Source organism: Syngnathus leptorhynchus, chromosome 7 (assembly GCF_054491065.1).
Source record: "Syngnathus leptorhynchus isolate UIUO chromosome 7, UIUO_Slep, whole genome shotgun sequence".
Taxonomy (NCBI): domain Eukaryota; kingdom Metazoa; phylum Chordata; class Actinopteri; order Syngnathiformes; family Syngnathidae; genus Syngnathus; species Syngnathus leptorhynchus.
This window is the reverse complement of record NC_141201.1, coordinates 12,332-257,882: the sequence shown is the minus strand read 5'-3', so window position 1 is coordinate 257,882 and position 245,551 is coordinate 12,332. Positions and strand designations below refer to the sequence as shown.

The 245,551-nt window shown below is 54.7% G+C and overlaps 42 protein-coding genes, 2 long non-coding RNA genes and 1 other non-coding gene across 105 annotated transcripts in view; 29 read left to right on the top strand and 16 right to left on the bottom strand.

The window, feature by feature from the left end:
- dlc (deltaC) overlaps nt 1-5,407 on the bottom strand; it is an 11,101-nt gene extending 5,694 nt beyond the window's left edge. For 2 of the 3 annotated variants that reach the window (XM_085917025.1, XM_085917027.1), the window contains exons 1-6: nt 4,775-5,407; nt 3,963-4,226; nt 3,832-3,892; nt 2,846-3,103; nt 2,144-2,335; nt 1,896-2,065 (exon numbers count right to left, since the gene is read on the bottom strand). In XM_085917025.1, the coding sequence (XP_085773151.1) occupies nt 1,896-2,065; nt 2,144-2,335; nt 2,846-3,103; nt 3,832-3,892; nt 3,963-4,226; nt 4,775-4,846 (1,017 nt within the window). In that variant the 5' untranslated portion in view covers nt 4,847-5,407. Of the gene's footprint in view, nt 1-1,895; nt 2,066-2,143; nt 2,336-2,845; nt 3,104-3,198; nt 3,893-3,962; nt 4,227-4,774 lie in introns of those variants that run through there. The other variant, XM_085917026.1, reaches the window with a different exon arrangement.
- A 2,050-nt stretch (nt 5,408-7,457) lies between these two features.
- Nucleotides 7,458-14,422, bottom strand: timm50 (translocase of inner mitochondrial membrane 50 homolog (S. cerevisiae)). 2 transcript variants are annotated; one of them, XR_015066727.1, is made up of 12 exons: nt 13,705-14,422; nt 12,507-12,669; nt 12,224-12,255; nt 11,139-11,160; nt 10,209-10,267; nt 10,020-10,139; nt 9,683-9,787; nt 9,474-9,572; nt 8,969-9,125; nt 8,779-8,885; nt 7,979-8,674; nt 7,458-7,918 (listed from the first exon to the last, which is right to left on the bottom strand). XR_015066727.1 is itself a non-coding variant. In XM_085916754.1 (11 exons), exons 1-11 carry the CDS (start codon nt 13,882-13,884, stop codon nt 8,576-8,578), a joined length of 1,143 nt encoding a protein of 380 aa, XP_085772880.1. In that variant the 5' UTR covers nt 13,885-14,422; the 3' UTR covers nt 7,458-8,575. The 2 variants fall into 2 exon arrangements, 1 of the variants encoding a protein (XP_085772880.1); XM_085916754.1 differs by having other exon boundaries at nt 7,458-8,674.
- A 54-nt stretch (nt 14,423-14,476) lies between these two features.
- On the top strand, nt 14,477-19,940 carry clip3 (CAP-GLY domain containing linker protein 3). 2 transcript variants are annotated; one of them, XM_085916751.1, is made up of 14 exons: nt 14,477-14,758; nt 16,037-16,426; nt 16,525-16,664; nt 16,742-16,835; nt 16,919-17,080; nt 17,213-17,331; nt 17,419-17,655; nt 17,732-17,867; nt 17,949-18,092; nt 18,169-18,300; nt 18,375-18,498; nt 18,558-18,628; nt 18,700-18,772; nt 18,838-19,940. In XM_085916751.1, exons 2-14 carry the CDS (start codon nt 16,039-16,041, stop codon nt 18,890-18,892), a joined length of 1,875 nt encoding a protein of 624 aa, XP_085772877.1. In that variant the 5' UTR covers nt 14,477-14,758; nt 16,037-16,038; the 3' UTR covers nt 18,893-19,940. The 2 variants fall into 2 exon arrangements, with proteins under 2 accessions (XP_085772877.1, XP_085772878.1); XM_085916752.1 differs by lacking the exon at nt 14,477-14,758 and having other exon boundaries at nt 15,248-16,426.
- Nucleotides 19,941-22,368: 2,428 nt separating this feature from the next.
- Nucleotides 22,369-29,217, top strand: LOC147053911 (uncharacterized). Its single transcript, XM_085916657.1, has 4 exons — nt 22,369-22,447; nt 25,880-27,408; nt 27,645-28,199; nt 29,016-29,217. The coding sequence occupies exons 2-4, from the start codon at nt 26,130-26,132 to the stop codon at nt 29,039-29,041; spliced, it is 1,860 nt and encodes a 619-aa protein (XP_085772783.1). The 5' UTR covers nt 22,369-22,447; nt 25,880-26,129; the 3' UTR covers nt 29,042-29,217.
- An 839-nt stretch (nt 29,218-30,056) lies between these two features.
- Nucleotides 30,057-34,237, bottom strand: LOC147053910 (uncharacterized). 4 transcript variants are annotated; one of them, XR_015066753.1, is made up of 10 exons: nt 32,232-34,237; nt 32,068-32,140; nt 31,888-31,985; nt 31,665-31,775; nt 31,525-31,585; nt 31,364-31,428; nt 31,167-31,219; nt 30,982-31,012; nt 30,220-30,774; nt 30,057-30,154 (listed from the first exon to the last, which is right to left on the bottom strand). XR_015066753.1 is itself a non-coding variant. In XM_085917100.1 (9 exons), the coding sequence occupies exons 1-9, from the start codon at nt 32,484-32,486 to the stop codon at nt 30,733-30,735; spliced, it is 789 nt and encodes a 262-aa protein (XP_085773226.1). In that variant the 5' UTR covers nt 32,487-34,237; the 3' UTR covers nt 30,139-30,732. The 4 variants fall into 4 exon arrangements, 3 of the variants coding, with proteins under 3 accessions (XP_085773226.1, XP_085773227.1, XP_085773228.1); XM_085917100.1 differs by having other exon boundaries at nt 30,139-30,774; XM_085917101.1 differs by having other exon boundaries at nt 30,139-30,774; nt 31,364-31,425.
- Nucleotides 32,759-35,672, top strand: LOC147053909 (calpain small subunit 1-like). Of its 2 annotated transcripts, none has more exons than XM_085917103.1 (11): nt 32,759-32,919; nt 33,341-33,390; nt 33,475-33,511; nt 33,908-34,000; nt 34,394-34,451; nt 34,589-34,653; nt 34,725-34,793; nt 35,031-35,109; nt 35,180-35,296; nt 35,384-35,442; nt 35,511-35,672. In XM_085917103.1, the coding sequence occupies exons 2-11, from the start codon at nt 33,344-33,346 to the stop codon at nt 35,535-35,537; spliced, it is 651 nt and encodes a 216-aa protein (XP_085773229.1). In that variant the 5' UTR covers nt 32,759-32,919; nt 33,341-33,343; the 3' UTR covers nt 35,538-35,672. The 2 variants fall into 2 exon arrangements, with proteins under 2 accessions (XP_085773229.1, XP_085773230.1); XM_085917104.1 differs by lacking the exon at nt 32,759-32,919 and adding an exon at nt 32,995-33,070.
- A 747-nt stretch (nt 35,673-36,419) lies between these two features.
- On the top strand, nt 36,420-38,483 carry LOC147053908 (synaptosomal-associated protein 25). Of its 4 annotated transcripts, none has more exons than XM_085916200.1 (7): nt 36,420-36,591; nt 36,921-36,962; nt 37,100-37,148; nt 37,344-37,455; nt 37,822-37,965; nt 38,055-38,199; nt 38,343-38,483. In XM_085916200.1, exons 1-7 carry the CDS (start codon nt 36,520-36,522, stop codon nt 38,406-38,408), a joined length of 630 nt encoding a protein of 209 aa, XP_085772326.1. In that variant the 5' UTR covers nt 36,420-36,519; the 3' UTR covers nt 38,409-38,483. The 4 variants fall into 4 exon arrangements, with proteins under 4 accessions (XP_085772326.1, XP_085772325.1, XP_085772328.1 ...); XM_085916202.1 differs by having other exon boundaries at nt 36,525-36,591; nt 37,349-37,455; XM_085916199.1 differs by having other exon boundaries at nt 37,100-37,455.
- Nucleotides 38,484-39,306: 823 nt separating this feature from the next.
- Nucleotides 39,307-48,017, bottom strand: LOC147053907 (integrator complex subunit 4-like). 3 transcript variants are annotated; one of them, XM_085916908.1, is made up of 26 exons: nt 47,495-48,017; nt 46,710-46,934; nt 46,392-46,526; nt 46,080-46,304; nt 44,569-44,763; nt 44,327-44,444; nt 44,044-44,238; nt 43,867-43,955; nt 43,749-43,799; nt 43,547-43,635; nt 43,275-43,395; nt 43,063-43,134; nt 42,795-42,969; nt 42,530-42,735; nt 42,269-42,411; nt 42,048-42,163; nt 41,834-41,967; nt 41,607-41,761; nt 41,444-41,537; nt 41,187-41,267; nt 40,974-41,104; nt 40,638-40,697; nt 40,418-40,580; nt 40,171-40,314; nt 39,780-39,900; nt 39,307-39,687 (listed from the first exon to the last, which is right to left on the bottom strand). In XM_085916908.1, exons 1-26 carry the CDS (start codon nt 47,804-47,806, stop codon nt 39,503-39,505), a joined length of 3,735 nt encoding a protein of 1,244 aa, XP_085773034.1. In that variant the 5' UTR covers nt 47,807-48,017; the 3' UTR covers nt 39,307-39,502. The 3 variants fall into 3 exon arrangements, with proteins under 3 accessions (XP_085773034.1, XP_085773032.1, XP_085773033.1); XM_085916906.1 differs by lacking the exons at nt 46,080-46,304; nt 46,392-46,526; nt 46,710-46,934; nt 47,495-48,017 and adding an exon at nt 45,561-45,969; XM_085916907.1 differs by lacking the exons at nt 39,307-39,687; nt 39,780-39,900; nt 40,171-40,314; ... (18 more) ...; nt 44,569-44,763; nt 47,495-48,017 and adding an exon at nt 47,264-47,481 and having other exon boundaries at nt 45,848-46,304.
- A 232-nt stretch (nt 48,018-48,249) lies between these two features.
- rps3 (ribosomal protein S3) lies at nt 48,250-51,274 on the bottom strand. Its single transcript, XM_085916497.1, has 7 exons — nt 51,146-51,274; nt 50,238-50,368; nt 49,622-49,715; nt 49,451-49,545; nt 48,888-49,075; nt 48,615-48,823; nt 48,250-48,319 (listed from the first exon to the last, which is right to left on the bottom strand). Exons 1-6 carry the CDS (start codon nt 51,173-51,175, stop codon nt 48,621-48,623), a joined length of 741 nt encoding a protein of 246 aa, XP_085772623.1. The 5' UTR covers nt 51,176-51,274; the 3' UTR covers nt 48,250-48,319; nt 48,615-48,620.
- LOC147053906 (small nucleolar RNA SNORD15) lies at nt 49,878-50,027 on the bottom strand. The gene has a single exon (XR_015066821.1). It is a non-coding gene; the product is annotated as a small nucleolar RNA SNORD15 (small nucleolar RNA).
- Nucleotides 51,275-52,107: 833 nt separating the features above from the next.
- Nucleotides 52,108-54,093, bottom strand: rpl35a (ribosomal protein L35a). The gene is made up of 5 exons (XM_085916498.1): nt 53,997-54,093; nt 53,451-53,489; nt 52,949-53,101; nt 52,299-52,443; nt 52,108-52,202 (listed from the first exon to the last, which is right to left on the bottom strand). Exons 2-5 carry the CDS (start codon nt 53,459-53,461, stop codon nt 52,179-52,181), a joined length of 333 nt encoding a protein of 110 aa, XP_085772624.1. The 5' UTR covers nt 53,462-53,489; nt 53,997-54,093; the 3' UTR covers nt 52,108-52,178.
- A 405-nt stretch (nt 54,094-54,498) lies between these two features.
- Nucleotides 54,499-62,036, bottom strand: lrch3 (leucine-rich repeats and calponin homology (CH) domain containing 3). 3 transcript variants are annotated; one of them, XM_085916681.1, is made up of 20 exons: nt 61,611-62,028; nt 60,471-60,615; nt 60,277-60,403; nt 60,085-60,190; nt 59,649-59,785; nt 59,413-59,522; nt 59,223-59,316; nt 59,050-59,140; nt 58,802-58,944; nt 58,671-58,729; nt 58,546-58,591; nt 58,374-58,475; nt 58,135-58,164; nt 57,964-58,017; nt 57,820-57,853; nt 57,642-57,740; nt 57,458-57,546; nt 56,784-56,921; nt 56,618-56,695; nt 54,499-55,796 (listed from the first exon to the last, which is right to left on the bottom strand). In XM_085916681.1, exons 1-20 carry the CDS (start codon nt 61,888-61,890, stop codon nt 55,635-55,637), a joined length of 2,124 nt encoding a protein of 707 aa, XP_085772807.1. In that variant the 5' UTR covers nt 61,891-62,028; the 3' UTR covers nt 54,499-55,634. The 3 variants fall into 3 exon arrangements, with proteins under 3 accessions (XP_085772807.1, XP_085772804.1, XP_085772805.1); XM_085916678.1 differs by having other exon boundaries at nt 59,223-59,522; nt 61,611-62,036; XM_085916679.1 differs by having other exon boundaries at nt 57,820-57,850; nt 59,223-59,522; nt 61,611-62,031.
- Nucleotides 61,524-68,151, top strand: abcf3 (ATP-binding cassette, sub-family F (GCN20), member 3). The gene is made up of 21 exons (XM_085916682.1): nt 61,524-62,423; nt 63,198-63,345; nt 63,448-63,524; nt 63,614-63,669; nt 63,783-63,880; nt 63,964-64,086; nt 64,198-64,464; nt 64,577-64,657; nt 64,717-64,776; nt 64,843-64,899; nt 64,983-65,005; nt 65,366-65,421; nt 65,523-65,723; nt 65,846-65,922; nt 66,027-66,071; nt 66,155-66,287; nt 67,108-67,196; nt 67,323-67,414; nt 67,478-67,610; nt 67,682-67,769; nt 67,905-68,151. The coding sequence occupies exons 1-21, from the start codon at nt 62,348-62,350 to the stop codon at nt 68,061-68,063; spliced, it is 2,139 nt and encodes a 712-aa protein (XP_085772808.1). The 5' UTR covers nt 61,524-62,347; the 3' UTR covers nt 68,064-68,151.
- A 242-nt stretch (nt 68,152-68,393) lies between these two features.
- polr2d (RNA polymerase II subunit D) lies at nt 68,394-69,925 on the bottom strand. The gene is made up of 5 exons (XM_085916704.1): nt 69,765-69,925; nt 69,315-69,608; nt 68,868-69,048; nt 68,692-68,787; nt 68,394-68,611 (listed from the first exon to the last, which is right to left on the bottom strand). The coding sequence occupies exons 1-5, from the start codon at nt 69,829-69,831 to the stop codon at nt 68,533-68,535; spliced, it is 717 nt and encodes a 238-aa protein (XP_085772830.1). The 5' UTR covers nt 69,832-69,925; the 3' UTR covers nt 68,394-68,532.
- Nucleotides 69,786-75,742, top strand: atg16l1 (ATG16 autophagy related 16-like 1 (S. cerevisiae)). The gene is made up of 20 exons (XM_085916690.1): nt 69,786-70,113; nt 70,533-70,644; nt 71,036-71,129; nt 71,233-71,344; nt 71,610-71,683; nt 71,750-71,819; nt 72,080-72,261; nt 72,340-72,405; nt 72,476-72,562; nt 72,651-72,710; nt 72,793-72,895; nt 73,005-73,110; nt 73,535-73,605; nt 73,717-73,788; nt 74,301-74,421; nt 74,497-74,602; nt 74,677-74,826; nt 74,903-74,950; nt 75,022-75,123; nt 75,200-75,742. Exons 2-20 carry the CDS (start codon nt 70,539-70,541, stop codon nt 75,291-75,293), a joined length of 1,824 nt encoding a protein of 607 aa, XP_085772816.1. The 5' UTR covers nt 69,786-70,113; nt 70,533-70,538; the 3' UTR covers nt 75,294-75,742.
- On the bottom strand, nt 75,522-77,990 carry LOC147053899 (uncharacterized). 3 transcript variants are annotated; one of them, XM_085916706.1, is made up of 5 exons: nt 77,139-77,990; nt 76,901-77,011; nt 76,446-76,741; nt 76,302-76,373; nt 75,522-76,181 (listed from the first exon to the last, which is right to left on the bottom strand). In XM_085916706.1, exons 3-5 carry the CDS (start codon nt 76,727-76,729, stop codon nt 75,893-75,895), a joined length of 645 nt encoding a protein of 214 aa, XP_085772832.1. In that variant the 5' UTR covers nt 76,730-76,741; nt 76,901-77,011; nt 77,139-77,990; the 3' UTR covers nt 75,522-75,892. The 3 variants fall into 3 exon arrangements, with proteins under 3 accessions (XP_085772832.1, XP_085772831.1, XP_085772833.1); XM_085916705.1 differs by having other exon boundaries at nt 76,901-77,063; nt 77,135-77,989; XM_085916707.1 differs by lacking the exon at nt 76,901-77,011.
- On the top strand, nt 76,398-81,629 carry atg16l2 (ATG16 autophagy related 16-like 2 (S. cerevisiae)). 6 transcript variants are annotated; one of them, XM_085916688.1, is made up of 17 exons: nt 77,117-77,917; nt 78,190-78,299; nt 78,408-78,481; nt 78,611-78,862; nt 78,934-78,999; nt 79,137-79,214; nt 79,286-79,345; nt 79,530-79,638; nt 79,817-79,922; nt 80,018-80,088; nt 80,156-80,227; nt 80,313-80,427; nt 80,495-80,600; nt 80,855-81,007; nt 81,082-81,129; nt 81,199-81,300; nt 81,378-81,629. In XM_085916688.1, exons 1-17 carry the CDS (start codon nt 77,809-77,811, stop codon nt 81,469-81,471), a joined length of 1,725 nt encoding a protein of 574 aa, XP_085772814.1. In that variant the 5' UTR covers nt 77,117-77,808; the 3' UTR covers nt 81,472-81,629. The 6 variants fall into 6 exon arrangements, with proteins under 6 accessions (XP_085772810.1, XP_085772809.1, XP_085772812.1 ...); XM_085916687.1 differs by having other exon boundaries at nt 77,116-77,917; nt 78,190-78,481; XM_085916684.1 differs by adding an exon at nt 76,398-77,031 and having other exon boundaries at nt 77,150-77,917; nt 78,190-78,481; nt 79,530-80,088.
- Nucleotides 81,630-81,942: 313 nt separating this feature from the next.
- On the top strand, nt 81,943-86,949 carry LOC147053897 (beta-arrestin-1-like). Of its 5 annotated transcripts, none has more exons than XM_085916702.1 (17): nt 81,943-82,185; nt 82,346-82,476; nt 83,276-83,306; nt 83,371-83,431; nt 83,526-83,570; nt 83,642-83,838; nt 83,974-84,033; nt 84,170-84,237; nt 84,343-84,478; nt 84,538-84,622; nt 84,716-84,788; nt 84,945-85,082; nt 85,201-85,284; nt 85,384-85,407; nt 85,596-85,669; nt 85,751-85,799; nt 86,374-86,949. In XM_085916702.1, the coding sequence occupies exons 2-17, from the start codon at nt 82,457-82,459 to the stop codon at nt 86,471-86,473; spliced, it is 1,245 nt and encodes a 414-aa protein (XP_085772828.1). In that variant the 5' UTR covers nt 81,943-82,185; nt 82,346-82,456; the 3' UTR covers nt 86,474-86,949. The 5 variants fall into 5 exon arrangements, with proteins under 5 accessions (XP_085772828.1, XP_085772827.1, XP_085772826.1 ...); XM_085916701.1 differs by having other exon boundaries at nt 84,316-84,478; XM_085916700.1 differs by lacking the exons at nt 81,943-82,185; nt 82,346-82,476 and adding an exon at nt 82,811-82,925.
- Nucleotides 86,800-91,489, top strand: LOC147053896 (neuronal tyrosine-phosphorylated phosphoinositide-3-kinase adapter 2-like). Its single transcript, XM_085916697.1, has 7 exons — nt 86,800-86,893; nt 86,973-87,309; nt 87,703-87,907; nt 88,228-88,490; nt 88,631-89,332; nt 89,419-89,489; nt 89,615-91,489. The coding sequence occupies exons 3-7, from the start codon at nt 87,708-87,710 to the stop codon at nt 89,789-89,791; spliced, it is 1,413 nt and encodes a 470-aa protein (XP_085772823.1). The 5' UTR covers nt 86,800-86,893; nt 86,973-87,309; nt 87,703-87,707; the 3' UTR covers nt 89,792-91,489.
- A 98-nt stretch (nt 91,490-91,587) lies between these two features.
- Nucleotides 91,588-95,871, top strand: LOC147053895 (uncharacterized). Of its 6 annotated transcripts, none has more exons than XM_085916693.1 (8): nt 91,588-92,104; nt 92,536-92,676; nt 92,930-93,140; nt 93,281-93,375; nt 93,462-93,624; nt 93,685-93,858; nt 93,942-93,974; nt 94,042-94,670. In XM_085916693.1, exons 2-8 carry the CDS (start codon nt 92,539-92,541, stop codon nt 94,668-94,670), a joined length of 1,443 nt encoding a protein of 480 aa, XP_085772819.1. In that variant the 5' UTR covers nt 91,588-92,104; nt 92,536-92,538. The 6 variants fall into 6 exon arrangements, 5 of the variants coding, with proteins under 5 accessions (XP_085772819.1, XP_085772818.1, XP_085772821.1 ...); XM_085916692.1 differs by having other exon boundaries at nt 91,619-91,711; XR_015066720.1 differs by lacking the exon at nt 91,588-92,104 and adding an exon at nt 95,706-95,864 and having other exon boundaries at nt 92,114-92,676; nt 94,042-95,559.
- A 229-nt stretch (nt 95,872-96,100) lies between these two features.
- Nucleotides 96,101-97,476, top strand: aamdc (adipogenesis associated, Mth938 domain containing). The gene is made up of 4 exons (XM_085916709.1): nt 96,101-96,212; nt 96,329-96,495; nt 96,583-96,678; nt 97,034-97,476. The coding sequence occupies exons 2-4, from the start codon at nt 96,358-96,360 to the stop codon at nt 97,172-97,174; spliced, it is 375 nt and encodes a 124-aa protein (XP_085772835.1). The 5' UTR covers nt 96,101-96,212; nt 96,329-96,357; the 3' UTR covers nt 97,175-97,476.
- Nucleotides 97,477-98,032: 556 nt separating this feature from the next.
- Nucleotides 98,033-99,989, top strand: LOC147053893 (mRNA decay activator protein ZFP36L1-like). Its single transcript, XM_085916703.1, has 3 exons — nt 98,033-98,287; nt 98,527-99,278; nt 99,363-99,989. Exons 1-3 carry the CDS (start codon nt 98,033-98,035, stop codon nt 99,631-99,633), a joined length of 1,278 nt encoding a protein of 425 aa, XP_085772829.1. The 3' UTR covers nt 99,634-99,989.
- Nucleotides 99,990-100,648: 659 nt separating this feature from the next.
- Nucleotides 100,649-104,523, top strand: rnpepl1 (arginyl aminopeptidase like 1). Of its 2 annotated transcripts, none has more exons than XR_015066712.1 (11): nt 100,649-101,662; nt 101,784-101,924; nt 102,190-102,341; nt 102,401-102,517; nt 102,599-102,834; nt 102,902-103,015; nt 103,102-103,218; nt 103,296-103,389; nt 103,460-103,687; nt 103,909-104,051; nt 104,127-104,275. XR_015066712.1 is itself a non-coding variant. In XM_085916585.1 (11 exons), exons 1-11 carry the CDS (start codon nt 101,195-101,197, stop codon nt 104,349-104,351), a joined length of 2,031 nt encoding a protein of 676 aa, XP_085772711.1. In that variant the 5' UTR covers nt 100,652-101,194; the 3' UTR covers nt 104,352-104,523. The 2 variants fall into 2 exon arrangements, 1 of the variants encoding a protein (XP_085772711.1); XM_085916585.1 differs by having other exon boundaries at nt 100,652-101,662; nt 103,102-103,214; nt 104,127-104,523.
- Nucleotides 104,524-106,839, top strand: LOC147053891 (segment polarity protein dishevelled homolog DVL-3-like). The gene is made up of 9 exons (XM_085916589.1): nt 104,524-104,660; nt 104,775-104,824; nt 104,897-104,966; nt 105,130-105,266; nt 105,513-105,589; nt 105,671-105,738; nt 105,819-105,899; nt 105,973-106,376; nt 106,450-106,839. Exons 1-9 carry the CDS (start codon nt 104,588-104,590, stop codon nt 106,468-106,470), a joined length of 981 nt encoding a protein of 326 aa, XP_085772715.1. The 5' UTR covers nt 104,524-104,587; the 3' UTR covers nt 106,471-106,839.
- A 33-nt stretch (nt 106,840-106,872) lies between these two features.
- On the top strand, nt 106,873-111,980 carry mmp23bb (matrix metallopeptidase 23bb). Its single transcript, XM_085916378.1, has 9 exons — nt 106,873-106,960; nt 107,007-107,086; nt 109,806-109,909; nt 110,019-110,152; nt 110,325-110,492; nt 110,574-110,738; nt 110,824-110,934; nt 111,001-111,127; nt 111,294-111,980. The coding sequence occupies exons 1-9, from the start codon at nt 106,873-106,875 to the stop codon at nt 111,508-111,510; spliced, it is 1,194 nt and encodes a 397-aa protein (XP_085772504.1). The 3' UTR covers nt 111,511-111,980.
- A 224-nt stretch (nt 111,981-112,204) lies between these two features.
- On the top strand, nt 112,205-120,216 carry eif2a (eukaryotic translation initiation factor 2A). 3 transcript variants are annotated; one of them, XM_085916588.1, is made up of 17 exons: nt 112,205-112,703; nt 112,883-113,095; nt 115,996-116,065; nt 116,170-116,241; nt 116,695-116,813; nt 117,088-117,187; nt 117,262-117,344; nt 117,449-117,522; nt 117,690-117,834; nt 118,078-118,194; nt 118,328-118,484; nt 118,548-118,632; nt 118,777-119,103; nt 119,178-119,282; nt 119,650-119,763; nt 119,891-119,956; nt 120,074-120,216. In XM_085916588.1, exons 5-17 carry the CDS (start codon nt 116,759-116,761, stop codon nt 120,137-120,139), a joined length of 1,494 nt encoding a protein of 497 aa, XP_085772714.1. In that variant the 5' UTR covers nt 112,205-112,703; nt 112,883-113,095; nt 115,996-116,065; nt 116,170-116,241; nt 116,695-116,758; the 3' UTR covers nt 120,140-120,216. The 3 variants fall into 3 exon arrangements, with proteins under 3 accessions (XP_085772714.1, XP_085772713.1, XP_085772712.1); XM_085916587.1 differs by lacking the exons at nt 112,205-112,703; nt 112,883-113,095 and adding exons at nt 114,955-115,128; nt 115,216-115,418; XM_085916586.1 differs by lacking the exons at nt 112,205-112,703; nt 112,883-113,095 and adding an exon at nt 115,137-115,418.
- LOC147053889 (stress-associated endoplasmic reticulum protein 1) lies at nt 113,275-114,889 on the bottom strand. Its single transcript, XM_085916591.1, has 3 exons — nt 114,662-114,889; nt 114,043-114,115; nt 113,275-113,648 (listed from the first exon to the last, which is right to left on the bottom strand). Exons 1-3 carry the CDS (start codon nt 114,743-114,745, stop codon nt 113,608-113,610), a joined length of 198 nt encoding a protein of 65 aa, XP_085772717.1. The 5' UTR covers nt 114,746-114,889; the 3' UTR covers nt 113,275-113,607.
- Nucleotides 120,217-120,485: 269 nt separating the features above from the next.
- On the top strand, nt 120,486-156,347 carry col4a3 (collagen, type IV, alpha 3). Its single transcript, XM_085916584.1, has 61 exons — nt 120,486-120,914; nt 122,057-122,157; nt 124,029-124,094; nt 124,171-124,276; nt 126,147-126,259; nt 126,337-127,556; nt 127,636-127,736; nt 129,458-129,619; nt 137,972-141,054; nt 141,192-141,401; nt 143,487-143,543; nt 143,909-143,998; nt 144,092-144,136; nt 144,418-144,462; nt 144,582-144,644; nt 144,868-144,921; nt 145,045-145,071; nt 145,139-145,213; nt 145,572-145,634; nt 145,718-145,753; nt 145,846-145,893; nt 145,955-146,029; nt 146,136-146,180; nt 146,257-146,319; nt 146,473-146,517; nt 146,587-146,640; nt 146,786-146,827; nt 146,899-146,980; nt 147,066-147,101; nt 147,186-147,350; nt 147,491-147,583; nt 147,646-147,741; nt 147,966-148,036; nt 148,163-148,351; nt 148,884-149,049; nt 149,118-149,210; nt 149,358-149,462; nt 149,532-149,626; nt 149,697-149,847; nt 150,399-150,512; nt 150,573-150,740; nt 150,844-150,933; nt 151,007-151,141; nt 151,384-151,482; nt 151,617-151,706; nt 151,780-151,919; nt 152,159-152,285; nt 152,350-152,430; nt 152,522-152,623; nt 152,706-152,753; nt 152,857-153,042; nt 153,108-153,238; nt 153,316-153,388; nt 153,468-153,539; nt 154,175-154,300; nt 154,366-154,464; nt 154,684-154,896; nt 155,152-155,329; nt 155,517-155,631; nt 155,729-155,901; nt 155,969-156,347. Exons 10-61 carry the CDS (start codon nt 141,312-141,314, stop codon nt 156,048-156,050), a joined length of 5,001 nt encoding a protein of 1,666 aa, XP_085772710.1. The 5' UTR covers nt 120,486-120,914; nt 122,057-122,157; nt 124,029-124,094; nt 124,171-124,276; nt 126,147-126,259; nt 126,337-127,556; nt 127,636-127,736; nt 129,458-129,619; nt 137,972-141,054; nt 141,192-141,311; the 3' UTR covers nt 156,051-156,347.
- On the bottom strand, nt 124,567-140,854 carry col4a4 (collagen, type IV, alpha 4). Of its 6 annotated transcripts, XM_085916582.1 has the most exons (47): nt 140,755-140,854; nt 139,089-139,183; nt 138,588-138,627; nt 137,984-138,055; nt 136,391-136,525; nt 136,113-136,157; nt 135,903-136,019; nt 135,506-135,574; nt 135,363-135,398; nt 135,198-135,260; nt 135,086-135,121; nt 134,946-134,987; nt 134,802-134,882; nt 134,672-134,716; nt 134,532-134,594; nt 134,063-134,107; nt 133,877-133,930; nt 133,704-133,764; nt 133,519-133,623; nt 133,275-133,433; nt 133,114-133,203; nt 132,872-133,032; nt 132,645-132,717; nt 132,400-132,506; nt 132,070-132,253; nt 131,920-131,988; nt 131,738-131,845; nt 131,599-131,667; nt 131,143-131,292; nt 130,791-130,952; nt 130,500-130,667; nt 130,199-130,342; nt 129,724-129,831; nt 129,438-129,616; nt 128,948-129,011; nt 128,798-128,872; nt 128,627-128,734; nt 128,383-128,490; nt 128,059-128,130; nt 127,814-127,942; nt 127,614-127,721; nt 127,384-127,539; nt 127,033-127,281; nt 126,851-126,967; nt 126,273-126,461; nt 125,432-125,715; nt 124,567-124,950 (listed from the first exon to the last, which is right to left on the bottom strand). In XM_085916582.1, exons 2-47 carry the CDS (start codon nt 139,097-139,099, stop codon nt 124,720-124,722), a joined length of 4,941 nt encoding a protein of 1,646 aa, XP_085772708.1. In that variant the 5' UTR covers nt 139,100-139,183; nt 140,755-140,854; the 3' UTR covers nt 124,567-124,719. The 6 variants fall into 6 exon arrangements, with proteins under 6 accessions (XP_085772708.1, XP_085772707.1, XP_085772705.1 ...); XM_085916581.1 differs by lacking the exon at nt 140,755-140,854 and adding an exon at nt 140,618-140,704 and having other exon boundaries at nt 134,802-134,987; XM_085916579.1 differs by adding an exon at nt 140,618-140,652 and having other exon boundaries at nt 134,802-134,987; nt 137,984-139,183.
- Nucleotides 156,348-156,846: 499 nt separating the features above from the next.
- sst1.2 (somatostatin 1, tandem duplicate 2) lies at nt 156,847-158,648 on the top strand. The gene is made up of 3 exons (XM_085916590.1): nt 156,847-157,974; nt 158,096-158,268; nt 158,376-158,648. The coding sequence occupies exons 1-3, from the start codon at nt 157,761-157,763 to the stop codon at nt 158,568-158,570; spliced, it is 582 nt and encodes a 193-aa protein (XP_085772716.1). The 5' UTR covers nt 156,847-157,760; the 3' UTR covers nt 158,571-158,648.
- Nucleotides 158,649-159,720: 1,072 nt separating this feature from the next.
- LOC147053884 (somatostatin-1-like) lies at nt 159,721-160,603 on the top strand. The gene is made up of 3 exons (XM_085916893.1): nt 159,721-159,866; nt 159,917-160,044; nt 160,388-160,603. Exons 2-3 carry the CDS (start codon nt 159,922-159,924, stop codon nt 160,601-160,603), a joined length of 339 nt encoding a protein of 112 aa, XP_085773019.1. The 5' UTR covers nt 159,721-159,866; nt 159,917-159,921.
- An 884-nt stretch (nt 160,604-161,487) lies between these two features.
- Nucleotides 161,488-168,463, top strand: ece2b (endothelin converting enzyme 2b). 4 transcript variants are annotated; one of them, XR_015066629.1, is made up of 19 exons: nt 161,490-161,795; nt 162,757-162,840; nt 162,921-163,056; nt 163,231-163,446; nt 163,513-163,637; nt 163,817-163,963; nt 164,032-164,097; nt 164,165-164,353; nt 164,507-164,649; nt 164,716-164,830; nt 164,995-165,105; nt 165,548-165,646; nt 165,720-165,797; nt 165,979-166,082; nt 166,281-166,391; nt 166,470-166,537; nt 166,606-166,796; nt 167,100-167,283; nt 167,353-167,498. XR_015066629.1 is itself a non-coding variant. In XM_085915793.1 (19 exons), the coding sequence occupies exons 1-19, from the start codon at nt 161,763-161,765 to the stop codon at nt 167,527-167,529; spliced, it is 2,289 nt and encodes a 762-aa protein (XP_085771919.1). In that variant the 5' UTR covers nt 161,492-161,762; the 3' UTR covers nt 167,530-168,380. The 4 variants fall into 4 exon arrangements, 3 of the variants coding, with proteins under 3 accessions (XP_085771917.1, XP_085771919.1, XP_085771918.1); XM_085915793.1 differs by having other exon boundaries at nt 161,492-161,795; nt 167,188-167,283; nt 167,353-168,380; XM_085915791.1 differs by having other exon boundaries at nt 161,488-161,795; nt 166,281-166,537; nt 167,188-167,283; nt 167,353-168,463.
- Nucleotides 168,464-168,635: 172 nt separating this feature from the next.
- On the top strand, nt 168,636-172,795 carry eif4h (eukaryotic translation initiation factor 4h). 2 transcript variants are annotated; one of them, XM_085915806.1, is made up of 8 exons: nt 168,636-168,774; nt 169,780-169,964; nt 170,075-170,139; nt 170,233-170,332; nt 170,396-170,464; nt 170,856-171,011; nt 171,175-171,290; nt 172,317-172,795. In XM_085915806.1, exons 1-8 carry the CDS (start codon nt 168,713-168,715, stop codon nt 172,320-172,322), a joined length of 759 nt encoding a protein of 252 aa, XP_085771932.1. In that variant the 5' UTR covers nt 168,636-168,712; the 3' UTR covers nt 172,323-172,795. The 2 variants fall into 2 exon arrangements, with proteins under 2 accessions (XP_085771932.1, XP_085771931.1); XM_085915805.1 differs by lacking the exon at nt 172,317-172,795 and having other exon boundaries at nt 171,175-171,320.
- Nucleotides 172,796-173,213: 418 nt separating this feature from the next.
- rffl (ring finger and FYVE-like domain containing E3 ubiquitin protein ligase) lies at nt 173,214-176,997 on the top strand. Of its 2 annotated transcripts, none has more exons than XM_085915799.1 (6): nt 173,214-173,374; nt 174,270-174,454; nt 174,622-174,819; nt 174,979-175,206; nt 175,341-175,590; nt 175,839-176,997. In XM_085915799.1, exons 2-6 carry the CDS (start codon nt 174,272-174,274, stop codon nt 176,033-176,035), a joined length of 1,056 nt encoding a protein of 351 aa, XP_085771925.1. In that variant the 5' UTR covers nt 173,214-173,374; nt 174,270-174,271; the 3' UTR covers nt 176,036-176,997. The 2 variants fall into 2 exon arrangements, with proteins under 2 accessions (XP_085771925.1, XP_085771926.1); XM_085915800.1 differs by having other exon boundaries at nt 173,215-173,374; nt 175,371-175,590.
- Nucleotides 176,619-185,873, bottom strand: dgkd (diacylglycerol kinase delta). Of its 3 annotated transcripts, XM_085915785.1 has the most exons (30): nt 185,659-185,873; nt 184,355-184,465; nt 184,168-184,248; nt 183,982-184,086; nt 183,742-183,874; nt 183,434-183,540; nt 183,228-183,353; nt 183,060-183,162; nt 182,529-182,691; nt 182,351-182,459; nt 182,149-182,288; nt 181,994-182,075; nt 181,805-181,899; nt 181,629-181,728; nt 181,307-181,565; nt 181,077-181,217; nt 180,779-180,910; nt 180,600-180,699; nt 180,022-180,132; nt 179,859-179,955; nt 179,665-179,772; nt 179,463-179,576; nt 179,186-179,320; nt 178,961-179,124; nt 178,769-178,880; nt 177,978-178,070; nt 177,794-177,907; nt 177,558-177,666; nt 177,358-177,488; nt 176,620-177,285 (listed from the first exon to the last, which is right to left on the bottom strand). In XM_085915785.1, the coding sequence occupies exons 1-30, from the start codon at nt 185,794-185,796 to the stop codon at nt 177,196-177,198; spliced, it is 3,603 nt and encodes a 1,200-aa protein (XP_085771911.1). In that variant the 5' UTR covers nt 185,797-185,873; the 3' UTR covers nt 176,620-177,195. The 3 variants fall into 3 exon arrangements, with proteins under 3 accessions (XP_085771910.1, XP_085771911.1, XP_085771909.1); XM_085915784.1 differs by lacking the exons at nt 184,355-184,465; nt 185,659-185,873 and having other exon boundaries at nt 176,619-177,285; nt 180,600-180,687; nt 180,779-180,937; nt 184,168-184,264; XM_085915783.1 differs by lacking the exons at nt 184,355-184,465; nt 185,659-185,873 and having other exon boundaries at nt 180,779-180,937; nt 184,168-184,264.
- A 424-nt stretch (nt 185,874-186,297) lies between these two features.
- On the bottom strand, nt 186,298-188,555 carry lipt2 (lipoyl(octanoyl) transferase 2). 3 transcript variants are annotated; one of them, XM_085915803.1, is made up of 4 exons: nt 187,564-187,890; nt 187,150-187,472; nt 186,948-187,074; nt 186,298-186,885 (listed from the first exon to the last, which is right to left on the bottom strand). In XM_085915803.1, exons 2-4 carry the CDS (start codon nt 187,468-187,470, stop codon nt 186,665-186,667), a joined length of 669 nt encoding a protein of 222 aa, XP_085771929.1. In that variant the 5' UTR covers nt 187,471-187,472; nt 187,564-187,890; the 3' UTR covers nt 186,298-186,664. The 3 variants fall into 3 exon arrangements, with proteins under 3 accessions (XP_085771929.1, XP_085771928.1, XP_085771927.1); XM_085915802.1 differs by lacking the exon at nt 187,564-187,890 and adding an exon at nt 187,910-188,555 and having other exon boundaries at nt 186,299-186,885; XM_085915801.1 differs by lacking the exon at nt 187,564-187,890 and adding an exon at nt 187,906-188,552 and having other exon boundaries at nt 186,300-186,885.
- On the top strand, nt 188,012-196,297 carry ano7 (anoctamin 7). 5 transcript variants are annotated; one of them, XM_085915788.1, is made up of 25 exons: nt 188,012-188,774; nt 188,856-189,178; nt 189,477-189,564; nt 189,802-189,862; nt 190,119-190,249; nt 190,329-190,436; nt 190,507-190,643; nt 190,729-190,786; nt 191,125-191,235; nt 191,314-191,482; nt 191,605-191,695; nt 191,797-191,893; nt 191,961-192,104; nt 192,229-192,366; nt 192,435-192,533; nt 192,810-192,912; nt 193,369-193,480; nt 193,577-193,631; nt 193,719-193,816; nt 193,943-194,088; nt 194,281-194,486; nt 194,556-194,689; nt 195,191-195,281; nt 195,426-195,545; nt 195,610-196,297. In XM_085915788.1, the coding sequence occupies exons 3-25, from the start codon at nt 189,481-189,483 to the stop codon at nt 195,751-195,753; spliced, it is 2,637 nt and encodes an 878-aa protein (XP_085771914.1). In that variant the 5' UTR covers nt 188,012-188,774; nt 188,856-189,178; nt 189,477-189,480; the 3' UTR covers nt 195,754-196,297. The 5 variants fall into 5 exon arrangements, with proteins under 5 accessions (XP_085771914.1, XP_085771915.1, XP_085771913.1 ...); XM_085915789.1 differs by having other exon boundaries at nt 188,844-189,178; XM_085915787.1 differs by having other exon boundaries at nt 188,839-189,178.
- Nucleotides 196,298-196,445: 148 nt separating this feature from the next.
- rnf169 (ring finger protein 169) lies at nt 196,446-200,454 on the top strand. Of its 2 annotated transcripts, none has more exons than XM_085915798.1 (6): nt 196,446-196,932; nt 197,650-197,723; nt 197,843-197,926; nt 198,027-198,127; nt 198,195-198,339; nt 198,458-200,454. In XM_085915798.1, the coding sequence occupies exons 1-6, from the start codon at nt 196,674-196,676 to the stop codon at nt 199,391-199,393; spliced, it is 1,599 nt and encodes a 532-aa protein (XP_085771924.1). In that variant the 5' UTR covers nt 196,446-196,673; the 3' UTR covers nt 199,394-200,454. The 2 variants fall into 2 exon arrangements, with proteins under 2 accessions (XP_085771924.1, XP_085771923.1); XM_085915797.1 differs by having other exon boundaries at nt 197,840-197,926.
- On the bottom strand, nt 199,965-200,992 carry LOC147053876 (uncharacterized). 2 transcript variants are annotated; one of them, XR_015066631.1, is made up of 2 exons: nt 200,821-200,992; nt 199,965-200,731 (listed from the first exon to the last, which is right to left on the bottom strand). It is a non-coding gene; the product is annotated as an uncharacterized LOC147053876 (long non-coding RNA). The 2 variants fall into 2 exon arrangements; XR_015066630.1 differs by having other exon boundaries at nt 200,850-200,963.
- On the top strand, nt 200,961-204,014 carry spcs2 (signal peptidase complex subunit 2). Of its 2 annotated transcripts, XM_085915807.1 has the most exons (6): nt 200,982-201,099; nt 201,813-201,899; nt 202,665-202,748; nt 203,126-203,286; nt 203,559-203,693; nt 203,804-204,014. In XM_085915807.1, exons 2-6 carry the CDS (start codon nt 201,831-201,833, stop codon nt 203,988-203,990), a joined length of 636 nt encoding a protein of 211 aa, XP_085771933.1. In that variant the 5' UTR covers nt 200,982-201,099; nt 201,813-201,830; the 3' UTR covers nt 203,991-204,014. The 2 variants fall into 2 exon arrangements, with proteins under 2 accessions (XP_085771934.1, XP_085771933.1); XM_085915808.1 differs by lacking the exon at nt 201,813-201,899 and having other exon boundaries at nt 200,961-201,099.
- On the top strand, nt 204,005-209,958 carry abcg1 (ATP-binding cassette, sub-family G (WHITE), member 1). Its single transcript, XM_085915794.1, is given in 16 exon segments — nt 204,005-204,589; nt 204,971-205,220; nt 205,609-205,726; nt 206,165-206,243; nt 206,245-206,301; nt 206,365-206,415; nt 206,493-206,638; nt 207,133-207,256; nt 207,347-207,461; nt 207,750-207,883; nt 207,943-208,041; nt 208,114-208,282; nt 208,348-208,448; nt 208,839-208,997; nt 209,312-209,430; nt 209,723-209,958. Coding segments are annotated over 16 exon segments (2,013 nt in total). The 5' UTR covers nt 204,005-204,526; the 3' UTR covers nt 209,952-209,958.
- A 2,140-nt stretch (nt 209,959-212,098) lies between these two features.
- LOC147053873 (olfactory receptor 52L1-like) lies at nt 212,099-216,328 on the top strand. Its single transcript, XM_085915809.1, has 4 exons — nt 212,099-212,247; nt 212,561-212,787; nt 213,540-214,023; nt 214,645-216,328. Exons 2-4 carry the CDS (start codon nt 212,615-212,617, stop codon nt 214,966-214,968), a joined length of 981 nt encoding a protein of 326 aa, XP_085771935.1. The 5' UTR covers nt 212,099-212,247; nt 212,561-212,614; the 3' UTR covers nt 214,969-216,328.
- Nucleotides 215,037-220,449, bottom strand: LOC147053872 (leucine-rich repeat and fibronectin type III domain-containing protein 1-like protein). The gene is made up of 10 exons (XM_085915796.1): nt 220,189-220,449; nt 219,498-219,698; nt 219,194-219,360; nt 218,894-219,134; nt 218,430-218,642; nt 218,040-218,344; nt 217,740-217,923; nt 217,456-217,654; nt 217,036-217,274; nt 215,037-215,566 (listed from the first exon to the last, which is right to left on the bottom strand). The coding sequence occupies exons 1-9, from the start codon at nt 220,447-220,449 to the stop codon at nt 217,159-217,161; spliced, it is 1,887 nt and encodes a 628-aa protein (XP_085771922.1). The 3' UTR covers nt 215,037-215,566; nt 217,036-217,158.
- A 1,228-nt stretch (nt 220,450-221,677) lies between these two features.
- On the top strand, nt 221,678-233,758 carry LOC147053871 (uncharacterized). Of its 3 annotated transcripts, XR_015066743.1 has the most exons (5): nt 221,678-222,152; nt 229,818-229,918; nt 230,017-230,150; nt 230,228-232,871; nt 233,058-233,758. It is a non-coding gene; the product is annotated as an uncharacterized LOC147053871 (long non-coding RNA). The 3 variants fall into 3 exon arrangements; XR_015066741.1 differs by having other exon boundaries at nt 230,017-232,871; XR_015066742.1 differs by having other exon boundaries at nt 229,226-229,918; nt 230,017-232,871.
- A 512-nt stretch (nt 233,759-234,270) lies between these two features.
- Nucleotides 234,271-239,710, top strand: LOC147053870 (uncharacterized). 4 transcript variants are annotated; one of them, XR_015066771.1, is made up of 5 exons: nt 234,271-234,900; nt 235,434-235,478; nt 237,536-237,640; nt 237,740-237,866; nt 237,977-239,710. XR_015066771.1 is itself a non-coding variant. In XM_085917250.1 (5 exons), the coding sequence occupies exons 1-5, from the start codon at nt 234,805-234,807 to the stop codon at nt 238,233-238,235; spliced, it is 435 nt and encodes a 144-aa protein (XP_085773376.1). In that variant the 5' UTR covers nt 234,271-234,804; the 3' UTR covers nt 238,236-239,710. The 4 variants fall into 4 exon arrangements, 1 of the variants encoding a protein (XP_085773376.1); XM_085917250.1 differs by lacking the exon at nt 237,536-237,640 and having other exon boundaries at nt 237,759-237,866; nt 237,977-238,034; nt 238,108-239,710; XR_015066772.1 differs by lacking the exon at nt 237,536-237,640.
- The last annotated feature ends 5,841 nt before the right edge of the window (nt 239,711-245,551 follow it).

The following is a 245,551-nucleotide window of genomic DNA, read 5'->3' as shown; positions in this document are numbered from 1 at the left end:
CCAAAACATTGTCAAAACGCCCGACCGCAGATATATGTGTGCGTGCACATATACAAACACATACACACACATACACACTACACATACACATATATGTGTGTGTGTATGTATGTGTGTGTGTATATATATATATATATATATATATATAATATTTATTTATTTATTTATGGTTTTTGCTTTGGGGTCTTCCTAAATGCTAAAAATATTCATATAAAAAAATGTTTTAGTCTTTACTATGTTTGATGATGGCAAACATTAAAGTGTGCCAAACATGCAAAGAAACAAGACTTGCCCTGTGCCAGCAAGTGAGGGCCTAGTTTTGCGTCCCCCATTGACTGGTCTAAATATAGTCTGCCATTGACTGGTGACGGATCCATTGTTTGTGTCCCGGGACGTCAAGTGTGGCGACAGGGAGTTGCTGTTGTTGAAAGGGCGGGCCTCCATCCGGCCAGTGCAGTTTTAGGTCGCCATCTTCAACAGAAACGCAAGCGCGGCCATCTGGCCACGCCGGCAAATCTGCACCTGCGAGCGAGGTCATCCTCCAGCGTGAGCGCCCACGTCTTCTGGCCAGGTTGAAGGGGGATCAAAGTGAGGCTTACCGGCGGCCGGCTTCACCGAAGCGACGCAGCTGGCCAGGATGCTCCAGAAGCGGTCGCTGTCCAAGCCTTGCGCTTTCCTTGGGTCTGCTTTTGTGGCAGACGCTGCAGATCAGCGCTCGGTGGGCCGCTCGGGTGCCATCAGGGAGATCTGCCGGCGACCGTGAAGGAGAATAGCAGAAGAAGCCGCGCCAGTCGGCACCACTGGCGGAGGGTTGCCGACGGGACGCAGCCGGCTGGGTCCTTTTGAACACTTTGAGTTTCCTCCGTGTGGCGTTTCAGCTGGTCCGCATCACCTTGCCTGCGTCCTCTCCTCGGGGAGAGGTGGTGGCGGCGGCGGCGGCAAGAGATCTCGAGGCAGGGGAGCTCGCGGTGGCCAACGTCCAAGGAGAAGAGAACAAAGTCAGCATCGGCGGAGTATTGCTGACGGTGGGCACGGTGGCATCAGAGAAGGATTGCCGTGAGGCCAGATGGTCGGCCGGCGGGCTGGCTGGCCGGCGGGCTGGCCGCATGGCTGGCCGGCGGACTGGCCGGCGGGCTGGCCGGCGGGCTGGCCGCATGGCTGGCCGCAGGGCCGGTCGAGAGCCGGCCGGCCAACCGTCTGTCGTCATCCGAGACTTGGTGTTTCCTGACCTCATCAATCACCTTTCCTCAAGGAGATCTGGCAGCAGTCAATCATACTTGACGATTCTTTCGAGTGCGGCCACTGGTGGACAATGGGCTGGTCCCGTCCCGTAACAGCTGGCAGTACCCTGGAGTGGTTTGTCTGCATGTGGCCTGATATTGACTGGCGACCATTCTATTGTTTGTCGGTACGTAGCCCGACATAGACTGGCCAAAGAGCGGCAAATAAGCATCATCGTAAAAAAAACACAAGTAATACTAATTCTGACTTGTTCTGACAAATGTGCACACAAGTTAATCCGCCGTGCTCGCTAGCTAGCACTCTGCACGCATCTAAAAATGGGGGGGGGGGCCGCTTGTAAACAAGCAAGGCAAGTGGAAATGGCTTATATGGCAACATTTTGGGAAGACCAAGAGTAGACAAATATCAGGTGCAAGATGTGTTTTGCAAAACGTTCTATGTTTATGTTATGTCTTATGTTTGTTCTATGTCAATCAAATAAGATTGATTTTTAAAAAATATATATATATATATATTATTCTGAATGCAGTAGTGATCGGTCGACTACCCACTTACTACAGCTGAAAATGTGACGATGATGGAGAAATAAGAGGTATTGTATAAGACATTGACAAAAATATATATAGCAATAAAATAAAGCCGGTTGGGCTGACCTTGCAGCTGCCTCCGTTCCTGCAGGGGGTGCTGTCGCACAGGTCGTTCTTGATCTCGCAGTTGTTCCCGCTGAATCCCGGCCTGCAGGCGCAGGTGTAGCTGCCCTGCCCGGTGTTGGTGCACGAGGCGCCGTTATGGCACGGCTTGTGGTTGGTGCAGTAGTTGAGGTCTGAGGGCGGCAAAAAAGCCCCTCGCTCAGGCGGGCCCGACGGCTGGCCCCCCCCCGGGGCTCGGCGCCGGCACTCACCCTGGTCGCAGTAGAGTCCGCCCCAGCCCTCTTTGCAGTCGCACTGCCACGGCTGCCGGCAGGTCCCGTGCAGGCAGTCCGGGTGGAGCGCGCACTGGTCGCAGCGCTCGCCCTGCCAGCCCTGACGACACGCGCACTCGCCGGGGGACTCGCAGAAGCCGTGCTCGGCGCTGCAGCCGGAAGCGCAGATGGCTGGAGGCGGGCGAGGAAGGAGGGAGGGAGGGAGGGAGGGAGGGATGGATGGATGGATGGATGGATGGATGGATGGATGGATGGATGGATGGATGGATGGATCAGGGAGGGAGCAAAGATGGCAGCAAGTCAGCCAGGGCGCGTGAAAAAAATGATAAGGTCCAAACTATCGCTGGAACGTGTGCACACACAAGCACATGACCTCACGTGCACAAACGCACACCGGTACACTTACACAAACATGCATATGTATAACACTGTATATACTTGCATATGTATGAACACTGCAGAGCACCTTCGCATGAACACGCACATTAGCAGACACTACCACACGCACTTGTTAGTTCAACGTGAAGCCAAGCAGGTGCTCTGTGCCATCTCTTTTCATGACTGTGTCGGCATTGTTGGACAAAAAGAAAAGGAAGCGAAGGAGAGAACGCCCAAAGCTGGGAAAACAAGTCAAAGTGAGCGGCGGAGCGGCGGAGCGGCGGGGCGGCGGAGCGGACTCACGGCGAGCGCAGTATTGGCCCGCCCAGCCGTCCAGGCACTGGCGCTGGCCGTCGCGTCGGCAGGTGTAGTGTCCGAAAGTGTCGTTTCGGGGGCGGCAGAAGGCGGCGCAGGCGGCGCCGTGATAGTGCTGGTCGCACACAACGCGGTAGGCGTAATGCACGCGGCCGCGCTCGCCAAAGTGGACGTCCTGTAACCAATCCTCGCCTACACGCAGCTGTCGCCGTGTCGCCAGGTGACTGATCAGGTTGTTCTGCTTCTCTGAGGGAAAAGAAAAAGGGGGGCACACGCAGCCAAGGAGTCAACGACTGAGGCACGAGTCGACTGAGCTCCCTTCTTGAGCCTCCCTCGCTCACCCCCCGACCACCAAGGAGCCCAAGTAAGGTGCAGAGTACAAGCGTGGATTGGGGGGGAAGCAGCCATCCCCTGTTGGTTGGTTGGTTGGTTGGTTGTCTGCTGAAAATGCTCCTACGTCCAGTGAGGAGCCCTCGTGTTGTCCAATGCAAACCCTGTGGCATCTACAGGCAACCAACCGCAAGGCGCTATGGAGAGACTTCTAGAAAGGTGGCCCGCCGCCCCCACACTGAGGCACAAGCCAACCTGACGCCTGCTCGAGGCCCCACCATAAAGCGAGAGGCTTTGCGTGGGGAAAGGCCACTGAACGTACAGTACGTACAGCCTAGCCTAGCCTAGCCCACTAGTGGTGACCTACGTCTGGCCAAATTCAAAATGATGCAGCAGAAAACACTTTGAACAAGCTCGCCATCAAATTCTACGTTCCATTTGGTCCAGCTCCAGGTGCCAGCGAAAAAGGCTTCGATTGCACTGCAATGCTCAACGGTGCCACAAGAGGGTGCCACAGGGCTCTTTAGGTTCGAATGGGGGATGACTTCAAAGATTTAGCATGAGCTGCAACTGGTGAATGTGCGACTTGAGTGCGTGAAGGCGCCGCTCGGTGTAGAAACTGAGGTACTGCAGCAGAGTTGTACCTGCGGAGTCCAGTTGGGGAGACTCGGCAGTCCAGGCCTCCAAGATGAAAGAGAAAGTTCCCTGGAGGAAAGGAAAACGTGAAATCTCCATGAACAAATCAGTGGTGGGGTCGGCGGTGGGGCCTACTTACAGGCCACTTGAAGTGGAAGGGCACCCGAAGAGGATCGCTCCCGCCGATGGAGCCCGGCTCAGTGGCCAGGATCTCGGTGAGCGCGGTTCCGTACGTGCAGGGCGGCTTGGGGTCGATGACGTCCTGTGCGTGCTTGAGGCACACCCGGAAGAAGAGGTGGCACGCGCGCGACGGCGCTCGGCACAGCGGCGCGCTCGTGCTCGTGCCCGTGCCCGTGCGCGTCAGCGACTCGATCTTCAGTTCGAACACCCCGGACGACTCCGTCTGCAGGTTGACATGCACCATCCATGACGTCATTGGGACAAAAATGAGGGCACGGACGCGACGCAAAGAGACAACAAAATGGGGCTCTTGGCGGCTCAATCACGGCAATGCAAACACACACAAACTGCGGATTCGAGCTTCTTACAATCTAGTTGATTTAAAATATCGATCAAAAGACAAAGGGAGTCGACGTTAAAAAATAAAAGGCCGTCTGAAAATGATCATTCAGATGACTGCTGCGAGACAGCAATTACGTCAAGACGTTGAAGACATTCAGCTCTCGCTTTTTCTTTCGTGATGTTATCTAACTTAGCGGAAAACGCGCACACACGAAAATAAGTAGCAAGCCACATACATGTTCAACAAGTCTCAATTCACGAAACGACTCGAGAAGGAATTAAAAGTCAAAGGTCGCTCGCGCGCCCCTGTGCGTAAAAGCGCTCGAGGAGGTCGGAGGAGAGTCCAGTCAAGGAGTCAAGTCAAGACGACGAAGCGAAAGTAGACAAGTGGACTCAGTCGATTCGAGCAAAGTAAAGCAAAGTACTGACGGTGAGCGCTCGCATTAGGATGACGAGCAGAGCGGCCAGCAGGCAGCGCGCCATGGCGCCTCCGAGCTGCATCCAGAAGTTACCAAAGTCCAAAACGTGCGTCGCGCAGCCAGGCACGAAGACAGCCAGGCAGGCAGGCACGCAGGCAGGCAGGCAGGAAGGAAGACAGGCGGGCCGGCCGGCAGGCAGGCAGGCAGGAAGACAGGCAGCCAGGCAGCCGCGCTCCCAACGACAGTGAAAGAGACGAGCGCGAGCGCCAGGTAGGAAGGAAGGAAGGAAGGAAGGAAGGAAGGTGGAACACTGAAGACTGGAGCGCCGGCCCGGAGGGACTTTTTTTTTATAGCAGTTAGGAGGAGGAGGAGGAGGAGGAGGAGGAGAAAGGAAGACGGGTAGGTGGGGAAAGGGCCGAGGGGGCCGAGGGGGCCGTGCAGACGAGGGGAAGCGGGCTGGAGGGCGCGTCCACTGCAAGAAATGTCGCTTGCTCGCTCGCCCGAAGGCGAAAATTAATCCCTGTCAAACCGAAAGTGCTTTCAGGTGAATCGACGTCACTTCCGGCACAACACAACAACACGACTGCACTGTTAAGTTATTTGGAACAAGTTGGCACACAGAAACCTGCTGATGTCACTTCCATGTATGGGCATACCCACGTGACCTCTAGCTTTACACTTGCGAACACACTGGACAACTTCTCAATCCATTCGTGCACGTAACGCGTACGAGTCGACGTGAGTGTGTTCTTCAAGTCTGCTCTGATAACACACACAGGGACGACCGCTCCTCGCACGAGCAAACACATCAAATGAAACCTACAGTGACGTCGATGACGGTGTGCACATTTCAGGGGCGGCGGGCGAAAAGATTGACGCCACAGCCAAAGTGCGCTCGCACCTGACTGGCCGCTCCCGCCCCAATGATTTTTTTTTCGCCCTTACCAGGGCAGCGCGTGCCTCCAAGACTACCAGAGACGCACCATGCACGCTCCCGCGTCAGTGTGTGAGCGCGTGTGGGTTGTCGACACGTTCATGAATAGTAAACAAAAGTAATACACAACTATCCATTTGAAAGACAGACGCGCGTGCACGCCGCATCAGGAAGCGCGCCGGGCAAAACGAATGCATATTCGATCGCGCGCCATCTGCTCATTGATCACACGAGCCCATCCTACTCGCCACGCGCCCTCCCTTTTGTTCGCGCGTGAGCAAGTGGCTCGCGTGAAGGAAGGTGTCAACTCCATCCAGGCCAGGCCAGGCCAGGCCAGGCCAGGCCAGGCCAGGCCAGGCAAGCGGCGTGCATGCGTGTGAAGGCCTCGTGTCGCTTTGAGGAAGGGGGTGCGGGAACGGGGCAGCCCCGCCCTACCCCTCATTCCCACCTTTTCCTCCCGGCGGGGTGTCGTGGGAACGTCTGCGGAGGTGTGACCACGCGTGACGAGTCATAAATGTCAGGTGTGAAATCGACACCCGCAAACACACGGCAGTCTTTTTTTTTTTCATCTCGTCTGTCAATCAAGAGCAGGCGAAGAAAGACAAGCAAGTCAAGTCAACTAAGTGTTGAGCTTTTTGAAAGGTGCATGGCATCAGTGGCCATTGAAATGGAAACGTGCGCCAAACTTGACACCTAGTTCATTTCGCTTGATTCAAATTCAAACATCACATGCGCAAGTTGTAGGTCATCTTCCATCACAAACTTAACGCTTTGCTCAAATGCACAACGAAGTATTGTGAAATGTGACCAAATGTTGTCAACTTGGTTGATACCTTGCCGGCCGGCCGGTTCCAGAGGACGGACAGTCGTGAGGAGGACGACGGACAACGAGGCGAAGAGAGAGGAGAGCGGGATGCAGGTGTGTCGCGACGCCGCGCCGCGCCGCGCCGCGCCACGCCGCGCCACGTCACGCCACGCCACGCGAGGGAAGAAGCCCTGCTTGCTGCCGCCTAGGGAGCCCAACGCATGCGTGCGTGCGTGCGCGCGTGGGAGAAAGAAGGACGACGCGCGCCGTTGCAAACGGGCTCTGCATGCTTGACAATGCATTGAGTTGAGCCCCCGAAGATTTTGGGTTAGGAAAAGAGCAAAAGCATTTGAAAGACTCAAGCAAATTGCTAGGTGTGAAAGCGTGTAGGTGTCACATTTTTTTCTGTCGCTGCAGTTTGTCACCAGCATGACAAGTGTGTGCGTGTGCGAGGGAGGGAGGGAGGGTCAAATGGTCCTCAGTCATAAAGCATATGCCAGTGTTCCCAAGGATCACAATCAAGCGGTCAAGTGGCAGCGAGGCTTCTTTTCAAAACTTCTGAAAAGCTCCAAATAGCTTCAATTGCTCGTCGTGCCTGCAATGAGATCCGAGAATGACCTATGAAATGTCCGCACGCGTTCTCATGCATCAATTGAGATGCTCAGCTAGAATCTTGACGCCCCCCCCTCCCCTGCCCTGCCCCGCCCCGCCCCAAGCTGGAGAATAGGCAATGCAAACGTGTCGACTCCAGAAAGTTACGGTGACTTCATTGCCTGCCAGGATGACGATGAGCAAATGTGTCGTTGGCTAAATGCTAAAAACATCGCATTTTACACCCACGAGCTAATGTCTTTCTTTTTTTTCTGGGGCGCATGCGTGAGTGCAAAAACAAAATGCTAGTTGTTTTTTTTGTTGAGCACTTGGCCAACATTCTACCTATACATTCAAACAAAAACGGAGGCATTGTTTATCTGTATTTTTTTAATGTCTCCTTTGATCATAACGTGCACGTTTGCAAGTCAACGAGTTTGCCACTGAAAAAGGATGATTGGCAGCTGCACACTTGCGTCCATTCCCTTAGGACACGCTCAAGTCCAACGTGAGTGACGCTCCTTGTCCGACATGAGCATGAGCAGAAAGCCAAGTCGTGACATCATCGCTTACGAGCAGAACGCGGCCAGAGCAAAGCGTTTCGACATTCTTTTGCCTTTAACGGCATCCTTCGCACCAAACTTTACACGGCTGTAAAAGAAACCACATGCGCGAGAATGGCGGCTGACAAAACTTTACGGCCCAGAGAGCCAGCGGGATGCACGTACGCACGCACGCACGCACGCACGCCTTGGGTTCGGCAGGATTCCGGGTTGGGCTCCGCCATCCTACCAACCTGCCTGCCTGCCTGCCTGCCTGCCTGCCTGCCTGCCTGCCTGCCTGCCTGCCTGCCTGCCTGCCTGCCTGCCTGCCTGCCTGCCGGCAACCGTCAGCGCTGGCCGCTTCAAATCTGCAACGCCTTGTGCCACCGCAAATTAAGAACAAAAGGGACCCATGAAATGGAACAAAAGAAGATTCAGCAAATGTTGACATGAGCCTTCTGGCCAGACTTGACCAAATGAGAACATCAAAAGTTCCCACAGAAAATAAACGGCCTTGGAGTTTGTGACTCACTGTCTTTTTAAATGGATGTCATACACCATGTACAAATAAGTGGTGACACAATCTAAGCGGACACACAAAGATGACACGTCAAGTCGGTGTACAGAGAAAAGTTCATAAATAATAATAAAAAAAGAAACAAAAAATAGTGAGCTTCCGGCGAGCGAGCGGGCGGGCGCCTTCCTCTGCCACGGTGTCAGCCACCATCTTTGTGTGGATGGACAGTTTGTCTTTCTTGATGATTTGGCCGAGCTCGCTCGGGTAAGCTATGAAGGAGGGGCCAAGTTGGGAGCCCCGCCGATCCCATCAGACGCTGGGTTCCCTGGAAGGGGCGGGGCGGGGCCGGCCGGCCAGCCAGCAAAAGCTGCAGTGGCGCCGCAAAAAGCGTCTGATAGGAGGCCGCCAGTGTCCGCTCACGCTCACTGCTGCTTGGAACGCCAAAAGCGCGAAGCGATGGAGCCCAGAGACACGCCCGCTTTCTTCTGCTGCGACCATTCGCCGACGCGCTGCTCCTCCTCCTGCACACGCACACGCATTGCCGGTCAAAATGTTGGGAAGGAGAAGAGGGTTCGGCTGGCTTCTTCCTCTCCGCCGCCACTCAAACTCGCTAGCGTTTGCCTACCTGCGCCAGCTGCGCCTGTCTGCGCTTGAAAGCGTCGATGGGGTCGTCCTCGGCGGCGTAGTTCTCCAGCACCGAGCGCACGTCGTCCACGCCGCTCAGCGCGATGGCTGCCGGACGGAGAGCAAAAGCGGTCAGGTGGCCGGCTGGCTGGCGGGCCGGCCGGCTAACTCCCGCTAACGGGCGCTCTTACTCTTGAGGAAGTTGGCCAGGTCGTAGAGCGTGCGGTCGTCCGAGTTGCCGTCCCACTTCTTGAGCGCCACCCCGTTGAAGGGCTGCAGGCTGAAGGCTTGGCGCTTGCAGTCCACCACAATCACCTTGCTGCCGTCGCGGTTCAAGCACGACACGTCCTGAACATTGGCAGACGTGGGCATCGGCGCCTTTTCAACCCAGGCTGTGCAATCACGCGCGGGTGGAGAGGCTTGGACGGGCTCATCCGGTAGCCTCGGAAGGTCAAAAGAAAGCAAGCGGCTCCGCGCCACGTTCGCTGCCAACCCTTATTGGGAAGGACGATTTACGGCGGCTCTCGTTGACCTCGCGACAATCGCTGAGCGTGGCGCTTTGAGCGGAAGCGACCCAAGAAGAGCGCGGTTCATCAGCGCGGCAAACAATAGCAGGATACGGCGGCGGGCGCCCATCGCATTGAAAACGGCCCGGCGGGGGCGCCGCTCGCAAAATATAAAAGGTCGTGCACGCACCTTGACGTGATGTCCTTCCATGTAGCGCGTGGCGTCTCGAAAGAGGCGATACAGGACAAAGCCCTGTGGGTCGATGCCGTCGATCAAAGGGTACGCCGTCTGCGCGCGGGCAAACGACAAAGCCATGGTTGGAGCACATGGGCAAAATCAATGAAATGAGAGCCAGCCAGCCAGCCAGCCGGCCGGCCGGCCAGCCAATGTCTTCTCACCATGCCCGTCTCTGCGGTGAAGATGATGATCTCGTAGAGCGGCGCCAGCTGCTGGAACAGGTAGTCGATGCCCGGACGTTTTTTGAAGCGCCAGCCGGTGGCCAACTGGAAGCACACACCCCGTGAGCGCGCCGCTCCAAAGGTGGAAAGGGCGCGTGTGCACCCAAATGAGGCGCAATGACAAATAACCCATTGGACGCCCACCCACCAGAGTGAGGCAGGGTGCATTGGACTGGACCCCCCAACGGGCAAAAAAAATGGAAGGAAACCAAAACGCCGCCTAACCGGACGGACGCGAACGGAAGCGAGCTAAGGTGAGCGGAGCGCGCGGACGTACCGACCACTCCGGGTGTAGCAGCACGTCGGTGAGCTCTAGGACCAGCGTGTACGGAGGTTGGTAGTACGGCTCCTTCACCGGGTCCGGCAGCAATTTGGGGCTGGTGGGCTCGATGATCATCTGCAGACGGACGGACTGTCGCCATCAAAGTCTGAGGACCTCGGCCGCGGAGGTCGGCGGCCCACCCACCTGTCTGTAGTCCTGGAAGTACTTGACGGTTCTCTTGAGCTGCTGGAGCACCAGAGGCTCTGAAAGAGTTTGGGGAATATTTGGGATTGGACATCACTGCAAATAACCTGTCACACTTGCTCAAGAGGTGACCATTTGCGGCGCCCGCCGCACGGGATACGCCCTCAACCAAACGAGAGCCACGCGGATTGGAGTGGGTTTCTTAGTGCCTTGATATTTCTCAAAAAGGCTCCGTTTATGTAGGACTTGTGATTTAAAAAAACAAAGCCAAAAGTCACCGGTTATTGTGTAATCAAGTGAACAGGAAAAGAGGCAGCAGATGGAGAGAAAAACAAAGCAAAGACGGAAACAAGGGAGGGAGGGAGGGAGGGAGGGAGGGAGGGGCTGGCCAGAGGGAAAAAGATGAATGAAGGATGATAAACAGAAGGAATGCAAGTGGGAGGGGCTGAGGTGAGAGAGAGCAGGGCCACGGGCGCCAAAGCCCCACCCATGCGCACTGGCATGCGGGCTGAAGAAGGGGCTGGCTGGCTGGCTGGCTGGCTGGCTGGCTGGCTGGCTGGCTGGCTGGCTGGCTGGCTGGCTGCCTAGCTGGCTGCCTAGCTGGCTGCCTGCCTGCCTGCCTGGCTGGCTGCCTGCCTGCCTGGCTGGCTTCCCAGGCAGAGCTAAGGAAGCAAAGGGGGCGAGCACACCATCGGGGCGCTGCGCTCGGGCGCCATCTGCCGCCAACTTGGCCCTCCTTTGCAGTGCAAATGTGTGCGCGTGCATCATGTTTATGTTGCCCACATGACTAAGTGAAAACACACGGCAGGAATGTTCTGGAGGGAACAACAAGTTGAGCGCGCTGATGCAAACACATGCGCAGACACACACAAACAGTGGGTTTTTTTTCACTTTGTGTCAGCCCAACTGGCGGAAGATTTTCACACTCACCTGGGTCAAACTCGTCGGGAACCTGCGAGACAGGGAAAGGGCACGAGCGTTAGAAAAAAAATCTGGAGAGAACCCTTTTTCAAATTGTCTGCCATAGGCGCACGTGGGCCTTTTTGGCAAATTGCCGCAGAAGCATGTCCCCCTTGAGAATGCAAACCGGGGCAGGTTCTCAGCTTTGTTGTTGCTCTGTCAACAACGGCACGCAAAGTAGAAAAAAAATAAAACAGAGGCGCGAGCCAGGCCCTTTAGCCGTCGTCGGCACCTCCGCGACGCTCATCCCGGCCGGCCCCCGTCTTTGGCACGTCGGCTTAGGGAGAATGAGCTCTCCTCACTTCATTAGACGGAGCGAGCCTGACCCAAACACACCAGCGAGTCCAATTTGGGCTCACGCTGCGCGGGGGACGTCGACTGAGAAGGTGTCGACTTTGACTCGATGGTTAAAAGCGTGAAGAAGGTGGCGCAAAGCCGGCCGGGGTGAAACCGGCACGGCACGCTCCCACCAACCTGAGAAGGATTGCTGAAAAAGGGAGCGCTTCAAGTTTACGGCCGCAACCTTTGAAGCGGCAAATGGCACCGACACGCAGGTGAGATAAGTGTGTGCCGCCCAACGCTGGCTGGCTGGCTGGCTGGCTCAAGCACGCGTGACGCTCCGGCGACACGTGCTATAAGTGTGCCGAGGATGGGAAAACAATTGGCGGGAAAAAGCCACATGACGGCAATGAAATGGGATTTTCCGAGAAAGTCCAACAAGTAAATCGTCATATTTTTTGTCTTCGGGAATCTCGACGAGACGAGAAGATGAGAGAGAGAAGATGCGTTTTGACCAAGGCCCGCCTGGCCCCCGCGGCGGCAGCTTGAAAGCTGAGCAGGAAGCTTCCAGGGGGGGGGGGGGGGGGGTGCGACAAGTGTGCCCTTTGAAGAGCAGTGGCGCAATCAGGATAGTCGGGTTCTTTGATGCCTCCCGGTCCGACAGACGCGCCAATAAAAGTCCAGTCAGGCCAATAAAAGGTGTCGCCGTCACGTGTCGGCGTTGTTTTTACTTGCTCATTTTTTGGGACACTTCCCAAGTGGTGCGCAAAACCTACCAGTTTTCCTTGCTCGTCCACCGAATTGGACCCTGGAGAGGAAGAAAAGGGAAGGCGTAAATACATGAAGTGAATCCCATTCAAATTGGCTAGTGTCCTGGCGAGTGAGACCGAGTGAGGCTTGGGATTTTTGCAGCCGAGGCGACGCCCATTTTGTGAGCCACCCAAAAACAGATTCCCTCGCGACTTATCCACCCCGCTTTTCGCGCTTTCGACATCGGTGAGCGACAGCGCGGCTTTAGCGTCGGCGGCAGAAACAAGTCGAGGAGGCGCAGGTGCTCACCAAAAACGTAGACGACGGTGACGGCGCCGCCCAGGCCCATCAGCGCCGCCAACCTCAGCGCCATCTTCTTGGCATAGGCGGTGTTCTCCTTCTGCTTCTCTTCACCGGTCGCCCGCTCGCCGGCCGCGGCTTCGGCGCCCTCTGCGGGAGGAGGAGGCTGGCCCTGCGTGGCGACACCACAAATCCATTCATGTTGATCATTCACGCCGGAAAAGGAATCAACCCGACTTGAATCGCCACGTGCCTCCGATTGAAACTCGGCTTAAGATACAAAGTACAGCTACGACGATTAATCGACAATTGATCAATTATCAAAGGGGTCAATCGTTATTTGGATGAATCGATACTTTGTTCACTTTCAACTGTTTTATGGCGACTTTTTCAACTCTTTCGAATAAATGCCCCCAAAAAAGAGGGTTAGCGAGAGTGATTTTCTCTGAGTTAGTTGAACGTCAAGTGCGCCGAATGGGCAACAAGCCCAGACAAGCGATGCGGATCTCTTTGGAAGCAAAAGCTCCGTTCGATTGATTTGGTTTGCTTGATGGTGACGGTCCAACACAAAATGTCAAACGTGCGTGCGTGCGTGCGTGCGTGCGTGAAGAAGTTTGCCCTCTGCGGCTTGGTAAATGATTTTTTTGGACATCGTGTAAGTATTTCCTACAAAAAGCCATCTTCATTTGAACAGGTTTGCCCTCTGCGGCTTGGTAAATGATTTTTTGGACATCGACTAAGTATTTCCTACAAAAAGCCATCTTCATTTGAACCCCAACATTCCGGATCTACTGGGTCAAGGAGAGGCAAATCAACAAGGGTCTGCTTTCATTTGCTCCACGTTTTTGGAACCTTAGCGTAGCATACCTGAAGGAGTGGCGAAGAGAGGAAGGGGGCTGGCTGGCTGGCTGGCTGGCTGGCCTCTCCTCGCCTCGCATCTCCTCTGCTACTGACCTTCACGCCGCCGAACTCATGCGGGTGCTAAGACAACACACGCAAGGACCTCCGCGCATCACACGACGTTGCAATGTCTGTCGTCGCGCTGTCATTCATGGACAGCCATGAACCTTCCCTTTGCGTCAAGTGACAGCACTAGCCTACTAGCCTGCTAGCCCGCTAGCCCGCTAGCCCGCTCGCTCGAGGGTTCGTTCATTGAAACGCGTGAAATAAGCTAACGACGTTGGCATATCCAACGCGCCTCCCTCACCTGACTCTGCTGTCGGAGCCGCTCCTGGAGAATCGCCTGGGCCAGACCTGTCGTACCGCCATGCCCGGCCGGCTGCTTGTCCGTGGACAGTGTGCGAGCGACGTCCGCCGCGGCGCTCCGAAAACTGAAGAGGCCCCGGCTCGCTCGTACACACATGGGGAAGACACACGTAGCCGACATCTTGGATGGCAGTTAGCGCCGCGAACGTCCTGCCCTCCCCTTCCCTTCCCTTCCCTTCCCTTCCCTTGCCTTCGCTTCGCCTCCTTACTTCCGTCGCAAAAGAAAAGGTCAAATCCACACGATTGGCTGCGGTTGTGAGTGACGGGCGTCACCACCTCTCAGCGAGGGCAAAGCGCTCAATGGGGCTTTACTGCTTGCTTTACTGGCCAATCAGAAGCAAGAAGGAGTTTGCCCTTCTCTTACGACACAATTCGGCCATGTTGGTTGAGGGCGAATCCCCAAAGTGATTACAGTGTTGCTTAACTTCGCACACTTCATATTATTATTACTATAGTACAGCAATACATTGATATTATGATCAAATGTCAATTTCTATTACGGGACTATTTATTCCTTCCTGACGGTCTAATTGTGAATCCAAAATAAAACCAGAAATGATCCTCTCAGGCAGATGATTGGTTTCTTAAAGCGACACCAACAAACCCAACTGCTCGCTACTTATGTACAGCCAGCCAGCCAGCCAATTGTTCTTCTGGTTATGACGTTGTACGTGCACGTCACAAGTTTGTTTCTTTACATTCTGTCAGCTCATTTGAAGAAAGAGAAAAGCTACTGAAATGCTTACTTTTCAATATATATTTAAGAGCGAGTGTGCGAGAGAGCGAGAGAGCGAGAGAGAGAGAGAGAGAGAGAGAGAGAGAGAGAGAGAGAGAGAGAGAGAGAGAGAGAGAGAGAGAGAGAGAGAGGGACCGAGAGTTCCAGCATCATCGCCATTCACAACCATCCTCCTCCTCAGCATCATCATCATCATCATCGTTGTTTATCTGACCGCGGATCGTACGTCACGTTTTGGCAGCAAGTGGCTTGTCTTCAGGTAAGATAAAGGGATAAATCGATAAAAAGAAAAAAAAAATCAACTTGATTTTTTTTTATACATATCTCTTTTTTCCTTAAATTCACTGATTGGTGTGCGCCTTCGGCATGTTCGTTTGCGCGGTCACGACGATGGAGGGGAACGCAAAGGTGTTGATGAATGGCAAAAAATGTCGTTGCTTTCGCGTCTTGTAAAAACAACATTTGTTCTGATCATATCGTCCGTCGTCCGTGCGTGCGTGCGCAATTGTTTACCAGCTGCGCACGTTGGCCTTCAAAGCGTCTCGTTTACAAATGTTTTGTTCGCCATCGAAATCATAAACTGATGAAGATGACAAGTTTGCACTCGGATTTGTGCGAGCGATGCGCTTTTGTGTTATTTGCTGCGACGTTTTGTGTGGATGCAAAATGGAGGCTGGCTGGGGGGACGGGGTGTGTGTGTGTGTGTGTGTGGGGGGGGGGGGGGGGAAGCCACGGCCTCCTTGCTTGTGGACCACAGATAGCTACCGACATTACACACAGGACGCGCATATGAATGTCTAATAATAAAATAATAATAATCTGCACGTGATCCACCTGCTTTGGTATCCATTTAGGATGCTAAATGCAAGATGGGTTGCTTGAGGCTTGGGCTACACGTGACCTGACGAGTGTTTCGAGATACGTTCGTCCATTTACATTTTTAGACGTTTGCTATTTCTATTTATTTCTTGCTTTGACTTGCCTATGCAAACTTGCCAGGAACTGAACGCTAGCAGTGAAATCATTTCAACTCTTTTCACAATAAGCAGCAAATTGGTGAAAAATGGTTTTCTCAAAAATGCCTTTAAGATGTTTAAAGACACTCCCTGCTGAAGTTTAGTGTTAGATGTAGATTGCACCGTGGGCTGACTCCATTTGCTAAGTGCACTGCTGACTTCCAACGAGGAGCTGTAACAAAGCTTTCCAACACTGTCGTAGGCGGTCCATGATTCTTCAGCTTTTGCCGCCAATCTGCCAATTTTGGGGCCGATCGGATTAAAAAAATACTCAGTGACCGTGAACATTCCAATTGAAAATGAAAAACTGTCGTTTGAAATGTGTGCTTAGCTGCATCGGAAACCTTTGATCACTAGAGGGTGCTAAAACGCTGGCCGTCTCGAAGTCGCCAAGTGCCGCTTTGACTTGCTTTTAGTCAGACTTTTTGGAAGCCAAAGCAAGGCGCCGTAAATAATGGCAGTGGACAATGATGGCTGACGCATAAGATGATGAGCGGTGCTGACTTTTGTGTGGCTCGCAGCCATGACCAAAGAGGAGAACCTGGAGATGCAGGAGAAGGAGCGGCACGACCGTGACGAGCAGGAGGACGACAGGGTCCAAAGGGAGGAGGAGGAGCTGACAGAGGAGGAGGAAGAGGAGGAGGAGGAGGAGGAAGACGAGGAGAGAGCAGAAAATGAAGACGGGGAGAGAGCAGAAGATGAAGACGAGCGGGCCGAGCAGCGCCGGGACGACGAGGAGCGGGAGGAGGGAGGACAAGGACGGCGGCCGGCGGCGCTCCACGAGTCGCCGGCCGGAGAGCCCGACGAGAGCCAGCTCCAGTCTGTGTCCGCGCTCCAGAGTCCGGTCCGCGAGACCCGACGTCGGGCCGTGGTGCACCCCTCGGCGCAGGCGCCCCTCCCCAAAGACTACGGTAGGCCCAGCTCAGCACCTGCGTCGGTTCCGTTGCCTTAAGCTAAGGCCGAACGAAGCGTGGCGCTAACCTCCACTTTGCCTTTCTGGGCCGTCCAGCCTTCACCTTCTTTGACCCCAACGACCCGGCCTGCCTGGAGATCCTCACGGACCCCCGGACCAGCATCCCGGAGCTCTTTGCCATCGTGCGCCAGTGGGTTCCCCAGGTGCAGCACAAGATCGACGTCATCGGCAACGAGGTGAGAGTCCGCCGGCAAAGTGGCCCCACTCTGGGCTCTTTTACAAGCGTGCTCGTCCGTCGGTGTGCCTTTGTCAGATTTTGAAGCGGGGTTGCCACGTGAACGACCGCGACGGTTTGACCGACATGACGCTTCTCCACTACAGCTGCAAGGCGGGCGCGCACGGCGTAGGTGGGTGAAAGCAGGCCGCTCGGGCCAGGCCTTGAGCTCGGGCGCTTGCTACTTGGCCGTTTTGGTTGCGTGCGTGCGCGCAGGCGACCCGGCGGCGGCGCTGCGCCTGAGCGACCAGCTGATTTCTCTGGGCGCCGACGTGAGTTTGAGGAGTCGCTGGACCAACATGAACGCGCTGCACTACGCCGCCTACTTTGACGTTCCGGAACTGGTCCGAGTCCTGCTCAAGGCCGCCAATCCCAGAGGTAGAAGCGCTGCGACTCCTCTTGCGACTCCTCTTGCGACTCCTCGTGCGACCCGCGCGACTCCTCGTGCGACCCGTGCGACCCGTGCGACGCCTGCGGGTCAGCGGGCTAGCAAAGTCCTTTGTGCGCCAGTTCTCAACTCCACGTGCAGCGACTTCCACTACGGGACGGCTCTGCACATCGCCGCCTCCAACCTGTGCCTGGGTGCGGTCAAGTGTCTTCTGGAGCACGGTGCCAATCCGGCCGTCCGGGTCAGAACCTGATCTTCTGCTCTTGATGCAAAAGTCCAGACGAGGCCAAAGGCGGCAAGGAAAAAGGAGTTGTCTTGTTGTGCGCAGAATGAGGAGGGGCAGGTCCCCGCCGAAGTGGTGCCCGACCCCATGGACATGAGTCTGGACAAGGCCGAGGCGGCCGCGGTGGCCAAAGAGCTGAAGCGAGTGCTTCTGGACGCTGTCCCGCTGAGCTGCCACCTTCCCAGAGCCACGCTGCCAAACTACGACAACATTCCCGGAAACCTGATGCTGTCCTCGCTGGGCATGAAGCTGGGCCAGCGGGTGGTGCTGGATGACATGAAGGTCAGACGCCGCCAGCCAGAGGGTTAGCGTCGCGAGACCGGCCAGCGGGCGTCCTCATCACGGCTTGCGCTTTCAGGCGGGGACGCTCAGGTTCTGCGGTACCACAGAGTTCGCCAGCGGGCAGTGGGTCGGCGTGGAACTGGACGAGCCGGAGGGAAAGAACGACGGCAGCGTTGGCGGAGTTCGCTACTTCATCTGCCCGCCCAAGCTCGGTCAGAGCTTTCGCCCGCCGCCGGCGCCGCCGGTGACTGACTGTGGCTTGACTGGCCTTTTTTTTCCTCTCCCTTGTACAGGGATCTTTGCGCCGGCGTCAAAGATCTCCAAGCCTGCGGAAAAGAACATCTCCTCCGTCACCTCCACCCCTCGGACCCCCCGCCGGGACCTGGCTTCGCGCCTCGCTGGGAAGACCAAGAAAGACAAAGACAAGAAGGAGAAAGGCGAGAGCAATAAATCCGCTCTGGAGTCGAGCGGGACCGATAAACCCAGGTGTGCTTTTGCGCTGTGCCTCGGCAGCCCGCAAGAAGAAGGCGTCGGCCGTCGGTCCCCGAGCGGAAGGACTGGACGCCCAGGTGGGAGATCGGGTCCTGGTGGCCGGCCAGAAGAACGGCATCGTGCGCTTCTTCGGGAAAACCGACTTTGCGCCAGGTCAGAAGAGGGGACTTTGGGGGGGGGGGGGGATTTGCTCAATTTGCACAGTTCACTCCATTTTCACTCGGCAGGTCTGTGGTTCGGTGTGGAGCTGGACCAGCCCACGGGCAAACACGACGGCTCCGTATTCGGGGTGCGCTACTTCAGCTGCCTGCCCAAGTACGGCGTGTTTGCGCCGCCCTCCCGGGTCCAGAGGTGAGCTGGCAACACCCGCCTGCTGTCAAGTCAGGTGCGCTGACTTTGTTGTTCTTCAGGATGGGAGGACCTAAAGAAAACTCACAGAATGAGGAGATGTCCACGGTGAAGAAGGTCCACCAAGTCACCAGTGAGTATCCCGACTCGTGAACCGACTGGTCTGGCGTGAGCGCCGCTGACATTTTGGGCCTTTTGCCGCAGTGTCTCAGCCCAAGCGCAACTTCAGCGCCGTTCGCTCGCCTAAAGATCTGACCTCCGAGAGCTCCATATCCAGGTAAGCGCGTGGGAGCGCAAAGCCGAGGCACGGGTCGCTCCTTTCAACGTCCTCGTCCGCTTCAGGTTGCTCTTCTGCTGTTGGTTCCCGTGGATGCTGCGAGCCGAGATGCAATCCTAAAGGCGTGCGTGCGTGCGTGCGTGCGTGCGTCCTCCTACCTACGGCTGTGGTGGTCCGTCCGAGCAGCCCAAACTCCCGTCCCACGCTGTCAGCTCACGTGTCTTCTCCAGTCTTTCCTTACACTCTTCTTGAGTGCCTTGTCCATCGGATGTTGTGCGTTCCCGCTGAAGAAAGTCTCGCTGCCGCCGGCTCGCACTCGGCTGACGACTTTAGCTCGTCACGCCGTTTTTCTTTTGAGCTGCAAAAGCGGCCGCTCGCTGGCTTTTGTGCTTTGCGTTCATCTCTTGTAGCTTTTGTGGTCTTTCGCTCTGCTTCTGTTTGTTTTTCCAAGCCATCTCACCGAGCCGCGCCATACTTTGAACCGGGAAATTGTTTGCAATGTGACAAATCGAGCAAATTGTCGTTTTTATCTGTCGGACGGCGAGAACGAGAAGGTTGTCGGCAGCTCCGTTCTCTCCATCCGTCAGATTGTCGATGGCGGAAGCGTTTGTAGACTTGATCCAAATGGTGTTGATGAGCAAGCAGCAAAAGTGCAAAGGGAGCCCAAACCTTCTTTCAAGCAGTCTTTCTTTGGAACATTGTCAACTTGGAGCAATGCCAATCAGCATGTTTCTGAAGGCCCCTCCTCGTTTGCGGCTGTGGGGCGACGGCACACTCGGGTCGGCCGGCCACACACTTGGGCTTCCGTATTGTTGCACATTCACTTGCGCTCGGTCTCCAACTAAATCCACCTTGCGACCTTCGAGTGGACACGAGTTTGCCTCAAGAAAGCGGTCAGTTGGACAAAAGCGCTCCCGTGAATAATTGTCAGCGAGTATGGATGAGCCGAAAAGCCGCGGGTCTGGTCCGACTAAGCTCAAAACGACATCACCGTGACGTCACCAAGTGTACTTTTGGCCGTACTTCTGCATGCTGTGTACTGTTGCCTAGATGTTCTTTCTCATCTTGTCATTAGCATGGAAATGCATCCCATAATAGGAACAAGTGCTGTCTGTCATTTGGTCTATAGGATACAAAATAAAACATTGGATGTTGGGTTTCTTTTTTATTACCTGTCACTTCTTTTGGCTTGTTTTGGGCGGGCGGAGGCCCGGGGCGGAGGCCCGGGGCGGAGGCCCGGGGCGGAGGCCCGGGGCGGAGGCCCGGGGCGGAGGCCCGGGGCGGAGGCCCGGGGCGGAGGCCCGGGGCGGAGGCCCGGGGCGGGGCTGGCTGACGATGCTGTGCCGGCCGAGCGAGACCAGACGAGATGAACGTTGCCTCCCGGACGGACGGCTTTGCTTTGCTTTGCCTTGCCTTGCCTTGCCGAGCGGACGTTCACACCGGCTTCTGGGAAAAGGAACTCGTTCATTCAACTTTGAAGGAAGGCAGGCAGGCAAGCAGGCAGGCAGGCAGGCAGCCACGCAGGCAGGCAGGCAGGCCATCCAGTTCGGGTTAGGCCGCTGCGTTTGCTGCGTGATTGCGTGTTGAGCGCGGGAAGCGTGCCTTTCGTGCCGCGCTCACGTGTCTGCGGGCGGCCTCGTCATCCCTGATACCGTTAATACATTAAGTGGAGATTAACTCGGCCCACCCTTCCTTTCGCCTGTTCCGCTGCCTTCCTTGTCGCCATCCCGTCCGTCCGTCCGTCCGTCTCGCCGTCCTTCTTTCCCACTTTCTCGAAGCCAGTCCCCATCGATGAGGTATCGGAGGAGGAGTTAATCCCGGCTCAAGGCCTCCGCTAATAGCCCGACGGCCTCGGCCAATCACGGCGCGGCTCGACCGGCCGCAGGTGCCGCACGGCCCGAAATAGAAGGCACGGCAATTAACCGGCGATGAGAGGACCAAGGGGCGGAGCCTACCCCGGTTCATCCAGTGCACCAGTGCACCAGTGCAGAGCTGTCAATCACAGAAGCGCTCGTCTGTGGGTCACTTATGGAAGTTGTCGAGTCACGTCACGCTGAAGCAGGTGGCTCAAGTGGGACCCCCCCCCCCCCCCCCTGGCCGGCTTTGCGACTCGGACCTCCCGCTTCAAAGGGCCTTCCGGTGCATTTTAGCTGGTCGAAGCATAGAAAGGTGGGCCTTGCCTTGCCTTGCCTTGCCTTGCCTTGCCTTGCCTTGCCTTGCCTTGCCTGGCCTTGCCTGGCCTTGCCTGGCCTTGCCTGGCCTTGCCTGGCCTTGCCTGGCCTTGCCTGGCCTTGCCTGGCCTTGCCTGGCCTTGCCTGGCCTTGCCTACTTGCAAATGTGGCTGATTTGCATTGGCTGGCTAACAGCATTGCGATCAAATCTTTCAACTGGGTGCAAACATCTCTTCATTTGAGTTCCTGAAATTGCAAGCGGGCACGCGTGGGTCCATTTGAGCGGACGCCACGACCCGTTTGTCCATCGTCGACCGGTCAGTTTGCTGAGCGGTCGCCATCTGAGCGTGGCCCCGGGTCAATTGGCCTTGCTTTGCGTCTCCTTTTCCCGCAGCTTGTTTATGGCCCACAATGCTCCGCTTTGGCCTACTAACAGAGCAAACCCCCCCACTCCCCTTTAATTAGCTGCCATTATTGTGTGCGCGCCTCCACATCTGCCGTGCGTCGACATCACTCAACCTTTTCCAGTTGACTGGTTGCGTTCCGTCCGCTGCCCTTGGTCTCGGGCTCACGGTCATCCGTCACTACGACGTTAACAGTTAACTAGATTCAAAGTCCCGATTCCCAAATCTGAATGCAAAGGTCTTTGGCGCCGCGCTGCACGTAGGCCTGCCTTCCGACCTTGTTGCTACGGCAACCTGTCCGAATCCCAATTGGGACACTGGCACAAAACGACGTGGACAGTCAGCCTTGAAAATGGCACGTGAGGCACAGCCGGCGTCCCGCAACGAGCTTCACGACCGGCTGGTGAAAAGCGACGCCGGCTCCCGTTCGTCGGCTGCGATGTGGACAATGTGGGAGATTCTTCAGTTCCCGTTTGAAAGGGTGAGAACCTCCCTCCCTCCCTCCCTCCCTTCCCCCTGCCCTCCATTTTCTTAGTCAGCCTGATGCTTTGCTCCCATTGTTCAATTGTGCACACGCACAAACAATGGCGTCAATGGAGAAGCCATAGTGGGGAGGGGGGGGGGGGGGCGCTACAAAGGCGCGACGCTATTCTCCAGACAATTTTTTTCTTCTTGTTTATTTTTAGCGCGCATGTGGTAGATTACCAACCCTTCATTCCTCGTTGTCCGTATGGGCATAACGTTCAAATTGTTGAGGGGCGGGGCCTCCGGTGGTCTTTGTCGTTGCTAAGGGCAACCAGAGGAGTGAACCCGTGCGTGCGTGCGCGTGCACGGGTAGGACTTGCCCATGTCCTGCTGTGCGGGCCCCTCACGCCTATTCAGAGACACACGAGGGGAGGGGGGCGCAGACGTACAAGAGGGGAGGGGGGAGGGGAAGAGCGGGAGCGAGAGAGAGAGAGAGAAAGAGAGAGAGAGAGAGAGAGGACGACGTCTGGGCGGATTTGGCGCCGGTGGCGTCTTTGGCAGTCCAACACACAACAAGCTGCTTATTAGCGAGCGAGCGAGCGAGCTCTCAAACGGATTTATGCGCACGGAAGCAGGTGAGTTTGCCGCTTTTATTTTCATTCCGTCATCTTTCTCGCACCTTCCCATAACCCCCCCCCCCCCCCCTATTCGAGCAGGTGAGGCTACAGGTCCTCCCTCTCCTCCGGGGCGACAAAGCAGATACACGCACGTCTTCTGATGCGAAGCGCACATTTGGGGACGGGGGGGCGGGGGTTCAGCGGTGTCTTTGGTGCGGGTTGTATGATTATGATTTGATTTTTCTAATGGTCCTCATTTTCCAGCGCACGTGTGCGTCTGTCATACATGCGTGTGCTGTGTGCGGTGCGGCGTGCACGACGAGACACAAATCCCTCACGCGCACACGCATGCACTTGTTTACATGCCTCGACCATAAAATGCAACAAATAAAAGCCGGAATGACAGCGTGCGCGCGCACAGACAGACAGAAGGGAGCGCGGTGGGGGGATGGGGGGGACGTCTCAGCCATTTTCTCTGACCAAATGATGCAAATTTAGAAGGGAAATTGGAATGTGATTCTGGCCTAGAGTATGCACACATGCGTGCGCGCGTGCGTGCGAGACAAGGAGGCTGCTTGTTGGGAATTTGGCGCTTCACTTGTTTTGTTCAATGAGAAATTCACCCTCCCATCCCCCAAAGCCACTTCCCGCCCATTTAGCGGGGACTTGTCTGCCCGTCATCGATTATTTCTTTTTTTTTTTGGGGGGGCGGGGGGGGGGGGAGGGGGTCTGGGCGCGATTAATATTATTGTTTGCGTCATCAGATTTGGACTTTGATGGCGCCCAAATCGCTCGAGTAGCCGGAGCGATACTCAAGCGTGACGACGGCGTGTCGGATCCTGGCCAACGTAGGCAAATTTGTGGCTGACCAATTTGGGGGGAGCCAGCATAAGAAAGCAAGCAATCGTCTGTTTTGGAGCAGAGCGATCAAATCGCCTCCCGAATTTGTCGCACATCTCAAATGACGCCTGCCTTTGAGCGCGCGCGCGCGTATCGCTTGCGCGTATCGCTTGCGCGATGATTCAAACGTGCTCGACTGCATGGCGGAAATTGGCGAAAGCCACTTGATTGTGTGCAGGAAGCGCAACGCGCGCATGTTCCAATCAAGTCGTTTTTTTTTTCGGTGCACTTCGTGTCGTCCTCCCTCCACTCGGTGCATGGAATGGCGCAGCGCGGCGCGGCGAGCGTGCGCTCGCTCCAATGCTCGTATCTGGAGACCAGAAAGCGTCTTTGTCGCCTCGTGAGTCAGGGTGCCCGCCAAGGCGTTTTCTGTGTGTTGAAGAGAGTCCGAGGACGAAACATTTTTTTCAATTGGTGTTCCTTGGCCACCTTGCGTCGATGAGAATGTTTGGCTCAAATGAAGGCAGCGCCTCTTGCCGCGCAAAGGCATCCCCGGATCGGTCGCCCGCTCGCTCGCCCGCCCGCCATGTTAGAAGTTTGCTGCGGCCCCAAAATGGAGGAGAGGACACAGAGTGTGTGTGTGTGAGGGGTGAGGGAAGGGGGGCTTATTAGAAATGCAAATTCGTTTTTTTTTTCCCTCTTCAGTGGGACTGGAGCACCTGCTGTCTCCAGCATGCCCCTCCCCCTTTTGCCCCACTCCCCCCAAAACTGTCACATGAGGAGGAGGAAGCAAGGAAGGAGGAAAGAAAGGAGTTCAGAAAAGGAGGTTGTTGTAAACATGTCAGCCGCAAAAAAAAATCCATACAGCTTTTTGGAGCTAGCAAAGAGCCTCTGCTAGCTTTGTGCTAACATAGGGGGGGGGAGGAAACTTCAATGGCACGTGCACAGGCTAACTTTTAGCATTGATGCAGCCGGCGGCGGTGTTACTCCAAACACACAAACGGTGCTGCAGCGCTTGCAGACAGACAATACAGCCAGGAAAAAGTGTGACAAAACGCTTTCATCATCAAATTTCATTCTGTGTTCGGTGGAGGTAAGGCAGCAAAAGCTGGCTGGCATTCACGAGGGTCTGCCGACGTTCACCTAACAGGTGCCTCGCTGCCCAAAAAAAACAATCTCCTCAAGTACAAGAGCATTTTGCATCAACGGCCACACGACTTTGATCCCGGCAATCATTTGATTTGATGGACAAACGGCCAATCCATACGAGGGCACGTTAACGACAAACAAAGGAGCAAGTTGCGCGCTCCGACGAGGAAGAGATGCTCCTTTTTGTTTTTGGGGGCAGCCTTTTGCCCCTTTTCCCCCGGGCGGAAACCACAAAAGGGGGTCACGCGCACGGAGAAAGGCAGAGAAAGAACGCTCTGTGTCCGTCAAGGGAGCCCGGAGAGCACGAAGGGGCCTCTGTTCGGCCAAAGGCGCACCCGACTCGCTTTGCGATTCCTAATGAGTCATCGCCCGCCCGCCCGCCCGCCGTCACTCTGTAACCCGCACGTTGGCCAAGCTTCCCTTTTTGAGTTGCCGTTCTTAGGGTGGCAGGTGTCGGTATCCGTGCGCCGTGGTGTGTTGCCTTCGGGTGCGTGCGTGCGTGCGTGCATGTGTGCGCGTCTTGTTGTTGTTGTTGTTGGATTTGCAAGTTGAATGGTAAGTGCGAGTGCAGACCTACTCAGGTCATGGACATCTTGGAAGCTGCAAGGCGCTCCAGGAGAAAGGCCAGAGGTCATGGGGGTGGAAACCACAGGATGTTTGTCAGAGAGGGGCTGGAAGCTCATTTTTGGAGAAAGCTGGGGGGGGAGCCCGCAACATGTTGAAGGGTGACATTCGTTTGAAGTCAAAGTGGCTCGACTGCAGCGAGGCAAAAAAGCAGCAGCGGCGTTTCCAAAATCAAAAGGGATTCCGAGCGAGGATGCGCCACGTGGACCCAAAGTACAACCTTAACGGCCATCGCTCGGTTGCCGAGGAAGCAATGGCTGACCTTTTCTCTGTGCTAACGGTAGCGCGGCCAGCCGGGCGGGGCGAACGGCGGCGTGGCCAGAGAGGAAGTCAATCCCCTTTCCGTCGGCGGATTAGTTTAGCGCGTAATCGGCTGGACGGCGTCGGGACGACACGTTACGCCCCAGCTGCGCGTTCATGTCAACAATTAGCGATTAAAAAAAAACATGCGTTACCTTCATCTGCCGCTTGAACAAAGCTTAGCTGCGGCGGCTGCGGAAATCCCAAACAGATTGACAACATGCACACAAATGGCGCAATCTGTTTTTGTCAAGCCTCCCTCTGAGCCATATTATCCAATTTGGCAGCAGGCACGTTTATGAAAGTGACCAAAGTTTCAAACCAAACTGCGAGCCGTGACTGAGATTTCATGTTGGCCGCCAAACGGGATCCCTCCCTTCCTGGCCTAGCACACGTGTTGAAAATGGCTGAATGAAGAGCGAGCGAGCGAGCGAGCGAGCGAGACAGCCAGCATCCACTGGCTGTCAATGTGGCAGCGATGACTCATTGGTGCTCGGGGCCCGTGCTAACTCTTTGCCACATTGTCCTCCTCCACAGGGGTAGTAGAGGATGCTGAGTATCTTGCCTTCACGCCGCCACCCTTGCTTTCCATGAGCTGAGAGCGCCACCCAACGGGAGGAAGCAATCAATCGCCAGCGCCAGAAAGAGGAGGCTTGAAGGAAGGCAGAGAGGAAGGAAGGAAGGAAGGAAGGAAGGAAGGCAGGTAGGTAGGCAGGCAGGGTGGAAGGCAGGAAGCCAGGCAGGAACACACTTTTTGGGGGGCTGCACTTTATTTCCACCTTGGGAAATGGCAGCAACAGAAGCCAGCACGGCACCTGCGGTCCAAGAAGACGCAAAGACTCCGGAGAGTAAGCAGACAGAGGCGGAACAACCCAGCCACAAGTCAGAGAGTGTCCAGAGTCAAGCGGTAGACAAAGATGGCAGCAGGGTCAACAGCGGGGTCAACCTGACCAAAGAGACCGTCGACGACACTTCGGTAGAAGCGGCGGCGGCCAGCACCGACCAAGAAGAAGAAGCCGCAGCGAGCGGCGGCGAGGCGCCCGCCCCCCGCGGCTCCGAGAACCACGAGCACAAGACCTCCCTCCTGGACTCCTTCCTGAACAAGAGCGGCCTGGGTAAGGTGATGTCGGGACGAAAAAAGAAAGAGGCCGGCTCCAGTGCCAGCGCCGCCTCGGAGGAGGGCGACGCGGGAGCCGGCTCGGAGGAGGCCGACGCGGGAGCCGGCTCGGAGGACCCAGAGAAAGCCGCCGAGCTGCCGCCATCCGAGGGGGGAGCAGAAGGAGGCAGCCAGGGCGAGGAAACACTGGAAAATGACAAAACACTGGAAAACGAGAAGAAGTGCAAAGAGTCCAAGTCTTCTGTTCGAGATCTGATCAGGAAGCCGGTGGCCAAGATCTTCTCCCATCGGAGCACAGAAAAGAAGGAGGGCAACGACAGCGCAGAATCTCCCAAACAAGTCCAGGTGCGCTCAAAGTCCCTGGACCGCCTGGAGGATCCCCAAGCACTTCACGCAGAAGACTCGGCCGCCGCCGCCGCCGCCGAAGGGGCTGCGGAGGCGGATCACAAAGCCTCCACCAAGCACATGAAGCGTTGGCACTCCTTCAAGAAGCTCATGGCCCAGAAAGCACACAAGCGCAGCGCCGAAGACGGCGGCGAGCGAGAAGGAGGCGGAGACTCCTCCACATTGGACTCCAAGGAGTCAGGCCAGAAGAGGTGGAAGCTCAAGCGCTCCTGGACATTCCAGGGCCTCAAAAGGGATACGTCCATGGTGGGCATCAGCGGCAAGACCAAGAGCTCCGACAAGCCGGAGGAGGCGCCAGACGCCGAGCCCGCCGCCGAGCCCGCCGCCGAGCCCGCCGCCGAGCCCGCCGCCGACCAGGCCCGGGCCGACGGTGACCGGGAGAAGGCGGAGGCCAGCGAAGACGACAAGGTGAGCGGCGGAGCCAGCGTCACGCAGCACGCCAACGAGATTTGGACCTCCTTCAAGAGGCGAGTCATCCCCAAGTCCAGGCGCGCAAACACCGAATGCCAACCCGGCGGGGACGAGGACGCCGCCGCCGCCGCAGGTCAGACACCCAAACCTTTTTAAGACTTGTAGCTTTAGCTCTGCCCCCCTTTAAATCGTCAACAGCTCAGCTGAGAGACAGTTGTTTGTTCAAGTTTTGGGAGGGCTTTCTTGTGATTTCGGTCCATGTCCTTTCTCATGCTGAACTTGCAGAACATTGGCAGAATAGATGATAGACTAGATGAACAATTCAATTCGGGAACTTGATCTGATCCTTAATGTGATTTGGTGCTTCAGGCGAGGCGGACGGCGCGGCGGACGAGGGAAAAGATGCCAAGTCCGCCAAGGCCAAGCGCTCCCACTTTGGCCGGGCCGTCTCCCTCAAGAACTTCATCCTGCGCAAAGGCAAGTCCACCAGCGTGGACATGGGCGACGGCGCCAAGGAGGAGGAGGACGAGGAGGCCGCCACTGGCACTGGCACCGGCACTGGCACCGGCACGGCGGCCAGCGACGCCCCCACCGCCGACATCACCGCCAGCGCCACGGACAGCGCCGCTGCGGAGGAGGACGGCAAAGGAAACGCTCAAGCAGACGGCAAGGGAGAAAGCGACCCTCCCGCCGTTCAGAGACAGGAAGCCGAGCCCGAGGCGCCGCAGAAGACGCCCGGCCTCGCCCCCGTCACCAACGGCCAGAACGGCTGCGAGAACGGAACCGTCGAGGACGAGGCGCACAATCATCGAGAGGCTGACGAGAAGAACGCCAGCCCCGTCAAGAAGAGCAAGGAGCTGGCCGCGGCCAAGGAGGAGACCAACGCCAAGGTCATCAACACGGCGGCGCCACCTGTGAACAGCGGTGAGTTACTGCACCATAGCAAGCAGCTGAGGGGGGAGGAGGAGGAGGAGGAGGAGGACCGAGAAGACCAGGAGGTGAGCAAGAGGGAGCTGCGCCACGTGGCCGTGGCCATTGTCCGCAGCGTGATGTCGGCCGCCGCTGACCAATTAGAGCGCGGCGAGCTGTGCCGCGGCGAGCTGTGCCGCGGCGGCGCGCTCCACGCCGGCCCCACCTGCTAACGAGCTAGCGCCAGGTAGCTTAGCGCACAAAAATGATTTCAAAAACAGCTCCATTTTAACGGCCGAGCCCAGACCCAAAGTCGTCCAAATGAAACCTTGACGGTAGCCGTGCCACGAGTGGCCGCCATCTCTGTCCCCCAAAATAGGAATGCACAAAAATCCTCCGTGCAATTGATGAATAAGCTTCCAATGTTGACGGCGCTTGGGAGGTTAAAGGCTAGTAGACTTGGTTAGCTTAGCACAGAGGGCTAGCACGACGGGAAGACGCTAGCGACTCAATTAGCGTAGTCTTTGGCCATTGAACGCACGTTAGCTTTAACAGCGCAACAAAGAACATTTTGTTTGGGCGACTCTATCACGTTCAAACGTGACACTCGTCTTTCTGGCGCTTGGGTCGAAACGGGGGTCCCGTCCGCAGCCAAGTTGGAAAGCAAGAGCTGCCCGTGGCCATTGTTTTGTTTCAACTGACGGACAGAGGGAGGGAGGGAGTTAGGGAAGGGGCCGTTGTCGATTGGCTGACGACCACGGCGCCAACATGATGTTTGTTGTTCTACTAAAAATCATCTCTTGCTTTTGACTGTCTTCTGTTATCATTCAGCAGACAAAAAGGCGGGAAGCGCGTGAGGCCACGCAGAGGATTAGAACTTGCCGGGATTCGCTGAGCAAGGAGGTCTGAGCCCCCCCCCCCCTCTCCCCCCCAGCTCCATTTATCGCCACCCAAAGGCCCCCCCCCCTCCTCCTCCTTAAAGGAGCAATCACGTGTTAGCAGGTCGCCGTGGTGACAAAGAGCGATCGGCTGGGAGAGGTCACGTAGATGAGAAAGCGGTCAAAAGAAGAGAAACTCGGAAAGCAATAAGCCCCCACCCCCTGATTCCATTTTCTTTGCTTGTCTGTTCCATTTTATATTGTCTACAAGAGAAATGCAATGGTAGATGAAAAAAAAAAATGCATTCCAGAGGCCACCCCCCCCCAAGTTTTCTATTGACAAGCGTTACGCTTCGTAGTCCCTGACCCTTCCCATTCATTGTCCATCCAAGTCTCGTAGATTGGACTCCAGTACATAGACTCCCCCCCCCCTCCCCACCAACACTGCAATGTCTCCTGCTGTGTGTTTAGACTGTTTTGTCGTGAACACGATGATGTGAAAACAAAAAAGGGAAAAGAAACCCAAGCTGATTTTGTAAAAGCACATCCTGTCACCGTTTGTTCCTCTGCAGTCATTGACGCGCGCGCACCATGATGTCGGTCATGTTTGGTTGCTGGCAAAAAAAAAACAAAAAAAAAACAACAACAACAAAACCCAAATAGTCCAATAAAGAGAAAAGTCTTACAAGTCAAGCGTGGCGTGTGCCGAGTGCTGTTCTTTTGGGGGAGGGGGGGGGTGGCCGCGGTGCCATTGGGTGCTCATTAATCCACGTATGGATAAGCTCATCCGTTTACGTAACTGGTGCAGCGTTCAGGCCTTCGTTGACGCGTTTTGACCTTCATGTTTGCTTTCAGATCTGCTAAGGTCGACCAGCCTTGATTTATTCTCAAGTGTCGTGTGTCAGTATCGTGGTTTGAAGAAAAAAAAAAAAAAAAGAAAACTTCCAGGATGAGATGGGCGCGCCAAAGAGACCCCCCCCCCCCGCGAGGTCACGTACTCGACTCACCGCCACCCCCTGCGGACGTCACCCAGGGCCTCGGCGTGCGCTCGCATGCGTGCGTGGTCGGTCCTCGCTCTCCGGTGAGCAGCCACTGCGGAACGTCAACGGCAGAAATGAGGACAAACATGTCATCTTCACGCCGGCTCGGCATCTCACCTCGGCGTCGGGGCTGCCGCTCCTCCTCTGGCCCGCTGGGGCGACTTCTTGCGGCTCGGTCGGAAGATCTAGAAGCTGTGAACTCCGCTCGCCCGATGACACAAAGTCACGACGCAACGGCGCTTGACGCAAAGTATGTCGGGAATTTTTAATGGTGTACAAAAAAGCACCTCTCCTAAAAAGGTAACGTTGGCTTTTGGACGTTGTTTGAATCCCCGGCCGGCGCAATCCTTTGCACAAAAGTGCCAAGAAAAGAAATCCGCAGCGCTTGCCAAGTGAAACGGCTTCCAGCCGTCCAAAGGCCGTGCGGTGTGCTGTCGTGGCAACGGCCAACACGAGGTGGACACCGTGTACGTAATGTCACGCAAATGTGAGAGCCACAACGGAAAACCACCATCAAGCGACGGCTGCACGCCGAGCCCGGTCGAGCGAGCGAGCGAGCGCTTGTCCAACGGAGGCCAGAAAGCTCTCTCTCTCTCTCTCTCTCTCTCTCCCCCGCGGCATCCCTTTCCCTCACTCCATCTTGGACATCTCCAACTGGGTGCTCATACGTTCCTGCCGCACACAAGCACAAGTCGGAGGTGCCGACGTCAACCTTCCCGACCGACATTTTTCAGATTAGAGGAGGCACTTTCAAAATAGCGAGAGACGGACAGATGGTCAACGTCCGCCATCCTCCCACAATTCCAGACGGACTTTACGGGAGAGGCCCAATTTACGCAGAAAGGCCAAAGCAAAGATTTTTCCGTTTTTGGCGCTCACCTCGTCCGAATCGAGCAGAGGCGGCAGGGCGCTGTTAAGGAGGGAAGGAAGGAAGGAAGGAAGGAAGGAAGGAAGGAAGGAAGGAAGGAAGGAAGGAAGGAAGGAAGGAAGGAAGGAAGGAAGGAAGGCAAAACGTGAGCGTCGTGGTGCGCCTGCCTCTCAAAACGTGCCTCGCACACACTTACACGTCAGCCATGGATGAGGGGATGTTCTCCTCCACCCATTTCAGATCTTCATCCTGCATGTGCAAAAGACAGCCCGTGAGGCCCCACAAAACATTTGGAAAGCAAAGGTGGCGGCCATCTTACGCTGCCGTTGCGTAGCATTCCATTGAAGGCTGGCTGTTGGAGGCGCAATCAGAGCAAACATTGACTTGACTCACCAGCACTTTGTTGGCTCTGGCCGCACCGTCGCTGTCGCTCTTCACGCCTCTCATCTTCATGCCTTCTACGCGGGCAGGCAGGCAGGCAGGCAGGAACCGACATAGTCACTTTACATCTCGTGCTCTCTTTTGTTTGCAAGACCAAAGAAAAGCGCTCTGACCAAAAGCTTCGTTCACCATGAGCTCTTCTTCCTCCTCCTCGTCAAAGGCATCCAGACCAAACTAGAAGGTAAAAAAAAAAAAGACATCACTTAGCCCAAAGACTCGTACACGCTGGTGGTGCGCAGTTTGCGTGTCTCACTATGTTGGGGTCCACGCGTTGCTGGCAGGAGATGAGCGGGTACTGATGGAAGACACTTGTTCCTCCCGGATTCACCTCGGGGAACCTGAAGTAGCTTTCTGCTCGCGCCGCCTGGACCGACCGACCGACCGACCGACCGCCACACGTCAGTCAGTCAGTCACTCACTCACTCACTCCAGCGCCCACACGACACCAACATGCAAGGTGAACGCGCGCGTCTTACGTCCAAGCCGAACACTTCATCGTAGCAGTGAGAGCTCCTCAGGTACCACGACACGTTCAAGCGCACAGGGGAAGATGCGTCGCAGCTCCACTCCGCCACTGGCACGCAGCAAATGTCAAATCATATGGACCGACCGACCATGTTGCGACGTGGAGTGAGTGAGTGAGTGAGTACACGCACATTTCAGATGGATGACGCTGTTGTTGAAAAGAGTTTTAGAAAAGACGAAGAAGTTGTGCTCCCTCAAAGTGTCCTAAACATGGAAAGAAAGCGTCAAAGAAAGTAAAGCGAGCGTCAAAACGTGCTCAATGTCCATCCAAGCGAATGCTACGTCAAAGACTTACGCTGTCAACGTTCAGGATCCATTTTCCCGCTTCCGACAGCACGCAACTCGGTCGCTGGAAGACGGACAGCACCAGCACCAGCACCAGCACCAGCACCAGCACCAGCACCAGCAGAAGCAGCGTTCTGCTCCACAGCGCCGAGCGGGGCCGCTCGGGACTTGCCCTGGTCGCCATCACAGCAGCGAGCTTCCGATTCCTTCGAGTCGGAGCCAGCCCGCCACTTCCTGCTTCCGTATACGTCAGCAAACATGACATCTTGATTTAAGAAGTTCAAACACGACCAGGAGGTGACTACTGAGAGACTAATGAACCCATATCGTACAAAGAGCACACAAATACAAAGTTTGGATGGCTTTTACATTTGTGTCCAATAGTCCAATGCCGTGTTGTTGTTGTAGTTGAGCATTGCGGCCGCAAGAGGGAGGGCAAGCGACGAGAGTCGGAACGTCACCGCTTGAACCGGTACTGGATGTGCGCTAGGACCTGGGGAGCCGGAGCTGGAGCCGAAGCCGACCGGGCCGGGCCGGGCCGGGCCGGGCCGCACCTAATTCCGTGCGCCTTTGGGCGGGCGTGTTGATGATGCACCGAAAAGGAACTTGGGTAGCTCCTTGAAGACTCGCTTGTTTTTTTCTCCACGCACTTTGGACCTTTTGCCTGCTGCTGCTGCTGCTCGCCTGCAAGCAACTCTGTAAGCAACACACAGAAACGCACACACGCGCCAGCCAGCCAGCCAGCCAGCCAGCCAGCCACTTTTGTTTTGCCGTCACGCGTGCGATCGCTGTGGAACTCGATACCGTGGCCGAGCGTCTTCCAGAAGTTCGAGTTCCAGTCATCCTCAAGTGAAGACCAATGCTTTTTATTCATGTGCATGAAATGTAAACACTCCATGACGTCATTGGAGTTGAGGGATCAGCAGTGGCGTCGATCTGTTTTGATCATGGCTCGATGCTTGTCAGACATTGTTGAATGCAAAGCTGTCCAAATGAACATCATCTATCTGTGCGATGATCATCTGGCCGTGTTAATAACAACCAAATTGGTGGAATTTGAACAAAGGAGCTCCCTCGTGGAAACCATCAAGTTGATGTTTGTGCTGTTGTTTTTTTCAGAAAATGAATTTCGCCAAGCACTTCATCGGCGGCATTCTGAATGTGGTCAGGTGAGAATCCCGTCCAACCGGTCCAGTTAGCCGCCGTTGTGCTCAAAGCCAGGCTAACGGCCGCTCGCCTTCTTCTCTCGGCAGCAACATCGATCCGGCCATCTTTGTCCCGTCGGATCCAGTAAGTGCGTCTGCCGAATGGATTTCATTCCACTCTGTATGCCAAAAGAAAACAAATTCTTTTGGAGTTGAATTCTAATTGCAAACGTGTCAATCAAACGCTGCCTTTCAATACGTGGCTCAAAAATGCCGCCATCCAAGGCCACGTCCCAAAGGGATGGAAAATGCACTTCAATCTCCCAGAGTTGCGTTGCGGGCTCTTCTTTTCCTCAGTCAAACACAAAAGCGCCCTTGTTGGTTTTCACGACCGGGTGGACGAAAGCCATTTTAAGAAAAGGACGAGGAAGGATGATTGGTTGGAGATGTGGTGTTTTGAAATGGAGGCACGCCAGATGGGAAAGATCTTGCTAGCGCTTTTGTGCAGCCTAACAGCGACTCCTCTGTGCTCGCGTTGCAGCCCCCGCCTCGCAGACCTCTGGCGTTCGAGGAGGCCCACGAGAACGATGAGGAGAAAGCCTTTCGCCAGGCCTTCAAGAAGCTGGCGGGAGATGTGAGTCGCCGGCAGCGGCAACATTATTACTTTCTTTGGCCGTCGCCGTCCTTCGACAAACTTTGGCGCCGAGTTGTCTGTCGCCAGTCGCTTGTCCGTCGTGTGTCCGTCCGTCATCGCGGACGACGCCCCGCCCCGCCTCGGCTCGCCTCACCTCGCTCGCCGTCACGTTCTGCCGGTTTGTCTGCTTTCCGCTGGGGCGCGGCCGGCCCGACCGGGAGCGAAGGAATCCGTGTCGCCGAGTTTGTCCACCAGGGGGCGCGCTGAAAAAGATCGGGCATGATCAGTTGGGACAAGCGACAACAACTCGGCCCAATGGCAATTGTTGCTGGCGCAGGAAAGATGACGAAGAATGTCGCTTTGTCATTATATGTGCGTGTTTATTTCTTTCAGGACATGGAGGTGAACCCCAAAGAGCTGATGCACATTCTCAACCAAGTTCTCACCAAGCGTGAGTCAAACACACGCGAGTACGCGGACGGTTACGCCTTAATGTTTGAATCTCGGAGAGCGAAACGCTCCGTGGTACGCTAGTCAGCTCGCGGCGCTAATTTGCGGGTGCCGCTCCGTGCTTATGTTTTGTGTCAGATGGCAATTTGAAGACGGACGGCTTCAGCATCGAATCGTGCCGCAGCATGGTGGCCGTCATGGATGTATCCTTTTTTTTGGGGGGGGGGACATGGTGGTGACTTGTCGGCGTTGCATTCCACTTTAACGCTCGCAGAGCGACAGCACGGGCAAGCTGGGCTTCCACGAGTTCAAATACATGTGGAACAACATCAAGAAATGGCAGGTGAGGAGCGAGCCGGCCGGGCTGGCCGGCCACCGACCGGCCGGGCTGGGCCGGCCACCGACCGGCCGAGCTGGGCTGGCCGGCCACCGACCGGCTGGCTGACCGGCCACCGACCGACCGGCTGGGCTGGCCGGCCACCGACCGGCTGGCTGACCGGCCACCGACCGACCGGCTGGCCACCGACTGACCGGCTGACCATCGACGTGGGCCAATCTGCCACCTTTTGCCTTTTGTCAGGGCATCTACAGGTCTCATGACGTGGACAAGTCGGGAGTCATCTGTAGCAAAGAGCTCTCGCGCGCCTTCAAGGCGGCAGGTGCGTATGAGCGCCGCTAGCGGCTAGTACCAGCGCTAGCTCGCTCACACCCTGTGCGTGGCGCGCGCAGGCTTCCCTCTCAACGACAGCCTGTACAAGATGATCGGCCGTCGCTATAGCGACGAGCACGGCGACATGGACTTTGACAACTTTGTGGGCTGCCTGGTGCGACTGGACGCCATGTGCAGTGAGTTGCACGCACGCACGCACGCACACACACACACACACACACACACACACAGATTGCTTGCTTATTTCGCCCGTGTGTGCGCAGGAGCCTTCAAGACTCTGGATAAAGGAAACAACGGCTCAATTAACCTGGACATCAAAGAGGTGAGAACTTTTGCAAACACCTCTGCAAGCGCACATAGGTCTGATGTCTCCCCCCCCACCCCACACAGTGGCTTCAGCTGACCATGTACTCATGAAGCTCAGACGCTGTCGTCACGCTAACGGGACCAAAAGGCAACAAAAGCAAGTGAGGAGAAAAGGCCCAGCTGCCACGTCCACGTCCTGCTGCTGCCACAACACGTGAAAATAAAAGCATCTCAAAGCACGCCTGACCATCGTGTGTGTGTGTGTGTGTGCACCTTTTTTGATGCTTGTCTTGGCTTCCTTCCTTCAGCTCACATTCTGGACCTAATCCTTCTTTTTCTTTTCTCTCCTGGTTACTTTCCTGTCTTGTTCCTCAAAGTCCACGCTTTTGCGGGTTGTTAGCACACATATGATGAGATGATTTTGAAGATGGTCGTTCCCCGCCGGCGTCCTTACTTCCCGCGCGAGTTCCTCGGACAGTCGTCAGCGACCGCAGCGCCGGCCGCCGATGATTGACGCTCCTTAGGTTGTCGCGGGAGGGAGCGACGGGAGGCGGAGTCGTGGCTAGCGGATGGGCGAGTCCTGGGGAGAGAGAGAGAGAGAGAGGACAGGAGAGCGTCACAAAGAGCTTTGCGCTTCATTTTCACAATGAACCGGTGACAGGTAAGACGTCCGCTCCCTTTCGGGCGCTCAGAGTCTCCCTCGCCGCTAGTTGACGTCCCAAACAAAGAAATGAAAATGGGACGTAGCGCTCGCAGCGTCTCGGTGACGACTCCAGAGCACCGACGGGACTCGCGTCGGGATGGGTCGGCCAAAAGTGCGGCGAAAATGAGATCGGAAGGCTCAATTTGACGTTTTCTTCTTTTGTTTTCATTCATTTGTGTTTTGGTCATACTCTTAAAGAAGATAATATTGCAAGTTTGTGTCCAGGTGCTGACAGGTCGTGTTGTGAACATATGATGACGTACGTGCGTGTGTAGCGATGATGATGTCATTGTGCTCTGCAGGTGTAAAAGCGCCTGATGCTTTGTGCTAATCTCAGCACCTGCCGCTGAACACACATTCGCACGCACGCACGCACGCACGCACGCACGCATGGCGTCCGAGCCATCCGCCGCGAGTGGGCAGGAGGAGCTACAAAGGAGAGCCAATCAGGTGACAGATGAGGTGAGGTGAGTCTTCTTGACGATGTCTCGCACACGCGCGTCCAAGTCGGGCCACCTGGTCATGCGTGTGGAGATGTACACAAATGTGTGTGCGCTCCCCCCAAGGCGTGAAGGGGACAGGCAGGCGGGGCTGGTGGGCGGGGCTGGCTCTCCACCTGCCTCACCTGGTTGCCATGTAGACGTGCGCCGCCGCAAAGGCGCAGCGGCCTTGGATGGCTCGCTCGCTCGCACACGGTGCAGCCATGCACAAAGATCCTCACTCATTCTTATGGTCTTGGTGCAAACATCAGTCTCCTTCCTTGCACGTGTGTGTGTGTGTGTGTGTTGCAGTCACTGGAGAGCACACGCAGGATGATGCAGCTGGTGGAGGAGGTACATGCACGCACGCGCACACATGTGCCCTCTTTTTGCATCAGAAGCCAACGCGTCGCCGGTGTGTGTGTGTGTGTGTGTGTGTGTGTGTGTGTGTGTGTGTGTGTGTGTGTGTGTGCGCGCATTTGTCTCACTAGAGCAAAGACGCCGGCATCCGAGCATTGGTCATGTTGGATGAACAAGGAGGTAAAAGTTGGGCGAGAGCAAAGAGCGCGCAGTGGTCCACGCTGCAGCTTGAATCTGGGAGAAGGCTTGGCACTCAGCTTCTATCCATTTGCCCGTGTGTCCTTCCTGCCTGCCATTTGGCACCAAAGTCAGCTGGAGGAAGTGGCAGCGAGCTGCTTGTGAGCCATTTTTTTTTCTTTCTTTTCCTGCCGTCAGAACAGCTGGAGCGTATCGAAGAAGGTTTGGATCAGATCGACTCGGACATGAAAGAAGCCGAGAAAAACCTGACCGACCTGGCCAAATGTTGCGGCCTGTGCGCTTGTGACAAGTACGTGCGAGCCAGCGAGCGTCCATTAGCCCGACAAGGTCGTGGCCCGAGGTGCCGCAGGAAATGTCCTTCCCGCCGCAGCCGCACCATTTGCCCATGAAGTTGCGAGGCAATGTGGTCAATGCAGCGCTCTTGCGCTAATGCGCTTTCAATGTGTACTTTGGAAATCCAAAGTACACATTGAAAGATGGGGCTGGGTGAGGCGAGCAGCTCCACCAAGGCCCAGGCGCCAGCTCTTTTGGCTTTGACGCTTGTTCTGATCTTCGACTCGGCCCATCTGGCTCTCGCTAACGAGGCGCTCCCGTCCCGTCCCGTCCCGTCCCGTCCCGTCCCGTCCCGTCCCGTCCCGTCGTCTGTGCTCGTCAGACTCAAGTCCTTGGAGGAAAGCGCCGCCTACAAGGCGGTTTGGGGCGGCGGCTCAGGAGCGGACGGGGTGGTGTCGGGTCAGCCGTCGTCCCGAGTGGTGGACGAGCGCGAGCAGATGATTATGAGCGGAGGATACATTCGAAGGTAAGCGTTTTGTTTTTTTTTGCTCTAGCGGCGGCGGTGCCGACCAAACGGCTTCCCTCCGCTGCCGCCCCCGCCTTTGTCCCAATCAGGGTGACGCAGGACGCCCGCGAGGACGAGATGAACGACAACCTGACGCACGTGGGCAGCATCGTGGGCAACCTGAGGTGCATGGCGCTGGACATGGGCAGCGAGATCGACTCACAGAACTTGCAGATAGAGCGCGTGCGGACAAAGGTGAGCGGCGGCGGCGCCGACGACGCACGATTGGATGGCCCGTCACCATTATGCTGAGGGAAGAAAGTCAAACACACCGTTTGAGGAAGATGAAGGATGAGACCGACTCGCCCATTTGTTTGTTGGCCTTGACCTTTGTGCAGGCCGTTGTAAACGTGACGCGCATCGACACGGCCAACCAGAAAGCCAACAACCTCATGAAAAGATGAGGAGGAGGAGGAGACGACGACGTCGCGGGAGGGCGGAAGGGCGGGACGTTCAACGTTCGGCAAAGACGACGGAGCGCCGTTGACAACGTTCTCTCTCACTCTCTCCTTCAGCACCAATAAAGCGCACCCAGCGAGACTCTATGCGTGTTTGGCTCGCTCTGCCCTGGGGTTGAAATTGCGGCCAACATCATAGCTGACATGCACCGCTTGCTTGCGGGCGGGCGGGCGGGCAAGCTCATTTTCACCATCCCGCCGGATTTTTAAGCACATTTTCAAATGACATTGCGGAAGACATTTCCAAGCTGCGCCTGCCTGTGCCAGTGCCTGCACCTGACTTCTTCCCTCCCAACGCCAACTTCTCACAACGACCAGCATGTACACGCACGAAAGGATTCTTTTGGAAATGACGCCTAACTAAATGGACACAACCAATCGAGATCGGAAGCGACCAGGCTAACGTCAACCTACTAGAAACTGCAAGTTGCCACTGCCGGTCGGGAAAAGTCCACCGGCCGCTGCAGCAACTTGTACTCACTCGTCCGCCGCGCCGCGCCGCGCCGCTGCATCTTTTTGTGGCGCTTTCACAACTCGTCCGTTTGTGAAATGGGGGGCGGGCGGAACAACACCCGACCGCCACACGTCGCAAATCATGCAAATTGAAGGATGTTCACCCATTCGAGAAATTGCTCAAACGTCGTGCGACATTTCAATAGAATCGAATCGAACCAAATCGACGATTTACGCGTCACGATTGCAGTTGTTTCTACTATTTGCTTCGTGGCCACCAGGAGGCACACCTGGTCCGAACAAGAACAGGCCGCTCAGTTAGTTCGCTGCTATTTTGAGTCGTTCCCCGTAGAAGAATCTTCTTCATCACCACGAATAAGTGGCGCGCACATTAAAAATGGCCATTTTTTATTTTTCTGTCGCAACAAAAGTAAAAAGGCGCAAGCTTGGCGGGATAAAGAATAGCAGCCTTTCTGTGAACAAGAAAAAAGGTGTACAAATGCCATGGGTCCACTTGTGCCGGTCTTGTCTACTATGTACGTCAAAGCTGCCACGAGCGCATATTTGTGACCTTGCTAGCGTTAGCATTAGCGTCTGGCAGGCTTGGGCATGATGAAGACTTTGACGGCCTCGCTGAAGGCGATGGTTCCTTCTACGGCGCGCTCGGCTGGCGGGAGGCCGTCCACGCTGTCGCTCCACGCCAGCTTGGAGTCCCTCGCCGCCGCCGCCGAGCTGTAGGCCAGCAGTAAGCGCACCTCCACCTGAGAAGGCTCTGAGACGGAGGAAAAAGGAAAATACGCATTCTTTTCAGATTGGCAATTTTGATTTTTTCCCGCGCACAGGATTGTCCGTCGGCCACCTTACCCGTCCAGGCGCCGTGCGATAGGTAGACCTGCGTGATGAGCCTGTGGCGGTGCGGTCCCGGCTGGCGAAAGTCTCCCGGTTTGGGGTGGATCACGTGACTCTGGCCGTCGGGATAAAGGACCTGAGGAGAAGACCTGAGGCTTCAAGGGCGCCGCGCGCGCTTTGGAAAGCTCCGCCCGGCGTGCCCTCGGCATTGGCCGGCCAACTCCGATGACCGTCGTCGCCTTCTCCTTTACCGTACCCGCGGCATTTGCTTCGACTCGAACGCTTCGGTTCTCGGTCGCCTTTGCCGGACGGGCAAGGGTCCGAGCCAAGCGATCAAATCAGCGGTGCGGAAGCGATCAAATCAGCGCTGCGGAAACACCACGCGGGGCGGCGCCTTTTGTCTCACCTCCACTTTGACCGAGTTGTGCGGGTCGCGGACGTGCTCCAGAGTGGCGTCCACGTCCAGCGCCACCACCAGGCCCGACGTGAACTTGAGCGGGTTGTCCGACTCTCCCGTGGGCTCGATGATGTTGGCCGTGGCTCGGTGGATCTGCGCAAAGAAAGCCTTTTGCCATGGGCAATCCAACAGGCGGGCGGGCAGGCGGGCAGGCAGGCGGGCAGGCAGGCAGGCAGGCAGGCGGGCGGGCGGGCACCTGAGGCGGGAGGCAGAGACGCAGCAGGGCACTCTGCCTCAGCGACGTCTCCAGGATGCGGAGCAGCTCGGCCGGCTTGCGGGACGCCGGGCGCGGCGGCGTGGCCTCCGCCAGCTTGTCCGCAAAGCTGTCTTGCAGGTGAGGGAGCTCGGCCGCAAATAGCCTGCAGGGGGCGCTCGTTCGTTCACTCATAATCATCTGCTCGTGAGGCACAACTCACCTGTGGAAAGAGTCCAGCTCCTGCAGGAACTTTTCGCAGGCACCGGCGAGAGCATCCTGCCTGCAGACGGCAAAGCGCCGGCCGGTGAGACAGACGGAGGGACGGACGAACGAACGAACGAACGAACAGACGGCCAGCCACCGATTAGCGCAAAGTCAAATGGAACACACAAACTACTTTGAGAACAAAGTCACAAGCAAACTGCTCGGAAAACGAACCGAAACTACACGGCCAGTGTCATTTGAGCAAAAATCTCTCGCTTTCGGACACGATATCCGGCGAAGCGTGAGCTGCGACGAGATCAACGCGAGCGCCGACGGAGGGCGTGCGACTGACCCGGGCGCGGCGCGCGCGCTGAGAACGAGCTGCAGCGCTTTGGCCTGCAGCCGCACGTGATGGATAACGGCCACCTGTTGGCTCTCCAGACCGCTGTACATGAACTCCAGCTTGTAGGTCTCCTCCAAGACCTGCAACGCACACACACACACACACACGTGCGCGTGAGCAGCCGGCCGCGCATCAAGGGCCGGCGTCTATTTAGCGAGCGACCTGCTGGGCAGCCGCCACGGCCGTGCCGCTCTGCCTCCAGCAGAGAGCCACCGGCATCTTGCACAGCTTCTCCTGCAGAGCCTGAAGGCACACAAGACAAGGCAACACTGCTGGGCGCGGGGCCCTTTCAACGGCAAAACCAAATCAAGAAATAAAAGGCAACACGTCCAACAACGCGAGTCGGGCTGCAAATGTGGGCAAAAGCCAGGATTTTTGTGCACGGAGGCCGCAACGTCGGCTATTTGGCGCTGGGTGACCTTGATGAGCAGAAGCTGGCAGCGCAGGTAGGTGGCGCAGAAGTCGGCCGCTCCGGCGAGTTCTGTCTGCAGCTGGCCCAGCCTCTCCAAGTCACTGGCACACGAACGAGAACGAGGTCAAAAATCTGCTCCCACCCACGCCCGGTGGCAACCTCACAAGTACCGTATGGTGAAGATGAGCAGGTCCTGAGCTCCGGGCGCTTCCAGGTTCTGGATGGTGCTCACCCGCTCCAGACTTTGCTGCAGAAAGAGCCGCGCCGACTCCACGCCTTGACAGTCGGCAGAGTCCAAAGCGTGGAGCTGCTTCCTGCCCGGCAGCTGAAAGCGGCAAAGCGGCGGGCGCGTCACGGCCCAGGAGAGGAAAAGGCGGCGCCCGTGCGCAATTCTGACCCGCAGAGCCGGCACCAGGTGCGACAGGCTGTCCCTCAGGTAGGCGTAGTGTCTGAAGGTGTGGTCGGAGAAGAGCGCCGGCATGGTGGGACACGACTTGGCCGCGTTGAAGACCAAGACCAGGACGGCGATGTCTGACCTCGCCGTCAAGAACAAACAACCCCACCGGCCGGACAGAGGCCACGGCGGGAAGGGAGGTAGGCAGGAAGGATACAGGCCGGGTCGTCCATGTCGGGTTCCGGCGTGTCAAAGTAAGGGTGCGTGCTGAGGAGTTCCGGGACCAGCGGCAAGACCAGCATGGGGTGGCGCGCCCCCATAAACTTGAGACACCTGCGGCCAACGAGATGAGCCTTACGAGCGACACGCACGCACGCACGCACGCACGAACGGAGGGAGGGAGGGAGGGAGGGAGGGACGGCCGCCTGGGGAACTCACTTCCAGACCGAGTTGCGGTCGGCGGGATACTTGTTGAGGTTCTTGAGCAGCTCCAACAGGGCCAGCTGGACGCACTCCTTGGTGGACACGTTGGTGTAGCACAACAGCTCGTGCAGAGCTTCTCGGATGTCGCGAGACGAGTCCTGAGCCACCGAGCCAGCGACAAGAAAAGAAAAGAAAAATGCCTTTTGGGGCTTGTCTGTCTAACAATAGACAAATACAACAGACGACACGGGACAAAGCATCTTTTGCTTGGCGTACCTCCAGAACTGCCAGCACCGTGTCCAGCTGGTCCTCCCGGAGCGTGATGTGCGTGGAGATCTCTCGGAGCACGTGGATGGACTGCAGCCGCACCTCCTCGATCTCGTCGTTGAACATGTCCACCAGGAAGTCCAGACACTTCTCGGCGAAGCCGGCCGACGAGCGGGCCAGCCGGCACAGAGCCTCCACCGCCGCGATGCGCACCTCTGCAAAACATTCAAGGTGACCGCCCGGGAGGGCAAAGCGTGCCGCCGCCGCCACGTACCAAACATCTCATCCTCCAGGCCGTGGACAAAAGCTCCGCAGGCACCCGAGGCGATCAGGTTGACCGTGTTGGTGTCTACTTTCTCCTTGGGGGCGTCGTCGGCCCACTTCCTGCCGGACGAGAACTCGCCCGAAGCAAAGAGCTCCTTGGCGCGCTCGTGGGCCGTGCGCTTCCTCTGAGAAAGTGCGAGAGCAGAGGAGCAGTGGAAGGAGAGGGCCGGCGGCTCAAAGTCACTCGGCTCAATTTCAGCCGGCCGGCCTTGACTCACCCTCAGATCGGACATCAGCTTCTTGTCCAGCGTCTGCTCCAGGAAGTGAGGACTCACCTGCGACATGGAACCCTGGAACGGGACAAAGCCAAGTGAGGAGGAGGTGGAGGACAACGCAAAGAGCGCAGCAGTCGGCGGCCGACGCAAAGAACGCAGCAGACGCAAAGAACGCAGCAGACGCAAAGAGCGCAGCGGCGGCGGACGCGCCTCACCAGCGTTTTGGCGGCCTGCACGCGCACCATCCACGAGCCGTCGCTGACCATGTGACTGATCTTCCCGAAGGCGTCGTCCACCAGCCGGACCTCCTCGTTGGACGACGGGATGGGCACGATGCTGAGGGAAGGCAGAAAGGGTTAGGGCTCTGCTGCTTTGTCATTTGCAGCCAGACAGCTCTGAGGTGGCCGGACGCCGCACGCCACGCCACGCCACGCCACAAGTCTTCATGAATGGCGAGAAATGAAAAGGAGACGGCGTAGGCACGCACCTCTCAGGATACAAGACGCTCAGCACCCAAACCATTCCGACGGCGGCCGAGCGAACCTGCTCGTAGTCGTCCGCCAGCAGCCGGCACGCCTGCGTGCACGCACGCACGCACGCACGCACGCACAGACGCACAGACGCATCAGAGCTTGCTTTTGCCGCTCCCGAGTTGGAGAGTGAAAGCCTTTTCCAAAAATGGGCCTCACCTGCTCGTAAATCACCTGCTGAATCTTGGTGCCTCTCTCGTGCAGCTGCAGCTGGAAGACACGCAAGTCAAGAGTCAAGGGACGCGTGGGCCACGCCGCGCCATGCCGCGCCCGCTACCATGGCTTTGAGGGCCGCCGTGCGCACTCTGGGGTCCTGATCGCCAAAGAAGTCGCTGATGACGGCGGGCGCGTCGTCCCGGGCCGCCCCTGAGCAAACAAAGCGCCGTTTCAATCCCGGAAATGGAGGGAAGAGCCGCTGTTTGCGAGATGCGTGGCAAAACACTCCATCTCCCACCTGCGGGCGCCTCGCCGTCCGCGGCGCCCAGACGTCCCAGCAGCTGCAGACATTTGATCCTCACTCCGAAGGAGGCGTCCGACAGATGCTGGCGGGCCACCTCCAGCAGCCGCCGCGCCGCCGCCGGGTTCTCCGCAAGCTGAGCGCCCGCCGTCAGAAGGCTGTCCAGAAGCTGCGCCAGGACCTGATGGGACTCTGGCAGGCACACAACAGACAACCATTTGGGGGGGAGGTGAGGACAGACGGCAGAGAAGAGGGCGCCCGGCCGCGCCGCTCGGCTCACTCTCGTTAGCCACCGCCGCCACGACATCCTCCACGATGCAGTCGGGACTGAAGCCCGGCGTTGTGGACAGGACGCCCAGCAGGGACGCGATCTTCAGTCGCACCGAGTTATCGGTTTCCTGCACCGGCAAACAACGCAAAGTGAAAGTGACAGCGCACACGTGGCCATTCCTCGCGCGGGCAGCGGACCGGCTGACGGCTTTTGCTTTTTTTCCGCCCGGAACCCGGCCTGCTCAGCGGTACCTTGTAGTAGTGCTCCAGGAGGATCCTGACGACACCCTCCACGCTCTCGGCCTCCACGGGCTTGCGGGCGAAGTGCAGCAGGAAGTGCAAAGCGTCTGTGGCGTTGGCGGCCTTGCACAGATCCACGTGGAGAGCCGCCGACTTGCTGGGCTTGCACAGACGAAGCTTCTTGGACGCAACTTCTTCGGCGGGAACCTGCGATGGCGACGCTCCAAACGTCAGGTTCCCCGAGCACGCTCGCGACTCAAAACATCTGTCGAATCGTCTTCAAATTTGGTGTAAAATACCCAAGCCGGCCCATCTCTGAAAATATCCCAATCCTGGCTCCGATGTCATGGATCTTATAAAAGTGAGCCAAACCTCCGTAACCTCCATGCCCACGTCAATTTTCGAGACATCTTCTTACGGCTTCAGAAAGAGTCAAGTGCATAAGATCCAACACCACATCGAGGCCATCAATTTGACCTTCTCAGAGCGCGATGTGAGCAACGTGATTGTTGGTGATGAGCTTACTGACGCTTTTGGAGATGAACGCTTCGGACTTTGCATTTTTAACGCTTTTAAAGAATCTTAGCTTCTTCCTATTCGAACGTGATGACTCTAACTAACTCTGGAAGTGTCTCGGAAAGATCTAATCACATATAGGAATATCAAACAAGCCGAGAGGGGACCTTCCCGAACTTGTTGATATTCTCATGACGTAAAAACATGGAATTGGATTGTCAGCCTTATCTTTGGGGGGAGGTTTTTATGTCAGCTTCACTTGTTTAGTTAGACTTTGACGGAAGCACAGTGCACACGACTCGTTGTTGTCTTCGCCTTTTGTTCTTTACTTTCACGATTTCGGAGGCACGAAGACCAGCAACGCCAGCCGGTTAGCCACAGCTAACTTAGCAGTTGAGCAGCCGCGTCGTAGTCGTCAATTTCCTTGTCAGCTCTCGCCCAAACGTTCGTCTACCAATCGCCCCAGAGCGGGTGCGAACGAGTCTCACCTGTACGACTCTGGAGAATTCCTCATAAACTCGTTTCTTTAGATGCGCCGCCATGTCGACAAAAGAACAAGTAGCGCTTAGCAGCACGCGCACTTGTCCCACCGTGCTTTCCGTAGGTACGGCAAGCAAGTCAAAACAAAAAGCGATTGCTAGTCATCCAAAATTACAAGTAGCGCGCTTGTCCCACCGTGCTTTCCGTAGGTAAGGCAAGCAAGTCAAAACAAAACGCGATTGGTAGTCATCCAAAGCTAGCCCGGTGGGCTTGACTCAAAAACGACAATGTTGCGAAACAAAGCATTTACAATTCATTTTGTGAAAAAGCCACGTATAAGAAACACAATTTTAATCATTTCATAAACTACGCCACCTGACGCGAGGCCGACCTTTCAGATGTCGGCCAAAAGGGCGCGTGTGATGCGGACCGTGACCTCGTCACCACCAGGTGAAGGTGAGCGTGTGGAAAAAGTTGTAGCTGCGCGCCAGGAAAGTCTTCTCCGTGACGTAAGGTCGGACGTGCACCGTGTAGCCCTGACTCTGGATGTCCCTTTGCACGCAGTCCAGCAGGTCAGCGGCCGTGGGCCCCGCCTTCCAGGGCCCGAAGGTCACCACCGAGTCCTTGTTGGCCCGCAGGCCGCTGAGAGCGTTGTCGTAGCAAGCCCAGTCCTCGTCCGTCCGCAGGACACACAACACCACGGTGGAACGGCGGGAAGCCACCGCCTCTGCCCGGGCGATGCGGATCAGAACCTGCGCCGGGACAACACCGACAACAGCCGACTTAGGAAGGAAGGAAGGAAGGAAGGAACAAACTGCTCCGAGTAACTGAGCACACACCTCAATGTTCTCCTTGTAGTGCGGCACTCTGGCCAAGAACTGCTGCCTGCCCACCATCTCGCCAAAGAGCACGGGACTCTCCTCTAAACGCTTTGCCAGCGCCGTCACGTTGTAGTGCAGCGACTCCCGGTGAACCTGGCGAACACGGGTCGACCCGCCGGTTAGCCTTAAGTTAATTGAGCTGTTTAACAGTCGTAGTCGTCAATTTCCTTGCTGGCTCTCGAGTCGAGAAACATGTGAAGAGATCCAAAAGGAATCAGAGTGAAATCAAAACGCCAATACGACCTCCCGAAGCCCCTTCATAACACGCGGCGGCACCTGCGGGATGTCGTTGTCGGGCAGCCGCTCAGAGCGGAGGAACTCCAGGATGGCCCCAAAGTGCTCTCCGTGGCGGTCCAGGAAGAAATGCCCCTGCGCGTCCTTGGGCAGTTTGGGGGGCCCGTCGAACCACTGGGCCAGCTTGGACTCGGGGTACTTGGTGAGCGTGGCCACGCTGGTGCAGAACCTTTGGCCGCCCACGTTCAAGTGGACCACGTGCATGTGCTGAAGACAGACAGGCAGACAGACAGACAGACAGACAGACAGACAGCATCAGTCAAGTCGATATTGATTTATGATACTTCTTTGTGGTTTTTTATGACACAATGACTAGCTGGTGAATCTGCCTCAAATTCAGGTCAGCGTCGCTATCCATAGCGACCGAGCTCTGAAGCAGGCCGAGAGATGCTCTTCCGGATCGCCGAAGGGGGCGAAACACAACATTCCACGAGACTTTTTCTTGTTGTTGTTGCGGTGCACGAAATGTGCTTGTTTGTCTTCCTGCATATTGGAGAGGAAAAGTAAGGAACGAAAAGAACAAGACGTGGCTTAACCGTCACGTTCCTTTCCACGCCAGCCACAAGTTGTAGCATTTGTTGATGTGAAAGGCTTGTTGGCGTAGCGTAGCGTGGCGAGAGATCCGACCCAAAAGAGCGCCTGCTCGCGGAGTGGACGCGTCTTTCATCCAACAACGAACGAACGAACGAACGATTTTTTTTTTTCTTCTCGTGACTCCAATTTATGTTGAGCAGCAAACGATTACGAGTCATCTTTCGTGCGCTTACTGGAGGCGTGTGTTCCTCCACGTCCGCCAAGTCGACTTGGTTCATTTTTGCTTCTTTTTCTTCCTTCGCGTCGAGCAGGTGAGGCGGCGTGGCGTGGCTCGGCAGGGCGTGGCTGGCGCGGCTGGCTGGCTTCTTCCGGATGCTGACGTCAACTTGGGCAACAATCATAAAATCACGCCGCAATCGGCCCGTCTGCTTTTTTAATTCAGCTGCAGTCCCAAGCACACAAGAGTCCTCGGATATGTCTTGCATTCGTTTAGCCCATAAAATTGCTTTATCCAATGTCATTCTTGAAAGTGAGTCAATATTCATTTGGATAGCGAGCGAGCGTTATTTTCAAACCATTGGCTAATATTGAAATGGACACTAACTGAGCCACACTTTTCTTGTTTGTACAAGTGCTGCCTCCCTGCCCAAACTGGACATTTGGCAAGATTTTGCAATCATGTCAAATCACATCCACGTTTCACCACCTTGAATTGCAATTTGGCCAGCCGAGCCAGGGAGGGAGCATCTTTTGCTCTGCCAGTCGGCCAGCCAGCCAGGGAGGGAGGGAGCATCTTTTGCTCTGCCAGTCGGCCAGCCCGCCAGCCAGGGAGGGAGGGAGCATCTTTTGCTCTGCCAGTCGGCCAGCCGGCCAGCCAGGGAGGGAGGGAGCATCTTTTGCTCTGCCAGTCGGCGTCCCCGCTCCAGGTGCCCGCTCGCTTGCTTCTCCTCACCGGCAGGACAAAAGCCAATCCAAGGCACACAAGAGCTTCTTTTGAATATTTTATTTTTTGTACACAAAACACGCTCTTTCTGCTGTCAATGTGAAGCCCTACCTGTCTGCAAGGGAAAAACAAAAGGGCACATTGTTACTATGCAAGCGTGACGGACGTTTTCTTCCAAGCTCGTCATTCAGTTGGGCCTTTCTCACCAACGCCGAGCAAAATATCCAAAGCCAGAACGAACCACGTGTGTTTCATATTGGTGACCTTTTAGAGGGAGGCCATTTCCCTTTCAAAATTGTCAAGGATATCCAGCTTTTGCCTTTAATTGTACAATCAAGTCGCAATTGGCCAGTTGGCAGGCAACGGCCGGCGCGTGTGAGAATGCCGAAGCTCCGCCCACCCCTACCCACCTTGCTTTAGGCGTTGGGCACGGGCGCGGCCGCCTGAGGCATGACGGGCACGTCGGGCTTGGCGCCCTTCTGCTCCGAGATGGGCGTGGTGGGCAGCGGCTCGTCCTTGGGCTCCACGATGCTGACGTGGTCGGGGAGGGGCTTCTTGGGGCCGATCTTGCCGCTGGGGTCCCACGGCAGCATGATCTTCACCTTGATGCCCAGCACGCCTGCTCGGGCAAACACAAGCATCAGCCGGCGTCGGGGAAGCCCAAGCTTTTATGGCTCACTCACCCTGCCTGAGCAGAACGTGGCGGACGGCCGTGTCCACGTAGTAGTTGACGGGGTCTCCGCTGTGAATCATGAGTCCGTCCACAAACTTCATGGACTTTGCCCGCTGGCCCCTCAGCTTGCCCGACACCACCACCTCGCAGCCCTTGGCGCCGCTCTCCATGATGAACCTCAGCACGCCGTAACAGGCCCTGCGAGGATTAGCAAAAGGGCTTTTTGTGGCTGGCCTGGCGAGCGGGCGGGGCAGTCCGCCGCCACCGACGGGTTTCGTGATGCCGTCTGCGGCATCGCTAGCCATTAGGCGCCAGCCATCCCCGTGCTTTAAACGGCAACGTGTGCGCTAATGCCCCCTTTGTCCCTCTCAGACAAATGCCTCAGCGTCTTCAGCGTGAATGCGACCACGTCGCGGCGGCCGGAGGAGGCCCGAGCGGGAGCGCAGAACGCGCCCCGAGCGGCCGCCTCGCGGCCAACGCCGTGCGCGTCCGACTCGTCATCGTATCATCACCGAGGGAGCGCCGATCCAAAACAAAAGCCCCATTTGAATGCGGGCGACGCGGCTGCCTCACCTGCGCACGGCTAAACCTCCCAGCAGCTTGTAGCGCAGAGATTCAGCCTGAGCGATGGCGCACAGGCCGCGGGTGGCCACCTTCTCGGCGTATAGCTGCAAAACAAGAGAGGGACGACGTGAGGCCGGCGAAGGGCAAACGGCGGAGGCGCTCCTTTCGATTCCCACCCACCTCCACCGTGCCCTCGGGGAAGCCGAACCTCTTCTGGACCACGGCCGTAAGCTCTCGGATGCGGCGGCCTTTCTCTCCCAGAACATTCTGGGTCCTGGACAGAGACGGATGGACAGACGATCGTAAGCATCGGGCAGGCAAACATCGCAGCGACGACAGCGTCCCGAGAGAGAGAGATAGCTCAACTTTTACGGAATGTTAAGAAAAGCCGCTCGGCGGCCGGCCAGCCGCATTGAAAGCGCTGCCACGTTTTCGCCCCTCTCAGACAAATGCCTCAAGCGTCTTCAGCAGGAAAGCAACTTTGCCGGCCGGGGCAAACCGAGCAGGAAGGCAGAACGCCATCCCGAGCGGCCGCCTCACGGCCAACAAAGTCCGCGTCCGACTCGTCATCGTATCATCACCGAGGGGCGACTCTTCTATTGGCCCCCTTGGGTTGCTTTGGGCCGAGCACAAAACCGCAAGCGCTCAATGTTTACGGCAGAGAAGGGAGGATCGCGGAAACGGTGAAGGGAAGGCGGCGCGAGGTCCCGTCACTTACTCCCAATAGCAAATGGACTCGGTCGGAGGCGGTCTTTGGCGCCACCGGGTCCTCGGAAGGGGCGGGCGGGCGTCTTACCTGGTGGCGAGGATGATGATCTCGGTCCTGGTCGGGGTAACGCGCACCTCCACGCCCGAGTAACCGTCCTCGGCCAGCTCGCGAGTCAGAAACTCATTCAGCTCGGCCTTGAAGATCCCGTCTGAGACAAACTGCAGACAAACGGGTGAGCTGCGGTTAGCGAGCATTTTGACCTACACAGTAAGTAAGTATTTTCATCAGGTCACGCCAGTTGTAAAAGGCCAGTGCCAATATTCAAGAGGGAAGGGAGGGAGGGAGGGAGACAACGATACACGGCAATTTGTAAATGCATTTACTAGGCCTCCATTCCAAACACATTTGCTTTCCCACCCCTGCCTTGAAATAAAGCCTTTTTTATCAAGCCGATTTGGATCATCCGAACTTGCTCCAAAGTGTCAAGTGACTCATTTCCCAGGACGAAAGCACATGTCACCTTTAAATTGGCACCTTGCACGTTTTGCACCCCTTCGGCGAAACAAAGCTGCCTTCGTTCAAGTCTTTCGACAAGTTCGCGTGCCGTTCGACTTGCGGTCCCGACGACAAGTAACTTTAGCGGAAGCTCATGCTAAGCGCGTCAATGTGCGCGTCTCGAAACGCTCCACTTTTTCATTATGCGCCAAAAAGGCCAACTCGAACGTGGAGCAAGAAAAAAGGCAATGAAGCGTCATTCGGTCGCTGCACATCACGTCAAGTAAGTCATCGTCAATGCGGCGGAGGTGGCGCCGCCATGTTAGCTCGGCGCTGGAAAGCGGCGGCGACCTAAGCTGGCAGCATCTCGAACAATCCTGGCCGAGCAGATGCCGACTGCACGTTGAGTTGTGACAGCGGGCACAAAGGCGCTTGAGGCCGGCTGGCAGAGGGGCTATTTGGACGCAAAAGCTCCCGGCGAGCGATGAAATGACACCTACTTTCCTCTTCTTGGATATCTGCACCGCCATGTTTGCACGGGCCGTACACAGGAAAGGCCGCCCCGGCGATGCGGAAATGGATTTATACTACGTGTGATCACTTCCTTTGACGTCACGCGCAGACGACGTTTGCTGGGTTTCTTTTTTGAATTTTTTTAGGAGCATGCGCTCTTCTGCGTACGGCAAAGCAAGAGTAACAAAAAGTTACTTAAAGCGAATCATAAACAACTGCTTTATTTAAAGTTCTTTTTTTTTTATTTTGATCAAGTTTACAGCTCAAAAACATCCCTCAACTCGTTTCACAGCAACAAGAGCAATCGTAAACGTCCACACAAACTTTGTTGCCATCACATAATAGGACACCTCATAGTTACGATAACAGGATGCAATGAAAATGATAGCCAATAATAATAATCTCTGCATTGAGGCAGATATCGGGACTAGGCCTCTCACCCTGCAAGCGTACGGTTGGGGTCGGCAGAAGTGGGTGATGTCTTTGTTCTTTATCAACGACGAGTCGGAGGAAGGTTGACTTTTTCCCTTCGCCTCACGACGGCGCCACAGGACTTGACCAGAAATAAGCCAACGGCAACCTTTCACCTGACGCAAGTTCACCATTTATTTGCAGTGATGGCTTTCATTCTTGATTTGGAACCAGATTTGATTTCCCACGTTTTCTAATTGTAGAACACTTTGCAAGTCGCTCATGCACTGCATTAGGCAACTAGTTTTTCTTACACAAGTATGCGCTTAAGAAACATTTCAAAGAAGTAACTTTTTGAGTCGGAATATTTTGAACTACAAAAGGTAAAAAAAACAACAACAACAACTCGGTGTGCTACAAAGCCAATCAAACGGAAAACGAGGCTAAGGCAAAACATTCGGAATCGCCACTATGAGACCGATCGAAACAGTTGATCCCGCGCTGGTGGAGAGGTGCGGAACACAGGCACACGGGAACGTTGGGCGTCTCAACTTTTTATTGTTTATTTACAAACAACAGCAAGCTGCCGGAGAGAGGCGGCGGCGCCGCTCACACTCGGGAAGGGTACAACATCTGAGGACAAAAAAGAATCACACATCACCGGTCGGTCGGTCGGTCGGGCTTGCGCCAATGGTGGATGGAGCGCGTGCGCATGCGTTGCATCCGTACCACTCGTATGCGATGTCCAATGGCTTTGGCGGGCAGGTTGCTGGCGAACTTGGCCCTCACCATGCCGCTGTTGCCGTGGGCGCGCATCACCTTGCCCCAAATCACGCGCGTCTTGTTGGGCTTACCGCCGGGCGTCACTGTGTTCCTGAGACAGACACACGCACGCACACACTTAGTACATGTTTCCAGATGAATGTGAAAGGTCATCGTTTGCATCAAGCGGGCGACGGCGCCAAGTGCCCGCACACTTGCAAGGAGGGGGGGAGCGGCCAATGAAGCGGGCTTCGCTCGGGTTGTTTCTTTCAAGAGCGAAATTCACCAAGTGAGACTTTGGCCAGTGTTGGTGGAAACGGAAAAGCCCCACAACAATCTCAGAAACAACGTTTTGCCCGCCACAAGCGTTTGTTTCTTTTTTAAGGAGGAATTGCCAGTTATTGGTCTGGTCGTTTTTTCCTTCTTTGGCCAGTGTTGGTGGAAACGGAAAATCCCCACAACAATCTCAGAAACAACGTTTTGCCCGCCACAAGCGTTTGTTTCTTTTTTAAGGAGGAATTGCCAGTTATTGGTCTGGTCGTTTTTTCCTTCTTTGGAATCGACTTGGGCCCTCGGGAGTCACGCCCTATCTTCGGAAGAAAGGAAGACTGACTTACTTCTTGGCCTTGTAGACGTAAGCGCATCGTTTGCCCAGGTAGAAGTCGACCTCGTCGCGGCTGTAGCAGCCTTCCAGCTTGAGCAGCGCCGTGTGCTCGCGCTGGTTCCGCAGGCCGCGCTTGTAGCCCGTAAAGATGGCCTTGCTCCACAGCCTGCACACACACACAAAGCACCATTAGTGGAACCTAGGGCCGGATTCTCTCGCAGCCGTTTCATCCCCGTTTTGGCGCTGGAGCCCGGGCGCCATCGTATTGGCCGTCAAACAAATACCGCTCGAGTGAACTCTCCCAACCTGGGAGCAAGTTTTCAGTGGGCGGTATCGTCGGGCCGAGCGCCAGCGACCGGCCGGCTCCACGAGCCGGCCGAGCGCCAGCGACCGGCCGGCTCCACGAGCCGTCACCCCGACGTCCCAGATTCTCCGGTCTCGTCCAATTTGGTAACCAATGACGTTTGACTCGGAAAGCGAAATTTCGACCCAAGTCAAGTAAGAATCAACCTTACCTTCCTGGCATCTTGGCTTTTCTTGGTTGGAGAGCTCACCTGTGCACACACACAACACGCGTAGACAATTTAGATCACATTGTGACAATAAAGGTTCATGTGGAAACGGATAGCGTTGAAATGTTAAAATGGCACGATGCAGCTCATTTCACGTCCACAACGTGGAACTCAATTCTACACGGAATGTTGCAGTTTGCGATCACGTGCTCATTGACAGCGGCGTCCCATCCATTAACGGTTGGTTCCACACCGTTCCGAAGTGCAGACTTGCGGCGAGAACAACGCGATAGCCGTAAAACGAACACGCAGAGAAGCGCCACTCGGAGCGCCTGAGCTCGGTGAAAACGGTCGGAGACAGCCAGCCGGAGATCAGATAGCTAGCACTAGGCGGCAGAATCCGAGCTCAATCGGGGCCATCATCAAGTCCGCAAAGAGCCCAAGTGCGTACGGAACGCCAAGATGGGACAACGGCGAATAGCCAGCACAAATGAGTCACATTGGTCAAAGGCTTTTGGACTTTTCTTTCAGACATGTTTAGCTTCCTACCTGGCCGCTAGCTCCAAAATGGCGAAAAAGACTGTGCGAAAAGAATGCTGGGAAATTATTGCCAAACATGGGTGGCCGAGGTGCGCCTGCTCAAAAAACACGTTTGTTTGTTTGTTTGTTTGTGTGTGTACCTGGGCCAGTCCAAACACCTCACCACCCATTTTGGGGCCTGAGAATCGCCACACACAGAAAAAATAAATAAATTGCCAGTTATTGAGGGGAGTGATTTGACATGCTTACATACAGACGTATTATATAATCAAGTTCCAATCAAGTGTCCCTTGAAATATACGTTTTTCTTAGTCCAATCCACCCAAAAACGAATTAATATTCATTCAATAAATGAAAAATAATCATCAACAGCAGTCTTAATATACCACTTATACATCTTTTTAAATTTTCATGACAATATTTCTTTTTTGTGCGTTCGTTTTTGTGCTTTTGAAGAGGAATACAAGTTTGAGGTCAAGTGGAAACAATCAAACATACAAGGATATTCCAATTTCAATATTTATTCGACAGACAACCGAATTCAATTTTTTTTAATAACAGTAAGAGACATGAGTGAAAACGTGTCAAACATTTTTGGATAAAAAAAAAAAAAAAAGAAAAGTGTACTTTTCCAGAAATCCGACCGTTGCTGTGGTAACCAACTCATATGAAGCCTGTGAGAATCACGCAAGTCATTTAGAAAGGCCGCACTGTCGTCTCCATATCTTTATATACACAACTACACAATCTTTGTATTTACACAATACATTTGTACACAAATGGGCAGCCGGCGCAGCCTCATCAATCTAATGTCGCGGAATGCAACGGGGGCCTGCCGCAATCAAATGACTGCCGAGCGTGGCCGTGTGGGGAACATCGGAAGTGAACAAGATGAGAAAGACACAAGGTGCAAAATGAGAGACACAAACGTGACAGGGACACACACATAAAAATAAAACACAAGCCGACACATCCGCCTCTTACCAAACGCATAGTTAGCAAGGCACCAATCAGACACGTTTGGATGTTCAAAGTTCCCATGCATTTCAAATGCTTTTGTTTTCTTCTAATCTGCTTCTTTCCACATATTCACATGAGCTGCAGTTTACTGTGAACAGCACGCCTACCATCTTGGCACACGCGACACGTCTATCGGGACATAATCGACAGCAAAGCATCAGTATTCTTTGCTAATTGTTGCAGAAGGGTATTGCCGCCACCGAGAAAGAAAAACACTCGACGTCAGTTCATAACGTGATCAATTTCACGTTTCAATGTGATGAATTTCATGGCAAAAGAAAGGCCAACCGTATTAACGGTCAATCAAGGTCCTTTTTGGCTTAGGAATCAAAGGTAGCAGCTATGCCATCATTCTTGTAAATGAAAGAAACTATTCAACGTGGCAGTACTAAGAAGCAATGTAAAAAGGTTATTAGCAACGATCATAGCCCAGGTAGGGTCACTCACGTGTCAGTCACGTGATGGTTTTTCGGACTAGTGTGTCAGGTGGAAAAAAAGAACAAGTGCGCACGGAATCGCGCGACCTTTCCGATGGGCTGCTGTCATGATATGCTAACGCGAACGCAACTGGTGCATAGAGAGGGCGGGCGGATCTTTACGTGTGTTGTGACTACGCGGCGGTGGTGGCTACATGGCAAGCGAGGCTCCGGACGACGATGAGGTCATCGTGGCGCCGCTGGTGGCGACGGCGTGTCTGGGCGGGGCCAAGCGGAGAAGCGCGCTGACGGTGGCCGCCACCAGGGGAAGACCTTGTTCCTCCAGGATGTGAAGTGGAAGACACAAGTCACTCTGGACACACACGCACGCACAACGTGGAGGGAGGGAGGGAGGGAGGGAGGGAGGGCAAAAAGACAACAACGCAAAGATGGATCAACACAAGTGAAATGAGGCAAACGCAAAAAGGGGCAAACCAGGACGGACGGGACGGAGGATGGGATGGACCGCGCCGAGCCGCTCTTCACTCGCCACGTGGGACGGACTCAGCGGGCGCCTGTTCTACATGAGCGCCGCAATCGATTTTGTCTACGTGCGTCCTCCCCAATGAGCCCGCAGCGGGCGAGCGAGCCAGCGAGTTGAACATTGGCTGTTCAAATCGCTGCTAATAATGACGTCGCGTAGCGCAACGGTGGCGAGGACCTTCGCCAAAAGCTGGGACGTGATGATAGGAAGGCGGCCGCCTGTCGCGACATGAAATCACTTCTGAGTACGTGCGGGCAGGCGGACGTTAACAAGGAAAAGGAAGGAGGGAAGTGGGAGGACAAGAAAAAACACACAATCGTTAGGGAAAAAGAGGCAAGCGAAGAAAGACGGACATCCATGAATCGTCGTCGTCATTGAACACATCGCCTCCCGGGTGGATGGAGTGCCAAAATGTCAACACCGCATCCCTTCAGAATAAAAGTCGGGAATCCCATTCACTATATCGCCATACGTGTATCGTTCAGCATCAGAGAGGGCTCTAGAAATTTGTACGCCATATTGCACAAAGAATTAGCGTGACCCAAACATACTTGCCAAGTTGCCGACAGGTCCCGATTTGCACGATGTCATTTTGGCACCCTCGCCAATGCCGAGCGAGCACAAGCAGCGACGGGCGGCGAGTCGCTTACCTGAGCGACGCCGATCCTGCGACACGCCTCCAGGAAGTTCTCCACGTTCCTCCGACATTTGGCCATCGTCAGTTTAGGCTGGGGACACACGCGGGGCGGTTGGCATAGCAACGGAGCGGAGGGCCGGGACTCGACCGGTGGCTCGCATAGCCACTGTGGGACTCACCACGGCGGGGGAGGGCACGTGTATGCTGGGCACCGATCGCGGCCGCACGTGATTGGCCAGGTGACACAAGACCACGCCGTCCGTCAGCGCCGCCCCCAGGTCGCTCGGCAACGACACCTTCAACCGCCCCTCGATGTTCTGACAAATGCAACAAACGATCAACGTCCGGCAACGGGTCTCCCTCCCGATGCAAAATGGGCTCGCTCTTTTGCTATTTGGCTTGACGAGCGCCGATGGAAATAAGGCGTCGGGCGCCGTCGTGGACGGAACTTGAACCCCCGCGGCCAACGGAAGCGCCCGCCGCCCTCACCGATGCATTTCGATCGAGCCCCAAATGTTGGTGGCTGTGTGCGGCCCGACGAGTCCAAACACAGCGCTGCCATCGAGCACGGCGCTGCCATCGAGCACGGCGCTGCCATCGAGCACGGCGCTGCCATCGAGCACGGCGCTGCCATCGAGCACGGCGCTGCCATCGAGCACAGCGGATGGCACAGCGCTGCCATCGAGCACAGCGCTGCCATCGAGCACAGCGCTGCCATCGAGCTAGCTGTCCTTTGGGGAAAACGAGTTGGGCAAAATGAAGATGCGTCCGTTGTGACACCGAGCGCCCAAAGAGAGAGCCCTCCCCCGGCAAACACGCTGCCTTATCTGGTGGAAACAAACATTTGGGCCACCTTCCTGAGCTGCTCCACCAGCTGAGCGTCGTGTCCAAGGACGGCGGGCGGCGCTTCCTGCGGGTGCTGAACGGAGGCCGGGGCATCGCCTAGACAACAAAGTGTGTGTGTGTGTGTGGGGGGGGAGCACAGGTCAAGCTGAACTCACTGGCACGGAGCGGCGCTCGCTCGCTCGCTCGCTCACCTCGCCTCTTTTCTTCACGCTGGCTGAGACGATACAGGAAACTCTCCGGGCGCACGCCGAGGCCGCGACAGGAAGCGGCGTCCCCCGAGCCGGGATTGCCTGGAGATACAAAGTAGGCCGAGTCAATGCGGCCGCACGAGCCCACGACAAAGGCTTTCGGCGGGCGGTCCCGTCTTACCGCTCGGCGAGAGGCCGCTTCGCTCTTCGCCCTGCTGGCACAAGCGCGCACGTTAGCGTGGCTGCCGAGACGCGGTCATTTTGCAAAGACGGCGCCGAGCTGTGGTCACGTTGCAAATGCCACGAAGAAGAGGACAATTCTTACCATGAAGAGTGCAGAGTCATCTGTGTGGGTGGAGCGTCTCAAGGGGTAGACGTTCTGCACGCACAGACACACACACACAGCCGCAAAGTGAGCGCTGGATGTTAAGAGGCGGGACGCCAGAAGGATGCCGGCCGGCGGGCTTTGGGGCTTTGGGGCTTTGGGGCTGGCTACCTTGCAGTCCGGGCTGGACTTGTTAGGACTCTGCGAACAAATAAATGCCGGCAAAGCGGTCAACTTTCACCGAGCACAAAAGGTCGGGTGGGCGCCAGGCTGCTTTTGCCCGCACGCTTGGAATGAACTTGGAACTACTTTGCAAAAGTGCAGGTGAGAAAGGACTTTCAATTGTTTTGTAAGCACGCTCATAAAATGCAAGCGAGTCTTCCCGGATGGTGACGCACGCCGGTCGCTACCTTGGCGTCGGGCTGCGGGGGGCACGTCTTGTGTCGCTCCTCGTCGTACCTGAGGGCGGCCAGCTGAGCCTCTCGCCTCATCCTCTCCACGCCGGCGCCTCTCTGAGCGACACGCGGGTACCACATCAGGACGAGGTCCCGCGGACGTCGACAGCGGCTGACGTGACCTTACCTGAAGGTGGCCGCTCGCCGCCGCGGGACCGCCGTCCGCCACGGTCCTGTCGGACACACAGCGAGGACACCGTCTTGATCGGGAATAGGCGCTGTGACGAGCTAGATGCTAGCGCGCGCGCGTACCTGGCCGGTCTCGGTCCGGAGTCGTCGATTCTGAATAAGCTGCCTTTACCCGGAGAACCCTGAACCGGCAGACAAAGGCAAAGTAGTGAAAAACCAAGACACAACATAACAAGCGGCGCTCTCGTACGTACCGGACCGCCGATACGTCTCTCGATGTAGGCCATGAACTGCGAGCTGAGGCTGGCCCGTCCCGCCGCTCCTCGTGCCGCGCTCCTCGCCGCCGCCTCCTCCTCGTCCTCCCCGCCGTCGATGAAGTCCATCTGCTCCGGCTCGTCTGCGCACGCCATCGAGCGACCGTGTGACTTGCCGGCCTGCCTGCCTGCCTGCCTGCCTGCCTGCCTCCCTCCCTCCTAAAATAATAAAGCCCGAGCGCGCTCACGTGTGCCGTTGGCCAGCAGGTGGGCCGGCGGCGGCGCTCGCTTCGACTCTTTGTGGACATCCGGCACGCGAGCGGGACCCTCAGACAGGTCCTTGTGAAACACACACGCGTGTCACAATGTCATACATCTTTGGTGTTTCTGGATTTTGTGCAATATTGTGAGCTTGTCTGACCTCATTTCCTGACCATCTTTTGTCTCCACTGTCCACACTGTTGAAGCCCGAATCCAAGGCTCCGGAGGGACGACCAGAGTACAGCTCATCCGTGCTAACACACACATAGACAGACACGCCGAGTGAGCGAGTGGCAATGCGGACTGAGCAGCTCCGTGCGCTCGCTCGCTGGGAAATGATGAGTTCAGACCAGGAGCCAGAGTTGAAAGTGGGTCTGTCGTGCTCTGGCAGGTCAGGGGTCGTCTTGCTGGCCTCCGTGTTGAGGAACTTAAAGATGTGAACTTTGCCCTTGATGCAAATCTACACAACGCAAGCAGATTAATGACGAGCGAGTTCCGGCTGAGGTCGAAGCGTTTAGGGAAAAAAAATCATCTCTTCCGGACCGCGACCGGCTCGGGTCCCATTCTCGGCGACGCGGTCCCGTACCTGCGCGGGCGGCGTGTGCAGCGGGTTGTTGTCCAGCACCATGGTGTGCAGCTGCGACAGGCGCGTGTAGCACAGCGGGATGGACGTCACCTTGTTGCAGGAGAAGTCGAGACGAACCAGCGGCAGCCCAGCCAGCTCTGGAAAGAGACCCGCGGCCGTCACCGCGTGTCGCGCAAAAGACGCCCTTTTTTGTCCTTCTTACAAATGATGAAAATGGCTTTGACTCCTGGACCGCACAAATGGTTTGACTGACTGAAAAGGGAGGATTTGGGGGGCCGCGGATGGAAAACGGACTCAACGTAAGCCCAAAAATAAAATCCAGCAAAGTCATTCAAAGGTCGCTAAAAGAAAGTGAATTTGAAAAACAAAAATGATTGACTAGCAAATTCAACTTCAAGCAAACTCTTCTAACCTCGACGAGTGCGTGCGTACGTACCGGGAGGAAGGGCGACCAGGTGGTTCCTCCTGATGTTCAGGTCTCTGAGCGCCTCCAGCCGGCCAACCTGAGAAGGCAGCGTCCGGATCTCGTTGCAGCTGACGTCCTGCAGGGAGGCGGCAACCGTCAAGGCTTGGCGCCAAGGCCGACTCGGTCGCGCCCCGCCCTCTCCCGACGTCTCCGGCTACCCACCAGCTCCGTCAGGTGCCTCAGCTGGCCCACTTCTTCAGGCAGCGCCACCAGCTTGTTATTGCACGCGATCAGAACCTTCAGCGGAAGACTGCACAGGACCACCGGCAGCGCCGACAGCTGGTTGCGACTGACGCAAGAGTACGGTGGCGGTGAGTGACAGGCGGCGAGGGGCGGGAGTTGTGGTACATTGGTACCTGAGGTTCAAGTAGGTGAGAGCCTGCAGGTTGATCATGTGATCGGGCAGAGATCTCAAACAATTCTGGTAGACGTTCAAACTCTCCAGAGACACCAGCAGGCACACCTCTGCCGGAAGATCCGACAGGCGGTTCCGAGACAAGTCTGCGTACACGCATATGGAGAGAAAACGCACGGGCCGGTTGCATTAACACACTTGGTTTGCCGGTACAGTAAGAAAACTTGTGACTTGACCCCCAACAATGGCCTGCGTGCGCGCGCGCACTTGTCCGAGGCGAGCGCTGCGCTTGAGGCGGCAGACGACATTGACGCCGACGGCATCATTTGTCCACGTGCCAAAGCTTTGCGCATACAGAGTCACGCCGAAATCGGTTTCCCTCCAGCGACTCGGCGTGGCCATCTTGACGGTCGACACCGTCATTTGTATCTGTGACGACCAACGGAAGTTTCTTCCCCCCGGCAAACTCCATCAATGTCGATGCTGTCATGTGCCGATGCTATTTTCCCATCTGGACGGATCCGGATGCATGCACAGTTTTGTCGCTCTTGAATTGTTTCGAGAACTTAATAAGTTGCTTACTAGACGGCAAATACATAGATTGCCCTGTAAGTATCAATTGTGTTTTCGACCAACTTCCAGACTGTTCCTCCCTTTGAATCAAGACATTTATGTACTTTGCAGGAGGATTATGAGAAGCATAAGATTTGTTGTTAATTATACTTTCTGGAGAAATTTGAGCTGTCATCTTTTTTTTTTTTTTGGGTTGTGAATCCAAGGAGGTTGACACCGCCGCTTGAGCGCACTTGAAACATTAGCGGGATGCTAATACGCGCTAACGTGCTAAACTGCTAGCACCACCAAAGTTGGCTGTGTCCAGCTCTAAAGTGGCCGAAAGTGTACCAAAGCTCGCGTTGTCGCTTGAACACAACAAAGACGACAGCGAGCGAGGTAGCGAGCGAACGTCTCCAAAACTCCGACTGTTGGAACGAGTGCTGCGCTAGGGGCGGCTGAAGCAACATGTTGTTGTCACTTGGAACCGAAACGACACTTGTTCTACGAAGTGGCTCGGAAACGTCACCAAACTACTCGGAGAACATTTGGACGACGGCGAGGACTCTCCTGCCCGGCCTGGACTCACCGGCCCTGGTGGTGTCGGTCAGGTCGTGGTTGGCGGCGCCGCGGGGGAACTCCTTGAGCTTCCTGCCGCTGAGGTTCAGACAGCCGGTGGCCGAGGCTTCGTCCAGAGCCCGCTCCAGAGAGCGGTTCCACGGCGCCGGGCCCGCCGCCGACGTCAGCCCGTTGTTACCGGCCACGAGGACGCCCCCCGCGCCGGCACCGCCGCCGCCCCCACCACTACTAACCGCGAAGCCGAGTCCCGTGTTGTCCGTCGCAGAGCCCAACAACACCGAGGTCGCCATTACACTGCGGTCTGTTGCTTAGCCCGCTGTGCTAATGCTCATGCTAATGCTAACATCCCACCCTAAACTTTGGAGACAGGTCTGCGCATGCGTACAACGCGGGCTCCGTTGCCGCAGAAACTTGTACCAAACGCTTGATTATGTTTGGTATAGCTTTTAAATGGATCTCTTTTGTAAAATTGTTTATAGTGACGAGAAAACAGCTCAAATTATGAGATTTATGCACACGTGACTGTCATCATTGTTGCTCTTGATGAAGAGCGCAAAAACAATCTGCTCATAAAGAAGTGCAAAATTGGCAGGAAGTTTATCCTCGAGTCGACTTTCGCCGTTGCACAACGCCAGAAGAAACGTTGTTTGAAAGACTCTAACTCCCACAATTCCACGCGGCCGTCGTCGCCGCTTTGACGCATGCGCGCGTCGCGCCTGCTGGCGGCTGAGTCGTGGTGTGACTGTCATGGCGGCGACTTACGAGGAGATCCTGAGGAGCGAGTTTCCTGACATCGACTCGGAGTTGTTCGACTACATTACAGGTGAGAGGGTGGACCACTCGCCGCCTGTCGGCTGGCTTTTTGTCGCCGGTTTCTGTTTTTTCTTTCCTCCCTCCGTGTCAGAGTATGGCTGGCTGGCTGGCTGGCCGGCTGGCCGGCTGGGGCATCCTGCTAGCGGCAAGTTGCTAAGCAGTTACCCGGCGTGGCTCACAGGGATGAGCGAGTTTGGCGTTGGCTTGCCGGCTACGAGGCTCCATGTCGGTTTTGATGGAACCAGAAATCGCTTACACTGACATTTTTTTGTCTCTTTTGGCATTTCGAGCTTGATTCAGATAAGACGAGTGAGTATGACAAGTATGAGATCTTTTCAAAAAAGGCTCATTGATTGACATCAGCATGAGCAGATACATTTCTTCAGGACGAGTGCAACCATGTGACGTGTGACTTAATTCGCATTTAAGAACGGCAACGACCCAACGCGCAGCAATCTCTGGCCCGCTTCTCAATACACCTGACCAGTTGCTAATCAATAAAAGAAACGAGTCATTTCTTCAAAGTAGGGCTCTTACCTGAAACCCATTTGAATCATCCATTGTTAAGTCAGGTCGATTTTCTGAATTCCTCTCCTCATCATTTCCAAGTGGCTGCACACGTTCACCTGTTTGAACTAGTCTACGTTTGCAGAAAGAACTTAGGAATGTCCAGGAGATGGCAGGCCGGGGCGCTATTGTCATTTGACTTTGGGTTCACTGACGTTGGTTCGGGTCGTACGGGTTTGCTAGCGTTTTATCAAGTTGCTTCCCTTGTGTCCGTCAGGCGTGTTGGACGGCTGCGGGGCCGACTTTGAAGACGGCGAGGAGGTCTTTGAGGCGGTGGGCGGCGTCCTGCAGGAGGTGTCGGCCGACTCCAAGAATGAGGACGACGTCCGAGGCATCTGCCTGCGGATGTTCAACACGCTGCGGCTGTGAGAGCACGTTCACTTGCACGAGTCGCCGCCACCGCGCTCGCATGTGTGGCGTGCGCATTTGTCGAAGGCGTGCGTGATGCGTGACGCCTGTGTGTTCAGGAGCGGCTGTCCCGTCTCGCAGCGTCAAGTGTTGCTGGACGCGCCGGTGCAGCTGTCCCAGATGTCGCCGGACACGAGTGAGTGGCCGCCGATGCGCGCCGCCGTGCCTTTTGCGTGGCTGACGTTGGTGTTTTTCCTGCTTGCTGTTTTCTGCCGCCGCGCGTAGCCTTGGCCAACGAAGACGTTCGGGGCATCTGGATGATGAAGCGTCCTCAGAACACGGTACGTGTGGCTCCGCTGCTCTCAAGCTTCAAAGAGACTCTCTTGTGTCCAAAGATTGGCAACGCGATGCCGACCGACGGTTTGGCGCGACTTACGGACTCGTGTGTTCCCAGATGGTGAACACCAAGAAGCTGGAGAAGGCGGAGGCCAAGCTGAAAGCCAAACACGAGCGACGCAACGAGAAGGACTCGCACAAGGCGTCCGCTCCGCTGTGGGTTTCTGGCCTTTTTGCTCGCCGTCCGTCCGTCCGTCCCGCTTTGCCGTTTGCCTCGCTCTGACCCGTGGCGCCCTCAGTGTCCTGGAGGAGGCGTCGGCCAGCCAGGCCAGCAGCAAGAAAGAAGGACGAGTGGACCCGGCGGGAAAGAACCGCAGCTACGACATCCGAATCGAGAACTTTGACGTGTCCTTCGGTGAGAGGTGAGGAGCCAGCGGGCCAGCGAGCCAGCGGGCCAGCGAGCCAGCGGGCCAGCGAGCCAGCGCCGCGCGTCGGGCTCCTGGGGTTTCCACTACGGTGCCTTTGGTCCTCAGGTGTCTCCTCCAGGGCGCCGAGCTGGCGCTGGCGGCGGGCCGGCGCTACGGCCTGATCGGCCGCAACGGCTTGGGCAAGACAACGCTGCTGAAGATGCTGGCCAGCCGGAGCCTGCGCGTCCCCTCTCACATCTCCATCCTCCACGTGGAGCAGGAAGTGGCGGGCGACCAGACCACGGCGCTGCAGAGCGTCCTGGAGAGCGACGCGCTCAGGGAGGGCCTGCTCCGGGAGGAGCGACGCCTCAACGCGCGCGTGGCCAACGGCGCGTGAGTGGGCGCCGGCCGATGCCTTGCACTCGGGTCAAAAAGGCCGTCCCGACGGAGCTTTGCGTCTGGCTTTGGCCAAACGCTGTTCTGACACGCTTGTGATGCGTTTCAGAGCCGAGGGGGCGGAGAGCGTGCGCCTGTCGGAAATTTACTCCAAACTGGAGGAGATTGAAGCCGACAAAGCCCCCGCACGGTAAGCGAGCGAGGCATCCGGTAGGAGGCTTTGATTGACATCTGTTGTCATCCAATCAGAGCCTCCATCATCTTGGCCGGTCTGGGATTTTCTCCCAAAATGCAGCAGCAGCCCACCAAGTGAGTTTCCGCACGCACGTGCGAGCAAGCAAGCACGCATTCAATTTCATGTGTGTGTGCACGTAGAGAGTTTTCAGGAGGCTGGAGGATGAGGTTGGCGTTGGCAAGAGCTCTCTTTGCTCGGTGAGTTTTTTTTTGCCACCCACCTCAATCACACCTGACTGAAGTCGCGATTGTCACATCTTCCCTTGTGTGTGTGTCATTAGGCCCGACCTGCTGCTACTCGACGGTGAGTCACATGACCTCAGCTGTACTCTCAACACTCGCGGTGTAGTGGTATAAAGCCGTAGGAGCAGTGTCGCTTTGCTAGCCAAGCCACCGGGTTTTGTCTCCACCCCCACCCACCCCTGCCGAGGGCAAAAGAACGTGGAAAGAAAAAGTTTGCCGTATCAAATGAGAATGCAGAAGACAGAATTGTGGTCCCGTTGCTTAGCGTTCCAACAGCGAGCGACAGAATGTGCCTTCCCGACGCCAATTGTAGCTTGCGGCACAAAGCAAAAGTGGACCACAAGGTTAGGTAGCGTGTGCGTAGCGCTCCGCAGTGCTCCAGCTAAACGTGCCGTGCGTGCGTGTGCCTCTTTCCTTCCAGAGCCCACCAACATGTTGGACGTCAGCGCCATCCTGTGGCTGGAGAACTACCTGCAGGTCTGGTTGCGAGCGACGACGGGTCGCCGCCGTCCGCGTAAGCGCGGCGCTGGTGTAAGCGTGCCGCTGGTGTAAACGGCTCCTTCCCCACCCCACCTCAGACGTGGCAGTCCACCATCTTGGTGGTGTCCCACGACCGCAACTTTCTCAACGCGGTGGTGACGGACATCGTCCACCTACACTCGCGCAGGCTGGACACTTACCGCGGCGACTACGAGAACTTTGTCAAGACCAAAGAAGATCGGCTCAAGAACCAACAGCGAGAGTACGAGGCCCAGCTGCAGTACAGGCAACATATCCAGGTAAGCGCTCGGCACATTTTCAAACCGTGCCGGCCGGGACGCTCGTATCCGTCCGGCCGTACTTTGGATCGGGCATTGTGGAACGGAAATTGAGGTGCGTGCACGTGTGTGTGTGTTTTCAGGTTTTTATTGACAGGTTTCGCTACAATGCCAACCGAGCGGCTCAAGTGCAGAGCAAACTCAAAGTGCTGGAAAGATTGTAAGTGCGTAGATGGCGGCGCGGCGCAGCGTAGCGTAGCGCGGCCCTTAGAAGGACCTCCATTCTTACCGAGGACGTGTCGCCACGCTGACATTTGCCTACAGGCCCGAACTGAAGCCCATCGAAAAAGAAGCCGAGGTCACGCTGAGGTCCGTACGAAGCCGCGCCAGTGATGCGCTCCGCTCCAAAAAGTGCGCTTGAGTTGACTTGAATCCTTTTGTCGTCGCATCAGGTTCCCGGACAATTTTGAGAAGTTGTCTCCTCCCATCCTGCAGTTAGACGAGGTGGAGTTCTACTACACGCCCGACCAGCGCCTCTTCTCCGGACTCAACCTGTGTGCTGACCTGGAGTCTCGCGTCTGCATCGTATGTCTTCCAAAAGTCTGTCGGCCAGTGTGTGTGTGTGTGTGTGTGTGTGTGTGTGTGTGTGTGTGTGTGTGTGTGTGTGTGTGTGTGTGTGTGTGTGTGTGTGTGTGTGTGTGTGTGTGTGTGTGTGTGTGTGTGTGTGTGTGTGTGTGTGTGTGTGTGTGTGTGTGTGTGTGTGTGTGTGTGTGTGTGTGTGTGTGTGTGTGTGTGTGTGTGTGTGTGTGTGTGTGTGTGTGTGTGTGTGTGTGTGTGTGTGTGTGTGTGTGTGTGTGTGTGTGTGTGTGTGTGTGTGTGTGTGTGTGTGTGTGTGTGTGTGTGTGTGTGTGTGTGTGTGTGTGTGTGTGTGTGTGTGTGTGTGTGTGTGTGTGTGTGTGTGTGTGTGTGTGTGTGTGTGTGTGTGTGTGTGTGTGTGTGTGTGTGTGTGTGTGTGTGTGTGTGTGTGTGTGTGTGTGTGTGTGTGTGTGTGTGTGTGTGTGTGTGTGTGTGTGTGTGTGTGTGTGTGTGTGTGTGTGTGTGTGTGTGTGTGTGTGTGTGTGTGTGTGTGTGTGTGTGTGTGTGTGTGTGTGTGTGTGTGTGTGTGTGTGTGTGTGTGTGTGTGTGTGTGTGTGTGTGTGTGTGTGTGTGTGTGTGTGTGTGTGTGTGTGTCTGCCACAGACGTGAGTGAGGCAAAAGTGATGTCACAAACGCAGCATCTCAGACATTGCGCTGGAGGCACGTCTTAGACGACGCTTCTGCTCTTGCCGCAGACGTGCTCTGAACGCGTGCGTCGGAAACATTTCTCGGAAGCGTCCTCGACTAAGGTCTACTACACCCTTCTCAGGTGGGCCAGAACGGCGCCGGGAAGAGCACGGTCCTCAAGCTCCTGATGGGCGAGCTGACGCCCGTCAGCGGAATCCGCCAAGCTCACAGGTGAGACGGCCGCCGGACGACTGACTGGACTTGGTGAACGTCGCGTAGCGCTCCATCCTTCGTGTCAAGTGCTTTCAAGTGATTTGACACGTTCAGTGGAGAAAGTTGACAATGTGACGTCGGCAGGAATCTGAAGATCGGCTACTTCAGTCAGCACCACGTGGACCAGCTGGACCTGAACGTTTGCTCCGTGGAGTTGCTACTCAACAAGTTTCCCGGTAGGTCACTGGGCGCGAGCGTGCGCCGCCGCACCGTTCTGACTTGCACGCCGGTGGCGGCAGGTCGGACGGAAGAGGAGTACCGCCACCAGCTGGGAGGTTACGGTATCACGGGAGAGCTGGCCACCAGGCCCGTGGCCAGCCTGTCGGGAGGGCAGAAGAGTCGGGTGGCCTTCGCCCAGATGACCATGTCCTGGTAAGGCCCAGCACGCTGCGCGACTCGTGGAGTCATCTGACGCGGCCTTCCCTATTCCTCTGCCCTTTCAGTCCCAACTTCTACATCCTGGACGAGCCCACCAACCACCTGGACATGGAGACCATCGAGGCGCTCGCCAACGCGCTCAACAAATTCAAAGTGAGTCCAGCGGCGGGCGAGGCCTTTGATGACATTTAAGTAGCGCAAGGGTTAGGCTTAGCAACCCTATCGCAAACGCCAGCCAGAGTCGATTTGAAGGCCGTGTGCGTGCGTGCGTGCCTGCGTGCGCGGCAGGGCGGCGTGATCCTGGTGTCGCACGACGAGCGTCTGATCCGTCTGGTGTGCCAAGAGCTGTGGGTGTGCGACGGCGGTAAAGTGTGTCGGCTGGACGGCGGCTTCGACCAATACCGAGACGCCCTGCACGAGCAGTTCAAGAAGGAGGGCTACCTGTGAGGCGCCCGCCGGATGACCTAGAATTCATGTTGTCTTCTTTTTAGCGCGCAGATGTTCTATTTACTAAGAAAATAAACGTCACACACCACACGTGCTGCCTTTTTGGCTTCCAACCTTGCACCGGACGGAACGCCGCCTCAGCCGTTGCATTTTTCAATCGTTGTCTGGAACATCTTCAGAGCGTCAATTGAATAAAATAGGAAGGTTTTTGATGGCCGCGACATCAGACTCCCTCGCTATCGGGTCGTTAAGGTCCACCGTAGAAAAGTCGGGTCGTTTGGGACGAGGGAACGAGCGAGACATTTGATTTTTCTCTCTTCCGCCAGATTGCAAATGTTGTGTTCTGCTCCTCAATTTGAAGACACTCTTTTATTCTTAGCAAAAAGTTTTCAAAGAAGGAAAATGAGTCAAAACGTTGGTCGCGCGGCCGTCCACCTGGCTGTCTGTCTGTCTGTCTGTCTGTCCGGCCTCAGTACTGGAAGCTTCTCTTCGTCTGGATGTCATCCAGAATCTGCTGCAGCTCCTCGTCTTCAAAACGTCCTTCCAAGCTATATTGGATACACCCAACCCAAATCAAAGAATCACCAAATCAATTGGATTGGATTGGAGCGGGAGGTCCGCTGCTCACCTGGGGATCAGGGCCTTGGCTTCTTCGGCCGCTTCGGGACACAAGTTGGCCAAACTGGCCAACTCAAACTTGTGAAGCTTTTTCTGGAGGAGAAGGCTGCAGGCCCAGAGCAAAGCAAAACATTCACAACCTAATTTTACAGACGTCAGGTCAAAAGAGGCCGGACCGGACCGGACCTGCGCACGGCCGTGATAGTCTCTCGATTCTTGAAGCGGCTGAAGCGCACGGTGTAGTTGAGGGTCTTCATGAAGACCTCGGAGAGCTCCTCCTCGTCCTCGGCGCTCTCGTTCTGCTGCTTGCGGTGCTCCAGCAACATGCGCACCTCCGAGTTCAGCAGAGTCTCGGAATTCTCAAACTCTGAAACGCAGAGACAGCGATGGACTCCAACTCGTGTGCCTTTGCCACACACAGTCAGTCTCTCAAGACCCCATTTCAAATACAACAATGGAAAAAGATACGAGCTGACGACTCGGAGCGAGTCACTTCAACAGTGTCTCATTGGAGCCTTGTTGTTTGGCATAAGCCTCACGAAAAGAGATTTCCCCCGCAAACAAGAGGAGCAAAGAGGACGTTTCCACGGCACGCACGCACGCACACAAAAGGAGATGCCGAGTTGTACGTACCTTTAGGAAAGAGCAGCTGCGAGGCGTCTTCTTCTACATCGCCGACATGCGGCGTTGAACCCGCGGCCGCCATCCGACGAGGAGCGGCGCTGATCGGCCGCCGGGAGAGCAATGAGCGAGGCCAACGTGGATGTGCAACAAGAAGTAGCCTTTCGTAGTAGCTGGAGGGACGCGTCCGCCGGTAGCTGGCTGAAGAAAACAAGCGGAAGAGCCGCTCTGAAATCGAGCTTGGCTTCCGCCTCATCTCTAATGCAGTAGCGCCATCAGGCGGCCGGCTGCCCACCACACTATAACCTGCATGAATGAGAATAAAATAATGACAGGGACGTAAATACAAATGAAGAAACTTTGAAAACAGGGGAACCCAATTTCAAAGTTTTAACATCTTTATTTTTTATTATTTGTTAAACTCTTTCCACAGATTTCATAAACGCCCCAAAAACGACTCACGCGACGTCGCGGAAAAGGCGCCCCTCCCACCAGCGCCAAAATGGATCAGAAGACACATTGAAACCATTCAAATGGGAACCTAATTTCAAAGTTTGAACAGTTTGGGAAGTTTTTTTTCTTTTTCTTTTTTTCTTTTTGAATCACTGAATGTCTTTCCACGGCTTTCGTAAACGCCCCCAAATCGACGTCATTTTGACGCGACGGCGCGGAAGAAGCGCACCTCCCACCAGAGCCAAAATGGATCCGAGGCGCAGTAAGCAAATTGAGGGAAGTCGTGTTGACTCGCAAACAAAAGGGAACATTTTGACGGGCTAAAGAACCCAGTTAAACAACTTCTTTAACGACGCAGGTAAGTTTCAATGTCGTCTGACGACGTCGAAGGTTATTTGTGCTCCCGGAGGATGTTTGCGGCTACTTAGCATGCTAACTCGTTGAGTCACGTCTCTTTGCGTTCCCTTTTTGTCGAAAGAGACACCAGACACACGCGCCTCCTTGTCATGTTCGTTCTGAACCGTTTCCATTTTTCTTAAGAATTTGCTTGACCTGAACGTGACGTCAACAAAGTTCTGCTGCTCCCACAACACGTGACAGTCAGACATTGTGCCAAACATCTCAAGTCGGAACGTCATCTTCTGCCGTCGGTAGTGATGGGCAGAAAGTATGAAGCGACGTACATTGACAATCGAAGACGCATTTCAGCCGTGTTTTCAAATTGCAATGTTTCCGACTCTCTCCATGAAGAACGCTCCATCGTGTTTGTGCGTTCAGGCGGCCATGGCGCAGCGACGCGGCGCCTGCACGTGGAAGCGACACATCTGCGAGCAGCTCAAGCTTCGCGACCGTCTGCAGCGGCACGGCTTCGAGGAGCTCGTCCATCAATGTGAGTGTCGTCGCCGAGCCGCAGTGTGACTGACGCCTTGGATGGCTGCTCAACTCAGACCGCTTAAATACGTGCATTCCCCCCTTTTTTTTTTTTTTTTTTTTTGCTTTGAACAATTGGTGATTGTTTGAGCAAGTATGGTGGATTCAGGTGGAAAAAAAAGGCAAAAGGCAAAGCACCACGATGGGCAAACGTGCTTCAGCATCCATGTTCGGGCTCCTTTTAAACTTTCAAAGATGACTTGACTCGCTCTTCACGGCAGATGGCTTCAAATCTATGAAAGGGCAAATGTGACGTTGCGTTTGCTCACTGTGTGCGTGCGAGCGTGTAAAAGTAGCAGCGGACAAATGCCCGTCAAATCAAGTCATAAAGTCCTCGGCGCCCGTTTCAGACAATCGTCTGCTGGAGAAGTCGGACCTGCGCGCCGTCCTGTCGGAGCGCTACCAGGCGGACAAGTACGAGGTCGCACGAGGACACGATGCCACGTGAGCGCCGCCGTCGGCGACCAAAGGTGTCCCCCCCCACCCCCTCCCTTGTCGCCGTGCCCGTTTGTTTGGCTGAGCGGGTGTCTGGCTCGCTCGTTTGCAGGGGGGCGACGGACGGGGGGCGCGGCGACGCGCTAGTGCTACAGCAGGAGATGGCCGACATGAGGATCCGCCATCAGGAGGAGCTGACCGAGCTGCACAAGAAACGAGGAGAGGTGGGTGGGGTTGTGTGCGTGGACGTCGAGCTGCTTTTAGTCCTAGTCTTTGGAATAGCCTGCTGGTGCCCTCCGTTTTATTTGGATTTTGCAAAGCCCACTCAAAATTGAGTTTGAGTGGCGTGTCAAAGTGCAATCCTAAGTGGTTTCAGGCTGCCTTCAGCTGCCAGTGCAGCGCCGTAGCGGCCCAGCTCAGCGCGCTGCCGTCAAAGGCAATGCTAGCTGCGGCTTTTCCATTCCTTAAGCTGTTTTTTGCGTCCCGCAGCTGGCGCAGACCGTCATCGAGCTCAACAACCTGATCCAGCAGAAGGACAAGGAGATTCAAAGCAATGAGACCAAGTCGGTAGCCATGCGCCCCCCTAGGAACCGACCTGACCGCCCCTGACCGCCGCTGCCTTCTTTCAGGATGCTGGAGTACCAGCAGCAGACGGCCGCCCTGGAAGGAGACTGTCGAGATCTCAATAGCTGCCTGCAGGTAGGGGGCGTGATATGCCATCTTTTTCTCTGCGACCATTTCGCTTGTTTTTGGGTCTCATTCGAGAAGAAGGCCTCGGCGCTAGCTAGCCTTCGCTCAGGTGCGCATCCCAGCGGACGTGGAGGCCGGCATCGGCCACTGTGCGTGCGTGCGTGCGTGCGTGCGTCATCTGTCCTCTTTGTCGTCGGGTCGAGACGCCGTCCGTCCGTCTGTCGGATTTGAAGCGACCAGACTTGTAGGCTCGCCGTTGTGTCGCGCAGGACCTGGAGCGAGCCAACCAGACTCTGAAGGACGAGTACGACGCCCTGCAGATTACCTTCAGCGCCCTGGAGGAGAAACTGAGGAAGACCACAGAGGACAACCAGGAGCTGGTCTCGCGTTGGATGGCCGAGAAGGCTCAGGAAGCCAACCGGCTCAACGCGGAGAACGAGAAGGACAGCAGGTAGGGAGGGGGACGTGCTCGCTCACACAACACCAGAGGCACCGGCGCCACTCCTTTCTTTGTGCCCCCTCTCCTCAGACGCCGACAGGCCAAACTGCAGAAGGAGCTGGCGGACGCCGCCAAAGAACCGCTCCCCGTTGACCCGTGGGTGAACCGGTGACTGGTCACGCGGGTGGCGAAGGCGCCGCCCGCGCTCACTTGTTTTTCTCCTCAGGGACGACGACATTGAAGTTCTGGCCGAGGATTCCGGCAAGGCGGGCGGCGAGCAGCCGCACGGCCGAGCGCTCGGCAGAACTCCCAGGTCAGCTTACGTCGTCGTTGACAAAAAGCCAAGTGCGCCTTGTTGCCAAAGGTGCCGTGTGAATTGAAGTTGAGGTTTTGTCTTTCAGCAAGAAAATCTCCCAGATGCCCCCTGGCGGTCTGCTGGATTCCATCTCCAACATCTTCGGGTGGGTGGATGCTTCACCGCGCTCGGTGTATTTGCGTGACCTTCCCGTGACTCCGACGCACGCCGGTCGTTGTCGTCGGCAGGCGGCGAGGCGCAAACTCCTTGAGTACGTCTCCGGAAAACAGCGAAGTGCCGCCGGGGGCCAGCGTGGACGTTCGAGTCCCGTCCACAGCGCTGCATGTTTTTGTGAGTACCTTTCCTCTCTCTCTCTCTCTCTCTCTCTATCTGGCTGGCTGTATGTGAGTGTGGGTGCCTGCATTTCATGCCGTGCATGCCTGTGCTGTGTTTTGTCCAGGAAGCGCACGACGGCGAGGTGAACGCCGTGCGCTTTGGCCCCGGCTCGCGCGTCTTGGCAACGGGAGGCATGGACCGCAGGGTGAAGTTGTGGGAGGTGGTGTCAGGTGGGTGGCACGGGCAGGCAGGGGCACGCGCACGCTGGGCCGCCGCTCCACGGTCGATGATGAACAGTAAAAGGTCTGATTCCCCGCAACGCCCTCCCGGCCGGCCGGCCGCTTCGGAGACACGACGTGTCGGCGTCCCGACGCCTGGCTCACACTGACGGGAAGTGGCAACATTCGGAGCCCGGGTGCAGATCTTTCCGGGCTCCTCGCGGTCACATCCGACAAGTAGAAATTGAAAAGAACCGAGCCCGGCGTCGGTCCCGGGAGGGGCGGGGCCAATGATCTCCAGTTTTCAACCTGAGACCTTTGGCGCATCTGTAGCTGCCTACTTTGTGGGAATAATTGAAGCCCCTTTGTTAGTTTTAGAGTTGATACATTTGACTTGAAAGCAGCAGTTGTCTGACGTGCGCACGTGTGCCCGCAGGTCGCTGTGAGCCCAAAGGAGCGTTGACCGGCAGCAACGCTGGAATCACCAGCATCGAATTTGACAGCACAGTAAGTGTGGTGTGCGCAAAGCGGGAAAGCGACTTTGCCGCGCCATAACGCCGTCAACTCATCCATTTGAACATTGAGCCTCTTCAATGTTGTGACTCATTGTGTGTGCAGGGAACCTGCCTGTTGGCTGCCTCCAATGACTTTGCCAGTCGCATCTGGACTTTGGATGACTACAGACTGAGGGTCAGTGGCAGAAAAACACACAGCCGAGGTCTTATGGCCGTGCCGCGTCGGTAGTCGATGGCTTCAGCGGTCGCTTAGTTCGCCCCAGTCCGAGTTGAGTCGTACGTCGGCCAGGTCTGTGATGAGAAGTAAAAGGTCCGAAGCGGGGCGGCTCCCAACAGCGCCCGCTATCTATCGCGTTCCGACAGCCAGGCGCCGCCGGTACGGGATCTGCTGACAATGACGGATGCCGGGTCACGCGCCGCCCGCCGGGAGCGTTCGCGGGCCGCTCGACCGACAACATCCTACATGGGGAGGGGAGGGCCGGGCCACGGGGGCGGGTCCCGCTCGTGATCTCCAATCTTCTGCTGAGACCCACTTGGATGGCACAGGCCATCTTTTTCCTTGGCCACTAATATTTGGATCTTCAATCCTTCCACCTTGGCGCCGTGTGAACGGGGGGCAGGCGGAGGGAGGCTCATTGAGGCCTCCGCCCGCCCGCCCGTCCATCCGTCCGTCCTTGCTCTCCGCAGCACACGCTGACCGGACACAGCGGGAAGGTTCTGTCGGCTCGCTTCCTGCTGGACAACGCTCGCATCGTGTCGGGAAGCTACGACCGAACCCTGAAGTTGTGGGACCTCCGCAGCAAAGTCTGTACGTGACGGTCCGGCGTAGGTCGGAGACTCCGCCCCCGTCCCGACCCATCGCTCACTGGTGTCCGTCCGGCAGGCATGAAGACGGTGTTCGCCGGCTCCAGCTGCAATGATATCGTGTGCACCGAGCAGTGTGTGATGAGCGGACACTTTGACAAGAAGGTCCGCTTCTGGGACATCAGGTCGGTGAGGCGCAAGCAACCCCGCGGGCGCGGCGGCGGCAGGCAGGGTCACTAGAAAGCCGCTTTGCTTCCAGGGCAGAGAGCAGCGTGCGGGAGCTGGAGCTTCTGGGCCGGGTGACATCTTTGGACCTGAACCAGGACCGCAGCGAGCTGCTCACCTGCTCCAGAGACGACCTGCTGAAGATCGTGGATCTGCGCGCCAACGCCGTCAGGCAGACTCTCAGGTCCGACCTGACGGGCCCGGCGCGACGTCGCCGTAGCGTTTGCAAGGCTCACGCTCATCTTGTCTTTCCTCTTCAGCGCTGAGGGCTTCAAGTGCGGTTCCGACTGGACCCGAGTGACTTTCAGGTGGGTTTGACAATTAAGAAGGAATCTTTTGTTGTCCTTGGCTTTGGCACGCCGTCCTTCCTTCCTTTCAGCCCCGACGGAAACTATGCGGCCGGCGGCTCGGCGGACGGCGCGCTGTACATCTGGAACGTTCTGACCGGGAAGTTGGACAGAACGCTGGAGCGCAGTCACAAGTAAGGAATATGGCGTGACACGTGTGTGCCTGCCCTTGAATGTGCTTTTGAAGCTTCCCCGTTGTCGCTCCGGCAGCTCGGCCATCAACGCCGTGTCGTGGTCGCCGTCGGGCGTGTACGTGAGCAGCGTGGAGAAGGGCAGCAAGGCCATCCTGTGGTCCGACATGTGACGGAAGGAAGGAAGGAAGGAAGGACCGGACTCTGTCCCGCCTTCGCCTTTTCTTTTTAATATCCGACGTCTGCGCTGGGCCCGATCGCCCGCCGGCCGAGTCCAGATCCGGTGGGCTCGGTCGGCCCTGACCCGCCCGCACTTGCGCCGTTACGGGCGGGACCGGCGCTGTCCGCTTGTCAATATCAGGTTGACTTTGTGCACATAGCAAGTGATTAAAGACGTCCGAGCCACCCTGGAGCGAGGAGGACAAAGGTCCAAGTGCAGGCCGAGCAAGTGCGGGGTCGGCGGCTCGGAGCGCCTTCGAACTGCGTCGAGCAGCTTCGTGCCTTCACGGAAGTCCCGCGCAAGCGTATTATCCGATTTTATTTTCAATTGTATTGACATGTATTGATTGGTAGTGGCATTTGAAATGCAAAATGGCTTGCTGAAGATGCATCGTTGATCAAACTTGCCGTTGTCTTTATTTGCTGAAAAGTCTTCTTTTTGCTTTGCTCGAGCAAAACTTTTGCCCTTAGCATTAATGCGGTGAAAAGACCAGACGAAACCATACAATGGAAACCTGCGAGTTTGGACACGGGTCCGGTCGTTCCCTGTAAGCTAAAAGCGGCCGGTCCCTAAAGGGGGGGGGGGGGGGGGGGGTTGCTTCGTAGCCGATTCCGACGCGTCGCCGCCCCAGCTGAACCCGGTCTCTGGTAGGGTCAGGTCCGGGAGCGGGCCACGAAGGAAGGCCAGGTTGCAGGTGTCCGGATAAAGCAGGAAGCCCGAGAAAGTACTGGCCCCCTCGGCTCCGGCGTACATGCCGTTGCTCAGCTCGTCCTTGACCTGGAGCCAGACCCGGTCGCCCCCGTGGTCTTGACCGCGGGAAGAAAGTTCCGAAAGAGTCCCACTTTGAGAACGCGAGAACGACATTCACTGAAACGGGCACAAGGAGTGACCTTTGACATGATCTGGTACCGGAGTCTAACCGGTGGCCCAAATGAAACCTCTGTGAGTGAGCAGGTACTACCTTTGATTCCTGGCCGTCCCACGAAACCCGGCGGCCCTCTGAATCCCGTCATGCCGCGGCGTTCCGGGCGACCTGAGGGAGGGAACAAGGTTATCAGTCACCTTGAATGACGGATGGACGGAGGTTCGCCGCCGAGGGTCTCACCGGGCGGACCCCGGTCTCCGCGCTCTCCCTTGGCTACGGAGGACCCCCGCAGTTGACGCAGTGACAAAACCAGGGCGCTTCCTGCGGAGCGGCGCCCGCCCGCGCCATCGTCCGGCACGATCCTTCACGTCACCCGCCGTGGGTAACGTAGCGTTGTCGGAGTAGAAAAGGCCCGTCGGGAGCCAAGAGAGGTCAAAGGGCGCTTCCGGCTCGTCCTCAGCGACGGGCATCACTGTGGCGACGGGGAGCACCAGCAGCAGGAAGTAACCACGAGTGGTCGTCATATAATCTGGAGACTTTTGGCAAATGACAAATCTGAGTTAGGAGCCGCCGGTTTCTCTTTGACCCCTGGTTATCCTCCCAGATCTGGCTTTCTGACGTCTCTTTTGTTCTTTTCCTTCCCCTGCATGCGTGCACGTGAGAGCGCGGATTGTGCCGATGTGGAGTGGACTCACTTAGCGCTCAGCGTTTGGGATCGGCCGGCCTGGCTTCTGCTGCCCAGCTGAAAGCAGCCGGCCGTGCGCTTTTAAGGAGGCGGAACCGACCCCACCCGGGTCAGCGGCCTCCTTCGCCACAATACGCGCAGGTGTCACATGACACACACACACACACACACGTCTTTGCATCAGACCAAAACAAACAAAATCTCGTTGCTTTCTTTTGCTTGCTGCCATCGAATCCCCGCTGACCTACTTTTGTGCCAGCAAATGCGGATGATGGATGGACGGACGGACGGACGGCAGGCCGTCGGATCGATGAGCGACCGCACGGATGAAGTCAATCAAGTCGCTGAAATGTGCCACCTGCATGCACACAGGGTGGCGTGCTCTTTTCACGTCTCGCTTCACAGCCCCACATTTCAATGTGTGCCGCCGGCGGGTTTCAAGTTGCCTTCTCTCGCGTGGGAAGTGGGAACGTCCTATATCCCACACATCCAAAGAGGTCAGCTGCATGGCGTCCTCGTGCATCGCTATCCGACTCCTTCTCCACATCGTCATCTTTGTCGCCCCGAGGAGGTGCATGGCCATCCGTCCGTTTAGCGCTCAAGTGTCCTCGTTTGGATGCCGGCCAGACGAGCCGACTCAAAGCCGAGCCGAGCCGAGGCGAAGCCCCTCCGTGGCAGACGACCCCCCCTTCCTAAATTAAAACGTTTCCCCCTATGAAAGATTCCGATTTTGGAGTTTCACTTTAAAAGCGGAAGTCAGCGCCCATTGGCCGACAGTGTCATACAGGAAAAACAAAACAAAGCAAAGCAACTTGGGCAGGCCGGAGAAAGTTGCACCAAGACAGTTGGACGACCTCCGCGACTGGCTCGCGGCGTGGACTGCATCCAGGCCGCCCGAGAGCGCGGGTGAGCTGAGCCATGAAGGACTCCCCGGCGGACGGCGAGCTGTGGAAGGGCCACGTCGTCCAGCAGCTGCGCCGCCGAGACAGGGAGCAGCACCACACGTTCCGAGACCTGGTCTGCGCCTGTAAGATCTGCTACGTTCCCTTTGCTTTGCTTTGCTTTGCTTTGCTTTGCTTTGCTTGCCTCGTTCCAATGTGATTTTCACAAAGCGTCTCATTGCAAAATCCATTTGAATTGGATTCAAGCGCTCGTTGGCAATATTGGCCCGTCCGCTCGCTGCCGCGCGTAAATGGCGTTCGCTCGCTGCAAGCGATTGCCATCAAATATGCCGGCTGGCCGTCGGAACTGGTCGCGCCAGTCGGGTCGCTTTCCGCGCTGACTGCGGCCTTCTTCCAGACTCTCGGCTGCTGGACAGAGGGGGCGCGAGCGACTGGATGCCGGCGGCGAGCTGCAGCGCCGTGGTCTGGTCCTCGCGTGTGCAGCAGCTTCACAAGGCCGCTGGAGAGGTCAACGCACGACGAACGACGCCAGCCAGCCAGCCAGCCAGCCAGCACAGTCGCTTCTTTCCGTTGTGGTGGTTTATTGAACAGTCCCCCTTTTTGATTGTCTTGCAGTTGGCATGTCAAGTGGTGGAGAAGCAGCAGCAGATGACAATCAAAGACAGCCTTTTGGATGGTCAGCGGGACAGGTTCATAAAAAATAAAAATAAAAAAAAGAAGCACATTCCATCCACGGACGGATCGGTAGTTGCGCTGTTTGCAAAAGCAATATCTCCCCCCCCCCACCCACCCAACAGCGACTTGTCTTTTGCTGGCAGGCTGCTGCAAGGCGAGCGCGGCCTGGCGGGCGCGCGCCAGCTCCGCCAGCAGCTGTGCCTTCGGGCGCAGCGGCTGCAAGTGGAGAACGGGCTGCTGAAGAGCAAGTACGACGCCCTGATGGAGCGCCAGCGACGGGCCGAGCGCCGTCTCAGGGAGGAGAAGCTGCGGGGAAGCGGTCTGCTGGAGGACGTGATGGCGCTCAAGCGGCAGGCGGCCGCGCGCCTCAACCGGCGAAACGACAGACGCTCCAGGTTCGGCGGCTCGGCTTCCGTTCTTTGCGGCCGTGAAGTCCAAGCCACCGTCTGCTGCTTTTGTGACTCAGAGTTCAAGACGCCGGCCTGCAGAAAGATCTGCAGACGGCTGCCGGCTCTATGGTCAACACGGACGGGTGAGGGCCACGTCAGGCGGCGCCTAGATGGGGCAAAGAAAAGTGGAGCTCAAATGATGCCGGCCGGCCGGCGGGGCGCGGCGCGGCGCGGCGCCTCTGCCCCCTCTCCCAAGTGCAAGTGTTTGTGTGTTTTGCAGCCGGACGTGTTTAGCGGCTGCCGGTGGCGGCGGCGGCGGCAAAAAGTTGACAGAAAAAGGTCAAGAAGGTCTCTTGAAGTGAGCTCCCCTACTTGGAAAACAGCTTTTCACACTGCGTCAGAGAGATCACAAGGCGTTTTCTTTCTCAGATCTGCTCCGGCATCCCGAAACTCTCTGAGGATCCCGGCGTCCATCAGAGAACTCTTTGAGTGAGCCCCAACTCTCTTTTGAAAGTCGGATAAGGTCGCCAACCTGGCATTATGGACCTGGAATGAGGCTCAGCCCAAAACGGAGGGAGCCTTAGACCAAACCAAATTGGAATCAGGCTGACTCCCGTGGCCGGCCGGGGCCACTCGGGCTCCAGCTGCGGTTCACCCTGAGCGCTCTTTACAGGAGGAGGCGGGGACAATCTGAGCGCGCGCCAGAAGAACAAGAGGAGCCGGCGCGCCCCGTCGGAGTTCCCGCGTCGGCAAGACTTCCCGGCCGGGCCCTGCACGTCCTGGTAAGGTCTCGTAAGCGCGGCTTTTTGCCTTCTCCCCCAAAGCCGCCCGACATCTCGCCAGAGGAGGCCTTCCTTCCTTCCTTCCCTCCCGGTCGGCCAGTCGCAAATGGACGTCGGCGAAGAGGATGGCAGACGTTTGTTAGCCGCACAAAAGGAAAGCTGCTCTTTGATTTGACAGGAAGCTCACGAGCAGGGCGTCAACACGGCAGCCTTCTGCTCCAGCTCTGCCCTGCTGGCCAGCGCGGGAACCGACAGAGTGGTCAAAGTGTGGGAGGTCCGAGCAGGTTGGTCTTCCTTCCTTCCTTCCTTCCTTCCTTCCTTCCAAAGCACAAGCTCCGGCGCTGCGACGCCGACCGGTTTCTCTTGCCGACGCCTTCAGGTACCCTCAGACACCAGACCACCTTGGACGGGAGCACGGAGGGTCTGACCTGCGTCCAGTTTGACCCCACGGTGAGTCGCGCCTTTGACCTCCGGTTGCTTGCCTGTGACCTTTGAGAATCCCGCCCGCCGTCGGCAGGGTCACCGAATTCTGGCGGGCTCCTACGACAAATCGGCTTTGCTGTGGTGTTTGGATCACCCGGTTGCCAAGGTAACGCTCGGGCCAGAGCCTGACTTGAACGACTGCGTGTTTGCGTCTGCGCGTCTGACTCGGCGTGTGTGACGGACCGCGTCAGCTGACCCTGACGGGCCACAGCAGGAAGGTGACGGCGGCTCGCTTCAGCGGTCATCGAGTGGTGACGGGAAGCGCCGACGGGACCGTCAGGATATGGGACCTCCAACGCGCCGCTTGTACGTGCTGACCCTCAGAGGCGCGGCCACATGGGCTCGCTGGGCTCACTAACGCCCGGTCCTTCAGGTGTCCACTTGGCCCGAGTGGCGTCCTTCTGCAGCGATGTGGTCTGCTCTGAAAACGTGGCCATCAGCGGACATTTCGACCACAAGATCCGACTGTGGGACACCAGGTGAAAAAAAACAAAGGCTGCTTTGGAGGAGGCCTGTTCTACCCGAGTGCGTGCCTGCGTGCGTGCCTGCGTGCGTGCCTGCGTGCGTGCCTGCGTGCGTGCCTGCGTGCGTGCCTGCGTGCGTGCCTGCGTGCGTGCCTGCGTGCGTGCCTGCGTGCGTGCGTGGCCAGCTTTCTTACAGTCTAACGTCCCAAATGCGGCGTCTCGCAATCGAGTACGTGATTGAGGGGGTCGGACGTGTTGTTTGGCTTCAGGCTGTCCAGCTGCGTCGGCTGCCTGTCGGCGCAGGGCAAAGTGACATCTTTGGACCTCAGCGCCGACGGTCGGCACCTGCTCAGCTGTTGCCGGGACGACGGGCTGCAGCTGCTGGACGTCCGCAGCTGGAGCCACGGCGGCGCCTCCTTCAGGTGAATGGCGTTCCCTCTCCGCCCGGCCCGTATTGGCCGGCTGAGCTGGCTAACGTGTCGCGCTTTGGGCTCAGAGCGGAAGGCTTCAAATGTGCCAGCGACAGCACCAAAGTGGCCATCAGGTGAGCTTTCCCTCAACTGGCTGCCACGCTTCTCCTTAACGCCCGCCCGTCCGCCCACCGTCTCGTCAGCCCAGACGCCCGCTTCGTGGCGGCGGGATCGGCAGACGGCGCCGTCTACATCTGGAACGTCTCCGCTGGAAACCTGGAGACGCGCCTGGCTGACAAGCACAGGTAGCGTTGTTCTTTGGAATTGTCCGAGCGTGTGGCGTCCCGGCTCTCCTTAACCTGCTCCTGCGTTGATTCTCCAGCGCGTCCATCAGCGCTGTCTGCTGGTCGCCGTCTGGCGAGTACACGGCAAGTGTGGACAAAAAGGGACGGGCCGTTCTTTGGAGCGACATCTGAAGGCATTTTTGAAGTTGTTGCTTCCCTCCCGATGTTAGTCTTTTTTCTTTCTTTTTTTTTTAAGTGTAACTCTATTTGTGGTGGTTTGTTGACACGTTTTGTGACTTTTAAAAGGACTTTTAGCATCTATTGTGCAATGTGAGCAATAATAAAAGAACAAGAAAAAGTGTGTCACTTTTTTCCCAACCCTTTCCTTCAATTGTTGGCTTCAAGACGACAAATGAAGTCCAGGCCAGGCCAGGCTTGACTTGGGGATTTTTGCAGTCGCGAGAATGCTTGCGTTTTATCTTTTTGTTGAGGGGATGGGAGGGGAGCCGCTGTCCTGCCCCGCCCCGCCCGGCCCGACCCGACCCGACCCGCCCGCGTGTGCCTCCTTCACGCACCTGATTCGAGTGACCGACACGGCTCGCTGACGAGCTGATCGTCGAAACCGGCAGCAAGTAACGCAATCGAGCAGGCGAGACCGGATGTCGTGCGTCGCGAGCTTGGGATCACGCCCTGTCGGTCGCCGCGCCTGGCTGGCTGCTGGCTGGCTGTGCGTGGCTGTGCGTGGCGGGGCTCACCCGAACCCTCCCTCCGCCGGTTCCCAAAAGGCCCACGCGTTGTCGCGTGCTAGCTTGACGTTGTCACACGCTGATCAACCGGCGTCGAAATGATCCAAAACTTCATGCGGCCAGCAGGTGGCGACATTGTTAACGCGCTGCCTTTGAAAAGGTGAAATGGAGAATTTTTTTCTTGGATTTCTGGATCCTTTTCGTGCTCTTATTTTAGTCAACACTTTGCCCTCTAAAAGCTCCCTGCGATGAGTGGCTGGCTGGGTGGGGGGGGGCTCTCGTCTGATCATGTGACCACAGAGAACACTTCCTCCCTTCAGTTTCCACGGTGACGGGATCCCTCCTCCTCCTCGTCCTCCTCCTCGTCCTCCTCCTCCTCTTCCTCTCATCATCTTCGGTGTGTCCACTTGCTCGTCATCGTTGGCATCAGGATGGCAGATAAAGGAACCAGGTAGCTGTGTGTGTGTTTGTGTGTTTGTGTGTGTGTGTGTGTGTGTATGTGTGCGTGCGTGCGTGCGTGCGGGTGCGTGTATTTGTGTGTGCGCGCGCGCGCGCGTGTGGTCGGTCATGTGATCTCTGATTGGTTGGAAATCCTCCACGCGTGTTTTTTCTTGCGTACTCAATCGTGCAGACAAGGAGGCGACACATTTCAAACTTGACGTCAAACGGTGTGTGACGTCATCGTGTCAAAGGTGTGTGTGGGTGTGTGTCAGTGTCGGCGTGTGTGCAGTATGCATATGCAGAGCGCAGAAGCTGGTTACCACGACAACGCGGCAGGAACCACATGTGACTTGAAAACCACGAGAAAGTCAGTCGAGTAAAGTTTTAAAGTCACCTGAAGCGGATGGAATTTCGGAAGTCACATGGACGTGGGCTTGATGGCGAAAGCGTAAGCAGGAAGTGGGTAAAGATTGGAGGAAAAAAAAAGAGAAACAAATCAGCGGCGGCGCCGCCACCACCAAGCACGTGACTTTCCTTCGAGGCGTGAAAAATAGCCTGAAAAGATTCCTCTAAATATTTGGAAGCGTGCGTCGTCTTTGAGAAGCGTGCATGTCGGAATGTTGTTGCAATGGTGCGCTGCCCCCCAGTGGCCAAGGCACGCACAACGGAAGGAGCAGCATGCTCTTTGAATGGAAGCACAAAGCGTGGCTCAAAGTCTTTGCTCAAGCGTTCTAGAGGAAAGATCAGATGGCCGGGCCCTCTTTCAGAACCGAGCGAGCCTAATCCCGGACCTATGCTCTCGTTTTCAGAGTTTTTAAAAAAGCAAGTCCCAACGGGAAGGTGAGTCTTCCGCCTTTGCTTTTTGTGGCCCGCTTGACCGACCGCCGTGCACGGCTCTCTTCAGCTCACCGTCTATCTGGGCAAGAGGGACTTTGTGGACCACGTGGAGCGCGTGGAGCCCGTGGGTGAGAGAAGCTCCGGGGCGTTTGGGTTAGGGTAGGTTTGCGGGCGTTTGCGGGCGACGCCGTGCTCAAGCGCTCCTTTGCCTTTTCCCATCAGATGGCGTCATCCTGATCGACCCCGAGTACTTGAAGGAGAGAAAAGGTTTGGAGGAGAGCCGGCCGGAGGTTCCCACCGTCCGTCCCTTTTGCCCAGCCCCCTTTGTTGTCTTGCAGTGTTTGTCACGCTCACCTGCGCTTTCCGATACGGGCGCGAAGATTTGGACGTGCTGGGCTTGACCTTTCGCAAAGATTTGTTTGTGGCCAACGAGCAGGTGTTTCCCGCTCTTGGCGACCAGAAGACCCCCTTGACTCGTTTGCAGGAGCGCCTGATGAAGAAACTGGGAGAGCACGCCTACCCGTTCACATTGCAGGTACGGCCCGAGCCGAGCCGAGCCGAGCCGAGCCTAGCGGGCCTCCTTCCTGGCGTCCAAACGCTTCTTCTTGAGGGCCGAGTCTGGCGCTCCTTTGTTGGGGTTTGAAGAAGCAGACCCATTTTTGTCTTGCAGATCCCGCTCAACCTGCCGTGTTCTGTGACGCTGCAGCCGGGCCCGGAGGACACCGGGAAGGTAGCCGCGTTCGGCCACCGACCGACCGACCGACCGCTGGGCACGCCCCGTTGCCGTTTTGGTCCCGCTTTGCCTGCTGACGGTACTTGGGAAAAAAAATCAAACGAACCAGCGGGTGTATGTGTGTGTTGTTCAGGCCTGCGGCGTGGACTTTGAAGTCAAAGTGTTTTGTGCGGACAACGCTGAGGAAAAGATCCACAAAAGGTAAAAAGGCTTCCGTTCCGGCGCATGCATTATGAATGCCAGTGCATTAGCGGCGCAAAGCGCGATCAATAACATTAGTAGCGGCGGCGGCGGCGGCAACGGCAGGAACTCTGTTCGGCTGGTGATCCGGAAGATTCAGTTTGCGCCGGAGAAAGCCGGGCCTCAGCCCAGCGCCGAGATCACCCGCCACTTCCTGATGTCGGACAAACCTCTGCACCTGGAGGCGTCCCTGGACAAGCAGGTGAGACCAGAAAATGAAGACAGACAGGAGCTTGCGCCACCGTGCCCTTTTGCTTTCAGATTTACTACCACGGCGAGCCCATCAGCGTCAACGTTCACGTCACCAACAACACCAACAAGACGGTCAAGAAGATGAAGGTGTCAGGTACGGGGCCGGCCGGCCGGCTCTGGGATCCTTTGCTCGCCGGCTCTCCCGTCCTTTGCTCGTCTCCGCTGACCCTCGCCCCGTCTTTCGCAGTGCGACAATACGCCGACATCTGCCTCTTCAACACGGCGCAGTACAAATGTCCCGTGGCCTGGCAAGAGTCCGAGTGAGTCCCGGCCCGGCCCCTTTTAGAAACGGGGTTGTTAGCTTCCTCGTCTGAGGGCAAACGAGGCGGCGGCGGCGGCAGCGTTAGCTTCCTCGTGTCGACGGAAGGCGGAGGTGCGGTCGGGATGTGGCAGAATATCCTCATTTGTCTTCCTAGTGACGTGGTGGCTTCCAGTTCCACCTTGTGCAAGGTTTTCACCCTGACGCCGTTTCTGTCCAACAATCGAGAGAAGCGAGGCTTGGCGCTGGACGGGAAGTTGAAGCACGAAGACACCAACTTGGCTTCCAGCACGCAGTGAGTCGGCGTGCCTCGCAGTGTTTGGCTACATTGGAGCGGAACCCAAGAAAAACAACATACGGGACCATATTGAGAAAAATCTCCCGTTATTGACGACGAGGAACGTTGTGTTCAGATTGCGGGAGGGCGCCGACAAGGAGATGTTGGGCATCGTGGTGTCGTACAAGGTCAAAGTCAAGCTGCTGGTTTCTCGAGGCGGGTCAGTTTTTTGTCCTTGTCCATGTTAGGCCCCCTAGTGGCCAAAGTCAACCGGGACCAAAGCCACGTGATCATGAGCCTGTTTTGTTGTGGTCTGCAGGCTCCTGGGAGACCTGGCCCCCAGGTAAGTTTGCATCTTTCTGTCACAGCGGTTCAAATATCTCTTGAGTTTGCTGTGTTCCAAGGGGATGAAGCCCCCTTCTTTTTTTTTGGGGGGGGGGGGGGGGGGTTGTTGTCAAGTTGAAAATGGTTCTCAAAACAAGCAGATGGCGGACGTCTCGGCTGATTTGTGATCAGCTGTTTGTTCGCCAGTGACGTGTCGCTGGAACTTCCCTTCACGCTGATGCACCCCAAGCCTTGGGAGGAGTCGCTTGACGGCGAAGAGAGTAAGAGTTGCCTCCTCGCAATGGACATGTGTGGCCGGCTGGCCGGCTGGCTGCGTGTGTCTCATTTGTTTGGGCTTGCAGCTGCTGACGAAGCCCAGAGCGACACCAACCTGATCCAGTTTGATGCCAAGTAAGCATTGCGAGCGCTCACGAGTCCCACGTGTGGAGCGGATGTCCGTCCATCAAGTGGATGGATGGCTTAATGTGTCTGCTGTTGAGAGAGATCTGACATGACACCATGCACCGACATTGTGTGATGATCGAATTTCTATCCATCCCTTCTTCTTTGGCAGCCAGCGCAGGCTCTAGTTTATCTTGAAACAAAATCTACAATCTTTCTTCTCTTTTAGTAAGTCACAGTATCCCATCGCTAGTGACCAATGGGCTAATCATAACTAACTGTAGTACGTGCAAAAGCAAAAAGTCCATCTTTTTTGGGGTGCTTTCACGGTCTGTGGTAGACATCAGCGTCCGCGCGCTAGCCAAAGTCACGTGACCAAACTCAGCAAACAGGTGAGTAACTGTGGTGTCAATTTTAGTGGACAGCGTGTCGCAAAAAATGCCAGCACCCCCCCCCCCCCACTTTATTTATTTATTTATTGATTGATTGATTGATTGATTGATTGATTGACTTATTTTCTAGGCCGGAGCGCTGGCGGTGCCGTTTCACGTGTGTCTTTTTCTTTGGCTCTTGTGCTCCGTAGCGCTGACGACGACATCATCTTTGAAGACTTCGCCCGTCAGCGGCTTATCGGCGCGAAAGACGACGAGGACGAAGAGGCGGCGGAGGTCAACGACAGATAGAGCCGGCCGGGGAAAGCGAGCGAGAGCGGGGGCGCCGCCCAAGCCTGCAGCTCCCGCCCGAGTCTGCAGGTCCCGCAGGTCCCGCAGGTCCCGGAAACGCTCTGCTCGTTCGTCTCCAACACGCGCGTTTGCCTCGTTGGCCAACCCAGGCCAAGGTTCGGCGTCATTCCACGGCCGATCGGATTTTACTTTGAACATCCCCGTGAACGCGTGTTCGCTTTGGCACGTTTTCATGATCGACGCTCGATTGCTTTCCCTGTCGCGTCTCGGAATAGTTGAAGGTGCGCGGCTTCATTCCGAAGACCTCTTAGGTCGGTCGGGGGGGTGTTGAAACCAGTTCGCGCCTTGCCTTGCACCCGAACAGGGGACACGACTCGATCAATAGCGTCAAATGATCGCCAGTTCGATCCACCTCGTCAAGTAACCGCTCTTTGTACCTACATGCGGATGGATCCAAATAAAGCACGTTAATGATACGCATTTGCAATTGTTTCTTCAGTCAACGCGTGAAAAGAAATGTCTTTTGAATTTCAACCACCATCGCCCCCCGCCCGGAATGAGGAGGAGTCAAGCGGCGAGTGCGGGGCGACGCTGTCGGGTTGCCATGGTTACAGGCTCGCTCACAACGCTGGCGAGAGACGAGACGTGACGAGGTGAGGCGAGTCAGGCGGCTGCTGGAACGTGAGCTCGCGCCGCTGGCTGGCGAGCGCCCAGCCAAGCTGACTGAGGACGTTCCGGGGACGGATGCACACAGCAGACGCACGGAGACGTCCAAGGACGCGCGCAATAGCAGCAGAAGCAGAAGCAGCAGCCATGAAGCGAGTGTGAGTCTTGCGGTAAGCCACGCGATCGGGATTGCTGCTCTTTTTTTCTTTTCTTTTGTCATCTTTGCGGCAGGAGGCAGGAAATTGGTGGTGGTGGGGGGGGGGGCGAGTGAATTTGTCCCGCGTGACCGTGACGAGGGTCGGGCTGAAATATAGACGCGACGGTGACGCAAGCCAAAGTGCGTTCTGATTTCTTCTCGCGCCCTCGATGGCGTGACGTCACGGCGCTCCCCCGAGAGATGCTGCTGTTGCTAGGTTACTGCTGCCGTTTTGGGGAGCGACGTGATGATGCTGCGATGATGCCGTGACGGTGCCTCGACGGTGCCCCGACAATGCCCCGGCGAAGCGTAGCGCCACCCCCACGCTTCCACGTTCCGCAACCAAAAACTTTGGTCTCTCCTCCAGGAAGGATGGCGTCTCGTGAGGAGGCTTCCACCTCGCGCAGGTTCTTCCAGTACGTGGAGGACAGATGCCTCCAGGCTTACGACGAGCTGGTCATCCAGAACGCGGCTGACATTTCCCGAGAGAGTGACCGCGTTCGACACGATGCCAATTGGACCTACTTGCAGGAGAAGAAACTAAAGAAACGGCAAGGAGAAGCCATAAAGAGGTGAGCCAGAGGATAAGCGGCGAGAATGATGGATGGATGGATGGATGGATGTTGTTGTCATTCTTGTTTGTTCCCATTTGTGCGTCCCCTACGTGTTGCTCATGGCGCCGTTTGCTGACCGCTGTCTGGAGCGTAAAAGGACAATTTGCTTGGAGAAGGACGGGACGGGACGGGGCAGCCGGCCGGCTGGCTTGGCCGGCTGGCTTGGCCGGCCGGCCGGCTGGCTGGCGTCAATTGTCCTTTGCTCCATGGCTCGGTGGGCTGGCTTGCTTCCTGCACCTGCCTTGCCTTTCACCCGGCACGCTTCTACCCCTTTGTAGGCTGGACGACGAGGCCAGCGGTCCCAGCGACGCCGCCTGCTGCGGGAAGCATTTGCGAATGGGTCTGGCCACCGCGCCGTCATCGGCGCGGGACGGCCCGGCCGCTTCCGGCCTCGGCCCGGCGGCCTTCGGCGTCCGCTCTCACTCCCTCGACTCGGTGGGCGGCGACCCTGATGAGCGCAAACAGCCGCCGCCCAAACCCAGGAGGGACCCCAACACCAAACTGAGCAGCAGCTCCGAGGCCCTCGCGACCCAAGACGAAGGTGCTCGCTCTCTGGCTCAATCTGGCTCAATCTGGCGCTATCTGGCGCTATCTGGCTGGATCTGGCTCTCCGGCTCGCTCACGGCTGCACTCTCAGCCTGACACGCTTGTCGTTTGTCTTTGTTCTTTGACGGCTCGCAGCTCACATCCCGCACGGGTACGGCGGCGAGGACTGGAAGAAGACGCCCCCGCCCAAACCCAAACGCAACCCAAACACGCAACTCAGCTCGTCCTTCGAGGAAACAGCCCACGCGCGTAACCACGGCAAGGAAAGCCGGCCCGGCCCGGACGAGTCCGAGTCGGTTTACATTGAGATGAGCGGAAACGTCCGGGCTCAAAGCGGAGAGGAGCAGAACGAGGCGGTGTACGAGGAAATGACGTACCCGGAGTCGTGCCGCATCCCGCAACCGTTTCCCAATCTCCTGACGCACCGGCCGCCGCTGCTGCTCTTGCCGCCGTTTCATCCTCAGCGCTCGCCCAATTCCGACGAGTCTCCGCTGACCCCCGTGGACGTCACGCAGCTGACCGCCAAAAAGGCGGGGCCGAGCAGAGACGAAGAGGAGTGGCCGCCCACGCCCAGCGTCACGTCTTCGGGGCGCTCGTCGGCGCCGCCGCTGGCTTCCGGCCGCCGCGCGTCCTCCGGCTCCGCCCACGACGGCAAGGCGTACCCGCGCAGCCAATCGGCGTGCCCCTCCCCCGTGAGCCGCTCTCGGACGCCCGTCGGCCCGAAGAGGCCGCCTCCCTACGCCGCCTTGATGGCCGCCCGGCCCCCGGAGGCCGGCTCGGCCACGTCGCCGGATGACCTCAACAAGGCGGAGCGTAGGAGCGGTCGCGCCGCCGAAGGTACGTACGTCGGCGACGTATCGCTTTCCGATGGTGTCCCGTCTGGAAGTGGCCGTCCCAACTTGCTGTTTGTTGTTTGAGGACAGATGGCAAGGCTCGGCGTCCAGTCAAGGCTTCGGCGCCGGGGACGCCGCGGGACCATCCCGCCCTCAGCCAGGTATTTGTCGTACAGTCAGACGTACGAGAAGAAAGAAAAGCTAGCGCTTTGGCGCCGCCGTGAACTACGCGCTGGTCACGGTCCCCAAACGCCAGAGAAGATGGGTGACGGCCTTTGCTCTGCAGATGGGGTGGCCGTGCGGGGACGCCACCATGATGGACACCATCGAGAAGAAACGAGGTTTGTGCCGCGAGATCAAAAGTCGGCGGCGGGTCGACCTCGGGGACGGCTCGCCCGTCCAGCGGCGGAGGAAACAACCGCCGCCCTACTCGGCGGCCATCTTGTGGGACACCGCCATCTGAGTCTGGGTGTCTTCTTGTTGTCTGCCGTCCGTTGGCGCCAAACGTGACCTGGACGAAGCGAGCGCCGGCGGCCGCAGCGTCGCCAAAGCACTTGAAAGGGAGCTCAAGCCAAACACGTGGACAGCTACAAGACGTACTTTGATGTTTTTCCTCTTATCATTGACTTGACTTTTGTAAGGTCACTTAGTTCCACCAGGTTGTTTTTCCAAAAACGCCCGGGCTCGGTTTTACACTAGCAGGCTGACTTTGATTTTAAAAACAGGTCAAAGTCAAGGCCGCCATCTAACCATGACTGAGGCTTTCTTCGATCGATTCTGTACGCAAAGACGCTCAGGCGTGTTGACGGCTTGGCTTTAGTTCCCCCTTTCAAACGGAGACGATGGAAAAGCACGGGCGCCGTCGTAAAGGACCTCAGGCAGGCAGGCAGGCAGGCAGGCAGACACGCAGGCAGGCAGGCAGGCAGGCAGGCAGGCAGGCAGGCAGGCAAGCAGGCAGGCAGGCAGGCAGGCAGGCAGGCAGGCAGGCAGGCAGGCAGGCAGGCAGGCAGGCAGGCAGGCAGGCAGGCAGGCAGGCATTTGCAAAGCAAGATCCTCAAAAAAGGCACGACGGGCTGCCCCTCAGAACTCGGGCTGTCCCCTCGGAACTGGGATGTTCCCCTTTTCTCACCTCTTTGCTAACGTGGGCCAGCCAGGAAAGGCAGCTTGGACCACATTTCCGTTGGAGAGCGAGTCAGTCCGTCAGTCGGCCTTGGCAAATGGGAAGGGATGTGCTGTGGAGAGCCTGAAATGACCAGTGTTCAATGTTTGTCCTTCACTTTTTGTCTAGTTGTTGTGATGCAGCGCGCAACTTTGGAGAGGTAAGCGACAAGCCAAAAAGAGAAAGAAAGCCTGGGCGCCGCCGCGGTGCTTTTGACACACATTTGGGATCACTTGAATGCACAACAATGTGTTCTTTGATATTTCATCGGGGTCGTTGGTGAGTAAAGCGTTGAACCGTGACCGCTGTGAGTGTCTTTTTGCTTTGGATTCCACGTTGTCTGCTGAGAGACACGTGGCTTGAGCTAGCCAGAGCATACATGCATTTCAGGTCTATCGGCGGGCTCCGAGCGTTGGCTCCATCAAACGTGGCGGACACCTGTGTGTTCCGCTTGGCTTTGCCAAGTGTGCGGCGGAAGAGATCTGTCCCCGATTTGATTTGATCTGAAAAACCTCGGTTGCTTTTGGGCGTCTCAATTGGCGAGCAACTTCTTTGGAGCCTCTCGAGACTCCGCGAATGCCGCCCTCTGCTGGTTGGGGTTGGCAATGCATCATCGTACACTTTTTTTATTTTGATTTTTTTTCCCCTTCACGCCTTGTTGACCTTCCCTAATTGGTTGGCGTGTTGAGTAAAGTGTGAAGGTTGATCTATATACATCTTTTTTCTTTTGTTATTTACTGTACTTTATATGCTATGAAATATCGGAGTGCTCTCGAGCTTTGATGTTGTATTCAGTTCTGGTGCTTTGAAAGTGGCAGATTAAAAATAATATTCAGACATTCAGAAAAACTTAAATGAAGAGTGTTTTGAGTTGCGGGTGTGTTTATTTTTACGGGAGCACTCTTATCTCAAATGGATATTGTTTTGCATGTTATTATTGTACCCAATAAATCGCATATTACAAAATTCGAACTGGAATATAGCAAATTTGAGAGAATCAATAAACGCACAAAACATTTGCCAAGTGGTGATTGAAAATTGTCGCTGGGTCGGATATGGACCGCGGGCCGTACTTTGCGCCTGGCTATTGATTGCGGACGCCGGTTTCCTTTGCGTACGCGGGCATGGAGAATAGCGCGTTGTTGTTGCGCATGCGCAGTGGCCGCCTGCTTCTTTCCCACACGGCGAATTTCCGAACAGGGCCGACGACGTCGCCATTTTCCGGTAAACATATATTCATTTTCATTCGTCCGTTTGTTAGATGTCTGCTGCGTACTAACACTTGGCACACGCCGAGATACGCACACGCCCACACTCATTGATTGACTCAAGCGGCTCGTACGTTAGCGTGCAGCTGGCTAGTTAGCGCGGAGCTCGTCTTTGGGCTCGCAACCACTCGACAAGGGCACGCAACATCGCCGTCTCCATGGTGACGCTTAGATGTACGTTCCGTCGGCGCGTCGCCGATGAGATATTGGCGTTTCCATGGCAACGTCGGCGCCCTTAAAACTTGGCGATGTTCGAACGTGCGGCTATTACAGCCCACAAAAGCTCGGCAAGAACGCTGATGATTGGCCGAGGCGGACCACGTGACCGGACATCGGCAAGTTTTTGGAGGTAGTTTTCTTTTGCCTTTTTCTAAAAATAAATCATACAAATCATCCTTTGGGGAGATAGATTGTTTGTTTCGTTTTATAAATCGGTTCACAAGAATAAAATCAGAAAAGTGAGACAAGAACGCGTCAAGCAAGTTCAATTTGCTTGGCTTTTGATGGCCTCTGACTTTTTCAGCGACCTCTTAAATCCAAGTAAACATGCACGACTCCGTGACCGCCGCAACCACAGTGCGACACGACGTGCGCTGCCAAGGATTTTGGGCGCGCGCCAAGAAAGTAAACCTCACTAAAGTTGAGAAATCAATCCCGAAAGGTTTGCTGTTCGTTCCTGTGAACCAAAAACAAAAGAGATGCTGACAAATGACGGACGGCGTGGTCTTGTAGTGTTTTGTATTTCTTGTTCTTTGTGTGTTGATGTGTATATGTCATCAGAGGATGGGCCCAAAAAGAAAGCAAAGCGCCGAGCAAAGGCGCTCGGCGGCCCGATTGAGGATGCGCGTGATCAGAGCTCAACAATCCTTCGAGCGCGCCGCCAGTCAAACACTTACGCGGGAACTAAACTATGCTGATTGCGTGAGTCTACGCCACGCTACACACGCCTTCAGCTTGGACTTCACATACACAGTTGCACAGTTGCACAGTTGCACAGTTGCACTTTGTTTTGGTGAACATTCACCCCATCCGGCGGCATGAAGCGCCTCGCGCCACGTTACCACCAGAATGGTGCTCGGGCAACTTTTTAGCTCCGCGCGCAGCCTCTCGTGCACACAGCCAGTGCGGGCGTGGCGGCGCTCTTAAGCCAAGCTGCGCTTTTCTGCCGCTTCAGGACCCCGAGCGGGTGGTGGAGCGCCAACCCGACGGGCCGCCAGGAGGTCTGGCGGCGGCCGCCACGAGCGTCATGGCGAGCTCCTGGCGGGACGAGGACGAGGAGTTGAAGGCGGGCGGGGCCAAGGGTCTCGGCAACCGGCCCAGGTTCTCCTTCTCCGAGATCAAGATGCTGCTGCAGGAAGTCCGCAGGAACAGATACATCCTTCTCAGTGAGTCCAGCGCCCCTTTGCTAGAAAGAATAGGGCAACCGTGCGGGGGGGGGGGAGCTGAGTCCCCCTTTGCCGAGCAAACCGCTCTCGAATGACATGGTTCCCAAAATAGCTAAGCGTGGCCACGCTTTGTCCTTCAGGGAAGTTCAATCACGGCGTGCCGGCAGAGGCCAAGAAACAAAAGTGGGCCGAGATCACGGAGCAGATCAACGGTCTGGGACAAAACCACAGAGAGGTGAGTGGAGTGATGATGTCATCGTACAGCCATGAGGTCATTTCAAGGACCAGCTCAATCCTGGTCCCGACCGACGCCGCGCTCAGGTGCGTCAAATCATGAAGAAGTGGGCCGACCTGAAATGTGACGGCAAGCGGCGCATGGCTCTCCTGCGAGCTCCCGACGGCTCGACGGGGAGGAGGAAGAGGAAGTCTCTGGACTCGGTGGAGAAGATGGTCCACAGGATCCTGTTGATGAGTCCTACCGGAGGTGAGTCGTCGCCGAGCCGAGTCGAGCCGAGCCGTCGCTGAGCGCCTTCCGCTCTCGTAGCAGACGTCGTGAGTGACGCCGAGGACCGAGACGAAGGCTCCGAGTCCAAGGCCGCGGACGCCGAGTACGCCGAGCGCTACTCCTACGCGGACGGCAACAGCGGATCGCTCTCGCTTCCCGGAGGACTTTCCTTGGACTTCTCGCCTCTGTCGTCCCCTGACAAGGATCTGAGCGGTGAGCGTCGCTGCCTCGGAAGCGGGAAAGTCTTCCCCCTCCCCCCCCGTCGTCTCACCTTGCGTGCCTTTCCCTTTCCGCAGGGGACCCCTACCGCTCGTCGGACGACGACGACGGTGAGAGCCTTTGCCGGCCAATCCTTTGCTGGTTCTTCGGCTGACCCGCTGGCTTGCTCTTTTGCAGAACCTTCCATGGACTGCGAAGACAACGCCGCCTTCTCCGTCCATTCGTCTTTGGCCCCGCCCCGGCTGGTCCACACGTATTCCCGACACAGCCGCAACGCCGTCAGCACCACCTCCAAAGACGGCGACGGCGACTCTTCTCCCGCTTCGCCGTTGCCGCCCTCGAGCGCCGCCGTCACCTCTTCGTGCTCGCCCTCGCTCGGCCCTCTTGCCGGCGACGCGTCCCTGCCGGCGACCTCCTCCGACGCCCGGCCCCGCCCCAAGCCCTCTCCGGCCCAGGACGCGCAGGCGCCGCCGACGTCGGGCCCGCCGCTGACGTCGGGCCCGCTGCCTCCGGCGGCGCCGGCCTTGGCGCAGCTGGCCTGCCACAGCGTGCAGCAGCAGCGCGCCAGTCGGCAGCTGCTGGCGTCGGTGTCGCGCTCGCTGGAGACGCTGGCGCAGTCGCTGCAGCTCCTGGTGGAGAGCCAACAAAAGTTTGTCAGCGAGTCGCTGGCGCTGCAAAGGGACACGCTGGGCGTGCTCAAGACCTTCTCGGGCGCCGCGCTGGCCGTGCTGAGGGACGGCAGGGCGCAAGGCCCCGCCCTCAGGCTGGACAAGATGGACGACGGCGCTTTGGATCGCCCCACGTGAGCTACGGCGGCCCCACGTGAGCTACGGCGGCGAGTGGCCCGAGCCAGATGGAAACCCAACAGAGGCCGTCTGATTGGCTGATACAAAATCAAAGGCAGAGAGCTTTGGGGATTTGCTGAAAGAAAATGTCAGCGTGGCCCGTTCCAGCGGGGAGGCTTGCCTTCCTTCCTTCCTTCCTTCCTTCCTTCCTTCCTTCCTTCCTTCCTTCCTTCCTTCCTTCCTTCCTTCCTTCCTTCCTTCCTTCCTTCCTTCCTTCCTTCCTTCCTTCCCTCCCTCCCTCCCTTCCTCCCTTCCTATTCAGATAAGATGAAACGGAAGCTTCTCGTCCTGGGCAAACAAATCCTCCGAAAAAGACTCGGGTGCCGAGCGAGCTGCGCTCCTCTACGGGTTCCTGGACCGCCATCACCAAAGATACATTTTACTCCAAGCCCAAAGCAAACAAAGGAAAGTGTCGTGCGCCCATATCCCGGTTAGCTGGCTAACGGACAAACCGTGATTCCCGTCATTTTTTTAACTCTTCCCCCGGGTGGGCTTCAGAACGCCTCAATGGGCAACATTCCTGGCCGTCGGTCTTCTACTGCCCCCAGGTGGCCAAAAGCAGCATTTCAGTGAAGCGCTGGCACTCGAACGCTGCTGCCTCAAAAGGGGGCAGATCAATGTCAGACATTCATTTCGGTGGGAACGGGTGATTTGAGACAGAAGGGATTTGTGCTACAAGTGTGCACAGGGAATAAATTCAACTCTTATGTCAAGGCAGCACAATGTCCTGGAACCTTTGTGCAAAAGGCTAGAGTGGGCACGTTGCAAGATCGTCAAGTCAAGGTCCTTCCTCCCGCTTCCAATTCGGGCTCCGTCGATGAGCGCTCGCCGGGAACTTGGGCTGATACACGTGAGCAAAACGACGCAATTTGCCCCCACTGCGCGCATTTGCCCCCACTGCGCGCGCAGCCATCCTCCGTTTCCACTCATGTATGTGTCCTTTTTCTTTTGTCATTTTTATCCTGTGGGTGGACGCGCCGTGCCGTGCCGTGCCAGGACGGTGACGGACTTCCAACTGTGGAAGCCGGACACGAACATTGATCGCAGAAATTGACGAGTGGACTGATGTGCTTGAATGTGCGGCCCTTAGTAACGGCTTTGTGGTTTGTTCTTTGCGAGACACACTCGGTGACAATAAAGTGGAAGCTCTCCGTCGAGTCGTTTTCGCTCAATCCGTCTGCAAAGCTTTTCTGGGCTCCAATCCGGCCTTGCTTGCACGTGAGGAGCTAAAGTACCCGGGTGCACGACGTATTGCGGGGGGGAAGGCAACTATAAGAGAGCGTAGTACGCTGGTCTCTGAACGTTGACTTCGGAAGCCGGCTCGAGGATTTGGGGGGGCCGGTGCGGCGCGTCATTAAGTGTCAGTGACGTTCACTTCCTGATCCGGCTGTCAGCAAATTTACGAGCGAGCAGAACCAAGACTCAGTGTAAGCCTCTGCTGTGCCGTCCAGCTCGCTTGTGTTCTTCGCTCAAAAATCAACAAGACCTTTAACTCCAAGAACGGTTAGTTTCAGCCCCGTCCTAGACGCAGGCACGCACGCACGCACACAAACTTCGGCCGGGACAAGTTACCGGTTTGTCTATGTTGGTGTGTGTGGGCGGCGGCGGCGTTTCACCAGGCGGAGCGAACAAGCAAGCCGGCCAGCACATGTCGTCGTCGCCGCCGGAGATCGTGTCGCTGTCTTGGGGTCGCATGACGGTGAAGGGGGCGGCGGCGCCCTACAAGGACTGCAAAGTTTGGCCCGGGGGCAGCCGCGCGTGGGACTGGCGCGAGACCGGCACCGAGGTGGGTGTCTCGGCTGACGCGCGAGCTTCTCGCGCAGCTCCTCGCGCCTTTCGAGACGTAAGCCGATTTGGTCTCTCTCCTCGCCAGCACCGTCCCGGCGTCCAAGTGGCCGACTTGCAGGAGGTGCTGGACAAGGGAGTGGACCTGCTGCTCATCGGCCGAGGCATGGACATGGCCCTGCAGGTGGGTGACGTGAGCACACTGTAATAAGAGCGTCCGTCCAGCGATGTCTTTGGAGCCAAAGTCTCACCGAAATCCCACTGACAGCAGATTTCCATATCAGGGTTTCGAATTTAACTAGGACTAGCTTTCAAAGTTGCCTAAGCTTTGATACTAGGCTTAAGGTTTCAAAAATGTAAGGGTTTTAATATTCAGCCAAAGTAGGATTTGCAAAATGTCACCGTTTTTTGGTTTGTTTTTGCCGTTTCAGTCACCTTCAGCACGTTGGCTTGCTTTCAGGAATGTTCTCCAAACACAAAATGAAGCAATAAGTGCCAGCACCAAGTATTCCTTCTTGTTGCTGCTTTCCCCTTTGCAGGTTCCAGCGTCCACGGTGGATCAGGTGACTGCGACGGGCGTCCAAGTGCGGGTCCTGCAGACGGAGGCGGCCGTGGCCGAGTACAACCGCATGGCCAGAGGCGGAGCTAATGTAGGCGGAGTCTTCCACTCCACCTGCTGAGAAAATGTTGCAAATCAAACGAAACGAGTCAGTCCGGACCTTGAGTCAGTCCCGGACCACGAGTCGCAAATCATTGAATTGCGTTCGTCCATTGGCAAAACCAATATCATGCCTCAATCAAAACATTGTGCAAGCGCATCATTCAATAGAATAGAATAGAAGCAAAGCTACGATGTGCATGTGTGTGCGCGCATGCTAACCCCGCTCCTTCTGCTGTTTCTATCGTGGCCACCGGGGGGCACTAACTGGCGACGGAAACATTACAAATGGCAACAACACGTGGTACACCAGAGCAGACCTGCTTGCAGGCAGGCAGGCAGGCAGGCAGGCAGCCTTAAGGCCAAACGGTAAGTCCCAGCTGCTGCTTCCATCCCCACGCGGTCGTGTTGCTGGAGTGCTTTTTCACGAGTTCAACGCGGCCACGTGGACATTGGTGCTCGCCTGCATCCATCCGGTCAGCCAACCTGACCATGGCTTACCTTCCTTCTTTAAAAAAAATCAAAGGAAGACCGCATTGTTCCCTCTTTGTATTGGCTTCCACTCCCGGTGTGACTCTGGATGAGTCATTGGCCCGTCGACGGCAATTGGCTTTGCCTGCTGTGACAAGTGAATTTCCCCGCTGTGGGATGAATCGAGTCGTCGTCGTCGTCGTCGTCATCATCATCTTAAATAGACGTCACGCAAATGTGTGTTTGTTTTTTTCAGCCGTCACGCAGCACTCGAAAAACACGGCTGACTTGAAAACTTGGCTTGAAAATAAACGCTCACACAAGCACACTGCAAAGACGGGCCTTGGCTCACTCTCAACAAAAGAGTAAATTGACCTAAGTTGATTGCAAGGGCGTCTTGTGTTTTTTGATGGTCTGCAACTTGCACATTTCAAGGCTTGAAAAAAAAGTCCGCCCATCCAGATGGAAGAAAGGAGAAAACGGCAACGGCGAGGTTGGTCGCTTTGAGTCCGGGGGTGGTGCTCCCCCAGCTATTTCAAGAGATTCCAGCAGATGGTGGAGGACGCTTGCCACCAGCCGCAGCAGGAGCCACACCGGCAGCGGCGTCTTCTCCGACATGCCGTCCCACTCGCCCAAAGAGGAAGCGGAGCGCCACTCGTGCAAGGTGAGTCCGAGGCGACGGCAACGGTCGCTTTCTTCCAAAAAGGTCGGTGGTGGAAAGTTGCAAATACCACAAGAAACCTTTGTTAACTATCTTTCAACGTTGTGAAATCTGCTCATTTTTGGGAGGAAAAAATTGCGCCAAATCTTTGGAGGGAGGGCTCAACGCCGAATGAGTTGCTAGCGCCGTCCGAATGTGTTTTCCTAAGGCCTCACGCCGTCTCGTTCTTTCTCGGCCGTCAGAACTTCACCAGCCCGGCGGTGACCCCGCCGCCTCCGGTCGGCGGCTTCCGGCGCCACCATTCCCTCTGCCCCGCCACGCTGCGCAACTTTGACGATTCCTCGGCTCGGGACGACGGTCTGCCTCGCTCGCCGCTCGCCCGCCTTCCCTTCAGGGCGGACCGCTCGGTCAGCGTGACGGAGGGCGACGTCCTTTCCGACGAGGAGGCGCCCCCGCCCGGGCTTTGGCACGGCCAGCTGACTCGGGGCCCGGCCTCGCCCCGCCTCCCCGCACGCTACAAGACGGAACTGTGCCGCACTTTCGAGGAGAGCGGCACGTGCAAGTACGACGTCAAGTGCCAGTTTGCGCACGGGGCGGACGAGCTGCGAGGGCTGAGCCGCCATCCCAAGTACAAAACGGAGCCGTGCCGCACCTTCCACACGGTGGGCTTCTGCCCTTACGGCGCCCGCTGCCACTTTGTCCACCGCGCCGAGGAGCTGGCCAAGCCCGGCCTGCTCCACAGCCTCAGCTTTGCCGGCTCGCCTCGTCCGCGCTCGCCCCGCTTGTCCCGGGCCTGGTCGGCGTCGCCCTCGGGTAGCCCGCGGCTCCTCCTGCCCCTTTTCTCAGACCCGGGGCTCCTTCGCCCTTGCCCCTACCCGTTCCCCGCCGCCACCGAGCCGGCCCGAGAAGTCGCCGACTCGGCTCTTGTATTTTTTGCCGTCTGCGAGCGCGACGGCACGGACTCCGTTCTCAGTTTCCTCCCCGCCGGCGAGAGTGACTCTGCGACCGACTCTGCGACCGACTCTGCGACCGACTCTGCGACCGACTCGGCGACCGACTCGGCGACCGACTCGGCGACCGACTCGGCGACCGACTCGGCTCACGGTTTCCTCGCCGCTATCGGGCGTCCCGCTCCTGCCGCCAAACGCTCGCCCTGCGGCCGCGCCACTCCCCAGGCTTGCCCCCTCGGACCCCCCGGCCCGCGGCGCTGCTCCTCGGCCGACTCGCTCTCGGAGGAGGGCTACGCTTCGTCCTGCTCTCTGAGCTCGGCTTCCAGCGGCGGCGAGTCGCCAGGCGGCGATGCCCGGCGCCTGCCCATCTTCAGCCGCCTGTCGGTTGCAGACGAGTAGACGGGGCTCCGACTTTCTCGTCCGTCGCTCGTTTAGCGCGACTGGCCCGATCCGTAGCCCCGTTTGGGTGCTTTTTAAAAATGTCTTTTTCTGACTGCCGACTGGTGTTTGGCGGCCCAATGTGGAAACTCGCTTTTGTGCGCCATGAAGCCACACAACCTGTGCTGATCTTATTTGGTACTTTTCTCCTAAATGAAGTCCTATTTATGTCTTTTGTTGTTCGGTGCTGGATGGCCTGACCGGGACACACACACGTAGGTACGTCGCAAGTCTATCCATGTTGATAGATTTCCATGCATCTTAGCAAAGTGACATGAATGCCTTTCATGTGTGCCAAGCCCACAAAACAACCCCATTTCTGTTGCATATTTGAATAAAGTTAAATCGTAAAACAGCAGAAATACATGACCCCCAATTTTCTTTGTAGTCCCTGAGCATGTGCGTGTGCACGCCCGCGTGTTGGCATTTCATTGACTGTGTGTTAAATCAAAGAAAAAAACTAGAAGGACAGACTCCCACAGCCCTGGCTGACTCCTTAGCATTCACAGTGTGTATAGGGGGTCCCAAAAAAGGCCAAGGGGCCATCCCAGTGACCTCATCCCCCTTTTGCCCGGCCGCTTTCTCTTTTCAAGCTAACATCTGTATGCTAATGTAGGCAATGAATGGAGGGAGCCTGAGAAAGTGGGGGACGGGCAGCCTCTAGGTGGGGGCGCAAGTGCGTGCGTGCGTGCGTGCCTGCGCTGCTCGTACAAAAGTCAATGACAACGTCAATGTCCGAAAAGACAAGACCACGTGCAGACATTTGCAACAAACAGCATTGGCTTGACATGTGTGAAGACGAGAGCCCAAACGATGACGTCATCGTTGAACTTTCAAATATTCATACTTCTTTTGGGGGGTTTTATATGAGTGGAGCCTAAAAAAAAAAGGGTGGTTACCATGACGACGCCCTGTGTTTGTGAACGCCGCGCTCGCTCGCTCTCCCGCTCTCTCTCTCTCTCTCTCTCTCTCTCTCTGTCTCTGTCTCTCGCGCCCCCCCTCGCGTTCACAACAAACTTCGTCTTTGCTACTTCCTGTTTGCTGGCTCACAAGCTTGTGAATGTCCCTAACGTCCCGAACACAGTCGGGCAGTATCGAAACAAACTAAACGCACAGAACAGAACGACGACGACGACGTGCCTGACCGACCGGAGAGGACCAAACCACACCACACGGCACGGCATGGCACGGCACCGCATGTGTGAGCCGGCGGAGGGCGGGCAGCGCGCGGAAGCTGAGGAAAGCAGCCGAGGACCGGACGCACTCCCCGGGAGTGCACCATGCTAACGTTGCTACTTAGCGAGCTGTCTGTCAGATTGAAGTCTCCGAGTCGACTTCCGGTTCTGGTTCCGCCTTCAGGTTCTGTTGTCAAGTGGACTCGAGTAGTGCGTTTGGACTTGACTTTGAACTTATTGGAGTTGAAACAGACCCCTTGGCGGAGCGAATGATGTTAATTGTCATCTTGGTTTGGGACTTTTTGCTCCCCTTGACCTTGCTCTTAATTTGCTGACTTTTTTGTGCTATGTCTGCGCCCACCTCCCCACCCGCCTCGTTGTGCTGCTGCCGCAAGTCTTCATCCACCGGCTCGGGGCACTGCGCGGGGGAGCCTACAGACCCCGTCGCCGCCGCTAGGCGGCGCCCCCCTGCAGACGTAGCATCTGCTGCCAACTTTGCAGACTTCTGCCTGCGTCACTTCCACTTAGACCTGCGTGTCAACTTTGCGCTGAAGGAGATGAGCGGATGGCTGGTTCTGGACCTGCTGCCCCTGGTCGCCGGAGTTCAGACCCTGGTGCTGGACGCGCACCCGTCCCTGACGGTCCACGCCGTCGACTGCAAGACGAGCGGCGGCCGAGAGCCCGCCAGCCTCGCCTTCCGGCTGGAGCCCTTTGCGGACTTTGGCTCCGCCCTCAAAATCCACCTCCCGGAACTTGTTGAGGTTGGAGTGCACATGCAGATCACCGTCAGGTACGCGGCCACGGACGGACCTGCGGTGAGAACGCGCGTCAAACAGACACGTGCGCATGTACACACGCAGTCATGAGCGCACACACGCGCGCACACACACACACACACACACACAGGGCACGAACGCAGTACCGTGTGTGTTCCAGATGTGGTGGTTGGACGCTGAGCTGACGTGCGGTCAAGATCGTCCTCTGGTGTTCACTCAAGGTCATTCTGTGTCCAATCGTTCTTTCTTCCCGTGCTTCGACTCGCCGGCCGTCAAGAGCACGTACACGGCGGCCATTCGCGTGAGTAACCGCCGAACTGACCTGATCTGTGCTTGCAAAAAAATAGGAGATGGAATAACAAGAACCAGTACTTCCAATGTGCTGAAGGTCCCCGAGCATTTTTGGCGCCGTCGCGCGGCGGCAGCCACACACCACGCCGTCTTTCTCCCCGATTGAAATGATGCTTGCTGATGAGCCGGTCGTCCAAAATGTGGCCGCCCCTGATCAGGGCCCACTGACCCGAACCCATTCACCTCAGCAACTTGTGCGCACGCGCGCGCGTCAGGTCCCGGACGACGTGACGGTTCTGATGAGCGCGTCCCGCAGTTGCTACTCCAAAGCGGAGCGCGTCTTCCGCTTCTCCATGGATGCGCCGGTCCCCGCCTACCTGGTGGCGCTGGTGGCCGGGAACCTCCGACACGCCGACCTGGGCCCCAGGTAGCCGGCCGTCCTTCCTCGGCTCCTGGCTGGTCCTCACCGACCCGCCGTCCCTCCAGGAGCCGCGTGTGGGCCGAGCCCTGTCTGCTGCCGTGCGCCGTCCAGAAGCTAGGGGGCAGCGTGGAGCGCTGGCTGAGCGCCGCCGAGGGACTCTTTGGACGCTACCTGTGGGGGAGGTCAGTGGCGCCATTGGCGGCGCCATTGGCGGCGCCATTGGCGGCCTGGCGCACGGACTCCCAAAAATGTGGGCTCGGCAGATGCGACCTGGTGTTCCTGCCGCCGTCCTTCCCCATGGTGGCCATGGAAAACCCCTGCCTGACCTTCATCGTGGCGTCCATCCTGGAGAGCGGCGAGTTGCTTCTGATCGACGTGGTCCACGAGATCGCTCACGCCTGGTTTGGCAACGCCGTCACCAACGCCAGCTGGGAGGAGATGTGGCTCAGCGAAGGCCTGGCCACCTACGCGCAGCGGCGGATCACCGACCAGGCCTACGGTAGGCAGGCGCCGGAGCCGGCCGAGGCTCGGAGTCCAGCATTCGGCCCTCGCTCTGTTCTCCTCAGGCGCCGCCTTCACCTGTCTGGAAAGTGCCGTGCGATTGGACGCCCTGCGCCGGCAGCTGCGCCTGGTCGGCGACGGCAACCCCGTGACTCGGCTGCGAGTCCAACTGGAGCCCGGTAGACCCGCCCGCCCGCCGGCCGTTTGGGGCGCCGTTTGGCACGCATGCTTTGAAGTCTTTGCCTCTTTGTTTTTGTCAAGGCAGGCGTGAATCCCAGCACCTTGATCAATCTTTTCACCTACGAGAAAGGTTTCTGCTTCGTGTCCTACTTGTCGTCGCTGTGCGGGGACGTCGGACGCTTTGACGGATTCCTGCGGGTCGGTGCGCGCACACAGACGCCTGCGTCTGCCTGCGGCCACGTGCGCGCGCGCGCTCACCCGAGGCCTTCCCGCCAACAGGACTATATCAGCGAGTTCAAGTTCCAGAGCGTGGTGGCTCGGGACTTCCTGGACTTGTTCCTGGCGACCTTTCCCCAAGCAGCGCAGAAGGAAGGTACTTTTGGGCGGGGTGCAAAGAAACAAAACAAAAAGACCCCTCAGTCCCACCCTCCGCTTTTCGTCAGGTGTGGATTTCCAGCTCTGGCTGACGGGCTGCGGGGCGCCCCCGTATCAGCCGGACCTGTCGGCGGGGGCCGCCCTGATCCAACCGGCCCGGGACCTATGCCGCGCGTGGACCGAGGGGCGAGGCGCCGACACCGAGGGGGCGGCCGTCTCGGACGTGGCGGGCTGGAGCACCTTCCAGGTGCTTCTGTTTCTGGACTGCATGCTGGACCACGCGCCACTGCCGCACGGTACGCCACGCCACGCCAGGGCAGGCCACGCCAGGTTACGCGGGGCCATGCACGCCCTTTGTGTGTGAAGGGATTATGCACACATGTAGGGGAAGACTTTTTGGCGCTCCGCGGCTGCCAGGTAGCACGGCCCCGCCCAGCTCTTTGCCAGCTGCCCCATAGCGTCCGTGAGACATGTTGGGAAAATGTGGTGCCCGAGTCTGTTTGTTTGTTTGTTTCAGAGGTGATGTGGCAAATGCGCGAGCGTTACGCGTCGCTGTTGGACGGCCTGAATGCTGAGGTTCAAGTGCGCTGGCTGCAGCTGGCGATCAGGAGTCTTTTCTATGCCGACCTCCCCAGACTGGCCGCCTTCCTCCAAAAACACGTCAGTCGGGCGACAAGGGCGCTCTGTGGAGCCTCAGCGCCGCTGACTCGCCGTCCTTTGCGTGTATGCCCGCAGACCTCCCGCATGTACACGGTGCCGCTGTACGAGGACCTGTCGGCGGGCCCCATGCGCGCCGTGGCCGCCGACATGTTGCGACGCACTCGCCAGCGGCTTCACCCCAACTTGCGACGGACGCTGCAGCAAATCATCGCGCGGGGACATCAGGAGGCGCACGCGCATTTTGCGCCAGCCCCGCAGTCGCCCGCCGCCTCCTTGCCGGATATCGACGTGTCGGCGTGAGGGAGGCGGAGGGACGGCGCCCGCCCGAGGCCCAAACAAGATCGGACGGCCCCGATTGGCTGTGCTCCGTCCTGTTCCCGCCTACGAGACTTGCTCAAGCGAGCGTCCCCCTTCTGAAAGGCCACTTTGGTTTGCTGCAATAATAAAAAAATAAAAAAACACACACAAAACACATCCGTGGCCTTTCAATCTCAATCTTCCGCTCCAGTAAAGCTGAGAAGGATGCGACAGAAGGGATGAAAAGGGACGATCAACGAGCCCGTTTGGCGCGGCGGCGTTTCACCCATCGGATGGCGAGCGGGTCCTTCGGTGAGCGCTTTCGGGTTAGAGCGCCTGGCTTCCTCTGGCACGGCACGCGCTTGTCCGACGAAGCTTGTGGGCTGTCAATCATACTTGTGCTTTGTGCGTGTGTGAGATGAGCAGAAAAGCGAGACAACATTAGCATCGGCAAGGCCATGGAGAGGCAGCCCGCTGTACGTATTGCTTCATTCGGGTGTTGATTGACGGATGTCGTCATCAATGTGATAATTGTGTATGTGTGTTAGCCCAAATCCGACAGCAGCGCGAGCGACTCGTCCATATCAATCAACATGCTGAGCGTCACTTTGGACACGGGTAGGTGAGCGACGTCATATACCACATGCAGAGACGTGTATCTATCTGTGGAGCTACGGCAGCCTTCCTTGTAAAGTCCACCCCCCCGTTCACATGCCGGTTTTGGTTGTAGTCTGCGACGTGACTGCATTTCCTCTCTGATCGATCACGTGCGTGCGTGCAGACAAGTGTGACTTTCTGGGCATCGGCGTGGTCGCTGAAAGCCGCGACAAAGGTGCCGGCGTGTACATCGGATCCGTCGTGGAGAACGGCGCTGTGGCGGCCGACGGACGCGTGCGCGCCGGAGACGTCTTGATACGGGTGACGCTCACGCGCGCGGGCGCGCTCATCACTTTGTGCTCAGCACATCTATCGATCGGTACTGCCTCATTACGAATGCAAACTGCATCGGAGCTTCGACATGAATATAGTGCAGACAGCTGCAAAGCGCGCGTGATGACGTCATCACCACGATGGCACCTGGTGGCCACTGATTTTACCTGGCAAGTGCTGCGTGTGACCTGATGATGACCATAACTATGATGAAAACCAGGATGTCATCGTCAGGTGAACGAGGTGAACGTGGAGAAGGCGAGCAGCTCGCAGGCCGTCCAGGTTCTCAGAGACGCCTTCCAGAGGCCGGGGTAAGCGTGAGCGAGCGAGCGTCACCTAGTGTCTCAGTTTAGCATCTGTCACATGGCTTGTATGTGACTGCGTGCGCGCAGTCCGCTGTCACTGACGTTGTTGCGGTTTTGGGAGCCACCGCCCGACGGCCTTTTCACCTTGCCAAGAGGTCAGTGAGCACCAACAGGCAAAAAAAAGGAGCAGTCGCTGCTGCACGGTCCCTCATTTGACAAGCGCGTTGTTCCGGAGGTGAGCCGGTGCGCCCAATCGACCCCGCCTCCTGGGTGTCCCACACGGCCGCCGTGACGGGGAAACTCCTCCCACCTTACGGTAACACGCGCCCCTCCCCTTGTGACATCAGTCCACCGAGGTGTGTTCATGATAATGCATGCTTGACGTCCAGGTGAAGACGAGCATCTGAGCGTGGACGGTGACATGGCGGCGGTCGTCACGGCGATGATAAGGACCGATTCGGGCGTGGCGGTTCGCGACCGGACGTGGCTCAAGGTGGTCATCCCCGACGCCTTCACAGGTAGGTGCCGTGCCGTGCCGTGCCGTGGCCCTCCCTCGCAAACCCCGACAATGCGTGGGAAGCCACCGTCGAGTCGGGCGCCGCTCTTTGTCGCTCGCTCGCTCGCTCAGGCGGCGACGCGCTCGGCTGGCTGCGCCGGAACGTGGCGGGCGCCGCCAAGCGCGCAGACGCTCGCCGTTACGCCGCCCAACTCCTGGAGCGCGGCTTCATCCGACACGCCATCAACGCCCGCGCTCACAAGCGATTCTCCCCGGAGCGATACTACGTCGTCGGAGGTGAGTGGCTGGTAATTTGCGCTTCCGCCAGCCGCCACGTGATGGCGCTGTTGACGTACTTTCCCTTTGTCAGACCTCCACGAGATGGCGCTGATGAACCGACGCTAAGGGGGCGAAGCGCCCCGCCTCTGAGCGACGGCTTCAGACGCCTCGGGCCGGTCTAACCGCGGGGACTCATCTGATCTGCGGGACCGGTCTGACCACTTGGAACCGTCTTGACCACAGGAACAGCTTTGAGCACACGGACTTTTGGGAGCGGTCTGACCTCAAGGTGCAACGTTACCTACCAAAACGTATTTGTGGCTGCAGTTGCAAAGTGTCCGAATAGCTCCACTGTGATTTGGTTCGCAGCGAGTCACACTGACGAGCGGGCCAGACATCCAAAATAACACAAGTAGTAGGAGCAGCAAATGTAATAAACAGCGAGTCATGAACATTAAATGAGCATTTGTCCTTCAGTGCAGCAGGGGACGCCAGCGGCGCGCTATCTGAGCGGATGTCTGCCGCCGGCCGCCGGCCGCCGGCCGCCATCTTAAATGAGCATTTGTCCTTCAGTGCAGCAGGGGGCGCCGGCGGCGCGCTATGTGAGCGGAAGTCTGCGCTCAGCCGCCGGCCGCCATCTTGAGTGAGGGAGGCGGAACGTGCTGAAGGAGGAGGAGGAAAGGATTGCCGGTCCGCTCTTCACGGTTGGTGGGAAGAGTCTGCGCAGCGTAAGGACAAAACAACATTTTCACCTCCTTCGACTTAAGTCGTCGTTGTGTTGGTACGAGCTTGTTGCCGCAGCAAGCAAGGCGCGCGCACGCACGCATCCGACTGCGCTAAGGCTGCGGCGATGACGTCACGCTTGACTGGCTGGCTTGCAAGCGAGTTTGACGAGTTAACCTTGCCGTCTTTATGGCGAATGGCACTTTTCTGTCGCCGTCTCAGAAACGACTGGTTGTGACTAGTTGAAACGACACACCGAAGGGCGCGTGACGTCTCGTCGGTTTGTTTTGATTGACTTTTGGGACCTCGATTTCCCCAGGAAAGACGTGCAATACCGACCGACCCGGTCACACAAAAGCTCAACGACGTATGACTCAGGCAAGAATGTTTTGTGGCCGACGAGATGTCAATAAAAAGAGACCCGCGCGATACTGTTTGTCGACATCAGTGGTCAGGCGAGGCGCAGTCATCTTGCACGGAACGCATTCCAGCCATGATAGTGGGAGTCGTTTGCGGCGGGAAATTGTCATGCTGACAGACCAGACCACCGGTCGTGCTTTTCTCTCACTGCCAACAGTGGCTTCGGCCTACCCGCCAGCAAATGGCAAAGTCTTGTCTCGGATATCTTCAGTATCATTGTGAGGAGTCTTAAGGCCGGCCGGCCGCTCGCCATCACACACAAATATCTGTCGAGTGGATAGCTTGAATTGAAGACAACCGGATTGGGATTAGTTTGAGTTTTTTTGTTTGTTTTTCAAACAGTAGCGGGCAGGTGCGTTGAATGTAACCGTGCTCTCGGTCTCCAGGACGTCGACGTGGATGACGACGCTTCGCGGCGACTGCGTCGGGTCGCTGTGGCGACCGCCACTCTTCACACCGCTGCTCCGTGGTTTTTTTAGGTTTTGATTTTTGTCAGCTGGATGAGAAAATCGAAACCTAAAGAAAAAACGGCGCAGGTGGCCGTGTCGTCTTTGTGTTTTTCCCTTCCCGGGCGGTGTGACCAGTCCCGCCGTCTCCTGACGAAAGCTTCGGCGTGCGTGGCTGAGGAGTCCGCGGCGGAGCGTTTGGGGCCGCTCTCCCTGGTGAGAAAAGTAACAGACAAGCTCCATGCCCTCCTGGTCTCCCTGGCAACCGGATGCCAGTGAAAACGCCCCGCCCCGTGTGTCACGTGACAGCCAGCCGAGCTAACTTTGAAGTACCGACAACGCCGAGATCAACCAGGTCCAGGCGGAATCCCTAAAGGAGATGTCCAAGACTTGAAGAGCAACTGACTTTTGGGACAGCTGCCGTTCCAACGATGGCTGGTCACGGTTTCCAAGGAACACTGTTCTCCAGTCCTGTTTTTGGAACGGGCGCCCATTTCTCTCTGGGCAAACACGTGCGTATGTGCGTCTTTGGCCTCGGCCGCAAACGCCAGAGGGAGGCTCATCCCGCGGTGGCCATTTTGCAACGCTTCCTTTGACTTTGTGAAGGATTCCAAACGAGGGCACGTCTCCACCGTCCTCGTATCGAGACCGCCGACTTTTGCCAGGCGTGGAAAAATGGTGGCAATGAAACTCTTGATGTCTGTCTTGCAGCTGTTATGCAAGCGGCGCATTTCAGTGGGCCAGGCAAGCCACCACCGTTTTGTGTTGCATTGAATAAAAAATGTTTTGGATTTTTCTCATTTAACTTTGCTATCAGCTGACATTTGCACCGGACTGCCGTAAAATGGGCCTTCTCAAGATGACCTCCGGCTTTGCGCTTTGAAAATGGCACTTTAATCATGGCTGTTTTAGCAAGGTGGCCCAAAAAAATGTGGCTGGGGCCGATTCACAAAGACTCGGGTACCATTCTTGGTGCCAAGGGTTCTGGCTCGTCATGGTGTCTAATCCGGCCAGTGCAGAGAGACTCCATTCATTTACTGCCCTGCAATTTTGCAATCAAAGCGATTGCCATTGCTCATTCTGCCCACCGGAGAGCGCACTTTAGGCCGACGCAGTCCAACTTGCGTGTTGCTTCTTGAGCTTCGCTCTTATTTGACATAAGAGTTGAAGTGAAAGAGTTAAATTGGGGGCTCACCTGACCTAACAGCGCCCCGCCCCCACCCACAATCCATACGAGGCTCTGCGCTTCGCTTCGCAACTTTGCTTCGCTCTCACGCGTGGAAATGAGCCGATATCCGACTGATTGACAGCTAGGCGTCCGGCTGTGTGACGTCATGGAAGTCCCGCCGCTCCTGGTGGCGCTGATGGTGACGTCACAGGCCAGTCCACGTTTTGCGGGACTTTCCGCGGAGTCGTCCGAGCGTCTATTCCACGCGCGCGTCTCTGTCATAAAGTCACTTGGCGCGTGTGTGTGGGCGAGTCTGAGCGTGATTTCGCAGGCGTGTTTCTGTCGGGGAGTCCGTGAAGTTGTGCTGGTTGGAACATTGAATGAGTGTCTGAGCGTCAATGCACAGAGTGTATGCGTGAGTTTGCATGTGTGTGATTAAATGAGTTGTTGCTGCTGCTGTTGCTGTGCGTGAGTGTGTTAAAGTATGGGTGAGTCTGCGTGTACCAATTAAGTCACTTTATGATCAAGTGAGTTCCTGCGTGCGTGCGTGCGTGCGTGCGTGCGTGCGTGCGTGCGCGCGCGCGCTGTCGGGAGCTGTATCGATTTAACCCAGGGCTGCGTGTGTGCTGGTGACCTCTTGTGGCCGACGGAGGAAGCGCCAGTGACGGTTGTCGATGGCTGTGTTTGCAGGTGTTCGCAGACACGAGCGCGTCCTCATCGGGCCATCGCCTTAGCAAGCGCTTCACCATCAACCCGCTCGGGTACAAGTGGACGCACGCAAACATCACGTACAGGTGAGGCCAGCCGCGAACACCGCGCACACATGCAGCCAACTCACTCACTCGATCGATCGATCGATCGATCGAGCATGCGCTCACGCACGCACGCGCGCTTGCGTGTCAGGTTGGAGTCGTTTCCCGACACGCTGAGCGCGGACGCCACCAGACACGCGCTCAGCTCGGCCTTCTCCAAGTGGAGCGACGTGTCGCCGCTCAGCTTCACCGAAGTCCGCCAGCACGACGCAGACATCACCATCGGTAGTGCGACCGGAACGAGCGCGCGTCTGTGAGTGTAAACGGGCGTGCAAGTACGTGTACGGGCAGGAAACGGGAGGGAGCGTGTAGTGTGTGCATGGTCGCCCACCCCCTCACGCATGCACGCACGCATGCACGCACGCGCGTAGCCTTTATTTGTGTGCACCGCCGCAAGGTTTCTACGCGCTGAACCACTCGGACTGCGCGTCGTCTCCTCTCCATCCTTGTTTCGACGGCGTCAACGGCGAGCTGGCCCACGCCTTCCTCCCACCACGCGGTGAGATCCACTTTGACAAGCACGAATTCTGGATCGTCGGGAGGTCCCGCTTCAGCTGGAGCCGAGGTAGCGTGACGGAAGCCACGCCATGTTGGCCATGCCCGCCCGCCCTCCTCGCTCACTCCGGCCACCTTGGCTTTTGTGCAGGCGTGTGGCTGAACGACCTGGTCCAGGTGGCGGCGCACGAGATCGGCCACGTGCTGGGTCTGTGGCACTCGGCCGACCCGCGCGCCCTCATGAACCCCAACGCCACCACTACCGGCCAGAGGGACGTCGGGCCCGACGACGTCCGGGCCATACGGAGGCTCTACGGTCAGAAGGCCAGCAGGCTCTTTGTGCGTGCGTGGGCACGTGACTGAGACCACTGTGTCTTTTTGGAACGGCCGGCTGCGCTCAGGCTGCGTGGACAAGAGGCGGGCGTGCGAGCGCTGGGCGGGCTCGGGCCTGTGCCAACGTCGCAAGCGGCTGATGATGAGGACCTGCCCGCGACGCTGCCGCCTGTGCTCGGGTGAGTTCGACCCGGCCCGGCCCGGCACGGGCCCATCCAGTCCACTCACAACGCGCTCCCTTTCAGAGCCCCCGGAGGCCATGACCACACCGCCACCGCCCGCGAATGTCAGGGTGAAGGTGGTCTCGCGCGGGAAGGTGGTGGGCTTCCGCTGCGGCACCAAGAACCCACCAAGGCCCGCAGCCAAAGTCAGGTCAGCCCAGCCTCACGCTCTATCGGGAGGGAAAACGCTAAAACACCGGAGAGAGAGGCCCGCAATGGAGGTCCGCTCGGCAGTGTGCACGCGCCGCATGCCACGGCACGCCGGCGGGTGTCGCTCACCGGGTTGACCCACCCTTTCTCTGTGTTTGTGCCCTCAGCTGGTACAAAGACGGCGAGCGCATCGCGGCCTCCGTCCCGGGACATATTGCGCTGAAAGGTCGCGACCTCCGCATCGTGGCCAACGAGTTCAACGAGGGCGTCTACACCTGCCACCTCCACGGCCGCGCCCCGGCCGCCAACTCTTGGAGCGTCCGACTCCGGAAGCCGGCCGGCCCAGCGCCGCAGCTGACCCGCCCGCAAAGCGCCGCGACGTGACGACGTGCTTCGTTAGGGCGGGGCTGTCCAAAGCGTGCCCTGAAGAGTATTTGATGACGTTAAGAGTGCATGGAGAAGTATTTAGATTCCTTTTCCAATTCTCCCAGTGGACTTGGCTGCTCACTTTGACTTGCCCCCCCCCCACCCCCGCACACACAACTGCATCATAAAGCACTGTGAGCAATTGCATGCTTCTTTCATTCGATGAATTTCAGCTGCGAGCAAAGTGGCCTACATCTCGTTAGCATGCGAGCTACGCTAAGGCGGTGCCCTTTGAACTTGACTCTTAACAAGCCGGTGTCAGATGGTTGACGTCTTTTCTTGTCTCGGCGGTCAGGTGGCAAACATTTGGAAAGGCCCGGTCGCCGTGGAAACCGAGGGGGCCGCCTGAGAAAGCTTCATTAGAAATGACTGACAAGCGCGGCCGACGATCAACAACGGCCGTGAATAATACTCGTCACGTCGACGGCGGATGGCGGTTACCGTGGCGATGCGGTGGCTGCCTTTTATTTTTTGGTGTCCGTTCACGTCGGCTTTCCTTTTTCTAAATCTCGTTTGGGGTTTAGCTTGAATAAAAGTCACAATTGAGCACAAAAGTCAGCGGTCACGCCCATTGTGATTTTCTAGGAATGCTGCCACACTGACAATGAGGACATTTTGCGTGGCCGAGAAGCACAAGCCCTAGCGGCTGAGAGAGAGCCTTCAAGCTGTGAATTTGGAGCCGAAATATGATTGGATGGAAGATGACTGCTTGGCACGTCGCCGACTTTGAAAGTAGTGACGTTTTAAAGTGCTATGACCCTACTGTCCGGTAGTCGTCGCTATGTAGCTCAAAAATGTTGCCGGCTTACAAGGAGACGAAGATCGATTGGTGGCTTGAGCGTTTTCATTTGGCAAAAGAAGTGGCGGAGGAGAAGAACGCGCCTCACTTGACTGAAAAGTAAGTTTCGACTCACTCTGACTTTCGTGTGCAGGTACATTGTTTTGGACCAGCTAAAAAGGAGTGCAGCGGTGGCACGTGTGAGCACCCTCTACTGGTAGAAAGCAGAAGATTTGGAGCAAGGCTGCCCAAGTCCGCGGAGTCCAGCACAGCAGCATTCCGTGCAGCCTGTTTTACATCATTCAGAGACAAGTCATCGGCATCGTGATTGGGCGGGCGTTGATGAGCAGGCTTGGCTGATCATTTGCTGCAGGTGCGTGCGTGCGTGCGTGCGTGCGTGCGTGCGTGCGTGCGTGCGTGCGTGCGTGCGTGCGTGCGTGCGTGCGTACATTCTATAGATGGGAAAGGTTCCATCGGCACTGCTCAATTTGCCCCAAGTGGTGCTTTAACAAGAGTGGAGATTGGAAATGAAACAAGTCCTTCTTTTCATAGGGACGCAAGAAAAGGAAAGTGAAAAGACGGAGACACGTGGAACTTGTTTTTCAAGAGAAACAAGCGAGTGAGGAGGGCTGACATCAGCAGCGGTCCCGGCAGCGCTCGCAAGCGTCATCCATCATTCACCGCACCTCTATTTGGTACGGCTCGTCGGCACATAGAGGGAAACGGAACGGCGTTCGAAGAAGCAAACGCTGCAGGAAGCATCGGGTGAGTAGCCAGCCCACTGATGCCACGCAGCTTTGACTGGCCTTTTTAATGGACGAGCATTGAGATTGCCCTTTTGGCTCAAGCTTTCCTAACCTTTCCTAGTTGGCTCATTTTTCAAAACCTTTCCTGACAATGAAAAGTGCATTGCAGATGCCCAAATGAAACTCAGAAACTCACGCTTGGTGGGGAAGTCAAACTTTATTCTCTCTCGCACACACACACGCACGCGCATGCACGCTCCTTCTTGTTTTGGTCGTCAGGTGCACTTTGAACACCCCCCCCCCCAGCCCGTCTGTCCGATAAGGCCTCACCAGCGGAGGCGGAGGCGGGACTTAGGCACAGGTAAACACCAGCGAGAAGGTCGTCCGCTGCGCCACCTTCTGCAAACAAGCGCGCACGTGTGGATGCGTGTGCGTGGCGAGCCCGGTCGGGAATGATCGCAGGTCAAAGTTCAGGAATGTATCTTGGGGGGGAAGGGGGGGGGGGGCGTCCGTCCGGTGGCCACGTCATCATTACATGCCCATCCTGATGCTCTGAATGATCTGGAAGATAGCTGCGCGCGCGTACAGAGTGGTGAAAACATTTCAAGGTGGCACTTCAAAGCGGGTCCCGGCGGGCCGGCAAAGGGGCGCCCCTCCGGGACCCGCTGGCTGGCAAAAGCTTTGCGCTCTTTGCTCCGACACGGTCGCTCTGACTTTTTGGGTCGGGTCCAAGCGAAGCCAAGGACGCGGCCCGCCGCTCGCCAATCTAAAGCTAAAAACGGAAGCGCGTTGCGAGCCCCGTCAAGAGAAACGGCTCACGCCAGCCACAATGCAAAGCGTGAAAGGAGGCGCTGAAATTGGCCCCGGCTCAATCTCAGGTCTTCTTCACAATTGTGGGAAGGCTGCAAGTTTGTCTGACTTTTTCTTTTTTGGCCGAAGGATGGAAGGAAGCCAAAGCCAAGCTACCTGAGCCGCAAACAACAAAGAGGAAGAGCGCCAGCAGCCAGGGTCCCACGCCTTTGTCGTCCGTCAGGTTTCTCTGAAACAAAAACGGGAGCGTTAGTGCCAATCGGGCTGCCACCGCCTCCCGACTCGTCAACCTCACTGAGGCTCCTGACATTCATCGCTAGAGTTGCGCTTTTAGCACGGGCTAGCTCATAACGTTTGGGGAGCTTTCAAGCGGTTCCTCCACACCTAACTCGGTGTCATCTACTTTGATCATTTAGTAATCGTTTAGGTGCCTTGTTCAGGACTTCAACTTCGGGCTTTAGTCGTTGGTTCATGTTGCCCCTCAATTGAAATGAGTCCAAATGGTTTTGATTCCAGTCTTGCGATTTTTCTCGCCCTGGGTGAAAGAAGAGCGGCGCTCCTTCAAAATAAGGCATTTGCAAACATCAACTTTCACTTTGGAGAACAGCTTCTCGATCATTTTCCTGGCTGATCTGATGAACCGAACCGAACCATCAGAGTAGAGTAGAGTAGAGTAGAGTAGAGTAGAGTAGAGTAGAGTAGAGTAGAGTGTCCATGCGATGGAGGCTTGACTGTGACGTGTTGCATCGCTCGCCTTGCGTGACTTGGGACTCACCGTGGACTTGGCCACATTTCCTCTCTGCGTGATGTTCTTGCTGTGTTTCTCGTTGGCCATCCTGATCCTCTGCTTCGCCACCATCGTGTCGTTCAAGCGTGCCCACCGGCTGACGGCTTTGCTTATTTACTACGAGTCGTTCGCTGTGGCGCTCTTCGAAGTAGGGGCGACTTTCGCCTGTCGACGTACTCAAAAAGACTAAGCCACGCCCACCCACCGCCACTTCCGCCATCCAGGTAGCCGCGCCCCCAACTTCACTTCCGAAACGCATTTCAGCTTCAAATTTCGTGTTGCGCTCCTGTTGGATTTCGAAAAGAAATACGAACTGACGTTGAATTGAACCTCATGATCCACTTTATGGTTGAGCGTAGAACAAAGACATTTTTAGTGCATCCTTTTTTCATTCACTTTGCGAAGGACTCTCTAGACTTTTATTTTTAAACAGGAAGTTGTAGTATAAAAAGAAGGTATCTGTTTTCGTCAAACAAATCAGAAAAACGTTTGAAAATGATGTCACGGTTGGGTTGTGATTATGATTGTTCATTTAATAACAGAACGTAAGTGGGCCACGTCTTCCAACTCGAGTTTAAATGCAAAGCGAATAGATACGTGTACTTCAAGCTGAACTCTACGCAAGCACGCACGCACGCACGCAGACGTGGCAGTGAGCGACGCGCCTCCTTATGACGGTTTTCCGATCGGAGTGTACTCTGCTTCCGGCACGTGAACATGGCGCCGCCAGTGCCGCTTTTAGCAGGTTCGTTCCTTCGTCTTATTTCTTTTCAACGTCAGTTTTTTGACGTGCTTTTGTTGATCACGTTCGTTGCTTTTTCTGTTTTTGCACGTGTGCAATACGTCAATTCAGCAACAAAAAGTGCGTCATGCACGCACACCCCCACACTGTTGGACACAATTTCATTCTCCACTTCAGTATAGTATAGTATAGTATAGTATAGTATAGTATGGTGTTTATCTGTGTTTGGGCTCCAGAGCGTCCTGGAATTTTTGCCCCATAATTTGAGATACCCCAAGTAAAGTTGTCATTCACAAATTAGCTTCATTTGAAATATGGTTGACTGACTATATGTTGGGGTTGCTGACAAATTTTGGCTCCACACTTCTGCCTATTTCTCTGCAGTATAGTGAGAAAGAGAATAAATTTTCACATTTACATCGCAAGTTGATTTGTGATTCATGTCCCCACCCTGCATTTTCTACTTGCGCTCTTAAAATTGAGCTTAGGGTGCTCCGAGAGCCTTAACACTCGTGAGAGCTCAGAGTATGGATGAATGGTGGCTGAGCGAGTTTGCATTTGTGACTTTTGTGTGTTTCAGTAAGAGAGTCGGTCGGGACGTCGCTCTTCTGCGGTCCCCCTACCTGCCGGGAGCACGACGCTTTCACCAGGTGATCTCCCAACACTGACATCATCAGTGATGTCATCAGCCAGCGTGTGACTGAACGTGTGTGTGTGTGTGTGTGTGTGTGTGTGTGGGCGCGCGCGTGCGCAGGGATCCTCGTGCAAGCCAATGCCTGACGTTCAGCAGGGATGGCTCGCTGTTGGCGTGGTGCAATGGAAAAGTGTGAGTATGTGATTTTTGTGAATCTCAACTCGCTCCCAAGCCACACTGTTGCCCTCATTCGAGCAGAGGGGCATCAGTGGGACGCCAAGCTCCGCAAAAAGACACGGTTAGTTCAGGTGTCAGATCCTGGTAGTGTTTCCTGCTTGCATCCACCAACGTTTGGGCCCTTCAGCGCTGCCTTTCCTTTACGGCCGTCGTCGGGGTCACTCCGGCGTTTCTCAAAAGGCGCAATATTGGCGCCTAGCCTCGGTGGCCCGCCTGTCCGGTGTCTCTTTCATCAACATTCACATATATGTGGCCCCCTGAATTGAGGTTAACACCTTGACAGCCATGTCAAAAGGTTTAGGCTCCAGGAGCACGGAACCTTGGGTTACGCCTTTCAGTAGGTGGTGCGCCATTACTGCTGGAACGGGTGCCCGGAGTTGACCCCGGTTGACATGCGCCTTTGACCAGCGTGTCGGTGGCGCGGACCTCGGACGGCTCCCCGGTGGCCACGTTGGAGCTGCCCAAGACGGCGATGCTCCGCTTCTCTCCTCTCGCCAACATCCTGGTCACCTGGCAGTCCTACACCAGTAAGAACATTGCGCACCTTCATCGGGCAGGCTTCAACTTCAGAATAACTGCTTACACTTGCAACAAATACACACATAGTGTTGGGCTTGTTCTTGTTTCTTTTTGTAAATGTGTGAGCGACTGGGTTGACGGGCCGGCCCGTTCCCGGTTTTGGCGTGGTTTGTAAAATGCCACCTGTCACCGTGCTCAGCAATTCTCAGATGTGGGTGGGTGGTTAGGGTGTAAATCCCAAAGCGCGTTTGGGCCGTGACGAGACGCGCTTCGGCTTTCCAGAGAGCGGCGAGGCGGCTCAGGGCGACGCCAACCTCCGTCTGTGGGAGCTACCCGGTGGCGGCCTCCTCAAAGGCTTGTTCCAGAAGAAGGCGGACGCTTGGTGAGCGGCCCCGCCGGCATGGCGCAGCGAGGCTTTGCTCGGCTCGAGGCTGATGCGGCGGCGCTGTCGTGCAGGTGTCCCAGCTGGTCCCAGGACGAAAAGATAGCTGTCAGAATGGTCAGCAACGAGCTGCACTTCTTTCAGGATAACAATTTCAGTAAGGACGCACAAAGTGTTAGCAAGCATGCTGCAAGCTAATAAACATCACTTTAGCCCCATATGCTAATCGCATGCTAAGGCTAAAGCATCTTTTGTGTGCAGACGTCATCGCCAACAAGCTTCACGTGCAGAAAATTTCCAACTTTGAGCTTTCACCGGGAGCTCATCCCAGCAAGGTGAGCGAGCAACCAATGGCTCCAGTTGTGTCCCAATGCGCGCTCCAAATGATGCATTTGGGCCGTTTTGGAGGCCACAATGCACCGCCCGCTCAAAACCAGCCAACCAGCAGGAAGTGCAAATGGCACCACCTGATCAATTTATTTGCCCCCTCCCTCCCTGTCAGGTGTGCGTGTACGTCCCCGGCAGCAAAGGGGCGCCATCGTTTGTGCGCCTCTTCCAGTACCCGCACTTGGCGGAGCCTGGCGCCGCCCTGGCCTCCAAGAGCTTCTTCAAGGCCGACCGCGTCAACATGCAGTGGAACAACAAAGGTGGGGGGGGGGGCGCAGCACGGACGCTAGAAACTCACCACAGACGCCGCTGGACTTGAACCGCAGCGAGAACAAATTCAATTGCGGGAGGGCGATCGCTTCGACCGTACATTCCTTCGTACGCCGGTCGGACTCGGCCGCCGGAGCCCAGTCCCGACTTGACGTCAAACTTAAGACGCTAAAGACTTTTTAGCGCTCGCCTCAGAGCCGCACGTCTGACCTGCGCGCTTATTGTCGGCGCAGCCTCGGCCGTGCTGGTGACGGCGAGCACCGAGGTGGACAAGAGCGGCGCGTCGTACTACGGCGAGCAGACTCTGCACTACCTCCACGTCGGAGGAGAGACGGCGCACGTGCAGCTAGGTGAGCGATCGGCACCACCAAGGAGGCAATCGAGCTGGAAAGCTCTGCTCGCGGCACCGCTGGAAGGTCACGGCTGTCAGACAGATGCACCCTGGAGACGCTGACTCGTCACGTGGCCCTTTTCTCCCCTCAGCCAAGAACGGGCCCATCTACGACGTGGCCTGGAGTCCAAACTCCAGCCACTTTTGCGTGGTTTACGGCTTTATGCCGGCCAAGGCCACAGTCTTCAACCTCAAGTGTGACGCCGTCTTCGACTTTGGGACCGGACCGCGCAACGCCGCCTACTACAGGTGAGGACGTGTCGCTGACTGCGGCCGCCCCCTTCCCGATGAGAGTCTGACGGCATGCTCCAGTCCGCAGGGTCACATCCTGGTCCTGGCGGGATTCGGCAATCTTAGGGGTCAGATGGAAGTTTGGGACGTCAAGAAGTACAAACAGGTGAGTGGAGCGTAGCACCGCCCGGCCCCACATTCTTTGGCTTTTTTACTGCTGATAAAGCTGCAACAGCGTCTGATTGCCTGGAAAAAAAAAAAAAGCTGGAAGCCAATCCAGCACCAAAAATAGGCATATGTGCCACTGCAGGTCTCCAAATGTCAGGCTGCAGACGCCACTCACTTCAGTTGGTGTCCGGACGGCGAGCACGTGCTGACGGCCACGTGCTCGCCGCGGCTGCGCGTGGGCAACGGCTTCCAGGTGCGCCACTACACGGGCGCCGTGAAGCAAGCGCATCAGACCCCCGAAGGCAGCGAGCTGTGGGAAGTCCGCTGGCAGCCCTTCCCGGACGGAACCTTCCCCGAGCGGCCGATCCGGCAGCAGGAGGCCGGACCGGGCAATGCGCAGGCCGCGCCCGCTCAGGCCTACAGACCGCCGGCGCTCAGGCACCTCCCCGCTGCGCCCACTTCCAAACTGGTGGGTGGGTGCACAAAAGTCACCGCAAGCCACAGTTGAGGCCGCTAACGCGACGCTTCTATTTGATGCCGCAGCACGAGGTGGAGGCGCCTCAGAACGTGCGGTCCTCCGACAAGCCTTTGTCCAAAGCGGCATTGAAGAATCAGAAGAAACGAGAAGCGCGCAAAGCTGCCAAACAGGTCATGGCAAAGACAACTTTCTACTGGATAGCAACAAGTCTGCTCATTTTCTGCTGTCTTTTCCCACAAGTCAACAACAAAAATATCACATTTGCATCTTGGACTAGCATCAAGTTGTTGCTATAGCAACAGACTTGCGCTTGGGATATTAGCGGAGCAACCGTGATGTTTGAGCTTTGCCACATGTTTGCAATTTCTATCGAGGCGGGTTGGGCAGCGTGGCTCAGTGGCAGAGAGCCCCTCTCCCAATTGGAAGCTTTTGGCTACGCGTCTCGACCCGTGTGTCCCCGACCGACTGGCGCAGCTTCTGATTTTGCCACGTCTGGGTTGGCGCGGCAACGCTCACGTTCTTTCCCGTCCTCCGCAGGAGAGCGCGGCCGAGCCCGACCCGCCCTCTGAGCCCGCTCGCGTGGCTCGCGACCAATCGACGGAGACCTGCGACGATCCCGAGATGGAGAAGAAGATCAAGAACGTCAAGAAGGTCAACAGCGAGCGCGACGTTTGCAAGTGTAGCCGGGCGCGGGCTTCTTCCTCGTCCGGGTCGGGTGGAGGTTGGCGAGCGGGGCCGGCTGTTTGTCCATCACACGTTTGTTGGCGTTGCCTTGCAGAAGCTGAAAGCTATCGAGGAGCTGAAGGAGCAACAGTCGTGTGGAAAGGTTCTGCAGAAAAACCAGGTCAGCTCCCGCCCGTTGGCCGTTACTCTGTCCTTTGGCTGGCGTTTAACAGCAGGGAGAAGGGAAGCCCCGCCCGCGCTGTCTTACTTGACACGTCGCCGCTGGCTGTCATTTCAGCTGGAGAAGTTGCAGAAGGAGCAACAGCTGCTGGATGAGCTCAAACTACTGCAAGTGCATCAGTGATCCTCCGCGGCGTCCCTCTCTCGGGTCGCTGAGCAACATCTCCTGTCTTGCGCAATAATAAAAAGGCCTCCTTCCCAGACTGGCTTTTTTTGTCTTTCCAATTAAATCCTCAACTTGGCCAAAGAGAAACAGCTTTGCAATTGCAAGTTAACTGAGAACAACTTTTTCATAGGATAAAATAATGGCCTTTTTTTTCCCCATGTAGTCTTGATAGCATAAACTTGGGCGTTGACAAAAAGTAAACTTCGTAAAAAAACTGGTTGAAAACTGAGCAAATGATGACGTATAATTTCCAGGTCTCATTTCATGTGAAAGTGCTCGCGTTGCCCACGGCCGAGGCATTTCGGCGCCCTTGCCAACATGGCCGTTTCGTAGGCACGTTCGACTCGCCGGTGGTACGACAGCGCGTTGGCATATGTCGTCTCCACCCATTCGTGAAGTCGCCTCTTTAAAAAGATGAATTGATTGCTTGGTGCCATAAGGTTGCGTCGGTGCTCGTAGTGTTGTTGAGCTAGATTAATACCGCCATGTATTTTTGCTTCGAGAGCGTTCGATTATTGCTCAGGCATTCTCCGCGGGCGACAGACAGGCTGTTGGCGCAGGCGGGGCTCCTCCCGCGCAGGCGCAGTGAACGCTGACTTGAGTGGTGCGGCTAACAGGCAAGCGGGCTGTTCAGCGGACACTGTCGCCAATTAGGCTCAAGTCGAGAAAGTGAGCGGCGTCATCGTACCTCCGCCAAACGAGCGCGCCACGTCGTTAAAGTCGAGGAGCCTAAGTAAGTATTACTCGACACTCTCATTAGCTAGTGGCCAGCACGAGCCGTAGCCTAGCATCGTAGCACAAAGACAGTGTGCGTTCGGAAATAGTCACCTAGCGGGCGCCCCGTCACTCCGAGCGTTGTTCAAATGTGCCGTCTGTTCCCGTTAAAGGAGTTCCGTAGCGCGCTTTAGGCCTTCCGACTGTCAAACACCGCAGGTGCGAACACTCGGAGCACGTAGGCTTCGTTCGTAAACAAATGGCTCCGGGGTGAGCGCGCTCTGCCTCTCCGAACGCACTCACTTGACTAACCTTCGAGTGTTGTCGGACTGAAGGTGCGAGCGCACCCAATATTCACGTACGTATTGGCTAGCTATGTTGTGCGTAATCCTCACGATCACGACGATGAGATGACGACCACATGTCTCGACTCGGCTATTCACCTATTCGTTGATTACACTCGTGACGTCACCGACCCACCGAAGAGGTCAACGTTTGCGGGGGAGTCGGAAGTCGCAGTTTAATCTGACGTCACTCGACAATAGCTGGGAGATGCAAACTCCGAATTGCAAAACCTCATTTCAAAGTTAAAATAAAATGAAATACATAAACTGTTGACAGTGTCCTCCTATCAGTCATTCATGGTTTCCCTGGTTAAGGTGTGTCAAAACCCTGCCAATGAATTCTTTGCCCTCTGAGGGGCAGTGTGGAGCCGTGCATGGATAGAGTCTACACTTGGAATGAGCAAGTTGCCGTTGAACTCTATGAATAGAACGCGTTTTTCACAGATTGGGAAGAATTTCTGCCTTTGAGTCGTTTGTCTGGGAACAATATAAGCAATATTACGGAGACCCCGAACTACCCGTGTGGATGTGACATTTTTGACGGGCACACTTGTAGGCCAAATGCTAAAGCGGGATTGCAAGTACAAAAATACAAAGCTTAGCCTTTGACCTCCATGATTTCAGCATTTAAACATTTTTTTGGTTACATAATGTCGCATGTCATTATAGGGAAAACATAGCTCTGTTTTAGGATTTAGCCTAAAAACGGCCTTGCAAATATGTCGAAACGAGTTTGCTGGTCCAAAAAAATGCTGACCCCCAAATCATGCTTGCATACATCGGAAGTGTCGCTGACGCACATGCTGTCCACTTGCAGGCAGGAGTTGACGCCACGCAGCCATCGCCAAAGTTGGGCGCACGCCTCAGCGGACCGGGTCTCGTTCGTCTCGCGTCTGACCGACGCCCGACTGGAGAAATGTGAGTGTGCCATCTGGCCGCAAGTGTCCTCTGGCCTGGCGACCGCCCGCGCCAACATCGCAGGGGGGCTCGAGTCACTCGGCCTCTTTTGGCTGTGACCGCCACATCAGCAGAGCCGCCATGAACCCCTCGTCTTTTCACCCACATGAGCGGTTCAGGCCCGCGTCCTCGCGCCAGACTCACGGGCAGCCACCGGAGCGGAGGCCCGCCCACTATCCACTGGAACAGCGTGGCGGGGTAATGCCCTTGGGTGCGGCGCGCCTGCCCGTGCTGGAGCCCCAGACGCCGACCGTGCCTCACAGCTTAGCGACCGCCGCCCCTTTGAACCTCTGCCACGCATCAGAAGCGGCTCTGCGCGGCCGGGGCCTCGTCGGCTCGCGGAGCATCTCCCGGACCCCGGGCCCCGCCGCGGCCTGCGGAATCCAGCCACCCCGCTACCAAACTGCGGGAGCCGGCGGTCTTCATCCTCAGCGAAGCACGTCCGTCAGTGTCCAGCCGCTGCGCCCCCCGATGCCCGGTGCGGTACCCGCCGGTTTTCATCCACCGCACCCCCAGACATCCGGCGTCGTACCCGGTGCTCTCCAGACTCCAGAAGTACCGTCCGGTGGTCTCCAGCAGGGCCCTCCGAGGGCTTTGGGACCCCGCAAGCTCTCAGATTCGGACGCGCCTCCCAACGTGACGGTATCTACCTCTACCATCCCGCTGTCCATGGCCGCCGGTCTGCACCAGCGGGGCGGCGGCGACCTGAGCAGCATAGTGCACCGAATCAACCAATTATGTCAAGCCCGCGCCGGGGCGGGCGCCACCTCCGTGTGCGAGGGCCAGATCGCCAACCCCAGCCCCATCAGTCGGAACCTGCTCATCAACGCCAGCTCGAGGGTGTCGGCGCCGGGACCCCTGGACGCGCTCCCCGGAGCCGCGATCCCGTCGCACCTCGGCCCGTCCGTCGCCAACACGCTGGCGGCTTTCCCCGCCGATGGCGTCCAAGGTCACCGGCAGTGTGTCTGGGCCCAACACCGGCAGCCCCCCGAGCGGATCCACCCCTGCGAGAGCCTTCGCTCGGACCGCACGAGGGAGTGCGCTTTCCGCTCCCGGACCCTCGGCTACCTCTACAAGCCCGCCCGGGCGGACCCGCCCGGATCTCACGCCGACGGGGACTGCGCAAACTCGCCGTGGGGTGCCGGCCAGGTCCCGACGGGCTTCCAGGCAGGACGCGCGGTAGGAGCCAAGTACCGATTGGGCCAAGAAAGTCTTCCCGGACGGTCCAGGATGGCATCAGATTTGGACTTTTTCGGGGGGCGGGACTTTTTGGCAGCCGGCTTTCAGGATCCTAAAGCGGACTCGATAGGTGGGGCGGCGGCGGGCCCGCCTCGGAGCGCCGCTTGCGCTCTCCAACGCGCCTACCGGTAAACGGCAGCTACACATTGTCCAGGGACTGGTGTGCTTGTAGCGGGTCCATTTGAATGAAATGTGTCAGCGGCGCAAACGTGACACGGCGGTTTGACCGGCGTTATCCCTGAGATGGGAAATACTTGATGTTCCCGAGCGCCGGTACCGGGGTCACGTGACGGCTGGCAAAATAAAGTTTTATTGGCGCATTATCGAGCGGCTCTTATCTTGACTTCTCCTGCCTGCGCGTAATGTGCGCCAGCGAAACTCAATTGACTGATGAATGGGATTGTGAAAATACACTTGCATTGTTTTTTAATTGGGCAAGAATACTCAGCATTTGAAAAAAGAAGACTTTTGCAATATATTAATGATTGCACAGATGCTTGCTTACAAGGTCATCCGTCCGCTCTTGCTGGAGAAATGGCCGCAATGACCCTTGTGTCCCTGTTTGTCTCCTTCCTTCCTTTCCACTTTTGCAGCAGGGCCGCCGCCGCTCCACCCCGTGACCTCGGGCAGAGGAGGAACCGCTCGGTCCCCGCGGAGAGGTAAGCGGAGCAGAAGAGCGGGAGTCCATCTGTCAATGGCTTGTCAAACACTTCATGCAACCGTACGTTGTTTTAGGAATAGATTGGGCTTATGAAAAGGAAAATGAATCCCCGATTTTCAGCACCCGCCGCAAACGCCTTTGCAAGCTCGTTTCAAAAGCTGTCAACGTTCCACAACACTGGTAAGCATTAACTTGCGCTTAACTTGATTGGTAATGCTGATGCTACTGACAGCAAGCACACTCAACATTGTGGTTACTTGGAAGTTTTCTTGAATTCTCTGCATGTTTCAAATGGAAAGCAAAGCCTCCAACGAGTCGCTCAGTCTGAAGCGAGTTTGGCAGTTGGAGCACACGCCGCTCAAGGAAAAAGACGGGCCGAGGAGGCCTCTCATCTGGCAAAAGCGCCAAGCTGCCGGCTCGCTGGTATGCCGAGGCGGCAGCCTACAGCTGTGGGGGGGGGGGGGGGGGGGTTTCCCCTGGCTAAAAGCTGGCATTTGTTCCAGCGGACCCTGACAGGAAGTTGAGCTTGAAAGAGGGGAAGAGGAGAGGACCCAAGGAGAGGAAATCCAAAAGATATATTTAGTTTTAATTTGAAGTTGTGAGCAAAAGCGGGCGCTTGGCGTTCAGGGCGGGGCCACCTTGATGCAGACGTTGCAGCGTCCCACCTTGGCGGAGTGTTGGCGGCTGTCGGCAGCGTCGGGCGCCGTTAGCCAGAAACTGTAAATGTTGGCAAAGTAGTGGCACGTCCCCCGGGGGCCCTGGCACTCCACGAAGGGCTGCGGCCGGAAGTCCCGCAGGCAACTTCCCGACGACGTCAGCGACTGACCGCCGCCCTCGTCGCCGGCGCCCGTGTGCTGCCAATGGCGACAGAAGCAAACAACCTTCAGACTGAAATGTACTTTGAAAAAAAGCTTCCCCCCTTCACTTGTTTTTTTTAACTTCCATTCTTTGGATGGATCCCATGAAAAAGGCTTTTTCCGTCATGAATCAATCTGAAGCCAAATAACCCTAACCCACCTCCCTTGATTGTAAGCACGGAGGCACAGATTCTGTTTGTCTTCCTGATTTGGTTGACACCTAGGGCTATGGGGAAATTGCCAAAATGACTCTTTCAAAGTAAAGTAAGCTGCTACTTGTACAAAGCATCATCAATCAGTCTGCTTGCATGGGGATGACAGAAAGCGGAGACTATTCATTGAAATGTTCATCTGATATTAGTCAGATTGTGGATGACTTCATTTGGGATATACTTTGAAAATGATACTTCTGGAATATAATCTGCTTTATCCTTGTACTCGATGGCCGTGGCCTTTTTTCCGGAAATGCGATGCTCACCATGAGGAAGGAGAAGCCGGTCCACAGGCTGGCCCAGTCGGAGGGGCACGGCGGCCCCACCGGCGACTGGCTGTGCAGGGCCACAGGGGCGGAGGGCGCCTCACAAACGGCGCAGCGGCTGATGTGCTCTCGGATGGAGGCTCCGCCCACGGGCAAGGCGGGCACGGCGGCCGTGGCCGACAGCCAATAGGATTTGTCGTTGCGGCCGGCGTACGAGCACGTTCCCATGTTACATGAGGCGAAGGGCATGGTGGAGAAGACGCGCATGCACGAGCCCGCCTGACCTGCAACACAACGAAACGCGCTTAGACGGCTCCAAAAGAAGAACGCCTTCCTTTGTGCTCTCGCAGCGGCACCAATGTCATTAATGGTCCTCCCTGTCCCCTGTTTTGAGTGGCGATGTGCTCCGACCGCAGACGGGTTGCGGCCGATGGCAGCTGTAGGAACGCTGAGGCTTTGTATAGACTTTGGGGTGTCGGGCCAGGCCAACAATGGCAAGTCTGACTTGTGGCTCAAGGACGTCAGGAGATGGCAGATTTCGTCCCGTGCCATTGCGACCTGCTACATGGGAGTCGAGAGGGAAAACGGGCTGGCCAATCTGGGTCGCGTTCATCTTCTTAACAGTTCATCATTAAGATAGAGACACTTCTTAACAGTTAATCATTAAGATAAAGACATTTTGGCCCTACTCGTTTGGACTTTTTTGTAACTCCAGACGCTGGCGTAGCGTCTGAACGCAGCTCCCGCTGAGCTACGGCCGCAGTCATGTCCGGTCGGCCGGTCATCAGACGACCCGGCTGGTTCCGGACAAGACCAGAAAAATAGTAGGTAAGAAGAGTACCGAGGTCCTGAGTGTGCGCCTTCTCTTGGCCTTCCAGATACAAGAGACTGTATCCCAACCACAGGGTTTGCATCCCCTGAGGACAAGATGGAGGCATTTTGGACTGGCTGTGGATGACCATTAGGAAGCCTGCGTTCACGGGTCTGGATGGTCCGGGAGGTCCACGGTCTCCGGTCAAACCAGGATCACCTGAGCACAGAGCACAGCAAGTCTGAGGAAAAAGCTTACAGCTCAGCGACCCAACACCACTGGCGTGGGCCATCGCAAACAAATTCCAGCCGCCTGGCTGGCCGGCCGGCCGGCCGGTCGGCATCTCAGCTTCCCTCATCTGACAAGAAACTGCGACTTTACATCAGAAAACATCATTTGAAGATGCCATGTCTATTGTTTTTTTACAAATATTTTGTATTGAGTCAACTCTGTTGGTATGGCTGGGTGTGTCTCTGTGAGATGCCGCTGCTCACCTGCAACAGAATTTAGGAAAGCCAGCAAAACTAGCTGACAGCGGTTGGCCGCTCATGAAAACCAGTTGCACCGACCGGCACATGTACTGTGAACATTTCAACTTTTAGTCTCACCTTTGGCTCCCACCGCACCGCTCTCACCCTCCAGGCCTTGTCGACCTGGCTCCCCAACAGGCCCTGGTGGCCCCAGCGGGCCTCGGGGCCCAACGCACCCGGCATCCCCTTTCTTACCTGCAGCACAACATCAACAGTCAGCATCTCACCATTGCTGACTCAGCCTTGTCGCAGCCTCATACCTTTGAGTCCCTCAAATCCATCGTCTCCCTGAAAACCTAATTTTCCCAGTAGACCAGGGAGCCCAGGGGGTCCCGGAGGGCCCTGTTGGGGTGTAGGGTAAGTGGAGCAGGGAAAGACTCTGCCCATCTCTCCCTTTGGACCCGCCTGACCCGTACAGCCCTGAGACCCAAGAGGTCCGGTTGGTCCCGGCAAACCTCTCGAGCCCGGATTTCCAGGTATCCCCATCAGACCTGTAGAACCTCGCTCACCTGTTCACACGGATGTTCAAAATAATACCGTCACAGCCTCAGGCTGCTCTGGACTAGAACAACCTGAGCCCAGAACTATGACCACTCAGTCCCCACATTCACCTTTTAACCCTTGATTTCCACTTGTGCCTGCTTGTCCTCTAACCCCTGGAAGTCCTTTGTCTCCCTTTGGGCCAGGGCATCCGTTGTCTCCACTGTCCCCATCATCACCAGGAACTGGAGGGTTAGGACCCGAATCCCCCATGTCGCCGGGGAAACCTGCAAGGTTATATGAGGTTAGTTAAGTCACAGATCAACTGTTAACGTGCCACTAATGTTACTTGTCATCTGACCTGACTCTCCATCCGGTCCAAGGTCTCCAGGATCTCCCGCAATACCCGAGGGAGGATTTTTACATGCAGGTCCAGATTCACCCAATGGCCCAACTTGTCCTTGTGGGCCTGGACAAATAAAAAGTGAGAATAGTACCTCAATGCAAATAGCGAAGATACCAGTAGGACCTAAGGGTCCTCCAGAAAACAACATCACCAACCTCGAGCTCCTGAAGGGCCTTTAGGTCCTGGAGGTCCCGGCTGTGATGAACCTGGGAGACCTGGAGGACCGGAAGGGCCTTTATCTCCCGGAAGACCTTGAGAACCTTGAGAACCTGGAATACCGAGACCTGAAGAGACAGCACAGGCAGGTTTTGCTGAAGAAATGAAAGAAATAACTCTGTTGTACAGAAAGGTACTTTTGGGCATCACTAGCTCATTGCTCCATTTAGAGGAGTGGGCATACCTCTGGTGCCAATGTCTCCTTTCACCCCCTTTAGTCCATCGAGGCCATGACGTCCCAGCGGTCCAGGAGGACCTGTTCCAACAATTGATTGACTAATGTAACAGGTGGCTTTTCCAAGCCGCCCCACTCCACGCAGGGCGCAAACCCAAAGCGCGACCGTCACCGGCTTGGGAGCGCTGACCACTGAGCCTAAAGCCTGGGCTGACAGCTAAGCAGTCAGCACTCTATATGAGCTCACGGGGAGTGAGGTTTTACTAACGTTCAAAACGCATTGCTCAAACTGGCTCTGATGAATAGATCAAATCAAATACCACAACTTCTCACCTTGGAGTCCAAAGATGCCCTGCGGTCCAGGGGGACCATCAGCACCCGTATTGCCAGGAAGACCCGGAACCCCTGGCCGACCTCTGGGGCCTGGGGGCCCAGTCACACCTGATGAACAGACAGACAAGTTTGGAGTTTTCTTCTTGCCCAGACTGAAGAGTTTCTTCGAGTTCGTTGGAAACAGCAGCACGGCCAACTTTGTGGTTGCGATTAGCCTGAGAAGCACACGAGATAGGATCTGTACCTAGTGGTCCTTGCTCCCCAGGCTGTCCCAGATCACCTTTGAAGCCTCTCTGGCCTGGCTCGCCAATGAAACCAAGTGCTCCAGGTTCACCTTGAGGTCCAGAAGCACCTGATAAAGGACAATTGAACTAGTGTTGTAGGATTCAAGTTGACCGACATGTTAGAACCTCACCTTGAGGCCCAGCGTCTCCAGAAGGCCCCTTGTCTCCAGGTAAACCAGGTCGACTACGAGACTCTCCTTGATCACCTGATACATCAAAGCAAAATCTTTACAAATGTCTCTGAATCACCTTTGTCACGGCAACAGGAAAATGGACCACACCTTTGGATCCGGGACGTCCTTGTCGACCGTGTTCACCGGGCCTTCCAGGGGATCCTGGGTCACCCTGAATGATAACATCAGCATTTTGTAGTCATGACTATCTAATCCTACGCTTCATCAGACCTCAGAGAGTTATTCAACTTTGCATTTTAAACACGCAGTACAAAAAAAACCTCCAAATAAATGAAAACTGTAACGTTGAATCGCCTACATTGAATTTGCAAATGAAGAACCACGACCAATCTGTAACGTTGAATTGCCTACATTGAATTTGCAAATGAGGAACCACGACTAATCTGTAACGTTGACTCGCCTACATTGAATTTGCAAATGAAGAACCACGACTATGCAGGCGATCCACTTGTATTTGCGTTTTGGTGTTTGGTAGGATACAACATTGGTAAATTGTACTACATTTGATTGCAGCTGAATTCTGGTTGAGTGTGTTCTGGACTGCCTACTTAATGGACATGCTTTTATCTCATCTTACTGTGTCTCCCGTTTCTCCAGGTAAGCCAAGGAAACCGGACGGCCCAGGATGACCAGGTCTTCCGGAAATCCCCGGTCTGCCCGCATTCCCTGGCGGGCCTGGGGGCCCGCTGATGCCCGAGGGCATGTTGATGCCTGGGTACCCAGGCTTGCCCACAAGACCTTGTTCACCCTTATTTCCTGGTAAGTAAACGGTGAAAAAAAATCAGTCTTCGTCTTTTGGAAAGCCTCTTTCAGTCTGTAGCAAAACGATCCTATCGCGCCTTAATGCATCACTTCAGTCTGACCTCGTGCACCGGGGAAACCATTGACACCAGGGGGACCAGGTTTTCCCCTCGCACCTTTGATTGGGACACCCAGTGTCTTCCCAGGCGGTCCTAGGTAGCCTTTACATCCTAGAAGACCACAAGAACAAGAATGGATAACAGATGTCGATTGATGATGATCCATTCATCCATCCCTATCCCCTATACTGCTTGCACTCATTAGGTCTGGAGCCCATCCCAGCTACCTTCGGGCTACACCCAAGACTGCGTAGCAGCCAGCCCATCTCAGGGCACATTTAGATATCAAACCATTCGCAGTCGTATTCAAACAAGTTCCACCTTTCAATGAATGTTTTTGGAATGTGGGAAAATGTCGCAGCACCCGGAGATAGTAACTTGAGCAGGTAGAACAACCGGATTTGAACCGCCAGCCAGCCAACTTTGAGGCACTGTGCCGCCTGATATTAGCATCATTGTTTCCTTGTGTGGCTTTTACCCTTCTCTCCTTTGGGACCTTGACATCCTGGCCTGCCATCTTGTCCATGAGGTCCTCTCTCTCCTGGCCTCCCTGGGTATCCTGGGAACCCAATCAATCCTCGCACTCCTGGGACACCGTTCTTACCAAGGGGTCCCATCAGACCTGTTTGTGAGATGTCACATGGTACCCTATGAACTCAGAGGAGCCCCAAACACCTTTGAGTTGTCCCTCGCTCCAATCTCCTTGAAGCATTCTTACGTCACAGACTAAAAAACTATTTAGTCATGAAAAAGGTTGATGCTGTCAAGAGGTTTCTCACCTTTCCGTCCATCCCAACCTGCAAATCCAGAGTCTCCACTTGAACCAGGGGTGCCCGGAAGCCCCGGATAGCCAGGAAAGCCAGGAGACCCTGGTTTGCCCACAGGGCCAGGGGGTCCATAGCCTGGAGATCCCGGTTCACCCACGTCACCTTTCTCCCCAAAACATCCTGAACCAAAAAACATCAAGGGAAAAAGAAGCCTTGAGGTCAATTGTCCCACACTTGTATCACCACTTCTCCTGGTGAAACAAGAGCCAAGACATCAGTACATTACTTCAACTCAGACTTTACCTTGGGGACCACTAAGTCCTTGTGGACCAGAAAGACCTGCAGGACCAGATTTTCCTATTTTGCACAGATCAGCGATAGGGCCATTTGGACCGATGCTGCCCGATGCACCATCCTGTCCTCTCTGGCCCTTTGGTCCTGGAACCCCAGGTAGACCTGGGACCCCTGACGACAAAGATAACATGTGAAAAGAACACTAATGTTTCATGTTCGCACAGATATTTCTGTACAACTTCATCCACTCTTCTTTCATCAGAGGAGCTGTTTCAGGTCACAGCATTTGTGTGGCACTATGAAGGATAAGGTCTGAAATAAGTCCCACAACAATAGATCTATCTTTGGATTTTCCCCTCACCTTGGAAACCTTGGTTACCAGGTTGACCTGGGACTCCTTTAGGTCCAGGAGAACCAGCGATCCCTGGAAAGCCAATGGGTCCTGAGGTCCCCACATAAGAATCTCCAGCTTGCCCTCTAAGTCCAGGAGTGCCTGGTGCACCTGGCGAGCCTGGCTCACTCACGCACATGAGCACACGCACACACGCACACACACACACACACACACACGCACACACACACACACACACACACACACACACACACACACACGTACACGTACACCACAGAAAGGAAAAACATACACAAGTGCTGAAGGAGCACAGTGGTAACGTCAATATGTAGATGTCTCATCTTGTCTGCGTTGCATATGTGTCCCTTAAGCTCCACATACCGGTTGTGGATATGCATTCTGCTTTAACATGTCAATGCAATAGTTTCCTTTCTATGAAATCAGACATCTTTGACAGGGCAATACCTGGCTCTCCAGTCAAACTGAATCCTTCAAGTCCTTCAACTCCGGTATCTCCAATAAAACCTCTTGGTCCTTGCAGAGGAAGACACAAAGTCACTTATTATAGCTACTGGCCAAAATTGTGGTACTAAAGCAGTGGTACCAGCTAGTCCAGGTGGTCCAGCAAGTCCAGACTGTCCTTTCTCTCCTTTAGGTCCATCAGGTCCTGTGAATCCGTTGAAACCACGAGGACCAGGAAGCCCTCTTGGGCCTATGCAAATGAACAGGAAGTCAGATACAGATATGAACAGAAATGAAATGGTAGATCCTTGGTATTGTGTTCACCTGTTTCTCCTGCCTCCCCTTTCTGTCCTCGGAGTCCAGGGTTTCTGGGTATACAAGGAAGTGTTTCGCCTTTGAAGACGTAAGACGTCAGTCCAACCTTGGCAACTACGTTGCTTTTTTTTTTTTTTTTTTTCCCTCAACAACCTTTACCTTGAACACCTTTCAGGCCAGGGAAGCCAGAGAAACCTGGAAATCCTGGGGCTCCTGGGTCCCCCCGCTTTCCAATTGCTCCAACTATGCCTGATCCCTGGGGGCCAGTTTGTCCGGTGAGTCCTTTGGGGCCAGGGAGACCCGGAAGGCCTCGGTCCCCCGGAGAAGCAGAGTAACTTTCACCCTGAAAGCAAATCTAAGGTAAGCAGGAAAACGCCACATGCAACGGAGGGAGAGTTTTCATGACAGATCCTCTGGTTTGTGTACTCAACAAGTTTGTAGGATTTGACGCAACTATTTGATGCTTGTATATCAGTGAGAGTCAAAGACCTGAGGTCCAGGGTTTCCAGGGAGTCCTGGGAGTCCATCCTGTCCTCCTCTTCCAGGGAAACCTTGTCTACCCGCAAGACCCAACTCCCCTCTTTCGCCCTTCTCGCCTGGAAACATGTTTGATCAGTGTAGACATGGTTTAATCACATTACCATACTAGTCTATAGCATCCACAATCTGGTCAGTTTTCTTGAGATCTCAACAGCAATCTATCTCAAACTGGCAGTCAAAGCCGGTCAATTTACCTTTGATTTCCACCACAATGAAGTCTCCCTTTTCACCTTTGAACCCTTTGATACCAGGTAAGCCACCCAGGCCCTGCAAGCCAGTCAATCAATCAAACAGTCACTCAAGCAATTAATAGAGGAATTCAAATGTTTCCTGGATCTCAACAAGGCTGGGCAAACGAGTCTATTTTTCCGTAATTATGAGCCTGCCTGTTCCAATGAACTCGGGCCACATGTTTTCTTACCGGCTGGCCAGAAACACCTGTGTCTCCCGCACAGCCGTTCTCCCCTCTTGGCCCTTGGGCTCCTGGGGACCCTGGATACCCCACCAAACCGGGCTTCCCCACTGGTCCTGGGGGTCCCCTCACCACAATTGGAGGACCGCAGGAGCATTCACCTTGTCGACCTGTCCCAAAACACACGGCATTGCAGCTTACTCAGCATTCTACACAATTAACTGAACTTACTGGAACCCAAATATACTGACCTTTGAATCCATCATCACCCGGTGCTCCAGAGGGCCCTTGTTCACCGAGTTCTCCAGGTTCTCCTGGCACTCCAGGAAGGCAGTAATAGCCTGGAGGACAAATTGAAATGTCCGCATCGTGGAAGGAAGACATGCTCTTTCCCAAATAAGCACCAGCTTACCTGGCCTCCCTGGTTGTCCTTTTGCTCCTCTGGGTCCTGCTCTTCCCGGATTTCCAGTTTCCCCAGGAAATGCTTCTTGACCCGTGAAAACGCGACCCGGATCTCCTTTGTCACCTCTGCTTCCTGGAGTCCCCCTTGCTCCCGGCACACCCGCCAGTCCTAATCAGAGTGCGAGTCAAGTGACTGAATGAGTCAAATGGATCTCATGAAAAGTCGCATGAAGATAGCGCAGCTGTGCTCTGACCCGGTATGGATCGACCAGGGGATCCTCGGAACCCGTGCGTTCCCATGAATCCACGATCTCCTGGAGGTCCCGTCGGTCCTGGAGTCCCTGGATCTCCAGCGTCACCTTGAGGACAAATGAACGTAGTCAGGGTTGAAAAGAAAAGAAATGATCCGTGTGTCCGGTGCATGCGTGCGGACGTCTACCCAGAAGTGTGATGACAATTTCCTGCGGGAGGCCTTTGAAACCAGAATCTCCCATCATGCCCTGAGAACAGAAACCAATGTGTATCATGGCACACGTGTGACTCATTTCCACGGCAACCAGAAGGTGTTTGAACCCCTCACGAACCACCCACCCAACCAACCAACCAACCAACCTTTGGACCTTCTTGTCCGATCAGACCTGGAAGACCAGAACTTCCTACAGCGCCCTGAAACACAAAGATGTTTCAGGTAGCTTCATGCTAATGTATAACGCAAGCGACATAGCCGGTCAAAGGAACGTTAGCGTCGATCTGGGAGATCAGGCATGTTCTACGCTCGACGTAGCAGCACTCGCTCACCTTGGCTCCTTTGTAACCGGGTAGACCCGAGCGTCCTGGGAGTCCCTGGAGACCACAAGCACACAAGGGCCTGATTGGCTAAGGCCTCCAGTGGTGGATGATGCTAAACTGTTTGTGGACTCATTCATTCAAATGCTTTCAAACGCTGAGTGGCCGGCCGCCGCGTTCACCCGTGCAAAATATACATTTGGGGTTTTAAGCCAGCGAGACCCAGCGGGCCACCGTGGGTGTATTGTGTTGCACATTGCTTAACAAAAGTTCAAATTGTGTGTGTAGTGGACCTGCGAAAGCAAGCGTAAAGCTGGCCGGCAGTGTCTGTCTGTCGCCAAAATGCAGGCGACCGATATGCTGTACGCGCAGCCGCACAATGTGTCTGCACTTTCTCCTTGAAGGTCATCCCTTGACCTGATACAGGCTGACTTTGCTTTCTACACACTGCCAGGAGGAGGTTGAAAGAAGGACGCCTCACCCTGGGTCCAGGAAGTCCCACAATCCCTTTCTCTCCCTTGACACCAGGAAGGGCATCCAGACCCTGAAAATCCAAAGGGGCCCAATTAGATGAGATGAAGCTCAGTCAAGGGACGCAATCGAACCTCGGAGTGGACTTACTGGCAGGCCTTGAGCTCCACACCGCCCTATAGGCCCCGCCAGACCCTGACGAAGCAACAGAGCACACGTTAGAGCTGCCGGCCGGCTGAAAAGATGACTGCTGTGGTGTGACTGGACAAAAGCCAGTAACCTGCTCTCCTTTGATGTAGAAATCCTCTGGGGGGTCCACATACTCAAATGGCCCCGGAGGCCCCTGTAAGCCTTGCTCCCCCTGCGGATGACGCCGGTTAACGTCTGCTTTCGTGGCGCAAAATCGGGCCATACTACTTGGTACCTCATCTCCTTGCGGTCCCGGCACCGATCTACCTCGTTCGCCCTGAAGCAGAAATACCAGCAAAGTCCTCAGCATTATTCCTTTTTCTTCTTCCTCTTTGTGATGAAAACGTGTGTTGTGTGATGTGAGGGCATACTCACAGGGGGACCTCTGGAACCTGGCAGGCCAGGGATACCCTACACAGTCAACCACACCATTGCAGATCATTGGCACAAGGATATTGATAGTCTATGTCATGACAAATGTTCTCACATTGAATCCATCGGGACCAATCTGACCCGTTAATCCTCTCGAACCTCTGGGACTCGGTCCACCCTGCACACAGACGAGTCAGATCGAAAGCCTGTGTTGGTATGGAAGTCAAACAAGCAAGACATCTGGCAGGCAGGCAGGCAGGCAGAGGGACAGCCATCTCACCGGCAGACCAGGAAATCCCCCTAGGCCGGCGTCACCCTGTCAAAAATCTAAGATTAGTGCATCTGTCAGCCGATGATGAGAAGCGGACAGTGGGACAATCAGCTCATGCTAAAGATCTAGGGTGTGATGTGGAGACCACTCACGGGCACTCCGGGGTACTGGAGGAAGAAGAGCGCTGGCTCCCCTGGAAATCCCTTTGCTCCTTGAAAACCCTGCCACACAATCCAGTCAACCAATTCATCTTTGCTGTCTGCACATACTTGCTGGGAAAAGAAAACGTCAGCTGCCTTTTTAAGGAAACCACTGAAGCCATCTGTGCTCCACAAGAACGACAACACTTCACCTGGTCAACGTCTAATCACGTCAAGTACGCCCGATTTTTTTTTTCTTTTTTTTTTTCTGTCTACCAAAGAGGTCAATTTCAGGTGTTGTAGTTCAAGTCAGGTTTCTTGTGGTCTAGTTTATGTGTTGTGCACTAATTGAGGTGTTCACGAGGTCCTGCCTGTGACCCTAAGAAGTAAAGCAGTTTGAAGTTCTGACCACGTCACCACGAGGCCCTTGTTCTCCAGGCTGTCCGGGCTTTCCCGGCCTTCCTCTCGTCCCGTTACACCCGTCCACACCTGGAAAACCGGGTCCGCCGGCCGGGCCCGGATGACCCTGATGACGCAAAGAAACCAAAGCTGCTCATCCAGGAAAGATAGTCTCGATCCTGCAGAGAAAGATCCTTGGGGGAAGGATTGGGCTTCCTACCGGGACTCCCTCTAAACCAGGAAATCCGGGAACGCCCACAGCTCCCTGAAAGAAAGAAAAAAGAACAGCAACGTCCAAAGCTTTTTCCTTTCCAGAGCCTTTTCATGTTTTGTTTGCTCCGTGCGAGAGTCATCCATTTCTTGACGGTGACAACTGGTTCTAAGGAATATGTGTTGCTTGACTAGTCTGTCCAAATCCACATGTTTCAAGTGTGCGGCAGGGTTTAAAATGTCGTTTCTGGAGATTGCCAATCTTCAGCTGTGACTGTGTTTCTTTACCGCGTCTCCCTTTGGCCCCTGACGTCCCGCTGGGCCTTCAGTCCCTCGCTTGCCTTTCTCTCCTGGAGGACCCTGAGGGCCTGGGAAGCCTGGGGGTCCCTGAGAACCCTGCCGTCCAAGAGGCCCCGGGGAGCCCTGAGAAAAGCAAGCAAGAGTCAGAGCTGTGTGTGCAAGTGCCATCTCCAACGCAAGGTTTCTCAAACTGCAGTCAGGACAATAAGAACAGAGAAGAGTTGTATTTGGAATTGAAATCTGATTGACTTGGCTCGTTCAACTTTGACCTGCCTATGAAATTGACCGAATACAAATTCCTGTCCAAAGTTTTCGACTCTGTCTCGTTCTTCGGTATGATCAAAGTTAGCAGCCGGCTGTAGCCAGTCTGACTGGCTTTCTCTTTTGTCCTTTTTTCCCATCCCCCTTTCTGTATTTGTCCCCAATTTGCTCTTTCATCCGCCTTTGCTGTGTTTGTTCCCAATTTTCTATTTTTGTCGGCGCGATCGCCGCGCGTGGCCGAGACTCTATAAAGAATAATTCTTTCGTTGGACCCAAAAAGTTTGAGAAGCCCCTTTCCGATGAGTTCACATCATCGCCATTTGAAACAACAGCAGTCCTAAAAATAAGCCGTGTGACCGACCACGCACATCGACGTGACCACAAGAGGACAGACAGAGGCCCCGCAACGGCATACACAAAGAGTGTGTGTGTGTGTGTGTGTGTGTGTGTGTGTGTGTGCGTGTGTGCCCGCGTGTGTGCGATGAGATGTGACAGGTCTGATCTCTGTTGGTTTTTGGTCTTTGCAGCTTTCTCTGGAATTATCGAGGTGTGAAATCAGTGAGACAGACGTTTGTCCGTAACGCTTTGGGTCTGTCCGCTGCCCCCAGCTGTACTAACGCAAACACACAAGCACACACACTATTTTTGTAACATCTTCCAATAAGGTCATGTCAAAACTGCACGTATATTTGCCTGTGCGTATATGAAAACAGGTCAGGGGTTACAAACCAATGTTTGTGGCTGGCCACATTGTAGCTACGTTTTGGTTTCCCTCGAAGGGCCGTTACGGCTGAAGGCATAATACCAATGTTTCACGGGCTCCTTGTATGAGGCATGCGCAACCAAATGACGGATACCCGCTTTTGAAATCTGGCACCGTCTCAAGTTCTGGACCTCACCGGATAACCTCTGGACTCGGTTGGCTAACTTCTGTGCTAAGTTGAATTTCTATACGAGACTGGCTAACCGCCTTAAGTTCCAGACACAGTGGCTAACTTCTGGATGTCATTGTCAAAATGTCCAAATTTCTGCTCTGCTCTACGGCCTGGAGGACACTGTCAAAGTTCAAACCGTTTTGTGCGTTACTCTGGCGGTCACCGTTTTAAGTTCTGGTCTAATTTCTGGACCTCACTGGCCAGTTTCTGCACCCGACCGTCTCCACTCTGTACTTTAATTCTAGATGTGGTCTCGGTCTTGTTAGATTTGTTTGGGTTTAAAATATTTGCCCGAGACTAAGTTTTGGATTTGGTGTGTTGTCAAGTTGCAATTGAGGTTTGGCAAGCTGTGATTCGTTGTTTTCTGTTGCAGGCGGAGTCTCACCCTCGCTCCCTTTGCCGGAAAGCATCGACAGGCGGAACAGTCTCGCCCGGCGCAGAGCTCCGTGTCGTCGCCCTGTAGACAGTCGGATGGATCAGCAGCGGCAATATGATAGCACATCGTCATTCCTGCCACATCATCGTCGGTGCGGTATGGCGGTGAGCGTGTCCGCCGACCGGCGGCACGGCACGTATGACGTCTCGTGTGAGGAGGACGTGACATCACGCCCGCTATGACACGCTGGCGAAAGCGTGGCGGCGTAGGAAAGACATCACGCTTGAGATGACAAAACAGTTGAGCAGGTGCAAAAGGTGGTCGGGTTCGGAGCCCAGCGTCACTCGCTCCCGGCAGACAGATGCCCAGATTGTCATCTTCCCATCATGCATCAGTGTTTGTGTTGCAGGCTGCATTCTTGCCGCGTTGTGTCAACTCAGTTAGCAGTCAAGCGTTTCTATCAGCGGCAGGCAGGAATGTGAAGATCAGCGCTGCCCGCCGCTCACTGTTACAAGGCAGGCGCCCGTCCTATAGGTGCACTATGTCCGACATAACGATGGACGTACATACATACGCGCTGCCTCGGGAGAGGGGGGGGATGGGGGCTACTTACCCCAAGAACAGTGGTGCTGGTCAGGAGCATCAGGAAGCACCTGAGGGGACACAGACCAGTCAAGGTATTCACAATGGCTCACGGTGGTCAAGTGAGATAGCCTTGGACATGGGTGAATAAAGGGAATCCTAGTGGATGAAGGCGAGGCCGACACAGGCGGTCAGATACAGGTAGGAAAAGGAAAGGAAGGAAGGAAGGAAGGAAGGAAGGAAGGAAGGAAGGAAGGAAGGAAGGAAGGAAGGAAGGAAGGAAGGAAGGAAGGAAGGAAGGAAGGTAGGTTTGAGATGGGTCTCCGATTGGATGACAAGGAAGCGTCAATTGGCGGCTAGGTTCAAGGCCTGACTCAATCGACCAGTTGACTCTTTCCCGTAACTCGGCACAGGTTTGTCTCGGGTACGGAGGAAGTCCCCAAAAGCAAATTCCGACAAGGCGATCGTCGGGTGGCGTAAATGCTCAACACAGACGACCGTTGGCGGACGTAAATGTGGCGGCTTTGGGTACCTGAGCCTCATGTTGATTCTGCTGGTCAAGAAGAGCCCCGGCTTAGTGCTCTTGAGAAGCCCCGCCCACTGGTCCTCCTCCAGCCGATGAGGATGCTGCACACAATGGCAGCACGTGTGAGTCAGGGCGCCGTCACGGGACGGCTCTGCTGTGTTTGTTTGGCGGTGCCATCTTTCCCTGCTCAAAATCCCCAAAACACCAAAGACCGGCGTTCGTGCTTCGGTTGTGTTTCGGCGCCGCCCGCTCTCGCAAACAGCGGCAGCAGAAGCCGTAAAAGCAAATCAAAACAGGCAAGATTGAAAGAGCCAAAGAGCAACATGCTAACAGCCTTGGCCTGCTGTAGCCGCACGCCGACGGACACCGGCAAGTCCCCAGCTATCGGCAGCTGATAGAAGCAAAGCTTTGGCTGTTCACCTCTTGGCTCTTTCCTTTCATTTAGTTTTTGCGAAACCACAACAAAAGCATGCATTGAAATGCTGCTCAATGCTCTTGCTTCTCCCAAGGTTCTTTCACGTCTCTGGACCGTTGGCTTTGTTTGAGGCTCAACTTGATGGGAAGCATGCCGCTAAAATCGATGTGCACCGTTCATTTTGACACTTGAGAAACAGCGACTGCTGTCAATAGCTCACTCTGATGTGGCGCCGTCTGAAAATGCCTTCCCCCCATTGCCCGACCCCCAAAATGCCACCGTCTTCACCAGGTAACGGCAAGCTGGCGTGTTGACCTTCGCACCACGACAACGCGAGGTGTAGCCTCAAGCCGGCTCGCTGGGAGCTGGAGTCCTGCGTGTGGGAAGCTTACCGCCACAGTTCTCACCCAGCCCATTCTGGGCTCTATTTTCATAGATGAGCCGCCCGCGTTTCCGTGCGGGCCTTCAGCCTCGTTGAGCCTGTTTGGGATTTTGTCTCATCTCTCTACGATGCCATGGTTAGGTTGGGAGGCGCTCTCAGTGGCCGCTTGACTGCGTATAGTATGTACATCGTTGAATTATGTTCATTATGTCTCCATTGATGATAGCCATTCCTTTGTTCAGACAGCAAAGGAATACATTTTTAATATATATATATATAGTATGTGTGTGTATATATACATATATAGTATGTGTGTATACATACATACATACGTGTGTGTGTGTGTGTGTATAAGTGTATGTATATATATATATATATATATGCGTATGTATTTTTAACCCATGAATGTATGTCACATTAACTCAATGACTAAATGTGGTAATCCATGTCCCAAATTTGTCGCTCGGAATCCTCCTTGAGTGTGTTGTATACTTGTGGTGAACTTGACCACTTGACCTCCCACCCCACCCCACCCAGGACAGTCACGAATCAAGCAATGAATCAAACAGGGAACCGATCCATCCAACAAATCCAGTGATAGCGAAGCCCACGAGAGCCGTCTCTTGCTTGTTTTCCTGCCGCAACACACACCTCCCTCGTGCAAATGAGGAGATCTTTGATAAGCTGCCGATTGGCAGCAGGGAGACAGGCGGCTCTCTTAGGAGCAGGCTTCCCTACCTTTCAATTTGTCCATCCATCAATGACGAATCCAACTTTGACGAGCAAGCGCAACGCCGGCGGATGACGTAGAAGCGTCACGTCACGGGGACCACGCGTGACGCGAATGATTGACAGCTGTCGTCCGGCGGCCTTACCTCGCCGCTGCCGCCAATCCCGCTGCCGCTGCTCGTCACTCGTTTGTCTTCATGTCGTCGTCCAAAAGTCCAAACGAGACTCGGGCGACTCGGCGCGCGCTCGGGCACGCTGTGCCAACTCCCACGGGAGCGCGCTTGGAAGACACGCTCCTGCCTTTCAAAATAAGACTAGACGGATGACTCCGGTTGTTCCATTGGGAAAGGGTTGCGCCTGCCTGTCTTCCTCGACAGCCCGAAAGTACCCGCACCGCTTCGTCTCCGTTATTTGAAACCGACGACGACCATCGGCCGCAATCGATCGTCAGTGAATTGAACTCTTAATTTGTAAGCGTGAAGGCACAAGTGCGAGTCTCAGAGCATGTGATGTGGGTGCGTGGTGGTGGAGGTGTGTGTGTGTGTGTGTGTGTGTGTGTGTGTGTGTGTGTGTGTGTGTGTAGGGCCGGGAGGGGGGGGGTCAGAGTCTCGCCGTCTGCAGAGGCAGCTCATCATTGCGACCCGTCGTCATAGGCCGGCCCGAGAAGAGGATCCGACCCGAGCCGAGCCGAGCCGCCGCTCCCATGCTGGTTGTGTCGGTCACGCGGGAGCGCGCCCTCCTGGAGCCGCCGCTGCAGATGATGCTGATGCTGATGCTCCTCACCACCAGCTCGGTGAGACAAGCTTTACTTTTCCACTCGTTTTCCTTCAAAGGAAAAGCTCACTCCTTTGTTCCCACACAACCTTTCAACTTTACATCCCCCTTCTACCGGCTGCGGGCAAGGTCGGTCTGTCTGTCTGTCTCTCTGTCCGTCCGTCCGCCTGTCTGTCTGTCTGTCTCTCTCTCTTTATCTTTCTTTACCTCTCTATCGCTCTCAGATCGATCGGATCTATCTCTTGTGCCTGCTTTTGACCTTTCTTCTCCACAATTTCCGGATGAGAGCGTTTGGTGGCGCGGAGCTTCCCGCCATACAAGGTCAATGTTCTTCTTTTGTACATTTGAAGTTGATTTGATGTTCATTTGTGAAAAAGTAGCAAGTGACTTGTGCTCAATTCTGCTGAGGGTCATTTCAAGACAAAGCAGCGTCTGGACATAGCTGCAGACTTTTTTGGGGAGGATCTGGGCTAACACCCAACCCCCCTCTAGTGAGTAGGACCTTTGACTTGTATCCCAGATATGCATGCAGGCCAGGCCAGACGCAGGCCAGGCTAGACCAGGCCAGACGCAGGCCAGGCTAGACCAGGCCAGACGCAGGCCAGGCCAGACGCAGGCCAGGCCAGACCCAGGCCAGGGGCCATGCCAGGCCAGACAAAGGCCAGGCCAGACACAGGCACAGCTGCACCGAAGAAGCCCAATAACCATCCCCATCGTGCGAAGACGGGAAGAGCCGCCCGCTCCCGCTTGACCTGACCAGGGAGTTTGGAGACAGATCCGGTCAAAAGTCGAAGAAACGAGAGACGTAAAGTGAATTGATCTGGAAGAACGCCGCTTGTGGCTTTCTGGGGGGCTGGTGGAAGTCAAGCTTGCCGTTGACCTTTGTCACGTCGTTGCATTGACACGGCTTGCGGCTAGGGGAGAAACGTATGCTCTCTGAAAAAATGACGCTTCCATCGGAGGCAGATAGCCATTGGGAAATTCGGGACAACGCCTGAACAGGTTCCTTTTCCTTTTCAAGTGAAATTGTTCCATTATTCCCACAGCCTACTTTTAACACAAGCCCTGATGACAGGCTCCTGTTCCCACCCGCCTGCATGCCAAGTAGTTCTGCGGCAGACACAACAAAAAACAAAGAGCGCGAGCTGCAACGTGTGTCTCCCACGGGCTGTCGTTTGTTGTCGCCGCATATTGGCGGGACACGACTCCTTTTTGAGCCTGGAGTGCCGCGGGCGGGCTCATGGCAATTTGACTTCCGGCCACTTGCCAGTATAGCAAGGGAAGCAAATGTGCCGAGCAGGCCGAGGACCCAGTGTATTTGGGAAGGAAGCGCTCCGGCGTTGGCCACGAGACGACGCCGATGCGATCGGTGCGGGGGTCTCCGGCCGTTCTCGGTAGCTTGTTCTCGGACCGCCGCTCGGCGTCCATCCAGGACTGCCTGAGGCGCTAACGGCAAGTAGTTTGCCATCATGGCAAAACGAGCGGAAGGGAAGAAGCGGCAACCTCGGCAAAGGGGAATGGCCGCTTGCGTCACGCCGCCGCGTTTGTATTGTTCGCTATTTGGCGCATCGCCGGCTGGCCTCTCCGGCTCAAATTTGTATTTCGGGCTCGATATGTCCCCGCCGAGGACCCCGAGCGAATCCTTCTGGCTCTGTTGCCTTTGTGCCTTCCTGTGTTTTCACACGCATTTGCGCGCACGCGCACCCACACACACTCACAAATGCCAAGGTGGCGGCGGCGGCTCAGCCAAAAAGACATGAAAGCGCGAGACGAACGCACGCGCGCTAAGGTGAGCTAGTGTGACGACGTGACGACAAGATGGCGACGGCAGAGGATGCGAGTTCGGACGGGACCGCGACACGCCAGACCGGGACCCAGATAAGACCGGGACGCAGATAAGACCGGGACGCAGATAAGACAGTCTACCGCTGCGTGAAAGGAACACGCCGAGATTTTGTTTGGGTTCCGCTTGCCTCGAAAATGTCTTCCAAAGATAAAAAAGAAAAAAAAAATCAAACAACGTGATCCCCACGACACGACACGACCGGCGGACGTGTTGTTGATGTGTTGCTGACGTGTTGCTGACGTGCCGCCATTTGTGCAGGCATGCGAGTGCAGCGGGAAGTGGCCGTGTCATTGCGAGGGGGTCAAAGGTCAGAAGGTGAGTGCCAAAGTCGAGGCCTTTTTGCTCTTGTTACATTCTTAACTTTGTCATTCAATGTATTTGATACTTGTTTGTATGGGCGCCATTTTGCTTTCCAAATGGACTGTGTTTTTGGTCTCAGTTGGGGCGCGGGAAACCTCCTGTGGCCCGCAGCTTGTGTGTGCGTGCGTGTCTCGTTAATGTTGTGGTGCGGTTGGGTTGTTTGCAGTTACTTGTCCTTGCTTTGTGTTCTTATCGGTGTGCAAATGCAATTCACACTATTATTATCAGTACGTATTTTATTCTTGATGTGTAATTGTACGTGTACTTCGTTACGTGTCATCGCGTGGCCCGGTGTTGCATAATCACTCGGCCGTGCTCAGGGGGAGGCCGGTTACCGAGGATACGACGGCCTTCCTGGACTCATCGGTTACCCTGGCAACGAGGGCGGCCAAGGACCGGACGGACTGGAGGTCAGTGCGTCAGTCCGTTTGTCCACCAATATGATATAATGAACCGACGCGTGAAAGTAGTCACCGTGGATGTTGCGCTCTTGGCACCGGCAGGGTCACCGGGGCTCGGCGGGACACCCGGGACTCAAAGGCTCTCGGGTAGGAACATCGCCGTAACCACCGCCATGACAATAACGACGACGACACTGGAAGATGATCATGGAAATGACGATGAAGATGGTGTTTCCAGTGTTTCCACTAGAGGGCGGCACATTGCTCTTGTATTCACATGACTGCAACGCACATGCCTTATAGGACAGAAGCACACATGGAAACATGCCCATCACACACACACACACACACACACACACACACACACACACACACACACACACACACACACACACACACACACACATTATCTTCTTGTGTGTTTTTAGGGTGTTCCAGGCCCTTCGGGTTTTCCCGGCCCTCCTGGCCTTCCAGTAAGTTGAGCAAATGATCAACTATAGTATGTTGTAGTTACTATACCAAGGTGAAACGTGCGATGGATGGATGGATGGATGGATGCCTATTTGTTTTTGCCTTCCCGTTTGTTTTTCAGGGACTTCCTGGCAGCGAAGGCTCAGCAGGCCAAACGGGACTCCCAGGATGCAACGGCACCAAGGTAGCCGCGTCAGCGACCTCTCACCACTTCATTTGATCATTTGTCATTTAATTGTTGCGCATCCAGGTCAAATGAAATGTTTCTATTTATTCCGTTGAACTACCCCAATTCCAACTTTTCTTCTTCTGTGTCATGAAATGTTTCCAATTTGGTACACGGTATAGCCCAAATTGTCCAGCAAAAATTCCCACGTTACTAGCGATGTCATCATTCGTCCTTCCAGGGTTCGGACGGCTTCCCCGGCGTCCCCGGAATCCCAGGGCTGGTCGGACTGCCCGTGAGTTTTCCCACTCAAAAGCGTTTCGTTGTATCTCACCATACAATGACAATAAAGGCTTCTTATCTTATCGGAGGCTAACACGGCTAGGTAGCCCCGCTAACGGCTTTGTTGTGTCTTCAGGGTAGGCCGGGACCGCCAGGAGAAAAGGTTTGAGGTCCCGCTCTGACTCGAAAATTGCCCGAGTGTCCGTGCTCAAATCGTTTCTTCCTTCAAGGGAGACTCGCCATTCTTTCCATATTCCGCTGAGATTAAAGGCACACAAGGACCACGAGGACCAGATGGAGACAAGGTGATGCAGAAAAAACATATTCTGGAGAGAATAGAATGCTTTTCTAGAAAAAAGCAGGCAATTACCACTGCTTAGCCTCCTTCCTTTCCCAGAAACCTCCCAGGCAGGGGCACGGGTCGTGTTGTGACCCTCGAAGCAGTCCAACACAAACATTGCCCGAGCACCAAGACAGACAATACGTGTAACAATACTCACAAGCATAAACGTTTAATCACTTTGCGCTTTAGCAAAGAACGAGGACTGGCCGCGCTGCGCCGTGTATCTCCGTTTGTCTGCGTGACACCGCTTGCAGGTGGGGCAGGCAGTACCGTGTCCGTTCAAAAAAGGCTACATTCTGATCATTGCCGTTTGTGGGCAGGGATTGAGTGGAGAGCCGGGCCCTCCGGGCTTCCCGGGACCTTCAGGACCTGCTGGACTTTCTGTACGCTTCCAATTGTTTTCAACTTTCTCAGTGCCAGCGTCGACTCAGATGAGAGCTTTTGTTTTGTCCTTGTTCCCGCGCAGGGACGTCCGGGGTCACCGGGGTCGCCGGGAGAGAAGGTCGGCCAGACTGCGATCCTATTCCGACGCTAATCGCTACGCTAGCCACAAGTTTGCATGTGATGCTGTGGGTGTGCTGTGTCTTCTGTCAGGGTCAAGAGGGTCCCAGTCCAGTCAGCCCAGGTCCACAAGGGCTGAAGGTGAGTGCGCAAGGTCCAGCGCGCAAGTTTGTCCAGATTTTCAAGAAGGTTCTGCTTCAAGGGACGTCGCGGACCTGTCGGTATCCCGGGCCCGAAAGGAACCAAATTGTATGTAGAGGGGCCCAAGGAACTGAAGGTCCGTCCACCCACGTCTCTGGATGCTTTCATTCACCTGTTCATTTTTCAACCAATCAGCCCCAGTGGTCCATTCTTTCACTTATTGATGGCTCAAATTGTTTCAGGGCGAACCCGGTGATGTTGGACCCAAAGGTTGCACTGGACCTCCTGTAAGTCTATCATCTAGTCTTCGCTTTTTGGTCATGTCCCTTGTTTTGTAAGTGGCGTGGGGTTTTGGCTCATCAGGGTCCAGCGGGAAAATCGGGGACTAAAGGCGAGCAAGGCCAGCGAGGGGAGCCGGGCTCACCGGTAAGGCAACCGATGTCGCTGTACGCTCTGCCAGGGCAGGGTATTGAGTTGTCCTCGCCTGGCCCGGCCCGGCCCGGCCTGGCCCGGCCCAGCCTGGCGTAGCGTAGATGGAACAGTGCGCAACGTACGTCGGATCTCACTTGTAATTTGCAGGGAAAAGCAGGAAAGGACGGCCTCCCTGGAGAACTGGGACAAACGGTGAGGACCATAAGGCCGGCTGCCAGTCCAGTCCGGATAACAAAATGACGCATCTGCTTGCATCTACAGGGAGAACCGGGGCCTCGGGGTTTTGTGGGTCCCCCGGGCATCGATGGAGGACTGGTAAATGTTTTTCTTTCAAGTTATCTTTGCACAAAGAAAGTTAGGATTGAGCTGAATTCTGTTTTTTTCATGTTTTTTGTTTTGATATTTTGTAAAGCATAGTCACTAACAACGAAACCCTTGTCATCATCTGTTTTGTGTCGAGGGCGAGAAAGGCGACTTTGGTCCTCCTGGTCTTCCGGGCGAGGTGAGGCTACCTGGAAAAGAGGGCATGTTCTGTCTGAAAGGGGTGTGGCTGCATCTCTTTTTCTTCACCAGATATCCTGGAAGTACACATTTGTGAAAGGGCGCAAAGGGACTGCCGGGCTTCCTGGATCAACAGGAGCACCTGGAGAGCCAGGTATTTTCAAACCTTTGTCTGAAGAATGACTTGCCCAGGTGGAGTGTCTAATGTTTTTCTTCTTCTTCTTCTCTGACTCTTTTAGGACTTGTGGGCTTTCCCGGACCCCAGGGCAAGCAAGGTATCCTCAAGTGGCCAATCAGAAAGCACTTAATTAGCGGTAGCTTTCAGAAAATGTGATCCTAAGCACCAATTTCCCCCTCAGGGGAGGGTCCGACCGGTCAGCCAGGCCCTCCGGGGCCACCGGGCTTCATGGGTCCTAAAGGAGAGAAAGGAGAAAATGGACCTTTAGTCATTGGGCCTCCTGGACCTCCAGGGGTCTCCGGGGGTTCTGGACCCAAGGGAGAACCAGGAGAACCAGGAATACCAGGTGTGAAAGCACGTCCCGGAATTGGTCTACTGTATTTCGATCGCAAGATCTCAGCAATTGGGCTGACTCGGAGGCTAGTTCGCCTAGCATTTTTGACAGAAGTGGATATAAGACGCTAAAGTGCTAACTTTCTCTATCAGACTTCCTGCGAGGCGCTGTCGTTCCACCTGGCGCCAAAGGTCGTAAAGGCCTTACCGGACCTCCCGGGACCAGAGGGCGGGAAGGCCCGGAAGGTGAGCGCTCGTGACAACAAAAAAGAGAACACAACATTAGGTGGGTATGGTTTGCTCGTCAGGTGAGAAGGGGGTGCTGTGCTTGTTCTGTCCTGTTGTCGTGGGGGCCTCCGGACTACCAGGTCAACCGGGGGAACCAGGTGCAGATGGGCTGAGAGGTAAAAAAAAACAACAAAAAAACGTCATTGTCATTAACACTATCGTCATGATTGTCACAAAATAAAGTGATACCTTGACTTATATGATCTAATACAATAGAAGTGTATGTAGGGAGGTGGGGTCGACCCTGAACTGCTCTCCATCCAATTGCATGGCCCTCCTAAGTCAAGGTACCGCTGTAAAGACTAATGAGCACATTGAAGTGTGTCGGTTGTTGCCTCAGGAGAACTCGGTGCTCCGGGCTGCAAAGGAGAAAGAGGTCTGAAAGGTACGGCTGGAGCACCTGGGCCACAGGTGAGTTCACTTCAGCCTCACCCTGCATTTGAAGCAAATCCACATGAATTTGTTGGATTCTTCAAATCCCCAGACTGGACTAGCGCTAGCAAAAGATTTACAGTAGCTCCCCCTCTGGCTCTGCAGGGTCTCTTTGGTATTCAAGGACCGCCAGGATCACCTGGTCTCACAGGTGATCCCGGCACTATGAGGCGGTATGGGCAGAAAGGGGAAGTTGGGAAACCAGGAGACGTCGGAGCGCCGGGCCTTGAGGGCCGAGATGGACTTCCTGGGATGGCAGGACCAAAAGGCAGCCCGGGACCGAAGGGGAACCCTGTGAGTATCTGACTACGTAAAGTGCACACGCCTTGTGTTTTACAGCAGGCCTTAAGCATCATTACAGTGGACGGAAGAGTGAAGCTGGGACTAAATATTTTCGCCAGCCTTATTTAAAGCTTGCCGCCAGCTCTCATTGAATTGAAAGCCCGACCGTCAGAGCAGGAGACCCCCGAGGCTCCGGACTGCGGTCAACGGACCTGGCGAGCCATCCGTCCACCCGCCATGCTGACATCCATTTCACAAGCATACATCCATTTTGCCAAGCGTGACAGACAATGTTCAGGCCAATCAATAGTCTCTTTAAATTAAAACTGTAGTCCATTTCAAATACTATGTGAGGCCTCACTTGGCTCCATTTCTGCTCTGTAATATCATTTTGATTTGATTTGATTTGATTTGATTTGATTTGATTGATGAAGTGAAAATCCACTCGCATAATGACTCTCCACAAACATTCTAATTGGCTATACGGTAAATGCCTCAAAGTGGTGGCAAATCCCTACATGGTGAGCTTGACTTCCTCTTGTAGGGACAAGGACTCAAAGGTTTCAGGGGTCCTGTTGGAGTGACTGGTCCCAGAGGACCACCGGGACAAATGGGGCCACTTGGGCCGCCAGGCATCGGGGCTCCTGGACAGCCAGGACCACCGGGGACTGTAGGAGCTTTGGGCCTGCCTGGAGATCCTGGTAAACCAGGTATGACTGTCCAGGTATGACTGGCGGAAACAAAGGCTGATTCTGAAAGCCTGTCCTGTGTTTTTCAGGTGAAAAAGGTTCTCCTGGTAAAATCATAAGCAGCCCGGGAGATCCTGGCCAGAAAGGAGCGAAGGGATCGTCTGGCAATCCTGGATCTGAAGGTGAGGCTGAGATTAGATATAATCCTGGATCTGAAGGTGAGGCTGAGATTAGATATGGTCACTTCAAAATGCACGCAGAAGACTTCTGCACGCATGTCAAAGAACAATATGGTTCCCAATCAAGTCTTTCCCTTGTTCTGAACTCAGGGGTGATGGGACCTCCTGGAATTCTGGGATCGGGTGGTCTGAAGGGAGAAAGAGGACAAATGGGATTTACTGTCCAGGGTCCTCAAGGCTTTCCAGGAGTCAAAGGTGAGCTTTTAGAAGGTGCTGATCCCGATTGGACTCGAGTGTGACTGACTTCATGGATTCTTGTCTCAGGATCCAAAGGCCTGGCAGGAGCTCCAGGTGTTCCGAGTTACGGAAGTAAGGGCCGCTCAGGACCATCGGGACCACCGGGAAAACATGGCTCCAAGGTAACTTGAAGTCAGTCACTGGGCGCAAGAACTCTCAACCCTGATCCCTTAACTCCTCTTGTACAAACAGGGCGATGCTGGCTTTGGCTTTCCTGGCCAGCAGGGCCAATTGGGTCCCCAAGGAGAGCAAGGCTCTGTGGGAGCACCGGGGTCTCAAGGGCCTCAAGGACCTGTTGGACTCTCAGGGTACGCAGGACAAGATGGGGCACCAGGTCCCAAAGGTAGAATGAAGTTGCTTCCTTTGCCTAAACCAGTTTGATTGTCACTCTCAACGTTTTGCTTGCTATTCATGCGCGTAGCCTCCGTTAGTGCTGCCCACGGCCTCGCTTTACATACTTTCAGCATGAAATAACACCCGTGCAAACGTAATCAATCAGGTTTTGACACATCAAAGTACCCTGGGCTGGTCATAGGCTGATTGTCATCCAGGCCAATGATTGGCGCCCGTCAATCTTGAGCTTTATATGAAGGCTGCTAATCAATTTCAATCCATTGAAAAGCAATCAAATCAATGTACCATTCCAAACTGTGTTCATTTCAAATTTCAGTTAACTCATGCCCATCCTGGCACATTTTCACCTATTGTGGATGGGTCTGGTCTGGAACGGATTCTTGCAACAATTTTGGGCTTCACCGTGAACTGTCAAAGCAACTAAGTAGCGGGCCGGCTAATCTAACTAATGAATATCTTGTCTGTCTATTTAACGCTGTGTGTGGCACTTGGGGGAATCCACTTTGACTCAGCGCCTCCTGTAAATTTTATGTCTTCCAGGTTCCCGGGGCCTGGATGGCTTTCCTGGACCACCTGGCCCCGTTGGATCTTGCATTCCAGGAGCAGCTGGACCTGTGGGACAGCAGGGGCCGATGGGAGTCATTGGCTTCTCGGGTATATAGTAAATCATCAAGATGACTTTTGTGCGAGTGCGAGACGTGTTGTGCTCCGCAGGAGGCCGGGGTCTCAAGGGTGAGAAAGGTGATCCTGGGCTGCCAGGCATGGGCACTATTGGGCCACAGGGACCGTTCGGTGTCCCCGGATTTGATGGAACTCCAGGTCCACAGGGAAGCACCGGTATGAAAGGGCAGACCGGGAGTCCAGGTCAGCCAGGAAGTCCGGGTATGAAAGAGAGCCTCAGTCTTGACGACTTGGTCAATCTGTCAAAAAAAAAAAAAAAAAAAAAATCCATTCCAGCAGAGTCATGTTTATTTTTGCGTGTCAGGTGTTACGGGAGACTTTGGTCCCCCGGGACCCCGTGGTAGTCCAGGGAACCTTGGGAAACCAGGAGCGCCTGGGATTCCTGGGCCAAAAGGTGACACGGAGTGATCGCAAATGACTTGTACGTCTGTCTCCAAATCACTACCACCCTGTGACTCCTGTTTCAGGTGAGGAGGGTGTCAATGGCACTGCAGGCTTCCAGGGGCCACCCGGGCCTCAGGGGGATCGAGGGGAGACTGGACCAAAAGGAATGCAGACCACTGTGCAGATGTACGGGGATCCTGGAGATCTGGGAGAGCCTGGTATTCCATTCTACTCCACTCCACTTATTCCTTCCGTCCGTCCTCATTTTTTAGTAGCGCTTCCGTCACCTTTTCAATTATCTTTGCTACGCTGGCCATTTCTGTTTTGGAGCATATTTTTATGGTCATTATTCTTGAGATTATTATTATTATTATTAGATGTTCTGTGAATGTTCAGTCGAGCCGCAGTATAAACACCTCCAGAAGGTCCCGCGTCTTCTCACCAGTCTCTTTATCCTCAGGACCTCTAGGTCTGACTGGTGCTAAAGGCAATCAAGGTTCCCTGGGGCCCCCGGGTCTCGACGGCACCAATGGCAAACCAGGAAGAGCTGGACCTCAAGGTGCTTTTGATGCCATGTCAAGTTACATATTTCTTGCTTCATGCTTCGTCAAGCGTGAAGATTTCAATCAGACAAAAATCAGAATAAAAGTCCAATTTGACTGGGGAAATACAGTCTGTGTGTTTGTTTCTCAGGACCCCTCGGGGAACCAGGTAGAGATGGAGAGACCGGTCCCCCTGGTTCATGCGGTCTCCTTGGAAACGCCGGGGAACTTGGAAAACCAGGTCAGTCGTGTGAATTCACCACAAACGTGATCGGCAATTGTCAGGACTTTGGACATCTGCATCTTGTGTCCAGGTTGCAAAGGTGAAAAAGGTTCTGTCGGGCCCTGCGGAGAACCCGGTCTTGTTGGAAATGAAGGACCGGGCGGACTGAAAGGTGTAAAAGGGGAACCCAGTTTACCGGGACTTGGTCCTAAAGGATATCCTGGAGAAAAGGTGTGGCATTTCATTTCTAAAAACTTATTTTGCTAACAGGGAATGATTTCGGAGCGACTTCCAAATGAATCGGTTGAAAAGTGAAACAAAATTGGAACTGGGGTCAATGTCGGAAGTCAAATGGTCAATCAAATACACCTTTTAAACATGATATGATTTGAGTCCATGTTTGTGAGCAGAAGATGGTCTCGCCTCCAGCACGACATCTTGAGTACGTTCTTTTCAATCTCTTTTGCCAGGGACAGTCAGGTTGTGCAGGTCCCACAGGTCTACAAGGGGTGCTAGGAGACAGAGGAAACTTTGGTCCTCCGGGAGATCGTGGTCACTGTGGACCGAAAGGAAATGCTGGCCCACCTGGTTGCAGAGGTCTGACTTTTGATTCAGTCGTCATGTTCGAATAGTCTGTGTGAAAATATGCTCTCTATCTCAGGTCCTCCAGGTTCTCCAGGTGAGAAAGCTTGCGATGGACCGCCGGGGATCAGCGGACCTCCAGGACCTAGTGGCCTGACAGGTGCTTCAATTGTCGTGAAACCTTGGCTTTTGTTGGAAAGTCAAACCAATGGCAGGGCGACAAAATGACAAGTGTGTCTCGACTCTTTCAGGGAACAAGGGCCCCCCTGGAAATCCGGGTCCATCTGGTCCCAGAGGAAGCCAGGGACAAGATGGAATACCAGGACCTGCTGGAGAGAAGGGAGCCATGGGGGGTAAAAGAAGTCGGATCAATCCTGGTGTTAGAGGCTCATTTGTCATTGTGTGGTCTTTTTTTTTTTTTTCTTCATTCTCCAGAACCTGGAATCGGAGCTAGGGGAGCAGAGGGAAGAAAAGGTCCACCGGGTGAGTTTGGAATGTGTTTGCCTGAAGTTGTGAAAAAAGAAGAGAAACGAATGTTTATTATTATTATTATTATTATTATTATCATTATTATTATTATCTCCAGGCTGTGTTGGAGAAAAGGGAGCTCCTGGTACTTGCGGTCATCCAGGGCCTTCTGGTCCGGCAGGAAATCCAGGTTGCCCCGGTCCGCCCGGGTTCCCTGGACCCCCTGGTCTTCATGGTAGCCAGGGACCCTGCACTGAAGGAGAGAAAGGAGGAAAGGGACTGCCAGGAGAACGGGGACCAAGAGGTGATTCAATTGTTTGAGTGGATTGATCCTTTTTGTGCCATTAAGATTTTCCACTTTGTTTGTAGGGCCACCTGGGTGTCGAGGGCCTCCCGGCCCACCAGGTTCTGGTCTTAAAGGTGAAAAGGGCTCCAAAGGGGAAACAGGCATCACGGGCAGCCCCGGTTGCCACGGTGATTCTGGCCCGCAGGGCATGCCGGTCAGTTCGTCTTCAAACTCCTCATACACAGATGCTGGGCTACGAACCTTGACGTGCTCCGAATGGAATATGTTCAGGGTCCGGACGGAGCGCAGGGAGCCCCTGGACGCAAAGGTTACATGGGGCTTACCGGGACCACCGGACCTATCGGTACGACTGCCGCGTTGTCGCTTTTCTTTGCTGCTTCATTTCAGTCCATCAAGTGGCCATCCCGTTTGCTTGTTTTCAGGCACCAAGGGTGACGACGGTCCGGCCGGCATCAAAGGTTCTCCTGGACCCGCAGGACCGAGGGGGAGACGAGGTAGAACCCTTTCGAGTGAAATTCTCTTCGACCCGTGTCAAATCACTTGATATGCGGTCGATGAAAAAACAAACATAAGAAACGTAGGGGCTGTTGACCGACCGTCCCGCCGTTTCAGAGAAGCCGAGAATCTCCTATGCCCGTGTTGTGTCGTGTAAGATTGGAAACAGAATCTCAGAGGACAACGGCTGAGTGGAGGGAGTCGTGTCCGTCCGTGTCCACATTGAGTATAATTACGCTCGTACGCAAGTTGAATGGGTTCTCTGAGCGAGCTCCAAACTCAATTGACTTTATAAGGTTGAAACCCGTTGAGACGAATTGTAATGCAGCCCACAAAAGGGTGTAAAACTGCAAAAATAATTGCCTTCATATCCATTCACTTGAATTTGAATTTGGTGCATCATTCAGATTTGGTGTTGCGATATACTAAAGGAAGAAAATCTACCTCGCAAGGGCGCATCATTCAATTCAGGGTCGTTCAAAAAAGCTCAAGGCGAAGTGACAGACTTGGATCCGCTCCGCAACGGCACTTTTCTAGTGCCATTGAGCGCCTATGTGCACCCACCAGCCAGCGTGTTCGCCGAATAAATGCAACCCTCAAGCCGAGGTGCCACTGCGCTTTGCTGCCCCTGCAGGGCAGAGGGGGAAGGACGTGTCCAGAGAGGCGCTGGTCTCAGCAGGAGATCAAGGCTTGCCTGGAGATCCGGGACCGCCAGGACAACCAGGGAGCACAGGAATGCCAGGCGGAACCGGCGCTCCAGGTGACACATTCCAGCTCACTTTTGACCACTTGGTGATGTCCTAATAAAGTAACTGGTCATCGCAGGTTCGAAAGGTGGGCGAGGGCTCACCGGGCCGACGGGGGCGGGCGGTTTTACGGGCCAGAAAGGCGACACCGGCGACAGGGGAGAGCCCGGAAAAAAGGGTAAGAAAACGTAAACGGCTTGGGGAAAATGGCCTTTCTTCTCGAGAGCCTGATGTCAATCTGTGAGAAGTGTACGAGCGAGCGAGCGAGCGAGCGAGCACCACGCCAGTGCCGCCGCACCGCACTGTACCGGAGCGGAGCGACCGCACCGGAGCGACCGCACGGCCGCGTCGGCACCACATCCGAGCTGTCTGAGCAGTGAATAAGGTGGCGTTGCAGGTGTGACGGGCCCAGTGGGTCCCGTGGGAGCAAAGGGCGCTCGGGGGCCCCCGGGCTCCTGCGTGGATGCTCCGGAGAAAGATGGCTTCCTGTTCAGCCGGCACAGTCAGAGCACCGCCGTACCGGAATGCCCCTCGGGATCTGTCCAGGTGTACAGCGGCTTCTCTCTGCTCTTCATCAACGGGAACAACCGTGCTCACGGGCAGGATTTGGGTACGTGGTGCCCCGCTCAGACTCTCTTCTGAGCTGGCCTCACATCACACCACACCACACCAAACCACACTACACCACAGCCTTTGTTTCATGCTAGCATGTCCCATTTGAATGGCTTCTCCGTTCAGGTCTGGACCGCACGTATCCCCCCCCCAATCCATAAGCAGGCTTCTGCCGTGATATGTAAAAAGCCGTGTCATTTGGACCTCCCGAGCAATCATTGGTCTGTGTGTGTGCGTGCGTCCCTTCCTTCAGGAGCTCTGGGTAGCTGCCTTCCTCGTTTCACCACAATGCCCTTCCTTTTCTGTAACACGGACAGCACCTGCCGCTACGCCGCCCGCAACGACTACTCCTATTGGCTCTCCACTGACCAATCAGGAGTCAGCGCCACGCCCTTCATCTCGGGACCGCTCCTGAAGAATTACATCAGCCGGCAAGAATCCTTCCGAATCGTGCCCAGTTTGTGTGTGTTTGTGGGTGTGTGTGTGCGATACGTTATACTGTACTTGTGTATCTGAGATGTGTAATGTGCGTCTGTTTTGTAAGAGTGACTGGCTGGGCTGGTATTTGTCCGACGATGCGTGTGTGACAGGCTTGCGTGTAAAACATCTGCATTTCAGGTGCACGGTGTGCGAGTCGGCCACCAACGTGATGACTGTCCACAGTCAGACGCGTTTGCTTCCCGACTGTCCTTTGGGTTGGGATTCTCTGTGGTCAGGATTCTCCTTCGTCATGGTGAGTTTGCCCTTTCTCATCATTGGCCAATCCCTTTTGGTCACCTCTTCTTTGGGTGTCAAACTCCAAACGGGGCCACTTTTTGTCGGGCCTTCAGGAAACGGGAGTCGGGGCGGAGGGTTCGGGTCAGCCCCTGTCGTCGCCCGGATCGTGTCTGGAGAACTTTCGTAAGATTCCCTTCATCGAGTGTCACGGCAGAGGGACGTGCAACTTCTACACTGACTCCTACTCGTACTGGCTGGCCGCACTGGACCCGCGTCACATGTTCAGGTGATTTGCCATGTTCTGGTAGCCACGCACAATTGCTGTCCTGAAAGCCCGTCTTGTTGTCTTCCAGCAAACCCGAGCCTCGAACCGAAGCCGGGGACCTGCCGGAAAATTTGATCAGTCGTTGCAGAGTTTGCTCCAAGCGCCCGTGATCCCGACGCACCCGCCCACCCCGCCGACGACAGGGATACCGATATGGATTGAAACGACATCATCCGGACCAGCGACAGCGACCGTGTCATCAAGAAGTCGTCGGGATCGACGACAGCAGAAACGACCTCACCGGTACCGAGGCGTGACTTTCAATAGCGACCGCACCCGCCGTTCTGATGCCAGTCCAATTGATCTCCAAAACTCGTGCCCGAGTGCCCTATTACGTTGATTGGAAATCTCCAAGATGTCTGGTCAGAAGGACGACTTGGACGTAGTGAAAATCTCCATGTTGGGACTGAGTGAATGACTGCCAACGCGGCAACTGCCTTGGCAGTCTTTCATCTCTCTCTCTCTCTCTCTCTCTCTCTCTCTCTCTCTCTCTCTCTCGCTCTCTCTCTCTCTCTCTCTCTCTCTCTCTCTCTCGCTCCACTTGGCAAGCAGCAATGTGACAAGATTTGTCAAAAATGGCAGATGGTCCGATTGCTGGACCATCATCTGGTTGGAAAGGGACCTTTTTTGGGATCTCTGCTCCAAAATCCGAGCACGACAGCCCAACTTGATTGTCGACATGGTCTCGTTTGGTTTCATCTGCAAATGGCCACCGTGGAGCAAAATTCCAAGAAATGGACACTTGCGTGTGAGCTTTCAGCTGCAAATGGCCACCAGGGGTGAACATTTCAAGAAATGGACACTTTTGAGCTGCGTTTGTCCCACTTTAATACCGGCGTTTTGCGTGCGCTCGTTGTCGGGGATTCGACTGGCGCTTGAACGACCCGTTCTGCGTTTTTGAGAACGTCGCCGCTTGTCACGATGCTTCTCGACGTGACTGGTGGAATAACTGCCCGAGACTATGGCCATATTGTCTGTCCGCGTTCTTCCGATATCCGCCTGATGCTAACTGTTAGCACGTGAAAGGTGTATTCCATTATATGTTAGCATGAAGCCAGCGGTTTGTTCTGAAGTTTTCTTGCTGTGATTCTCTTTCTTATGTGTTCACCTCTCCAATAAACCGAAGATGAGTGCGGCGCAAAACATTTTCCAACACGCCTTCACTTCCTCGTTTACTAAAAAGTCAAAGGAATGACTGCTCGAGGCGTCGACCGGAACTCATTCAATTGGTCGATGGATCAATTCTTAAGCAAAAGTTGACGTTCACGGAGCGCCGGGTTCTCTCGGGCTGACGGAAAGCTTCAGATCACAGTGCCGTGTCATCAGCGAGCGGGCACGCCCGGCACTAGCGGCTCCTTAGCGACGACGGGGCCTTCATTTGTCGCCGTGGCAACGGGCCGCCGTCCAGGCTTGTTCGTTAGGGCGCTGCGGAGGATGATACGAAAGGAGAAATCAAGGCTCTGGCCTCCCGCCGCCGTCAAACATTAACCCCGACGTCCCCGAAAGGTCATCGGGGCTGTGGAAATCACAGCCGGGGGGCCCGGCTTGCGGGCTTTGTAAGGAACCGGTGCTGATTGGCCACATTGGAAGCAATGTTCAATCCATTGGAGTGGACGTGAGTGACGCCGCGCGCCGGTTCAGGTCAGGGCGTAGGCTCCGGCCTGCGATTGGATGGACGGACGGACCTACATGCGTCCGAGTCAAGCAAGTAACAGTGCTCGGAAATGCGGAGGCGTCTTCACGTTTGCAGCAGGTGGCAGAAATCTTCCCTAATGGAAATGTGCTAATGAAGTGCGCTTAATTGCCAGTGTTTACTTTGGATGGTTTTATGGCCATCCAGCCTTTCAGGGCCAATCAGCGCTAATGGATTTCAGCCCGCAACATTCCTGCATCTCCGTCCGCTCGGAAGGTGCCAGGGGGCGGGGCGGGGCGGCAGCCTTCAAAAGGCCCGCGTCCGGACCCCGAGCCGCAAAGCAGAGCGCGGGCACCGGCGGAAGCGAGAACCACAACCGCAGACTCGACCCAAAGGAGAAAGTACGCCCGACCCGAGCTGTCTCTGTACTGTCTTTGTGTCTCCTCCGGGATGCTCTTCTCTTCTTTTCTTTTCTTTTCTTCTTCTCGTCTCTTCGCCGACTCCTGTTTGTTGTGTTTGCAGTCATGCGCCCACGCGAGCAATCCCTGCTGGCGTTCGTCATGTGCTTGCTGGCGTGCGGCCCGGCCGCTTCGTCTCAACCCGAGGCACGGCCGGACGGAGATCGAGAGCTGCAGCTGGAGCTGGAACTGGAGCTGCGTCGCCACCGGATGGCACAACAAGCGGCTCTACCGCAGGTACCGCCGCATCAAAAGCACTTCCCAAAAGCGGCTCACGGGCTTTCGCTCTTCGGAGCTTTGCGGGATTGCGAGCTTAGGCCTAACCCGGGCGGGTGGCATTTCAGGAGTGGAGCGAGCGAGCGGCCGAGGAGCTGCTGGAAAGGATGTCGCCGCCCCAGCCCGAAAGCCGGCGGACGCCCGATCTCTTCTCGGCCAGGATGCCGGCCGAGCGCTCGGTGGAGCCCGCCAACAACCTGCCCCCCCGCGAGCGCAAGGCCGGATGCAAGAACTTCTACTGGAAGGGCTTCACTTCCTGTTAGTCACCCACCCACCCACCCACCTTCTTGCCTTGCCTTGCCTTGTCTTGTCTTGGCCTTCCATCTTCTGTTCTGACCGGAATAAAGAGACCAATCGCAACAAGCGTGTGTGTGTGTGCCTTGCTCTTTCTGCTTTTATAGGTGTGTGTGTGTGTGTGTGTGTGTTTTTCCTAATTAGGCTTTGGTGGAAGCACAAATGACACGTCAGCGTGTGTGCTTTTCTAATGAGGCTTAATGGACATCAAAGTGCGCAAATGTTGACTCCCGTGTGTGTGTGTGTGTGAGAGAGAGAGAGAGAGAGAGAGAGAGAGAGAGTGTGGGAAACGTGTTCAGGCTCAGCGCATGGCTTTGTCAACGACTGCGTCAGAAGAACCTTTCTCATTGGCAAGGCCCGATTCTGTCATCGTCCGTAATCTCTGCAGGTGAGCGGCAAGGGCCGCAAGCAACGCGGCCGACCGGCTCCGGTTCGAAATGATTTTTGAAAATCAAAATGCTTTGGCACCGGGCCTCTGTTGACCTTTGCTAACCTTGGCCTTATCATTAGCATTAGCCTGGACAACGCACTTTGAATTTGGGTTCGTGAGACTGCAGGCATCTTCTCTTCAAGCTGATTGGTCGTCGCCAGCGCACGTACCTGTCCTGCTAATGGCGCAAGCGTCACGCGGCGACCAATCAAACGCCTCGCTGGAGGTGAATGTGTCCATCGGCCCAAACTAATCACGCGGCGCAAAAACGCAGCGGGCGGGCGGGCGGGTGCACGCGCGTGCGCACAATGACCAAATGCCCCCCCCCAGCAAATGCCCGAGCCAGCCAACGCGGCAACTCCGAGAAGCCAGACTTCTCTGTCGGAGGTTTGCCGCTTTCCCAAAGCAAAAGAACACTCCTTGTGACCGCCCGTCTTCGTCCCTTTGACTTGACAAATGCTCAATCCAGAAAACAAAACAAACGAGAATGAAAAAGCCCAAATCCCTGATGCGCGCGCGTGCCAGTGTGTGTGTGTGTGCGCGATTGTCATCGTGTGTGTGCATGAGAATCTGTGCTGTTTTTGTGAGTGCGTGTGTCTCTGTGTGTGTGTGTCACTTGTCCATGTAAGCTCATGAATGTGTGTGTATGTGTGTACGTGAGCATCCTGGTGGGAAAGAAGACAAAGTGCATGAAGATGGCTCATTTAACTAAATTGTTTGTGGGGGGTGGAAGCATCATCATCATCATCAATATGTGTGTGTGTCGCCGTGACGTCAGCATGACCCTATAAGAGCGGCTGTGGCAAGGTGGAGCCCCACACATTCACTCTGCCACGCATACACACACATACACACACACACACACTCAAAGACAAAACACCAGAGTGAGGATGAAGACGTGTTGGTCCACCTCGTGGTGCCTTCTGGCGCTCCTGCTTGTCGTGTGCGTCTCCTCAGACACGCTCACGCGCAACAACGCCAGACGCGGCGCAACACTCGGCTCCTACAAACAGGTACGCGCGCACGCACATGCTTACTTTTCAGGAAGCCTTCTTGATAACTTTTCAACCTCAGCCTGACTAAAAATTTTGCGAGCGTGCTTTTGATTCTGCAAGTGTGTGTGTGTGTGTGTGTGTGTGTGTGGGGGGTCAAAATTAAAAGGTCACACACATCCCGCACACATAATCAGCTGCTGTGTCGATCGATGATGACAATGAGGGTGACGACAATGTTGACGATGATGCCGATCGTGATGAAGATGACGCTGACCAAGTGCGGCTGACGACAATGATGACCACGATGACAATGACGATGATGACGACAATGATGACGATAAAGTTTGACGTTGCGTTTCAGGACTGGCCGGGCCCGTCCCTGGCGGAGGCGGTCCTCTGGGACCTCCTCCAGATGGCCAACGAGGCGACGGAGGCGGACGAGCGGCGGAACGACGTCTGGGGTGCCGAGGAGCCGCCGCCCGTCGGCGGCGAGCGCGACCTTCCTGTGCCGCTGGGGCCTCGCGAGCGCAAAGCGGGATGCAAGAACTTCTTCTGGAAAACATTCACGTCCTGCTGAGTCGGCCTTTTCTTCTTTTTCCCGCTAACTTGCAATAAAAACATTTGGAGGACATTTGGGCTTCTTCTTATCTTCTTCACAGATGCTCCGCCCCCTCAGCGAGCCGCGGCCAATCGATTCTGCGGGAATGCCCGGAGCTCGATACGCACGCGATTTAAACACAAAAACACCAAGGCTTAGGGCACCAATGGAGGGAGAGAAAGAGACAGGGATGAAGAAGAAAGAACGCAGAGGTCACATGAGCGTAAAGCCTGCAGCCTCTCGATAGCGTCTCCACGGCAACGAGCTTTGAACCCTCTCGTTGAGCCGCCGACGGGCCGCTTGACCTCTCGCCAAAATAGCATGTGCGTGCGTGTGTGAGCTGGAGTTTCAGGAAATGGCTTTGGTCTTGCGCGCGCCATTTTCAAGTCATCACGCCACATCACGACACATGCGCTTCTCAGTCAAGAGGTTCTGGGTGCCAAAGCTTCCTTCTTTGCCATTTTCCACAAGGTGCGGGCGCTGTGGCCGGAGAGCCAGTTGCAAGGGGTTACCCATGGGGGGCGGTCGGGGCTTGTACATTGCATCAAAGATGATGACAAATAGGACTGAGGACTAAGTGAAGCCAAGAATCTTTGGGAAGAAAAGGGGCTCACGTTAATGACCAGCCCCCCCCCCCCATTTAACATATGCCAGCCACGGACCGGGGTGTCTCCCACCTCTTGGCCCAAATCGGCTGGCTCGTGGCTAGACTTGGCATGCAGAACTCATGCAATCAATGGCATGGGCGCGCGTGCGTGAGGTGCTTGTGAATGACGTATTCCATGACGTCAGCCAGCGTGTCACCCGCGCGCCGGCCGGCCGGCGAACCGGGGTGTGTTTGTTTACCAGAGGAAGAGGAGCCTGGCTCGCGTGAGACGAGCGGGCGGGGCTGCTGCTCGGAGTCGCCACACAAAAGACGAAAAGCACAACACAAGAGCAGAAGAAGAGCGACAAGAAGAAGAGGACGACGACGAGGTGCAGGACACAGGAGGAGGAGGAGCAGGAGGAGGAATAAAAGCACGGACGGACGTAGGCAGGCACGCACGGACGCACGCACGCACGCACGCACGCACGGACGCACGCAGGCGGAAGATGTGCAACCGACGGTAGCGCTGTGCTCGGCCGGCTCGGCTCCACGATGAGCGTCGCACTGCAGGACCTCCGCAATACTGTGAGTATACGCGCGCCCGCGCGCAGACACGCACGCTCGCTAGTCGACAAGCTGTCAATCATCAGGCCGACGCGTGACGTCATGCAAGGCCCCTGCGAAACAAGTGCAGGAAGGCTTCGAGATGTGACGTCATCGAGCCCTCACCACAGCAACGAGCACTCCGGGCTCGACTTGTGAGGTCTGGGATGACGTCATGCCACCAACAGGGTTTTTCTTTTTTTCCATGCCACCAACAGTTGATTTTGCCAGGCGTGCTAGCAGGCTAACGTGTTATTTTGTGTGTGTGTGTGTGTGTGTGTGTGGGGGGGGGGGGGGGGGTCCACACCAAGATCCTGAACTGCTTGAGGAGAGGAAATCAATGTGTTTCAGTGTGTATCGGGGAGGGGGCACGCCCTGCAGCTGTCAATCATCTTAATTTAATTGCCAGTTTATTAGCTTACTGTGTTTAGTGTGCGAGAGAGAGATGGGAGGGGCACACCCTGAAGATGTCAGTCATCTTAGTTTAGCTGACAGTTTATTCGCATTATTTGTTTAGTCAGGCATGTGTGTTTGATTAGTGAGATGTGTGTGTGTGTGTTTGAGGTCAGGCCTTTGAGTTTCCTGTCTGCAGCTCTCCAGCTTCCTGTCTTAAGATGCCCACCCAACTTCCCCGAAAACAAAACAAGAGAGCAGCGCTGGCATTGTCGTCATCATCATCATCAGCAGCAGCAGGAGCCGCTATATATTTGCATATTCATTTATTGTGCGCATTTGATGATTTCTTTGTGTAGCTGCTCTTCAAGTGTTTAGGCGGCATCATCAAAACAGTTTAGAATCGCACGCCGTGTGATACGACGTGACGCGTCCAGACAAATAAAAGACACCCGAGTAGCTTTGAAATGGTGTTCCTGTGGCAAAAGGAGCAACCGGCCGCCGTGCGAACAGCCACCTCCAATCTTTCTTTTGTCTTTCTGCGGCGCAGATGTCCAGCTACAAGCGAGCCACGCTGGAAGAGGACGAAGCGTCGGACGCGGCGGCCGAGGTCTCCTCTCCCGACAGACTGGAGGTGGCTCGGTGGCTCGGCGAACGCCACAACAGCGCTCAGCTGCGTGGCTGATGTCTTTTTTGCCTGTCCCCCTCCCTCAGGTGGGCTTCACCAAAACCAGCACTGACCTCCTCGGTACAAGAACTAGGATGGAGCTTCTGCTGGGCAGCCTGCTTCTTCTCAGTCTGCTGGCTCTCGCGGCTTGCCTGCTGGTCCTCGGACTAGCCTTCGGTTCAGGTGAGCAACAGAAGACCGACGACCCGGCGAGTGCCCCCACCCCCCTTTTGATTGCATACTAATAAACCCTTGAGACAGCCTGCATTTTGTCCTTCTCGGTCGGGGGGATAAAGCGCACACTTAAGCCGGGTAAGAAGGTCGGGCCGATCTTTTTCACAACGTCTGATCATCCAGTTGGCGTCAGCGGCCTGTGTCTGACGGAGGCGTGCGTGAAGGTGGCCGGTCAGATGGCGGAGGCCATGGACCGCGGCGCCGACCCCTGCCACGACTTCTACCAGTTTGCCTGTGGCGGCTGGATGCGCAAGAATCCGCTTCCAGATGGCCGTTCGCGCTGGTCAACCTTCAACAGCATCTGGGAGCAGAACCAGGCCCTCCTCAAACACCTGCTGGGTGAGCAAGCAAAATGCAAGGCTTCTCTGCTTGAAATGCCTTCTTGACAGCTTCTTTGGCTCTCAGAGAACGGCACCTTCAACGGCAGCAGCGAGGCCGAGAAGAAGACGCAGTCCTACTACCTGTCTTGCCTCAACACGCAGAAGATCCAGGAGTTGGGCGCCCGGCCGCTCGTCGACCTCATTGCACGGGTAGGCCCATGCATGGCCGCCAGCGCGCATGCATGGCCGCCAGCGCGCATGCATGGCCGCCAGCGCGCATGCATGGCCGCCAGCGCGCATGCATGGCCGCCAGCGCGCGCATGCATGGCCGCCAGCGCGCGCACGGTCGCCAGCGAGCGCATGGCCGCCTTCAACCGACGTGCGCGCAGGTGGGGGGGTGGAACCTGACGGGTGCGTGGGACAAGGACAACTTCATGGAGGTGCTGAAGGTGGTGTCGGGGCCGTACCGGGCGCAGCCCTTCTTCAGCGTGGCCGTCGGCACCGACCCCAAGAACTCCAACAGCAACGTCATCCTGGTAAGAAAGAGCTGGTAGCGTGGACCACAAGAAGCCGTGTCACACCGGCTTTGGTTCCTCACCCGCAGGTGGACCAATCGGGGCTCTTCCTGCCATCTCGGGACTACTATCTCAACAAGACGGCCAACGGCAAGGTAAGCCAGGTGGGGCGCAGACTTTGGGCCGCTGTAGTGAGCGCCCGCCCGCCGTGGCCGTTGGCAGGTGCTGCAGGCGTACTTGGACTACATGGTGGAGTTGGGCACCCTGCTGGGGGGCTCGCCGGCATCGGCGCTGGAGCAGATGCGGCAGATTGTGGATTTGGAGACGCAGCTGGCCAACATCACCGTGCCGCAGGACCAGCGACGAGACGAGGAGAAGATCTACCACAAGGTCACCGTCGCCGAGCTTCAGGTGAGGAGGCCGAGCGGACAATAGGAAATGCCCTCAAAGCGAGCCGGAGGAGCCCGTTTGGACTTTAGCACCACGGGCTCGGCCACAGGCTCAACCACGGGGTCGGCCGCAGGCTCGCAGGATGGTCCAAATCACGTGTGTGCGTGCGTGCAGACGTTGGCTCCGGCCGTGGACTGGCTGGACTTGCTGTCGTCGTGTTTGTCGCCGCTGGAACTCAACGACAGCGAGCCTGTGGTGGTGTACGCGCGAGAATACCTGCAACAAGTCTCCCAGCTCATCAACAGGACGGAGCGCAGGTGAGGCGCTGCTGTGGTCGACCCCTGACCTCAAGCACGTTAACGCTCCACTTTGTCTGTGTGTAGTTTGTTGAACAACTACATGATGTGGACGTTGGTTCAGAAGAGTGTGTCCAGTCTGGACCAACGTTTTGAGAACGCTCAGGATAAACTACTGGAAAGTCTGTACGGCACCAAGAAGGTACTCTGTCTGCCACGCGCACACACACACACGCTAACTAGCTAGCTGAGCAGAGCCTCCGCACCTGAACTTGGCGACTTGGTCGCCTTTCACTCGCTCAGGTGTACTTTTGAAGCAGGGCTACTAGCACTTTGAGGATGACTGGCTCCGTTTGTGCCGCGCAGTCGTGCACGCCGCGCTGGCAGACGTGCATCGGGAACACGGACGACACGCTGGGCTTCGCGCTAGGGGCGCTCTTCGTCAAGGCCACTTTCGACAAGCACAGCAAAGACATTGTGAGTCCCGCTGCTTTAGCTCTTGTCAGACAAACAAAGTCACTTGTGATCTGAATTTCGGGGGGTTTGCGCTACAGCGTTGGAAGTCAATTGACCAGAGCGCGCTCTGAGCATCTCAACTGCAAAACAACATTTTCAATTCCGTCCTTGGACTGGATATACAAAGTTGCATTCAAAACCTTGTCAGATCATGGGTGGTTTGAGGCTCTTCTGTGACTGGTTGATAAGGATTGCAAGGAGGTCCTGTCTGGTCTGGTCTGGTCCTGCCTTGTCCTGCCTTGCCCTGCCTTGCCCTGCCCTGCCCTGCCCTGCCTTGCCCTGCCTTGCCCTGCCTTGCCCTGCCTTGCCCTGCCTTGCCCTGCCTTGCCCTGCCTTGCCCTGCCTTGCCCTGCCCTGCCCCGCCCTGCCTTGCGTGTTTACCTGCGCCTTGTGCTTTTGGCAGGCCGAGGAGATGATTGACGAGATCCGAACCGCGTTCAAACGAGCTTTGGACCGCCTCAGCTGGATGGACGCCCACACCAAGCAAGCTGCTAAAGAGAAGGTCGCAAGCACGCACGCGCGCATGCACCGACGGAGCCAGCGCGGTGATGCGCGTCATGTCCACGTGTCATTAGGCAGATTCCATCTACGACATGATCGGCTTCCCTGAATTCATCATGGACACGAAAGAACTGGACGAGGTTTATGACGGGGTGAGTTTGTCCTTCACGTGGGGTATGGCACGGAGTGGACTAGAGAAGAAAGAAAAAGGCCAGCGGGAATTGTGCCCTGCAGCGGCACTTTAACTTGGCAGTCATTCCATGCCCTGCCTTGCCCTGCCCTGGTCAGGTTGAAAACGGCTATAAACCAGTTCTTTGTGTGCCTGTGTTGCAGTACGACGTGTCCGAAGAAAGCTTCTTCCAGAACATGTTGAATTTCTACAACTTCTCTTCAAGAGTCATGGCCGACCAACTGAGAAAAACTCCCAACAAAGACCAGTCAGAAGATACCTCACCGCACCTCACCGCACCTCACCGCACCTCACCTCACCGCACAGCACCGCACAGCACTGCACAGCACTGCACAGCACAGCACCACACCCGGCCTGAGCCAAGTCTCATCTCGCCTTCATAAGTTAGCTAACTGCACATCTGCGGTAACATGGCCTCGCGCCGCTGGTGGGTGTGTCTTTGCAGGTGGAGCATGACTCCGCCCACAGTCAACGCCTACTACATGCCCACCAAGAACGGAATTGTCTTCCCCGCCGGAATCCTCCAAGCTCCTTTCTACGCCCGCGACCATCCCAAGTCAGTGCCGCTCCATGCGCGCCTTTACCCCGCGGCGCAAATGCAACTTTTGCTAGTCCTGGTGTCTTTGTACCAAAGGGCGCTAAACTTTGGCCGCATCGGGGTGGTGATGGGTCACGAGCTGACGCACGCCTTCGACGACCAAGGTGAGCGGCAGCGGCACGACGGGTGCCGAACGGCGTGGTTGACCCGCGCCGGCCACGCGTGTGCGCAGGGCGCGAGTACGACAAGGAGGGCAACCTCAAGCCGTGGTGGCAAAACTCGTCGGTGGACGCCTTCCGCCAGAGGACCGAGTGCATGGTGGAGCAGTACAACCGATACGCCGTCAACTCGGAGCGCATCAACGGCAAGCAGACGCTCGGGGAAAACATCGCAGACAACGGAGGCCTCAAGGCCGCATACGATGTGGGTTCCCACGCACGCAGTCTTCACACACCGCTTGTCGGCGGCGGAGCCCGCCTACGTGGGTCGGCGGAGCCCACCTGTGTTTCCAATTTGGAATATTTCCAAACTTTCCCATCTTTATATCCTCAGCCAGGGATGGGAAACAAAAGCACAAAGCTCCGTCGCGGGACGGGACGCGATGGCGTGATTTGTTTCCTTTGCATTTTGTCCGTCCTCTGAATTGAATTGAACAGGAGAGCGAACTTCTCCTGTCGTTTGGGCTCTTCCAAATGCCGGTGCATTCCTTTTGCCACGTGAAAATAGGCCCCGTCCCGTCAGACGCAGAAAAGTGGGCCCGGAGAGCTCCGCCCCCCCTCCGGCCAACGCCGTTGTCGCTGCTGTCTGTGTTCAGGCCTATCAGATGTGGGTGAGCAAGAACGGTGAGGAGAAGAGACTCCCCGCGCTCAACCTGACCAACGAGCAGCTCTTCTTCGTGGGTTTTGCGCAGGTGGGAAAGGAAAGGAGACGAGCGAGCGGCGGGAAGCGGCGGGCCTTTCACACAGACTCGCCTTTGCAGGTGTGGTGCTCCGTCCGGACGCCCGAGAGCGCTCACGAGGGCTTGGTGACCGATCCGCACAGTCCGCCTCGCTACCGCGTCATCGGCACGCTCAGCAACTCAGCCGACTTTGTCCGCCATTTCCGGTGCCCTGCGGGAACCCCCATGAACAGTGGCGGGCGCTGCGAGGTCTGGTAGATGGCTCGGCCGCCGCCGCCGCCGCCGCCTCCTCTCTAACTTATTGGCTTGGAATCAAGACGGACGCGGCCGACTCGGCCGAGTTGGACTGACAAATAAAAGATTGTGCTTTGGATTGGAATTGGCGTGGTGGTGGTGGTGGTGGTGCTGCTGCTGATGAAATTATTAACCGCACACATTACTGTCACTTTTCTCCGAATGAGAGGCCGCAGAGCTGCTCCATCCATCACTCCTAACATTATAGTCGGGTGACTGAGGCACGGGCTCACAAAGCCACTTTTCCGTTCATAAATGGCCCATTTTGTTCCTCTGGCGCACTGTCGTCGACTTTGCCGAAGGACTGATAGAAAGACGAGGAGAGCAAACATTTGCTACATAACTGTGAGGTAATGCCTTCCACAAACTTGACTCGAGGTTTGCTTTGCTTTGGTCTCTTTACAATGTGAGCGCAATTAATTGCAACTGGACTGCTCTGTTAAGGTTGGGTCAATGCCCTGAGAATTAGTTTATGACATGGATGGATGGACGGATGGATGGATGGACGAATGGATGGACGAACGGATGGACGAATGGATGGTAAAAGGTACACAAAGAGGCAGTTGGCATCTTTTCTGCACAATGATTTGCAACATTTACTTATTCTCCATTTTTCTGCCAAAGTTTTTTCAACAAACGTGTCGTACTTGGGTGCTCTTTTTATTCCAATTTCCATAACAACAGCACAAACCAGTACACAACACAAGTATGATCTTTCACAACAGTACAGTAATTGCACAACAAAATTATTCAAAAAACAGCAAAAATGAAACATCTGATGGAAATTGTTTTAAACCTTTTCTAGAATGTGGGTGCCTTTTTTTCAAGATTAATGATGTTCATTTGTCATACACAAGAATGACTTCATTGCAATGTAAAAAAATAACTTTTTGTTTTTCTTGATTCCTTTAGAGCATGATGCAAACTTTTTGGTTGAGAGCAAACGACAATATTTGTCTTCCGTGGGATCCCTCTCGATTTGTGAACATTTCAGCAGACAATAGAAAGTGAGCTTTCAATCCACAATGTTGCTTTCGCGGTCAGGCGCGCCGCGGGCAGCAAAAGGCTTTCCTGGAGTGACGTCAAGGGCCTCCTTGTGGCCCCGCCTCCGCGCAACACCCCCCTCCCCACGCACGCAGCAGCAGTAATGGCGGACTACGACTTCGATGATCGGGACCGGGCCTACAGCAGCTTCGGGGGCAACAGAGGGTGAGTCGTCTCGAGTCTCGCCGCCTGCGTCCCACCGGTTGGTTCCGACGCCGCTTCCCGTCCCGAGTCTTGTGCTGTTCAGGCCCTATCGGCCAGGCGCCAGGGAAACACCGCGCTCGCTCGCTCGCTCGCTCGCTCGCTCCCTCGCCCGCCCTCTCGCCTGGCTTGCTTACTTACCGTCTGACTGGCTGAACAGACGAGCTAACGAGCTGACATGTTGACGGGCAAGCCGCAAACAAACCAGGCGTCTGGCGGCCGGCGGCCGGCCGACAATTGCGACGAAGCGGCGGGGGCCCGCGTGGCCTGCGCCCAGTGTGGCGGAGCCTGCTCGCTTCCCCGCGCCTGCCTCGAACCGCGCACGCAAGCACGCACGCCACAGCAGCTGCACGTCGTTGCGTTTCTCCAAATGATTTGAATTATTGTGCGCATGTAATGAGACATTGGAGCCGTTCGAGTTTTCCATTGCCTGCAGTGCAAGCAAGGCTGCTGCCCTCATTTGCGATTGAAGTCACCAAGCTTGTACCTCGAGGTATTTCCAATCAATTCCCCCCCGTCCACGGAAATAATTCATTTCGACAGAGGTGTCCAAACTGCGGCCCACCATCCATTTTTCAGTGGCTGGCCGCATGACAAATGACTAGTCCGAAACAAAACCAAAAAGAAAATGTTGAGGTGGGCACAGTGAACAGGAGGATGTGAACCAAAATTGAGTCCCCTCTACGTATTGTTCAGGTAAGACCATTGAGAACGCACGCGTGCCGTGCTGACTTAAAGGAGGAGACCAATTGTTGATGATTTCATAGCTTTTCTTCAGGTCTCACACCCAACAAACAGGCTGGCCCCAAAAAGGAAAGTTAGTCCTCAGATGAAGTCAATCCTTTTGGTTCTCCTGACAAAAGCCAAATTAAGACGTGAATCACCGGTTTCCGCTGTGGCTGGGTTTTCACGCACGGCACCCGTTATGGCCTGGGCGAGTGTGTTCTTAGTGTGCTTCCCCCCCCTCAGGCCCCGCAGCGGCGGCCCCCCCGGAGGTCGGCGTATGAAGGAGCTTCCCTCAGAGCCACCCTACACCGCCTACGTGGGCAACCTGCCGCCAAACACGGTCCAAGGAGACCTGGACAACATGTTCAAGGACCTCAGCATCCGCAGCGTCCGACTGGTGCGCGACAAAGAGACCGACAAGTTCAAAGGTGGCCCTTTCCTTGCTAAAAAAAACAAACAAAAAAAACCTCCATATTCTCCGTCCAATCAGCAGTGTTGCCGAGCCCAACTTGAGCCTTTGCGCTTGCTCTCCGTTCAGGTTTCTGTTATGTGGAGTTTGACGATCTGGAGTCTCTGAAGGAGGCCTTGGCGTACGACGGCGCCGTGAGTCCACCGCCCTCCTTCCTTCCCTCCGTGTTCTTCGGGGCTCTCGCCGCCACCGCGTAATCACCGTCTTTACCGCTTTCCGCCCCGCAGTCTTTAGAAACTGGCTCGCTTCGAGTGGACATCGCAGAGGGGCGAAGACAAGGGCGAGGGGGCGGCAGCGGCTTTGGCTTCCCCAAAGACGACTCTCGAGGTACGCTCGCCGTGTGCGCTCATGCCGCGTCGGCTCCTGAACGGCCGTGCTGTTGGTCCGCAGGCCAAGGAGGTCACCGAGGAGGCGGTCCCCGAGGAGGACGTGACGACTTCATGGATCAGCCCGGTGGAGGTGCGGCCGATCAGATGGCAGGACAAAGAAAGTCACGCGGCCACGCGTTCCTCGTTTGCATATTCATGCTACGCGATTGGTGGAGCGGAGCAGTCGTCCCGTCCGGCCCCGTCCGTCATTAGCAGCGAGTTGCGTATTGCAGGGAGTGGAGCTAGAGCACCATCCGGTGGACAAACGGCTCAAGGACCAACAGCATTTACGCTGAATCTCCGCCCTTTATTGTGCCCGTCGTGGTGGTTTAGGAAAGGGTTTTGTTTGCCAAAGAATGGCTGGCCGCCCTCCCCACGCTCTGGGAAAATCTCGTCGTACGGTTGCGGCGAAGGAGTCGCCGCTCGTTTTCCCGTGGGCTTGGCCGCTGTGCTCAGTGGCGTGCCCTCCGTCTGCTTTTCAGGTTTCCGAGACGACGACTTCTCGGGAGGGCGGTCTCGAGGAGGCGGACGTGGCGGCGACAGGCGGGGAGGAGGAGGCGGCGGCGCCAGCGCCATGGGCCGCTTCAGAGACGGGCCGCCTCGCGGAGGAATGACGGACTTCAGGGAACCGTCTGATGGTGCGTGGCAGACGGCTTGCAGCCACGGCAACTTTTTCATCCGTTATTAGGACTCGGAAGTTGAACCGTCGACGGCTCTCCAAAAGGATGTGAATGAAGCCTAGCTGGGCTGATTTATCGCTTGACCCAGATTGATTTGTTGTTCTTTTTGTCCCCCCCACAGAGGAGCGCGCCCAGAGGCCGCGCCTCCAGCTGAAGCCTCGGACGGTGTCGGAGCCCCTCAACCAGGTGGCCAACCCCAACTCCGCCATCTTTGGGGGCGCCAAACCGCGAGAGGAGGTGATTTCCCGGGAAAAAACTCAAGACTGAAGGGGGGGTGGGCTGGGTGGGCTGCGTGGGGGCCAGCTGGCTCTCGCAGCCTCTGGCTGGCTCTGGGTGCCAACTCAAACTCAGCTTTGCGGACGCCACTCTCTCTATCCCGCTCTCGCTCGCTCGCTCTCTCTCTCTGTCATCCTCTTCGACACCATTGTTAGCCACATTAGCAATCATATTAACCCGATGGCGCGGTTTCTCTCCAAATTGCGTCCGTCTGAATGCTGAAGCTTTCGGAATGCTTTTGAGTCGCTAGGATGTAAATATTGTACTATATGGCTTTGTTTTCACCAGAACAGTTGCCGCGACGGCTCGTCGCCACGTTCGGAAGCGTGCGGCCCGTCTCGCTTGAATTGTTGCTAAAGTAGCAAAAACAAAAGGGTGTGCCCACCCGTTTGGACATTGGAATGGCCCATTTGGATGCGTTTGTGCTGCTGACATTCCACGAAGCCTTTTTCCAAGCTGAGTCCAGTGCAGTGGCATTTTTTCCGGCTGGCCGGGCATTACCCGGAAGACAAATCCGTGGCTAAGAAATTCCCATTGTTGTCAGACATGCACGTAACGGCTCACGCAAATGCCTCCAGCGTCTGCGCAAGCTCATTTGGATTGGCCGTCCAAACGGAGCGTCGGTCCACGCTGGCAACGTCGCGAGTTGTCAAATTGGGACTAATAAAGACGATTTGAAGGCCAGCTCGCTGAAGTTTTAAGAAGAAGCGCCGCGTTCACGTTTGGCATTCGCACACACTCGGAGACCCGCCTCCTCGCTTCGGCTTACTGTGATACCCCCAATATCTGCCTCCGCTACAATCGGCCGTTTTGTTTTCTAGGCAGTCGTTAACGTGAAACGATGGATTGAAATGCTCGACAAACATCACACCGTGTTGGGAAATGCTTTTCGGATAAACGTGATGTCATCGGGCGGTCCGAACGTTTGCTCTGCGTGTCGCTCGGGTCGTGTCGGTTGTTGATCTGCTCGTGTGTCTTCTATTGCAGCAGTGACGCGTTTGCGGCGGCCGAGTGAGCGGACGCCGGAAGAGCAGAAAAGAAAAGCAGAAAAGAAAAAAAAAGATTTCATTGTGTCAGTGTGTGGACCACCAGAAGAAAGGGCAAAGTCCAAATTGTTGCCCAAAAGCAAGCAGCACATTACAACTTCTTGTTTTACTTCCATTTCCCGCAAGTTGTCGCTTTCTGCTCCTGGTCCACACCCGCTAAACCCCCTCCCCCCCTGTCCGGTCCTATCCGATCTAGGCTCGGTTTCTGGGCGCAGTCCAGACCCGGGTCTGAATGGGTTCCCGCATCTTTTCTTTTGTGGACCGGGTAGGGGTTTGTCATTGTTCAGATTCTTGTCTCGTGTGTTCTGGATGTGGCAGACACTCTCTTACTGTACAAAAGAAATAAAACGGCTGTTTTAAAAAACTTTTTTTTTTTCTTGGTGACAATGACGGCAATAAACAGAATCATCAAACAATGTATATTGGGCCTCAGAACAATTTTGTGTGTCTGACTCGAGTGCTGGCGTGCCCTGCTCCGAGAGGATCGAGGAATCGCGTCTTGACCCATTTGTGCCCAAAGGTAAGCTCTTCTGAGGATTGCGCCCCTGAAATGATGGCGGACGGGAGAGCAACAGAGGCTAATTTGTCAAAATATGAACTGTACTGTGCACACCTGATCGTGGGTAACATTAAACACTATCAACCAATTATAATATCAAGCATTTCCTTTCAGATAGTTTGGTTGACTCTTGACTATTTTTGCTGGAAATTGTTTTCTGCATCCGTCGGGATACCAATCAAATTCCTTGTAAGCTTACTTTAAATTCGCACGAACGCTTGTTTGTTCTTCTCGAAGAACTTCATTTGTAAGCTAGAATAAAGTGCGCTTGTATTCAAAGGAGTTCGTGTGGATGTAACGTCATCGACCTGTGTTTCGTGCCGTATCACCTGCACGCGACCCGATGACGCGTCGCGAGCACCTGATGACGTCACCGGCCACCTTGTTCCTGTTTGGCTCGAGGTGCTAGCCGTCGCTAGCCGTCACCGAAGTGGCGACAGGTGAGAACACTTTGGCTTCCCTCCTTCTTTCTGCCTCTTGTTGTTCTTGTTCTTTTGAATGTTGCCGTTGAACTTTTGCGACTTTTGGGCGTTTTGGAGACCAACTCGCGCGCCGCTAGCTCTCTTAGCTTAGCACACCCGCCGCACGACAAACTCTTCCAAAGTTCGAGCACCGTGTCGAAAGAGAGGAAGAAAGTTTTCCTCTTCAAATGGCCTTGACGTCGCTAGTGGAAAGTTGGAAAGTTGCCTCGTGTTGCCAAAGTGGCGAAAGTCCGGAAGCGCACTAGCCAGCCCAAACGTCGACAGCAAGTCACCTTCCTCATACGTCAAGCCGTCAAAGTTTGCGTTTCTTTAGTTGAACGAAAACGTCGATGAGGAGTGCAAGCAAGTTTCCCCCCCACTTCCTTACTTGTGCCACCTGTGTGAGTGAGTGAGTGAGTGAGTGAGTGAGTGAGTGAGTGAGTGAGAGTGAGTGAGTGAGTGAGTGAGTCTGACTTGCTCAACTTTACTTGAAAAAACAACTATAAAAGTTCACAAAAGTGGTCTTGTAGAAAGCCACAAGAACAATAAATAAGGTGAAGTTTCTCTTGACGTCAGCGTGCATGTCCGTGTTGTTTTTATGAATGGATGCTGACTGATGACCTCAACTATTTGCCACAAAGCTGTGAAGCTGTGCTCTATGCCCGCCCTCAAATACAAATCAATAAGCGGGTATCCCCTTTGATGGCCCTTCCTGCCTGTCTGTCTGCCTGTCTGCCTGCATGGCTGCCTGTCTGCCTGTCTGCCTGTCTGCCTGTCTGCCTGTGCTCTGCGTTCATGTACGCAGGCAACCAACGTTGGCCTCATTGCCTGCCAGAACTGTGGACCTCACGTTGTCTTTACTGTATGTCGCCAGACATGTGGGCATCGTGTTGTCATTGGCCGTGCTCGGACTCAGCGGATAGCGATGCCGGCGTAGCCGACCCGCACCCTCGCTCCTACACCAATTCCGCCTTCAGCGGACAGCCGACCCCGCCCCGTGAGCAGCAACAACACGTCTGTAAAGCTTGCGGGCGCCGCCTGGACACGCCCACCACCAAGGTAACCGAGGCGACGAGTTTGGCCAGAATATCACGTCGCTCGGGTCGGCCGCGTCAAGTCGCCGATCTCCGTAGCTCCTAAACGTCGGGAAGGAGCGCACGATCGCGGGCTGAGCTGACAATCGTCGGGCCTCCCTCCGCTAACGGCGCGTGCGCTCCGTCCGCCAGCACGTGTGCGCCGACTGCAAAGAGAACTACTGCGGCCGCTGCTCCGCCCAGTCGGAGCCCCGCCCTCGCCTGTGTCACACCTGCCGGCGTTTCTACGGCAACCTGCTGCAACGCGCCGAGCTGATGAAGCTCAAAGTCAAAGAGCTGCGAGACTACCTGCACCTGCACCACGTGGCCACGCACCTCTGTCGGGAGAAGGTAGCGTCCCTAACCACACCGCTGCTGGCGCTTCTCTTTTTCAACCTTGTAAGATGACCAATGAAGAGCTCCCTCTCGTGTGCTCGGGGCTCTCAGTACAGGTGTTTGTGTACAAAGTGGAAAGTGGCGCTTGTGGCCAACAGGGGCGCTCTTGTGCAGGAGGAGCTGGTAGAACTGATCCTGAGTCAACAGTCCTCGCCCTCCGAAAGCCCCGAGCGCCATCCAGCCGTGGGCTCTCCGTCGCCAGACACCCAACGGACCCCCGGGCTCGACCTCCCCGGGCTCGACCTCCCCGACCGGACCCCGGCGGACGGGACTCCTACGAGCGCCTCCGAAGATGCCGATCCCTTGGAGCGGAACCGGGACGGGGACCAGGATCAGGATCAGGTAGGACATTAAGCAAGCTAGCTTATTACTTTGAAGCTCTTTTGAGATTGATGCCAACAACGTCTGCAGATTTTTTTGCGATTTGTTCTGATCCTTGATGGCAACGTGTTTTTCATTTTGATGTTGTTTTTGAGGGTCTCTCGCTGGCTGGCTCTCTCCTTCAGGAATGGGATGTCGGGGACCCCGAGGACGTCCGGGACGCCGCCAGCCGCCGCGCGTCGCTCTCGGACTTGGCGAGCGAGGACCAGGTGGAATCTCTGAGTGTGCGGCAGCTGAAGGAAATTCTGGCCAGGAACTTTGTCAACTTCAAAGGCTGCTGCGAGAAGTGGGAGCTGATGGAGAGAGTGGCCAGACTCTACCGGGACCACCATGCCAACAGCGGCGGTGAGCCAGCCCTTTCTCCGCCGCCGCGTCCGTGCGCTTTGGAGGCGTCGCTTTGGTATCATTGATTGGTCATCATTCTTCAGAAACCTTTGCTATTTGCAGCATTGGTTCTTCTGAGAATGTCTTCCTCATGAAAAAGATCCTTGACTCGGTGGAAAATCCAAGTGAATTGTGAACGGACGGAACGGCTTTGTGAAATCCATCTAATGATGAGCAAGCCAGTCACTCGTTTGGCTCCATACTTTCAGAGGATGGCGGCGGCGGCGGCGGCGGTCCGACGGGCTCCGACCAGAACCTGTGTCGCATCTGCATGGACGCGGCCATCGACTGCGTCCTGTTGGAGTGCGGCCACATGATCACGTGCAGCAAGTGCGGCAAGCGGATGAGCGAGTGTCCCATCTGCCGTCAATTTGTCATCAGAGCCGTCCACGTCTTCAGATCATGACACAGGTGCTCTTATTTCCGAGGAGCCGTCGAGCGCGCCCGCCGACCGATCGCTGGGGTTTCCGCCTCGTCGTGGTGGCGGTGGCGAAATGCATAGCTGACCGTGACGCACGCGCTGGACAATGTGGCGGCACTCTCTTTTGTGTGATTGGGAGGATCAAATCTTGGTGTGTTTTCGTTTGTTTTCTACCCGGCTTCACGAGTAAAAAGAAATTTCTTCTGCAAATCAAAAAGTTGACATTAAAAACCTTTGTCTCGTGGGGACACAAATGGTTTTTCACTTTTGGCCAATGCTCCCAAAGTGCAATTTACCAAGAGCTACGTGGCGCGGGTGGGGGCTAATGAATGAAATCCGCATTGCATTCACGTTAACGAGCGCCAATTTCATGTTAGAAGAAGCCAATTTTTTGCATTGCAAAACTTGCTCTCAGGATTGACCTTTCAAATAATTTTGGGGCTTGAACAACAAGTTTTGATTCAGCTTTTATGCCCAATACTCCCCCCCCCCCCCCCCCAAATGTAGTAAGCACATTCACTGTCTTGTTTTTGAGAAACCTTGTGTGCTACTGTAATTTCATATCAGTCAATTGTTGACGTTGGGGTCACCAAGATTGACAAATGTTTGACGCTGCCCACCCACCTCAAAACCTTTACAAGATTAGAAAGAAAAGTATTGCAGTGAAAAATACCAACATTCTTATCACAAAAGCAAAATATTTGATGAGAAATGATAGACAACTGTGTGAAATGACGTTTAATAACACAAGCACCAACTTTTTTTTTTTTTTTCCTTTGTTCCCCCAATGTTTTTACAAAATGTTTTTTTTTTTTTTTTATCTTCTCTGCAACTTGCACCAGTTTTGCCTTAAAAAAGAAAACAAAGCAAAGCTAAAATATAAATAATGACAATTTAAGAGTGTGTGAATGGAAAATAAAAGTTGATGCTAATTAGTCACATCACAAGGCACACGGTTGACATCAGGTCGATGGGCATTGAAGCCACACTAGCCAGTCAGCCAGCCCAAGGCTCATTTGCGGGTCGGGTCGCATGGGGCGGCGCTACGGGGCTTCGCCTCGCCGGGGGGGGTCAGGCCTCGCCGGGGGGGCTCAGGCCTCGCCGGGGCTCAGGCCTCGCCGGGGGGGCTCAGGCCTCGCCGGGGCTCAGGCCTCGCTGGCGCTGCTGTTGCGGTTCAGCTCTCGTATGCCCTGGAGGATTCTCTTCACGTGGCCCACCTTGCTCACGCCCAGGTCCTGCCGGCACGTCAACACGTGGTTGCAACCGGCGACGGAGTGAGCGCTCCCGCCTCGGCCGGCGCTACCTACCTTGAGGTCTCGCCGTTCCAGGTGCAGGAGCTCGCCGCCTCGCACGTCATGTCGCCCGAAGATGTCCTTGTACTCCGGCAGGCACAGGAAGTCCAGCCAGGCCCCGACCTCCTCCGTGCCCCACTGGTGAACTGACTCAAACGGGTCAGACGGCCAAAGAAAAGCTCAGGGCTTAGGGGGGGGGGGGGGGGGGGGGTTACCTGGCAAAGCGAGAGAGCCGCGCGTCTCTTTGACTTTGTTGTTTTTGTCCTTCTTAAACTTGGGGACCAGGCGAAATTTGGCGCCACGACTGGGTTTGGCCGAGGGATCCTGGACACACAAGCGCAGCGTCACGCTCAGGTCAGCAGCGTCACGCTCAGGTCAGCAGCGTCACGCTCAGGTCAGCAGCGTCACGCTCAGGTCAGCAGCGTACGCTGGGCTGTGGGATTTTGGGTACCTGTTGTTCCGGTGGGTCGAGGTTGAGCCAGGGAACGGCCGCCAGACCGCCCAGACGCTGACGCACGCGACTCAGCGCACTGTTCAACAGCTCCTGTTGGGCCACGTCCAACGCCTGCCGCACATACATACGCGCATCTGTTTGTGTATCTGGTGACTCTTGGTTAGGGGAGCGTTTGTGTTACCATGGAGATCTTTCCCGCCAGGAGCAGCTCCGTTTCGCTGAGCAACGCTTTCACGTCCTTCACCATGGCCACCACGGCGCCGCAGCTCGCCGCCTAAAGGCAAGGCCAGAGACACGTTGTCTTGGCAGCTGTGCAATCTGCCCGTGGCGTCCGCAGTCAATCCGTTTCTGCGGTCCTCCGTCAAAGCAGATGGATTAGGTCCGATTGCGATGGAAGGAATTTTTCCCGCCAAGGCGGTGATTTCAAGCCGGCTCCTCCTTGCTGCGCTCTCATTGGTGCGCCGCAGCCACCCGCAGTCTTTCCTTCCCGTCATCCATCAATCCATGCGGAGCGCAATAGGCGACCGGTGCCCCAGTAGCGATCGGGCCAATTCGCCGAGGAAAACATCCAATTCCAATTTTTACAACCCAAAGTCCACAAGTACGTACGATTGTTTGTTCAAACGAGCTGTTTGCAAACATCTGCACTTGGCCCTTTTGGGGGGGACGGATACTACAGAGCAAACAGCTCTCATCGATTTCGTGTGTCTCAAGTCCTTTCCTGGATCTCAGTAAAAGGACAGAAATAGATGTTTTTTCAAATGCAGCCCATCAATCATGTGAGAAAATCAACAGATTTGATTTGATAAAAATCAACCTGGCTCTTGTTGGCTAAACCACTTATTGTAACAACCAGCCCTCCAACACCCAGAGTTTCATTCTGCGCAAAAAATTGTTGTCATAAAAATGCGCTTGCTTGCTTGAGATGTAATAGTGATGAGCAAAGTGCCACAAGTTCTTTTGTACCCTTACCCTGAGGGCGCCGGTCTGCGTGTAGACGCGGTCCATGGACTTGGAGCTGGCGTTGACGGCGTGAGCCAGTTCTTGTTCCAGACTGCGGTGACTCTGTGCTAGCTGACAGATGCTGACACAAAAGACTCCAGTAAGCGCGCCCGCCGTGATGTGCGTCAAGGAACCAGCTGAAAGGGAAGCGGCGGCAGACACCTGCCGATGAGGACTCCGACCTCCTGCGCCAAGTCTCTGAGGAGCGCCGCCTCTTCCTCGGTGAGGATCTCGGGGTGGTTGCCGAGTGGCGTCGGAGCGGCCGGGTCCCGAGGGAATTCGCATTTTTGCTTGTCCTGCCACGACTTTAAGGTGCTCTCAAAAGCCTGCCATAGAAAAGGGTCAGAGCATGGAAAGCCGACCCCCACCCGGCCAGGCGGGACTCACGCGGTCCCTGGTCAGCGTCTGACTCCGGTTCTTATGGAGAATCTTGATGTAGCCCGGAGGCTGGATCCAGGCCTCGCCGTCCACCTGCACCGGAACCCCCTCGTCCCCCAGGATGGCGATCTTCACTGTGCGACACTGACACAGGGGCAAAGCCCGACACGGGTTCTTTATAGGACAGCGTGAAGAGACGCTCCAAAGCAGCAAGGGGGGGGGGGGGCCTTGCGAGCGTGGCCTATGCGTGAGGAGCACGCACGCAGGCAAGCAGACGACTGCTTACCTGTGCGATGCGGTGGTGTTGCAGGTTGATGACCCTGGACACGGCCATCTGCATACTGCCAAACACGGCCACCACCTCCAGAATTTTGTCATCGAAAGACGGAGCGGTGAAGGTCTGTCACACGCACGCACACACACACACACACACACACACGAGGTAAGGGCTTGGCGGCAAAGAGGAGATATTGGTTTCTTCTTCTCACGTCGTCTTCTTTGGTTCCTCCCCAAAAGTTGGTCCCTCCGGCATAGCTGGGGATGTTCAAGACTGCGATGCCCTGCAAGCTGGGGAGGGGGATGGCTCGCCCGTCGCACTGCGTACGTACACGCCGACAGGAGAGAGGGCGATCAGTTGCCGGCTCAGCGGGTCAGGCGCGCACGCAAAGCCTCGGGGTCTCACCTCCAGCAGAACTCTCTGCTCCAGGTTCTTGTAGGTTCTGTGCAGAAGCTCTTTGGTTCCCAGTACGCCGTACCACATCATGTTCTTGGTGCGGCTCCTGCACACGCACGCGTCAGAGGCACGGCCCACCGTCTGGCGGGCGCTGCCGCCCTTCCTTTCTCACCTGCACTTCTCCGGGTGTTCGTCCCTCTTGTTATTGAAGTCCAGAGAAATCTTGGCATCTAGACCGATGCCAAAGTAGTTGTTCATCACGCACTTCTCAGTGTAGCGGTCCCTGCAGAAACAGAGGCGGCGGCGCCTTGAAATACAAGGCCCGTTCATTCGGCCGCCTCATTTAAATCCCATTTGCCGAACGCCATTCGTCACTAGAGGCCAAGTACCATGTAGACCTCGCGTCAGATTTCACAGCACGTTTTAGGGCGCCGGCTAACGACCATGTCAAGAATCCATTCATTGCTCTATTATTTTTTTTCTCCTGCTATTATGACTACGTGTCACTTTGCCATCCCAAATCGAGAGCCACGCGTCAATTTTAGTCCGGCAGCGTGACGAGGTGAGCACGAGCGAACGAGCGAGCGAGCGAGCGAGCGGCCGCCCTTTGTCTGCTTTTTGGTCAGCATTGCAACGTTGCTCTTTTGAATGAGCCTCGACTTCCGCCAAACAACGTACGACTGTGTGGATTGACAAAATGTTTTGACGAGAGGGACGACGACGTGGCTACGGCGTGGAAATGCATCTTACACATTTTCGGGGTCGCACGACGCAAGCGACTCGGCGTTGAGCAGCAGTCGACTGATGAGGGAACCGTCAGACAGGGATGAAGACGCGTCTGCCCGCAGACCTGCGCGCGCGCACAACCAAGAATGAAGAGCAGCAGGAAGAACGGGCACGGGCACGCGAGGGGATGACCAGCGTCTCACCGGGATAGAAGATTTTGGTGTTGAGCGTGGGCACGTTGTCTCGACTTGGCACGTGGGCGGGAAGTGATTCAGAGCCGCCCGGCGATAGGCTGCCTTTGCTCATCAGCCGCTCGCACGGCGGCGTCTTGCTGGCTGCGCGCACAGCCACCGGATTGGTCACTTGATTGTCGAGTGACGAGGGAGTGAAAGAAAAGAAACCGCGCGCAGGAGTATCTCTATTATGCAGCCAAATGCGGCGAGCACGCTCTGCGGGTCGTCCGAGGGTTGCTATGCGGGGGAGCGGCAGACGGGCACGCACCTCGGCCGGCCGGCCGCCGTTTGGCGTCATCCTCCGCTGCCTTGTTGTCGTCGTCCTCTCGGTCCTCGGCCGGGCCGCCGTCCAACTGCACGGTGGCTGCCGAGAACATGGTCGCCGTCTGCGCGTTCTGCTCGTCCACAGCTGGAAAAAAAATCCCAAAACATTTAGAGTACACTCTCGGATGAAGAAGGATGCGAACTCGAGCCACGTCAGCGTGGCGCCGAGCTGACCTTTCTCGGCGTGCTCGATGATCTGCCGGATGACCTTCTTCAGGCTGTTGGCTCGAAGCATCAGCTGCTCGCGAGGCTTAAAGGCGGGCCAGGAGGTAGAGTCAGGGAAGGGGCCGGGCGGCGCGCAGAGGAGGGGTAACACCAAAGCCAAGGGGTTCCCATCTTCCGGAGGAAGAGGAGAGGCGGCCCGACGGGACGCCTCGGACTCCTGGGTCAGAGTCCGTAGGAGGAGGTCCAACTTCTCCTTCAGGAGCCCGCACTGCAAAGGCACAGCAACGAGTTGAGTCGAGGCCGTCCCGTGGGAAACGGCCAACGGCTCTACCTTCTTGGCCATGACGTCAGACTCCTGCGAGAGCTCCGTGTTCTTCTCGTAGGCCTTGCCCACCCGCGCCACAAAGTCCTTCACGGTCTCGCACAGAACCCTGCACGCACGCGCGCACATGTCAAGAGCGAGCGGGGCCAAAGCCCAAAGCAAACAGCAAGTTGGCGGCGGCCTACTTGGCAGAGGAAATGACAACCGAGTGCTGGTCCGACGTCAGAATCTTGGAGAGGTGAACGGCTACGGAGTCCTCGTAAGTCAGAATCTGCTGCACCTGGACTCACCCAAGGTCTTCTGTCACATCGCTAGCAAAAGTGCGCGCACGCGGCTGGCGTGCGTGCGTGCGTGCACGCGGCGCGTCACCTCACCTCCAGGTCATCGACGCAGTCCTCAGCCTCGAAAGTAGAGCCTTGCCGTGGTAACTTGCTCTCGTACACCATGACGCTCCACCTGCGAGCGCAACCTGGTGAGCAAAGCCAAACGAGATCCGGTCCTCCGCTTCACGCCGCGTTGCCTTCGTCACCTGTCCAGCATCTTGGTGCTGGCCCTCTCCAGTTTTTCCAGGATTTGAGGCAGTTGAGCGTCGTCGTCGCAGGCGGACCCCCAGCCCAGAACGCGGGCCAGGTCATTGCCGGTTCCCAGCGGCAGGACCCCCAGCTGGCACTAGGGCACAGCGGCGGCGTGAGGACACCAGCGGCGAGGACGCGCCCGAGCGACGGGCTCACCTGTTTGTGCAGCGTGAGCGCGTCAATCTCGGACAGAACCCAACCCACGCTGCCGTCGCCTCCGCACACCAGGATCCTGAAGGTGTCGAACTTCTGGAAGAGACGCAGCCTGGCCGGAAGCGGCGGGGCGTTAGCCAAACACCGGCGAGTCCCAGTTCAGCCCGGGTCGGCGCCTCACCCCAAGTGAGGTCCACCGTTCATCAGATCGAAAACCTGCGCGGGGTTGAGCAGCTGCTTGAAGCGCCGCAGGAACTTGACGCCCTGGTTGTCTCCGCTCTTAGAGTTGACAAAGACCAGGAGCGGACTGGTGCAGGACGGAGGACACGACGCTTTCCAGAAGCCTGCGGCCGAGGGGGACGACGGCACACGATGAAGATGCGACCGGAAGAGCGGGGGCCACCCGCTAAAGTTCAATACCTGAGCCAGTCATCGCTCAAAACCCGGATTGACTTGATTATTGCACCCAGAGGCGCCCTTCATTTGATCACGCCACGGGACAAAAAAATAACGCCCATCTTTCTTGTCGCCAAGCATGAGCCTTTGGGATTCACGACATCATTTCTTGTCGAGTTATCGGCCTACCTAGGAAAACCAAACGACGAAGGCTTCTCGGGAGTGGTTTGCATGTGAAAAAAAGGACTTTTGCCTCGGTCAACCTTTGCGATGCCACGCAGAGCGAACGAGCGAGCGAGCGAGCGCCGGCTCTCACCGTCAGAGTCGATGCTGTTGAGCGCCGTGGGCGGGATGACAGACACTTTGCACTGGCCCAGCGGACACTTGATGGACAGATGCTCCCGGCAGCCCGAGTGCACCTGTGCAAGAGCCGGCCCGTTAGCAGCGGGCCCACCTCGGCGGCGGCGGCGGCGGCTCGCCTTACCATAGCCTTGCACCAAAGACATCGCCAGTCTTGCAGGCGGAGGACGCTGCCGCAGGTCTTGTCGCAGGCGCCGCACTTGGCTGACACGGGCAGGTTCCCCTCCAGCCACTGGTGGGGCATCCACACCTGGCCGGCGCCCCCGCCCACACGGTCACGCGGGACGGGTCGCAAGGGCATGGCGGCGGCGGCGGCGGCGGAAGCCTTACCCCGTCCTCATCTTCTAAGATGTCCCTCCCGATGGACGCCAGCGTTGTCCACTTGCAGTTGTTAGTGGCTCGGACGGCGCAACGCTTATGAGCCTTAAATTTACAGACTGCAGGCGTAGGCACAGGCGCGCAAGTGGTCAGCGGGAAGAAAACAACAGCGTGACACCGGTCGCCTCGCTTTATGTCGGGACACGCGACTGAGGCACGCACGTATGCAAAGAGCGGCGGAACGATGAGAGCTGCTAGCTTCCGTCCCTAACCTTAGAGATAAAAGGACAACGGTGTCCTTGTCCTGAGATTAGGGCTACCTTCACAGGAGAGTCCGTGCGAGGTGACTCCCGACAAAGCCTCTCGGCACACGTTGCAGTAGGTGGGCCGGGCGTGCGAGCAGGCGTACCAGTTGTGCATTCCGCTGAAGTGCTCCATGCTGTACTGAGTGGACTGCAACACACGCAGGCGCATGGCAAATCCATGGGACGGATCGGGCATCCCACCTCTGGCAGCGGGGAGAGGGCGGATGGCGCATTTTGGTGTTGAGCTGAGCTGACCTCATAGTTTTGCCGGTTCTGGACGCTGCGCAAAGCCGAGATCCACTCCTCCATCTCCTTCCGGTTGTCTGCGCACAGGATCAGACGCCGGCACGGGGTGATCACCTGCACGCGGGAGCAGTGAGATCAGCGGATGCCAGCGTGCGGCCTAGCTCGTTGAAAGGCCACGTTTGCCGCAGGACTCGCCGTGAAGCTGTTGTTGACGTTCTTGATGCTGGATTCGGCCACGCTGGCGTCCGTCAAGTCCACTTCATCAAAGATGATGGACTGCGAAAGGCCGGGCGGCGTACGTGACGTGACGTGACGTAGGGAGGGAGGGAGGGAGGGCCCGACGGCAATCGCTCGGGAGGACGGCCGACTTGCTCTCGCTCACCTTGGCGTTCTGGGCGTAGTAAAGCGTTCTTCCCCTCAGTTTGAAATATCTTCTCTTCCAACGCTGGAAGGAACTGGTCTGCTTCATCAAGTCTCCTTCCTTCAACAACGTCTGAGGGGAGGGAGGCACAGCGGGTGGGTCACAAGTTGACGCCTCGCCGATAGTCCAATAATTGCTATCGTAGCGGCTAGAGGTAATTAAGAGTGGCTTTTTTCCAGTGCGGTATTAGTCTGAAACAAAAGTGCACTAATTGCCGTGGCTCAGGCAGTAGAGCGGCGGTTCGAAGGCCGTTCCGTCAAGTGTCCTCGGGCGAGATGCTTCACACACCTTCCCTCCAGATGGTCATCGTCAATGAGAAAGTGTTCTCCGTTGACTCCAAGATGTATTTCGCTTCTCCCCATCAGCAACTGACTACAGTGCAGTCTGTCCAAGTTTTCTCGTGTTACTTTGAGCGTTAACTGTTGCCCACTCGGCATCCACTGCAGCACGGTCGAGCGAGGTCATTCATATTTGTCATGTGCTGGCAAGTTTTATTAGTAGCATTTTGCGTCGGCTCGGAGCGGCTCGGAGCGGCGCGTCCACTATTCGCTGATTGGTTCATTTCGGAACGTGCTTGCTCAGGTTCGCCCCGCCCGGCCGTCCGCCCGCCCGCCCGGCCGTCCGCCATCCTCGGAAATACGCTTGACGTGACGACGAGTCAATCAGCAGAGTCAAACGTTGCTACAGCGTGGAGTCGGGACTTCCAGACGCTAGCGGAGCAGGAAAGGACGAGGCTGTGCTGCGGGCCTCCGGCTGGCCGCTACGACTCATTTCTCCGCCTTTTTCTTGTATTTGCCGCCGGCCACCCACCAACACAACTGGAGCGCCAGTCGAATTTCTTGATGAACTCTGCACTTGGGATTGACTAGCCTGGCGGCCGCTAACTCGTTTCAAATGTTATCGCGACTTTGCACGCTTTCGTCGGAGCCCAAAGATGGAATTCGAGGAACATATATAAAGGCGACCAAAACACCGGCGGCAACGTTTGTCGCCACACCACATCGGCGTCGATCTAACGGAACGAGCAGGATCAGAGCTGAGAGGACTTTCTACAAATGGGATGGGACGGGACGGGACAGGACGGGACGGGACAGGACGGGTGAGTTTGATGCGTTCGGAAACAGCCACGTAACGTCAAGGAGCAACGCGCGCTGAGCCGCGCTGCGCTGGCCACCATCTGAAGCGTTGCTGCTCGGAGGCGAAGCGCTCGCACAAGCTGACGCGTTTCGGCGCGGGGCTTCGGTTTGTGCTCGAGCGGCGCTCACCTTGCTGCGGATCTGACCGGAAGTGGACACTTTCCGGATGAGCTTTTGCGGGGTGCCCGGTTCTTGCTCCGGTTCGCTGTCCGACGACTCGTCCGGGTAGCGAGCGCCGAAAATGTCCGTCGCTGCCCCCGCCGCCATCCTGGGCCTCCGCGTCAATCTCGTCTCCCCAGTCCGGAGTTCGCCGCCCGCCCGCCTGCCTGCCTGCCTGCAGCAGACCACCCTAGCCGGGAGTGGAGTGGGAGGAGAGAGGAAGCGCCCCCCGGCGGCCGAAAAGTGGCCTTGCGCCACGCCGGAGTCAGGCTAAGCGAGCGAGCGAGCCACCCTCCCCATCCATCCATCCATCCGTCCGTCCGTCCGTCCGTCCGTCCATCCGTCCATCCATCCAACCAACCATCCATCCCCCCTCCCTCCCTGGATGTGAGTGGGATCAGGCACAGTACGCAGATGTCTGTGTCGGTACGGTACTGTGCACATCGGCTGTATCTTGAAGTTGTCATTGCATCATCCTATCGCATTATTGATGCGTTTCTTTAGGTTTGGGAGTCCTGACGAGGAACGGCTCAAACGCGTTGGCAGTTGGTGTGCAACATGAACGCTTAGTTGATCATTTTTTCTTTCTTTGTTTTGGATAACTTCAAGGACCTCTTATGATTAACGCTTAGTTGATCATTTTTTCTTTGTTTTGGATAACTTCAATGACCTCTTATGATTTTGCTCTTTAATTTTTCTTTTCCTAACTGCAACAATACACATCATATTGTACATGCGTAGCAATTTCTATTTTCCAAACTGCAACAATATACACAACATATTGTACATGCGTAGCAATTTTTACTTTCCAAACTGCAACAATACACACAACATTTTGTACATGCGTAGAAATTTATCCGGACGAGGCAATCAGCTCGTTGTTGGCCCGGCTCAGTTTCTCTCAAAATCCATTTCACAGCCCTGCTCCAGATGGACTTGGATTTGGACCGGCGTCGATCTTTTCCAGTGTGTCGCTTCAGCCGCCGTCCAGCAGCTGGCAGCCAAAGTCGCGGGCAAAGGCGCGCAGCACGTGCGGGACGGCCTCCTCCACGGTCAGGCGCCGCCGCAGTTCGGCGCTCAGCGAGGTCACGCCCTTCCCCTCCAGGCCACATGGGACAATGTGACTGAACCACGTCAAGTCGGTGTCGCAGTTGAGCGCCAGGCCGTGCGACGTCACGTAGCGAGAGCAGCGGATGCCTAAAACGGTAGCGGGCAAGTCAACGGCGGGGCGGGCGGCAGACTCGGAAAGGCGGACGTACCGATAGCGCAGATCTTGTTGTCTCCGACCCAAACGCCGGTGTGAGGAGCCACGGATGCCTCCACGCCCAAGCTCGCGCAGGCCGAAATGGCCGTCTTTTCCAGCCGGGACACGTACCAGCGGACGCTCTGCGCAAGAAGACTTTAAGCGTCATCGGGCGTTCTCGCAGCGCCCCTGGGAACGCTCATTTCGAACGGACGGACCTTCTTGAAGGCGGCCAGGTGCAGGACCGGGTAGCAGAGCAGCTGTCCGGGGCCGTGGAAGGTGATCAGACCTCCTCGGTCGGTGTTGTGGACTTCCGCCCCCAGCAGACGCAGGTGCTCCAGCTCGGCAGAAGGGCGCCCCTTATGCCGGATGCCGGTGGTGTAGACGGGCGGGTGCTGGCACAGCAGCAGCGCGTGGAAGGCGCCGGTGCCCGCCTGGCACCGCTTGATGTACGCCTTTTGGACCCGTAGAGCCTCACGGTAGGGCAGCAGGCCCAGGCGGACCACCTCCACCAGAGGACGGGGCCCCTGCGTCCCCATCGCTGGAAAAGCACAATTCAAAACGCACGTAAGTTCACTGTTACGATTGTTTCGTTTGATTTGAATTCTATGAATTAAACTGGCAAAATCCACCTGTTTATATTCATTTTGACAAACAGGGGAAGCGCTTCTCTGTAAGTTAGTTGATATATTCGCTTGTATTTGTTGGCCAAATCTTCCAAATGAAACCGATTTCAAGTAGGACGAGTTTTGTCCAATACTGCAAATGAAGTCATACTAAAGGCGAAACAACACTGCCCCCTGTTGACACAAAAACAAGCGTGACGCCTTGCCCGGCAAATGTGCGACCAGCCACTTGAAGAGCTAACAACTGCGACCCGTATATATTCACTTTAAGGCTATTGCATTATAAGTAGGAAGTTCAGAACGAAAACGATAAAGACTAAATCAAATGGAATTAATGGCACTCCCTACCTACAAATGTCAAACGACACGCATCAAAGGCCTCACGGGCACCCGTCGTCTTTCTTCTTCTTCTCCTTATTCTTCTTCTTCTTCGCTTTAGGTGCACGAGCGTACCTCGTGGACGGAGGTTATGTATCATGCGCTCGTGTTACATTGAATTTGTGACGTTTTTTGTGGGTGGAGAAACACACTTTCGATTCTATTTAATGCTTTTAAATTATTTTCAAGCGGGATTTAAGTACATTTATACAGATTTTTGGAGCGTTGATGCTACACTTACCTTTGAAAAAAATGCATCGTTTCTGGTAAAAAAAACTTCCGAACTAAAGTTAAAACCTTCATGTTGAAGTCGATCATTTTAATGTGTCACTTTCACGATTATGTTCAAGAACTAGGTTCAAACTACTCGTTTTGTAGAATACCAGTTGTGTTTTTACACTAGACCGGTCTGGCTTTGAGATCGAAATCTAGCTTTTGACTCTAGCTAATTGGAAGCATCATGGTTTTTCATGAAAGTATTTCTCTCGGTAAAATCAGTGGGCTCGGGACAAGATGGATTCTCGTGTTTTTTGTCAACTCACACATACCGCAAGAATTCAGTTAAGTTCAGCCCTCAGTTAAGTTTTAGTTTCATACTGTAGGTTATCCAAGTCAAACCAGTAGAGGGCGACATTCACGCTTTCCCTGACTGGGTGGGGCCATTCTACAGGGCCAATCAGAAAATGGACACGCGGGTTCATCGCCCCCGCACCCAATACATCTGCGTAGATCGTTGTGCAGAGGTGTAAAAATTTAACAGCTGCTGACTGGAATATTTCAGACGGACAGACACCTCCAGACTTGGGAAGGTGAAGACTTGAGGGAGGCCTGGCTCACAGGTGAGTATACCTGGCGTGCTGTCGATGACCAGGTTGTTGTGATCCAGCGACTTGTGACAAACAGGAAAGTTCCCTACGCAGCTGGCCGGTAAGGCCGAAGTTTGGCAGGCAAGGGCCGAAGTTTGGCAGGCAAGGGCCGAAGTTTGGCCGGCGAGGGCCAAGTTTGGCCGGCGAGGGCCAAGTTTGGCCGGCGAGGGCCAAGTTTGGCCGGCGAGGGCCAAGCAGTTGCGGACGGCCCTCACTTAAGCACTTGCGTGAGTCCACGTCACAAGACGGACAGTTAAGACTGACTGGCGAAAGGATCCGCCGCGCCCCCAAGCGGCCCATCTGCCTACGCTTGAGGACACAAAGAAGTTTGGGTGGCCAAAATTGCGCTTCCGCATCCCGGTCACCACCTCCCCAAGGTGGGTGCTCTCGGAGCGAAAGCCAGCCGACAGTCCAACCGCTTCTCTCATTCCTTTGACACCTTTGTGGCCACTTTGACACTTTGCAGCACCTTTGTTTTGCGCACACACACACGCCATTATTTGTAGCTTTGTTACGCTGCGTTCGTTGCACCACTGAGGATTCACTGCATCATTTACAGTCAGACCTAAAGACATGATGACAGAGAGAATTTGAGAAATAAACATGATTGGACTCAATATTGCTACGGCCACGTAGACATTAGGACGTAAATGGGAAGTCGTTCTACTGTTTCAGGAGGATGAAGATGCGAGGGGACCAGGAAATGAACACTCTGATCACCGTGGAAAACAAGTCGGACATCAGCTACGGGAGCATCGCCACGGTAACTTTTCACATCCCTCCTGATCTCTTGCTCGAGTCTTAAGCATCTAGCTGGGCCATTGGGGTTTGGAGGGGGGGGGGGGGCGGGGGCGCTGCAAAACATTGGCCCTGTCATCTTCCTTCCGCAGCTCGTTAAGAACAATGGCCTCTGTACGAGCGGAAAGCCGACAACAAAAACAATTTGACCTGGAACGAGACGGCCAAATTGTCGCGACTCCTGACTCTGTATGCTTTCCAGAATGCAGCCGTGCCACCGCCGCGGGACAAGAACACGTTTAGCGATGGAAGGACTCGCGTGGGTGAGTCAAAGAAGCGCTACCGTCAATATTAGCTTAGCAAACAGGTGTGACTTGCTCCGTGTTTGAAGAGACCATAAGTGAGAGGCGTGCAAGAATGCAGGATGGATGGATGGATGGATGGATGGATGGATGGATGGATGGATGGATGGATGGATGGATGACAGCAGGGAAAAGAAAAGCCTTGCAAAGCCAGCCATGCATGCATCCATCCATAAATGCATCCATCCATCATCATTGCTGTGTGCTCATCGGGCAGATTTTGTTCTGGCCTGGGAGGAGCCTCACGGCACCAACGTGGAGGACAGCAAGGTTGTCGACTCTGCTCACGGCAAATGGAGAGAAAGCTTTCTGAAAAATCTGAGATTCTCGGGACTCATGATAGAGGAGGTGAACCCAAAGACGCAAGTGAAATGCTGGCGGCGGCGGAGGCGTCACCCGCTGATGGCATTCCGTTTCTTGTCTCCAGAGGGATGTGGTCCAGACAAAGTCCAGGATCCGTTTTGTCCTGCTGAGCGCCCCCTGGAGTGTCCTCTGCTACTACGCCGAAGAAATCAGTTTGCGTGTCCCCCTGCAGGTGAGCGCAGATGGGCTGCCAGACAGACGGACGGACGCGTGGTGTCTTGTGACGCGTCACCGTCCTACAGGTGGTCAACGCTTGCTACGTCAACTGGTCGGCTAGTGTGCTTCAGTACCTGGCGCTCCCCAACCCGCTGGCGCAGGACGTCCCCAATACACCGCCCGACTTCTACACCTGCCAGTTCAGGAGCAACAAGCTGGAGAGGTTGGGAGACATCGAGGGTCGTGAAGGCGGGTGGGCGGCCGTCACACGTCCCCGTTTTATTTGCACGTGTGCCCGTGTCTTTCAGGTTTCTGGGCAGTGAGGACAGAGAAAACTTCTTCAAGACAACCCAAAGACATCAAGTGGTGAGTCTTTGTCTTCTTTTCCTTCACGTGAGACAACCCTGCTTACTGACCGGCTGACTTCAGGATGTTTCAGTCAGCGGGCGGATGGGATGGGACGGGACGGGACGGGACTCCGCCTCCTTGGCAAACATACTCGCATACGCACGCTGGCCTTGTACCAGATGCAAAGTTGAGGCCTTTCTTTTCAGCCAAACAAACGGGGGTGGGGGCGGGACCGGGTTGTCCGTTGGCAAGTCAACTTTGTTTATCAGCTGGCGCATTTTTCTCACCGGCGGCGGGTGGACACCTTTGGCTTTCTGACTTGCCGACTTCGCACCGGCCCATCTTGCGTCCCGTAGCTTTACGAGATCTTGGCCCGAACTCCTTACGGCTCCGTGTCCAGAAACGAGGTGGGAATAGACCGTCTGCTGAGCGAGCAAGTCTTCACCTCGGCGTATCCGCTCCACGAGGTGGGCTCGCCCCGGCCGGTACCGGCGGAAAGCCAGAAAGCCTTTTCTAAAAGCTGTCTTGGCTCTTTCCTCCTCCAGGGTGGATTCCAGCTGCCCAAAAGCCCGGGGGCGCCTGTCGAGTCTCTGAGTCTCAGGCAAATCCTCTACGGGTACTGGGCTCAGTGGTCCCGCTGGGCTCGCTACCAACCTCTGGACCACATCAGGGAGTACTTTGGAGAGAAGATAGCACTTTACTTTGCCTGGCTGGGTAATTCCAAAAAGCACCATTGTTTCTCTGTTGTGTGTAAACTGATGGACGACGTATTTTCACGGCTACCGGCCGCCATCCGTGGCTACTGATCACTGAGTGGAGGTTTCCGTGGTCTTCAGGATTCTACACGGGTTGGTTGGTGCCAGCCTCGCTTGTCGGGACTTTGGTCTTCCTGACGGGTTTTTGGCTGATGACCACGGATGTTCCAGCGTGCGTACAACCGGCGACGCCTTCGCGGCGGGCATCCTTGTCGTCACTCCGCTCCATACAATCTGCTCACTTGAGTGTGTGTGTGTTTGTGTGGCTTGTAGGAAGGAGTTGTGCAACAGCGGCGGCAGCTTCGTGATGTGTCCCATCTGTAACATTTGCTCCTACTGGAACTACTCCAGCATCTGCGTTACCTTCAAGGTTCTGCATATCACATCACTTGTCTGTCTGATGGGAGGGGACTGAGTTTCTGACGGTCTGCCTGTAGGCGGGGATTCTTTTTGACAATGGAGGAACGGTGTTTCTCAGCATCTTCATGTCCTTGTGGGCCGTCACCTTTTTGGAGTACTGGAAGAGAACATGTTCATCTCTGTCCCACCGCTGGGACTGCACTGATTTCCAAGACATAGAGGTACACCTGCGTGCCCACATCCAGAAGGTCACGTGACCAAACTGGAAAATAGCCCGGCGCATCTCCCGCGAGCGGGCCGACGCCACCCGCCCGTCGTTGAGAAAGCTCGGCGTCTCTTTGACAGGAGCGACCGCGGCCCGAGTTCACGGCCATGGCGCCCCTGACGGTGAGGAATCCTCTGACGGGTGCAGAAGAACCGTACTTCCCCAAGAAGAAGCGTTTCAACCGAGTGCTGACAGGCTGCATGATCATCGTGGTCATGGTGAGGCTCTGAGGGGAAAAAGCAACTTGGGCTCAGTCGCTAAAGTTTGCCACCGCCGCCGCTCACAGGTGCTGGTGGTCCTGATGTTCCTCATCGCCATCATCCTGTATCGCTCCATCCTGAGTATCGTCATCTCCAAGTCCAAGCTCAGCTTCTTCATTTTCTCCGTGAGCAAAGCGACTGAGTCGAACCCGAGTTGAGCTCATCGGGGGCCCAAAATGCCTCCAGCTGAAATGAACAGCTTGCGCTTGCAGTGCTATAACCAGCACTGATCAAAATGGCAATACCATCAATCCGATGTCTCTTAAACTTGGAGCTCCCAAAGGGACTTTTCCTCCTGCGTTTGGCTTCATTGCGGGTTTTTTTGCCATGGGAAAGGAGCTGGACGCTTGTCGGAACTTCCCGATTTTGTTTTGTCAAACACCCAGGCCGTCTGCTTTCAGGCCGCCAGGATTGCCAGTCTGACGGGATCCGTGTTGAACCTGCTGGTCATCCTGATCTTGTCTCGTGTTTACATCTCCCTGGCCCACATCCTCACCAGATGGGGTGAGTCCGTCGCTCATTGAGTCAACCTCTGTCGTGAACCTCTGTCGTGAACCTCTGTCGTGAACCTCTGTCGTGAACCTCTGTCGTGAACCTCTGTCGTGAACCTCTGTCGTGAACCTCTGTCGTGAACCTCTGCCGTGAACCTCTGCCGTGAACCTCTGCCGTGAACCTCTGTCGTGAACCTCTGCCGTCAACCTCTGCCGTCAACCTCTGCTGTCAACCTCTGCTGTCAACCTCTGTTGTCAACCTCTGTTGTCAACCTCTGTTGCTCCTCGAAGATATTTTGCCGAAAGGTTTCTTTCAAGAAGGGGGACGCGCGTAGGTGAGCCAGAAGCCGAGAAAGCAAGCAATCCGGCAACAATGCCATTGCCGCATGTGGGGGCAACAAGAAAGGTCTTCAAGGACATAAGAGCAAACGAATGATACAGATGATGTGATGTGTGTGTGTGTTGTCAGAGATGCATCGCACTCAGACCAAATATGAAGACATGTTCATCCTCAAAGTGTTCGTGTTCCAGTTTGTCAACTTCTACTCGTCTCCGGTGTACATCGCATTCTTCAAAGGCAGGTCTGTGAGCCAGCCAGCCAGCCAGCCAGCAAGCAAGTCATTCCGCTTGCTTTTGCCTGCTGGCGCCCTGACTTTGCTTGTGCGCCTTGCGTGTAGATTCGTCGGCCACCCGGGAGGGTACATCACGCTGTTTGGCGTTCGCAACGAAGATGTGAGTGGCGCTCCGGCCTGGTGCGGCTCCGCCTTTCCGCCGCCGAAACTTACAGTCCGTCCGGCTTGCGTTTGCTTGTGACGACAGTGCGGCGCTGGCGGCTGCCTCATCGAGTTGGCCCAGGAGCTGCTCGTCATCATGGTGGGAAAGCAGCTCATCAACAACATCCAGGAGTTTGTCTTCCCGTAAGCACAGCCGGAACCCGGTGCCAGCAACAACAACAAGCCGCTCTTTGACCGGCACCACCGGCCGGCGCCTCCTCGTTTCCCTGTGGTTGGAGCCTTTATGTGCCTGCTTTATGTGCCCGCCAGGAAGTTGAGGGCGTGGTGGCAGAAGAGGAAGAGAAGCGCCAAGGAGCCTGAAGAGCAGGACGGAGAAGAGCGGGGCCTCTGTCCCTGGGAGGTGGACTACCAGCTCCTGCTCAGCGAGGGGCTCTTTAGCGAGTACCTGGAGATGGGTGAGTGGGCAAAACAAAGCGGCACATTGGCCGGCTCACCGGGCAAGCAGCCGGAGTCCAGCCGAGCAAGCGGAGTCCAGCCGAGCGGCCGGGATCCCGGCCGAGCGGCCCGAGCCGGCGAGCAAAGGTTGCGAACTGTTTGACGCCTCTGAGTTCCTCCGCTATGTGTCCGGTATTTCTCCTTCTTTTCAGTCATTCAGTTTGGTTTCATCACCATCTTTGTGGCGGCGTGCCCTCTGGCTCCTCTCTTTGCTCTCATCAACAACTGGGTGGAAATCCGTCTGGACGCGCAGAAGTTTGTGACGGAATATCGACGACCGGTGGTGGAGCGGGCGCAGGACATTGGCATTTGGTTGGACATCCTGCAGTTCATCGCGTACACGGCCGTCCTCAGCAACGTAGGACCCGTCCGGACCCGGTGAGCCGCCGACGTGGCTCCGCATCCACGCTGGACCTTTGCTCGGCAGGCCTTCCTGATCGCGTTCACCTCGTCCTTCCTGCCTCGCCTGTACTACCGCTACACCCGAGAGCCCGACCTCAGCGGCTTCATCAACTTCACCCTGGCCACGTCGCCGCCGCGTGAGCACACCTTGGCCTGCAGGTAAGGGGAGAGACAAAAGCACGCCAGATGGCCACCCAGGTTAGCAGTCATTGAGGAGGTTGGACAAAAACACAGAAGAAGACAAGGAAGGTGCCCTTTGACCTTCAAGCTGTCAAGCTGTCTTCCTCACTTCTATATTGAGATATTTGCTACCGTCGACAAGAACTGGCCTCCTTTTTTTCAAAGTAGCAAAACACTTCCAATTGCAAGGAAGCCGGTCAGAAAAGGTTCCAAAATGCGACAGCGACTGGCTGCCTGGCTGCCTGTCTGCGTGCCTGGCTGCCTGCCTGTCTGCGTGGGTGCCTGCCTGTCTGCGTGGCTGCCTGCCTGGCTGCCTGGCTGCCTGCCTGTCTGCGTGCCTGCCTGCCTGCCTGCCTGCCTGCCTGCCTGCCTGCCTGCCTGCCTGCCTGCCTGCCTGCCTGCCTGCCTGCCTGCCTGCCTGCCTGCCTGCCTGCCTGCCTGCCTGCCTGCCTGCCTGCCTGACACAAAGCTCATCTTTAGGTATCGCGGCTTCAGGGACGAAAATGGCCAATACCTGCCCGAATATTTTCACCTGCTCGCCGTCCGACTCGGCTTCGTGATCATCTTTGAGGTCAGTGTCTCTTCGTGGCCATCGTTAGCGTCGCTGGCGCGTGGCCAGCAAGGCTAGCACCAAATCGAGTAGCGTCGCCGGCGATATTTGAACGATGTGTACCCGTAGCTATTTGGTCGCAGCCCCGTTTGCTCCATTCCCCAGCACGTGGTTTTCCTCATCGGCCGCCTGATCGACCTGATGGTTCCCGACATCCCCGAGGAGGTGGAGCTCAAGATGAAGAGGGAGCACTACATGGCCAAGATGGCGCTGGCCGAGAACCAGGTAGGGAGGGCGCTTGCCGTGGAGGGAGGGTGGCCTTTTGTTTCTGATGTGGCCTTTGGCGCAGGCTCTGGGGAGGACCATCATTCCCGTGCGGATGAGTGACGAGTGCGGTGAGCCTCGGCAGCGTAAACTTCGCCCCTCGGCGCCGCCGCCGGACACAGTGATGAAGACCTCAGACAAAGTGGCCGAGCCGCTGGGGAGCTGCTGAAGACTTTTCTGAGGACATTTGGGACGTTGTGCAGTCGTTAGAGTAGGCCTCTTTGGCGTGGCGGAGACGTTGGCCGGGATACTTTGGCCATCGCTGTTCCTCCTGCCAGACGAGCGAGATTGGGTGCCACGATGGAAAGAGACATTAGAAACAATGTTGGTTGTTGACGCGTGTGATGATGATGATAGCAGCAATTTTTAGAAGGCTGAAAATGCAGCAGTGCTTATCAATGTGATTCTTTTGTCATCTGCTTTTTGCCACTTCAATGATTGGGGGGGTCAAAACATATTAGGTGAGGGCAACGTTCTACAAAGAGGAGACAAATGCCAAGTAACAAGTGAAATGTTGTACTTCATTTCTTTTGATTTGATATGTATTCCCTAAATTTCCTGATTGCCACATGAGCCATTCTTCAACTAGTTCTTTGAAAATGACGTCACAGTCATGATCAATGACAGCTCGGCTCGGCTATTTTGGAAGTGTGGCGATGTGACGCTTACAAGCTGAGCCCGAGGCACTGCTGTCATTTTCGAGCGACGCAAAATGGCAACCGCCGACCGAGACGGGAGGAAAAAGTGCCAGCTATTATAAGTCACAAATCTAATATGAATGCGATGGCTCTCTCGGGCATATTCTTGTCAACAAAAAATGTCTTGACAAGAAGGTACCATTGTATTTTAGTCGATTTTTTTTTCAACCAAACTTTATTGAAAAGCTAACTTTTACAAGACAAAAAGGAGACGATATGATCATTTAAGTATTGAAAATACGACACAAATGATTTTAAATAAAAGATTGAAATCAAGACGGGCGTGGAGGAGTTTGAAGACAAAAGCTCACGCACACGCGTATTTTCGAGCGTTAGTGGAAGGGCGGGGTTTGTTTTGAACTCGAACGCTCAACAGCAGTCACTGGGGAAGATGGCGGCCGCGGTGACTGGCCGACGCTCCGGAAAGGCTGCTGCTTCTGCGGCGGCGCACACGGCGGCGCCGGATCCGGCGGCGGCCCGAGCTTCTCCTGTACTCAGAACCGCGTCGGCAATCCACCGCAGCAGCGAACCCGGTCGCCGCTCCTGCTCGGCCCGGTGGCGCCGGAGCACAGAGGCCGAGCGGCAAGGCGGCGGAGCGGCGGACAGGGACGCGGCGGCGGCGGCGGCGGACGCCCGCGCGCGGCCATCAGGTGAGCGTTAGACGTCTTTTTGCTCCACTTTCCACATTGACAACTTGACTCGCGTGCTCTTCAGCCATGTTGATCTCGGTTGAACTTGACGGGACTTGTTGGGACTTGATGGGACCCAAAGCGCTTGAGTAGGCGGAGTACTTTCACTCTTGATTCCAACTCCCTCTGACCGTGTTGACAAGTTGCTTGACAAGTTGCTTGACAACTTCTCCCGAGACACTCTCTCTATAGTGTCGAGCTTTGTGTGCTTGATTGAATTGACCGGAATGCGGCCCGCTGATATGGTCAACAAATATCAAGCAAGTTATCCAAGCGTCATGCAGCCATTGGATTTTGATGCAAAGCCGGATTTGGACTTTGCTGCGTCTCATTTACAAATTCTTCTACCTTTTGCAGTCTTTTTCTTATGTCTTTGTCGCTTGTGGATGCGCACTTTGCTTACGGAGCATGACAACGTTAAATAAATAAAAAAAGACATAAGCACAGATCAAATTGGATTTTTGCGCATCGGTGTAATGGTCCCGACCCGGCCGGGCCGGGTCAAGTACCGATGAGCTCCTTTGTCCCGTGCGCGGCGTCATCTGCCATGACGAGACGCTCAGAGTCAATGTGAGGAACCAACTGAGATGGGCTTCTGCCTTTGGCTACAATGCAGAGCGGGAAGCCATTTCAAGCCACTCAAGTCTTCTTCTGTGTTTTTTGCTCGTGCACGTTCAGACGTGTTTGTGTGTCCGAGCGCCGTGCACAAGTCAACAGAGGGCTCGTCTTCAGGTCCCAACCTGATGCGCAAGGTGAGCCCGAGCCAAAGTCCGGTGAGACCCGTGGCAGTTCTTTTTTTTTTTTTTCCTGCTGCGCCGCGTACGTTGCAAAGGGGTGCGTAAGCGTCATTGTTTTCCTTTTGATGGAGCTGTCTACGTGCGAGGAGCGGGAAGACGTGAAGAGGAGCGGCCTCCGCAAGGAAGAGAGCAGCTCGCCCCATTGCGGCCAAGATTCGGTAAGTCCTCGCCGCTGAAGCAGAATGAGATTTCAGAATGAGCCGACGTCTTCCACTTTTGAGCGTTGCTTCCAAGAGACTGCTCTTGTCCACCTTGCAGGGCGTCCTGTCTGACTCGGAGAACGAGGAGCCCGTGTCCAGGCGCATCAGGAGGTTCTCGGCCTTTGTGAGAAGGAGCCGGACTTTGTCGGGCATCGCCAGGTGCTCGCTCTTTCACGCCCGGCCACGCTCGCCGCCTGGACCTCATACCTCTGTCCGTCTTCCTCAGTGGCGTGCAGAGGAGTCGCAGCTGCACGGAAGCTGGCGACAACGCCTGGGGGAAAACCAAGGGGGACGCCGACGCAGTACGGCTCGCTCGCCCCCAAGTGCCATCGGATTCCGCTCAAGATCTGGCTTCCTGCCGCGAATGTCAGGTGACATTTTATTTGCCTCGTGACCTTAACGCCGTCTCAGTCCACATGTCACGCCGTCCGAGTCCACGTGTCACCCGGCGGTGCGATGTACTGTAACTCTGCGACGCTGCCGTTGCAGGCGGCTCACAGCTTCACGGCGGGAATCCTCCTGTCGTCAGAGAACAGTCGGTCGGCCTCGGCGCCCGTCGGCGGCCCCGACCGGCGGCCTGCCCGGCGCGGCGGTGCAGCTGCGCCGGCCGTGCCACCCGAGCGCTCAGTCAGCCCGGAGAGCAACGACAGCATCTCGGAAGAGCTCAACCATTTTAAGCCCATCGTGTGCTCCCCCTGCACGCCGCCCAAACGGCTGGCGGACGGCCGCCTGCTGGAGCCCGCAGTGGTCAAGTCCACGCCCCGGAACCTGACGTGGCGCCTGCACAAGCCCACCAGCTACGAGGCCAGCCCCGCCGTGCTGCAGCGCTGGCGGCAGATCGAGCTGGACCGCCAGAGCTTTAAGGTGGACTCCAAGGGGACGTTGACCAGCCCCGTCACGGACATGCCGGAGGCCGGCGGCACCGTACCGCCGCCGCCGCCGCCTTCCAACAACAAGCGGAAGCTCCTCTTCGATCCTCTCGGCCCGGACACCCGCTCCCTCAAGATCCGCGTGCCCGCCCTCCGCTACTGCGGCGACGTGCCCTCGTGCGGCGGCGATGCTGAACTGGAGTCGGGGGCCGGCGTCGGGGCCTTTTTTGGACGCAGACATTCCTTCTCCCCGTACGCCCGCGGCTCAAGTTTCCAGTCGTGCAAGCTGGCGGCAAAGGGCTCGTTGAGCCCCCCCCGCGAGGAAACGGCTGCCTCCAAGCGGAGCAGGAAGACCAAACACCAGGACACCGCTGCCGCCGCCCCTCGAGTCTGCCAGGAGAAGAAGGACCGGGCTTTCGCCCTCAAGCTGCAAAGACAGTTTGAGCGGGAGAGCGCCCCTCCGGAGGACAAGTATTTCCTACGCTCCTGGATGGCCAATCACAGCCACAGGAGGCTCGGCCTGCGACGCTCGCGCCGTATCAACCAGCAGCGTTAGCTGATGCCGTGATGTACTTTGAGGGCGCCGCTGTCACGGCAAAAAGAAAAAACCAAAACAGTCTTTGTCAATGAAGGATGTACGGCGATCCGGTTGGGGCCGAGGAGGAGTCGAGCAGCTACGCCACAGTAGTGCAGTATTTCAAACTTCCTCGACGCCAAATATTTTAGCTGTGATTCATGGAAATACATTTAGTAGAACCCCCAAATTTGAACTTCACGTAAACTCATTTACTAAGGTGAAGCGAGCCAATGATTTCATTCATTCATCATCTTATCCTCCCTCACCAGGGTGGCCACGAAGCGGTCGCCAGCCCATGGCGGGGCACACGTTGACAAACGGCCATACACACCCCTACTCGCGCCTACGCTCCAACTACTGCGCTCACACCGAAGCGCAATTTATAAATAAGGTTTACTTCACCTGAAGAAATGTCCTTGCATAAAGTGGAAAGTCCCAGGTTGCGCTGATTGTTGTTGTTTTTTCTTTCATGAATCAAAGTTAAAATGTTAGATGTGGTGGAAACAAACACACACACACACACACACACACACACACACACACACATTCATTTGATGTTTCTTTTTTTCCAGTATACTCTCATTTCCTGCACATTGTGAATTCGTTTTTTTGTTCCAATGAGTTCACCTCCTCAGCTGAAGGGCTCCTATTCTTGACACAAGCCAGCTTTAATGTATTTTCTATGAGGAAATGATGATGATGATAATGTATGGATGTGTTTGGAAATTCCCTCTGACTCAGTGTGCAACATAATTAAGCGGAGGGAGGGCCAGCGTGCACGAGGCTCCATCCGACTGGTGAAACGGTTGGCAAACCAATGGGAGCGGAGCGGAGCGCACTCTACCTTTCCTCTGAGCGTCAATTTCCCTACTCTCCTAAAGTTTGATTGTCACGATACTGTACATTTTCTAGAGGAGCTGTGTTTGGCTTGATGTAGCAGAGGGTTTGGCGTGCCAAATCAAACTGTGACATTTTGTACGAATGAGCAAGACAACTTTATACCAAAAAAAAGTCTAATTAAAAAAAACCTGAGCAAGCAACAGCGTTTCATATTTGTGCTCATCAAGCAAATGCAGGTTAAAAACAAACAGACAAACAAACTGACATCAATGGCGCCGCTCAAACTGGCAACAATACAAGTGACTGGAAACAGTTTCGAATTAACGTCAATGTTGACGTCTGACCATCAAGGCCATGTCCCAAGAGAAATGTCGCGAGGGATGTGCTCTCAATTGGAAGAAACGAGCAGTTGACTTTGATTTTGTCCAAATGTCATCGTGAGGTTACTGCAGGTTAGGGATACTGCAGCGAACCCGCCTAGAAATACACAACAATTTGTGAAAGAAAGAAAAAAACAAAAACATGCGTAAGCATTCGTATGTTACAAGATTTATGAACAGATTTACTTCATACGAATAAAAGGTTCCCGGTTTACCGCGTCGTGGCTTCATGACGTCTCACGTTCGTGGTTATGTTCCGACCAATCGGAACCAGCCAGGTCAGTGACGGGGTAAAAATATAGAATTAGGCCTTGATCATACTCTAGAACAGTAGGTGGCGGTATTGCTCCATTAGGTTGCCACAAAGAAAAAGAAGAAGGAAGAAGCACAGCCAGGTCAGCGTTGTTTGGGGCGGAAGACAAAATGGCAGCTGCGCGCAATGGAAAGAGTGGTCTTTTAGAGAAAGTGAGTTTGTGCGCTCATGTCTTGAATGTATTTTGTTTTCAGGACAATTCTTGATCGTGTCGTCCCGCCCAGAGCAAAATTGGCAACAATGGTTGTTTGAGAGGCAAATATGTGCCTGCCTGCCTGCCTGCCTGCCTGCCTGCCTGCCTGCGGGCGGCCACATGAGCTAACATGCTAACGCTGAATGAAGGCTCCTCGAATGACTCCTTTTGAACCGCGGCGGCCTTTTGGGCTTTTCTCTTGAAGAGGGAGCAACTGCTATGTGTACATGTTAGGACTGATGGAGGTGCGGGGGTCTGGACTCTGCGGGTAGCTATTTGCTGGGTTGGCGCGGGTGGGGGACAACGGCATTGATCGTCCCAGTACTGGCCAGGCTGGGATGAATCAGTATGGAAAGGCCGGGCCCCCTCTTGCGTGCCTTGTTGTGGCTGCGCGCCGAGTGGAGTCGTACCCGCTCCAGGTGGGTGCTGAGGGCGTGGTAGCAAGCGAGATTAAGACAGGATGATGGAAGGATGAATGAGGACAAGCGGGAATGCATTGTACGACATGGGATGTGCATGACTGTTACTTGAGGCCCGGTGGACTTCAATGTCTGCCTGCTCACGGCCATCATGAAGTTACATGTTGTGGGACAGGGGTTGGGCGCCTTTGTGTCTGTTAGTTTGTACGTGCGTGCACGCATATGAATGGCCTAGGATTTGATGATTACTCAGGGGCACCATTGACGACAAATGGTTCGATGGAGAAGGCCCGTTTCCTGTGGTTGGACAAGACAGGACCATCTAGTCCAGCCGGGATGGGTATGATAATAACACTCTCCACGCTGTAATGGCAAAGTCGAAAGTGTACTTAATAACACTCTCCACGCTGTAATGGCAAAGTCGAAAGTGTACTACTTCTTCGGCACGCTGTAATGTCAAACTTGAAAGTGTACTACACAGCTCTAGAATCAAATCAAAGCGACGAGGGAAACGACAGCCAAAATAGACTAAGACGTGAGGTGGCTACTAATCCAGCAACGACAACTTTCACCTCAAATCGACTTTAGCTAAAAACTCGCTAGAGGGACCTTGCATATAACGTTTAGGGGGGCATCGCAAAGCCTTCAAAAAGGAAGGTTCAGAGGCAAAAGATGAAGCCCTCTTGTCAAATTAACACTTTTTTCCGATTAATCACTTACAACAATCGATAGGCCCGAAATGATCAAAACACTCTGATTTCAGCCACTCAACAGGAAATATTTTTCAGTTTCTGTACCTCCATTAAGTCATGACAAAGTGTTTTCTTTACAGTCATTTTTTTTTTTTTTACACAAAGGGATGGACATAAAAATCCCATGTCTCATTCATTAAAGACGTTATCAACAGATTATTCATCAGTTACAGCTAGGCGTTAAACATTTCAGGAGAAGATTAAATTGTCACGTTTTGTATTGTTTTGACAGATATTCCCATCGTGATTCGAGACCCCCCAACACACACACACACACACACACAAATGCCCAAAAATGACACAATACTATCAAAGAGATGTGGGTGTAATGACGTCTAGGTGCATTGTTTCAGTGGAGAATCGACGAAAAGCCAGTGAAGATCGACAAATGGGACGGCGCCGCGGTCAAGAACTCTCTGGATGATGCAGCTAAGCAGGTGGGTGTCTACTACTAATTGTCTACTTAGACTCAGGTCCACTGATGGAGCCCTGTACCTTTGGTTTGATGTCATTCAATGAGACGCTTTCTGCGGCTCTCGAAATAGATCAGAAACCTGTAGATGAAAATGCGTTATACGGACAAAAAAAGCCAAAGTATCTTGTGGAAAAGTACCATTGGGCATACCTACTCAAATAAGTGGAGTCAAAATGCGCTCTGCGAAAACCAAGATGGTTGGAAGAATAGATGACTTGCATCCAAACAGTAAATGCTATTAAACAAGTCTCATACCGAGTGAAAAACGAGGCTAGCGTCCAACATGTTTCTTGTCAAGAGAAGTTTGGGGTACGCTCAAATTGTGCCGGTCGCGCGCAGGTGCTGCTGGAGAAGTATGGCTACGAGGAGAACTTTGGTCTGGTGGACGGCCGTCTGGTCATCTGTACGGTCTCATGTGTCTTTGCCATGGTGGCCCTGGTGTGGGACTACCTGCGCCCCTTCCCCGAGTCCAGACCCGTCCTGGCCTGCTGCGTGGTCTCATATCCTTCGCACTGCGATGCGTGGTCTTTTCTCACGCGAGGCAACTGTTACCCCCCCACCTCATTTCTGAACTATGTTCATCCGTGCCACAAGAATCGCACGTCAGGTGGTTTTTTCTCGTAGCTGGTAAAGACGGGAAACAACACCCGGATCTCACCCCCCCCCGTCAGCAAGCTACGGATGCGAGATAAGCAAGCTAGGAATCAATCGCTCGGCCCCGGTGGAAACATCGGGTTCAGTCGCTAACGTGCTCCTTGACGGCAGCCCTCACCTACTTCATCATGATGGGCATCCTGACGCTGTACACGTCCTACAAGGAGAAGAACATTTTCCTGGTGGCCCTCCAGAAGGACCCGGCCGGGATGGATCCGGACCGCGTGTGGCAGCTGGCGTCCTCGCTCAAGCGGTAAGTCAAAGTCTGCTTTATCGTCAATTTCTCCAATAGCGTGCTGGGAGCGTGTCGGCTCGGGGGCCGGGCTGACGGCCGTCCGCACGCGTGCGCTCTCCCGCCGGCAGGTTCGACGACCAGTACACACTGCGAGTGGCCTTTACGGACGGCGAGCGCAAGATGTGGTTGGAGAGCCATATGACCTCGTCGGTGGCGTCCTTCTTCGACGGCAACGGAACGCTGGCCATGGACCGCTTTGAAAAGTGCGTGTCGGCGCTTCACGACGCGCTAGCCGCCGACAAGAAAAGCAAATAAAAGTGTCTCCTTTGTGATCGCTCAGTGGGGGAGTTTTGTTTGAAAGCCCCTTTCCTGTCGTTGACGTGCTTTTCTGTGATTCACACTTTTGACAGCCTTACCAACAAAGACTTGTCGGGGTAGTTTGTAGCGTGAGGCGGCTTGTGTTGAACCAAATGGCACAAAGTGATATTTCAAGCAATTTGAGATCCTCTTTTAAACCGAGAACCTGAGGGCGTCCGCCTGGCCTCCAGATAAGGACTTGACGTTCCCGAGTTTCTGTCGACAGATAAGGACTTGACGTTCCTGAGTTTCTGCCAATAGTAGCGACGCACAGGAAAGATTGTACCTTTTCACCCATTGTCTGAATTGCCACATTTAGGCACTTGTGGAGAGAGCCAGGGCTTTTCCTCCTCCAGTTTGCTCACGGCAGGCTGACTGACTGACTTTTGACCCGATCTTGCCCTACGCCGCTGAGTAACGCTCCGCCCACGAGCCTTAGAGAGGATTGGCTGTGGGCGGGGCCTGGAGTCACTCGTCAGCCGCCGGCCGTCGGGATGGCCTGCTTGGCGGCCTTCTGGTCGGCTCACAATCCGGCTGTCACCAACGCCGTCATCATGGTAGGAGCCGTCGCTCGACACGCAATTTGGACAACGTCTACCGCAATTAGCGCTGCGATGAGTTTCATTCTGATTTCTCAATTTATTGATGCATCAGATTATAAAGAAAAAAAAATCCTATTTTAAGCTCCTTGATTGAAAAGCGTCTGCTTGACAGTGCAGCAAATGCACGACTCGGACTGAAGGCATAAAATGGGCAAAAATTGTACTCGACCACAGACGTTTGCCGGCGAGAGTCCGAAATTACCAGACGGACAAAAAACAAACAAAAACAAAAAACACTAACCCTTGCTCATTCATTTTGTGAAAATGTACATGTGGGCTGTCTTCTCACTCAATTTTGTGTGTGTGCGTGCGTGCGTGCGCGCGCGCGCACCTCAGAACACAAACGGGCCTCCGGACCTGCTGCTGGAACCACCGTCCCTATTCGTCTCGGTCGACCCCTACGCGGAGCAGGCGACTGACCGCGCGGTGTACCTTCCGCCGCCGTGGCATGGACGTCCTCGGATGGCCGACGTGGGTCTGACGGAAGCTCAGAGGTTTCGGTCATTGCCGCGGAGGCCGGCCGTCAACATCCGCTTCAGAGACTTAGAGTACTCGGTCCGTGAAGGACCCTGGTGGAGGAATGCCGGTAAGGAGCACGGGCAAAAGTCGTCTTCAAAGCGCCTTAGGGCCGGTCGGAGAGTATGAAAATTGTTGCCTCTTTGCCAGTAGATGAGAAGAAGATTCAAAGGCACTTCAACTGTTTGAGAAGAGATTGAAATGTTTTTGTTTGAAACTAGAACTTCAAATGATGAGATGGAAAGGACATTTTGAGGCACCAACTTGGTTTTGGATTTCACAAATGTTTACCAAAACATCACCTGTACTTTGTGCGTGCCATCTGCTAATCTGCGGTCGCAAATAGCAAGTCCAGATTACAACCTGCTCATGAGTAAAATTAGAACAGTACTGCTATCTGCTGCTCAGTGAAGAAAAGTAAATGAACGGTCTTTGTCTGGGGTTTGCCGTCTTCTCAGGTAACAAGACTTTGCTGAGAGGGATCTCTGGAAAGTTCACCAGCGGAGACCTGGTGGCCGTCATGGGGCCCTCGGGGGCCGGCAAGTCCACTCTCATGAACATCCTGGCGGGCTACAGGTCAGGCCAGGCCAAAGCCTTTGTCTCCTAGATCAGAGCCGGGTGGAGGAATCTGAAGCCTTCTCCACCGGGGAATACGTGCATTGCGTGGCTTTAGACTTTGCGTCAAATGGTCCGTGGCAAATTAGGGCGGGTTTGCAAATGAAAACAATGCTACCTTGCGTGCAACAGAAGAATAGAAGCGTGAGCGAGCGAGCGAACGAGCGAGCGAGTGAGTAAGTGAGCGAACGAGTGAGCGAGCGAGCAAGCGAGTGAGTCCTTTGCACTGCAAAGTAGAATGACAGTTGCTGCTTATTTTGCTGTGGTTGTGCCAGAGGGTTAGGGTTAGGTCTTGTGCGCTCCAATCTTGACGCTTGTCGTAGCAGATCTGGGTGGGCGACTCTCCGCGCTCGCAGGCCGGCTCGGCTGGGCTCAGCACGTTTGCCTTTTGGGTGACAGGGAGACCGGAATGAAGGGTGAAATCCTGATCAACGGCCATCCTCGAGACCTGCGATCCTTCCGTAAAGTTTCCTGTTACATACATCATGCAGGACGACATGCTGTTGCCGCACTTGACCGTGCAGGAAGCCATGATGGTACGTGCGGCGCGCTCACCACCGGCAGTCGGCTCACCCTTTCCGTCTGTGTCGCTCGCGCAGGTGTCGGCCAACCTGAAGCTTCAGGAGAAGAAAGACGTTCGCAAGGAGAAGGTGAGCGGCCTGTTTTGCCCGGATTTTCCCTCCTGGCCAAGACACACGTTGCCGGAGCTTCTATTGTGCTGCGTCAGGTGTGCGAGATGCTGATGGCTTTGGGTTTACTGGACTGCGGCTCCACCAGGACCTCCAAGCTGTCGGGTGGGCAGAGGAAAAGATTGGCCATCGCTCTGGAGCTGGTCAACAACCCACCTGTCATGTTCTTTGACGAACCCACCAGGTACGTTTCGTATACGCACACGCCGGACGGACTCACTGACTGGACTCTGGCGTCAGTTCATGCCCAAGGCGCCGGACGGACTCACTGACCGGACTCTGGCGTCAGTTCATGCCCAAGGTGCCGGACGGACTCACTTACTGGACTCTGGCGTCAGTTCGTGCCCAAGGCTGCCGATGTTTTTCAACTTAGTGATTGATTTGATATGTTTTTGACATTGAAGTATTCAGGAAAGTAAGTGAGGTAGTCTCTTTTCCAAGGTAACTCTTCATACACTGGAACAATCATCAAATTCCCCACATGTAATGAATTGGTCATGTGTGTGTGCGTGTGTGTGCGTGTGTGTGTGCGTGTGTGTGCGTGTGTGTGTGTGTGTGTGTGTGTGTGTGTGTGTGTGTGTGTGTGTGTGTGTGTGTGTGTGCGTGCGTGCGTGTGCGTGTGCGTGTGCGTGTGCGTGTGTGTGCGTGCGTGCGTGTGCGTGTGTGCGTGCGTGCCAGCGGTCTGGACAGTTCTTCGTGCTTTCAGGTGGTGTCTCTGTTGAAGGCTCTGGCACGCGGCGGCCGTACGGTCATTTGCACAATCCACCAACCCAGCGCCAAACTGTTTGAACTCTTTGACAAGGTGGGTGCTACAATGATGTCATCAGGTCACTATTACATCACCAACCCGGATATAAATGTGTGTGTGCGCGCGTGTGTGCGCGCGTTGCAGCTCTATGTGCTAAGTCACGGACAGTGCATCTACCGAGGAAGTGTCTCGGCTCTGGTTCCGTACCTCGGAGACCTCGGACTCAACTGCCCCACGTACCACAACCCCGCCGACTTTGGTACTTAACCGGATAGCAAATACGGAATGTCGGAAAAGGTCAATCGATGAATTCCTGGACTTTTTCCAGGCCGCACAATTGAGAACACTTTGTCGGTTTCAAAACGGGTTGGATGTGAACCCCCCCCCCCCCCCCCATTTTTGTATTTGGCTCGTCCCGCTACCTGTGTTTCTAGCGGTCCTGATAGTGATGGCGACACGCAGATCGCTACCTGCAATACTTGTATCTTTACTTTCCCAGGTGAACAAATAATAACAGCTTATACTATACAATGCTGACATGCCTCAGTGATGGAGGTGGCGTCGGGGGAGTACGGGGACCACACGGGCAGTCTGGTCCGAGCGGCGCGGGGCACCTGGTCAGAAGGAGACGTAACAGAGGACCTTCAACTCCGCTCGCTCGTATGGCGGCGAGCCGACGAGGTGAGAAACAGATGCGCTGGCTTCATTGGTCTGTCCGCTAATTGCTGGCCGTCAATCAGGAGTGGTCATCCGAAGGCTGTCACAGCTTCTCGGCGAGCTGCCTGGTCCAGTTCACCATCCTGTTCCGGAGGACCTTCCTCAGCATCCTCAGGGACTCGGTGAGAGGAGCGCACGTACGTGCGGCGGTACCGCTCGCTTGCGTGTTGTGCCTCACCAGCTCCGGCTCCCAGGTGCTGACGCACTTGCGGATGTCATCCCACCTGGGCATCGGGCTCCTGATCGGCCTCCTCTACCTCGGCATCGGCAATGAGGCCAAGAAGGTCCTCAGCAACTCGGGCTTCCTCTTCTTCTCCATGCTGTTCCTGATGTTCGCCGCCCTCATGCCCACTGTGCTCACCTGTCAGTCAGTTGCCGCCGCGCCGGCGTGTTCCGAGGACGATGACGCGTTCATGTTCTTGCCTTAGTTCCCCTGGAGATGGGTGTCTTCCTGAGGGAACATCTCAACTACTGGTACAGCCTAAAAGCCTTTTACTTGGCCAAGACCATGGCCGACGTTCCCTTCCAGGTGAAGTGGGCCCCTTGTGTTCCTTGTACCACTACTCCTATTCGTACGGATCCGGAATCGGTACCGTGCTCACGCTGGTGTCTTAACGCCCCCCGATCTCAAAATGTGTCAATCAAATACGGCGCATCCATTTTGTTTTCCACAAAGATGGAAAATGCCAGAGCCAAACGTGGTGAGAGGGGAGTGTCTATTCTTTGATTTCCAATGAACACACGCGAGGATTGGAAGCAAATTTTCTTCCATATCAAAAGGAGCAATGAAGGCACCAGCGGAGCGACACTTGTTTCAGTCCAAAAACTCAAGGCAGCAGCGTCGCACGTACCGTTCCGATACTCGCGATGCTCGTACTGGCACGTGGGTTGATGTGAATCCTTGGGGTGTGTATCGCAGGTCGTATTCCCGGCGTTGTACTGCAGTATCGTGTACTGGATGACGTCTCAGCCTGCCGACGCCACTCGCTACTTCCTCTTCCTGTCGCTGGGGGTCATGACCTCACTGGTGGCTCAGAGTCTGGGACTCCTGATCGGCGCAGCCTCCGCTTCCTTGCAGGTACTTTCAAAATGAGAGTCACTTCGAAAGGCGTAGTTTCAAAATAAAAGTTGTTTGTATAATGAGAGCTTGTCATGTCATTACAAACAAAGCGTTTCAGTCTTACTTTCAAAATAGGAGCCACTACAGGTCGTAGAAATGCATGTCTGCTGTTCAGGACATGCTTTGACACTACTTGGTCCTCAGGTCAGGAAGTACTTTCAAAGTAAGTGTTGCTGAGGGCAACAAAGAAGCACTTTCAGAATCAATTTTTCAGCTGCTCAGAAAGATGTCCTGAAATAAATAAATAAGATTCTGATCTCCACTCGGTGCAGGTAGCGACGTTTGTGGGTCCGGTGACGGCCATTCCGGTTCTACTGTTTTCTGGCTTCTTTGTGAGCTTCGACACAATTCCCTGGTACCTCCAGTGGATGTCCTACGTCTCATACGTCAGGTACGCCACGCCGGGGATTAGGGTTAGCTAGGCTGGCTTTTTTTGTTGTTGGGGAAAGCAGGCGGGTTCAGCATGTCCCCCTCAATTCTGGGCGCGGACATGAGCCCAAAACATGAGCAAATCCAAGAAACGATTCACTCGATAGGTGGGAACGTTAGTCGACGACCCCTCTGTTGTTGGTCCACCTGTTTATGTGCCCGTACATTGACCGTCAAGCGGTCCGTTGTGTAGCCACCTGGTCCAGACGGCTCTCCTTGTGAGGATGCACAGATTGAGTCCAGGTGTCCTTCAGGTACGGTTTTGAGGGCGTGATCCTGTCCATCTACGGTCTTCATCGAGAGGACCTTCACTGTAATCCTCAAGAAACCTGTCATTTTCAGAAGTCGGACGCCATTCTCAAGGAGTTAGACATGGTGGACGCCAAGCTCTACTTGGACTTTGTAGTTCTCGCCATCTTCTTTTTCGCACTGCGCCTACTAGCTTATTTTGTCCTACGATATAAGATTAGAGCAGAGCGGTAGAGCCGGATTAGGAGACGCAACGAGACCGCCGGGCCAGAGAGGAAGACCCGAACCTCCAGGAGAGCCGGGTAGAATCGAACCACCGGGACTGAGAGCTAGAAGTAGACCACCGAGACAGAAAGGTTAGAACCGGAACTTGGTGAAAAAGCGGCAGAAGCAAACCACCGCTTCTAATATGTAGAACCAGACCACCGGAGTTGGGAAGAGGTAGAACTAGACCGCTACGCTCGGGAGGGAGGTAGAATCAGACTGCCACCGAGTTAAATGAGAATACCGGAACCGGGAGGCGAAACAGGAGCTACGGGACCGAGCGCTAGAAACGGAGCACCGGTAGAGCTGAACCGACAAGTTAGGGAAGTAGGACCAGAGCAACAGAACTGAGCGCATCAAGACTCGCTTTGCTGAAGTCAAAGGTTCAGCAGGTTTTTCATAGCCAATCGTAAGGACTTTGGAAAACCGCGCAACCTAAGCCTTACCGGAAGAAGTCCTTTCAAAATCGAAGTGCAGTAGTTGGCGTGGAGACTGAGTAGGAACATCCCGGAACAGGAGCAGGTCTCCGCTTCGTCAAATGACAGGTGGCAGCCCATCCGCAGGGTGAACTTCTCCAGGTCTGTCAAATTCAAATAAAATATTTGTCTTTGTTTTTTCCTCTCTCTAAATCTTTCAAAGATTTGATGTTTCAGTCAGACCCCCATGCTGTTTTGGACTATGACCAATGGTGGCAGAGCAGAGCAGGCTCAGCTCTAAGCTACTAACGAGTATGTCTACGCTATGTGGTCCAAGGATGAGCCTGATTGGTCTCCTGGGTCCTGTTGTTGTTGTTCCATCTTCTTCTTTGGGGAATGGTGATGGAACAAGCATGCTTTTGCCATCCAGTGACCGACCGCTCACCCTCGGGAGTCCATCTATGGCCGAGCGAGACAACACGGCGGGCGCCGGTCAGCGGAGGTAATGAAGCCTCCTAAAATTTCAAACGCGGACGAGTTTTGCGAAGAAAACGTCTAAAAAAAAAAAAGCACACGCTTTTGCCGTTTTAAAAGGAAAATGTCAAATTTGCAACCACATCTGGAGACGTTTTGAGTGGACGGTAGGAGATTGCCTGATTCAAAATAATGTCACAATAGCAATGTACTTTTTTCCACTAATAACTTGGTCCAATAAATGAACAATCCCAGACCGTACAGCATAAGAACTACAACACGTCCATGTAACAATATCGGGTCAAAAATAAAAAGGCGCGACGTGCATGTAGCATTAGCTTAGCTTGAGAATGTTTTATTTCGAACAGTAAAAAAAAGAAAAGAAAAAGGAAATACAAGAAAAAAGCCGAATACAGAAAATGCTAACTCAATACAATAGAACATAAAAAAAGAATGATGCTGCATTATAATTTTACCCAATATAATAAACTCATATTTGTTCGAAAAGGAGTAAAAAGAAGCCTGAGCTTATCTGGCTCTACCCCTTGTAACTACATTTGTTTACATATACATGCTTAAATCCATATACATAGACATGTCAAGATTTGACCATAGTCAAATATATAATTTTTTTAAAATAAATAGAAAAAGCAACTAAAACAACTTCACAGTATCTTACGTTGTCCCGTCAATATTGTGTGCTTATACATTTTTTTTAAAACTTAGGTAAGGTACTACAGTTCTTTAGTTCTTCACTGCTGGTGTTCCATAATTCCACACTTTTAACTGTTATACAATGTCACTTTAAGTTTGTTCTCACCAAATCTCTTTTAAACACAAGTGTTCCTCTTAAATAATAGGTACTTTCCCTCCACTCAAACAACATCTGGATACTGTTTGGCAATTGATCATTTTTTTATTTTGTACACGAGTTGGATGGTTTTAAAAATCGACCAGGTCGTTGTATTTCAGTGTGTTCAGTTTAATAAAGAGAGGGTTAGATGGTTCTCTATGATCAGCATTATTTACAAGTCGTATTGCTTTTCTTTTTTTTTAATGAATGAAGATTGAATCTGTGTTTGTTTTATATATATTGCCCCACACCTCCACACAGTAAATAATGTATTCGCTTCTTTGAGGCTAATTGGCTCGTTTGAGGCTAATTAACTTGCGCTAGAAAGTTTCTCATGAGGAAGATTTCCATTCCGGCGTTTCCATGACGAGACCCTGGAGTTTAATTTGGCTCGGTCCGACCACCGGCAGAGAGCTGCTCGGCCGCCGCATTCGGGACCCGCTCATCCCCACGGGACTTTTGACATTGACCTATAAGGCCACGTACGGAGCCACCAAGCCTTCTTGCGGCAGACGGACGCCAGGTAAGGGTCGGAGGCGACCGCTCACTTTGGCTCGATGGCTTTGTTTTTGCTAGCAGGTGGAAAAGACGTCTCCAGTTTTTCAGCTTCATAATTAAAATGACGACCTAGAGGAGTTGGATTGATAGTCTGAAGAAAGTGCTGGAACGCTTTTGCCAGCAGCCGTGGATGGGAATGGCCAGCCCGGCTTAGCGGCTTGCTTTTTAGCGGCTAGCGTTCGCCTTGGTTTTTGCTCGTGAATTAGCACGATGCTCGTGAAAGCGGCTTGACCCCCAAATCTGGTCATTTACCGAAGTTTTTTTTTTTTTTGCATTAGGCTCTCGAGGGACCGTTCGGGTTCCCGAGTAATCGCGACGTCGTCTGCGACGGGATGTCGGCCGAGAACTCGTCGCACAGCACCTTTGTGTTCTACGGGTTCCCTGCGCTGGACGAGCGGCGCTGGGTCCTGGCGCCGCCGCTGGCCACCACCTCCGTCTTGGCGCTGCTGGGCAACGTACTTTTGATTTTTGTCATCGCCAGCGTGGAGCGTCTCCACAGCCCCATGTACCTGATGCTTGTGTACAATAGATCGATCCGTGTGGCATCTAGCCATTGCACGTGTACAGTGAACCCCCGTTCCATCGTGCCTTCCTTCACGTTTGTGACCCGCTGGCGACAGGGTTTCTTGAAGCGCATTTTCACAACATTTGGATGTCATATCATTGTAGAAAATTGTTTAAAAGGGAACTATCGACACAATACAAGCTTGGCGATGGAACGGGATTCACTGTACCGCACCAATGTACCATATATGCTGCTGTGCCTTGACTTACGATTCAACATTCTCCCGCGACCGAGCTCGTGACGCAAATAACGCTACCTGTACGTCTGAAGAATTTGAGGGGAAGTGGAAAAGAACCCGGGATACGCCAACGGTGCGTGCCATTTAATTCATAGTCGATGAATAGCAATCTAATCAAGGAGGTGGATGAAACTCTCCTCTTTGGGTCTCAAAGAACACAATGCACAACTGTGGAGGTAAGAGTGCAATCAATGGCAGACGCCTGCCTGTCTTTGTCAGGGCACTCCCTAAGCGACAGGGAGCGCTCACGCACATTTAAATTGGGTGGCTAGTTCGGTGTCAGTGTCTTGGCCTTGTTTTTTTTTTGGTTTTTTTTTTGGCTCTCCCGTTCCAAAAATCCTTTTAGGCTTTTATCGGTAGCTCGTAGCTGGCGTAACCTGTCAGACTCGTAAGTCAAAGCAGCAGCATGCAGAAAGCTCCCGTGTAGCACAAAGCATGTAGCGCGTGTACCCAGGTACCTGCTGATTTGCGCCCTGTGCCTGGTGGACCTGCTAGCCGTCGGCGCCATCATCCCCAGCACCCTGGTGGGTCTGCTGGTGGATGGGACCCGCGTATCCCTGGCCGGCTGCCTGGCGCAGATGTTCGCTACCCACTTCCTGTCATCGGTGGAGTCCACCCTGCTCATGGCTATGGCGCTGGACCGCTACGTGGCCGTGTGCCGCCCGCTCCGCTACAAGCAGCTGGTGGGTCGGCGAGCGCTGGTCACGCTGACGCTCTTCACCTTGGCCCGGAGCGGTGCTGTCATGGCCACCTTGGTGGGCCTGGCCGGCTCGCTGCGCTTCTGCGCTTCTGACGTGATCCGCCACTGCTACTGCGACCACATGGCTCTGGTCAGCCTGGCGTGCGGCGACACCGGCCGCAGCGCCGCCGCCGGCGTGGCCGTCATCGGCTGCTTCGTGGGCGTGGACATCCCGCTCATCATCTTCTCCTACTCCAAGGTTTCCACGCTCTCCGTTTCAGAACGAGGCTTGCCGTCATACTTCCGGATGGTAGAACGCGTGCACGGTCGGATGGTCGATTGGCCCGACACCAAACACGACTGCCGACCAGAAGGCTCAAGTTGTCACTGAAGCCTGTTTTCCTCAAAGGCTTTGCCTTTCTCACTTTTGCCAGCCGGAAAGTATGCGTGGGGTCGTGGTGAAATGTTTACTTGACGGGTCTATCTCACTGGTCCGGAGACTTGTCAGCAACCCGATGGCGAGGTGAATCTCTGCTACGGCGTCTCTCGGATGATGAGGTCGCCAGTGATTCTCAAAGGTTCTGTTTTTTCCTTTTGGCTGCGCTCTGAGACATCGCGGCCTTTAATTCTGTTCGCGGCTTAGGGAGTCGTCCCCGCAAGGTCTCTGCGTCTTTGCCGGAGACATGGCAGTGCCGCTTCCGTACTTTGTTGCAGAGTCTCTATGACATCACAAAAAGGCGGCGGCGCCTCTCAGACTAAAGGTATAGTCTTGCGAGACGTCGCCCTGGCGAGAGCGCAAACGGGAGCTCGGTCTCCACCGGTGAGATGGGCAAAGCCGTGAGCAATATTGCAAAATCTCATCACTCGTTTGCTAACTCAGATCCTCGTCGCCGTGGTGCGGGCGGCGGCCCCCGGGGACGAGCGTCGTAAGGCCTTCCACACGTGCGGCACACACCTGATGGTGATGACGGTGTTCTACCTGGTCGGCAGCATCACCTTCCTGTCACACAACCTCGGTCTCGCCATCCCCACCGACGCCAACAGCGCCATGGGGCTCCTGTACATCTTGACCCCGGCCGCCGCCAACCCCGTTATCTATGGGGTCCGCACCGCTGAGATCAGGAACGGCGTCTGCGGCCTTCTTGGCTTCAGGGACGCCACCAAGACCAAGGGCAAGGTCTTGCCCGCCAACGCCGCCCTGTAGATGTCAAGACGCTCAACTGCTTTAACGATGAAAATACTTGTTTTATTTCATTCTTTATAAATCCCACATTGGTCTTTTCAGTGAAAGCAAAACGTGTGGCTTTGTGTCGCTGCTGAGTAAAACAATCAAAGCAACCGACAAGTGTGCTCAACCAACAGAGAGCTCATTTGGAGTTTGTGTTTCTCACGCAGTCCTCAAATGTCCAGACTCGGGTTCTTCCGTAATCTACACAGAACAAAAAGTACTGTATAGTGACAGACACTGTGAGAATGATTCCTCCAGCATGAATGTTTTTCACCGAGTCGTCTTACGGAATTTTCTAAACGGAAATTTTTTAAAAAGAGCGTTCTTCACGCAATGGTCCTCCTCGGCTGCTCTCTAGACCGCTGCACGAGGAAGCCTCTTCACGGAAAGGAGATTGTTTCCATTCGACGATATGAGTACTTTACTCGCCGATTCTGGCGAAGGAGCCGGGCGACGTGGGTCGGACGTCCCAAAAGTGCAAAGAAGTCCTGGTGGTGCCAGACCATCTGATGTGGACTCACTTTGCTTGTGAGTTTGGGTGCGCAGGGGATGCGTCATGCAACCAGGAAGGCTCCTGCAGAGAGGACACGCCTGCGTTAAGATCCCTCGGCAATGGCGTGCATAGACTTAGCGTGAACGTCATTGTCACGTCAACTAACAAAGGCAGAAAAGATCTACTAGTTCTCCTCCAAACCTGCAGGGGTCAGAGCGAAACAGACACATCGCAACTAGCCAAACTTCCTGTCAGGTGTCAGGGGCAGCCATAATTGCCTACAGACCGGTATAAAAGCCGGGGAACAAAGAAGTGAAGGCCGCACAGTGGAAGAAAGAAAAGTGAAAGGGAGAAAGCAAAGCAAAGCAAAGCAAAGAAAAGAAACTCTCAGAGAGCCCTCAGTTTCTAGTCACACGCAACTGGTTGGAAATGGACTTGAACGATTTGGGTTAAAAGGTTTGAATTGTTTGCTTTGGGGTACAGGTTTGGGGTTGTGGGTGAGAGGAGGATGTTAATTAAGCTGAAATCCATCATGGACAACACCCCCTTTGTGACATTGTGCGGTCCCTGAGCAGCTCCTTTAGCAGCAGAGTATTACACCCACGGTGTAGGAAGGAAAGATTCTGCAGGTCCTTCATTCCCACTGCTGTCAGACTCTACAACATGCGTGGCGCCTGATAAAATCGTGTTTTGTCTCTACCGCTACTAGTGGCACTTGTCTTTGTCCTCGTCTGTTATTTATCCTTTTTTAAATTTGGCACTTGTCTTCTTGCACTCTTGTACGCTGCTGTGACAAGTAAATTTCCCCGCTGTGGGATGAACAAAGTTCTATCATCATCATTATCATCATCAGGCTGTGTTTGTCTTGGCTTTGAGTGGCTGTCAATTCATTTGCGGTTACTTGTGCTTCATGTTTTAATAATGTTTGTATGCAATTGGTTTAACTCAAAATAATGCAATGTTTCTTTGTTTATCAACCTGACTAATCAACCTCCAAGTAGTTGTGCGATAAACTGCAAAACGAAGGAGAAAAGATAGTCCGAATTGTTCTTGCGTTCAAAGGACCCAGGCCCTTTTTCAACTTGGGGCAAAGAACTTGTTAAGCAAAACTTGACAATCATCGTCAGGATGAAAATGTGCTCGTAGTTGAGCCACCGCACCTGCAGGGGGCAGTGTTGCTGCATAGTATCTCATCTGTATGGTTAAGTTAGGATGCCGTGTTGACCAATACATCGGAAGGTAAGGCGTACAGGTTATTTTAAGAGGAATAAGGATTAAAACAGTGTATCAGAGTAATAAGAAATAGAAAATGCAACAATGCTTGACGCAAACTCAGAAATCAAAAAGTAAACTAATTCGTAAGCTATTGCTCCAATGAATTATTATAGTTAGTTTTCCATGCAAAAACATAAAAATAACACGAATAGATTTGATGAGAAAATTGGCACCTTTTAAATATGAAGAAAAAAAAATCCTATCATCGATTTGAATCCTAAGAGTAATAATTCATGACATTAGTTACAATATCAAAACCAAAATGCTACACTCACCAGCGCGGGACGACGCCTGTCACTGCCACGCCCGCCTCGGCCTGGGCACCAGCGGCAAACCAAAAGACAAAAACGGGGAGGGGCTGTGGAATATTGCCTTTGGCAGACAGTTGCTTCCCTTTGTTATTGCGAGGCCGCTGCGGCGGCGCCCAAATCCACAACGGTCGTTCCCCTGAGGCCGGCGCAGGCAGCGCCGGCCGGCAACCCGTCTGCAGACAGCCGGCGGCCTTTGTGGGCGCCTGCCGAACAAAAAGAGCATCGCCGATGACTTGTTTGCCACGCCTGAAAAAGCGCTTTTGTGTGGCTTTTCACTCGTTTCCCCTCGAGCATCAAAGGGAGATACATTTGCCAGGTGCTAGAATAGTGTGAAAAGTTGCCCAATCCATCAGCAAACGTGCCAAGCTGAGTTCCCCTCCTCACCTTGTCCGGGTGAGGGCAGGGCGGTGGCTCCGCCCCCTCCGTTGGTCTGCGAGCAGACGTGGGCGTGTCGGCCGTCGGTGTTGTGTTTGTGGTGGTGGTTGCTGTGCAGCTTGTACTTCATCAGCAGAATGAAGATGAAGACCAGAACGGACGCCACGATGATGCCTCCAAGGATCAGGATCATGGTGCCACCCAAAAACTGAACAAGTCAAACGCCAAGGTCAACATCTCAACGTGCGCGCAAACACACACACACACCGCCAGAGGTAAAGAGTGCCCCCTGCCTGGTCTCGTATGGAGTGACACCGTCCGTACTCTGGTTCAGTGGCAAAGGCGACGCATCCAACCATCTTGGTGCCGGTCAAGGCGGCAAGGCCGTCGTCGTAGATGGCCAGGACGCACAAGTCGTAATCGCGGGAGGACGCCAGATCGCTCAACAGGAAGTACTTGTGATTGGCCGGGATCATCCTGCAGCCAAAGCATCCATCCATCCGTCAATCAATCAATCCGTGCATGATTTTGGACAGGCCGCAAGACCCCGGCGGAGGAGCCATCCGACGACAGGCTAGGGCGGGTGAGCTCACCTGTAGATGAGGACGTCGTCCGCAGAGCTATTGTACTGGATCTGGTAGGTGCGCACACCGGCAATGTGGTTTTGCGCGGGCCACGTGATGAGGGCGGTGCTGGCCGTTAGTTCGGACACGCTGACCCGCTGCTGGGCGACTCGCGCCTGACCGCCGTTGGACTTGATGGACGTGGGCACGTCCGAGGGCCCCGGGTCGGAGTCCGGCTTGGGCTCCGAGTGCGGCGAGGGGTTGACCACCAGCTCCACTGGCGCCGTGGCCTCGCCGGCCGCGTTGGATGCGATGCACGTGAACTTTCCGGAATCCTGCCGGGAATCGGAGGGGAGCGGCTGAGCAAGGGAGGAGGGCAACGCTTCAAGAGAAGAAGGGGCGGCATCCCTCCCGGCCTACCTTGACGGAGGCCTTGATGATATCCAGCGAGCCGTTGTCGTAACAGACTGTGCGCGACGTGTTGCCCATTAGCTTCCCGTCGGGACTGACCCAGTGGGTGGAGGGTTCCGGGTCGCCCATGGACTTGCAGCGCAGGCTCACCTCCTGGCCCTCCATCACAAACATCTTAGACGTGTGACGAGTGATCATCGGAGGTTCGCACACAAACTCCTCCTGTAGCGAGATGTTCAAATGAGGTTGTGAAATGAGAAGGTTGCTATGGAAATGAGCGCTCTATATCTGACAGCTGTTTGTAATGTTGAAAAGCGAAGAAGGAAGGAGGTTCATCAATAACTAGCGGCGTGCGGCGAGACGTCTGGCTGAGCTGTTGGCGTTCAAATCCTCCAAACTAACAAATTGTTAGGAGGCTCCATATTCATACAAAGCCCTTTAGCCTAGCCACAGCCACGGCACCAGCGTCACACCTCTCTGATGGTCCAGAAGTACTTCCCGGCGAGGTCTCGAGGGGAGGCGCAGGTCTCCAGGTCATCCTCGCGGGTCAGGCGCCGTAACCAGACCAACTCACAGTTGCAGTGCAGCGGATTCCCGCCAAAGCTCAAGACCAAGGCGGTCAGCGGCGAGCCCTTCATCTTGGCGTACACCGGGATGCGCAGGAAGAGGGGGTCGGGCGGGATCTTCTTCAGCTTGTTGGATGTCATGTCCAGCCTGGACAAGATGGAACGCTAGCGACGGAAACCTCGCGGGGGCCCACCTTCCCAACTAACCTGGCCAGCTTGTGGAGGTTGGAGAAGATTCCCTCGGGAACGCTCTCGATGAGATTGTGGTCCAGGCTGAGCGTGTTGACGCTCACTAGCATGGAGATGGTTTCCCACGGGACGTCCACTAGATTGTTGTAGCTCAGGTCCAAGTCCTCCAGGGTCTCCAGGAAGTCCTGCCGGGACAGGACAGGATGGGGTTCAAAAGAATGGAGGAGTTTACCTTTTTAAATCGAGCCGGATGGAGCTTCAACTGAGGTGACTAGCGTATTCCACGAATGTGTGAATGTGCCAATGTGAATCAAGGAGTGACCTGGAAGGCTCCTTGGGAGATGCGGTGCAGCTGGTTGTTGGCAAGGATGAGGTGACGTAGGTTGACCAGGCCCTGGAAGTGGGCGTCGTCCAGGCTAGTCAGACGATTGCCGTCCAAGTGGAGGGCGTGCAGGTCCTGGAGGTCGGCGAAGGCCAACGGCCGGATCTGGCTGATAGTGTTACGGCTCAGCGTCAGGTGGATCTGCCGCCACGACAGCAAACAAACGGCTCAGGCAGGATGCTAGCAGGGCGTTGTCATGGAGACCGGCGCCAGATTCTAGCATTCTTGACGGTGATCTGCCCTTTTATTAGCAACTCGACTGACGCCGTTCTGGAAATGAACTGAGATCACATCAGGCCAGCCGCCCCAACCGTAGTTCGTACGTGACCATCGCGCATAATGTCGCGCCGGTAGCCTAGGCACGAGCGTCACTTTCTTAATTGAGGCGCTCGAACTAACAGGAACTGCTGGATGTGTTTCTCGACTTTTACGGCTGCGGATTAGCCTGCCTGGAAGCTACGCAGCATCGGCTTGCAGCGGCCGATCATATCATATCGAAGCGGGGCGAGAACAACGGTTGGATTCCTACAATGGATGTCTGATCGCTAACGTAGCTCACGACCAGCAGCACCGTTGACGCGGCGCTGGAAAAATGTTAGACCGCAAATGACGCTAGTGAGGATGTAGATACCAGGCTGGACATGTTGGCGAAGTCTCGGTGCCTGAGCGTGGTGATGAAGTTGTCCATGAGGCGCAGCTCGGCCGTCTGTCTGTCGACGTTAGGCGGCACAAAGAGCAAACCCGTCTTGGCGCACAGAACCGTGTAGGACGGAAGCAGGTTCTGACACGTGCAGCGCTCGGGACACAGCATGGATGACGAGGCGCCGCTCAGCGGGACCAACCAGTACGCCGCCAGGAGGACCGGCAGGGGCGGCGGCCAGCGGCCCCCCATGGCCACGCTCCTGCTGACGCACACGTGTGAGCAGCTCAACGAGCAGCAAAAAACTCCACAGAACGACCACAGTTTCACAAGATGCGCAAGGCAACAGGGTTGCACAAAGAGAGACAGGAGACAAATAGAACCGTGCTTCATCGTACGTCTCACAGGAGCGGAAACGACCCAACTTGGCCTCAGCCTTCTCCCAATAAAACATTACACAATCGTGTGTGCGTGTGTGTGTCTGAACGTGTGTCGACATGCCTGAAGACCAGTGACTGCGTTTTGCTGGAGGCTTCAGTGTATACATCTAAGAAGGACGCTAATGCAGAATTTCTTGTCCTAACGCCGCCGCACGTGACATCATCAAGATCCAATTCTTCATCATCCAAGAGCCAATTCTCATACAGACCTACCTGAGAAGGGGCGGTCCTCTTCACGTAGGGTGTGGCTGCGGAAGCGGGGCTACAGGCGTCCCAAAGCCGTCATTGATTCCTCGAAGTAGTGTCCGTCGTTGGCCTGCGGGCGGTAGAGAGACAGACGGGCGCTGATGACGGCAAAGTACGATCCTTTCAGACTTTTGCTGACAGCAAATGACTGTCATTTGCTCATGTTGTTCATATTGTTTATCTGTCGGTAATACATACATAATATAAATGGACAAATATGTCTTTGTTTTTGCCTGGTTTTGTCAGCTGTTGAACTGTACCAAGAAGACAGCGTTGTTTACATGACAGTAGTGATGGGTCCATGAGGCGTCGTGTGTTGTCCCGACAAACTGTATTGACATTGTGTCGATACTGTGTCGCTGACAGCGGACACCCGCGACACCTGCTGGACCTTCAAAATACTACAGGCATCGTAGTATTTGACACATTTTTATGAAAAAAGAACACGTTTTTCCAATGACTTAAAAGTAAGCCTGTTGCGTTTTTTGGACACAATTTCTCCCGCCGTTGAAACTCACACGGCACAGATGAGGCTAGAGTGCAGTGTAGTGGGTCTTTGGATTGTCCCATTGTCTACGCCTCCCCTGGCATCATGAAAAGGGGTTAAACCAATTCACTTGATTTTATTATTAAGTCATTTTCCTTTTAATTTCAATAATTCTGTATCATTTTCAACTAAAATCGCTGAATTTTTATAGTTCTTTGAAAACCGAAGACGATTCACTCGGAGGGGCCAACTTCCTGTTTAGGCTTCTCTGAGGATTGCGTAATCACGCGGCTGGCTGCCTAAATTGACAGGCTATGCAGTCAGACACAACTGCTCTCTGTCTTTATGTCGCTCTTTAAGTGTTCTAACACTGTGGCTACATAAACTAATTTTCGTAGTTAAGCTGGTTTATATCATATCTTGTGTTTTTTGTCATCTGTCTGAAACGTCGTGTTTCTTTAGATGAACAAAACGGCTTTGAAAAGAGACTTTACGGAGACTACAAAAAAAGGTTCTCCAGCCTTATGGCAGGGGGTGCTAATGATCCCGGGATGCTTCATGCGCCCACCTGTAGAACAAGAGATCTCCCGTTCACATTTACAGTGAACAACTGAGGCGCAGTCGTCCATTTGTTTCGTTTTACATTCTTTTTTTTCTTTTTTTCTCCGTTTTTACATTTCGTTTTACAATGGAGGATTACATATCCAAACGATTTTCAACAATGGATTTTCGGTCGAAGCAGGAGGTCATCAGGAAAGGAAGAGCTAATCCGGAGTTAAAAGGTTTGATTCGGACAACGGGACTTGGGAACGGAGTGCTACGCACGATCGAAAACAAGTTTTGGATTCGTGTGCCTTATTGAGTGTTTTGATGTGTGAAGACTGCTGATATGAGATTTAATTAAAATAGTTCAAATTAAATCATGACTAAGCCTCACTAGAGCAGCGTTCCTCAACCTTTTTTGTGACATGGTTAGTTGCCGGACAAATTTTACCGGGGGTGTGTGTGTGTGTGTGTGTGTGTGTGACGTCATTGCCTCCCCAGTCACGAACCTCACCGCACGTCACTGTTACCATTATGCATGTATGTTGCGCATCGCGCCGTTGTACTGCGTGAGACTCGAAGAAAGAGTGCGTTGGAGACAAAAAGGAGGCTTTTCTTTTTGGACTCTTCTTAGCCGCTTTTTTTTATTAGAAACTATGTACACGTTCTGTCAAAGATTCTATTTCCACTCCTACTAGGGACACTTGCGCCCCCTCAATGTCTAACCGATTACTGCATCGGAGTACACAAACTAGGCTTCATCTTAACAATGTATTGACGTCTTCTGTCGTTGACATGTTTTCATCAATCAAAAGGTTTGCGGCGCAAGTAAACGCTACCTCGGCTAAAAAATGACAAATATGTCGACCGAAAAGGGAGGTGCTGTCGATGCTGAGAACGAGGTCCTCGAGCCGTTTGTCCGCTCGATGGCCGTAAGCATCTTTTTTGAGACCCCGACGCCATTGGGTGTCGCTGCTGAGTCAGCACAAAAAAAAGGAACGCAAAGCAATCGCTTGTCACGTCGCGCTCAGATGCTAATTTGCGTGGTAGCGTCTTTGATTTGTTTGCAGATTTTACGTGCGTTCGTTGGCTGCAGCAGGACACGTGCGTTCACATTTCTTCTCTCAGGCATTTATGTATGCACCGGTGTGTGTGACCCTTCCTGTGCATAATTCCTTCCTGCTTCCCGCAGTAGGCGGGCTGGGCTGGAGACCTCGTCTAAGCCGCTTTCCACCACACAAACCGAAAGATAAGACGCCACTTGCATTATTTCTCCCGCCAGTTGGGATTAACATGCATGCGCACGCACGAGCACTGCCTGAGGATGAGTGGTCGCCGGATGGTTTGTGACAGCGAGTTATAGCGAGTATGTTTCATGTAGGGTTGTCACAAGAACCGATACTTCCGGCACCAATTCAGTAGCAACACAAAAAAAACCCCGTCTACCTGTTTTTTTGTGGTACCGTCAGAACCGAATATTTAACTTTTCACTCGCCGAGCGCGCTGTGTCGATTGTTGCCGGAACTGAAAGGGGCAGTATACGCATGCGAGCAGTCAGCGGCGCTGAAGAAGAACATTTTCTGTATTTCATATCAATGGCTTCAGCAAGTGGGACTCCAACACGCCGGCCGGTGTTACAGGTTAACTTGCTCCCATGTTATCTTGCGCTCCGTCTCCAGTTGCGCTCGTTAGGGTAAAGCGAGTTGCGTAATCTTGTGTTTCGTGACTGCAGATTCGTCACAAGCGACATGGAACTTGCCTGACTGCAAAACTGTTCAAATTCTCAATAATAACGTTGAACGAAATGTCTCGTTTACATTTACGAATGTATATGTGTGTGTGGATGTGTATACACACACACACACACGCACACACACACACACACACACACACACATATAGAGTCATAAACGGGATTTGAACCCGCGAAGCAAAGTAATAACCGCTATGCTATCGTACAGCCACTGCAATCAGGGAAAATTATCATGAATATAGCCAAAACCAAATTACCCGGCGAGAGTATGAGTTGATCTGATGCCTAGTGTATACACGCCCAAGTTAACTGGCTCCTCGGAACCTGAAAGGGGGATCCTTCCCTCTGTGGTCCCTTCTCAAGGTTTCTCATTTTTCCCCATGTAGGTTTTTTTTGAGTTTTTCCTTGTCCTTTTGGGAGCTTAAGATCAGGGGATGCTTTGAGAATAATTGTCAATTGTTTGTCTATGTGAAGCCCTTTGAGACTGCTTGTGATTTAGGGCGATACAAATAAACTTGACTTGAACTTGACATGGTCACGTTCCCGGACTTCACTCCAACCTCGCAGTAGGGCATTACGCATTTATGACATGATCACACCCAAGACTTTGAATTCATAAGCCCACTTAGGGAGTCAAAGCAGCCCTTTTGTCTTTGTGAGATGGCCATGGTACCACCTGCCAGGTGGAAAATAGCACATGCACTCATGCACAGTGACTACAGAGAAGTTCCATTAGGAAGGTCTTCCTGGAGACAAAGCTTATTTTTAGATGACACAGATGCACACACACACACACACACACTCACAGTTTCAGGGTGCGCACAGCACAAAGATCAAAGCTGTTGCATGAACGACACAAAATGTGGCCACGGCTCTACTTATGAAATATCGTCTCTATCCGTGGCGAACACTCTACCGGAAACGCTCGCCCAACTGAATTTAGTCCAACTTCTTCTGGCCCACTCACTCACGTGATATTCGTTCACGTGGGTGTCGTCACGGTCTGTCTTTGAGTTGCTTCGGATGTTAGTTTGTTTTCTGCCGTGCCTGTGGTCAACGTCTGTCTGGGCAACTTATTGTGCGCACGCACCTCTTCTCATTTGCTCATTTCCCGCTGTAACCCAATCGGCCTCCTCCTACCCTTTGCGCCTCGTCCTGGTGTTCCACGTCGAATCGTTTGTTAGTTTGTCTGTATTTATGCTGCATTTGAGGAAAGCGGGAAGTTGGACTTTTCGCTTTCCGCTTCCTCGCATCTTTTCGTTTTGGGTCCTCGTCCCCTCGCGTACCTGACAAGTGTATTATGTGTGCGCGTGCATGCGTGCGTGTGTTTTGTGCTCTTACCCACTTGTGTGTGTTTTGTGCACAACCACGAGACAGGAGACCGTGTCTATCAACTGCCATCGATATGACGCTGTGCAACAGTGTGCTGTCAGGCATGCATTTGTATTTGCGTGCATGCGCATGTGTGCGCAGGCGTGTATGTATGTGTGTGTGTGTGTGTGTGTGTGTGTGTGTGTGTGTGTGTGTGTGTGTGTGTGTGTGTGTGTGTGCAGGCGCACATTTGTCTCAGTCAATCCAGTGAGTCAGTCAAGTGTGCTTCAATCAGATTAAGGCTCAACATCTTGTCGTCCCTGTGATTCCAGCCTGGGGGCTTCTTGGCGATTGGCCTACACACGCACGCACACACGCACACACGCACACACACACACACACACACACACACAAACACACACCCACACACACGAATGGATAGGCACGCATGCACACACGATACGAAAGCCCGGCTGCAACCCGATGAGTACCCATTTAAAAAAAAAAACAAACTCTTGCACACAACTGTCTACGTGCAAAAGTGCTGATTTGCATCGAGCATTGGCTCGGTAACCTGATTGGCAGCCCCCGTAGCTGTGTGCGGAAGGAACTAAGTGAGAGTGTATGCCCATGTATGCGTGAGTGTGAACGGCGCTTTGATGTTGGCGCAAGCGGGCCCGGGAAGCCGAGCGGCGTGAAGCCAGCTTTTGACACACTGCAGAGGCCTCTTTCCTGTGCGCCACTTTTTCATCTATGATGGAAGCACATCACAGCCGGTGTCCAGTCTCTCGCTTCAATGTATTGAGGTAATCGGTTCATGAAAAAGAAAATAATGGACTAAGTAATGTATGTATTTTTACCTTCAACACGCGCACACACGCACGCACGCACGCACGCACACACACACGCACGCACGCACACACACACACAGGTACACTTGTATGTGTGCATACACGCACATAAAACAGACGCAAGGTAGCAAACTATGTACACACAACCAAGCGTGAGTGCACACACAGGCAGACACATACACCAACATATTCACGCTTGCCGCTAAAAAAGTGTCTCGCGACGCGCGGTCGACGGCTCGCCACAGGCTTTCTTGCCATTCCTTGCTCTCAGCCGTTGTTAGCAGATGTTAGCAGCATGCAGTCAAGTGGAGCTAACGCGCGTATTAGCGAGGGCCGACATCCGGATGAGACGCGACGTTCATTTGTCCATTTGGATTGTGGCTTCAGATCCCTCCAAAGAAAAACAAAACAATGGCAAACTAAGTCATCGGTCAGCAAAAAGTTATTTCCAGCTTTGTCTTCTTGTTATTTGTATTAGTAGGGACAATTTTCCACCCCAAGCATTTATGTGAGCATTATTGGACATTTTAATTTGGATTGCCTGTAATTACAAAGATACATATTTTTCCAATTGCATGATGTAGGACTCACACACGCATGCATATATGCACGCACATATGCACGAACCCCCCCCCCCCCCACACACACACACACACGCCGCATTAGAAGGCCATAAAGAGACAAAAGGAGGATTATTTTCTTCACGCACTAAAGCGTGGATTAGTCATCTGCTCTCTTAATAGAAAACTGACCTCAATAATTCATGTACGTGTGTGTGAGCCAGTGTGCGACTCTATGCCAGTGTGTGCCTTTGAGTGCCAATTCAGTTACTTGACAAAGCCAAAATATTAGCTACGGTTGTTGCTATGTTGATCAACCACAAACACTAATATCGTTCCATGCAGTAGACTCAGAAACGGTTGCATCGTAAGACCAAAAGATTCATTTGGTAAGCAGAGATCGGTCCATACAAAGTCCACCAAGAATCCTTGGAGCGGCTATTCCGTCTTTAAAATAAAAGTGCATTCAATGAGGCACAGCTGATACTTGGATGGAAAAATGCAGCTAATGTCCGAATTGGACCCCCGTGACGGGCCGGTTTTGGCCCGCAGGCCAAATGTTTGATACCCTGGCCTGGCGCGTGTTCCCACGTGTGACTGCGTGCGACCGCATTCACGCAAGTGTTCTTGTCTGAATTGGTAGCCCATATGAGCCGACGTTTGCCTAGTTAGCATCTTGTGCTAAGAGACAAAGGTGGGGATCAATCAAAAGTCTGTGATGTTTAATTGATTATCAAAGGCTGTGCTCATGAATATTCACGAGCAAAGGCGACAGCTCCTGAATATTCAAAAGCTGAATTATTCACACATGCAGAAGGCCGTAAATGACGCCCCCCGCAAAAGAAGTCCTCCCGCGCTCGTCCAAAGCCAAACTCAACTAGACCCGATGGACTCGTAAATGCGCTAAACCGACACAAACGAGCTAGCGGCGGGCCAAAGCGTACGTGCCGCCATCACCGTAGCGGAGTCAAACGTCAGCATTGGCACGGGGGCCGCCGCATTCCGTGTTAGCGCCATGGCTCCTTAGCGGGGACGGCGGGTGGGTCCATAACAATAGCCCGCATTCAGCTATTTCAATAGCATCCTTCGCACCCGAACGGAAAGAGCCAGGCTACAGATTGTCCCCATTTTGTTTGAGAAATCACGTAACTCGTCCCAGCTGTAGCACCCATTTGAAAATAATGCTCAGAGGGCATGCGGGTCGGGCGGTATACGCAGCAGCAGCAGCGGCAGCAGCAGCAGCAGCAGCAGCAGCAGCGTATAGAGTCCCATATCCTGCAAACGGGGGTAACGATGGCAATATGAAAGATCAGAGCAACGGATGTTATGTCGGCTTTTTCCCCCCATGTTTTTTTCGATAAGGCCGCTTGGCGTGTTTTAAGGAGGTCACCCGGCGTCGGCCTTGCCTTCAATCGGATGATTTCGAGAAAAATCCCATTTTCCCGCCCACGGCGCCGCTCATCGTGGATTAGGGCCAGGATAAACACACACGTACGTACATACACATGCGGCACGATGGCATCTCGTTGGTGCGCAGATGCGGCTGAGCTCGACTGTGCAAATAGGAAGGATCGAGAAAGTGGAAAGTGAAAAGACAAGCTAAAGGCTCCAAATAACTTGACCTGCAGCTATTTTTTTTTCTGTTTTTTTCAAAAGCCGACCCAAGCGGCTTTCATACATATCAGATTTTCAGTCTGAATGGCCAGGTTGCATTTCGCACTTTGGCTGCGGATCACTACAAGCTCTCCTCGACGCAAATTCAAGACACAAGGATGGTTTTAGAGGAGCATCTCAAAAGCCTGTCAGGCGTTTGTCGTCCTCGGTTGGGAAGGTGCAAAATATAGACTAAAATGGAGCCATTGTTTCGACGGGTATGCCGGCAGCCATTAGCTGCTAAAGCAATATAGGGCGCGCGGAAAGCGCAATCGTTCAAATAAATATGGCTGGAGCAAATGAGGAAAGCACAAAGGAAGGAGAGAAAGACTATTTAAAGAAGGAGGGAAGCAAGCAAGGAAGGAAGGCAGGAAGGAAACAGATGGGCTTGAAGGAAGGAAGGAAGGAAGGAAGGAAGGAAGGAAGGAAGGAAGGAAGGAAGGAAGGAAGGAAGGAAGGAAGGAAGGAAGGAAGGAAGGAAGGAAGGAAGGAAGGAAGGAGTTTTATAGTTGCAAGTGGAATCGCATTATGGAGAACATTGTGAGAGCACGTGACTTCCTCCATGCTGTTCCATTGCCAAATCCAAGGCGCCCCCCCCCCACGCACACACACTCACCCCCCTTTGCCCCCTCCCCTGGGGCTTCTCATACTCGGCCTGATGTATAATAGATGAGGCGGTACAAGTGCACACACACACACACACACACACACACACACACACACACACACACACACATTCCTGCACGGTGGGAGGGGGAGGCGGCTTGGGAGGCGGCTTGGGAGGTGGTGGTGGGGGGGGGGGGGGGGGGGGTATCAGTGCATGTATCGCTTGCACATGCGCGCGCACAAGGGATAATGGCAGCGTGTAATCAGATTACGACGATGATTCACTTCCCGCCAACTGAGGAAGAGATCAAAGGCTGCGTCCTTGTATGCTGCCAATCATTCAATCAATCAAAGCAATAAAATAAAATAAAAGCTTACCGTCAGCCGCTTTGTGAGGATGTCGAAAGGACAAGGCTGGGGAGTGGTGCTTGTTTGTGCGTGTGAAGGGGGGGGGGGGGGGGCCTCGGTTCTAGACAGTCAGTTGTGGGGTGGGTGGGGTGAGAGGGGAGGAGGGGCCGCGTCGTGCCGCGCCGCGTCGTCCTGTCAATCAAGCATCTGAACAAGTAAATCCCATTGCAGATTGTGGAAGGCCTGCAGATCATGCACGTGCTCGCCTGCCTCCATCCATCCAGGCGGGCGGGGTCCCGGTTCCCCTCGGCACCGATCGATAACACGTGATAACGCAAAAGGAGCCAATAATCACGTCTACTCTTCCTGGCGCCACCGCAGTGCGCACGGCAAGCCGTCCGTCAGCTCGCGCGTGCTCTTCTCATCCCGCCAGAAAGCGCTCTTCGTCTCCTCCGAGCATCTTCCAAATCTTCCTGGCTGCCTTCCTTCCTACGCTCCTCTCTTCCTTCTTTCCCAGCAAAGAGCAGCCACGTCAAGTGGGAGCCTCTCGCGGGCGGGCGGGCGGGCGCGCACGCAGAGTGCACGAGCGAGGCGAGAACGTGCAGAAGCGAGCGAGCGAGCGAGCAAAGAAGAGGATTGGAACAGAAGGACAAGCCCCGCCCTCCGCCCACCGTCCATCTGTCAATCACTCCACGAGCACACGTCTGTCGCGTGGCCCTCCCTGGACAGGAGCGAAGGAGCCGCTTGAGAGCACGGATGCAAAGTTTCCATTTCAATGGCAATGAGAGAACATGACCAGCATTCATTCAAACTTTATTTGCAGGGGGACCGCTTGCGTTGCACGGAGCAGAACCAGCTTCAAGCTGATTTGCATCTGCAGTACAATCCATGCACGGCAGAAGCAGCGACAGCAAAAGGCCAGAGGTAGCAATGCAGCCGCCAGTCAAACGTGAAAGCATCCTTGTGTGCGTGCGTGCATGCATGTCCAACAATTCTTAGAAACCATTGACAAATATTCACAGCATCTTGAATCCCTCCTGAGAGGACAAGGAAAAAGTCCAAGAGGCAAGAGAAGGGAGCGCAGATGGCAGGATCTCCCTTCCGGGTCATCCGGGTTCCAACGTCACACAAAACAATATGAAATAATGTCGCGCAGGTACGTATATACTCTCAGTCTTCACGGCAGCACCATGGCCCACCTCGCATCAACATGATTTTGTCTCTTTGGGTCAGGTGTGTGTGTGGGTGTGTGTGTAAGAGAGAGAGAGAGAGAGAGAACCTTTCAAGGCATCCTTAAACGCTCACCTCATGGTCCACTACATTTTTCACTGTTCTTTTTCTCTTCCCTCCTCCTGCTTCCAAACAACATCCAAGAAACCTTTGTGACATTCAGAACATTCAATAGCGGTGAATGAATGATGAATGATTGGTCCACACGCAGATCCATACACAAGCTGCCTGCCTCCATTCTCATGCCAGTGGGTGGTGAGATGAGCACAGTGAAAATGGAGCTTTGCTGTCTGGACAGACCATGCGTGACTTCCTCTACACACACAGTGAAAATGGAGCTTTGCTGTCTGGAGAGACCATGCGTGAATTCCTCTACACACTCGCGTACACTGACACTAGAGTCCCAAATAGACAAGAAACACGCAAAGGAACTAAAGATTAGGGCTAAGCTAATGCTAACTTCTTGCTAGCTAGCTTTATAATAACTTGCTATTTTTAAGATAACTTGGATGGTTGAGTTTTGCTATTTTGAAGCTAACTCGGATAAGTTCCACACTGCATGTGGAATGAGTTTTGCGCCCTACTGGATGTTGTTTTTCAGAGGCTGGCCATGGGATGGTTGGTTTGAAGAGCAAGCTAGAATGTAACACAGTAGCTACGGGTTGATTGCCAACCTTTGGTTCATATTGCTTTGCTTTCGTGCAATTCTTTCCGGGACTGGGTGAGTACCTTTTGTGTTTAAATACAGTAGTTTTGTGTATTTTGAGCTCATTTTTTGTCTTTTAAATGTGTCAAGCGCCGCGTACGGACTGCGTATGGGCCGCGTACGGACCGCATACGGACGGCGCAAGGTCAAGCTTTTGCTGCACCGTATTTGCATTGTTTTGTTTTTGGTGCTTTTATGTATCGCTTCGGAACACGATGGGTTCGCCTCTCAACGCTCCTTCTGGAACAAACGAGCGTTGAGATCCGGGGTTCTACTGTGTCTGTGTTGGTGTGTGTGTGTGTGTGTGTGTGTGTGTGTGTGTGTGTGTGAGGTTACCTTTGAGATAGCAATTTAACAGCTGAGCAGCGGGCGCGCACCCTAACCCGCGCACGCACGCGCGCACCCGCACACTCACACGCACACTCACACGGCTTACTACAGACTAGGGAGCTCAGACAGCATCACAGAAAAAAGTCTGATACAAAGAGACAACTAAGGATTGTTCACAACTATACGTGTGTGCATGTGTGTGCAAGTGCATGTAAAAGGCACACTTTGTCAACGTAACATTATCAGACAACTGACAGCTCTAATTCTCACGCCACACACGCACGCACGCTCACACTGTGTCTGTGACAGCAGAGGTGACTTTTGAGGAAATGCTGTGGAAGGAGAGGAACTAGAAAGATGAATAAAACACAGTTAAGGGGATGAAGACTACTTATCATCATGATGGGTGACAGATGATTGAGAGTTGTCAGTCATCATGATGAAAAAAGTTCAACAGAGCAGCTGACATGTTCACGTCCAACGTCATCAGCTCGACTTTCTGTGAGTACGCTCCAAATACTCGGCTTTGGGTTCGACGTGCTGGGGATACAAATGCTGCGCCGCGCCGCGCACACACACAATGGGCACCTGTGTGCGGGGCTCTATCAAAAAACAAGGAATTGATGTTATCTCCCAAACACACACGCACGTGCATGAGGTGGCGGTGATGAAACCAAGATTGAGGACAGCCATGTAAGTGAGGAGAAGGAAGGTGAAGAGAAGGATGAAGGCCAGCAAATGCAAATGTGTTTGCACGGCATTGGGGTGTGCGACACGAGGAGAAACGCCGTGTGTACGTGCGTGCGCGCGCATGTGTTTGTATGTTCCCATCTGGCGCGGCACCATTCTATTGAGGATTCCCACTATCTGGGTCTCCCGCAGTGAATGTTAAACACCGATGAGGAACAGGAAGTGCTTTTCTCCTTACGTAAGATCCCAGCGGACATCCTCACGTTTCGCACGCATTTGGCTCATTCCGACACGCGCCGGCCGGCCAGCCGGCCGACATTGTGGCGGAATCTGGGGCGGCTGAGCTTCACGCTCTTGCAAATTTCCCCAAATTGGAGCCTCCTGATCTTCATCACCACTTCAAGCACCTACATTTGCATTGTTTTGTTTTTGGTGCAGCCTCCGAGCTGCTTTTTCGACAGCAAACTGCAAATAAGGCTCACTCTTGCTCACATGATAAAAAGCACCAAAGTGAGTCAGTGTTGGATGTGATGAGGATGAAGATGAGGGGGCGGGCACTGCTGCTCAGATGACTCACTAAGGGAGACCATCATGACGAGGAGGAGGACGACGATGATGAGGACAAACAAGATGAATATGATGACCCCAACTGTCCGTGCGGCACTCGGTTGACCTCAGCTGACCTCTGGCGCGTCAATGTCATTGGCTGACGTGGACACTCCCCAACATTGGAACTCTGACCTTGACGGCGGGGCGGCCCTTCTGTGTTTGTTTCCATTTTGAAACGTGATAATTGATGCAAATGAGCTCGACAAAGAGACATCAAAGGCAGTGGAAGAAGCCCGTTTGGACAAGATAAAAGCAGAAAACACCAGCTGTCGTCATTGGAAGGAGCTGCTTGGAACACAGAACAAACCCCAGGTAGGAGGGTTACAGCCTCCCAGTTGATGTACACCTGACAATTATTGTTGCCAAAGGTTGGTCCCAAAGGTTCATAGAAAATACGTACATTTGCACGTAGCCTACGGTGTGCTCGGGTTCCTTTTGGCGTACCCCACGTTCCGTTCCACATCACACGGAATGAAATCTGCTTTTTCTGATTTCTAGGTCTTGCGTCTGCACTCCGGTGGATCTCCACTTTCAGTCCAGCTGCGCGCCTTTTTGAGAGTCTTTTGCGTGACAGAGGGCAAGAGCTACAGTGTACGGTAACATCTTGACAACGGAGTATCCGCTACCAACGACCCACGATATTCAGCGAACATGACGGGAGCCGGTAAAGGAAAGAAGTGTATCGAAAGAGACCGCGGGACGTCCGGCCGGATTGAGGCGCGCACAGACAACCGCACTGTTCAGAGCTGTCAACCCCCAACTCTTCATCAAGCCTGAAAGAGACACATAAGCCCCGCCCGACACTTATTTTCTGTTTGAGACAGTCTGAATAGGAACCGCACTAAAGGAAAAAAAATGAAGTCCGCTTTTGGTCCAGACCAAACAAGTGGACTAAAGAATTTTTCCGGTCTGAATAAATCCTGAGACAAGATATCCTTGTCAGATAACATTGAAAAATAATATTCAGGTATATACATACATACAGACAAGGGAGCAAAATCAAAAGGGGATTGATCTGCCAATACAATATCTGATCTTTTGCGCTTCATCCTCAAAGTTATCAACAGTTGTGGAGCAGCCCCAAGTCAAACGAAAGGTTTCTGCTGTGTGGGACCACCATGGGATGCACTAAAATGCCAATTCAAAAGGCTCAATTTCAAGATGTTGGAAAAACTCATTGTTTTGAATAAAAACTTGTCAAAAACAAATATCGGTGCACAAGCATCCTCCTTCACAACACGTTCACTTTGATTTTCATGTTATGTATGATACATGTTCACATTCTTTTTCAAAACAATACGTTGTGGCAGTGCAGTGCTGATGTGAAAAAACGGCGTCAAACCTGCATCATCATGCACGTGGGGCGGACGGGCAGACTTGTGCGCTATTATGTCTGCGCTCAACACCTCAAGTTTACAAAATAAAACAGCGCTTTTGGTCCGGATCAAACAAGCGGACTAAAAGACTTGTCTGGTCTGAATAAACACTGAGATAAGATATCCTTAATAAGATAACTATAAAAGGTATATACATACAGACAAGGGAGAAAAAAAGTTAGGGTTAGGGTTACTAAATTACCAAGACCGGCTTCGTATCAGCTCGATCTTGAGGCGAATGCTCTAACTACTTCGCCATTATGTTGATGGAGTTTTTTCACCGTTATTGACTCGTTGCAGTCGTGACGCAGTCATGACGTCATTGAGCGGAACTTCCGCCGAAATTCAAATCCGTGGGCGTGGCTCGCAACAAGGAAGTAGGAAGTGGATTCGCTGTTCGAATATTAAGGTATATACATACAGACAAGGGAGAAAAGAAAAAGTGTTGAAACGGGCCTCGAACATGCAACATCATGCACAAGAGGTGGATGTGCTAAACACTGCACCATTGTGTCAACAGATAATACCCGTAAGTCTACTAAAGAAAACAGCGGTTTCTATATGACGTTGCCACGTCACGGTCATGTGACGCGGACATGGCCGCAACTGTCGTCACAGACGCCGAATTTCGACGATTCTTCCTGGTCAAAGGTTGTAAATGATTGCGTTGATTAAAAAAGAAAATTTTATTTAACTCTTATTTACCGTTTTAGATAATGTTATGTCGCAGTCGTGCCGCGGAAATGACGTATATAGGCGGAACTTCCGCTGAGATTCAAATCCAGAAGAAGAAGAAGAAGAAGAAGAAGAAGAAGAAGAAGAAGAAGAGATTCAAATCAGTGGGCGCGGCTTTCAACAGGGAGTAAGTAATGGCGCCAAGGGACACAGAGCGGCTAGTAACACGACGATTAACAAGAGAAATGTTTTATTTTCTGCTTGCAACTGGACCGTCTAGAGCGTACACGGTAAATGCAACTCATTGTTTTTAAAAAGAAGTACTTTTGTAGCCCTGTCAAGCGAGCGAGTGAGTGCGTGCGCCAGTGTGTGTGTTTTCGGACGTCGAATTCGGCATCTGCTGCCAGCCACAAATGCCCGAATTTCGACGATTTTCCCTGGTCAACGGCTGTATTGCGTTGATTAAAAAAGAACTTTATTTAACTCTAATTTACCCTTTTAGATAATATTACGTCGCAGTCATGTCCCGCGGAAATGACGTCATAGATTCAAACCCGCGGATAGAAACACGACGATTATCAACAGAAATATATATATTTTCTGCTTGCAACTGGAACGTCTAGAGCGTACACGGTAAATACAACTCATTATGTTTAAAGATATTTACTTTTGTGTAGTTTGACTAAAGTTGTCGATGTAGCTAGCGTTCACTTAGCAATAGGAATAGCAATGTGTAGCTGTGTAGCTAACCCTAGCTGAAATGTAGTTGTATCTGGGAATGTTGCTTGAGGCTAAATGCTAATCTTCTATTTTATTCCTTTAGGTTCCACGGTGCTACAATGGTTGGACGTTGGCGAAGACGTCTCAAGTGAGTACCCCTTTCTTCCTCTATTTATGTTAAACACCTCCTATTAAAACTTCCACTGGCTGCAGACAGCCGTGTTTGATCCACCAACAGTATTGCAACTTGCAATTAACTCCTAGTGTCCTTTCTCATTAATATGTCCTATCAGGTCTCAAGTCAGTCCTTCATTCATTTAGGAAATTTGGAATAGCAGCAAATCCAAATTTGCCTGAGAACAAAAACAGATGAAATAAATTAAATGAGTCTTACTTGTTCCCATTAAATAAATCAAGTCTTCTTCCCATTCCTTTTCAAACAAGTAAAGCCTGCTCATTTTGTGCCGTAGTTTTTGTGTCAATACCTAGTATTTATACAAAATCATAATTTAAATGACTTCATTCCTTCATTCACTTTGGAAATTTTTAATGGCAGCAAATCCAAATTTGCCTGGGAACAAAAATAAAGGAAATAAATTAAATAAGTAATTTCTTCCCAATAAATAAATTAAACTGGGCTTACATCTTCCCATTCCTTTTCAAACAAGTAAAGTCCGCCCATTTTGTGTCGTAGATTTTGTGTTTATACCTAGTATTTATCCAAGATCATAATTTAAATGACTTTATTCATTTATTCAAAAGATCCAAAGTTGTGTTACGTGTAATTCAGTACAGGTCTCATGTCAAAATAGATTAAATAAAGTAAATAAGTCTTCTTCCCACTCCCTTTCAAACAAGTAAACTGCCCATTTTGTGTAGTGGATTTTCTGTTTACCTACTATTTATACAAAATCATAATTAAAACGACTTAACAAATTAATTAATTTAAAATAAAGTTTAATATGTCCTATTAAGTATCATGTGGTTGTAAACTGTTTGTACTATGTGTCTTCTCTGCATCCATTGCAGCCTGGTCATCCTGGAAGAGGGACCCTCCCATCTGTGGTCTCATCTCAAGGTTTCTCATTTCCCCTCGTTGGAGTTTTGAGTTTTTCTTGCCCTCATGGGAGTTTAAGATCAGGGGATGGCTGAGAATATTGTCATTTGTCATTTTCACATGTCCTGAGTGTTGTCAGTCACCTAAATGTTGAACAGAGACTGTGATGTACCGAAGTCAAATTCCTTGTTTGGCACGCCCCAAAATGGCGAATAAAAATTCTTGGATCTTGAATGTTAAGATTTGTCACCATCCTTTGGTGAAATTTGGAATTGCAGCAAATCTTGCATTGGCCAAGTTATTTTAAAAGAGCACGTGGGGTAATGTTTGTCATTTGTGATGTCATACTCTGTTTTTTGTGATGTCATACTCAGTATTTTTGTTGGGCCTAGGTGCTAAGGCCTAGGTGCTAAGGCCTAGGTGCTAAGGCCTAGGTGCTAAGGCCTAGGTGCTAAGGCCTAGGTGCTAAGGCCTAGGTGCTAAGGCCTAGGTGCTAAGGCCTAGGTGCTAAGGCCTAGGTGCTAAGGCCTAGGTGCTAAGGCCTAGGTGCTAAGGCCTAGGTGCTAAGGCCTAGGTGCTAAGGCCTAGGTGCTAAGGCCTAGGTGCTCAGGCCTAGGTGCTCAGGCCTAGGTGCTGTTGTTGTTGTTGCGGGGGTTGGAGTTGTTGTTGTTGTTGTTGCGGGGGTTGGAGTTGTTGTTGTTGTTGCGGGGGTTGGAGTTGTTGTTGTTGTTGCGGGGGTTGGAGTTGTTGTTGTTGTTGCGGGGGTTGGAGTTGTTCAAGATTCAAGAATTTTTATTCGCCATATTTGAGCGTGCCAAACAAGGAATTTGACTTCGGTAGATCACAGCCTCTGTTCAACATTTAGGTGACTAACAACACTCAGGACATGTGAAAATGACAAATATTCTCAGCCATCCCGATCTTAAACTCCCATGAAGGCAAGGAAAAACTCAAAACTCGGACGAGGGGAAATGAGAAACCTTGAGAAGAGACCACAGATGGGAGGGTCCCTCTTCCGGGATGACCAGGCTGCAATGGATGGAGAGAAGACGCATAGTACAAACAGTGTAGACAATCCCAAAAGGTGTGGAGAGCAGGATGTTTTTGCACAGCAATGACAGACTCTAAGAGTGGTGTGAGTTCATCAGAGCAACAGCCTGGGGGAAGAAGCTGTCTCTGTGTCTGCTGGTTTTGGCGTACAGAGCTCCATAACGCCGTCCAGAGGGGAGTAGTTCAAACAGACTGTAATCTGGGTGAGAAGGGTTTGTCGATGTTGCTTGCACGTTTCCTGGTCCTGGACAGGTACAAGTCTTGGATAGATGGGAGGTTGATTCCAATGATCTTTTCTGCAGTCCTGATTGTCCGTTGCAGTCTGTGCTTGTCTTGTTTGGAGGCCGATCCAAACCAGACAGTGATGGAGGTGCAGAGGACAGACTCGATGATGGCAGTGCAGAAGGTCTTCAGCAGTTCCCGCGGCAGGTTGAACTTCTTGAGCAGTCTTGTGAGACCAAGATGGCGCCGCGGACGGCAGCCTCCGTGGGTCGCTCTCTGCTTCTTTGTCTTATTTTGTGTGTTTTCTGTGTCCTAAGGCCTACAGGAGCGGCGACCGGGACCTGTTCAAGCAGACCAGAAACACTGAACCGAGAGGTTAGCAAAGCCAGGAGGTGTTACGGGGAGAGCTTGGAGAGACACCTCGCTGCCAATCCTGATCCCTCAACAGTGTGGAAAGGTTTGCAGAGCATCACGCGCTTCAAGAAACAAATCCCCTGTCCTGTGGAGAGCCCAAGGCTTGCTAACCAGCTGAACAGGTTCTACTGCAGGTTTGATCGGTCCTCCCACACAACTTGACCTCCTGCAGCACAATCTACATAACAATCTACTCACAACCGCTCTGTTCACACCTCCGTCACCTACTCTCTCTCTCTCTCTCTCTCTTGCAGAGGCCGTGCCTGCACTCCAGATCTGTGAGGAGGAAGTGCGCCAGGTGTTCCGGAGACAAAAGATCAGGAAGGCACCGGGCCCAGACGGCGTGTCACCCTCCTGCTTGAAAGCCTGTGCTGAGCAGCTGGCACCCACCTTTGCACGAATCTTCAACCGCTCCCTGGAGCTGTGTGAGGTGCCCTCATGCTTCAAGAGCTCCACCATCGTTCCAGTGGCCAAGAAGCCCGCCATTACAGGATTGAATGACTACAGACCTGTCGCTTTAGGCCTCTCGGACCACTGTCTAGTTCATCTGGTCTCGGCCCACAGGTAGAAGCTAAAAACCTCCAAGCCTGTGGTGAGGACTGTGAGGAAGTGGACAGTGGAGTCAAGGCAGGAACTTTAAGCCTGCTTTTACTGCACCGATTGGGGAGTTTTCAAAGCTGCAACTTCAGACCTGCATGAACTCACTGACACTGTCACGTCATACATCTGTTTTTGCAAGGATCTGTGTGTGCAGACTAAGACCTTCTGCACGTACAACAACGACAAACCTTGGTTTACACCGAACCTCTGGAGTCTGCGGAAAGCCAAGCCGGAGGCCTACGAGAGCGGCGGCCGGGACTTGTTCAAGCAGACCAGAAACACTGAACCGAGAGGTCAGGAAAGCCAGGAGGTGTTACGGGGAGAGCCTGGAGAGACACCTCTCTGCCAATCCTGATCCCTCAACAGTGTGGAAAGGTTTGTAGAGCATCGTGCGCTTCAAGAAACGAACCCCCCCCGTCCTGTAGAGAGACCAAGGCTTGCTAACCAGCTGAACAGGTTCTACTGCTACTGCAGGTTTGATCGGTCCTCTCACACAACTGGACCTCCTGCAGCACAATCTACATACTCCCCACACCTCCGTCACCGCTGTCACCTACTCTCTCTCTTTTGCAGAGGCCATGCTCGTACTCCAGATCCGTGAGGAGGAAGTGCGCCAGGTGTTCCGGAGACAAAAGATCAGGAAGGCACCGGGCCCAGACGGCGTGCCGCCCTCCTCCTTGGAAGCCTGTGCTGAGCAGCTGGCACCCACCTTTGCACGGATCTTCAATCGCTCCCTGGAGCTGTGTGAGGTGCCCTCATGCTTCAAGAGCTCCACCATCGTTCCAGTGGCCAAGAAGCCCGCCATTACAGGATTAAATGACTACAGACCTGTCGGACAGACATCTGTGGTCATGAAATATTTCGAGAGGTTGTTGTTGGGGGGTTGTTGTTGTTGGGGTGGTTGAAGTTGTTGGGGGGTTTGTTGGGGTTGTTGTCGTCGGGGTTGTTGTTGGGGAGGTTATTGTTGCGGCGGTTGTTGTTGGGAGGGGGTTGTTATTGGGGTTGTTGACGTTATTGGGGTTGTTGGTGGGGTTGTTGTTGTGGTTGTTTGGGGGGGTTGTTGTTGGGGGGGTTATTGGAGGGGTTGTTGGGGGGGTTGGCGTTGTTGGCGTTGTCGGGGTTGGCGTTGTCGGGGTTGGCGTTGTCGGGGTTGGCGTTGTCGGGGTTGGCGTTGTCGGGGTTGGCGTTGTCGGGGTTGGCGTTGTCGGGGTTGGCGTTGGCGTTGTCGGGGTCGGCGTCGTCGGGGTCGGCGTTGTCGGGGTCGGCGTCGTCGGGGTCGGCGTCGTCGGGGTCGGCGTCGTCGGGGTCGGCGTCGTCGGGGTCGGCGTTGTCGGGGTCGGCGGGGTTGTTGATCTCGTTGGCGGGGTTGTTGATCTCGTTGGGGTTGTTGTTGGGGTGGTTGATGTTGGGTTTGGGGTTGTTGTTGTTGGGGGGTTGAAGTAGCGGTTGTTTGGGAGGGGGTTGATGTTGGGTTTGGGGTTGTTGGGGGGGTTGATGTTGCGGTTGTTAGGGGGGGGTTGCGGTTGTTGGGGGGGTTGATGTTGCGGTTGTTGGGGGGGGGGGTGGATGTTGGGGTTGTTAATCGGGGGAATGATGATGAGGTTGTCGTTGGGGGTTGTTGTTGTTGGTGGGGGTTGTTGTTGGGGGGTTGTTGTTGGGGGTTTGATGTTGTTGTGGGGGGGGGGGTTTGATGTTGTTGGGGTTGTTGTCTGGCTCGTGCAGCTTTAGGCCTCTCGGATCATTGTCTAGTAACTAGTTCATCTGGTCCCGGCCTACAGGTAGAGACTAAAAACTTCTAAACCTGTAGTGAGGACTGTGAGGAAGTGGACAGTGGAGTCAAGGCAGGACCTTTGATTGCACCGATTGGGGAGTTTTCAAAGCTGCAACTTCAGGCCTGCATGAACTCTCTGACACTGTCACATCATACATCTGTTTTTGCGAGGATCTGTGTGTGCAGATTAAGACCTTCTGCACGTACAACGACGACAAACCTTGGTTTACACCGAACCTCTGGAGTCTGCGGAAAGCCAAGCCGGAGGCCTACGAGAGCGGCGACCGGGACTTGTTCAAGCAGACCAGAAACACTGAACCGAGAGGTCAGGAAAGCCAGGAGGTGTTACGGGGAGAGCCTGGAGAGACACCTCTCTGCCAATCCTGATCCCTCAACACTGTGGAAAGGTTTGTAGAGCATCGTGCGCTTCAAGAAACGAACCCCCCCCGTCCTGTAGAGAGACCAAGGCTTGCTAACCAGCTGAACAGGTTCTACTGCTACTGCAGGTTTGATCGGTCCTCTCACACAACTGGACCTCCTGCAGCACAATCTACATACTCCCCACACCTCCGTCACCGCTGTCACCTACTCTCTCTCTTTTGCAGAGGCCATGCTCGTACTCCAGATCCGTGAGGAGGAAGTGCGCCAGGTGTTCCGGAGACAAAAGATCAGGAAGGCACCGGGCCCAGACGGCGTGCCGCCCTCCTCCTTGGAAGCCTGTGCTGAGCAGCTGGCACCCACCTTTGCACGGATCTTCAATCGCTCCCTGGAGCTGTGTGAGGTGCCCTCATGCTTCAAGAGCTCCACCATCGTTCCAGTGGCCAAGAAGCCCGCCATTACAGGATTAAATGACTACAGACCTGTCGGACAGACATCTGTGGTCATGAAATATTTCGAGAGGTTGTTGTTGGGGGGTTGTTGTTGTTGGGGTGGTTGAAGTTGTTGGGGGGTTTGTTGGGGTTGTTGTCGTCGGGGTTGTTGTTGGGGAGGTTATTGTTGCGGCGGTTGTTGTTGGGAGGGGGTTGTTATTGGGGTTGTTGACGTTATTGGGGTTGTTGGTGGGGTTGTTGTTGTGGTTGTTTGGGGGGGTTGTTGTTGGGGGGGTTATTGGAGGGGTTGTTGGGGGGGTTGGCGTTGTTGGCGTTGTCGGGGTTGGCGTTGTCGGGGTTGGCGTTGTCGGGGTTGGCGTTGTCGGGGTTGGCGTTGTCGGGGTTGGCGTTGTCGGGGTTGGCGTTGGCGTTGTCGGGGTCGGCGTCGTCGGGGTCGGCGTCGTCGGGGTCGGCGTCGTCGGGGTCGGCGTTGTCGGGGTCGGCGTTGTCGGGGTCGGCGGGGTTGTTGATCTCGTTGGCGGGGTTGTTGATCTCGTTGGGGTTGTTGTTGGGGTGGTTGATGTTGGGTTTGGGGTTGTTGTTGTTGGGGGGTTGAAGTAGCGGTTGTTTGGGAGGGGGTTGATGTTGGGTTTGGGGTTGTTGGGGGGGTTGATGTTGCGGTTGTTAGGGGGGGGTTGCGGTTGTTGGGGGGGTTGATGTTGCGGTTGTTGGGGGGGGGGGGTGGATGTTGGGGTTGTTAATCGGGGGAATGATGATGAGGTTGTCGTTGGGGGTTGTTGTTGTTGGTGGGGGTTGTTGTTGGGGGGTTGTTGTTGGGGGTTTGATGTTGTTGTGGGGGGGGGGGTTTGATGTTGTTGGGGTTGTTGTCTGGCTCGTGCAGCTTTAGGCCTCTCGGATCATTGTCTAGTAACTAGTTCATCTGGTCCCGGCCTACAGGTAGAGACTAAAAACTTCTAAACCTGTAGTGAGGACTGTGAGGAAGTGGACAGTGGAGTCAAGGCAGGACCTTTGATTGCACCGATTGGGGAGTTTTCAAAGCTGCAACTTCAGGCCTGCATGAACTCTCTGACACTGTCACATCATACATCTGTTTTTGCGAGGATCTGTGTGTGCAGATTAAGACCTTCTGCACGTACAACGACGACAAACCTTGGTTTACACCGAACCTCTGGAGTCTGCGGAAAGCCAAGCCGGAGGCCTACGAGAGCGGCGACCGGGACTTGTTCAAGCAGACCAGAAACACTGAACCGAGAGGTCAGGAAAGCCAGGAGGTGTTACGGGGAGAGCCTGGAGAGACACCTCTCTGCCAATCCTGATCCCTCAACACTGTGGAAAGGTTTGTAGAGCATCGTGCGCTTCAAGAAACGAACCCCCCCGTCCTGTGGAGAGACCAAGGCTTGCTAACCAGCTGAACAGGTTCTACTGCAGGTTTGATCGGTCCTCCCACACAACTTGACCTCCTGCAGCACAGTCTACGTACTCCCTTCCCCTCACAACCGCTCTTTCCACACCTCCGTCACCGCTGTCACCTACTCTCTCTCTCTTTTGCAGAGGTCATGCTCGTACTCCAGATCCGTGAGGAGGTAGTGCGCCAGGTGTTCCGGAGACAAAAGATCAGGAAGGCACCGTGCCCAGACAGCGTGCCACCCTCCTCCTTGGAAGCCTGTGCTGAGCAGCTGGCACCCACCTATGCACGGATATTCAATCGCTCCCTGGAGCTGTGTGAGGTGCCCTCATGCTTCAAGAGCTCCACCATCGTTCCAGTGGCCAAGAAGGCCATTACAGGATTGAATGACCTGTCACTTTGACATCTGTGGTCATTTGTTGTTTTTGTTGGGGGGGTTTTTGTTGTGGTTATTGTGGTTGTTGTAGGCGGGGTGATGTTGGGGTTGGGGTTGTCGGGTTTTTTTGGGCTGGGTTGTTGTTGGGGTTGTTGTTGGGGTGGATGATGTTGGGGTGGTTGTGGAGGTTGTTGGGGTTGGGGGGGGGTTGTTGGGGATTGTTGTTGTTGGGGTTGTTGTTGGGGTAATTGGGGGGTTGTTTGGGTTGGGGTTGTTGTTTGGGTGGTTGGGATTGTTGTTGGGGGGGATGTGGTTGGGGTTGTTGGGGGGGGGGGGGGTTGGGTGGTTTGATGTTATTGTGGTTGTTGGGGGATCGATGTTATCCAGGTTGTTGTTGGGGGGTTGTGGTTGTAGTTGAGGTTGTTTGGGTTGGGGTTGTTGTTGGGGGGGGTTGATGTTATTGCGGTCGTTGGGGGGGGTTGAATTTGTTGGGGGTTAATTTTATGGGGGTTGTTGTTGTTGGTGGGGGGTTGTGGTTGTTGGGGTTGATGTAATTGTGGTTGTTGTTGGGGGGGGGTTTGACGTTATCGGCGTTTTTGTTGGGGGCTTGATGTTATTGTGGTTGTTGGGGGGGGTTGTTGTGGTGGTTGATGTTGTAGGGGTTGTTTTTTGGGGGGGTGATGTTATTGGGGTCGTTGTTGGAGGGGTTGATGTCTTTGGGGGTGTTTGGGTTGGCGTTGTTGTTGGGGGGGTGGTTGATGTTATTGGGCTTGTTATTGTGGGGGTTGATGTTGGGATTGTTGCTGTTGGAAGGGGTAGATGTTGTTATTGGGGGGGTTGTTAATGTTGGTTATTGGTTGTTTTTTTATTGTGCTTGTTTGGGTGGTTGGGGTTGAGGTTGTTGTTGAGGGGGTTGATGTTATTGGGGTTGTTGGGGTGGTTATTGCGGTAGTTGTTGGGGGGGGTTGATGTTATTGCGGTTGTTGAGGTAGTTGATGTTATCAGGGTTTTTGTTGTTGGAAGGGTTGATGTTGTGGTTGTTGTAGTTGGGGTTGTTAGTGTTGGGGTTGTTATTGGTGGGATTGATGTTAATGGGGTTTATGTTGGGGGGGGGGGGGTTGATGTTGTTTGGGGGTTGAAGTTGGGGGAGTGGTTGTTGTTTGGGGGTTGATGTGGGGGGGGTTGTTGTTTGGGGGATGATGTTGGGGTGGTTGTTGGTTGGGGTTGGGGTTGTAGTTGTTGGGGGATTGATTCTATTGGGGTTGTTGGGGGATTGATTCTATTGGGGTTGTTGGAGGGGTTGATTCTATTGGGGTTGTTGGAGGGGTTGATTCTATTAGGGTTGTAGGAGGGGCGGATTCTATTGGGGGGGGTTATTGTCTTTGGGGGCGTTGTTGTTTGGGTTGGGGTCTTTGTTGGGGGGGTTGTTGGGGTTGATGTTATTTGGGTTGTTGTGGGTGTTGTTGGGGTTGTTGTTGGGGGGGGGGGGGGTTGATGTAATTGGGGGGGTTGTTGTTGGTTATTAAGGTGGTTATTTGTTTTATCTGTTGTGTTTGTTGTTTGGGTGGTTGTGGTTGTTGTTGGGGGGGGTTGTTGTTTGGGTTATTAAGGTCGTTGATATTTGTTTTTTTTTTGTGGTTGCTGTTTGGGTGGATGGGTTCTTGTTGGGGGGGGTTAATGTTATTGGAGTTGTTGGGGGGTTAGAGTTATTGATGTTGGGGGTTGGGGCTGATGTTGTTGGGGAGGTTAATGTTATTGCGGTTGTTGGGGTTGTATTTTTTTGGGGGGGGGGGGTTGATGTTGTGGCTGTTGTAGTTAGGGTTGTTGGGGGGGGGGTTCTTGGGGTTATTTAGGTTGGGGTTGTTATTTAGGTTGGGGTTGTTATTTAGGTTGGGGTTGTTATTTAGGTTGGGGTTGTTATTTAGGTTGATTTTTGCTCTTGGGGTTGATGTTATTGGTGGTTGTTGTGGGGGTTGATGTTGGTATTGTTGGCGGGGTTATTGTTGTTTGGGTTATTGGGCTTGGTTTTTGGTGGGGGGGTTGTTTGGGTGGTTGAAGTTGTTAGGGTTGTTGTTAGGGTTAGGGTTGTGGTTAGGGTTAGGGTTGTGGTTAGGGTTAAGGTTGTTGTTAGGGTTAGGGTTGTTGTTAGGGTTGTTGTTAGGGTTAGGGTTGTTGTTAGGGTTAGGGTTGTTAGGGTTAGGGTTGTTGTTAGGGTTAGGGTTGTTGTTAGGGTTGTTGTTAGGGTTGTTGTTAGGGTTGTTGTTAGGGTTAGGGTTGTTGTTAGGGTTGTTGTTAGGGTTAGGGTTGTTGTTAGGGTTAGGGTTGTTGTTAGGGTTAGGGTTAGGGTTGTTGTTAGGGTTGTTGTTAGGGTTGTTGTTAGGGTTAGGGTTGTTGTTAGGGTTGTTGTTAGGGTTAGGGTTGTTGTTAGGGTTAGGGTTAGGGTTGTTGTTAGGGTTGTTGTTAGGGTTAGGGTTGTTGTTAGGGTTAGGGTTAGGG

What these genes read in the sequence shown, in the direction of transcription:
- timm50 (XM_085916754.1), bottom strand. Translation starts at nt 13,884, where the DNA reads ATGTCGGCTACGTGTGTCTTCCCCATGTGTGTACGAGCGAGCCGGGGC. An exon ending in CACCGTCGTCTACGTTTTTG is followed by an intron (nt 12,256 to 12,506) that starts GTGAGCACCTGC and finishes CTTCCTCTCCAG; the next exon opens with GGTCCAATTCGGTGGACGAG. An exon ending in TCCCGACGAGTTTGACCCAG is followed by an intron (nt 10,268 to 11,138) that starts GTGAGTGTGAAA and finishes AAACTCTTTCAG; the next exon opens with AGCCTCTGGTGCTCCAGCAG.
- clip3 (XM_085916751.1), top strand. Translation starts at nt 16,039, where the DNA reads ATGACCAAAGAGGAGAACCTGGAGATGCAGGAGAAGGAGCGGCACGAC. An exon ending in CAAAGACAAGAAGGAGAAAG is followed by an intron (nt 18,093 to 18,168) that starts GCGAGAGCAATA and finishes GTGCCTCGGCAG; the next exon opens with CCCGCAAGAAGAAGGCGTCG. An exon ending in GAAAACCGACTTTGCGCCAG is followed by an intron (nt 18,301 to 18,374) that starts GTCAGAAGAGGG and finishes TTCACTCGGCAG; the next exon opens with GTCTGTGGTTCGGTGTGGAG.
- LOC147053911 (XM_085916657.1), top strand. Translation starts at nt 26,130, where the DNA reads ATGGCAGCAACAGAAGCCAGCACGGCACCTGCGGTCCAAGAAGACGCA. An exon ending in GGACGCCGCCGCCGCCGCAG is followed by an intron (nt 27,409 to 27,644) that starts GTCAGACACCCA and finishes TTGGTGCTTCAG; the next exon opens with GCGAGGCGGACGGCGCGGCG. An exon ending in GGCGCCACCTGTGAACAGCG is followed by an intron (nt 28,200 to 29,015) that starts GTGAGTTACTGC and finishes GTTATCATTCAG; the next exon opens with CAGACAAAAAGGCGGGAAGC.
- LOC147053910 (XM_085917100.1), bottom strand. Translation starts at nt 32,486, where the DNA reads ATGTCATGTTTGCTGACGTATACGGAAGCAGGAAGTGGCGGGCTGGCT. An exon ending in ATGAAGTGTTCGGCTTGGAC is followed by an intron (nt 31,776 to 31,887) that starts GTAAGACGCGCG and finishes CGGTCGGTCCAG; the next exon opens with GCGGCGCGAGCAGAAAGCTA. An exon ending in CCAGAGCCAACAAAGTGCTG is followed by an intron (nt 31,220 to 31,363) that starts GTGAGTCAAGTC and finishes TTGCACATGCAG; the next exon opens with GATGAAGATCTGAAATGGGT.
- LOC147053909 (XM_085917103.1), top strand. Translation starts at nt 33,344, where the DNA reads ATGAATTTCGCCAAGCACTTCATCGGCGGCATTCTGAATGTGGTCAG. An exon ending in TCAAGAAGCTGGCGGGAGAT is followed by an intron (nt 34,001 to 34,393) that starts GTGAGTCGCCGG and finishes TATTTCTTTCAG; the next exon opens with GACATGGAGGTGAACCCCAA. An exon ending in GCGCGCCTTCAAGGCGGCAG is followed by an intron (nt 35,110 to 35,179) that starts GTGCGTATGAGC and finishes TGGCGCGCGCAG; the next exon opens with GCTTCCCTCTCAACGACAGC.
- LOC147053908 (XM_085916199.1), top strand. Translation starts at nt 36,520, where the DNA reads ATGGCGTCCGAGCCATCCGCCGCGAGTGGGCAGGAGGAGCTACAAAGG. An exon ending in AGCGGAGGATACATTCGAAG is followed by an intron (nt 37,966 to 38,054) that starts GTAAGCGTTTTG and finishes TGTCCCAATCAG; the next exon opens with GGTGACGCAGGACGCCCGCG. An exon ending in TAGAGCGCGTGCGGACAAAG is followed by an intron (nt 38,200 to 38,342) that starts GTGAGCGGCGGC and finishes ACCTTTGTGCAG; the next exon opens with GCCGTTGTAAACGTGACGCG.
- LOC147053907 (XM_085916908.1), bottom strand. Translation starts at nt 47,806, where the DNA reads ATGAATATTGACTCACTTTCAAGAATGACATTGGATAAAGCAATTTTA. An exon ending in CTGCTCATCTTCACCATACG is followed by an intron (nt 41,538 to 41,606) that starts GTACTTGTGAGG and finishes TTCGTGTGCCAG; the next exon opens with TGACTTGGAGAGGCTGGGCC. An exon ending in AGCGCGCGCGCCGCGCCCGG is followed by an intron (nt 40,698 to 40,973) that starts GTCAGTCGCACG and finishes TGCCGTCTGCAG; the next exon opens with GCAGGATGCTCTCGCCGGTG.
- rps3 (XM_085916497.1), bottom strand. Translation starts at nt 51,175, where the DNA reads ATGGCGGTGCAGATATCCAAGAAGAGGAAA. An exon ending in AGATATCCAAGAAGAGGAAA is followed by an intron (nt 50,369 to 51,145) that starts GTAGGTGTCATT and finishes GTTTGTCTGCAG; the next exon opens with TTTGTCTCAGACGGGATCTT. An exon ending in ATCATCATCCTCGCCACCAG is followed by an intron (nt 49,716 to 50,237) that starts GTAAGACGCCCG and finishes GTCTCTGTCCAG; the next exon opens with GACCCAGAATGTTCTGGGAG.
- rpl35a (XM_085916498.1), bottom strand. An exon ending in TACGTCTACAAGGCCAAGAA is followed by an intron (nt 52,444 to 52,948) that starts GTAAGTCAGTCT and finishes TGTCTGTCTCAG; the next exon opens with GAACACAGTGACGCCCGGCG. An exon ending in TTGGACATCGCATACGAGTG is followed by an intron (nt 52,203 to 52,298) that starts GTACGGATGCAA and finishes TTTTGTCCTCAG; the next exon opens with ATGTTGTACCCTTCCCGAGT.
- lrch3 (XM_085916678.1), bottom strand. Translation starts at nt 61,890, where the DNA reads ATGGCGACCTCGGTGTTGTTGGGCTCTGCGACGGACAACACGGGACTC. An exon ending in AAAGATGGTCAGGAAATGAG is followed by an intron (nt 59,141 to 59,222) that starts GTCAGACAAGCT and finishes GTGTTTCACAAG; the next exon opens with GACCTGTCTGAGGGTCCCGC. An exon ending in GCGTGAAGAAAAGAGGCGAG is followed by an intron (nt 57,547 to 57,641) that starts GTGAGCGAGCGA and finishes TTTGTTGTCTAG; the next exon opens with GCGATGCCCCGGCCTCCGTT.
- abcf3 (XM_085916682.1), top strand. Translation starts at nt 62,348, where the DNA reads ATGGCGGCGACTTACGAGGAGATCCTGAGGAGCGAGTTTCCTGACATC. An exon ending in GACGTGTCCTTCGGTGAGAG is followed by an intron (nt 64,087 to 64,197) that starts GTGAGGAGCCAG and finishes TTTGGTCCTCAG; the next exon opens with GTGTCTCCTCCAGGGCGCCG. An exon ending in GGAATCCGCCAAGCTCACAG is followed by an intron (nt 67,197 to 67,322) that starts GTGAGACGGCCG and finishes TGACGTCGGCAG; the next exon opens with GAATCTGAAGATCGGCTACT.
- polr2d (XM_085916704.1), bottom strand. Translation starts at nt 69,831, where the DNA reads ATGGTTTCAATGTGTCTTCTGATCCATTTTGGCGCTGGTGGGAGGGGC. An exon ending in ACTATCACGGCCGTGCGCAG is followed by an intron (nt 68,788 to 68,867) that starts GTCCGGTCCGGT and finishes CTGGGCCTGCAG; the next exon opens with CCTTCTCCTCCAGAAAAAGC. An exon ending in GCCAAGGCCCTGATCCCCAG is followed by an intron (nt 68,612 to 68,691) that starts GTGAGCAGCGGA and finishes TATCCAATATAG; the next exon opens with CTTGGAAGGACGTTTTGAAG.
- atg16l1 (XM_085916690.1), top strand. Translation starts at nt 70,539, where the DNA reads ATGGCGCAGCGACGCGGCGCCTGCACGTGGAAGCGACACATCTGCGAG. An exon ending in TGCACAAGAAACGAGGAGAG is followed by an intron (nt 71,345 to 71,609) that starts GTGGGTGGGGTT and finishes TGCGTCCCGCAG; the next exon opens with CTGGCGCAGACCGTCATCGA. An exon ending in ATTCAAAGCAATGAGACCAA is followed by an intron (nt 71,684 to 71,749) that starts GTCGGTAGCCAT and finishes GCCTTCTTTCAG; the next exon opens with GATGCTGGAGTACCAGCAGC.
- LOC147053899 (XM_085916706.1), bottom strand. Translation starts at nt 76,729, where the DNA reads ATGACGACCACTCGTGGTTACTTCCTGCTGCTGGTGCTCCCCGTCGCC. An exon ending in CGGAGACCGGGGTCCGCCCG is followed by an intron (nt 76,374 to 76,445) that starts GTGAGACCCTCG and finishes TCCCTCCCTCAG; the next exon opens with GTCGCCCGGAACGCCGCGGC. An exon ending in GGGACGGCCAGGAATCAAAG is followed by an intron (nt 76,182 to 76,301) that starts GTAGTACCTGCT and finishes GCGTTCTCAAAG; the next exon opens with TGGGACTCTTTCGGAACTTT.
- atg16l2 (XM_085916684.1), top strand. Translation starts at nt 77,809, where the DNA reads ATGAAGGACTCCCCGGCGGACGGCGAGCTGTGGAAGGGCCACGTCGTC. An exon ending in TCCATCAGAGAACTCTTTGA is followed by an intron (nt 79,346 to 79,529) that starts GTGAGCCCCAAC and finishes CGCTCTTTACAG; the next exon opens with GAGGAGGCGGGGACAATCTG. An exon ending in TGGATCACCCGGTTGCCAAG is followed by an intron (nt 80,228 to 80,312) that starts GTAACGCTCGGG and finishes GGACCGCGTCAG; the next exon opens with CTGACCCTGACGGGCCACAG.
- LOC147053897 (XM_085916698.1), top strand. Translation starts at nt 82,870, where the DNA reads ATGGAATTTCGGAAGTCACATGGACGTGGGCTTGATGGCGAAAGCGTA. An exon ending in CCTACCCGTTCACATTGCAG is followed by an intron (nt 83,839 to 83,973) that starts GTACGGCCCGAG and finishes TTTGTCTTGCAG; the next exon opens with ATCCCGCTCAACCTGCCGTG. An exon ending in GTCGCTTGACGGCGAAGAGA is followed by an intron (nt 85,670 to 85,750) that starts GTAAGAGTTGCC and finishes TTGGGCTTGCAG; the next exon opens with CTGCTGACGAAGCCCAGAGC.
- LOC147053896 (XM_085916697.1), top strand. Translation starts at nt 87,708, where the DNA reads ATGGCGTCTCGTGAGGAGGCTTCCACCTCGCGCAGGTTCTTCCAGTAC. An exon ending in CAAGGAGAAGCCATAAAGAG is followed by an intron (nt 87,908 to 88,227) that starts GTGAGCCAGAGG and finishes ACCCCTTTGTAG; the next exon opens with GCTGGACGACGAGGCCAGCG. An exon ending in ACCATCCCGCCCTCAGCCAG is followed by an intron (nt 89,490 to 89,614) that starts GTATTTGTCGTA and finishes TTTGCTCTGCAG; the next exon opens with ATGGGGTGGCCGTGCGGGGA.
- LOC147053895 (XM_085916691.1), top strand. Translation starts at nt 92,518, where the DNA reads ATGTGTATATGTCATCAGAGGATGGGCCCAAAAAGAAAGCAAAGCGCC. An exon ending in GTTGATGAGTCCTACCGGAG is followed by an intron (nt 93,625 to 93,687) that starts GTGAGTCGTCGC and finishes CTCTCGTAGCAG; the next exon opens with ACGTCGTGAGTGACGCCGAG. An exon ending in CTCGTCGGACGACGACGACG is followed by an intron (nt 93,975 to 94,041) that starts GTGAGAGCCTTT and finishes GCTCTTTTGCAG; the next exon opens with AACCTTCCATGGACTGCGAA.
- aamdc (XM_085916709.1), top strand. Translation starts at nt 96,358, where the DNA reads ATGTCGTCGTCGCCGCCGGAGATCGTGTCGCTGTCTTGGGGTCGCATG. An exon ending in GGCGCGAGACCGGCACCGAG is followed by an intron (nt 96,496 to 96,582) that starts GTGGGTGTCTCG and finishes TCTCCTCGCCAG; the next exon opens with CACCGTCCCGGCGTCCAAGT. An exon ending in GCATGGACATGGCCCTGCAG is followed by an intron (nt 96,679 to 97,033) that starts GTGGGTGACGTG and finishes TCCCCTTTGCAG; the next exon opens with GTTCCAGCGTCCACGGTGGA.
- LOC147053893 (XM_085916703.1), top strand. Translation starts at nt 98,033, where the DNA reads ATGGTCTGCAACTTGCACATTTCAAGGCTTGAAAAAAAAGTCCGCCCA. An exon ending in CGGAGCGCCACTCGTGCAAG is followed by an intron (nt 98,288 to 98,526) that starts GTGAGTCCGAGG and finishes CTCGGCCGTCAG; the next exon opens with AACTTCACCAGCCCGGCGGT. An exon ending in TTCCTCCCCGCCGGCGAGAG is followed by an intron (nt 99,279 to 99,362) that starts TGACTCTGCGAC and finishes CGACTCGGCGAC; the next exon opens with CGACTCGGCGACCGACTCGG.
- rnpepl1 (XM_085916585.1), top strand. Translation starts at nt 101,195, where the DNA reads ATGTCTGCGCCCACCTCCCCACCCGCCTCGTTGTGCTGCTGCCGCAAG. An exon ending in CACGCCGACCTGGGCCCCAG is followed by an intron (nt 102,342 to 102,400) that starts GTAGCCGGCCGT and finishes CCGTCCCTCCAG; the next exon opens with GAGCCGCGTGTGGGCCGAGC. An exon ending in CCAAGCAGCGCAGAAGGAAG is followed by an intron (nt 103,390 to 103,459) that starts GTACTTTTGGGC and finishes GCTTTTCGTCAG; the next exon opens with GTGTGGATTTCCAGCTCTGG.
- LOC147053891 (XM_085916589.1), top strand. Translation starts at nt 104,588, where the DNA reads ATGAAAAGGGACGATCAACGAGCCCGTTTGGCGCGGCGGCGTTTCACC. An exon ending in CCATGGAGAGGCAGCCCGCT is followed by an intron (nt 104,825 to 104,896) that starts GTACGTATTGCT and finishes TATGTGTGTTAG; the next exon opens with CCCAAATCCGACAGCAGCGC. An exon ending in GAGCGTCACTTTGGACACGG is followed by an intron (nt 104,967 to 105,129) that starts GTAGGTGAGCGA and finishes GCGTGCGTGCAG; the next exon opens with ACAAGTGTGACTTTCTGGGC.
- mmp23bb (XM_085916378.1), top strand. Translation starts at nt 106,873, where the DNA reads ATGTCTGCCGCCGGCCGCCGGCCGCCGGCCGCCATCTTAAATGAGCAT. An exon ending in CGACGCAGACATCACCATCG is followed by an intron (nt 110,153 to 110,324) that starts GTAGTGCGACCG and finishes CACCGCCGCAAG; the next exon opens with GTTTCTACGCGCTGAACCAC. An exon ending in CCGCTTCAGCTGGAGCCGAG is followed by an intron (nt 110,493 to 110,573) that starts GTAGCGTGACGG and finishes GCTTTTGTGCAG; the next exon opens with GCGTGTGGCTGAACGACCTG.
- LOC147053889 (XM_085916591.1), bottom strand. Translation starts at nt 114,745, where the DNA reads ATGGTGGCGAAGCAGAGGATCAGGATGGCCAACGAGAAACACAGCAAG. An exon ending in GAAATGTGGCCAAGTCCACG is followed by an intron (nt 114,116 to 114,661) that starts GTGAGTCCCAAG and finishes TTTTTGTTTCAG; the next exon opens with AGAAACCTGACGGACGACAA. An exon ending in CTTTGTTGTTTGCGGCTCAG is followed by an intron (nt 113,649 to 114,042) that starts GTAGCTTGGCTT and finishes ACGCGCGCGCAG; the next exon opens with CTATCTTCCAGATCATTCAG.
- eif2a (XM_085916587.1), top strand. Translation starts at nt 115,391, where the DNA reads ATGGCGCCGCCAGTGCCGCTTTTAGCAG. An exon ending in CACCTGGCAGTCCTACACCA is followed by an intron (nt 116,814 to 117,087) that starts GTAAGAACATTG and finishes TCGGCTTTCCAG; the next exon opens with AGAGCGGCGAGGCGGCTCAG. An exon ending in AGGTTCTGCAGAAAAACCAG is followed by an intron (nt 119,957 to 120,073) that starts GTCAGCTCCCGC and finishes CTGTCATTTCAG; the next exon opens with CTGGAGAAGTTGCAGAAGGA.
- col4a4 (XM_085916579.1), bottom strand. Translation starts at nt 138,202, where the DNA reads ATGTCACGTCCTCCTCACACGAGACGTCATACGTGCCGTGCCGCCGGT. An exon ending in AGGGGAGGCAGGAGAAACAG is followed by an intron (nt 131,846 to 131,919) that starts GTGAACACAATA and finishes TCATTTGCATAG; the next exon opens with GCCCAAGAGGGCTTCCTGGT. An exon ending in GGGCATCTTTGGACTCCAAG is followed by an intron (nt 128,131 to 128,382) that starts GTGAGAAGTTGT and finishes TTGTTGGAACAG; the next exon opens with GTCCTCCTGGACCGCTGGGA.
- col4a3 (XM_085916584.1), top strand. Translation starts at nt 141,312, where the DNA reads ATGCTGGTTGTGTCGGTCACGCGGGAGCGCGCCCTCCTGGAGCCGCCG. An exon ending in TGCTCCTCACCACCAGCTCG is followed by an intron (nt 141,402 to 143,486) that starts GTGAGACAAGCT and finishes CCATTTGTGCAG; the next exon opens with GCATGCGAGTGCAGCGGGAA. An exon ending in AGGGGGTCAAAGGTCAGAAG is followed by an intron (nt 143,544 to 143,908) that starts GTGAGTGCCAAA and finishes GGCCGTGCTCAG; the next exon opens with GGGGAGGCCGGTTACCGAGG.
- sst1.2 (XM_085916590.1), top strand. Translation starts at nt 157,761, where the DNA reads ATGGTTTTATGGCCATCCAGCCTTTCAGGGCCAATCAGCGCTAATGGA. An exon ending in GACTCGACCCAAAGGAGAAA is followed by an intron (nt 157,975 to 158,095) that starts GTACGCCCGACC and finishes TTGTGTTTGCAG; the next exon opens with TCATGCGCCCACGCGAGCAA. An exon ending in AACAAGCGGCTCTACCGCAG is followed by an intron (nt 158,269 to 158,375) that starts GTACCGCCGCAT and finishes GTGGCATTTCAG; the next exon opens with GAGTGGAGCGAGCGAGCGGC.
- LOC147053884 (XM_085916893.1), top strand. Translation starts at nt 159,922, where the DNA reads ATGAAGACGTGTTGGTCCACCTCGTGGTGCCTTCTGGCGCTCCTGCTT. An exon ending in CACTCGGCTCCTACAAACAG is followed by an intron (nt 160,045 to 160,387) that starts GTACGCGCGCAC and finishes GTTGCGTTTCAG; the next exon opens with GACTGGCCGGGCCCGTCCCT.
- ece2b (XM_085915791.1), top strand. Translation starts at nt 161,763, where the DNA reads ATGAGCGTCGCACTGCAGGACCTCCGCAATACT. An exon ending in CGGACTAGCCTTCGGTTCAG is followed by an intron (nt 163,057 to 163,230) that starts GTGAGCAACAGA and finishes CTGATCATCCAG; the next exon opens with TTGGCGTCAGCGGCCTGTGT. An exon ending in GTCTGTACGGCACCAAGAAG is followed by an intron (nt 164,831 to 164,994) that starts GTACTCTGTCTG and finishes TGTGCCGCGCAG; the next exon opens with TCGTGCACGCCGCGCTGGCA.
- eif4h (XM_085915805.1), top strand. Translation starts at nt 168,713, where the DNA reads ATGGCGGACTACGACTTCGATGATCGGGACCGGGCCTACAGCAGCTTC. An exon ending in CCTTGGCGTACGACGGCGCC is followed by an intron (nt 170,140 to 170,232) that starts GTGAGTCCACCG and finishes TCCGCCCCGCAG; the next exon opens with TCTTTAGAAACTGGCTCGCT. An exon ending in CATGGATCAGCCCGGTGGAG is followed by an intron (nt 170,465 to 170,855) that starts GTGCGGCCGATC and finishes TCTGCTTTTCAG; the next exon opens with GTTTCCGAGACGACGACTTC.
- rffl (XM_085915799.1), top strand. Translation starts at nt 174,272, where the DNA reads ATGTGGGCATCGTGTTGTCATTGGCCGTGCTCGGACTCAGCGGATAGC. An exon ending in CGCACCTCTGTCGGGAGAAG is followed by an intron (nt 174,820 to 174,978) that starts GTAGCGTCCCTA and finishes GCTCTTGTGCAG; the next exon opens with GAGGAGCTGGTAGAACTGAT. An exon ending in GGGACCAGGATCAGGATCAG is followed by an intron (nt 175,207 to 175,340) that starts GTAGGACATTAA and finishes GTTGTTTTTGAG; the next exon opens with GGTCTCTCGCTGGCTGGCTC.
- dgkd (XM_085915785.1), bottom strand. Translation starts at nt 185,796, where the DNA reads ATGGCGGCGGGGGCAGCGACGGACATTTTCGGCGCTCGCTACCCGGAC. An exon ending in TCTTAGAAGATGAGGACGGG is followed by an intron (nt 183,354 to 183,433) that starts GTAAGGCTTCCG and finishes GGCGCCGGCCAG; the next exon opens with GTGTGGATGCCCCACCAGTG. An exon ending in AACACCACCGCATCGCACAG is followed by an intron (nt 179,321 to 179,462) that starts GTAAGCAGTCGT and finishes CCCCTGTGTCAG; the next exon opens with TGTCGCACAGTGAAGATCGC.
- lipt2 (XM_085915801.1), bottom strand. Translation starts at nt 188,035, where the DNA reads ATGATACATAACCTCCGTCCACGAGGTACGCTCGTGCACCTAAAGCGA. An exon ending in ACCTGGCCGCCTTCAAGAAG is followed by an intron (nt 187,075 to 187,149) that starts GTCCGTCCGTTC and finishes CTTCTTGCGCAG; the next exon opens with AGCGTCCGCTGGTACGTGTC. An exon ending in CAACAAGATCTGCGCTATCG is followed by an intron (nt 186,886 to 186,947) that starts GTACGTCCGCCT and finishes CTACCGTTTTAG; the next exon opens with GCATCCGCTGCTCTCGCTAC.
- ano7 (XM_085915788.1), top strand. Translation starts at nt 189,481, where the DNA reads ATGAAGATGCGAGGGGACCAGGAAATGAACACTCTGATCACCGTGGAA. An exon ending in CAACCCAAAGACATCAAGTG is followed by an intron (nt 190,787 to 191,124) that starts GTGAGTCTTTGT and finishes TGCGTCCCGTAG; the next exon opens with CTTTACGAGATCTTGGCCCG. An exon ending in GCTTCGTGATCATCTTTGAG is followed by an intron (nt 195,282 to 195,425) that starts GTCAGTGTCTCT and finishes TCCATTCCCCAG; the next exon opens with CACGTGGTTTTCCTCATCGG.
- rnf169 (XM_085915797.1), top strand. Translation starts at nt 196,674, where the DNA reads ATGGCGGCCGCGGTGACTGGCCGACGCTCCGGAAAGGCTGCTGCTTCT. An exon ending in CGCCCGCGCGCGGCCATCAG is followed by an intron (nt 196,933 to 197,649) that starts GTGAGCGTTAGA and finishes GTGCACGTTCAG; the next exon opens with ACGTGTTTGTGTGTCCGAGC. An exon ending in ACTTTGTCGGGCATCGCCAG is followed by an intron (nt 198,128 to 198,194) that starts GTGCTCGCTCTT and finishes CGTCTTCCTCAG; the next exon opens with TGGCGTGCAGAGGAGTCGCA.
- spcs2 (XM_085915807.1), top strand. Translation starts at nt 201,831, where the DNA reads ATGGTTCGATGGAGAAGGCCCGTTTCCTGTGGTTGGACAAGACAGGAC. An exon ending in ATCTAGTCCAGCCGGGATGG is followed by an intron (nt 201,900 to 202,664) that starts GTATGATAATAA and finishes GCATTGTTTCAG; the next exon opens with TGGAGAATCGACGAAAAGCC. An exon ending in CTGGCGTCCTCGCTCAAGCG is followed by an intron (nt 203,694 to 203,803) that starts GTAAGTCAAAGT and finishes TCCCGCCGGCAG; the next exon opens with GTTCGACGACCAGTACACAC.
- LOC147053873 (XM_085915809.1), top strand. Translation starts at nt 212,615, where the DNA reads ATGTCGGCCGAGAACTCGTCGCACAGCACCTTTGTGTTCTACGGGTTC. An exon ending in GAGCGTCTCCACAGCCCCAT is followed by an intron (nt 212,788 to 213,539) that starts GTACCTGATGCT and finishes GCGTGTACCCAG; the next exon opens with GTACCTGCTGATTTGCGCCC. An exon ending in TCATCTTCTCCTACTCCAAG is followed by an intron (nt 214,024 to 214,644) that starts GTTTCCACGCTC and finishes TTGCTAACTCAG; the next exon opens with ATCCTCGTCGCCGTGGTGCG.
- LOC147053872 (XM_085915796.1), bottom strand. Translation starts at nt 220,449, where the DNA reads ATGGGGGGCCGCTGGCCGCCGCCCCTGCCGGTCCTCCTGGCGGCGTAC. An exon ending in TCGCCAACATGTCCAGCCTG is followed by an intron (nt 219,699 to 220,188) that starts GTATCTACATCC and finishes TCGTGGCGGCAG; the next exon opens with ATCCACCTGACGCTGAGCCG. An exon ending in AACCTCCACAAGCTGGCCAG is followed by an intron (nt 219,135 to 219,193) that starts GTTAGTTGGGAA and finishes CATCTTGTCCAG; the next exon opens with GCTGGACATGACATCCAACA.
- LOC147053870 (XM_085917250.1), top strand. Translation starts at nt 234,805, where the DNA reads ATGGCGCCAAGGGACACAGAGCGGCTAGTAACACGACGATTAACAAGA. An exon ending in TTCAGCAGTTCCCGCGGCAG is followed by an intron (nt 237,867 to 237,976) that starts GTTGAACTTCTT and finishes CTGTGTCCTAAG; the next exon opens with GCCTACAGGAGCGGCGACCG. An exon ending in CAGAAACACTGAACCGAGAG is followed by an intron (nt 238,035 to 238,107) that starts GTTAGCAAAGCC and finishes ATCCCTCAACAG; the next exon opens with TGTGGAAAGGTTTGCAGAGC.